The 239,225-nt window shown below is 53.0% G+C and overlaps 8 protein-coding genes and 1 long non-coding RNA gene across 28 annotated transcripts; 5 read left to right on the forward strand and 4 right to left on the reverse strand.

Annotated features, from left to right (window-relative positions):
• The first annotated feature begins 14,900 nt into the window (after nt 1–14,900).
• On the forward strand, nt 14,901–57,072 carry Pla2g6 (phospholipase A2 group VI). Of its 12 annotated transcripts, none has more exons than XM_060389053.1 (18): nt 14,943–14,962; nt 19,515–19,706; nt 22,551–22,799; nt 28,245–28,460; nt 29,359–29,542; nt 30,442–30,629; nt 33,558–33,654; nt 34,581–34,763; nt 39,074–39,182; nt 40,412–40,573; nt 42,204–42,282; nt 43,828–43,991; nt 45,620–45,770; nt 53,869–54,005; nt 54,351–54,505; nt 55,489–55,656; nt 56,072–56,145; nt 56,393–57,072. In XM_060389053.1, exons 3-18 carry the CDS (start codon nt 22,591–22,593, stop codon nt 56,535–56,537), a joined length of 2,421 nt encoding a protein of 806 aa, XP_060245036.1. In that variant the 5' UTR covers nt 14,943–14,962; nt 19,515–19,706; nt 22,551–22,590; the 3' UTR covers nt 56,538–57,072. The 12 variants fall into 12 exon arrangements, with proteins under 12 accessions (XP_021519954.1, XP_021519957.1, XP_060245036.1 ...); XM_060389051.1 differs by lacking the exon at nt 14,943–14,962 and adding an exon at nt 14,969–15,490; XM_021664279.2 differs by lacking the exon at nt 19,515–19,706 and having other exon boundaries at nt 14,901–14,962.
• A 724-nt stretch (nt 57,073–57,796) lies between these two features.
• Baiap2l2 (BAR/IMD domain containing adaptor protein 2 like 2) lies at nt 57,797–86,967 on the forward strand. 3 transcript variants are annotated; one of them, XM_021664285.2, is made up of 14 exons: nt 57,797–57,989; nt 58,670–58,745; nt 59,187–59,273; nt 59,835–59,896; nt 72,754–72,825; nt 73,024–73,140; nt 73,634–73,780; nt 83,332–83,484; nt 83,757–83,895; nt 84,020–84,233; nt 85,453–85,575; nt 85,797–86,004; nt 86,339–86,382; nt 86,534–86,967. In XM_021664285.2, the coding sequence occupies exons 1-14, from the start codon at nt 57,939–57,941 to the stop codon at nt 86,607–86,609; spliced, it is 1,569 nt and encodes a 522-aa protein (XP_021519960.1). In that variant the 5' UTR covers nt 57,797–57,938; the 3' UTR covers nt 86,610–86,967. The 3 variants fall into 3 exon arrangements, with proteins under 3 accessions (XP_021519960.1, XP_060245044.1, XP_060245043.1); XM_060389060.1 differs by having other exon boundaries at nt 57,804–57,989; nt 85,818–86,004; XM_060389061.1 differs by lacking the exon at nt 86,339–86,382 and having other exon boundaries at nt 57,800–57,989.
• A 496-nt stretch (nt 86,968–87,463) lies between these two features.
• Nucleotides 87,464–91,100, forward strand: Slc16a8 (solute carrier family 16 member 8). Its single transcript, XM_060389062.1, has 6 exons — nt 87,464–87,636; nt 88,372–88,450; nt 88,600–88,820; nt 89,041–89,184; nt 89,424–90,212; nt 90,600–91,100. The coding sequence occupies exons 3-6, from the start codon at nt 88,607–88,609 to the stop codon at nt 90,911–90,913; spliced, it is 1,461 nt and encodes a 486-aa protein (XP_060245045.1). The 5' UTR covers nt 87,464–87,636; nt 88,372–88,450; nt 88,600–88,606; the 3' UTR covers nt 90,914–91,100.
• Nucleotides 91,101–92,599: 1,499 nt separating this feature from the next.
• Pick1 (protein interacting with PRKCA 1) lies at nt 92,600–113,857 on the reverse strand. 2 transcript variants are annotated; one of them, XM_060389065.1, is made up of 13 exons: nt 113,611–113,857; nt 113,196–113,299; nt 112,212–112,323; nt 102,780–102,908; nt 101,416–101,482; nt 99,668–99,757; nt 97,179–97,232; nt 96,754–96,816; nt 95,959–96,092; nt 95,574–95,666; nt 94,674–94,724; nt 93,746–93,890; nt 92,600–93,342 (listed from the first exon to the last, which is right to left on the reverse strand). In XM_060389065.1, exons 2-13 carry the CDS (start codon nt 113,234–113,236, stop codon nt 93,071–93,073), a joined length of 1,251 nt encoding a protein of 416 aa, XP_060245048.1. In that variant the 5' UTR covers nt 113,237–113,299; nt 113,611–113,857; the 3' UTR covers nt 92,600–93,070. The 2 variants fall into 2 exon arrangements, with proteins under 2 accessions (XP_060245048.1, XP_021519959.1); XM_021664284.2 differs by having other exon boundaries at nt 113,461–113,669.
• Nucleotides 113,858–124,280: 10,423 nt separating this feature from the next.
• LOC110541858 (uncharacterized) lies at nt 124,281–174,655 on the reverse strand. Its single transcript, XR_009593652.1, has 3 exons — nt 174,376–174,655; nt 173,033–173,159; nt 124,281–130,994 (listed from the first exon to the last, which is right to left on the reverse strand). It is a non-coding gene; the product is annotated as an uncharacterized LOC110541858 (long non-coding RNA).
• A 349-nt stretch (nt 174,656–175,004) lies between these two features.
• Nucleotides 175,005–184,976, forward strand: Sox10 (SRY-box transcription factor 10). Of its 2 annotated transcripts, none has more exons than XM_021628556.2 (5): nt 175,005–175,177; nt 175,998–176,231; nt 176,708–177,234; nt 181,149–181,417; nt 183,451–184,976. In XM_021628556.2, the coding sequence occupies exons 3-5, from the start codon at nt 176,789–176,791 to the stop codon at nt 184,152–184,154; spliced, it is 1,419 nt and encodes a 472-aa protein (XP_021484231.1). In that variant the 5' UTR covers nt 175,005–175,177; nt 175,998–176,231; nt 176,708–176,788; the 3' UTR covers nt 184,155–184,976. The 2 variants fall into 2 exon arrangements, with proteins under 2 accessions (XP_021484231.1, XP_060245047.1); XM_060389064.1 differs by lacking the exon at nt 175,005–175,177 and adding an exon at nt 175,367–175,468.
• Nucleotides 184,977–188,098: 3,122 nt separating this feature from the next.
• On the reverse strand, nt 188,099–197,332 carry Polr2f (RNA polymerase II, I and III subunit F). Its single transcript, XM_021628557.2, has 5 exons — nt 197,179–197,332; nt 194,236–194,305; nt 192,603–192,733; nt 188,485–188,556; nt 188,099–188,267 (listed from the first exon to the last, which is right to left on the reverse strand). Exons 1-5 carry the CDS (start codon nt 197,196–197,198, stop codon nt 188,177–188,179), a joined length of 384 nt encoding a protein of 127 aa, XP_021484232.1. The 5' UTR covers nt 197,199–197,332; the 3' UTR covers nt 188,099–188,176.
• Nucleotides 197,333–197,356: 24 nt separating this feature from the next.
• C8H22orf23 (chromosome 8 C22orf23 homolog) lies at nt 197,357–204,177 on the forward strand. Of its 4 annotated transcripts, none has more exons than XM_060389067.1 (7): nt 197,357–197,471; nt 197,637–197,753; nt 199,217–199,279; nt 201,207–201,389; nt 201,871–202,002; nt 202,229–202,329; nt 202,469–203,018. In XM_060389067.1, exons 2-7 carry the CDS (start codon nt 197,651–197,653, stop codon nt 202,547–202,549), a joined length of 663 nt encoding a protein of 220 aa, XP_060245050.1. In that variant the 5' UTR covers nt 197,357–197,471; nt 197,637–197,650; the 3' UTR covers nt 202,550–203,018. The 4 variants fall into 4 exon arrangements, with proteins under 4 accessions (XP_060245050.1, XP_060245052.1, XP_060245049.1 ...); XM_060389069.1 differs by adding an exon at nt 203,047–204,177 and having other exon boundaries at nt 197,358–197,753; nt 202,469–202,555; XM_060389066.1 differs by having other exon boundaries at nt 197,360–197,753.
• On the reverse strand, nt 200,734–228,846 carry Micall1 (MICAL like 1). Of its 2 annotated transcripts, none has more exons than XM_060389063.1 (16): nt 228,455–228,846; nt 223,741–223,789; nt 223,269–223,410; nt 219,307–219,398; nt 218,478–218,620; nt 216,090–216,508; nt 214,959–215,016; nt 213,882–214,249; nt 212,194–212,600; nt 209,217–209,351; nt 208,604–208,730; nt 208,392–208,482; nt 208,198–208,271; nt 206,155–206,269; nt 205,924–205,970; nt 200,734–205,157 (listed from the first exon to the last, which is right to left on the reverse strand). In XM_060389063.1, the coding sequence occupies exons 1-16, from the start codon at nt 228,598–228,600 to the stop codon at nt 205,036–205,038; spliced, it is 2,535 nt and encodes an 844-aa protein (XP_060245046.1). In that variant the 5' UTR covers nt 228,601–228,846; the 3' UTR covers nt 200,734–205,035. The 2 variants fall into 2 exon arrangements, 1 of the variants encoding a protein (XP_060245046.1); XR_009593651.1 differs by having other exon boundaries at nt 205,066–205,157; nt 208,172–208,271; nt 228,455–228,744.
• Nucleotides 228,847–239,225: the final 10,379 nt, after the last annotated feature.

A 239,225-nucleotide genomic window follows, 5' to 3' on the forward strand; every position in this document is an offset into this window, starting at 1 on the left:
GTGCTGTGCCCACAGCCAATTCTTGAAGTTTCTTTTACTCTTTCTTTTATTTATTTTGTCATTTGAGTCAGGATATCATATAGTCCAGGCTAGCTGGGATATGTAACTGAGGATGACCAACCTCTGATTCTTCTGCCTCCACCTCCTGAGTGCTGGCATTACGAGACTGTACTTTCACACCCAGCTGTGGGGATCAAGCCCAGGGTTTTGCGCATGCTAGGCAAGCACTCTACCAGCTGGGCTACATCCCCTGGGTCCTCAGATTAAGAGCAGCCAATACTCTTAACCACTGAGCCAGCTTTCCAGCCCCCTAAAGCGTGTCCATGTATTTAAAGCTCTGTTTTCCATTCTCACAAAGCCTCCCTAGAGAGAAGCACAAAGACTCGAATGAGGCATCAACAAAGCCAGGAGGTGGGGACCTCTGGTTCCCCAGGTGTGGTGGTCCCCAAGCCCCTTCAGCCAACTCCCTGCCAGAGCAGTTAGGCAGCCTCCCCTTGTAAAAACTCAGCAGCTGGTCCTAGCCAGAGGGGACCTGAACTTGGGGCTAAATCAAGGGCTAAACTGTTTCATGTGGGGCTCTGTTAGGGAGATGTTCCTCAGTAGAATCTGAGAATTGTGTACATTAGTGAACCTTGAATCTGTTTCTTCTTATAAATAGCCAGCTGTGATAAAATTCAATTTATAAATTAAGTATAGTGGAAAAAAAATCAGCAACAGGGGCTAGAGAGATGCCTCAGTGGTTAAAAGTGCTTTTGCAGAGGAACTGAGTTTCATTCCTAGCACCTCCCCCCCTCAGTCAGCTTGCAGCAGCCTGTAACTCCAACTCTAGGAGATCCAGCGCCCTCTTCTGGCCTCCAAGCACACTGCACTCATATGCACATACCCACGCAGACACATAATTAAAAATAAAATGAATCTTTAAAGAAATAGATAAAGAACAATAGATAATGGTAAAAATAGAACAATTGTCACAGGCACTGCAATGACATGACTGTGGCTTCTCCATCTCATTTCTCCTAAGTCCAGATTAAAAAAAAAAACAAAACAAAAAACTGCTTTTAGGACACAGAAGTGAAGCTGTGGGAAAGGAATAATCATGGGGAAGGAACTCTACCATGCTGCATACATCCCTATTTTCATTTTCCTCACCCTCCATTTTTCCTTCTAAATGCTTCCCCCCGCCCCTCTGAAAGTGGCAATGAATGTCTGTTATCTAAAAAATGCTGGAGATGAGAAACATTTTGGATTTCAAGTCTGGAGATATTTACATATATTCAATAAAATATTTGGGGCGTAGTGCCAGAGGCTGAATGCAACATTCATTTATCTTTCACACGTCTCTTCTGCACATACCCTAAAGCCAATCGTAACAAATTTTTAATGCATCTTCTTGGTGTGTGTGTGTGTGTGTGTGTGTGTGTGTGTGTGTGTGTTTTCTTTTCTACTAACTCTCCTGTAACCCAGGCTGGTCTTGAACCCGTGTAGCCAAGGATGACCTTGAGTTTATGACCCTCCTGCCTCTACCTCCTGAGTGCTATGATCACAGGCACGTGGTACCTTTTGGTTATGCAGTATTAGGGATGGAACCTTGCATGCTGGGCAAGCCCTCCCCCAGCTGAGCTACACCCTAGCCTGCCTAAGTGTGCCTATGTCACCTAAGATCAGGTGCTATTGGTGGCATCACGATGGCAACCAAAATGTCTCAGATGTGAGAACGTTTCAGGCTCTTTCAGGCTTGAGGTTGTCAGAATAGAGCTGCCCGCCTGCTCTACGGGAGCTGCCTCCTTGTCTAGTTCTTGCCATGTTGGAGCGTGGCAAACCATGACCCAACTGGGCTGGGCTCCCCATGACTGCCACATCACTGGGGTCAAGAGAGAACCCACCCCGCCCTCACTGTCACAGCCACTCTAGCAGCAGTTGGGACTACCCAGCGTCGTCGCCTGAGGTACCAGAATTCTCTAAGATATCAGGGGGCGCTTCTTGCGGGTCCCAGGCCCCTTTACCAAACTCCAACTCTTACTCCACCTTCCCACTAGCCCCACCTTCAGCCTTCAGGCTGGCCCCACCTCCTCCCTGCCATTCATCCATCCAGGCCCTCGCAGAAGCCATTCCTTGTCATATCGCAAACCTATATCTCCACCTGTCCACTTCCTGACCCCTCACACCCACAACCCAGCCCGTTTCCTTTCTCCCCTCCCTCCCTTCAGCCCCCATCCCATTTCCCTCCCCTCTTTGTGGCCACACCTCTTCCGCCAACAGTGCTGTCTCATAATTGGCTCTTGCCGAGGCGCTAGCCACCTCTTCATTGCTGTGTCTAGCGCCCACCTCCAGCCATGGTCTGTGACATCCTCCGCAGCCTTGTTCATTGGCCCAGTCCCGTCCCTGACTCTTTCCTACCCAAGTGGCAAGGGGCCGAGGGTCTCAGCTCTGCCCTTTGCACTCTTTTCTCCCCAGGGCATCTGAACCTCACCCAGGTTTCGCGTGTCATCCTAAGCTGATGGCAGCCTCCCTTTGTCTCTCTCAGGCCACATCGCTTCTCCTGCATTCCATGCCTTGGGCAGCTCAACGTTGTCACAGCGGTGCTCAGTGCTGCGCCTTGCGGTCTGTACTCTTCTCGTGTCTCTAATAGCTTAGTGGCGCCCGCTTCTGCACCCCGGCCATTTCAGTGAGAGAGCAGGTCATGTGCCTAACTCATTCCAGCCCTGGCTCCCGCAGCTAATGGGAGACTGGCTTCAGAGCGTCTCTTCTCACCTTCTCTTCCGGCTTCTCGTTCCCTTTCCCTTCCAGCCTGTCTCCAGAACACCTGCCACCGCCGCCTGCCTGTCCACTATGCTCCCAGACTCCATGCAAAGCATTGGGGGAGCATCTGAAAACCTCAGCTGGTCCTGGGTGCCTTGATGATCAGAGCCTTCCATGTCCTCCTCCTCCTGACACAGGACAAAGTGCAGGCCGTCCTCTCAGGGCCTCCAGGATCTGCCCCTCCCCTGCTTCTGTCGCCTCAGCCCTTCTCCCATCAGGCCCTCTGCACTCTTCCATCTGACATGTCCTCAGATGTTACTTTTCTTAGCAATCTCCCAGATCCCACCGGGAAGTGGCACAGGCCAGAAGCCCCAGAGGGCCTCCAGGTAGAACCGTTCTCACAATCATGCTTCCACGGCTATCTCACGGGCCACGTCTGTTTGGGAAATGCAGCCTCCTTCACCTTTCCAAACACATTTTATTTAGGCTTTTGTGTGTGTGCAGGTAAGGTCCAGAGTTTCTGGGATCCTTGTCTGGAGATGGGTGTGCCTGCAAAGGATGTGTAGGTTAGGGAGGTAAGCTGCTACAAGCGTTACCACACAGCAGTGTGTGAAACTGAACAGGGTCCCAGGTGCTAGGTTACTATATTTTCACAAATTACTGCCCTGTTGCCCATGCTCGCCTGTCACTCCTTCCTCCTTGGATTCAGGAAGATTCTCTGGTTATTTTGTGGTAATTTCCCTATTTCCCTATAGTAATTCAAGTTGGATTTTTGTAGCTTATAATAAAAAAACTTTTTAAATTTATTTAATTTTATTTTATGTGCATTAGTGTGAAGGTGTCAGATTCCTTGGAACTGGAGGTTACAGACAGTTGTGAGCTGCCATGTGGGTGCTGGGAATTTGAAACCAGGTCCTTTGGAAGAGCAGAAGGTGATCTTAACCACTGAGCCATCTCTCCAGCCCCAATAAAAACTTTTGACTCATTCTGCTCTCTTTTTCTTTTTCTTTCTCTTTCTCCTTCCCTCTCCCTTCTGTTCTTTCCTCTGTCCCAGCCCTTTCCTTCCCTCCCTTTCTCTCCCCACCCCCTTCCTTTCCCTGTTCCCTTATCCAATGGCTAGGAACTCACTACGTAGCCCAGGTTGGCCTTGAACTGGCAACCCTCCTGCATCCACCTGAGTGCTTTGACTTCAGGCAAGTGTCACCACACCCAGCGTTTGCCTCTTTCTGTTTAATCAGATAGGACCTTGCCCATCTTTCCTCACTTTTCTCTCACGGAAATCTCTACAGATGATTGTATTGTAATATCGAATCCATTTGCATACAGTTTGAGAACCCTGTCTGAAGACTGACTGAAATGTGACTAACAGCTGATCAAGGCCGTTGTCATCAGGCATCAGACATAACCTGCTGCTGTGCTGATCACCATGGGATCTGGAGAGACACTCACAGATTGTCTAGGTTCTTCCTGCTTCGTCTCCTGGCTCCTTACAAGTTAGGCATGGCTGCCTGGCTATATGGCTCACAAAGGTCCCTGAATGGTGAGAGTCGCATCACTTCTGAGTGGTGGCTTTAAGAGCTGGGCTTGGACACGCTAGGTACCCATCACCTGCCACGGTGACCATGAGCGCCTCTAAATGGTGGCGATAAGCAAGAGGTCCCATCCCTCCTAACCTCCAACAGAGAAGTAACATTATGGTGAAGAAAAAAAAAATGGAGGGAGTGTGTGTTACAACGGTATCAGTCCCCCGTCTGTCCTGCCCAATCTAATCTAAAACAGGACCCATTATCATTTCATGGTGTGGGTGCTCTGCCCACTGAGCCCCCTCACCAGTCTGTCGGCTCATGGCTTTGACTGAATTTTCACAAGCACCATCTTAGTCCTTTAGGCTGCTATAGTAAAATGCCTTAGACTGGGTAATTTTTTTTAAAAAAGATATATTTATTATTTATACAGTGTTCTGCCTGCATGTACAGCTGCAGGCCAGAAGAGGGCACCAGATCTCATTATAGATGGTTGTGAGCTACCATTTGGGTGCTGGGAATTGAACTCAGGACCTCTGGAACAGCAGCCAGTGCTCTTAACCTCTGAGACATCTTTTCAGCCCCCTAGACTGGGTAATTTACAAACAGAAAACTCATTGCTGGTAGTGCCGGAGGCTGGGAAGTCCAGGACGCCAGCAGATGCCATCTAGAGCAAACCTGCTCTGCTTGAATCAATGTCTTGTTGCCAAGACATACAATAGAGATGCCGAAGGGAGCCCAACAGGCTCTCTCAGACCTCGCTGTGGCTGGGTGTGGTGGCACATGCCTTTAATCCCAGCACTCAGGAGGCAGAGGCAGGCGGATTGCTGTGAATTTGAGGCCAGCCTGGCCTACAAAAGAGTCCAGGACAGCCGAGTCTATACAGAAAAACCTGTCCCAAAAAACCAACTACAAACAACCAACCAAACAAACAAACAAAAACTCGCTGTAATGATAAGGTAATCATAACCTCAGTGAGTAGAAGCAGAAAGCCTGTGATTGGTGTAAATGTAATCCTTCATTTGCAAGAAGTATGCTGGGATGGATAAAAACACCTCACACACACACACCACACCTGCCTATACAACCAAACTATTGTATTTTTTGTTTTTGTTTTGGAGATACCGTCTTACTCCATAGACCAGGCTGTTTTTGAACTTACAGCAATCCTCCTGCCTCAGCCTCCCAAGTGCTAGGCTTACAGAAATATGTCATCATACCAAGGTCCACTTGCTTTTTTTTGTTTTTGTTTTTGTTTTTGTTTTTGTTTTTTTTTTGGTTTTGTTTCAAGACAGGGTTTCTCTGTGTAGCCCTGGCTGTCCTGGTTTCACTCTGTAGACCAGGCTGGCCTCAAACTCACAGAGATCCACCTGCCTCTACCTCCTGGATGCTGGGATTACAGGTGTGCTCCATTGGCCTGGCTTCCACTTGCTTTTTTTAGGCAATTGGGAGACAGCAACCTCCTGTGCTGCCTCTGGTGTGGCATCATTAGGCCCGCTGAAAGGCTTCTCAGGTGTAGGGGTGGCTCAGTGGTTAGAGATGCTTGCTCTTCACGAAGGGGGATGTGAGGTAGAATCCTCATGCATGCCTGTACCCCAGCATTGATGGGTGGAGGCAGGCGGACCCTGACAAGTCACTGGCTGGTCAGCGGAGCCCTGAGAACTGGAGTATCCTTGTAGGGGGAGGAAAGGTAGATGAATGTCTACACCCAATGTCCTGCTCTGGCCTCAGAAGGCATGCTCAAGGGTGCGTGTGCCCACACACTCACCTGCATGCACCACAGGTGTCACATATGCACAAAACAAACAACTGAGGAGGGAGGATGGCCTCTAGCTGGTTTCTCCTTGCCCACTCGGAATTATCTTCATGCACGCAGTGGGCTGAGCTGGGAACACAGAGAAGATGGCGGCGGTGGTGGCAGAAACAGCAGTGACCCCCGGGAGGCAGCTGAAGAGCTCCAGAGGATGATCATCCAAGGCAGTGAAGGGCTGAAGAGTGGCTATGCCCTCCCGTCCACAGAAAAGTTGCAGAGAACAGTCAGGTCTTAAGAACTCAGGTTCTGGCGGGCGGTGGTGGTGCCATGACTTTAATGCTAACAGAGGCAGAGGCAAAGGCAAGTGGATTCCCTGTTAGAAATCTTATATCCGTACATCTTGACACCCTATGCTACGACCAGCTATGACACCAGCTGCTACCAACTGTTGCTGCTGTTGATGGCTGGTGAAAGCCGATGGTTTCAGAACCTGCCAAGTGCCACTGTCAGAACAGAGAAACTCTAAGCTGGGTACCTGGAGCCCTGAGCTTCCCGTTTGCTACCCGGAGCCTTAAGCCTCCTAGTGTGTCAGCACAGCCTATGAGCCTATGTTCTGGAGCCCAGAACCACCAATATGATCCACATCTGAGAGGAAAGGGAAGCCGGCCAGATGGCGGGTCACATGCTGAGCATGTGGCCAAGGGTCTCCACCGTGGGAAATCCCACCTTTCCTGACCAGGGCCAGGTTTTCCCCTCAGGATGGGAGTGCATGTGGCTGCTGCTTCCTTCCTGAGGAGGGCAGAGGGACACGGCCCCAGTTGCCCCTCAGAGACCGCATCATTAGCCTAACCACACACAGCTGCCTCTGGCCTCCACACGCCCCCCTCCCCCACTGCCGTCATCGTTCATAGAGCCACAGGGTTTTCCATGCTGCTTCTCCGCATGAGCAAGCCTACTGCCCATAGGACAGGGCCCCAGCCATGGCCTGCTACTCTAGACCCTAGCTGACCTCTGGGATCCTCTCGCTAGCTCACACACCGGCTTCCAGCCATGCTCATGCCCAATCCATGTAGTTTTAAGATGCTGGCCCTTCCTCTCCTCCTCTATGGTTCCTTTCAAGTCCAATGTTCTTGCTTTCCTAATCCAAGCTGTCAAACTCCTGTTCAGTCTTTGAAACCTCATTTGATAACAGGGTCAGTTCTTTTTCTTTTTCCTATCAAGGGCTAGCCTGGAAACTCTTCATGTGGCTTTTGGCATGGCTCCTCTCTGGAAAGAGTAGACATCTGTAAACAATTGGTGTGGCTTCGATCCAGTGAAACGCTGCAGAAACAGGTGGGTGGTCGGACGGCAGTAGGCTCTCTCCTGCTCAGAAGGCCCCTCCCAGAGCTTCCCACAGGAAGGATCGGTGCCTTTAAGCTCTGGCTTCCTCCACCTAGCTTTTACCCAAGTACCGACCAGGACCACATGATTCTCTTGCTGAACTGATTAAGTGGGGTACGGACGCGCTACTCTCTCCCCAGCAGCCTGGTAGAAGCTGCCTTAACCTTTACAGCCCTTTCTCTCAAAACAGATGGGCTGTTGAAATGTAATTTCCATCAGGCCACTCGTCTCCCATGAAGCCTCCTGTGGCTCCCTATTGCCTTGGGAGTAAAAACCGAAGTCTTAAGATTCTCTGTAAGTCTTAGGGGTCTGACAACTTCATGCTCCCCCTAATCCCTTCCACTCCCTTCCCTACTACCCTCTTTGCTTCTCTCGGAAAAACCCAGGCACACACTTGGCAAAGGGCCTTTGCCTTCACGCTCCCTTCATCTGGGGTACCCGTCCCTAGGTGAGCCTGGCCCTCTCCCCATCTTTTTTGTGTCTCTGTGTATTCTCACTTCTCAGTGAGGTTGGTCCAGCCACTCTAAAAGCTTTAGGGCTTGGGGGCACAGCTTGAGGGCAGAGCACTTTCATAGCATACCCACAAAGCTCTGGGTTAGATTTCTACCATGGGGGGTGGGGTGGTATAGGTTGGAACCCTCCCCCATGTCTCTCCCCAACTTAGCACAAGTCACTTCTAATATGCTAAGTACTTTCCTAACCTCCCCTGCCCGTTTACATGGGGTATCTCCAATGAGAATGCTAAAATAGCAATAACAAGGTCTCACTCTGCCTCCGGAGGGCTGGGACTAAAAGTTAGGGACCGTCACATCCGGCTGGCCAACTTTTTACATAAACATAAAAATATTCAAATGCACAGCAAGTGGAAGACTAATGCCCACAGCATGCTGGGAAAAGAGTTGGGTCACAGGAGCTGAGAGGTTGGAGGGATTTCGAGGAACTACAGAAAAGACGTAATTTATTCACTACAGGTCAAAGTAATTAGGCAGGCAACCGCCGGCAGGCACCCAGGCTTATGCCAGCACACACAGCCCAGCCCACGGACTATAGAGATAGGCACACAAACCTAAAAGCGAATACATACAGGCAGGCTGCCGAATGCCAAAGTGAAGGACTAACAAGGGCTCTGACCTTAAGGCCATGTTTATACAAAGTGACACGAGGGGCACCAGGCCAAGAATAATTATATAACAGATTATATCACTGTTTACTTGGGTGCTCCTTGGACATTCACTGTCGGCCATTTTATGCTGACTCACAGCCCCGCCCACACACCACGACCAGCCTCGGTCACGCTTTAACTGACTCAGTCCTGCTATCCACATCGCTTCCATGATGCCTTAAGCATAAACCAGCCCTTACCTCCTGCTGTTCCCCACATACTCACAGCCCTACAGCCTACATTTGGGGTTCGTTGGAGACAGGATAGCAAGACTAAGAGGACAACTGAGGCAAAGTGTGGAAGAAGTCTCTTTTCTGAGGATCACCAATTCCGGCAGAATCCACAAAGGGTGTTGTGATATTTGCCTACAGGGACAATATTCTTTTTCCTTCCAATAATTTGCTTTAAATAAGAAAGACTGTTACAGCTGTTAAGTCTCAAAGCCTGGGACAAATGGCTGAGGTATCTATTTAGCATCTCAAGGTGAACCTGGCCACCAGGTTCTCCCAGCATCCCTGAGTCCCTACCTGTTCCTTTGAGGCCCTCCTGGACGGCAGACCCAGCCCTCTACCCTGAACTCTCCAGCCCAGGAGATGGGCTGCCCTTCCCCCAAACATTCTTCCCTATAATATAATCCAGAGTTTGGTTACCCACCCCTAGTTTTCACCTTTTGCCCTCTTGGCTGCTGCACCTGGGCCCCCTTCCTCCCCCCCCTTCATATTGTTCAGCTCAATCTGGTCGTGTTTACTCTGGACTCTCCCAGATGTCCCTTTCTCTGCCTATGCTCTCCTTCCTCTCTACAGTAAACTTTCTCTTCACCATACCTAGGAGCCTTCCTTTTTCTTTCTTTCTTTCATTCAACAATAGCAATTAATCCTGCTTAAGGCTGAAGGGTATATGACAGACTATGGACTCTCAGAACAACTCTTTCATGGTTTTGTTTTGTGGGATTGGAATCCTCCCCAAAGTTCTTCCTACAGGGTCTTCCTCTAATTCTGTTGATCAGAAAGGGAGGTCTCAGTGGGAGCCATGCAAGTGTGAGGACCCAAGTGCAGGTTGCTAGATCATTTAAAGCTGGCCTGTAATCCCAGCCCGCCTACGCTGTGGTTCAGGGAGGAGCCAGAGGAATCTTTGAAAGCTCACAGGCCAGGCAGCCTGGCACGTACAGTGGAAAAATAACAAAGAATTCTTTAAAATTGTTTTAATTTATGTATGAGTGCTCTGTCTGCATGCCAGAAGAGGACATCAGATCTTATTATAGATGGTTGTGAACTGCCATATCTTTTCTGGGACTTGAACTCAGGACCAGTGGAAGAACAGCCAGTACTCTTAACCACTGAGCTATCTTCCTAGACCCCAAAAGAGATTGTTTCTGTTTGGTTTGGTTTTTTTTTTTTTTTTTTTTTTTTTTTGAGACGGGGTTTCTCTATGTAGCCTTGGCTGTCCTGGAACTCACTCAGTAAAACAGACTGGCCTTGAACTCACAGAGATCCGCCTGCCTCTGCCTCCCAGATTGCTGGAATTACAGGCATGCACCACCGCGTTCAGCTTGCAAAGAGATCTTTTTTTTAAAAAAAAGATTTATTTGTGTTCTTTATAGTAGGTATATGTGTCTATCTTCGTGTAGGTATGAGAACATGAGCACAGATGCCTGCAGAGGATAAAGGAGTAGTATTCCCCTGGAGCTGGAGGTACAGGTGGTTGTGAGGAGTCTGGTATGGATGCTAGGAATCAAATTTGGTCCTCTGGAAGCGTAGTACGTGCCCTTAGCTGCTGAAACGAGCTATTCTCCCAGCCCTGAGACTATGTTTTAAAGGTGGAAATCGGGGATTGACAGCTAAGGTTGTCTGCGGACAACCTACAGTCTACATTTGTGTAGACACACATGCCCACACGTAACAGGAAACACGTTACATATGCTAGGACACTGGGGTGTGCTTCTCCCGTGAGAAGTTACCTTTCTCTTCTCTTTCTTCTTTCTCTGTTTCCTTGGAAACAGAGCCTCACTGTGTAATCCTGGCTACCCTGGAACTCACTCTGTAGACCAGCCTGGCCTCAGACTCAGAGATCCACCTGCCTCTGCCTCCCAAGCGCTGGGATCAAAGGTGTGCGCCAGCACCGCCCAGCTTTGCTATCCTGTTGCTAAGTGTGCCCTCTCTCCCTAACACTTACGCGTACTGTCCTGAAGTTTCTTCCTAATAAACCCCAATCCTGCTTCATAATAGCTCATCATTTTTTTTTTCTTGTGGCAAAGTCAAGAATCCTGGCTTCACTTGAGTGCAGGTCTCTAAAAAAGCATTTCTGAGGTTGCTGCAGCTGGCTTCCATGGCACTGTCTCCAGGACCTGCCCCACAGCAACCGCAGTGTTGACAGGAAGCTGCTGACCCCAGGATGGCTTGAACAAAGAAAGACTTTAAGCACACTGCCTTTCACCACAACATCTTGCTCACTGCCTGCTCTGAAGAGGAGTATTTTGTCAGCTTGACAAAAGTTAGAGACATTCGGGAGGGGAGAACCTCAGCTGGCATTTTTTTTTTTTTTTTTAATGATTGATGTGGGAAGGCCCAGCCCAATGTGAGTAGTGCCACCCCTGGGCCTGGGCCTGGGCCTGGGCCTCGGCTGTGTAAGAAAGCATACTGAGCAAGGGAACGAACTAGTGAGTAGTGTTCCTTCACGGCCTCTGCCTCAGTTCCTACCCCAGCTTGTCTCTGCGATGGAGTGTGACCTGAGAGCTGTGAGCCAAATAAACCCTTTCCTCCCCAGGTGGTTTTTGGTCAGTGTTTTATCACAGCCACAGGGAAGCAGGCTAGCATACGTGCCATGGCTGGCTAGGATGGCGACACCACCAGGGCTAGAGCGTTGGTGTCATTAGCTGCAGTTGTATCAGCACTAAGAACGTTGCATGAGGTGGATGAAAAGACAGGGCAGGTCCTGCGTTTGTCTCTCATGGGCATGCAACTCTGGGAGACATCTCCTCAGTCTCTCTGTCTGCAAAGTGGGGACGATAGCATGACTCCTCAGTGTTGTCGTAACCAAGGAACTAGTGAGCGTAAGCTTGCCCTGTTAAAGAATGGTTAATATATATATCTGCTCCTCTGAGGGAGGGGACTCTGTCTACCATGACCTCTAGACTCCCGGGAAGCTCTGTGGTGCCTATAGCTGCAGGGTGGAGTACAGCCCTCAGGGGGATTATTTTTAAAGATTTATTTTATTTTCTATGTGTGTGTCTGCGGGCGGAAGATGTGTGTACACACGTGTGAGGTTGCTTGCAGAGGCTAGAAGAGGGTGCTGGAGCCCCTGCAAAGAGCCACCTGATGTGGGTGCTGGGAGCAGAACCCTGGCACATGCAAGAGCAGCAAGCACCCTCACCCAGATCCAGGAGACGCCCTTTGACTTGTGGTGCTAACATCTCCCATTCAAAATGCTGCAGAAGTTAGATGGCTTGAGCAGCCTTGAGCCGCCCCGCCCTTCGCTTTTGTGGCGCGCTCATTTGCTGCTTCCGAAGGAGCCCAGGCTGCCTCTCACGATGCAGTCGTCCATTAGCCAGAAGTACGCACAGAAAAGATGATTTGCTTTATCAGCCGTTGAGGTTCTGCTGTTTGCCTGTGTTTCCAGGCACGCTGGAGTGTTTCCAGTCCCACTGACCCAGACCCATTGGCCGTTGCCGTGTTTCAGGTTCATTTGTGCAGGAGTGTTGTCAAACCTGCCATTCTGAACACAGGGTGGGTGTTTGCTTATGAAGGGAACTCACCCTACTAATTTTTCTGGTACTGGGGTGTGTGTGGGGGGGAGATACCCTGTCTTTTGTGAGCTTCCTCATAGCCATCACCCTAACTAACTTCATTGGGGTGGGGTAATGAAGGGCAAAGTATTTTCATTGAGAGAAAGCTTCATCTCCTTTTCTCAGCTCAAATTTAAGACTTGAGCAAATTTTAAATCTTAGCTTCACAGTCTCTCCTCTGCAAAGTGGGGAGGTTAATTACCCATTAACTCCACTTCCCACGGGCTGACGATGGTGAAGTCACTCTCGAGTTGGTAAAGCTTTAACTGCGCTTGGTTTTATTAACCTGTGCAGAGTCTCTTATTTATTCTTATACTTTCATTTTTTTGAGATAAAGTCTTGCTGTGTAGCCCAAGGCTATCCTTGAATTTGTGAAACTGTTCCTTTCCCTCTCAAGTGGCAGGATTACTGGTTTGTGCCAATGTCCCTGGCAACCTGGGTAGGTTCTTAACTAAACCTGCAAGGGTGGTTACACTGGCTGCCTGGCAACCAGGCATTTGTGTTTGTGGAGGGAATAAGAGGGAGCAACAGCAACTGCATTTTCCATCTGGACAGAGAGCAGCCTGGGAGATCCAGCCAGGCCTCTGTCTCAAGGCTCATTAGAGAAAGGTCTAACCGAAAATGGTGGGCTGGAGAAGGGGAAGAGAGACTGGCTTGGTCTGAGGCAAATGAGTCACCGGACTCAGTCTCCTGGCTGTCCTCTAGCGGTCCTCAGTATCAGCATTCTTAATCTTAACTGCCATTTATTGAAATCCCGCCAGAGATAGCCACAAGGGTTGAGCTGTCTCCGTGGCCATCACCTTCCCCCAAACGTTGTTATACCCAGATGGCAAAGACCACCAGGAGGTTGACCACACATGCAAGAACAAAAGGCTTTTATTATGGGCTTAAGCTCGGACTTCCCACCATCCAACGCAGTGGGTTGGGGAGGAGGCCATGAGAAGCTGCAAAGCTGGGTTTTTATTATGGTTTGGGCAATGAACGGGACTTCCAGTTATACGACTGGTTCACATTTAGCAGAAGCAAGCTTGTCATAAACCGATTGGTTGGTGCTGAACTAGGGGATGGGGGCGGGGAAAAGCTTCATGGAGTTCCCATGAAGTTTGTGCCCAGGTAACAAAGAGGGCTAACAAAAAGTGCCCAGGTAACAATATCATTTTGAGTAGCTAAGTAAAGGTTTCTAACTAACCTTTAATTTTATTGGTCAAGTGCTTGGGGACTTTTCAAGGCAGTTACTAGGTTATTGTTTGTGGTTTTCAGGGAGATTATTGAGTTATTGTATCTTGTTTCCATGGACTATAGTTTCATGCTCTGAGAAATAGAAATATGATCTAAGCAATTGTGGGAACATTACCAGAAAACAGAAACTCAGGCCTACAGCATCTTATGAAGCCTGCCACGACAGCACAGTCCAGCTGCTTGGGCCCTTTAATGTGACTACGGCCACTTCTCAGCTTCATAGAGACCATCTGACCAAATTCCTACTGAAAGTGCTGAGATATCTCCAGATATTCATTCATCCACCCACTCATTCATTCATTCATAGACAGTGTCAGTTGGGATCCAACTGAACTAGCTCAGGCTAAGTTTGAACTCCAGATCTTCCAGTCTCCAGCATCCAAACGTTGGGATTACAAGTGTGCAATTGCCACACCCGGAATTTCCTAATATCTATAGAGTGTTACCACTTAACATTCAGTTTGTTTAGGGGCTGGCTAGATAGCTCAGTTGGAAACCTGCCTGTTGGGCTGTCACGATGACCTGAGTTCGAGCCCCAGAACCTACGGAAAAAGCTAAAATGTGTTTGTAACCTCAAAAGCTGGGAAAGAGGAAACAAGAGGACCTGTGGGGCCCCTTGGCCAGCTAGGCTACTCTGGTGGGTGGACTCCAAGTTCAGTGAGAGACTCTATCTCAGAAAAATAAGGTAGTGTGGTGCCTTTAATGCCAGTATTTGGTAGGCAGAAGCAGATGGACCTCTGAGTTCAACGCCAGCCTGGTCTACAGAGAGAAACCCTGTCTCAAAAAAAAAAAAAAAAAAAAGTTAGGGGATTGGAGAAGACACACACGCGTACACACGTGCAAACATTATTAAAATTTTTGTTTGGTCTTAATTCAATTTAACCGCAAGTTCCGTATTTTTATTTGCAATTTGGCTTGGAAGAACCTGGCAAAATCAAAGCAAGTTCTCCCCGAGGTGGCCCCGCGGCTTTGTTGGCTTTCTTATTATTAATCTTAATGAGCTGTCAAGAACAAAAAGTTTAGAGTCCACCCGGGGTTCCGTGGGGTCAGGGCAAGCCCGGGACATCCTCCTGCCCGTTACCAATATGTCTGCCGAACTGCCGTCACGAGCATTTTCCGCCCGACGCAGACATGGCCACCACCAGCCACATACGATTGGCCCTGGCCTGAAGCCCGACCGCCCCCTGGCAACAGAGGCGGCCTCCATTGGGCAGTTATGGAAGATGGCGGCGCCTGACCGCGTGCGGGGCCCGTGCTTAGGGGCGGGACCACAGCCTGCCCGCCCCACGGGCTCGGTCGATTGGTGGAGAGCCGCCGCGACGTCACGTGGTCGGGACGCGTTTGTTTGCGGAAGTAGAGGGCGGAGAGGTGCTGAGTAAGCCGAGGTGAGTGACGGCGCGGCGGGGGCGGGGCCTCACGGCGCTCCCCAAACCTTCCGGGTCCCCCTGTCTCGGGTGTCGCCTCCTGGACCCTGGTTGGGACCGCCTCCCGTCTCCGACTCTGAGGCACGTCCTCCGTTGACTCTCGTCTGACCCCCTAAGTGCTCCCGGCTTCTGCCCTTTGATCCCCTGGCGTCCCCAACTCCCGTCCGGTGACCTCATTCTTCGTGGTTGCCTCCTGGTTTCTCTGACTAAATCAACCCTTCTCCCAACTGAGTGCCCCAGCTTTCACCCTGGACTGCTCACTGTCCCCAGCTCCTCCCTCTGCCGTTTCATTGCCCCCTTTCCCTAATGCCATCTGTTTCCTGCGTTCCCACCCCTGTTTCCCTTTGTTCCCACCCCTCTCGCCCTCCCGTTTCTAGTTTTCTTCTGCTTCCACGTGTGTTCTGCCCAGTTCTCTAGTCTCCAATCCTGGGTTCACCTCCAGCACCCACAGATGACCTGGAGGCTGGTGACAGGAAGCCTGTGACCCAGGTGACTATGTGACTAGACCAGGGATTGGGTGTGAGACAGGGAGGGCACTCAGGGCCCACGGACCTCTGCCTGTATTTTTAATGGGATACTCACATGATCTCAAACAAATACCAGCCCTTCCTCTAAGGTTCCCTCACCTGCCCTCTTGCTAGGCCAACAGGACTGGGCGGGTTTGGTTTGGCGTCGTTGAAGCTCCACCCGTGGGCAGTGACTGTAGTGTTTTGTTTTTGTCTCTGCCCTCCCGTTTCTGGAGCTTGGAGGCCGTGTTCTGTTCAGGTCTCAGTTTTCTCCTTGTGCCAGATAGGGCTGTATTCCCTGCCCACTTATGTCGGCAGTGAGGCTCAGTACTTGAATGAGATGATATAAAGACAAAGCTTGGTGACCAGTGTGGCCCTGTACAAGCGCATGGCTTTGCTGTTGTCTCATAGGCAGGATGGAAAGGGAAAGGGATGGGGAGAGAGAGGAGAGGAAGTCCATTTCCTTTTGTTTATGTTTTCAGTGTTTATTAAGCACCCCTAACAACTAGGCCCCTATACTCGTGTTACCTTTACTATTCGTTTATTTTTCACTGGGCAAATATTGACGTAGCTAGCACCGGTTCCACTTAGCACGAGGAAGGGAGGCCAGTGACCCCCCTTCTCCCTTGCCAGGGCCATAAGCACTAATAAGCTAATAAGCTTGGAGCTAGATTTTCAGTGTAGAGGGTCCCCAGTTACTGTAATTTTTTTTAAAGATTTATTTAGCGAGGCAGAGTGTCGCACACCTGTAATCCCGGCACTCAGGGAGGCAGAGGCAGGCGGGTCTCTGTGAGTTCGATGCCAGCCTGGTCTACAAAGCGAGTCCAGGACAGCAAAGGCTACACAGAGAAACCCTGTCTCAAAAAAAAAAAAGTATTTTTATTTTATGCGTATGAGTATTTTGCCTGCCTCCATGTAAGCACACTCCTGCTGTGTGTGGGGGGGGGCAGTGCTGGATCACATGGAACTAGAATTACAGGAGGTGTGAGCTGCCGTGTGGGTGCTGGAAACCTGATCCTGTTCAAGGGCAGCCCGTGCTCTTAACTTCTGGGCCATCTCTCCAGCTCTGAGGGTTCCCAGCTTCTAATGGGTTGGCTTGATTTTTAGAGTCGACAGTGTTAATGAAGAGGTCTGCATGTGGTAGAAATTGCACTTGGAATTCTGTGCTATTTCCTGAGCTAGTGTCATGTGACTCGATCCTGTCCATGCCAGGCAATGGCAGTAACCCATGCCCAGGCAGCTATGGTACCCAGGGGGAGACGGCAGACAGGGTTCCATGTTCTGTGTTGCTGAGTCACATTGCTCAGAGGAGGTCAGGGGCTCTGTACCCCAGTGTGACACCAGACATGTGACTGTCATGTTATATAAGGGCTCCTGCAGTTGGCTCAATGCTTAGTGCATTTCCCTTTTCTTCTATGGGTTACTTTTCTTGTTAAGTGTGAGTAGCACGAGTAAGAGAGAATTTCCTATTCACCCAGCAAAAGTCTTCTCACCAAGATACAGTGAAAGGAGTTGCCTGAACACTGTGTTTGCTCATGTGTGTGTTCCTCTGCACTTAAACTCCTCTGTGCGTGTACCCGACTACCTGGCCTGTGGGGGGTGTGTGTGTACTCCTGGGCAGCATGTGCAGATGCACAGGCTGCTGGAAGGCAGAAGTGACAGCAGGCCTTGTGCTTGGGCTGGACCTCCTGCTTCCGGCCACAGGGGTGGAGGTGTGGACTGGGAGAGGTATCAGTCATTCAGGAGGCTGGCACACCAGTGTTCCAGTGGTGAGACATTCTGTGGGAACCAGCGGGCGGTTCTGTATGTTTCGTGTGCTCCCAGAAGCCCCTGTAGCCCTCATCTAGACCTGCTCTGAGGTGTTTGGCCGGTTTCTCCTCCCTCGTGGTTCTCTGTGTCAGGTGGAGGCAGCCCTATCACTAGAGAGCTTTCATGGCAGGCTAAAAATTGAACTTGTGGTGCTCTGTGGGCAGTAAAGCTGATCTTTTCAGAGGAACCAGTCCAGCACCCACTGACGTGCCTAAGACCCAGCAATGCTGGAGGAAGCGTCTCCGGGTAGGTGGGCAGGTGCTTCTTGGAGGAAAGCAGGAGGCTGGATTCAGCTGCCCAGCTTTGTGGAATGAGGAGTCAGGTGTGCAGAGGGCAGGACCCCCGTGCATGTGCCTCAGGGATGCCAGGTGGGGGCTCAGATGTTCATTCATTCGTTCCCATCTACCCATTGAGCTCTGCACGTACCGTTTACCCAGCAGCTTCTGGAAATGGGTGCCATGCACTTGCAGAAGGAATAGACACAGTGTCATGGTTCTCTGTGCAGAGGAGAAAGGCTGAGGGAAGAAGAGAGGGCCTGGAGGAGGTGCCCTCCAAACTGGCTCTTGAAGAGCAAGAAAGGATTATATATGTGCATGCCCCTTATCTATCGTGAGAGAGAGGTTCAATGCATCCAGGGGTAATTATGCAGGTCAGGGAATGAAGGAGGGTCTAGGTACACTAAGGCACAAATGTGACATGTCTAGCTGGGGCTGCCTGACTAGAGTGGGGTCCGAGGGCTGGGATGTGGGCTGGGCCTCTTCAGGGGATTCTGACCTGGGCTCTACAGTTTGGGCTTCCCCTGCAGTGTTGGAGATCCACAGGACACAGAGTCAGCAGGGAGGTATGGTCATTCTGCAGGGAGGTCATGCAGTTTGTAGTCTAGGTGCAAGGTGAGCACAGAAGAGCCATGTGGGTAAGTCTGGACCAGGACCTGGGCTCATACACCTCCATTTAGAAATGTCTCCCCTGAGACCTGCCCAAGGACCTTCATGGCTGAGTTGGAGGCAGACCTCCCTCAGCCAGTCCAGGCGACAGTGCTCGTCCGTGGTGGCCATGCATGCCTCTGGCCTCTACCTGTTCCCTCTGCGTGCTGGGAGGGCTGCTCCCCATCTCCCTGCTGCCTTTCCTTAGAGCTTGAGTCCTGTCCTCCAGCGTCTTTCCCAGGGACCGCACTTGGAGCAGAGCCTGGGCCTGGCCCTCATGGACCCAAATAGCCCTAATGGGGACTCACTGCAGCCCCTTCCAGGGTCCCTTCAGGGCTTTAGTTTGCTTTTCATTTTGGTGGCCAGAATTTATTTGTCTTTGAAGCCTCCATTTGAGGCCCTCCCTGGATGTAATCTTCCTGTCTGATGGGAGTATACAAGTCTTTGGCCTTCCTGTCTTCTATTCCTCCCAGAGAGCCGCAGACCCCCAAATACTGTCTGTCTTCCGGAAACAAACCAAGCTGGTACATGGGTCCCCTGTCAGGGAGTAGGTGACAGAGACAAGGAGAGAGGCCACCGATCTTGCCCTTACGCTGGAGTGAACAGTTTGTCCCTTTTCACTTGTAGCACTTACGCCTGGAAACAGGCAGTCTTTGTCAAATGACCCTGCCAAGGAGCCAGCTCTGGGGAGGAGCAGAAGGGACAGTTGTCAGCAGTAGAAAACAGATGCTGTAGGAACACAGAAGCTGAGGGAAGCAAGCCCAAGGCAGGGAAGGGAGACCCTCAGTGGAAGATCCCTACAGGCTGCTGCCGGCTCTTCCTAGCCTGTGTTCTGCCCTGTAGCCAGGCTGGAAGGACCCAGCTGCGCTCTGAGGCGGTAGGCACAGGATGGCAAGAGGTAGGCACACATGTCTTCTCTTGGCTCTCTAGCATTCCTGGCTGGTCGTGCCAGGCTTGTTCCAGGATGTGGCCCCACAGGTCCACAGAGGTCATTTCCTTTCTTCTACCTAGAGAGAACAATGGCTGCTGTTGCTGTGTCCCAGTGGGCTGGCATCCTGGCCTTTTCCTTAGTTACATCACTGTATCACGCTGGCCCCAGGCTGGCCCCAGGCGGCTGGACAGAAGCCAGGCCTTTCAACATATGGGAGGTGTCTCTACCAGAGGGTGCTGGGCTGGGGACCTTCCTCTAAGTGAGGCTGCTGGTCCCATTGGCAAGTATGTTTAGAACGGGGGGGGGCTCGTGCATGTTCTTGAAACCCTGCTCCATCCCTGCAGCACTTCCTGGCCCGTGCCCTGGCCCCTGGCAAAAACTACAGCTCTTCTGAGCTAGGCCCAGTGCACAGCCCAGGGTCCGGCCTACACGCCTGCTTTCTCTAAAACCGTAATCATTTCGTGTGCCATTTGGAAAAATCAAGAAAAGCAACAGTATTTCCCAGATAACCAGGACCTTCAACTCCAGATACCCTGGTATGTTTCTTTTGTCTATGTCTCTTTTTAAATTTTGGATTTAATTTACTTTTTTATTTGTGTGTGTGTGCACGGAAGGGCAGAGTGAGTGCTATGGTGCACATGTGGAGGTCAGAGGACAACTCTGGAGTTGGTTTGCTCCTTCCTCCTTAACATGGTTCTAAGAATTGAACTCAGGTTTCCAGGCCTGCACAGTAACTGCCTTTACCCAGTGAGCCATCTCCCCAGTCCGAAAAGAAGGAAGGAAGGAAGGAAGGAAGGAAGGAAGGAAGGAAGGAAGGAAGAAAGGAAGAAAGGAAGGGAAAGAAAATTGTGCAAAAATATTTACTCAGTTAAATTTTATCACAAGAAACTTGAATCAAGCTGTGCTTTGTGCTGGGATGAGAGAGCTTGGCGGCTTCCTGAAGAAGTTTCGACTCTGGAGCCACCCACCATAGGCTGTAGCATTCATTCCTCTCTGTCAGCTGCGTGACCTTGGGCATGCCACTTGGCCTGTCTGTTCTTTGGCTTCTTCCTGTGTAAAGTGAGGGTAACTGTGTTGGAGGGTGGCTGTGCAGAAGTGATGAGCATGGGCAGACTCCAGGATGGGTCCAGGGAGGCGCCAGGCATGCTCAGTCTGACGGTCACTTAGAATGTGCTGGGCAGATAGTCCAGCCACCAAAGCCTGAGGACCTGGGTTCGATCCCCAGTTGTGTGAACTTGCAGTTCTGGAGCTGGAGAAGTCCTTGGAACTTGCATGGCAGCCATCCTAGTTGGTTAACCCCAGGAGCCAGCGAGAGACTTATCTCAAAAATAAGGTAGCTGGCTCCTGGGAATGGCACCTCATGCGCACATGTGTACATGAACATGCGCATGCCCCAATAACACACACAAAGCGAACTTGCTGGGGTGTAAAGGGAGAGATTCTTTTTGTCTGAGGCAAGGCGTCAGCCTGTAGCCTACTTTGTTGTAGAGCTCACTGTGAGAGGCTGGCCTCAAACCCACGGTGATCCAACTCCTTCAGCTTCCAAGGGCTGGGATCAGGAAGTGTGAGCCATCATGCCCTGTTAGACTCTTTTTTTTTTTTTAATGTTGAGGGGACTGCAAAACATCTCAGGAGCTAAAGGTATTTACTGCCAGCCAGGCCTGACAACTTAAAGTTTGAGTCTTGGGACCCACATGATGGAAGGATGTAGGTGCAATAGCACACTTGTTCCGGCCAGTGTGTGTGCGTGTGTGTGTGTGTGTGTGTGTATCTGTCTTTGGGGGCGAGGCCAAGCTCCTCTTAAATCTATGTTTTTAGCAAAAAGTCCTGCCTGAGGCTGGCCATATAGCCCAGTGTAGTGCTCGTTGATGTTCCTAAGGCTGTGGGATGGATCCCCAAGGACATCCAGAAACAGTTGTTACTACAGTGAGGCTGCTGGGTGACTGCCAGGTGATGTGTGTAGTGTGGACTCACAGGGAAAGGCATGAGCATACACCAGGTGAGACACAGCACGATGGTCTGAGGTTTCACCATACACTTGGAAGAGCATAATGTTTGCAATGAATGAGCTACTTATTTCTGGAAGTCTTCATGAGTGCTTCAGACTGCAGCTGCTGAAATTAGAAAGTAAAACCCTGAGGTGGTGTCATAACTGAGCCCCCAAAACTGAGTGGTTTTGGCTCACTCTCTAGGCCTCTTGATTTGTCTCCATTCCTCTCCAAGGTCAGTCCTCTTTTCCTACCTTGGGCCAGTGCAGAACAAGACTGAGAACTAGTATCCACACAGGTGCCCTCTGTCAAGGTATCCATACTGCCGTGCTCTGTCCGTGCTGTCTGACCTATTCTTTCAACAGGTGACACATTGACCCCGATGTAGCAGCAGGCCTCTGGGAAAGGCAGTGTGCTTCCTGGAAAACACAGATCTCTTCACTCGGAGGCTGGGGTGTAGCCTAATGAAGTGGAGCCCTGGCTTCCATCCCAGTACACACGAACACAAAATCTAAGGCCCCAGTCTAAACTGGGAGAAACTCTGACTTACTCCATAATTTTGTGTTTTTAAATCCTACCCCTTTCAGGGATGAGTGTTAAGGAGGTAGCCCAGTTATTCTAGGATGAGGACCTGAGGCCCACCCCAGCACCCATGTTAAAAAAGCTGGGTACCGTGGCACGTACTTGGGATCTTGGTGCTGGGGGACCAGACATGAGGGGTTGCCTGGGGCTTGCTGGCTAGCCAGACTAGCCTACAGGGAGTTTCAGGTCACGGAGAGTCCCTGCCTCAAAAACAAGGTGGAAAGCCTGCAGTTGACCCTGGCCCCACAGGCACATGTAGACATTCACACACATCTCTTTGCACACAGATCCCAAATGCACACTTGCTCTGTCTGAGCTCACTTTCCTTTTAAGGACCTATATCTGTGGCCACTTTCAGAGCTCTGTGTGAAACGGGTGACAGGGTGCAGAGAGACAGTTTCTCCCTGTCGCGCCCCTCTGCCCCAAGAGGTGTGGAGCAGTCTGGTGTGGCATATCCAGGGGCCCTTGGCTTTGCTTGTGGACTTGGCATGCCCGAGCTGAGCTCTGCTGCCTCCAGAATGTCCTCTCTGACTTGCACTGTGAGAAGCTGTGCACTTGGCCAGGCCTGGCAACAGACAGCACACTCATGCCCACTGCCCTTACTGCCGGCACTAGTCCTCTGTCAGTCCTGTCCAGGGATGGTTCCTGGCTTGGCCTGAAGGTTCTGGAACTTTCCATAAGATCTGCTATTCCACTCAGGGCTGTTTCTCTCCTTTTCAGGTTCCTGCTAGTCCAGAATCGGCACAAGACACCTGTGAGGTGGGTATGGGAGGCTGCATTTGACTGACCAGAGACCTTGTTGTCTTCCAGAGCAAGGGGGCAGGCTGGGCCCCTACCTGCACCTCGGAGGATGCAGTTCTTTGGACGCCTCGTCAGCACCCTCAGCAGTGTCACCAACTTGTTCTCAAACCCATTCCGGGTGAAGGAGGTGTCCATGGCTGACCATGCCTTGAGTGAACGCATTCGAGAGGAAGGGCAGCTGATCCTTTTCCAGAACGCTTCCGGTCGCACCTGGGACTGCATCCTGGTCAGCCCTAGAAACCCACAGAGTGGTTTCCGGTAGGTGAGGGAGGGGCGAGGAGGAGAAAAGCATGGGTCGTTTCCTGAGGCTCCACTCCTCTATCCAGTGGGAAGGAGGAAGGAGGAGGAAGCTGAGAAGAGCCACTTCAGTGGCCTCCAACTGGGTCTTCAGTGGCCTGACTGCCGTTGTAAGGGTCAGGGTTTGGACAGCTTCTGGGTAAGGGCTAGCACAGGCATGCTGGAACTTCTTGGGTCCAGAAGGCTAGGGCAGGATTTCAGGGCAGGACATAGTGGGGAAAGGGATCCCTCGCAGAGCCAAACCTCCCTGCTGAGGGTCTGGTGGGGCTGAACTGACTGTGCAAGGTGGGTTTGTACCGATGCTTTCTGCTCACTCTTCTGTCTGGCTGTTCATCAGCCACCTGTTCACGGGAGCCTAGGCCTGGGGACAGTTGGCCCTGTGAGATGACACACATGGTCTGTGTCCTTAAGGAACATGTAGACTGAAAGGAAGCCGAAGAATACAGACCTGCTAACAGCCCCCTTCACCTAAGAATGGCACCCAGGAACCTGACCATGTGTTCTTGCTTTTGTATTCCTCACCCAAGTGTTTTGTTTTGTTTTGTTTTTGTTTTTTTCTGAGACAGGGTCTCATTATGTATCTCATTATGTATGTCTTGGAACTTTGTAGGCAGACCAGACTGGCCTTGAACTCACAGACCCTCCTGCCCCTGCCTCTGCCTCCTGAGGGCTGGGATTGACATACCACCATGAACAGCATTCACTTTTTAACTATATATTTCTCAGAATACAGCCCTCTTGTCAGGCAGTGTGTGGCTTTATTTACTTATTTGATGGAAATGTAGGTTCTTTCTTGTTTTTGCTGTGCACATGGTATGTGTGCCTTCCTGCTTTTCATGTCCCCGGGAGCACCAGCGCACCCGGGGCTGTGACAACCCCGCTAGGTAATGACTGTGTATTTTCCTACCAGCTGTGAATGAGCTTTCCTGTTCCTGTATATCCTGATACTTTATGTTGTTAGTGCAAAAAATCCGAGCCATTCCTTTGAGTGTCTAGCAGAACCATTGTTATATCTTTGTTGTGTGTTTACTTGGTTACAGGTAGACCAGGGCCCCTTTCAGCACTGATAGACCCCTTGGGCAGCTTCTTCAGCAGTATACCTGCTCAGCTCTCAGCCACTTAAAATAGTTACTTCTAAAAGTGTTTATTACTATATGTTTTATTTGTGTTTGACTATTTTGCCTGCATGCAGGTCTGAATACCATATGCATGCCTGGTACCTGCAGAAGCTATGAATGGATATAGCACATGATCATGAGTCCGACCCTTCCCCCGTATGCTTTTGCAATTCTTGATTGTTTTCTCTTTTTACTTTTTTTTTTTTTTGAGATAGGGTCTCACTGTGTAGCTCTGCTGTCTGCTACCCACTATGTAGACCAGGCTGGTCTCAAACTCATAGAGAGCTACTTGTCTCTGCCTGCTAAGCGCTGGGATTAAAGGCGTGTGTTACCATGCCCAATAGTTATTTTTTTTAAACATTTGTGTGTGTGTATGTGTGTGTGTGTATATGTGTGTGTATGTGTGTGTGTTCATGCCTGCCTGCCTGCAGAGACCAGAAGCAGGTGTCGGATTCCCTCAGAGCTGGAGTTATAGGCATTTGTGAACCACGCTACCTGGGTGGCCACTGAGAACTGAGCTCTGGCCCTCTTTGAGAGCACCAAGGGCTCTTAAAGGATGAGCCATCTCTCTAGCCTCCTTGGATTGTTCTTTGTTCTTTGTTTTGGGGTTTACTGGGCAGAGGCCACTCCCCAAGACTTATTTCCTTTCCACTCTATGAGGCTGTCACTGTGTTATCCTTGGCTTTGGTGTTGACAAGCTGGCTGTCACGCTGGGGTTACCCTCTACCATGTTGTACACACATCATTTTCTGCCATTGTATGTTGAGCAGTGCCTAGGTGCCAGCTACAGCTTTGTAACAAAGCACCCCCGAACTTAGTGGCCTAAAACAGAACTGATTCATTTAGCACAAAACCCTAAGCTGAGCAGAGGGTGCTCTCCTCTGTAGGACACCTGCTGGCACCTGACTGCCCTTACCTCTTCAGAAGTCTCAGTCTGGCGGGTTGGTGCTAGTGCTTGCCTGTGAGTTCATCCAGGGCCCAGAGACCTCTACCATTGCTCCAGCTCCCTGGCATGCTGGCCAGGTCCTGAGAGAGACCAGGTCCTTCTCTAAGCTTCCTGTGTCTTCAGGCCTCTGTGGAGGCACTGGGACAGCTCTGCTTTTGCTTGTTGTAGTGGTGAAACAGTTAGCTAGGCAGGTCACAGAGCAGAGCAACCCATATACTGGTGGCTTGGTGGCAGGCACGCCAGAGGACTTGGGACCCTGTTTTATAGCCTGCAGGTGTGGTAGGTGTGGGTCGGGTTTTGTTTTTCCTATTTATGGGCCAGTGGGATACCTCAGTGGGTAAAGGCTCTTTCCACCAAGCCCGACAACAGGAGTTTAGTCAGTCACATTTGCATATGTACACAGACAAATAAATAAACGTAATAAAATATTTTTCCAAAAAAGATTTGTTTGTGTATGTTTAGGAAGACTATTTTCAGGAATTACTTCCTTCCTTCAACCATGTGAGTTCAGGGGATCAAACTCAGGTCATCAGGCTTGGCAGCAAGCACCTTTACCCACTGAGCCCTCTTGCCTTGCCTTATTTTTATTTTACTTGATTTTTCTTGAGATAGAGTCTCAGACTGTTGCGCTGAAACTTACTGTGAAGCCTAGGGTAGCTCCAAACTCAGCAATTCCCAGCACCGGCCTTCTGAATGCTAGGATTAGAGGCATGTGCCATTCTGTCCAGCTTTGGTTTTTAATCTTGCTTTTCAATAGACTCAAAGGATATAGTAAATATAAAGACTTTTTTTAAAGGTCCATTTTGAAAAGTTTATAGAGATTCACCTTTCAAATTAAACTGTCACCCAGTTTTTTTCTGCTCTGTGTCTGGCATTCATACCTCTTCCCTGCTTTCCTGTATTTCTTTTTTTTTTAATACTTTATTTATTTAAAGATTTATTTATTTATTATGTATACAATGTTCTGCCTGCATGTACAGCTGCGCACCAGAAGAGGGCACCAGATCTCATTATAGATGGTTGTGAGCCACCATCTGGTTGCTGGGAATTGAACTCCGGACCTTTGTAAGAGCAGCCAGTGGTCTTAACGTGTGAGCCACTTTTCCAGCCCTTTCCTGTATTCTTTGTATGTATGTGTGTGTTTGTGTGTGAACATTTGATTCTGCCTATTTTCTGAGAACTTTTCTTTTCATTCACTAGTTTTCTCTTTAACACCGTCCAGTCTGTTTTTCCTGGCTATCGAGCCCTTAACTCTAGCTTTTTTTTTTTTTTTTTAAGACGATGTCTCATGTACCCCAGGATGGCCTCAAGCGTGTCACATAGCTTAGGATGACACCAAACTTCATACCCTCCTCCACCACAGACACTGCTCTAAGTAGAACAAGGAGCAGCCAAGCGTGAACACTGGTTCACTCAGGCTGTCGTGCGCCAGAGTGCAGTGCAGTGCCAGCAGCATCTGATGGACAGGAGGAGAAAAGGCCAAAACCACCAGGGCCGAGGCCCAGCTTTCCTCCTCCTGCGCTCTGTGGTGTGGGTGGTGTGGACAGCGTGTGCTGCTGTCCTCCCCTGGGAGAACAGACACTCGGAAGAATGGGGTTTTGTTTAAAAGAGGGACAGTCCCAACCATCCCATTTTACCAATAAAGACTCAGGAGCTGGATGTAGGGGTGAAACCTGCTAGTTCAGAGAGGCAGAGAAAGTTACTGGCTAACCTTCCTTCTCAGCTCAGGTCTGGATGGAAAAACCCAAAAGGCTCACTAGCCCAGCTGATAGCCCAGGAGCAAAAGGCCAAAAATAAAAAAACAAAAAACCAAGGCCAAAGGCTTGCTAGCTTAAAGCCCAAAAATCCAGGGAGCGGAGGAGCTGAAGCCTAAGCTAAAGCCAGAGCTTGAGCTAGAAGCTTCTTCTCCACGCTGTCTTGAATAATCCTCAACTCAAAGTCCCTCCTACTCTTTAATCCCTGTCAAATGGCTTCTTGACCTAGGGTTAACTTTGTTAAATCCTGTGTACAGAAAGCTCTTGGATTAAGGGTGTGTGCCAGAGCTGGGTGAACCACACCATAACCAGTGGTTCATAATAAACGGAAAGTTCTTGGAGTAAAAGTGTGTGATAGGGCTCATCCACACCAACAAAGCAAGATGTTACAGTTCACAACTTTGGGGTTCACAATGGGATCAAATATTCTGCAACATGGGGTGTCCATGCTGGTTTGTTCCTTTAGTCACTCTGTTGAGAGCCACGCCTTCTCTGGGCACGGCCTGTGCTAGAGCCAGCTGGTTTCTGCGCTTGTGTAGGTGTGAGACAAAGGCCGGATTATTGAGATCCATGCTCAGAACTCCAGGTCACGGCGTGTAGTCGCCCCGGCTTTGCGACTGTGTCACAGCGCTTTCTTACCGTCCTCACAGTAGTGCAGTTAGTCCAAGTCTCAGGCAGGGCTCAAAGAGAGGGAGGGGCTCACCAAAGTCACACAGCAACTTCAGAGCAGAACTGGACTCAAAGCCAACGCTTTTCAAATAAACAGAAGTTTGTTTTCTAGTTAGAAAAATAATGCATATGCTCACTAGAGAAGCTTAGAAGTAAAAGAAACGGGTAGAAGTTTCGGATTTATTCTGCCTCTGTACACATCTTCACTGTCCTTTTTGCATAGTTGAGATCTCTTTATTTTACGTATTATTTGTATCCCGCTTTTTCACTTGTTACAAAAGGAACATCTTCCTAGACTTTTTTAGAAAAATTTTGCCAGGTTTTTGTTTATTGTGTATGTGCCCATGTCATAGTGTAGAGTGGGGATCAGAGAGCAGCTTTTGGGAATCAGCGTTTTTCTTCCATGTGGGTCCTTGGGATTGAACCCAGGCAGCAGCAGACACCTTTAGCCACTGGGTCATTTTGCCAGCCCCTCTCTATTACCTTAAACTATTTTAATGGCTGTATAATATTCCTCTCATAGATAATTGAACTGTAATTCACCTGTATTCTGTAGCTGGCCGTCCAGGTTAAATATCACTTATTTAATTCTGCCCATATACAAACAGCCAGAGTTTGAGACTGAGGCTCCTGGGTGTGGCAGTCAAATTAGAAAAGACTATGATATGGCCTTCACTAAATGAGATATAAAATCACCAGATGAAAGACATCAAAAGTGCAAATAAGCTCCATTTTTAAGGGTGGTGTTGGAGGAGGGAGAGCAGCCTGAGCCTGGAGCAGAGGTTGGTCTGTTTTCTTTGCGGGGGTGGGGGTGGGGGATGTGTGCACGGTCTCATTATGCTGGGCAGTGCCCATCAGCTGGCCCAGCCTCTGGCCTCCATGCCTCACCTTGGTGGCCGCTCTCTCTTCCTGGCGGCAGACTCTTCCAGCTGGAGTCGGAGGCAGACGCCCTGGTGAATTTCCAACAGTACTCCTCCCAGCTGCCCCCCTTCTACGAGAGCTCTGTGCAGATCCTGCACGTGGAGGCTCTTCAGCACCTGACCGACCTCATCCGCAACCACCCGAGCTGGACAGTGGCCCACCTGGCGGTGGAGCTTGGCATTCGGGAGTGCTTCCACCATAGCCGCATCATCAGGTGGGTGCCTGGGCCAGTGAGGTGTGTGTGTGTGTGTGTGTGTGTGTGTGTGTATATGTGTATGCGCGCGCGCAAGGCTGGGGCCACTGGAGAACGGTGCTGGGTGGCGATCGGCCCTGTGGAGCATGCATGCTGCATGCTGGAGTGGAGTCGCCCCACGCAGCCTTTGCTCTTTCAGTGGCTTGGGTGAGGTAGGAACGGCATTGTCCTGGCTTACTGACCTGAGGACAATTAAAATCCAAAGGAAATGCAGACACTGAATTCTCCCAGCTGCTCTCTCATCTCACAGAGAGAGGCTGAGACCAGGGCGCAGCTCTTCGGCAGGACCAGGCTGGTTAGGGGCTCAGATTGTAGTCTCCTTCCCACGCCCCGCTGTTTTACTGATGGCTTGTATGGCCTCACTCATATCCGGCTACTTGGTGCTGTTATCAGCAGATTCCCGAAGAGGTCACCATGGCTGCACTTGCAAGTCACTGGCTGGCTGGCCCACACTTCTCTGTTCAATGCCTTGGGCTCGAGCTAAAACTTCACCAAGCTGGGCTTAGTGGCCCATACTTTAAGTCCCAGCACTCGGGAGGCAGAGGCAGGCAGGCCTGTGAGTTCAAAGCCAGCCTCCTCTCCAGAGTAACTTATTTAAAAAAAAAACAAAACCAAAGCTCTCTCAGAGCCCTGCTGCTCCCAGACATGGCCTTGGACACTGAGTGGTGTCCCATCTCACAGCATCGAGGGTGCAGCTCCCACAGGTGAGCAGGGCGCACTGCATCCTGGCTGGACTCACCCCAGGACCTCCAAATCTTGCCTGCATCTTCTTGCCTCTGCACTTGGGCTTCTTGGCATCCCTGCCTTTGGTCCTCTGCCTTAACACTTACTTATCCCTGCTTTTCCCCCCAACCCACAGCTGTGCCAACAGCATAGAGAATGAGGAGGGCTGCACTCCACTACATCTGGCCTGCCGAAAGGGTGATGGTGAGATCCTGGTGGAGTTGGTACAGTACTGCCATGCCCAGATGGATGTCACCGACAGCAAAGGAGAGACTGCCTTCCATTACGCCGTGCAAGGGGATAACCCCCAGGTGTTGCAGGTGAGTGCTGGGTGGTAGGCTGAGCAACCAGGTATCACTTCCTTGTGCCTGAAACTTGCTTTGGGGCCTTAGGTTCATGGGTCATTCTGGGACTTCTCACTCATCCATTCTTAATCCCTGAGTCCTAAGTTCCTTCATCAACCCCCATCCCAAAGCTCCACCCTGTGACATTTAGAGGGAGACATATCCTTGCCTATGGAAGTCCTCCAACTCAGTGAGCTGAACTCCATGGAAACTCCAGTCAGGTATGGAGCTCAGGCTTGCTCATTTGCTCCTCATGTTTGGCTTAGCTAGGTGTAAGATCACCTGCCTAGGGATGGTATCACCCACAGTGGGCTGGGTCCTCTTACATCAGTTAATAATCAAGACAGCCCCTACAGTATGCCCACAGGCTAATAATGACCCACACACTTTCTCAGCTGAGGCTTCTCCTCTCACAAGACTCTAGGCTATGTCCCATAGACAAGGCTAACCAGGACAGAAGGACATCTGGTCGGACGGAAGGAAGACTCTATCTAGAAAACTTAAGGCCCTTTCTATTCTTTTTATACAAGGTCTCATGTAGCTCAGGCTGGCCTGGAACTCACTGTGTAGTTTACACTAGCTTTGAACTTGACTTTCTGCCTCAGTCTCCCCAGTACTGGGATTACAGGCATGTGCTGCCATGTCTAGTTAAGATTCTTTGGTTCACATGAGCCACAGTCAGGCCAGATCCACATCCCCACACACTGACCCCACTGGTCAAGCTTTCTTCTCATCTCCAGAGCATCACTCATTCCCTCTTGCTCCTCTTTATCCTCGAGGAGCTAAGTGTCCATTCCCTTTGGTGTCCAGAGGAAGATGGCCCCTGGGGGCTAGAGGAGGGAGTGGCAGGTGGCTCACCTATGTTGTCCTGTCAGCTCCTAGGAAAGAATGCCTCAGCCGGCCTGAACCAGGCCAACCACCAAGGGCTAACGCCACTGCACCTGGCCTGCCAGATGGGGAAGCAGGAGATGGTGCGTGTCCTGCTGCTCTGCAATGCCCGCTGCAACATCATGGGGCCCGGTGGCTTCCCCATCCACACAGCCATGAAGTACTCCCAGAAGGGGTAAGCCTCCCACCCCGTGACCCCCACTGCCTGCAGGCCCTGGGGGAGGGACCTCCCAGGTAAGCAACCGAGGTGGGCCTCCAGAAAGCGCTTGATGCTATTCTGCGGTAGCCGCCTGCCCACGTCCACACACCACTGTGCAAAGAACAGACCTTCTAGAGGTTTTCACTAGTGCACCCAGGTTTCTGACCATGAGCCTTTGCACCCCTGTGATGATGTACCCATTCTCAAGTCTGCTGCAGACCTGAGGCTTGGCGGGTCTTCAGAACTCAGCTCCTGCGCCGGCTGAAGGCCTAAGGACGCTAGCTCTGGGGGTCCAAGGCCCTGTGTGTCTACCTTTTTTTTCAGTTGGTAGCACTGCAGGAGGCAGGTACCAGGTTTTTGTCTTAGGGAGTCGGGACTACTCTCTAGTGTTCCCATAAGCCCTGGAAGCTCTCAGATCCCAGGAAGTTCTCCATTTGTGTTGGAGGAGAACCAAGGAGGGAAAATACTGCAAAATGCAGCCCAGCAGAACAACGTCTGAAGAGAGTGAATGAATGGGGTCAGTTGGTCTTCATCCTGGCTCCTGTGTGTGCAGTGACTTGAGTGGACGCCAGGTGACAGACACAGGCTGCCCGTATTAATTTTGCTCTAATTTTTCTTATTTCTTGCCATCCACTGGATTTAGGTTTAATTTGTTCCTGTTTTTTCAAATTCTTTTTAAAACTTATTATTCTGTATAAATTTATTATTTATTTAGTGTTGTGCCTGCTCGTGTGCCAGCAGGCAAGAAGAGGGCACCAGATCTCACTATAGATGGTTGTGAGCCACCATGTGGTGCTGGGACTTGAACTCGGGACTTGTGGAAGGGCAGCTGGTGCTCTTAATCCCTGAGCCATCTCTCCGGCCCATTTTTTCAAATTCTTGAGCAGTATCATTGTGTCATTTATCAGTACTCTTTCTGACTTTTTAATGTAGGTACTTAGAACTCTAAATTCTCCTCTCTAGACTGCCTTTGCTATGTCCCAGAGGTTCTATTGTGTTGTGGTTTTTTAAATTTCATTTAGTTGCAGATTTTTTTCCTTTTGATTTTTTTCATTGACCTATTCATTGTGTAGTAGTGAATGATGTAATCCCTGTGAGTTTCCATGTTGGGTGTCCTCTACTCAGCTCTCTGCTCATGGTACACTAGTGTTCTCTCTCCGTCACAGCTTCTGCAGCACTGTGTCCTAGTATGTTTTGATAATAGCTGTCCTCACGGGTAAGAGACTGTCTCAGAGTGGTTTTGATCTGCATTACTGGAGTTGAACACCTGCCAGACCACTTGGCCATTTTTATGTCTTCCTTTGAGAAATGTCTATTTGGGTCTGTGAAGTTCCCAGGGCAGGAAAAACCATACTTGTGCTGGAGGCTTCATAATACTGTCTTGATTGTATAGTTAGAACGCTGAGATTCAAAGCAAAGTTCTCTTTGAGCTATCTTTTTTTTTTCTTTTTCTCTTTTTTGGTTTTCTGAGACAGGGTTTCTCTGTGTAGCCTTGGCTGTCCTAGAACTAGTTCTGTAGACCAGGCTGGCCTTGAACTCAGATTTCTGCCTGCCTTTGCCTCCTAAGTGCTGGGATTAAAGGTGTTTGTCACCACCCGACTCTCTTAAACAAACAAACAAATAAAAAAAAAACCAGACTGGGCTTGGACTTCTGCTCCTCTTGCCTCTGCCTCCCAAGTGCTGTGATTATAGGCATGTATCACCACACTGGTGCTGTTTTGGACATTCTTTAGTTTCCTTAGCAGCAATTCATGTCACCGCTGTCTGACCAGATTATCCAAGCCATGACAGAGATTTTCCAACCTTGCTGTAACCTGCCTACAGTTTTCCATGCCCATACATGATGGATTATTTGCTTAATGTTTTTTAGATTTAATTTTAATTTTATGCCTATGAGTGCTTTGCCTTCCTGTCTGTTCACCACTGTGCATGCAGTGCCCACAGAAGCCAAAGAGGCATCAGGTGCCCTGAAACAGAAATTACAGTTGTTAACCACCATGTGGGTGCTGGGAATAGAACCCAGGTCCTCTGGAAGAAAGCAGCCAGTGTTCTTGAACTGCAAGCCAGCTTTCCAGCCCCATGACTTGCTTTTTAAAAATTACTTTTATTGGGGCTGGAGAGCTGCTCAGAGGTTAAGAGCACTGGCTGTTCTTCCAGAGGCCCTGAGTTCAATTCCCAGCAACCACATGGGGGCTCACAACCATCTATAATGAGATCTGGTGCCCTCTTCTGGCGTGCAAGTATACATGCAGGCAGAACACTGTATACATAATAAATTTTTTAAAATAATTTAAAAAATATTGTTACTGTTGTTTTGCATTTATTTACTTGTTCATGTGTATCCCAGGGATTGAACTCGTGTCCTCAGGCTTAGCAGCAAGCACTGTTCACCTGCTGAGCCATCTCATACCCCTGACCCCTCCTCCACCTCCTCTTCCCCTGGTGCCCCCATCTCCTTCCTTACCCTGTCCTCACCCTTTTTGAGAGAAGCTTAGGCTATGTAGTCCAGGCTGGACTGGACCTGGATCCTCTTGCCTCAGCATCCTGAATGCTGGGATTACAAATATATTTCCAGCCACTTCTGACCTTGGTTTTGGTTTTTACTTCTTATTTTATCTTATGTGCATTAGTGTGAAGGTGTCAGATCCCTTGTGATTGGCAGTATAGACAGTTGTGAGGTGCCATGTGGGTACTGGAATTGAACCTGGGTGCTCTGGAAGAACAGACAGTGCTCTTAACCACTGAGCCATCTCTCCAGCCCCCTTTGTTTTCTATTTTGCCTTGGTGTGCTATCTAAGAAACCATTGTCAGGCCAGCTGATTGGCTGTATTGCAAGCTCTGTGAGCAGCAGGAAGAGCCCCTAGCACAGTGTGCCTTCAGTGTCCTGCTGCTTGCTCTCCCCAGGTGTGCTGAAATGATCATCAGCATGGACAGCAACCAGATCCACAGCAAGGACCCTCGATATGGAGCCAGCCCGCTCCACTGGGCCAAGAACGCCGAGGTGGGCAGGGGAAGGGTCGAGGGGCAGGGCGGGTCCAAAGGAGGCTCCGGGGAGGGTGACAGTGGCACCTAGAGACAAGTCTCACGGCGGTGCGTGGGTGGAGCAGCCTGGAACAGGGGAAGTCCCACCACCGTCCTGCTCCTCACTGGCTGGTGGTCTTGCTCCCTTTGTCCATGACGGGGGTGGCGGCAGGGGGTGGGGTGGGGAGTTCCTGTTGCCTGACTTTGGAAGTATTGGGAAGTTAGCAAGGCAGTACATGGGAATATGTGCCTCACACATAGAGGGTGACAGTGGTGATATGATGACCACTGGGCACAACAGCCCCACAGCCCCTAGCCTGGTGGCCGCCTAGGCTGAGGTCCCTCATGAAGTTCTTCAGTGGCTCTGTCCTCCTGAGATGCCAAGGTAGCCCAGCTTGGCGACACAGGTGCCACCAACACCCCAGCCTGCAAGAGGGCAAGGCCTCTACCTTTGTGGATCAACGTCCTGTTCAGATGTGTTCCATCTGTATGACAGTGTATCCCATGATGAGACTGAGGTGCTGGGGTGCCGTGACTGATCCCGGCTTAGGTCCAGGAAGGCTGGTGGGGCTTTGGGCTCAGCACTGTCCTCTGCACTGTCTCCAGTTCAGAGTGAGCCAGGATACCATGCAGAGGACCCTGGAACACATCGCGTGGACAACCTCAGGGAGTCAGCGCTTGTAGGATAGAGCCCAGAGAAGCCTTTGTAGCTCTAGGAAAGGACCAGAAGCCTCTAGAGTCAGTCCTCACCTAATTCTTGCCTAGTTCCTGGGGAGCTCATATGTAGGGATTGAGGTCTAAGGGTCATGCCCAGAACTGGGGCCTGCCTCTGGGCTTCTCTTTGCTGACACTGGAAGACTGCTCAGGGAGGGAGCCCCTGCGTGCCCATCTGGTCTGTGTCCCCAGATGGCCCGAATGCTGCTGAAGCGGGGCTGTGATGTGGACAGCACAAGTGCCGCAGGAAACACTCCCCTGCACGTGGCAGTGATGCGCAACCGCTTTGACTGTGTCATGGTGCTGCTGACCTACGGGGCCAACGCAGGTGCCCGCGGAGAACATGGGAACACACCACTGCACCTGGCCATGTCGGTGAGCCTGTGGCCACATGGCCTCCTCCCCAGCTGTCCTGTGGTAGGGTGGGGGAGGAACAATAGAGGCACCATGCCTCAGCACACCCTTCTTTCCTCTATGGCTACCTCATCAGACAGGCCTCCTCCCTTAGCCCAGAGTATGTGGGGGCAGCCGATGGTTTGTTAGGAGACGGACATCAGCCTTTAAAGTGTCTGTAGTGTGATGAGACAGTAATCTGAGCTTGTTTAGCCCATGGACAGGACAGCGCCATATGCTGTCCAACTAGTTTCAGATGAGAGTGCAGGATGGGCCCCTGAGACTCTGAGGGAGGCCGTCAGCCACTTTCAAGGACGGCCTCTTTTGTACTGTGACTGTAGGGGCCACAGTGCCTAAGAGGCTGAAACTCTGATAAGACTAGGGAGGTTGCTCACGCAGACTGCACCTTCAGAAAAGTCTAGTTTAGCAATTCTCTGGTTTTCTTTGTTCTGTTTTGTTTTAATCTATTTGGTCCATTTCTACTTTTGAAAAATAGCCAAGCTAAACATCTAGGCATAGTAGCATACTCCAGGAGTCAAAGGCTAAGGAGTTCAAGACCACCTTCAGCTATAGTGTTCAGACCAGCCTGGGCCTCATGAGACCCTGTCAAAACAAAGGCCTGGTAGTGCACACTTGCAATTCAAGACTCAGGCACCATCTGGAGGATCTCCACTCAAGGCCAGCCTGGGCTACATAGCAAGACTATCTCAAAAGAAAAAACCAACAACCAAGCACATGAATCAGTAACATTTTTTTTCTGTTTCTGAATGTATGTAGGTGTGTGTATGTGTGTGTTTCTCTCTCTGTTTCTGTCTCTGTCTCTCTCTATGTGTTGTTGTTTTTTATTTTTCAAGACAGGGTTTCTCTGTGTAGCCCTGGTTGTCCTGGAACTTACTCTATAGTCCAGGCTGGTCTTGAACTCACAAAGGTCCTGTGATCTGCCTCCCTGGTGTTGTACCCCACTGTCTAGCTATTGTTATGATATAAATAAAAATGCCATATGCAACAGATCTCTGGAAAGAAGAGATTTATTGTGCAGAGCTAGGGGGAGAGAGAGAGACAGAGAGATATAGAGGGACAGTGGAAGAGTATAGGAGAAGAGAAAGAGGCACATGGTGGTGGGCCCCAGGAAAGAAACCAAAGCAGAGAGAGAGGAGGTGTCTGTCAGGTTGGTCCTTTTATATCTGGTGCAAACTTTTCTGCCACACACCTGGTGGCAGCATGTGATGACATCATAGGTTGCTGCCACCATAGAATCAGGCTGCCTCTATGCTAACAGCTGTCAGCAACACTTCTATGAAAAGCTTTATTTTCCAAACCAAAGTAAAATGAATGAAAAGAGGTGGCATTACTTTACATTTTGTGAAACTTTTGTGGGTCTTTTTATGCAGAAAACGCATGAATCCTCATGTCTCCTGGGGCATGTTAAAACACTTAGAGAGCTCTAGAGAGAGCCTGGCCCCTGTGTATGGCTGGGAAGTGCACACCTCTTCAGATTCTTGCCAAGGTGCTTGAGTATTATGCCAGAACCCGTCATATGGCAGCTTCTGACATGCTGAGTGCACGGACCACTCTGAAGCCATGTCCCTGAACTTTGTCACACCACTGCCTATGACTCATCTTGTACTTTGCAAGGATTCCCTTATGCACGAATTACTTCCTTTGAGTTGATGTTGGAATATACTGGTACAATGAATGTATACCCGAAGTAAGCCCATCATAGCGTACACAAATAAGGGGAAATTGTGATTTTTTTTTCCTTGAAAGTTTGAATTTTATCATGGACAAAAATATACTGTTTTTTGCTTTCTTAAAACAACAGGCTTATTATATTCGTTTTGTTTTGGTTTGTTTGTTTTGTTTTGTTTTGAGACAAGAGCTTTCTATGTATCCCTGACTGACCTGAAACTTAAACTATACTGTAGACCAGGCTGGTCTCAAATTCACAGAGGTCCTCCTGCCTTTGCCTCCTGAGTGCTGGAGGCCTGCACCACCATGCCCAGAATTGCATTCATTTTGAGAATTTGTCTCCTTGTTGACTAAGGCTAATTACTCTTAGTTTATTTGGCAGTCCTGCCTACCTTCCAGTAGAGGCTAGTTGAGCTGGTAACTCACACAGATGTCTAATTATTATTGATGTATCCAGGGCATTCTTCAGTGAAGCTGGCTGTTTTCTTTTCTTTGCTTTAATTTTGGGAAGGTGATTCTATGAAGAAGAAAAGTCTTTAGGCTGTGAGCTTGATTCTAGTGTTGTGGTGAGATCTGAGGCACTGGCAGTTTCATCCACCATTGTTTATGAACCATCTTGTGTCAGTCAATATGGTTCATAAGGACATGACTTCTTGGCATTCTTGTGAAAACAGCTGTGATCTCACAGACTGTCTGGAATGTTCTCCTAAACTCACAGGGTCCCCAGGTCTCTGAGAACTCTTGAGGTGTTCTTGTTTCCTATGCTGTCACATATGTGCCATTTCCCCAGTTTTTGTTAAGTTACCAGCTATTCTGACAGTGTTTTTAATCACTTCTTCAAGAGAGTTTACTCTTTTTTTTTTTTCTTCCCCCAAAACAAGGTGATGCTTTGTAACCCAGACTGGACTTGAAATAGTGGCAATCCCCTACATAATCCTCACAAGTGCCAGGATTAGGTATGCACTGCCTCATTCAGCTGGTTTGTTTGTTTGTTTGTTTGTTTTTCCCAGACAGGGTGTCTCTGTAGCTTTGGATGTCCTGGAATCGCTTTGTAGACCACGCTGACCTCTAACTCACAGAGATCCACCTGTCTCTGCCTCCCTGAGTGCTAGGATTACAGGCATATGCCACCACACCCGGCTCAGTTGTTTTATTTTTAAATATACATATGTATTTGGAAGGCACTGTTATATCAATCCCTTAAGTGCATTTGTAAAAGGAAACCCAAAAAAGAAAGACAGGGATGATGAGAACACACGTATTTGCTTGTGCATGTAAGTTCAAATGGAACTACTACTCAGAAAAGAATATTCTAAATGCAGCACTTCATTCTCTTGGCAGGAAAACCAGGCTCTTAGAACAGAGCTTAGGTTTCCAGGCAGCCAGTACTTTGGTTTGTGCTTGGGTACCAAAGGTTAGCTGCATGGCATTCTGGGGTGGGAAGCTACTCCCTTGATGGGTGCCACTGGGGAAGATCTATGCAAGGCTGCCTGGAGTAGACAGGCAAGATGGCATTCTCAGCTCTCACACATCTTGTACTACTCCTGATGCTAGGAGGCCAAGTGTTGTATTTGGCCCTTCCGTGTCCCTAGGTGCCTTAGTCACTGTTCTATTGCTGTAAAGAGACACCATGACCAAGGCAACTCTTATTAAAGAAAGCATTTAATTAGGAACTTGCTTATGGTTTCAGAGACTTAGACCATTATCACCATATCAGAGCATGGCAATAGGCCAGTGTGGTGCTGGAGAAACAGCTGAATGTTACGTCCTGACCTGCAAGCAGAGAGAGAGACCTGGGCCTGGCATGAGCTTTTGAAACCTCAAAGCCCACCCCAAGTGACACACTTCTTCCAACAAGACCACACCTACTCCTACTCCCAATCCTACCAAAGAGTTCTGCTTCTTGGTGACTAAGCATTCAAATAAATGAGCCTGTGGGGGCCATTCTTGTTTAGACCACCACAGCAGGCCTCCTGGGTTGGCAGTCCAGGTACATTGCTTCCTGTAAACTGGGTGAATCTTTCTGTGCCAAATCCTGCACAGCTGTCCCTTGAAACCTGACAGGGACGGGAGTGAAGAAACAGCAGCTACACATACAGAGAAGCTGGGATGGGGTGGGCTGTGCTGGCCCTGGTGAAGCCGGATACTATAAAACTCAGAAATTGTGCTCACATATTATATGCAGCACAAGAAGAGGGTAGCTAGTTTAAGTGGGGTCCCTCCGGGGCATGGTCTCAGGTTGCAGTCGTATGGGAGGAAGAAGCTGCGGTTGCTAGTTTTTCCACACATTGACAATGTCTGCAAACTAGAGGAAGGCTTTGCCAGCTCCGGGCCTGACTTGGGGAGGCTTTCACAGTCCCATGGGTCTAAGTCATCCACCTCAGTGTTCTCCAGACACTTCTAGTCTCTTCCTGAGTTTTTATGCCCTTGCTGAGGGATGCTCTGAAGGTCGTTGGTGAAGGCACCAGTCTTCACATAGCGTTCTTGGCACGGCATGTCAGGCAACCCCATTGTCTCCTCATGCTTCTGAGAGGCCCTGTGAGCTAGTTGGTGGGTGGGGTCTTGGGCTATTGCTTATTTTTCTCACCTTCCATTCCCAACAGAAAGACAACTTGGAGATGATCAAAGCCCTCATTGTATTTGGGGCAGAAGTGGATACCCCAAATGAGTTTGGGGAGACTCCTGCATTCATAGCCTCCAAGATCAACAAACGTATGTACTCTGCAATGTGGAGCCAGAATTGTAGGGAGAAAGGAAGTTCCAACTGTAGGTATTAGACTGGCCCAGCTGCTCCCTGCTGAGTGGCCGGGAGCACATGTAGCTAGGAGGGAGGGCGCCTTCTTCCCCAAAGACGGGCTCTGCACAGTGCCTGCAGGCCCACCAAGGCCTGCTGATCATGGTCCTCCCCTCAGGTGGAGGGTGTTCAGTGTCCCAGTGAGGTGGGGTCAAACTTGTGCTGAGGCAGAGCAAGCATAGGGTCATTGATTGTGCCGTGGATGCCCTTATGTGCTGTGCATGCCTGCATGTGTCCATCCTTCATACGTGCTGGGTGCATGCTTAGACCTACATATGCATTGCTGCCCCTGTCCACTGTGCTTGGCTTCAGAGTCACAGGAGGTGGCTTCTCCTTACAGATCCCCTCTGGAGGAGGGGCTAGCATGGGTGTGGCCTGATTGTTTGACCCCTTCTCCCAGCAGAGAGCTCAGTATCACCATCCACTAAAACAATCTAGATGGGTCCCTTTCCTCCCCTCTCCTTCCCCTTCTAACCATTCCTCCCCTGTCCTCTCCCCTTCTCCCTCTCCTCTCTTTCCTCTTCTCCCCTCTCTTCTTCTCTCCCCTTCTCTCACCTCTTTCCCTATCTTCCCCTCTCCCCCTCCTCCTCTCCTTCTTTCTCCTTCCTCTCCCCACTTCCATCTCCTCCCATCTCCTCCCCTCTCCTCCCCTCTCCAGCTGTGCCCAGCCCTGGGTTCAGAGCCAACCCTACAGAGAAGACATGGAGCCCAAGGTGGAAGCAGACGAAGGTGCTGCTACTAGTCATGGTGTCCTTTCCCTGATCTCCTTTGCTCAGTGGTATTGGTGCCATAGGCTGCCTCATCCCCCTGGGACTCTGAAAGGGACAGCCTTTGTTGTTTTGAGAACTGCTGACCATGGAGTTAAGAGATTTGCATCACAGCTGGTGTAGAAGGAAATCAGGCTCCCTACAGTAACTGGGCCTATGACTCCGGCTTCCTCTTGCCCTATCTCACTGTCCTTCCCAGCCCCTTCCCTGATGCCAGGAGGCTGCCTTGATATAGCTGACCAGTCTACATGCCAGTCAGGGTAGTTACCCCACATGGCCAGGCCACCTGCTAGATGAGGACTGTGTGCAAGGAGGGGTCTCACTTGCTTGTCGATTCCATGTCCACCCTCTGCCATCTCTCCTTCCCCAACCCTGACAAGTGATTACCAGGAAGGCGCTCTTGACTCTGCTGAGAACTGTGGGGGCCGACTACCGCCTTTCACTCATCCAGGGGGTCCCCACGGACCAGAGCTCTGCAGCACCTCACCCCGTCGTCCCCCTGGACAGAGCCCAGCCCCCAGCAATCAGCTTAACCAACCTAGGTAGGATACTGCTTTCCCTCTCTCCCCAACTGTGGCTGGGCCCTCGGATCCCAGCACTCCCACAGTAGAAGGAGCAGGGCTTCAGGGCTGAAGTAGCTGAAGGGAGGAAAGCCAAGCTTTGTTAGGCATTGTAGGCTACCAAGCAACGCACAGGTCCCAGTACCTGCCAGGTCACTGGGTGAGGTCCCGTGGTCCATCTTCCTTGAGAGAATACCCTGGACATGAGCTCACGGTGGTCGTTTCCCATGATAACTCTCAAGTGGGCACTATTACAGCCTCTGGCTCCCTTGGAGGGAAGGGTAAATAGTGAGGGGCGCTGCTTGGTCAACTGGCTTCAGCTCTTAGACAGATTGATTGAATCTGTCTAGCATGAGACTTGATCTGCCCCCTGCTGGCTCCTTCGGTTACATGCAGACTTTTGAGATGGCCATTCAGCCAACATTTGCCCCTGTGTGTCACTGATGTCCTTAGAGACAGTCCTGGAGTAGACGGGGACCCTGTTCAGGGCCTTCTGTGCCCTGGCCAACCCAGGGACCTAAGGATGGTTGGGAGTGAGAGTCCCCAAACAGGAGTGAGTCTTAACCTGCCAAGCTTCTCTAACTGTGGAGGTACAGCCCCCAAGCTGGCCCCTCCTGCCAAGTCACCGTAGCCAGGCCTAGAGCTCTGGAGGGCAGAGAAGCTGAAATCCTCCAGCCTCCCATCTTTCTCTCTCCATTTTACAGGCAGGCAGTTACTCAAACCAGGCTGGATGGTGGGCCTGGGGTGCGGCGGTGAATGGGTAATGCCTGGGCCTAAAGCAGCCGCTGAGCCTGCCTCGCCGCACTGTAGCTCCTCTAGTCCCCCGCCTCCACCTCTTCTCAAGCTGCATACCCGGGCATAGGCACCTTCCCTACGCCCTGTCCCTGGCGCCATTTGCTGGCTTGCTGGTCAGTTTCCTGCATGTGTCCCTTGCCTGCTCTGTGCATGTGCTAAGAGAGGCACAGCTGGCACTGCCTGCCTTGCTGTGCCTAGTCTCCCTGAACAGTGGCTGTCAAGCCAGTCATGCAGGGGTGGGATGGGCATGCACAGGGGAAGACTGGACTAGACGGAGCAGATGGGCGAATCTGAGCCCACAGACATGGAGGAAGTTTCCAGACCTGGGACAAGGAGAAGGGTGGTCTGAGGGTAGGCTGGGATGTTTCTCTTCATGAATGTGTGGAGTTTGGCCCTGAGTAGTGTCCTCAGTAATAAAGCCCCCTTGGCTGAAGGACTGTGGTCAAGGCATGTGTGGTGGCTGTCAGCAGCTTCAGCTCTGAGAGCACAGGACACACCTGGGAGGTCAAGAGGGTTGTAGGAGGGGACCTGTGACTGTCGGGGTGCTAGCTGGACAGGTAGGGAGCCCTTCCCAAAGCAGTGGGCTCCCTCCTCATCCCAGCTCACCTTCTCCTAGCAGGCCTATGACATGTAGCTCAGCCTTGTTTTGGAACAGAGAGCCCCTCCTGGGACGTGCGGCAGATAGCAGGGCAGTGATTGTGGGTTCAGCCATGAGGAGGTGCACAACAGGATGGGGCGCAGTTCTGTTTACTCCAGAGACCCATGAGGTCTTGGGGGAGAGAGCTGCTGACCCCAGAGTGTCCTGCCCTGTCCACAGAGCTTCAGGACCTGATGCCCATCTCCCGGGCCCGGAAGCCACCGTTCATCCTGAGCTCCATGAGGGATGAGAAGCGAAAGTAAGTGGAGAGGGCCAGGCTGGCATGGGAGAGCTCTTCTGGTGCCCTCAGCGGTCTTGTTCCTCATCCCCATGGCTTCCTGGTAGGCTCTGTCCTAGCCGTGCAGTCATGGGAGAGACCAAGTCTTTGGAGCCTGCAGCAGCTCCTTAATGACAGATGACAACCTGTCCAGAGCCCCGCACAGGGCCCTGCAGCTGTTGAGCTTGGGCTCATGGTAGCATAGGCCCATTGTCTTTTAACTTTATGGTTAATGGGGAGAAGGTACCCTGAACTGCTTCTGGAGAGAGATCCCTGCACCTGCTTCCCGCTGCTACTGGCTTCCCTACCTGCCTTTCTCCCTACACGCATTCACTGCCTCCCAGATGATGTGTCCCAGGTAGGAAGTAGGCCTGGGGGATGGGGCAGAGTGATAAGAGATTGGAATCCTGCCCCAGTCACCAAATTCTATCAGGAGAAACCCCCGGTCATAGATTTCATGCTCTGGGACCAACCCATGCCTTCAATGAGAGGAAATGCTGAGATATATATATATATATATATATATATATACACATATATATATATATGTATGTATGTATGTATGTATGTATGTATGTATTGATAGCTTTGGAAAAGATAGGCAAAGCCAGGCAAGGTGGCACACGCCTGTAATCCCAGCACTCGGGGAGGCAGAGGCAGGTGGGTCTCTGTGAGTTTGAGGCCAGCCTGGTCTACAAAGTAAGTCCAGGACAGTCAAGGCTACACAGAGAAACCATCTTGAAAAAGGGAAAAAGATGGACAAACCTCTTGATCTGTCTCTGCTTTGGACATAGTGTGACAGCTTGCAAAAAAAAAAAAAAACGGCAGTCAGGAGATACACACATGTGGGTTGAGCTGTGAACCGGAGTTACTGGAACTGGGAGAGAATTCTCTTCTGGTGCTAGGGGCCAGGACGCACTCCCAGCCTGGTATTAATATTCCTGTCAGGATTCTAACTCCTAGGCCCCACTACCATTGAACACTTCAAGGCTTACCCTTGAGGCACAGGCCCTGGTGAGCGCTGGCCAGTGCACCCAGTGGCCATGACAAGGGACTTGCCACCTCCACAGCCTCCCTTTGTTGTCATCTGCTGTTGCCCACTCTTTGTTCCGCTCTTGCTGGAGGCCTTCCCGGGAGGAGTAGTCATCTCTCTCAGCAGATGACAGTCTGAGCCCCCAGGAGGGGAGGTGACACAGGGTCAGTTAGAGTGAAGGTTCCCAGGACTTTCAAGGTTCCCGTCCTCTCAGAGGCATGCACTCACTGCAGGCCCTCACAGAGAAATGATCCTTCCTGTCAGCAGCCACAGCTTCTGCTCCTGAGGCCTGGAAGCCTGCTCTCCACCCTTCCTTTCCCTTTGCACATCTGAAACATTCCCTTCCTGCCCTCACCTGGCTCCATACCCAGTAGCAAGTAGGCTCTGCACATGTGTGTTGCTTTGCTCATGTGTCCCCTGCTATGCACAAGCGGGAGCGGGGGCTGAGAGATCCATCTCGAGACCCTCTTGGCCCAGTGCTATCCTCACTGCAGCCATGATCACCTGCTCTGCCTGGACGGAGGGGGCGTGAAAGGCCTGGTCATCATCCAGCTGCTCATTGCCATCGAGAAGGCCTCAGGTGTGGCCACCAAGGACCTCTTCGACTGGGTGGCCGGAACCAGCACAGGGGGCATCCTGGCCCTGGCCATTCTGCACAGTGAGCACAGCCTCGGGGCATGGTGGGGTGGGCCTGACAGGCAGAGAGCAGAGCTAGTTTAGGAGGGCAGGAGGCTGTTAAGTATTGGGATCTTCATCCACCTCCACACACCCCTGCAAGGAAGTACCATAGGCCCTGCCAGTTGCTGCCAGTGGAAACGCCTTTGGTGGGTGGAATGGGCAGTTCTGGGGTAATGAGTGAGTCTCAGGATGCCAGAGATCTGGCTGCAGGGACAGTCAAGGCCGTGGCTAGGGAGGTGTGCCAGAGCCACGCAGCACACGTGTATGGCATACCTGGTCAAAGTATTTCCCGAGACTCCCAGCCGGTCACCTTCCAGGCCGCTGAGCACCTCCTTTCAGGTGGCTTTGCGGAAGTGCAGACACCTGGCTGACGGGAGGCTGCACACAGGACCAGCATTGCCTGGTGACCTGGCACCTCCAGAGTGACTGAGCTGCGTGCTGCCGGATGACTGGGCTCAGCTGCATCGCAGTAGGCCTTATCTCTGGTCTCTACCTCCCCACATGGCATCTCTTGCCTGGCTGTTGGCCACATTCCATGTTTTCTAAAGTACCTGTCAAAATCAGGACCCTGGTAACCCAAAGCCCTGGAAACACCACAGGACGACACCTCCCCCACCTCCAAGGGTAGGCACCATGAGAGCTCATGGGCCCTGGGTCTGAGGATGTGGAGCTCAGTCCTAACTTCAGAAAGCTCCTAGTGAGATAGTGGTCTAGGCTACTGGGCTCTGGGATGAGGCCACTGGGTCAGTCTTGGGGCTTTCGAGAATATGGACACAGCTAGCCCAGGAAGCTGTTGGGGCTATTTCCTGTGGGTCTCTGGAAGAGTCTTCTACCCCATTGAGAGCTGCAAAGGGTTGATCATCATCAGTGGTCCACTGGCAAGTGCTTCACTTGTGTGGATTCCCCCTAGTTCTGGGGTAAGCACACAGGGAGTCTGAGGACCAGAGAGGACCACACTGAACATCAGACCAGAGCGGGCTGGCTTCGAGGAGTCAGCCCAGATCTCCCCTATCTCAGGCCCTGAGTCCCTCCTGGCCTCTGTGAGAGAGCTACCTCAGGAGCTGCTCTGCCCGCAGGATATGGGGTCTGCTTCCTGCAGAGCAGGCGGAGGTCCTAGCCTATCTTCAGACTGAAAGAGCTACGGCAAGGGGTGAGAAGCTGCCCCACACAGGGGCAAATCCTGCTTCAGCAGGTCCCTTTGCTCATATGCCCTGGGCTCTCAGGAGCTTGTAAGATGGCTGGGCAAATCCTCCCCCCGAGCCTGTCTGGCCTGCAAGCTCAGAGAACAGAGCTGCTTTTCTTTTACTCTGACAGGGACATGGAACCAGCTTTTGCACATTTTTTTGTTGTTGTCTTCAAGGCCCGTTTTAGTAATACAAAATGAGGTAGAGAACCCTGAGAAGAGGGCTTTGTATATGGGTGGGTTTCTTGGAGGGTCTAGAAGTTCGTGTTCATCAGCTCTTTGGCAGATGCACCTTTTCCTCACACCCCCTGCCCCTGCCTGCCCTCGCTTCCTGAAGCTTACAGGTGCTTAGCATGCAGTCTGTCACCCCCGGGGGCCCACACAACACCCTGGGCTCCCTCCAGCTCCGCATCTCTTCTTCCTAGGTAAGTCCATGGCCTATATGCGTGGTGTGTACTTCCGTATGAAGGACGAGGTATTTCGGGGCTCACGGCCCTATGAATCTGGGCCTCTGGAGGAGTTCCTGAAGCGGGAGTTTGGGGAGCACACCAAGATGACAGATGTCAAAAAACCCAAGTAAGCCATGTTCTCTGCTCCTGCCCTGCCCAAATCTAGGGAGCTGGACAGCCACTCATCCAGTGTGATGAGGGCCCTCTCCCGAGAACATGGGGAGAAGAGTGAGTGGGAGCACCAGAGCTGGTGACCTGGGGCTTCCTGGAGGGAGTGGGGCCTCCGTTCTCCAAGCCAGCTGGCGGCTTTGGCCTGTCATGGGACAGTGTCACACCTGCCACACTTCAGATGGTGCTTTTCCTGTTCAGACAGAGGCTCTGTCACCTGGCTTCAGCTCTGCCTTCAGCTGAGGTTAATAGACTTGTACTCACAGACACCAGGCTGAGGATCAAGGAAAGTCACATGAGCAAGAACCCCGGGTTTGGGAGGCCAGTCCCTAAGAGAGTCTTGGATGAAGCAGAGTGCCCCAGCCTCCAGATGGGGCTGGATAGAGGGGTGGGGCTCAGAGGAGGGGACATTGTGCTCAGAACCACTAGAGCTGGAGGAGAGAGAATTCTGTAAACTGAGGGCAAGTGTTGATTCTCAGGCTTAGTCCTTTGCACTTGTGACTCCTGGCTCACTCAGTTCATCCAGCCTTGAGCCCGTAGCCTTGTTTGCACCGTGAGAGAGGGATGCATCTGCCGGCCAGGCTGTCAGCTGGACACCTCCGGCCGATGGCTAGCATTGCCTGCTTCTGCTTTGCAGCCTGGTCTGCTCTCAGCCGCAGCCAGAATCGGGCATCTCTGCTGCACCAGGTCTACAGTGCCCTGAAGACACATAGTATATTTTAATTTCTTTTACCTTGGGAAGACCTAAGTATGAGAGTGGAGCATTGAAGTCCCCACAATTATTATTTCAGGACCTATGTGGTCTTTTATGTCTCTTAGCATTTGCTTTCTGCGATTGGGGCCTCTAATATTTGGCACATGAGGACTTAGAATTGTATCCTCACGGTGAACTATTTCTTTTAATACGTGGTATTCTTTTCTTACCACTTGTATTTAGTTCTGGTGTGAAGTTTCCTTTGTCTGATAGAAGGGCAGCCACTCCTGCTAGCCCACATTTCCGTTATGTTTCCAGTTTCTTTTCTATCCTTTAATACTCAGTTTTGTGTGTCTTTACTGGCTAAGTATGTTTCTTGGTGACGGCATATAGTTGGTTGTTGGTTTTTGTTGGTTTGTTTGGGTTGTTTTTTTGTGTTTTGGTTTTGGTTTTGGTTTTTGAGTCAGGGTTTCTCTGTGTAGCCTTGGCTGTCCTGGAACTCACCCTGTAGACCAGGCTGGCCTCGAACTCAAAGAGATCTTCCTGCCTCTGAGTGCTGGGATTACAGGTGTGCACCACAGCACCCGGACACAATTCTTTATTTAAAAGACCCTATTGAATCTACTGGAAAGAGAACTCTTGGACCTAATAAACATAATAAAGTTGTAGGATACAAAATCAATTTTAAAAAAGTAGCCTTTGCATATACCAACAGTATACTCTCAGAGAAGGAAATTAGGAAAAATATTCCATTTGGAATAACTCCAAAAAAAATAAGTATTTAGGAGTGTATCTAATCAAATGAAAGATCTCTACAGTGAAAACAAGATACTGAAAAAGTAAATCACAGAAAATTCTAGATAGTAGAAAGATAGTCCATGCTCTTGGATTTGGAGAATTAATTGTGAAATGTCCATACTACTATACTTAACTTACAAACTTAATGTAATACATGTCAAAATTCAAAATCATATTTCATAGGTTTAGGAAAAAACATTGTGAGAATTTGTGTGGAATCACAAAAGACCACAAATAGCCAAAGCAGGTGTATGGAATAAGAACACTGCTAGAGGTTGTACAATACCTCAACTTACACTTTAGAGCCATAGTAATAAAGACAGCCTAGTGTTGGTATAAAAATAGACAGGAAGACAGTGAAACAGAATAGAGGACCCAGAAACAGAACAGCAGGATGTTTCCTTTTTCACAGCGGTGGCAAAACAGACATTGGAAAAAGACAGCCTGTCAACAGACGGCGCTGAAGAAAATGGAAATCCACCCGCAGAAACATGAAAGTAGATTCTTAACTTTCACCTGTACAAGACTCCGTTCAAAGTGGGCCAAATACCTTAACTTAACACTTGAAATGCTGAGTCTTCTAGCAGAAAACACAGAGGCTACCTGCCAGGATACTGGGGTGGTCAAGAACTCCCTGAATAGAACGCCAACAGCACAGGAACCAACCCCAAGTCAACAGATGGGATGACACAGCGAAGGACACCGTGAGGAGAGCAGCCAGTCCACAGGATGGAAGAAAACCCTCACCACCGTCTCCGCTTCTCTTCTGATGTTGCGAGGAGACACCATGACCAAGGCAACTTGAAAAAGAAAGCATTTATCAATCAGTCAATCCATCGGTTAATTAATTGGGCTGGTTTACAGTTTGAGAGGGTGCAGTCCATGGCCATCATGGCAGAAGCGTGGCAGCAGGCAAGCATGGTGCTAGAGCCAGTAGCTGAGAGCTCACATCTTGATCAACAGGCAGAAAGAGTGAGAAACTGGGCCTGGCATGGCCTTTTGAAGCCTCAAAGCCCACCCCCACTGGCAGAGCTCCTCCAACAAGACCGTCCCTCCTAATCCTTCCTAAATAGTTCACCAGCTACACCAGCCAGAAACCAAACATTTAAATATAGGAGCCTGTGGTGGCCACTCTCCTTCAAAGCAGCACAGCTTATGGGCAGGCCCTTCTTACCTGGAGCAGTCGTTTGTTATTAATATATGTGTGTGTATATATTAATACACACACCCTGGGTGTGGATCCCAGGGACTGAGCTCAGGATGCCAGGCTTATAGGGCAAGTGCCTCTGCCTGCTGCCCTCTGACCAGCCCCTCAGTTAGGTTTCTGATGCATAGTATTAAATTCATTTTAACCAACTAACCTGCTAAGTCTGGTTTAGTTGGTTGATTTGACGTACAGATCTCCTGCGGTTAACCTGTACTATCTAGGCATCTCTGACAGCCTCATTCACGCTTCAGCCGCTGGTAGATTTGGGGTAACACTGTTTTGTCTGTTTCATTATCTCTCTCCCCCTCTCTCCGTCCCTCTCTCCCTTCCTTCCTTCCTTGCTGTTTTTGGCTTCATATTCCACTCTTCCCACCTAGTGTGAAAACTTGACTTTAGAGTTTAAGTCTCCTCCAGTTCTGTAAATCTATGGGCTCCTTTCTGTGTGTTTCTGAGTTAACTGAGTGTTTAACTTAAGAGGCCTAGCTTGGCTGTGAGGCTTGCACTGTGGAGAGCTAGCAGTGTCCAGCACCTCAGGTCCTTGTGCTCCCTTATCCTGTTGATAACTGGTTTTCTCAGTTGCTTTGTTTATCTCGGGGCATCATCTCACATAGCCCAGACTGGCCTTGTGCTTGATAGATAGCTGAGGATGACTTTGGACTCTTGGCCCCTGTCTCCACTGCTAAGATTACAGGCCTGTGGAAGTGTAAAATTTTAAGGTGGTGAGGGGAGTTGAACCTAGATCTTCGTACACACTAGATAAGCATTCTACCAACTGAATACATGCCCACCACTTTTCTGTGTTTTAAAGCCGTCTTTTCAAAAAAAACCCCACAGGACTAAAATCTCTTTATTTATTTGTTTGTTTGTTTATTTGATGGTTGGTTGGTTGGTTGGTTTTCTGTGTAGCTCTGGCTGTCCTGGACTTACTCTGTAGACCAAGCTGCCCTCAGACTCAGAGATGCACCTGCCTCCACACACCGAGTGTTGAGATTACAGGCGTGTACCACCACTGCCAGGCCGGACTAGTATTTCTAAAAGTTTGGTGTTCGTTTGGAAATACCTGGAGTGACAAAGCATGTTTAAAAACTGCAGCTTGGGAAGGCCTGAGTTTAGTGTTTGCCCATCTCATGCCTTGAAGATTCCCACTGTGGCCCATCTGAGGTACCAACAGTTTAACCACCTTGCAAGATTTGGCAGTTTGGTTTTCATCCTGAAGACATGTTTTGTTATTTTAGTATTGTGTGCTTCTGCACTGATGAGTGGGCATGTGCACATGAGTGCTGGTGTCCGATGAGGCCAGAGCAGTGACATCTCCTGGGGCTGGAGGAAGGCAGTTGTGAGCCACCGGAATGGTGCAGGGAACCCAAGCCAGGCCCTCTACAAGAACAGCAAATGCACCTGCCCTCTAGCTGTGTCTCTAGCCCTAATTGGAAGTAGTTCGTATAGTTCATTGTGAGCAGACTAACCATCCCACCTCTCTGCGTGAACACGTGTGTGCATGTGTCTGTGAATGCATGTGCACGAACACATGTATGTGTACATGTGTCTCTGTGTCCATGTGTCTGTGCATACGTATTGCCTGTGTATACGTGCATGTATGTGTGTGTGCCTGTGTGTACATGTGTGAACCAGTTCCTTGCGTCACATTCTTTTTTTCCTCTCAGACTCCCATCCCTGATCATTTCTTCTGCCTGAAGGGATGGTAAATCTCCCACCAGCAAAGTTTAGAAGTAAGTTTGCTTCACATTGATACCACTGGCTGCCTGGCAGCTTGTTGTCAGACTCAGGATTCCAGGCTGTACTCCTAGGTGGTCGGTCTCTTCTGCCTAGCCTCTGCCAGCTGCTGTCGGTTTGCTGCTGCTGCTCAGCGTCCAACATGTGCACACGGCGATGTGCCTGTGTGGGCTCTGCGGCACGCATGCTGCCGTCTTCCTTTGGTTCTGGAATTCTGAGTCCTCTCTTTGACTTTTGTTTCTGCTAGTCCATTCCCCACCCCATATATGTGTTTCTTCTGTAAATTAAATTAAGCAATATTAAACCCATACCTGCTTCCTCCAGATCATGCTTGTTTTTTTGTTTTGTTTTTTTCTTTTTTTTTTTTTCTTTTTAACATTTAGCTGAGCATAGTGGCACGTTCCTTTAATTCCAGCACTTGGGAGGCAGAGGCTGGTGGATCTCTGGGAATTTGAGTCTAGCCTGGTCTACAAAGTGAGTTTCAGAATGGCTAGGGCTGTTACACAGAGAAACTCTGTCTTGAAAAACAAAAACACAAAAATAAAAACAAAAACAAAACAAAATTTACCGTTTATTTTATTGAGAGGGAGAGAGTGTGTAGGGGCCAGGGAACAGCTTTTGGGGTTTATTTCTCGTCTTCCGTGACGTCGGTTCTGAGGACTGACCACAGCTCATCAGGGCTCGCAGCAGACACCTTTACCTGTTGAGCCAGCTAGGCAGCCCGCCGCTCTCAAATTCTCTGCCTTTTTTTTCTGTTTTCTTTTTTTTGTTTTGTTTTGTTGTTTGTTTTCAAGATAGGCTCACACTGTGTAGCCCTAGCTGTCCTGGAACTCACTCTGTAGACCAGGCTGGCCCTGAACTCACCTGCCTCTGCCTCCCAAGTGCCAGGATTAGGGTGTGTACCACTATGCCCGGCTTTCTGCCATCTGATATCTTTGTGTGTTGCAATCAGAATAATTCCTTACCTGTTTTGCAGCCCACTAATTTTTTCTGTTGCTTTGTTATTTAATCTATTAAGTTTTTAAATGTTCGTGTATGTGTACATGTCGCTGTGTATACCCGGCCCAAAGCACTCTTTGGTCTTGGAAGTTATTACTAGAGCCTCCTGTCCTCTACGGTCACCGTCCTGTGGTGGAGTGCGTGCTTAGTGTGCTCCGAGCATTGCAGAACAACAAAGAGGCTAAGAAGCCTGTTGTCTGACTGTTCTGTGCACAGCAGCGCTGTGATCTGTGCAGTCTGTCTGTGCAGTTTTGCTGTCTCTCTACCCTGTCCTGACTCGGAGGGTGTCCTCTGCTGCCGTGTTGTTCGAAGTCCTTAGGGATCGCTAAACCCTCACACGTGCTCTACCACTGAGCTCCTTCCCAGCCTTCATGCTGGCCTTCCTGTGTGCCCCTCCCTATTTATACGTTTTTTGTATGTGCCGCTTGTCGTCGTGGAAATCAGAGTCTTCGACACTCAGAATGGCGCCCTTCCTGCGGAGACTTTGTGCTGCCTCTTGGGGGTGCAGGCTGTCACCATCTCCACCACTCTCACTAGATCCTTGCCACGAAAACTTCAGGACTTTCTCCAGATGACGAGAACATAAATTAGCAGTTCACAGGCAGGCCAGCTAGCAGGGCCACAGATTTTCAGGACTGTTTTTCCCTCCTTGCTCCATTCCAGGGCTCTTTTCCCTGTAACCTCCAGGGGCGGGTAAGGTGCGTGTCAGGGCTGGAAAGACGGCTCTGGAGTGAAGAGCATCTGCTGGCGTTGTGGAGGACTCAGATTTGAGTCCCTGAATACACACAGCAGCCCACGGCCACTGATAACTGCAGGCCCAGGGATCGGATCCCCTCTTCTGTTCTCTGCAGACCCTGCCACATGTGGTGCACAGGCAGACCCAGGAGAACACCTGTACACACTAAAAAATTTAAATCGTAGTAAGTTTTTAAAGAAAGGGGGATGTTGGTGTCTGGCCTCTTTTTATCCTGGGGGTGTAACTCTTTGGAGTCCCAACCCGATATGGAGTTTCCCTTTAGACCCTCATCTTTGGTGGTCTTTGACCCTTCCTGTTTATTCTGTCTTGTCAGGTGTCCTATCCTCTTAAACAATATTTATTTCTTCATTGTGTATGTGAATGTGTGTCATGTATGGGGGAGAGGGGGCTCTCAGAGGCCAGAGGAAGTCATGGATTCTCGGGCCCTGGAGTTACAGTCGACTATGAGGTAGGTACCTGACATGATGCTGGGAACCAAACTTGTAAAAGCAGAAAGCACTCTTAGCCACTGAGCCATCTTTTCAGCTCCTCTTAGGCTTTTAAGATTAAAACCAGGGGCTAGTGGGTTTACTCAGTGGTGGGGAACGCTGACTGTTCTTCCAGAGGACCCAGGATCGATTCTCAGCATTCATTGACATGTGCTGCTGTTCCAGTTAGAGCCACCCTTTAACTAACCACACATACACAGCTGTGAATGTGTGCTGTGTGTTAGCTGTGCGCTGAGCCCCTGCGGGATAACCTTCCTCTCCAGAGTGGATGCTGGAGCTCACAGAGCCAGGCTTGTGCAAGATCTTAGCACACTCTGGTGTTCCATACCCAGGCTCCTGTGTCGAAGGATTAGGAGGAACCTTCTTTTTGTCGTTATTTTATGTGTATGAGAGCTTTTTCCGCATGTATGTCTGTGCACTGCATACACAGCTGGTGCCTGCAGAGGCCAGAAGAGGGCATCCGGTCCCCTGGGACTAGAGTTACAGATGGCTGTGAGCCATTATGTAGGATCTGGGAATTAAACTCAGGTTCTCAGAGAAAGCAAAATACTCTTGACTGCTGAGCTGTCACTCCAGCCCTGAGGAGGGGGGCATGATTATTTATTTATGTATGGTTTTTTGAGACAGGGTTTCTCTGTGTAGCCTTGGCTGTCCTGGACTCATTTTGTAGACCAGGCTGGCCTCGAACTCACAGAGTGCTGGGATTACAGGTATGCACCACTGTGTTTGGCAGGGGACACGTATTTTTATTTTTAACGGGCTCTTGAAAGGGTAGAAAGAAGACATAAAAGGAAGGTGTCAAAGGTCACAGTGGGAAGCACCCATCACCCTGCCCCAGTATCCTGGAGCTGCCATCTGCTCGCTGCTCCCAGGGGCCTTTCAAGTTAACCTCCACCCGGTTGAGTAGTCACACCTGTTTTGTTTTTAAATAACACAGCACTGCCCCAACCTTACTTTTCCTTCCAAACCCTGCCTCATGGCACTCATGCCCCCCAGTAAGTGCCAGCTTAGTTTTTCTTCTGTGACAGGGGACCCTCAGGGTCAGGCACCACGGCTTTGTGGCAGCTGCCTTGCTGACAGACAGTGATGTTTCCAGTCATCTATTTTTTCTAATATTGGATGCTGCCATCAGTGGCTTGTGCAGCCTGTCTCCTGCCCTGGCAACCCCCTGGGCTGAATTCTAGAATGCGGTTATAGGATAAAAGAAAAAGTCAGTAGATAGGGCAAGGTGGGCCAAGTTCCCCTTGCGAAGCTGCCCAGGTCTACAGATGTCTCTGTGAGGCCAGCCAGGGAGAAGGGCACTCAGAACAGGCCCAGGGCCTGAGCCTGGTGAGGAGATGAGGGGTGGCTGGGCCAGCTCTGCTCCCTTGTTCCCTACAGGGTGATGCTGACAGGGACACTGTCTGACCGGCAGCCAGCGGAGCTCCACTTGTTCCGGAACTATGATGCTCCAGAGGCCGTTCGGGAACCTCGCTTCAACCAAAACATCAACCTGAAGCCGCCAACTCAGCCTGCAGGTCAGAGTGTGTGTGATGTGCTGGTGGAAAGGCAAGCTGACGCTGGTAGGGGTGGAGACTCAGAAGGGCACTGAGCACCCCTCCCCACGACATCCCTGCTCTGCCTGGTCTTGAACTAATGATACGTGTTGCTGGAGCCTGGGAGGCCTCAGAGAATTCAAGAGGCCCCTGGAAGGCCACGGTGACACACAACCTTTCACCAGATGGCAAGACCCAGCAGCAAGGCCTTGTGGGTCCTGATTCTAGAGACTGCCTAGTTCCCCTTCTTCCTGTACTCCCTGTGCACCCTGAGATCTGGAGGGACAGGTCTTATGTCACTGAACCACCCTCCTTCCCCACTCCTAGACCAGCTGGTATGGCGGGCAGCCCGGAGCAGTGGGGCAGCCCCAACCTACTTCCGGCCCAATGGACGCTTCTTGGATGGCGGGCTGCTGGCCAACAACCCCACACTGGATGCCATGACTGAAATCCATGAGTACAACCAGGACTTGATCCGCAAGGTGAGAGCCCTCTCGGGTCACGGTTTGGACATGACCACACACTGCCGATGAGAGCAGACGGCTCTGATACACGCTCTCACCTGTTCCGCACTCAGCAGCAGTCAGAGCTCCCTCGGGGTCTATCTGATGGGCAGGGTCTACTAGGAGACTTCTGGGACAGAGAAGGCTGTGCTCAGTGGCCAGCACCCACTGCACAGGCTGTGGACCTGTCGATACCCAGCCGGGACACGCCCTTGAGAGTGTACATCCTGCTTGGAGACTCCATAAACGGAACACTCTCCTGTGCCTATCGGTTCTGGGAGAGCACGCTGCGGAGGCAGGACTGAGGTCTGGAGAATGGCTCCTGAGCTCGGAACTATCCTGAGGCCTTGGGGCAGGGGCCCTCACTCAAGTTGCTACAGCAGGGTGACAAGGCTCGTGTGCCGGGGAAGGTGAAACACTAGTGGCAGTGCCTGCCTGGGTACCCTGGGGACTCTGTGTGCTGTTGGCTTTGCAGTGCTTGGGAGATTGCACTGCAGGCTCCCACAGGCGTGGAAGTCCCATGTGCGCAGCCCTGGGGCACCGAGATGCACCCCTGGCAGCTAGGCTGGGCAGCCTAAAGGGGTTCAACTATGCTTAGACATGTCCAGTCTAAGTCAGTCAGTCAAAGATGAGGAATTGGGGTCCCCAAGTGAGAGGGAACGCCATCAAGGTCCCCCAGCAAATTGGTAGCAGAGTGAGCAAGTGAAAGTGCTCGTCAGCTCAGTACCTGCTCTCTGCCACGTGGCCCAGCAGGCCCTCTTCTGTCCTGAGAGGTGGCTGTGATACCTACACCAGCCCTCCCAGGAAGCATCTGTGGGTTCTGGTCAGGATTCGGTTCCGGGTGTGCTCCTGCGCCAAGCCCTTGTCTCTGCCCCTCAGCCCTGCACCCAGCCTTGGCCTCTCTCTGACCCCATCCCTACCCTTGGAAAGGCCTCTCTGACTACCCTTTCTGCTCACCACAGGGCCAAGGCAACAAGGTGAAGAAACTCTCCATAGTCGTCTCTCTGGGGACAGGAAGGTCTCCTCAAGTGCCTGTAACCTGTGTAGATGTCTTCCGTCCCAGCAACCCTTGGGAACTGGCCAAGACTGTTTTTGGAGCCAAGGAACTGGGCAAGATGGTGGTGGACTGTGTGAGTTGCTACCCTTCCTCAGGACCTCCTCCCTCAGGGCCTCCACACACTGCCCTGTCCAGCCTCGGCAGCCAGCTCTGAGAGGCAGTCCAGACTCAGTTTCCAGGCTGACCAGGCCCTGCAGTGGAACCACAGTGGGGGTTTCATGTGTTCTTCAGACCCTTTCTACAAACAAAACCATATGGAAGGTTAGAATACAAATGGACGAGATAGGGAGGGAGTGGGAGGCCCTTTGTCACAGCCCTCACTGCTCCTCCGTGGTCCTGAATGGACCCTGCACAGCTGGGCCAGTCACCGAGGCCCAGAGAGGTGGACTTAACACAGAGTCTCTCGCTAAGGAATAGCTAGACCCCGGGATCTCGGAGGGTGGGGGAGGGCACTGTTGCCTGGGCTTACAGAGACCGCTTCCTGCCAGTGCACAGACCCAGATGGGCGGGCTGTGGACCGTGCCCGGGCCTGGTGTGAGATGGTCGGCATCCAGTACTTCAGGTAAGGTTCAGGCCTGGCCTGACTACACCCAGCAAGACCCACCAACTTGCATCTCACCAACGGAGGTCCTTGCCTGCCCCACCGTGACCTGGTGAACACTCATGGACACACGCACCTGCCAGCCCTTGCTGGCGTGTTTCCCAGCTTCAGGGTGGTGCTCTGTTCCCCAGGCCCTCCCCCTGCTCAAGCGCTGCTCCCTACCCAGGCTGTGCATCCTGAGTGACGCTCTTCCCCTTTCTCCCGGCAGACTGAACCCCCAGCTGGGCACAGACATCATGCTGGACGAGGTCAGCGATGCGGTGCTGGTCAACGCCCTCTGGGAGACGGAGGTCTACATCTACGAGCATCGGGAGGAGTTCCAGAAGCTTGTCCAGCTGCTGCTGTCGCCCTGAGCCCCCAGGCCCTGCTGGCAGGGGCGGGCCAGGCTACCTGGCACAGTGAGGGCCAAGCTGGCAGCTCAATGCCCATCTTGGGACTGGGGCTCGGAGCCCAGACAGGGTCCCCACAGGCACCTCTCATGACCCAGTTGCACTTGGCCACTTGGGCTGAAGGCCAGAGTCCCCCTCAGCCCCTTTCCCCGACTGAAGGACGGCTTACTCTATCAACTGCCCCACATATCAGTGAGATCAACACTAAGGTGGCCAGGGTGTCTGGAGGAGTCTCCCGGGCTCCCTGGCCACTGTAGCCCACCCCTTCTCCCCACTTCCTGAAGTCGGGGACTGAAGAAATGGGGTTCCACCCCTTCCGGTGAAATTCAGCCCCACTCGACTTTGCCCCTCCGCACCTGCCGGCCTCCCCACCCCTGCAGCCACTCCACAAGGAGCCCTCCCAGCTCCCAAAGGCCACGCCTGGGCACGAACTCTTCTCTGCAGGGGGAGTGGAGGGGTCAGGGCCACCTCAACTGTGAAATAAAAGGTTTAGACTCAAGTTGCCCTGTGCAGTGTGTGCCGTGGCAGGAATGTGCTCTGTCCCCAACCCCGCTCCCTCAGATGTGACCCGGACAACCCCTCCTCCGTCCATGATGTAACAGGCCAATAGGCGAGCTAGTGCCAGGCCCACCTGCCCAGGGAGACCTGTGGAGGCCCCAGAGCTGGGGAGTGAGAGGAGAGGGCCACACTTCTGTCTCAAGTCTGAGACACTGGTGTTCGTGTCATCCTTGCTCTAGCATTCGGAGGAGTTAGGGCTGGGGAGAGAACTTAGCGGTGAATGACTTGCCCAGCATGAGTTTCATCCCCAGCACTGGGGGCAGGGGGAGAGGTGGGCAGAGTGTCCCCTTCAAGGCGTCGGGTCCCAAGCAGAGACGAGACCTGTCAGAGCAGACGTGTCCTCCACGTGCCCCAGGGTGCGTCAGCTCGCTCTGGCAGGAGGGCGAATGCTCCAGACCTGTAGGGTAGGCAGGGCCATAGAAGGGCAGAGGACAGGACTGGGGGCTCCCAGCATGGGGCCTCGAGCAGGAGGTGACCTGGGAAAGTGGCTCATCCACGCGTGCCCACCAGCCCACGCCCAGAGGGTAAATAATTAAAGAGCAGGTCACACGAGCCCGCCTGCGTCACAGGACGCCTTCCCCGAAGGGTCTGGTTACGCCCCAGATCGCATTGACAAGCCCCTTGGCTGGTGAATAATTAAGCAGCCGCCTCCTCCCAGACAGGACTCCATCTGCAGGCCCTAATCTACAGACTCCTTGCTGCCCGCGGCCTGTCAAGCAAGGGTGCTGGCCACTGAGCACAGCGCTGACCCCGGCACTCCCGGCCCTGCTGGAGCCACCCGCCTCCTTAGTGCCAGCGTCACCTTCCATGGCCCCCGAAATGGACCAGTTCTACAGGTCCACCATGGCCATCTACAAGGTGAGCTCATGGGCCATGGCCAGCATGTAGAAGCCAGGCTGGCTCCAGGACAGAGGGAGAGCTCAGGCTGGGCTAAACCGTAGGTGTGGGAGTGGGGATCCTCGGAGGACCCTCCCCCGTGCACACCTCACACCCCCTCACCTGTGAGGTAGCAAGTAGCCAGCCTCTTGGATAGACGAGAAAGCGAGCCAACAGAGGTTAAACAGTTTGATCAAGGTCACCAAGGAAAGAAAAGGTGCATCTGGGATTGGAGTCCAAACCCAGTTCCCAGAGTTGGGGTTTCCTCCACTACCCAGGGTGTTCCTCCAGCCGGCCACGGCCCAGGATGGTGACCCAGCCACATGGTGGACCCCAGGGGTCTTTTTGAGAGAGGCAGGATGTGGGGTGATGTCAGCAGCCTCAGGATTCTATTCTGGTGAGGCCTGGGCACAGGGCAGCTGAACTGTGACCAGTGGGGTGACGGCAGGTAGGTGGGCGTCACTCAACCAGTGAGGCCAAGAGAACTGAGGTGTACCAACCATGTCAGGAGGGACCAAGAGCATGCCTCTGAGGCCTCTGTAGGAGGTAGTCAGGATTCTGGTGACCCCAAAGGTCAAGGTGAGCCTCCCAGGGCTAGGTGCCTGTGTCCATCTGTCCTTCTTTCCACCACCATGGCTGGCATCCCTTGCCCTCGGGTCCAGAGCATCATGGAGCAGTTTAACCCCGCCCTGGAGAATCTGGTATACCTGGGCAACAACTACCTCCGGGCCTTCCATGGTGAGTGTCTACACTGCTACTCAGCCCCTGCCTTCACCGGGGCTGCAGCCCACCGCCGAACCCTCTTTACCAGCCTGCTGGGCTCACCCTCAGCCCTGCCTCTCACGGCCCACCCTGGCCCCTACACAGTCCTAGGGCAAGAGACGCCTCTCCACACGGCCTGCCCCTCACCGTGTCCTGCCCTTAGCTTTATGACAGCACACCTGCACGCGCCTTCATGGACACACAGGTGCCTGCAGCCCTCCCATGAGGCCCTTCTATGCGTGGAAGTCCTCCCCAGCAGCACACAGGGCAGGTGCCTCTTTGCTCTCCAGCAGTATCAAGTTTCACACGTCACCCCGGGGGGCAACTTTCCCCATCTCACCACATCTCAGTGTCCCCTCCACACAATCAGGGTGGCACAGATTGAGCCCTGGGCCTGAACTTTCACCTCTCCTGCAGCTCTGTCCGAGGCGGCTGAGGTGTATTTCAACGCCATCCAGAAGATTGGGGAGCAGGCCCTGCAAAGCTCCACATCACAGATTCTGGGTGAGGTGCCCTTCCATCCTCATCCCCCCACCAAGCCTCTGCTTACTATCCAGCTCTAGGCCTTTGACCTGTGTTCTTTTTGTTTGTTTTTGTTGTTTTGGTTTGTCTTTGTAGCATTGGCTGTCCTGGAACTCACCCTGTAGACCAGGCTGGCCTCGAACTCAGATCCTCCTGCCTCTGCCTCCTGAGTACTGGGATGACAGGCATGTGCCACCCCATCTGACTTCCCTATGTTCTTAGCGTCTCCTCAGGCCTAGAGCCTATGTGGCCCACGCTCAGGGGCTCTCTAGGACTTCCCTCTGTACATACGCCTTCTTAAAGCCTTCACCTCAAGACTGGTCTAGGGCCAGTGCTGGGAGCCCCATCTCTAGTGCTTGTACCCCAGTTCCTCCATACCCCTCCCTGTAGACCGGAGTCGTCAAGTCCTGAATCAGAGCCATTTGTGAAATCCTTGGACTTTGGACCCCAATCCATCCAGGAATGCCCCTTGGCTGGCTCTTGGCAGGAGGAAGGCAGGTGGGACAGGCTCCCCTCACTAAAGGCAACCCTTCTTGCCTCCAGGGGAGATCTTGGTTCAGATGTCGGACACTCAGCGGCACTTGAACTCAGACCTGGAGGTGGTGGTGAGTATCGGGTCCTGGGACCAGAATTACTCAAACAATTTGAGACCAAGGGACCCGTCCCAGGGTGACAGGAGCAGGAGGAAAGCTGCTTGCTAGGCAAGCACAGGGCCTGAGGTCAGATCCCCAGCTCCGCTGTAAAAGTCCCAACATGGCGGCCCAGAGTGTCATGAAGGAAGGAGGATCCTGGGGCTGGCTGGCCAGACGGCCTTGTAAATCAGTAAGCTATAAGTTAGTGAGAGACCCTGTCTTGGAAAAAGTAAGATGACAAGGCATGGAGAAAGACACCAGCTGTCGCCCTCTCTCAGGCCACGTCTAACCTCTTGGGCTTCAAGTCAAGCGCCATCAAGCTGCCTCTGCCTTTTCTGTCCCATCTTATCAGGGAGCCGAGCCTCAGGGTCAAGGCGTCATTACCCACAATGCTAGAATGAGTGGAGGCTGAAAGGTCCACCGCACCAGGCCCAGGACACAGCCCATCCCAGCCCCAGCTCCTCCCTCCATCTCCCTAGTTGCAGCCACAGGGAATCTAAATACCACTCCAAGTATCAGAGCAACCCTCATTGCCTTCTGGAGCAGACCGAATGCAGGCACCTCAGCAAAGGCCTCAGGCTGGCCCACCCAGCAGTCCTGACCACTCCCCGGGTCCCAGCCCTGCTACCCTGAGCAGCTGGCCCCTTGCAGGTGTGGTCCTGGGCGGCTGAACTGCTGTTCTCAAGTGCCTGGACCGGCCAGCCCTTCTTCCCTCGGTCTGACGCAGGTGTCCCCTCCCCCAGCGTCTCCTCCTGACACAGACAGATGCCTCTGTTTGCTCCTAGCACATGAGAGTGAAGATAGGAACCTACTTCAGGCTCAGAGCCGGGCTCTACCACTCACTGGGTTTGGTGCCCTTGGACTCTGGACCTCAGTTTACCTGTGTAAAAAAAATGGAGATAAACGTATTTCCTGGTAGGGCCCTCCTGGGAGTGCGTGTAGAGTGAATTAATAACTTGAAGCTGCTGCCTAGGGCTGGGCATGTAGCTCAGTTGGGAGAGGGTTTGCCTAACACGCATGAAACCTCGGGTTCAAGACCTGGGGAAGTGGAGGCAGAAAGATAAGAAATTCAAGGCCATCCTCAACTGCACAGCGAGTTTGAGCCCACCCTGGGCTACATGAGGCCTTGTCTTAAGAAACCATTATCTGGCAGGGTGAGCCCTGGGCTCAGGGCCAGCAAGGTCTGGGGTGTGTCTTCTTTGCTCTGTGACTCCAGGTCCTGTTAGGGATGCTAGGCCGGGGGTTCCCTGGGTGTGGAAGGAGAATGAGGGGTGGGAAGGGGGTGGGGCTTGCTGGATGGAGGAGAGTTAGCTTCCCAGGGTACAGAACAGCAAGAAGAAGCAGGCAGAGCCTGCAGGCTGGCAGGGTGGTGAGGTGGGCAATCCCCGATGGGCCCTGGAAGACTCAGAAGGGAATTACGACTGACAGTTCCTGCTTTCAGACTCACGAGGGGCTGAGAGTCAGTGCTCTTTGAGACTGTTTGACACAGAGACTGTCTTTTTTTCGGGTGGAAAACACATACGGTACTATACACGACAGGCTAGCACTACTGGCCCAGGATTGCGTGAACACTTGGTGGCACAATACCACGCCCCCAGCACCTGCTTGGACTTGGTTGCCAGTTCCAGAACTTGGCTCTCTGTGTCCCTGAGGTTCATCTGGGCTAGACAGGGACAAGTGTCACCCAGGCCCACTCTGTAAGGAGAGCTGCTTCTCCAGGCACCAACATCTTGGCTGTGACAACTGGACAGGGCCCCCAGCCAGAGCCACAGGAGAGCAGCGACACACGGGCTGTCCCTTTGGGTCTCCATTCTACACACTCCTTGCTGGGCACTGTTGGAGGTAGCCGGGATATGGACAGAAATCTTGCCCTCCCACAGAGGGGCCAGACCAAACAGATGGCCAATGGCCATACTGTCCCACCTTAAAATCAGACTTTGCTGTGGAGAAAAAGAAGGCAGGGCAGGGGCTGTTTGAGGGTTACAGAGGGAAGCCATGCCCAGGAAAGGAATGTTGAGGAAGGCGTGGAGGAGCTGGGGACCCCCCCCACACACACCCCTCCTGGGATAGGGGCACAGGCTGCAGCAGGCATCAAGAGCCAGCAGAAGATGAACTGGGCCATGGGTGGACATTGCTCTCTGAAAGCCGCTCTTTGAGGGAAGAAGAAGTAGGCTCTGGCTTAAATTAAAAACAAACCAAAAAAAAACCCCCACAACTTTTTAAACTAGCAAAATTAAAAATAAATACAACAAATCTCACCCAACATGCTTGCTTGCACCCAGTGTCTTAGAGTAAGATGGGCCAGTTTGGCATCCGCCTCCCCCACCTCCAGCTCTAGGAAGTCCCTCATCTGTGCCATCAAATTCACATCCTCCCCCTTCCCGCCCTCCTAGTGGTGACTGACCGTCTGAGCTGGCACTTCACCATAGTTCACCCCTCCCCCCCCCAAATTCAATCCCAAAACCTAGAATGTGAGACAGGTGAGATTTTTCTTTTTAAAGACAGGGACTCCCTGTTACAGCCCTGGCTGTCCTCGAACTCACACAGATCCGCCCGCCTCTGCCCCCTGAGTGTTGGCATCAAAGGCATGGCACCCACCCAGCCTTCTGTGAGATTTCTTCTGGCCTCTTTTAACCTACTGACTCTCCTGCGTTTGTACCAATTTTTTTTTTTCCTTTGGCTGTTGAACATCTGGGCCCATTGATCTGGCCTCCAACTCCAGGGAATTTCTGCCATACTCCTGGCCCAGTCCAGTGGGTACGTCTGGCTTTTGTTCTTTCTTTCCCAGGCTTGATCTGGATCCTTCTGTTGAGGAGAGCTCTGCTCCCCAGCACTGCCGGCTGTCTGGGACGGTGCCTGCGGGGGTGGGGAAGGCATGGCTACCTAAATATGTCTACAGAGATATGCTTCCCGTCTCTGCCACCACTCACCATGGACTTCACATGCAAAACGCAGAAGGACGCTGCCAGGCTGCCCTCCCCTCCCCTCCCCTCAGCTCTTGGGACAATGAGAGTTGCCCCTCCCCCATCTTCCTCCAGAGATGACCCAATTATCGTTAATGTGAGTGTGTGTCTGAGTGGGGCTGTGTACACGTGAGTCCGGCGGCCCGTGGAGGCCAGAGGAGGGCATCAGATTCCCTGATATCGGAGCTGCAGGTGCTGGGAACAGAGCTCTGGCCCTCCGCAAGAGCAGAATGTGCTCTCAAAGGCTGAGCCATCCATCTCTCCAGCCCGAATTTTACTTTATTTTTACTTTTATTCATGTGTGTATGCCACATGTGCGCAGGTGCCCAAAGAGGTCAGAAAACAACGTCAGGTCCCTTGGAGCTGGTCAATTAGAGATGGTTGTGAGCTACCCCATGTGGATGCTGGGAACCAAACTCTTGCCAGGTTCTACAACTCTATTTTGTAAAGTTTTGTTTTCTGTTTTTTGTTTTTGTTTTTGTTTTTTTAAATTTAAGCAGCAAGCACTAAACACTCCAGCCCTGGCTTGATGCTTTCAGCCCCATCATCTTCAGTGTTAGGGGTTTCAGCCTTCTCTGTACAGTTCGGTCCCAAGCAATGGTTATCTGTGTTAAATTAGATCTTTAGCCAGGGAAGCCTGGATCTCCTGCTTCCGTGTCCCTTGTTGGCTCCTGGGCCGTGCAGTGGCTGCAGGTGCTCTGGCCTCATCCCTTCCTTCACTGCTGTAGAGGTGGAGAGGTGGAGTTAGGCGTTTCTTCACATAGGCTGGATGTTGGGTTTTGGCTCTGATATTGTTTTTAGATTTCATGGCAAGCGGTGCTTTGAGACCAAAATCTGGGCACTGGGCACACTGACCTCATCATTAATTCTGGTCTTTCTCAGTGGCCTATGCTATGCATATGCACATAGAGAGTCACACATTCACGTCTGCAGGCATGTACATACACACACACAAACACATATACATATGTGTACACACATAGGCCCCAGGGTAAAATGCCTAGAGCATGTGGTTCAGCCACAGCGCTCCACCAGCCTCTCCATCTCACCTCCGTCTCCTTCATCCCCATCAGGAGTCCCTCTTCTTGGGCCTGTGGAGAATGAAGCGTTAGAGTATCCTCCAGCTCCCTCTGCTACACCCCGCCTCTCACGTGGCGGCCTCAGAACAGGGCTGGCGCTGTCTATACGGGGGACCATTCTAGAGAGCAGCTGAAATGGGCTGTGTCCCCGATGTGTTCCCACTGGGTCCCGTCTCCAGCATCCTGAGAGCAGCTATGGCAGGTCCCAGTTGTCTGCAGAGTGAGCCACAGCAGGCTACGGCAGCTTCCGCTAAGTTCATCTGCTAGCTGCCGCCTGACAGGACCGGGCAGTCGGTCTGGCTCAAGTCATGCTGTCCATCCATCAACAGCCCCCACAGGAAGGGGGTCCTGGGACAATGTTCCCAGAGTTCTTGCTGCCGGATGGCATTTATTCTTGTTATCTTTGCAAAAAGGCCGTTTGCCTCCCGCCCACCCCCTCTCTTTCCTTCCCTCTCACCCTGTCTTTTCTTCTGGCCCAGAACACTGAGCATTGCTGTAGAAGGATCTGATTATCCAGTTATTCACTTATTCTTCTTTGTCTAGCTGTGTGATCCCACCCATCCCTTTTTGTCTTAAATTTGATATTTTTTTTTTCTAGAAACCATCTTGGGACTGATCAGTCTGGGTTGATATTTTCAGCTGCGGGATGTACTTCTTTCTGTGTGTCTGCGTGTCTAGGTGTGTGTGTGCTCGCCTGTGCCTGTGTGTACATGAAAATGCACACGTGTGCTCTCACATGTGGGTGGGCCAAAGTTCAACATCAGCGACTTCTATCTCTCTTCACCTTACTTTTTAAAGCACGGTCTCTCACCGAACCCGGAGCTCATCAATTCGGCTAGATTGGGTGGCATCCTCCTGTATCCGTGCCCCAGCACTAAGGTCACAGGGACACGGCCGTGCCCAACTTTTTATGTGAGTGCTGGGACTCCAAGCCCAGGCCCTCCTAGTTAAGCAGCTGGTATGTTACCACGGAGCCATCTTCCCCGGCCTGAGATGTACCAAGCACTTTGCCTGCATGTATGTCTGTGCGCCATGCGTGTGCAGTGCTCGTGGAGGTCAGAGAGGGCATTCTCTGGACAGCTATAGGCAGTTTTCAGCCTCTGCGTGGATGCTGGGAACCAAACTCGGGCCCTCCGTAGGAACAGTGAGTACTCTCATCGGCTGGGCCATCTCTCCGGCCTCTCTCCTCCCCCACCCCTCGTCTCCTCTGATGTCTCTTGTTTTGCGCTGTGCGTATGATGCAAGCCCAAGAGCATAGGTCAGAGCATGATGTCCTGTTCCTTCCTCCATCTACTGCCATCTTACTACCGAGAGACCGGGTCTCTCACTGATCCAGAAGCTTGCAGTTTTGGCCAGGCTGGCTGGACCCTATGCTCATGGAACTCACCTCTCCACCTGCCCCCCCCGCCCCAGTGCTGGAGTTATAGACACACAAGGGGACTTGAACTCACGTCCTTGCATTTAGAGAGCAAGTGCTGAGCCACCTCTCCAACCCTATGCTTACTCAGTATACAATTTCAAGTTTATTTTTATTTTTAAATAATTTTTATGTGCATTGGTGTTTTGCCTGCATATGTCTATATGAGGGCGTCGGATCCCTTGGAACTGGAGTTGCAGGCGGCTGTGAGCTCCCACGTGGGTGCTGGGAATTGAACCTGGGTCCATCTGGGAGAGCAGCCAATGTTCTTAACTGCTGAGCCACCTCTCCAGCCACTCAAGTTTATTTTTTAAATTTCAAGCAGTGGCCTTGAATTACGTATTTGGAATTCTTCTTTTCTTCTTCTTTCTTCTTTTTTTCATTGTTTCTTCAGGCGCTCCTATTATCTATGTTGGACCTTTCTCTTGGGCATTCTCTTTTGTTTTCTTTTTCTTTTCTTTCTTTCTTTTTTACTGTTTAAATTTTTTCTTTTACACTGACGTGTTGGTTTAATAGCTGGAGCTGGACCAGTGTTACAGCGGAGTCCCCAGGCCACCCGGGTTTATGCTGTTTTTATTGTTCTATCGTGATGTGGCTACTTTCTATGTCTCTCATCATTTCTTGTGTCCTCTGTCTGGATGCTTCCTCCTGTCTTAGTGCCTAGAGACTCGGCTGTGTGAGTGCCTACAATCTGTCTGTCCATCCCTCGTTAGTTCCGGGCTGTCCCAAAGGAAGCCAGGGTGGACTTGCAGGCGCCCTTCATGGGTGTGTGCTTTCACTCCTGTTGGGCATCTGGGAGTGAAATCTTCGGGTCGGAGCGCTGACATGTGCTTAGTCTTGTAAGGAACTCCGAAGAAGTTTCTGGAGCCTTCGACCGCTGCTCTCCCACCGGGACGGGCATCGCAGCTGCTCTGCCAATGTCAGGGCAGTCAGCTGTGTTCTGTCTTGTCCTCTTTTGGGCATGGAATGTTCCTCATGCCCGGGTATCTGTGACTTGGATGGACTTGCTGGACATCTGTGTGTCATATTCTGTGAGCATTTGTTTAGTGTTTTGCCAGTGTTGTTGGGCTTGTTGCTGACTTTTTTTTTTTTCCTTTTTGAGACAGGGGCTCACTATATAGCCCCGAGTAGACCTGAACTCACAGACTTCTGCCTGCCTCTTCTCCCACATGCTAAGATTACAGGATTACAGGGAAATGCCAACATGCTGAGCACATAGGAGTTCTTTGTATAATAAAAAATGTGAGCCCTTTGTCAGATGAATACATATGGTGAATACTTTTTTCCCAGTCTTAGCTTGTCTGTTTGTTCTTTTTCTTTTCCTGGTCCTTTTAGACAATGTCTTGCTGTGTAGCCCAGGCTGGCCTCAAATCCACATCAGTCTCCCCATCTTAGCCTTTTTTATTTTTTCTTTGAGACAGGGTTTCCCTGTGAAATCCTTGGCTGTCCTGGACTCACTTTGTAGATGAGCCTGGCCTCAAACTCACAGCAATCCTCCTGCCTCTGCCTCCCCAAGTGCTGGGATTATAGGTGTACCCCCACCCCGCCTGGCTCATCATAGCCTTCTTTGTGCAAGGACTCCAGACAGTCACCCATGCCCAGATGCCTAACCAGTGAGCATTTATTTGTTTTCTTTCTTTCTTTTTTAGTTATTTCTTTTTATTTTTGACATTACATCATCTCTCTCCTTCCTTCTCTTCCTCCAGACACTTCCAAATACTGCTTTTTGCTCTCCTTCAAATTCACGACTTTGTTGTTTTCATAATTAATCTCATTAATCATTGTTGCATGCATATATGTATGTATATATTCATAAATATCTTTACTTATAACCTGCTCCATCTGTATAATGTTACCTGTCTGTATGTTTTCAGGGCTGACCATTTGGTAATGGATAACCAATCGGTGTGCTCTTCCCCGGGGAAGACTATTTCTCTTCTCCCACTGTCAGCCTTCCTTAGAGGCCTGTGTTCTTTGTGTAGGGTTGAGGCCTGGTAGGTTTTCCTGGCTCACGTTGACATGGCTATTGTTATCCTCCTTGTTTAGCCAGAGCTTAGACAGATGCTGGCGAGATCTCTATGGGCATAGCTTCTGCCGTTTCCGGGAGACACAGTCTGAGGGCAAACTCCCCGACGCTCTGGCCCCCACAGTATTTCTGTCCCCTCTTCCGCAGTGTTCCGAGAGCCTTAGGTGCAGGAGTTGTTCTCTGTAGATGTAGTCACTGGGGCTGGGCTCCACAGCTCTGCCTCAGTTGTGGCTTTCTGTGAAGTTTCCTTGAAGAGGGGGGAGAACCCCACTTCTCTGTGGGTATGGGGACAAATGCTTAGAATGTAATTAGGGATTATTCTGTAAAGCGGGGGTCGTAGGTTCCCTTCTGAGTTTCTTGACTTCATTAGCACTGTGTACTTGGCTAGATCTCCAGTACCAGAAATGATTTTCCTCTGGTTGAGAGGTCTTAAGTCCAATTAAAGAGCTCTTGGTTACCACCAGTGTATGCATGCCACTACTGCCCCCACTGGACAGTTAGGGTTCTCTGCCATGCCATGCTGGTCAATTTTGTGGTTTATTGGTACCACAGCTGGGTATCTACTCATTTTCTTTTATTTCTATTTTATGTGTGTGGGTGTTTTGTCTGCGTGGAGGCCAGAGGAAGGGATCGAATATCCTGGGATCAGAATTGGAGATGGCTGCGAACCACCATGTGGGTGCTGGGAATTGAACCCACGTCCTGTGGGAAAGCAACCAGTACTCTTTAATCACTGAGCCAACTCTCCAGCCCCTCTGAGATTCATAGGATCAGATGGTAGGACACACCGTTAATTCCAGCACTCAGGAGGCAGGAGTTCAAGACCAGACTATCCTGTCTCAGAAGAATTTATATACACATAGTGTAGTCTTTAAAAAAATATTTCATGTGTATGAATGCTTATCTGTACACTTGTAGGAAATGCCTGTGGAGGCCAAAAGAGGGTTTCTCATCCCCTAGAGTTAGAGTTCTAGATGACGTGAACCACCATGTGGGTGCTAGGAACGAACCCAAGTCTTCAGCAAGATCAGCCCAAGCTCTTAATCTCCCCCCACCCTAGCCCCGCCCCCACCCCACTGCTGCCCTGCCATCTCTCCAGCCCGATTAATCCTTGATGAGCAAGAATTTCCAATTTTTGTTAAGTGACTCGTGCTTACATCTCGGCTGAGAAACATTTGCTGCCCTGTGGCAAAGGTGTTCCACTGTGTTATTCTCTGTCTCCAGGGCATAACATCTGTCTCCGATCCTTCTCAAATTCAACCTTGTCTGTAGAGTCATCATTCACACACACTCACACACACACACACACACACACACACACACACCTTGGATAGTCAGATATCCCAACATTACTGGAAAACTTTCCTTCAGCCATCTTGGCTGGAAACTGACCAGTGGCACACGGGGACCATGTCGGGGTTCGCACTGTTCCGTGCTGACTGAAAATGGCCAGATGAGCTGAGAACTTCGCTTTTCTTTGACGAGCTCATTTGTCTGCTAAAACCCTTTCCACCTACTTATAAACCACGGAGTCGGTTTGTCAGTTTCTTCAAGAAAGCCTGCTGGAATTTGACAGGGATTGCTTTGGGGGTCACCTTAACCATGTCTTCAGACTCCCCCATAAGCTAGGGCCCCCGCTTACTTTTCCAAGTCGCACTGTGTCATTTTTCAGCCCAGCAGTCTTACACATCCTAGCATAGGTAGTTCCTGGTTATCTATGTGTGCAGCATGTGCTGTGTGTGTGTGTGTGTGTGTGTGTGTGTGTGTGTGTGTGTTCACTTGAGGGTGAATCCTGGGCATGCCCATGCCACAGCAAAGTTGTGGAGGTCAACCTCAGGTCTCAGTCCTCACCTTCTACCTTGTTTGAGATATACTTTGTTTGCTGACGCCTACACCAGGCTAGCTGGCCTGCGAGCTTCCAGAGATCCTCCTGGCTCTGCCTTCTGTCTTGCCAGAGGCTCACTGGGATGCCCTGTGCTGTTTCATACTGCTTTACATGGGTTCTAGGGATTTGAACTCAGATCCTCAGGCTTGTACAGCAAGCGCTCTGCCCACTGAGCTACCCCCACAGCTCTATTTGATGTTTTTAAAATCATTGCAAATGGCATTATTGACTTCATCTTCCAAATGTCTGCTGGGTGGAGCAGCACACACCTGTCAGCACAATATCCCAGAGGTTAAAACAAGAGAATTTTGAGGCCAAGGATAGCCTGGGCTGCATAGCAAGACCCTGTCTCAAAAACAAGACTTCAGATGTTCATTGCTTGACTTATATCCTAATAGGATAAGTGTAGCTCCCATACTTACTAAGAATCTTTAGTACAGGAAAGAAGGGAGGAAGCAGGAAGGTCAGCAGGGGAGAGTTGCAATTTCTTGGGGAGGGGTGATGTGGTTGGGGAAGGGTGGGCATGTGGTGGCAGAGATCAGACTAAAGAGAGAGCCATCAGGATGCTCTGAAAGATGGAGAGCAGACGTGAAAGGGAGGGATTGAGGCTAGCGTCCAGGCTGACCAACTGGACCAGTGGTTCTCAGCCTTCCTAATGCTGCGACCCTTTAATACAGTTCCTCATGTTGTGTGACCACCCCGACCAGAAAATTATTCCGTTGTGACTGTAATTTCACTACTGTTACGAATCATAATGTAAACATCCGATATGCAGACTATCTGATATGTGACCCCCAAAGGGATCGCAGCCCACAGGTTGAGAACTTGCTGTCAGCGGAGGTGCTTTCTAGCACAGAATCAGAGGGCTGGGAAGTCAGCCATGTTGGATTGGGTCTGAGCCGTGCGTCTGTGAATTGTCGACAAGAGCACTGAGGATCTTCCCAAGGTGCTACGCAAGCCCCACAGCCTTGCACTTCTGGGGTGAGGAGGCTGCCCTAGGGGACGAGGGAGAGGAAGAAGAGTTGGACTAAGCCTCAAAGCTGAGGGAAGGCGTCTGAGGAAGAGCGGGCTTCAGTTGGGCGGAATGCTGACAGTAGCGTGGGGGGGGGCTGTTGTCACTGATGCATCGGGAAAAGCATTTCTGCTGGCATGACAGCTGAGCTGGGGGCTCAGGAAGAGCTAGGGTTGTTCCATCGAGGCAGCTTTCAAAAGGCTCCTTATCCAACTGAGGACGTGGCTCTGTGGTAGAGCTAGCTTAGCACTTGCCAGGCTCTGGGTGGATCCTGACCTCCATGACAAAAGGACTTGCCAAACTGTCAGCTCCTCACGGAACTTCGTGGCCTGCTCTGTGTGGCTGGCCTCACTTTCCTCTGGGTCTAGAACCTTACAGGATCCCCTTATGCTGCAAGTGTGCCCTGTAAGAACAGGTAGAGGAGTCCTTCAGCCTTCCCTGGGGTTGGTGACTTTGTGTGTGTCTCAAGCCCCCTGCTGGTGACCCTGGCTCCTCTGCCGTGAGGATCTTTGCTTCGGCTCAGTCTCCTTGTAAGACCGCTTCAGCTTAAGGGAGACTTTCATGTACCCCATGGCACTTGGCCCCCATCTGATGAGTTAGCCTGTGTCTTCTGTGCCTTTGCCATCACAGCCATGGCCCAGCTGTGGGGGTGTATGTGTGTGTGAGATATGGCTCTCTGGTTCTACTGTCCTCATCCACGGCATTTGTGTCTCAGTTCACATGGGGCAGAAAACAGAGAGGGAGGGGCCACATTGCCCTCTATGAAAACCAAGACATGAGAACACAGGGAAAGCCAAACATGGGAGCAGGCAAAGAAAAGAGACTCAGCTTTGCAGTGGCAAGGAGGAGCCCCAAAGACTGTAGCTGAGGGACATGTTGAGGGGCGTGCGGCAGGGCAGTCAGGGCAAGCTGCTCTACCTCCCCCGTGTCTGCCCATGAAGTTCTGCGTCTTTCTGTGTCACGGTCCCCAGAGGCAGGCTCTCCCAGTTAACATAATCTGAGCATGTCTTGCCTAACAGCCAGGTTCATTTAAAGAATGTTCTGTTGCTTTCCGGGGGGTTGAAGTCTATCTCTACTGTTTCTCCCATTCGCTGCCCCTGCTCTCGTCACAGAGTGGCCGTGGTTTGAGGCTCTGCCCAGCCCTGCCCCTCCCCTAAGCTCCGTGATTTGCCATTGGCTGATTGCGCTGAAGATGAGGTGTGCAGGAAAACACGATGAGTCTGCACAGAAGCCCTGCCCTGTCTCTCTGGTGTGTGTCAGGGTCAGGAGGAGGGCAGGGGTGGACAAGGATGTAAGGAGCTCCGCACCTACAGTGTTCCCGTCCAGCAGGAACTCTCCCTTCATGCTCCAGAATGAGCCACACCTCTATGTGCTGTTTGTATAAGCATCCCCCAAGCACAGGCTGGCTGTGGCTGTGGTTCAAGGGCTGGACTCGTGCAAAAAGAACCCTCAGGGTCCCTGGCAGACCAGCCACTAACAAGTTCTTCGGAACGACTGAGGGAGAACCTTAAGCTTTTTCTAGTATGCTAGCTCTTTGCACACGGGAAAGTTCCCAGCATTCCTTTTCTGTGTGGTACCTTATCCCCAGGCGAAGGGCCCAGGGCAGCAGGAAGCCTGCCACAGGGAAAGACATGGCAGAGCGGGCAGAAGTGGACCTGTCAGAGGGATGGGAGTGGCCAGGGAGGTGGGAGTGGTGATCTTGTCCTGAGGCCTCGGGGAAGCTGATAGCAGGTATAGGGACGCGTCAGGGCCCTACCTAGACCTCAGCGTCAGAACTCAGCAGGTTCTCAGAGAGCATCAGACCAAGTCCTGGGGAAACTGAGGCCCACAGTGGGACAGCAACTAGTCCAAAGTCGCAACGCAAATTGGAAGCAGAGTGAGGGCTGGGGCAGCTCTTTCCAGCCTCAGCTTATCAGTCTTCCCCTGGATCCCAGGGGTTGCTCCTGAGGGGGCTCCCCACTTGCCCCCCTTCCCACGCCTCTGCAGCTCTGGGGGCTTATGCAGAAGCAGGCTCTGCCACAATTCGGGGACCAGGGCTGCCTTTCCTCACACTCATGGCAGTTCCGGTGACAGGGAGGGGCCCAGCAGTCAATCTTTTCCTGTGGCTTGTGTGCATTTTAGAAATAAATGAGGGCCGTGGGTACCGCCTGGGTTGGCAGGAAGGCTTCTCAGCAGAGGGGCAGGAAAGCAGCACTGAAGATGGATGAGCAAGAATCTCCCGGAAGACAGAGCAGAACACACACGACCCAGCATGGCTAAAAACAAGTCCCAGGAGACTTTGACATTTTCACTGAAGGACTTCAAGCCAGAAACCTTCTGGTCTACTGTGCCATCCTCCCTCGAGCTAGGGCCTGGTGTGTTTAGGAATAGGGTGGTAACAAAAAGTAAAACCTCTTGGGGTCTGGGTCAAAGGGCACCCTGGTCACCCCCAGCCCGCGCTCCACGCAGGTGCAGACTTTCCACGGGGACCTCCTTCAACACATGGAGAAGAACACCAAGCTGGATATGCAGTTCATCAAAGTAAGCCTGTCCCTACACACACACACACACACACACCCTTTGCAATGGAGGGCTCCACAGGCCAGCGCCAAGCATCCGCCTGGCCCAGGTTATACGCAGCCCCATCTGGATCCCTTGGTTCCCTGTCCACTACTCTGAGCCTTTACCCCTTCGAGGTGAGGATCCCCCCCCCCCCCGGGTCTCACTGTCCTACCCCAGGATAGCTGCCAGCACTACGAGATTGAATATCGCCACCGAGCGGCCAACCTGGAGAAGTGCATGTCTGAACTATGGCGCATGGAACGCAAGAGAGACAAGAATGCGCGGGAGATGAAGGTATGAAGGTTTGAGGGGCTGGGGACAGGTCTCTGGGAAGACCCTGCCACCCTTCCGAGCAACTCCACCGAGAATGAGCACAGCTGGAGACTCACTAGGGGCCACCCTCAGCACCCCTCCCCCCTCCTCCCCCTCACGGGGAAAATGGGACCCTCTGTCCCCGCTGCTCTTGAATGGGTGGCAAAAATGGCTCTACCCACAGCCTGCCTGGAAGGAGGCATCCAGTCCCAGCCAAGGTCACTCCCAGCTTCCATCCCTGCTTCTGTCACTGGGACCCAAACCCACAGTCATCCTCTCATTCCTGCTTCCATAAACCTCCCTACGACCACCTCGGCACTCCACTGTGCGGGGTACCAGAGACAGAGCGATGGTTCCCAGGCCAGAGGGGCATAGGTGAAGGTGCAGACCGCGCATTCCGGGGAGGCCTGGAGAAGGGACGTCTGAGTCCCAAGTGCTCTGGCTCCCAGCCAGAATCTTCTCCCCCTGCCCCCAGGAGAGCGTGAACCGGCTGCACGCACAGATGCATGCCTTCGTGTCTGAGAGCAAGCGTGCCGCCGAGCTGGAAGAGAAGAGGCGCTATCGCTTCCTGGCTGAGAAGCATCTGCTGCTCTCTAGCACCTTCCTGCAGTTCTTGGGCCGGGTGAGTGGGGCTGGGGAGAGCAAGCCACGCCCTCCCGACTCCTCCGCGTTGGAAGCAGAAATGCTCCTTCCTCCTCTCTTTCCTCTCTTCGTCTGAGTAGAAATCATTCTCACAACACCCTGTTTCGGTGTATACTTGCATATCTTATTAATTCATGATTTGTTTTGCATACACACATTTTATTCGTTCCCACACAAGCTCTTTAGTTAATTGGGTCAGAGAACAACTCTGAAGTTGGTTCTCTCTTTCAACCTTTACTTGACTTCCAGGAATCAAGCTCAGATCCTCAGGCCTTTGCCTCAGTGTCCTCTACAAAGAACTGTCTTGCTGGCCCCCATTTTTAAAAAAGTGTCTGAAGGTACATGCCCAGCTTCTGTACATTCACTGATAGGTTTGTTCGTCGATTAGACGTTAATCCTGTCATCTAAGGGACTCCTTGAAGTTTTGCGCTGTCTGCGAGAGCAGCTCCGTTTCCTCAGTTCTCTTGGACTTCTGTATTCTGCTTTTGCTTTCTGTATTTAGTTGTGTTGCTTTGTGCTTTGAGGCTTAGGACTGATTGAGTCGGCTGTGTTGCACCCCCATTGCTGAGGCGCCTCTAGGGCCATGCCCAGGAGTACAGGAGTAGCCCGGGGCTTCTCTTTCTCCTGCTGTTATAGATAAGACATTGATAAAGGTCCCATCCCAGGGGAGCATCTAAGCCTAGCTTGAAGAAGACCATGCCACATTGCCTTCCCAGGTAGCGACTGCTAAATGCCATCCTGCCATGCAAAGCAAGGCCGGTACCCTTGGCCCTGGCAGCCAACCTGGGATAATTTGTTTCCTGTTCTATACAGTCGGCCTCACCGACTATCTGAACCGGGGGCCTAGCTAAGCAGGAGTCATCTGTTAAGTAGTTGGTTTGCATTAGGCTGGGTCTGACAACCTGCTATGTGGCATATGTTTGCATTTGGCTGGCTCTCAGGACAAATCCGGGAATCCTTCCCCAGCTCTGGGTCAGCCATGGACAGCAAGGCATTGCTGGAATTTGCCAGTGGGATCATTTTATTTTTTTTTATGAGAGGGGTGTTGGGATTAAAAAAGGGGTGACTGCAATTGTGGGGTCCCCATCCCGGGAGTGAGTTGGTAGGCTAGGGTGCTCATGGTCTAGGCTGTTTGTTCTCATAAGAACAGAAAAGGTTTTGACTCCTAGAGCAACTGTAAAGTTTGGAGTAAAGTTTATTTGCCTCATGATGCATAATCCCAATCTGGAATTATAGAGAGATATTTTTTATGGTTAACTCCCAAATTATGTCAGCCTCATGCCCTGTCTTAGTCAGGGTTTCTGACTAAAATATCACGACTAAAAAGCAAGTTGGGAAGGAAAAGGTTTATTCAGCAGCTTACACTTTCAGATCATAGTTCGCCATTGGAGGAAGTCGGGACAGGAACTCAAGCAGGGCTGGAAGCTGGAGGCAGGAGCTGATGCAGAGGGCATAAACTGGGTGCTGCTTACTGGCTTACTTCCCCTGGTTTGCTCAGTCTGCTTTCGTGTAGAACCCAGCCCAGGCATGGCACTACCCACGATGGGCTGGGTCCTCCCCACATTGATCACTAATTGAGAAAATGCCCTACAGCTGGATCCCGTGGAGGCCTTTCCACAACTGAGGCGCCTTCCTCTCTGATGACTCTAGCTTGAGCACAAATTGAACACAAAGCCAGCTAGCGTATCGACCTTCCTTGGTTGCAGAGGAAGATTCCATAACCCTTTCTTTTATTCTTGACTGTAAAGCCAGAGCCGTGTGGCCAAAGCTGCCAAGTTCTGCTGCTTGCTGGGGCTGGAACATGTCCCCCATCGTTCAATTACATCTTCACCAGCTTTCTGTCCTTCATGATTTTCTTCACTGCCTGGGCTCAGCTGTCCTGGAACTTGCTCTGTAGACTGACCTTGAACTCAGAGATCTGTTAATTTTTTTTTTTATATAAAATTGTGTTTATTTCTCTCTTATCCCTGCTATCACCCAAATAATTGAGACACTATTATATTATTTTAACAAGCTTTATAGCACAATCCTGAGCAGTTGTTACTCTATTCTTAACCCTCTAGGCTAGTCTGGCTTCCTCCAGCTGTAAATCCCAGAGATACCTGTACTTTGTGGCTTTTCTTATTCCAGCTCTCTCTCCCGATGTCGCCTGGACCTCTGCTTGTGGCTGAATCCTTTACTTCCTCCTTTAACTCTTCTTCCCCTGGCTGGCAGGAAGTCCAGCCCTATTGTCTCTCCTGCTCAACTACTGGCTAGAAACTGCTTTGTTGGCATATCAGGGGACAATTGCTTACACAACATTGAGACAGTAGAGTCTCAGAACAAGGACTGCAAACAGATATGGGGGGGTACAGAAATCAGCATTTGAATTATACAATAATCTTATGCTGACAGAAACCTGCATGCCTCTCTCTCCTGAGTGCTGAGATTAAAGGCATGCCTGGACCTAAACTTTTCTTTAATTTCTTTTCACAAGATGGAAGCGTAGCTAGGTGGGGTCTTAGGCTGAGGTCACCACTCTCTTAATTCCATTTAATATATTTAATCTGTTTGTCTCCTTGAACATAGGATTTAGCTCCAGTCCACTCCCTGGTGCATTTTTCCTTTCTCAACTTGCTACATTTAATCAAACCACGTAAGAGAGAACCACAGGACAGAGTCTATGATAGGCTGTTTTGAGATTTCTTTGTCAATGCAGTTAATCTAAATCTCTTCATGTTAGGCTCAGGCAGACTCTTCAGACAAGGGCAAAAGGCCACATTCTTCACCAAAATATCACAAGAACAATCTCTAGGCAGCGTATTAGAATTCTCCTCTGAAACCTCTTGAGCCAGGCCCCCTCCCCCACAGTTCAAATCACCCTCTACACCACCATCTTCCGTTTACTAGAATGGCTCAGTAAGCCCCACTTAAAGCATTCCACCGCTTTCCAAAATACCAAAATCCACATTCCTCCAAACAAAAGCATGCTCAGGCCTATCACAGCAGTACCCCAGTCCCTGGTACCAACTTCTGTCCTAGGTAGGGTTAGACACCATGACCAAGGCAACTCTTATAAAGGAAACCTTTTTGTTGTTGTTGTTGTTTTGGGGTTTTGTTTGTTTGGTTGGTGGTTTTGTGTTTTGTTTTGTTTTGTTTTTCGAGACAGGGTTTTTGTGTGTAGCCTTGGCTGTCCTGGACTCTCTTTGTAGACCAGGCTGGCCTCAAACTCACAGAGATCCACCTGCCTCTGCCTCCTTGAGTGCTGGGATCACAGGTATGCACCCGGCTTAAGGAAAACGTTTAATTGAGGCTGGCTCACAGTTTCGGAGGTTTAGTCCATTACATAACATCATGGAAGGAAGCATAGCAGTGTGCAGGCAGACATGGTGCTGGAGGAGCCAAGAAGTCTACATCTTGATCTGAAGGCGGCCAGGAAGAGACTGGATTCATTTCACTCTGGGTGTGGCTTGAGCATTTAAGACCTCATAGCCCCGCCTCCACAGTGACACACTTCCCCTGGACCCTGGATGAGGGGAGCCTTGGGAAAGCATAGTGACTGATGGGGCTTCAGAAAAGGAGGTCATCTACACACTGGAGAAGGAAACCAGGGGACATATCTGTGTCGGTGAGGTGCTTCTGTAGGTCCAAAGTGATGAGGGCTGTCTCAGAATCCCTGGGGCAAAAACCACCCAGGTAAGTTGCTGGGCATGCCTGGTCCTGCCTGGTGAAGACAAAAGGGATTTGGGATGAGAGTTGTGTGTGGTTTTTTTTGGGGGGGATAGAAAAGCAGGCAGCAGAGGAGGAGGGTGGAAGAGAGGAGCACCGAGACAGTGAGAAAATCAGCATGGCTGATTTTTCGGAGATGCTGGACCCCATGATAAGTGTCATTGGGCTTTAGTGGAGGTTAAAAGGCCTTGCAGCAGTCTCTCAGCGATAGGCTTATGACCATGGTGACTGATGGGTGTGAAAGGATGTCAGTCTTGGACAACAAAGACAGAGCTCTTCTCTGGCTTATGAAAACAGGACTGTGGCAGTTAGCTATTGAAGGATTTGTGGTATCCCAGGCTACATGGTTGACCGAGGGCAGAATGCTTTGGGTGGAGGTCTGGTTTTGGGTAGGGATGCCACGTGAGTCCAGGCTAAGGAGGAAAATGGTGACCATTCTCAGGGAGGGATGACTATGGAAACCTTAATCTGAGACCAGAGATCCTGGCCTAACGGTGGGAGTGGGCATTGGGACATCAGGGTAAAGGAGTGGGTGAGGGTTGTCTGCCAAGCTGGCAGACTAAGTCAGGGGTACTTGGTGGATTATGCAGAATGCCTGAGACACCTTTTTTTGTTAGGTTAGTGGTTTGGGCTAGCCCACGCCACTCAGTGTTTTGTGGCTTCTGTGTTTAGTATAAAAAGGATCTTTCTACCAGCTGCTATACTGTTCTCCCTGAGTTCTGAGGTCAGACTTGGTTGGAACCCAAGAAGTTGGGTCCCTTCGTTTGACCAAGGCATTGGAAAAGAGATATGGACGGAAGTTGGGGGCGGGAGCATTGCTTGTAACTTGACCTACAATCCATCTTCTAATGGCCCCATTGCCCACAGCTGGGACGCTGGGACGAGCCTTCAAAGCTTCACCCCCCCAACCCCCCCATCTCCCAGGGGGATGAGCCAGCTTCTTTGGGACAGTGGGTGAGGGCTTAGGCTGGGTTTTGTTGAGAGTCGCTACCAGGAAATGGAAGCTGGCATGACATTATCCCTGATCCTTGCCATGGCCTCTCTCTTTTGCCTTCTTGATCTCATCTTTGTTGTTGAAAAAAATAAGCCATAAAAGCCATGTCAAGGAGTTATTTTGAGGAGTTAGTGTATTTTTTCTAGTCTTTGGAGCATGTTTCCTTTTCTTTTTTCTTTTTTCCTTTTTCTTCTTTAATTTTTTTTTTTTTTTATGTACATTGGTGTTTTGTCTGCATGTGTAAGGGGGCTGAGTCCCCTGGAACAGTGAGCTGCCATGTGGGTGCTGGGAATTGAACCTGGGTCCATTTGGAAGAGCAGACAGTGCTCTGAACTGCTGAGCCATCTCTCCAGCCCCTGGAGCTTGTGCCTAATGTCTGGAGTGGATTGACCCAGGAAATGAACATGGAGTAACAGAGTTCCCTCTGAGGAGTTAACGTCCACGTTAGTCCCTTGTTATTGGCCCAGTGAGATGGGATAAGGGAAGAGGGGTGTCTTTGTTGTTTTTGGCTTACTGAGACCCTGAGTGATCCCTTACTCTGTCAAAGTTAACTCTGGAGTGAGCATTTTGTTGTGTGTTCTCAGCTAAGTTACCATTAATTACAGACATTCCATCCCAGTGCCAGAGCGCTGGTAATTCTAATTTGGATTCCCCAAAGGGACTGGCTACTCCTCTGAGAGGAAGGTGTCGTTTTGTTGATGGAGTTCATCAGTGTGGTCCCCTGGTTGCCTTCCAGGGAGTTCTTCTCACCTTATGTGAGGGTGGAGGTCAGGATAGAATATGTGTCATCGCCAGGTGAGGTCACAGAGTTGAACTATCTGCGTGAGCTGTTTTCAGAAATGGAATGGATTTTCGGTGAATAACCTAAGCTTTAGTGCTATGATGTCCATTTCTGCCAGGATGAAGGGAATGAAGACTCAGGTGGTGCCTTCCCTTCCTGACAGCTTGGGGGAACATTGGTGCCCTAGAACAGGCGAGGGAAGGGAAGGGTGAGAGGGAGGGTGGTTGGGGAGGGGAGCATCCATGGGGGAGGGTTTAGTTTGCAGATCTAAGGAGTAGATGTGCAGAGGGTGAGGATGAGGGTTGGACAGCAGGGGGATTGTTACTGGTAGGGTGGGGGTGGAGTTTGTTGTAGGGAGAGGTTCACTAGCTAGATCAAAAGCCAGGGAACTGGAGGGGATCAGGTGGGGGTCCATGCTTTTTGGGTGTCAGAGGAGGACCTGGTGGTCGGAACAGGAACTGCAGAGCAAGGGGCGAGAGCAAAGGGTGAAAAGCTTCTGGCACAGAGCATCTTGGACTACTTCACATTTCATTTGTAAAGGTTGTCTGAGTCTGTAAGAAGGTCAAAGTCCAAAATTCTGACAGGGAGCCGGTGATGGCCCCTGTTGAGGGAGTATTACGGCCAGATTTGAGTGGAAAACTGAATGAGCTTGGTGGCTAGAGCTTGAGAGTATGGAGTGTTTTCAAATGACCTTGGAGAGGAGCTAAGGGAGAGCCTTTTGGGATAGGCAATTTAGAGCCCATTTTATAATTTGGTTTACACTTGAAATGACAAGCAGGACTGGTGGGCAGTCTCATTCCACTGCCTGGGGCATCCCCCAGGGTGTAGGGAGAAGATGAAAATGGACCCAAGTATTAGGAGGGGGAAGACACGGGGGGAATCACAAAGTTAAATGTGGGGTCCCCAGAACCTCCAAGCCCTGTGATTCGAGAAGGATTGAGAAGCCCCTGGAGTCTGGTTAGAGCACCTCCCAGTTACCTTCCTGCAGAATCTGGGTGCGTGGGTGGTAGCCATCAGCCTGGAGATCAGAGGGTCTGAGGCAAGAGGCACAGGAAGATGGATGGGGAGGGTTCAGAGCAAAGCAGAGACTGAGGTCAGAACTGAGGTTCCGCCAACAAGACTTGTACTATTCATGAGGCAAGAGGTGTCCGGGCGGACTGCTGGCTGTTCAGCCTATATAGTGAGAGTAGAGAGTGTCTGTGCGCCTAAAGGAATGACCCTGAGGGCGGTGGGGATGGAGGTCCTTCTGCCTGAGAGAGCCTAAAAGGGTTTCTTCCTCACCAGATGTAAGAAGAGTGAGGCAGAGAAGCAGTTTGGACTCAATCTCAACGGGCTGATGCAGCCTTATTGGAACCGTGAGGGGCCCAACCTTCCCATAGGGTGAAGACTGAGTGCCATTTAGAGGGGCTGGGGACATGTGTATATACATTCATGTAGCTACCAGGAGGTGACAGCTGGTTATCGTGGTTAGATTCGGAGCCGGGATTTGTTTTCCATACCTGGGCACATTGTTTTTGCAGGTGGAGCAGAGTGGTCAGGCCGGGGCCAAGAAATTCTCTATGGCTTGGGGCTATTACCTAGTCAGTACCCGACTCAATTCCTCATGACCTGGGGTTATTACCCAGCATGTTGAGTAACGCTAAGCAAGCAGAAGGCCTAGAATGATAGGTGAAGAAATGCAAGGCCTCAGCACAAGGAGGCACCTTCCCCGTTTCTCTCTTCTGGTCTGGCTTTTCTTCTCACCTCACCCTGGCTCCCCTGTGAGTGACATCACGGAGGCATCTCCAGATGCAGGTGGAACGGCTGAGCCCCGGGACGTGGGATGCCCTGCACTGATTTGTACTTCCACCCACAGTGCGTGAGACGCTCATGTCTGGGCCCCTCACCAACAGCCTGGGGGATGCTTTTTTTTAAGTCTTGGTTAGTTGGAAAGTAGACTGGCCCCACTGCAGACTGTCCCCTTGTGAGTATGAGGCTTTTCTGGGTGAGGTTAGCATTGCTTCCCTTTTCAGAGTTGTTTTTCCTCACGGGGACACATCATAATATTTTCTTTCTCTTTGTGTATTAATTTATAGACAGTTTCTTTTTTCCATGTGTTGGTCGTGCCCATCCACGCATGTGTGTAGGGCCCGAGGTTGCTGTGTGCTGTCTTCCTCTGTCGGTCTCCAGTTTGCTTACTGGGCCAGGATCTCTTGCTGAACCCAAAACTCACTGGCACTGGATCAGCCAGGCAGCCAGCTCAAGAGGGGATCTATGAGCTCCCAGTTTTTAGGGGTTCAAACTCCTATCCTCAGCACTTATCCACTGAGCCAGCTCCCCAGTCTTCATTTTTGGCTTTTGGCAATGCTAGGGTGAACCACAGGGCCTGGGGCATGCTAGGTGAATGCCCACCCTGGATCTTCACCCCAGCCCAAAAGCGGGAGTTTTCTCATGTCCTGGAAAAAACTTGGTGACCCATGACCATATAGTAGCTCAGGCCACCTTGGAACTTGCTCTGCAGCCCAGAATAGCCTCAAACTTACAGCCATCCTCCTGCCTCTGCCTCCTGAGTGCTGGGATTACAGGAGAGTGTCGCCATGGTAGACAACCCCACTCCCCCAACCCTAAACTCCTGATCCTCCTACCTCTACTTCCTGAGTGCTGGGATTAAAGCATTCACCATCATGTCTGGCTTATGCAGTGCCTGGGATGGAACTAAAGGCTTCGTGGATGTTAGGCTAATACTCTACCAAGTGAGCAGTGCACCAGCCCTCATTTGACTTTTTCTTTTATACACACACACACACACACACACACACACACACACATCTGTGTGTATGCACACCTGTGCCAGGGTGCATGTGTGGTCAGTGGGTTCTTGCCTGCCGCCTTGTCGAGACAGGAACTCTGGTTACTTGTGCTGCCGTGCTGCATACCCCAGGCCAGCTGGCCTTCCAGCCTCCTGTCTGCACCGCCCCCCCCCCCCATTGTAGGAGTGTTGATATCACTGATGCGTGCCCTGTGCCAGGCCTTGGACACAGGCTAACCCTCTCGGCCATCTCCTCTTTTCACACTTAGGGCCCCTTAGCATCAGAGAATCACCTTTTCACTCTCCCGGTAGAGTTAGATTCTTGCATGGTGTTCTCTGGGGCTTTGGAGCTCCAGCCCCATTCTGCCTCTCTCTGGGTGCTGGCCAATGGGACTGGCAGGATTGAAGGATCAGTTGTGCCAGCCCAGCCTTGTTTGGTGTTTTAGTCCTGGCTGGGGCTCTCAAATTGGGTAAAAGCCCCTCTAACCGGGGCAGGTAAGGCCTGGTGTGCCAGCAGTCCACAACCCCCGAAGCACTTCTCTGAACTCCTCTGCTAATTCCTGGCTGCAGGGACACGCGGTGTCCACCCAGCCATGCTGGACCAGCTGCTCCCACCGTGTAAGGGCTGTGGTCACCGCAGCAGGAGACTGCTCTGAGGTTGCCAGATGCAGCTCCAGCTTCCAGGGAGAAATCCTTCAAAGGTGGCTGTGGGAGGTGCACGTGCTGCTCAGGGTCGGTGAGGCCCTCGCCCATCTCTCTGAGACTCGGCATCTTCTTCTGTAAGACCAACAGTAGTGGGGCCAGAAGCGAGATAAAGCCAGGCAGGCGTCTCCGTTGATTGATGTCCGCCTCATTAACTGGGGCAGTCTTCCCGATGAACCCAGAGCTAGCCAGCTCCCTGGGGAGCCCTCCCGCGGCCTAGACACTTTGCTTTGCTCAAACTTCCCAGTTCGCCCTATTTTATGCAAGAGAACATCCAGCTTGCTCAGATTAGGACCCAGCGAGATGCGTATATGGTGAAGCACCCCGACCACCTAGGGAGCCCAGAGCCTGGACAGGCTTCCGATTTCCTTGGTCGGGAGTGGGCCAGGGACCCGTGGGCAGGCCCCAATGGGTGTGGCTAACCCCAACAGATCTGGGCAGCCCCAGCGGCTTCTTCAAGGACTGGGGTTCGGGCCATAGCACATGAAAGGCAGGCTCCCAGATAAGGGGTGGGGCGTCTTAAGGAATCCTCAGATGTGACCCAGGGTCTCTGGCCAGGCCCGGGGGATGCTGCAGAACCGCGTGCTGCTATGGAAAGAGCAGTCGGAGGCCAGCCGCAGCCCGTCGCGTGCCCACTCCCCGGGGCTGCTGGGCACGGCGCTGGGGCCACCCTACCCCTCGGGCCGCCTGACGCCCACCCGGCTGGACATGGTGAGGCCCTGGCCGCCCCCGCCGCCCTTCGCGCCCCCGCCGCCCTTTTCTGGGCCCTGGGCGCCACCGCCCTGCGCCTGGAGCCCGCCACCCCCTGCACTCCCGCTCTACGTCGCGCCCTTAGCGCCCTGGCGCCGGGGGGTCGCCTCTGCGCCCCCGTGGTGGCCCTACCGTGTCCCCAACCCTTACGCCGACCCGTGGGAGTGGGGTTGGGGGCGGGGCTAGCGAGGCTCCGCCCCTCCCGCCCCACCCCCTGCCCTCTGCCCTCGCAGCCCCCGAGGCCCCTGGGAGAGTATGGCTCCCCCCGCAGCCGGCACGGCTCCGGTTCCTATGGCCCCGAGCCCGCCGAGGCAAGGTCCGCGTCCCAGTTGGAGCCAGACCGCCGTTCACTGCCGCGGACGCCGTCGGCTTGTGGGTACCCCTGGGCCCAGGGGTGCACGGGGGGTGGGGCGGGAAGGGGATGGGAGGGAGCCGGGCTGCGGCGGGAGGGATGGAGGATGAACTGCTGGGAGATCTTCACTCTCACCCCCCGCAGCCTCGCTCTACGCTAGCAGCACCCAGCGTTCGGGGTCCAATTCTTTTGGCGAGCGCCTGGGAGGCGGCGGCGCCAGGAGAGTCCGCGCCCTGGTCTCCCACTCGGAGGGTGCCAACCACACGCTGCTGCGATTCTCGGCTGGAGACGTCGTTGAGGTGCTGGTGCCTGAAGCTCAGAACGGCTGGCTCTACGGCAAGCTGGAGGGCTCGTCCGCGTGAGTGGAGCCCCCGCCCTCCCCCCCCCCCCCGCCCCTCGCGCGGTCTGCGATCCACCGAGGTTTCCAGGCCCCCCTTGTCCCCTTCTCCCATCCCTGCCCGCCTCAGTTTACTCAGCTGCTCCTAGGGCCAAAAAGGAGAAGGGGGCAGTTGGGATGGGCAGCGGGCTCGCGGAAGCGAGGGGCTCAGCTAACTGCCCCTCCCCTGCCTTCATGCCTTCTAAGCGTCCCTCGGTGCCCTCCTGGGCTGGAGCTGAGCCAGAGGTGGAGGGAAAGCCCCTCCCCGCAGGCTTTGTACAGCACGGCTCCGGCCCTGGAAGAGCCTAATGTGGGCTTCTCTGCATCCTACTTTGGAGCGGGGAGAGCCAGACACCCCAGAGTCTCCACATAGTCTGGAGCTCAGTGGGACTGGTGGTCTCCAAAGCAGGGTGCAGGGCTCTGGTCTCTGCAGGAGGGGACAGGGTGTCTGCTCAACCTGCAACTCTCCAGGGCATCCAGGGGGAAGTAGAGGCCAGTAAAAACCCTGAAGGGCCAAGAGGTGACAGCTGGGAGCACTTCTACAGAAGACTGGGGTGGGGGGAGGGGGGTGATGGACAGGAGGGGGACTGAGGTAAGGGTTGCGTGGGGTCCAAGTGGAAGCGGGAGTAGAAGACAGAGAAGGGAAGGGGGGGTTCGAGCATCTGCGTGTACTAAGGGGGGACTGACTACATGGGCGCTGGACCGATGGGTGACAGTGCCCCAATGGACACACTGGAGTAGGCCTGTGGGTGGCTGCCCACGTGAGTTACGGGTGGGTGAGCAGAGGTGGGGCCTGGGGGAGGCGCTGTGGCTTCTAATTAAGGGTGGAGGTCAAGGAGGATCAGTGCCCAACAGCAGAGGGTGCATAGTTGTGTTGCCTATGGCTGTGGGCAAAGGACTCAGTGTCTGTGCCACCCGCTAACCTAGACTGACTCCAAACTGGTGCTGAACACCGAGAGAAATGACGAGAGGCCCATGGCTGAGGGGCGTCCGACTTAGCTTTCGACTCCTCCTCTCCCTGGTGCCTCAGCCCCTGGTGGGGCCATGAGGTTGAGTGTCACAGGTTCTGCTAGGCCTGTTAGACTACCAGGGAAGCCATGTTGGTGGGGTGAGCCTCTGTCCTGTGGTGCCTTGGAGACCCAGGACTTCTGCTGTCCTGCCTACCGGCTGGCTCAAGGGGTCCTTGGTGTCTGCCCTACAGGAGTGGCTGGTTCCCTGAGGCCTATGTGAAACCTTTGGAGGAGATGCCCGTGAACCCCATGAACCCTGTGACCCCCATGAATTCCATGTCCCCCATGAGCCCAATGAATGAACTGCCTTCCAGGTACCATAGTTGGTTGGTTGGGGCCCCAAGGGTCCCTGCTTCTTCCCTCCAGGAGGCATCTATGAGCTAAATCTAAAGGCCCTGCCCTCTTTGGCCTCTGGAGAGCTGTGGCCCTGTGTAGCTCACTCTGCCTCCTGCCAGAGATCCTTCACAGTTCCTTCTGCCCCAGGCCCAGCAGGTGGGAGGGGGGCCACCAGGCCTGCCTGCTTTCTCTGACTCAGGTCCTACCCCCTCCGGGGCAGCCACAGCCTTGATGACCTCTTGGACCGGCCAGGCAATCCCTCAGCCTCATCAGAATACTGGGATAGCCAGTCCCGCTCCCGGACTCCGAGCCGTGTCCCAAGCCGTGCCCCCAGCCCTGCACCCGCACCTTTGCCCAGCAGCAGGCGCAGCAGTGTGGGCAGCATGGGGGCAGCCACCGAAGTCAAGGTCAGCCCCGCCTGGCCTCCGCCTGGCCAGACCTCTGTGGTAGCCTAGCAAGGGAGACCTTGGCCACTCTTCTGCGGGGGATGGGAGGGAGGTGGTGGTGAAGGAGTAGGCTGGGGCCGCGGGGTCGCTAGCCTTACCTGACAGGGGCAGTCAGCCCCAGGCCGAGCTGTGCAAAGCCTAGAGCTTTCTCAACTCTGAAACTGAGACTTTGGGCTGCCCAGTGTCCTCAAATCTGGCCCCTCAGGACCTCTGTCCCCCAGTGCTGTGCTCTCCTGGGGCAAGTGGTGGGACCCTATCTTCCTTTCGCCCCTGAACCTGCCCTCCCTTCGTGCAGAAACTTATGTCCTGGGAACAGAACCCCCCAGAGCTCTTTCCACGGTGAGTCCCGCGGGCAGGAGGCCAGATGGGAGCAGGTGACTCAAAGCAGGCGGGCGGCGAGAAGCAGACTCCTGGCCAGCTGCCTGGCCCGCTCTCCCTAGACCCGGAGCCAGTGGGGATCTACCCCTCTCACCCCACCCATCCCCCACAGGGGTACAAATCCCTTTGCCACCGTGAAGCTGCGCCCCACTGTCACCAACGACCGCTCTGCACCCCTCATCCGCTGAAGTGATGTTCTCCACCGGGGTCTGAGGTGGCCCACCACACCTGCCCAGAGCTATTCCAGCCGACAGCAGCAGCAGCAGCAGCAGCAGATCCGACAGGCGCCAACCCCAGGGACCATCCCAAGCCCTCTGCCCATCTCCCAGAAGCTCCCTGAGGGCTGGGCTCTCAACATGGAGCAGCTTCCAGGACCGAACTGGACCGAACGCTCTCCCGGGGATCCAGCCTCACGCTTCCCACCTTCTTCTTCCCTGTGACCCAAAGGGAAGTGGCCCCTCTTCCGCCCCCGTCCCACAGGCATCCGGCTTAACTTTTGCAAATGATTAAAAAATAATAATAATAAAGGAAATGGGTACAGTGGGAGTGAAGGTGTCTGATTTGGGGACAGGGTAATGTCTTGGAGGTGGAGATTCCCCTGGGGAGAATGTAATCCCAGGCCAGCCCCTCAGGAACATCTCCCCCTTTCTTTAAGGAGGGCCTTTACCCTCATCCCTCAATCTCCAAATGGCATCCCGAGACGGCGCCCCTTTGCCTGGGACACAGCGCCCTTTGTTCCAACCTCTCCACCTCCTCACAGCCAAGCTCAGGCCTGGATTAGCCTTATCCTCGGGAGGCCAGGAGCCCCTCCTGGAATGTGACCTGGGAGCAATGGTGCACTGAAGTGACTTGACAGGCTGGGTCTCTCCAAGGAGCTACTGGGCCCCCAGGCCCAGATTATGACCCCTCTCCCGAGGCAGGGCTTTGTGGCCGCTGTCAGAGGACGTGGGGAGGAAGGGGTCTCCTGGCCCCTGGTCCCCCTGTGTCCCGCCCCGCTGGCTGGCGCACAGTCCCTTGGGCGCAGTTCCCTTCCTAGTAAAAGCTTCTTAGCAGGGGTGGGATGAGAGGACTCTTAAGCCCCAGGCCTGGGGAAGGGGTTGTTAGCAGAAGCGCAGCCACTGTAGTCAAGGCTGGGCACTGGCGGAGCTGGAGGCAGCCCCTTCGGCAGGCTCCAGGAGATGTGAGGCCGAACCCTAAACCCAGAGTCAGGTCCAGGTGAGTGTGCGGTGAGGGCTGCCAGGGGCCAGCTTCTTGTCCTTGTGTTCACAGTCATGTGGCTGAGGGGGGGAGGAGGGGGTTAAGGAAAGTTGGAACCTGGAATGGGGGGAGGAGGAGGGGTCCTGGAGGGGAAGCCCAGGGTCTTTGGGGCTCCCCTGAGCCATCACCCTCGCCTGTGGTGGCGAGTACAGTAGGACCTGGGAGCCCTGCCTAGGGGATGGAGGACCTAGGTTGGGAACCACTGGAGCTCAGGTCTCTCAGAGCCCCTTCCAAGGTCCCCACCTCCCCGTGGGGTCCAGACTCCCCCCAACCCTCCCCCAAGATCTCTGGCTGGTGTTCAGATGCTCAGTCAGCCACCCCACAAGTGGAGAAACTGAGGCTCAGCCAGGAGAGGAGACTCGTCCAAGTTACAGGGCAAACTCCTTCCAGAACTAGCACAAGTTGGACCAAAGTGGGCTGAGGCGGAGGCCAGTTTTTCCTGTTGTTTTAATTGCGAGTTATTCCTGGTCCTGAGAGAAGTTCGGAACAAGCTGTAAGGCCACGCCGGCTGGCTGGCTGGCGTCTGACCCACTTGGTGTGTGGTGCCTTTGTCCACAAACCTTCGCATATTCAGGGCAGACACTGAGGGTCCCCTGCGCACACGCGCGCACACACACACACACACACCCCTCTGGGTCCACAGTGGCTGCTGGAGTCCAGCACTCACGGGGCCTCTTCCCCTGCCATCACTAGGTCTCAGGAGGAGAGGCGTCCTGGTGGGGACACCTTGAAGTCAAATCTCCGTTCGCCCTTCACTGGCCTGTGCAGGAAGGTCGGAACACTTGGGGTGACTTTCCCACCTTGCTGGCTCTACAAACCTGAAAGGGCTCAGGGGGCGGCCGGGACTGTTTCTCCTTGCAGGTCTCAGCCCACTCCCGCACAGCGCCCACCACCGCCTTTTGTCCCCCTCTTCTCCAGCAGAGAGGCGATGGGCGCTGGCGGCCCGCGGCGGGGTGCGGGCCCCCCGGATGGTGGCTGGGGCTGGGTGGTGCTGGGCGCCTGCTTCGTGATCACCGGCTTCGCCTACGGCTTCCCCAAGGCCGTGAGCGTCTTCTTCCGGGAGCTCAAGCATGACTTCGGGGCAGGTTACAGTGACACGGCCTGGGTGTCCTCCATCATGCTGGCCATGTTGTACGGCACGGGTCAGCACTCCCTCCTGATCCCGGGCATGCCTCCCCGGGGTCCAGCGTCGGGGCTGGGAAGCTAGAGCCTAGAGACGAATCCCCGCCCTCAACCCTTGGCTTGCTCGGTGGGGACTAACCACCCCTTCAAGGTCCTTCAGGCCTCAGAAGTACAAGGCCTGGCGCATTTTCTGGAGGGGAGAGTGGTCCGTCCCAGACGGTGACCCTGTGCTGCCCACAGGCCCCTTGTCCAGCGTCCTCGTGACGCGCTTTGGCTGTCGCCCGGTGATGCTGGCCGGCGGGCTGCTGGCCTCGGCGGGCATGATTCTGGCTTCCTTTGCCTCGCGCCTTCTGGAGCTGTACCTGACAGCCGGGGTGCTCACAGGTGAGGGTACCCACGTCTCTCCCCCGCAAGGGTGTGGGTGCGGGTCGGGACTCCCTCCTGGACATCTCTCAGTCCTCAGTTTCCCCCAAATGGGGCATCCCCGCCCCCCCCACGCCCCACCTCCGAGTCGTCTGGCTCAGCATCCTGGGTTCAGGCCCATCCTCCCCGTCGGGGGTCCAGCCCGGCCCCCAGCCCCTGGGGCCAGGAGGGGCACCCCAGCCGCGTCGCCTCGCCCGCAGGCCTGGGCCTGGCTCTCAACTTCCAGCCTTCGCTCATCATGCTGGGGCTCTACTTTGAGAGGCGACGGCCCCTGGCCAACGGGCTGGCCGCGGCGGGCAGCCCGGTGTTTCTGTCCGCGCTGTCGCCTCTTGGCCAGCTGCTGGGGGAGCGGTTCGGCTGGCGCGGCGGCTTCCTGCTGTTTGGCGGCCTCCTGCTGCACTGCTGCGCCTGCGGGGCCGTCATGCGGCCGCCCCCGGGGCCCTCGCCGCGCCCGGACCCCACGGAAGACAACGCGCCTCCGGGTGGTGGTGGCCGCCGGGCTCGCCGCCGCCGCCTGCTGGACGTGGCTGTGTGCACCGACCGCGCTTTCGTGGTTTACGTGGTCACCAAGTTCCTGATGGCGCTGGGGCTCTTCGTGCCGGCCATCCTGCTGGTGAACTACGCCAAGGACGCGGGCGTGCCTGACGCCGAGGCCGCCTTCCTGTTGTCCATCGTGGGCTTCGTGGACATCGTGGCGCGGCCGGCGTGTGGCGCCCTGGCAGGACTGCCGCGCCTGCGACCCCACGTCCCCTACCTCTTCAGCCTGGCCCTGCTGGCCAATGGGCTCACGGACCTGATCAGCGCGCGTGCGCGCTCCTACGGCACCCTCGTGGCTTTCTGCATCGCCTTCGGCCTCTCCTACGGCATGGTGGGCGCCCTGCAGTTCGAGGTGCTCATGGCGACCGTGGGCGCGCCCCGCTTCCCCAGTGCGCTGGGCCTGGTGCTGCTCGTGGAGGCCGTGGCTGTGCTCATTGGACCACCCTCTGCCGGTGCGCCCCGTAGGAGGAGGGGCGGCAAAGCCTGGGACCTATTAGTGGGAGGCCTTTGGCTAGAACTTCCGGGAGTGGGGAGTTAGGGAGGCCCCCCCTTGCTCGAAAGCCTGGTGGACTCGCTCCACGGCCAAGAAGCTCCTTCCCCAACCAGGGACCACCCACGACGGGCGACAGGTGGAAAAGCCGGAGGCGGCTCATGGCCGTGTCGTCCTTATCAAGCAGTTAGCGTGAAGGCCTTGTGCCTGGGGAGGGGGTCAGGTCCGGAAGCTTAGCCTGCGTGGTGGTCCCAGAGCTGGAGTGGCAGGGCGTTTGTGTGTTACTAGTAAGCCCCATCCAAACAGCTGTAGAGGGCCCCTGCCAGATGTTGACACACACCCCCTGTAGGCCGCCTGGTGGATGCTCTGAAGAACTACGAGATCATCTTCTACCTTGCTGGCTCTGAGGTGGCCTTGGCGGGAATCTTCATGGCGGTCACCACCTACTGCTGCCTGCGCTGCTCTCAGGACACCCCGTCGGGGCCGGCTGCGGAGGGAGGAACCAGTGACACGGAGGATGCGGAGGCTGAGAGGGACTCTGAGCCAATGCCTGCCGGCACTGAGGAGCCTGGCGGCCTGGAGGTTCTGGGCCAACGGGCTGAGTCCCCCGGACCAACGCCAGAGGGGGAGGCACAGCCTGAGCTGGTTCACGAGTCTGTGTAGCGCATCAGGCGGGTGGCCGGGAGGCTCAAAAGCATGACTTCCCCTCCGAGGGGCAGGTACATGGGGGAGGCGGCCTGGGGTGCTCCCTTGGGTACCTCACCCGCCAGGCCCCGTTCCCAGTGAGGCTGCCACGGGCTGGCAGGAGCGCATGCTCATAAAGGCCCACCAAAAGATGTGTTCTGTCCCTCTGCTTCTGCCAGGGCGTGGGCCACCTCAGCTGGCAGAGAGGGGGGTAAGCCTTAAGGGTCTTCCCAATGTCCCCTGAGCTTTAGGAGGAGTTGGGGGTCCCCAGGCAAACACCAGGGGCTGGAGGGGTGCTGAGGCACACCAGGCTGCCATCTGCATGGGAAGCACAGGGTCCACGGTTCTGGTCGGACCTGCCCTGGGTCCAGAGGACATGGGAGCCAGGTGGTTGGCAGAGAAGCCTTGGGGGCCCTTGCTAGAGGATACATGCTAGTGAGGTGGTACCCAGGACCCGTCCCTTTTGGTCAGGTTCCTGAGGGCACTGCTGCGGCTCTGAGGGTGGCCTGCTCATCAGTGGCCCTGGCACCTGTTCTCCAGCACAGGGACTGCGCCTCAGCCAACCAAGTGCCAGGATTATGGGCATCCGCCAACACTTGCACTTTGACCCACGTGAGGACCTTCCTCTTACCCCAACTCCTTCTAGCTAAGGAACCTGAGCAGAGTCCCTCCCCGACACGGCCCCTTCCCAGCCACACCCGTCCCAGGTGGGCTTCATTTTCCATCCAAGCAGAAGGAAGGTTTGGAGGACCCAGCCACCACTCGGTTGACTTGCGCGCAGCTATGTCTTCCCAACTCCGGAAGGGCTGGCATTTCATCTAGATGGCACTAGGCATGCTTCCTTGGCCAGGCACTACTGTAGGCTGTTGCCTTACTGATTCCCCTGACAACCCATGGAGGTACAATATATCCTGACAAGCAAACTGTGGAGGGTAGACGTCAGCCCAGTGTTACAACGAGGCCATTACTGGGTCCCAAGCTGTAGGTTTGGCCTGTGCCTTGACCACCAACTGGATGCCCCTCCAGAGGTGTGGGCAGACGGCTCCACTGTGCCAGGTGGGTGGTGACGGCCTCTCTCCCTCTAGTTCCTGCCTGGTAATGCCACCTGGGTTTCTGCAAAGCTACCAAGCAAAGGCGCTCTTTCGTGTTGGACCCTGCCTCCTCACGCATCCCTGGCCTGTTCTGCCCTCGAGATGGCCAGATCCCCTGTTCCAATGGGCACTTCAGAGTGAAGGCTGCGGTGTGTGCTGCACCCAGCCAGGCAAAGCATAGGGTGGCAGCGTCTCCCTCACGTCCCCTGAGCCCCAAACAGGTGCTCCTGGAGTAGTCTCCTCACTTGCATGACCCTGACCAGCCTTTGTTCAGGGTGAAGGGAGAACGCACAGCGACGCTGGAAGCAGTGGAGCAAGTGAGAGCCTAGGCTTTGGGGCCAGATTCTAGCTCAGCTCCCACTGTTCTTAAAATGCGTGGCGCTGAGCAAGCGGCTACCCTGAGCCTCTCGACCCTAGACACTATGGGAACAAGAGCGCTGCTTACGTAGGTGCTGCGAGAGATGATGGACACAGATGGAACTGCCTAAGCCTTGTGTCCCGCCCTCCTCCGTGACCCCCGAGGCAGCTGAGGTCTGGCTGCAGAGGGTCTGAGCCATTGCAAGGAGGCCATTCATTTCTGTCTGGGTTTCTGTTTATTCAATCCAGGCCCAGCATCCAGCCCTTAAGGCTAAGCCAGGAACAAATAAATATAGGCTGCCGAGGTGTGCATGTGGACTGGGGGGCCGGCCTAGTGCACTAGCCCCGGCCTCAGATGTCCACCCGGCTCCCGTTCCCTGCAGGCTCGGCACCACGGTGCCCACAGGGACAGGTCCTGTGCTCTGGCTGCTCCAGCCCCTTCTCTTTTCTGTCCAAGGCCCAGCTCTCCCTCCAGCTGGGAGGTGGGAAGAGGGACGAGGGCCAGAGTCCAGGTCCCAGGCTGTGGCCTGGGTCACTGTGCGAGGACAGAGGAGCAGGGAGGCAGGCGCCCCGAGCCAGCAGGCCTTTATGCGCCACGACACGCCTTCGCTGTCCAACAGTGGCCCCGCCCCGCTCCCCGCTGCGGTCCTCCCGCTACCCTGCCCCCCAGGTCCACTTGAGGGGGCACTCAGGAGTCACACCAGCTTCCGCCCTTATCCACGGGCCCAGTAGCCCCACGTGCGTCCTTGGACACTTCCCTAGCTGCCCCGTCCTCCTCCTCCTCATCCTCGTCCTCTCCGTCGGTGAAGCCGCCCTGGTTAGGGCCGTAGGCTAGAGTGGTGTGTGCCAGGTCCACCTCGATGGGGAACACGTCGGCGTCCCGCAGCACCGCGTAGCAGTCCGTGTAGTATTTGGACATGGTGGACACGAAGCGCTGTAACTGGAACACGATGTCCTGGACTGGGGCAGAAGGTGAGCAGACAGACCTAGTGGCTATGGCTGCCTCCTATTAGGAAAGACCTGGAGCTGGCCTGGCCTCTCTGCTCGGATACCACCTAGGTGTTAGGCTTTCGGAAGGGTAGAAAGGGGCATGGCCATAGGCTTCCTGGCCCTGCCCAGCTGGTCACTCAGCCCTCCAAACTCCTCTCTCAGAAAACAGAGGACTCCTGAGTGAGTGGCTCGTGGACCCAAGCCCTGGCCCCAACCCAGCCAGGTTCTAGGTGGATTCCTGCAGGGCCTGGCCCTGGGATCTCTGGGCCTCATTTCTGATATGGGGCGGGAACAGCATCCACCCGGGGGCTAAGTGCCAGGAAAGGGCCCACTGGGTGGCGCGGGCCTCCAGAGCTCCAGATGCAGTCCTCACCGTGCTTTTGGTCCAGCAGCTCCATCTTCTCCAGCACATCTTTGCGCATCTGGGAGAAGCGGGCTCGAGCCTCCTGACGGCAGCGCAGGATCAGGCGGTACTCATAGTTGCCTGTGCTCACGCGGTATAGCGGCTCTCCTAGGGCCTGGGGCAGGCAAGCCTGTCAGTGCCCTTGGGCGGGCCTGGGCCTCCCAGGGACAGATGGGGCTGGAAGGCTGCAGGGCTGGCCCAGCTCACAGCTGTACCATGTGGGCTTTCAGATGCCCGCGATGAACAGAAGCTCAAAGCAGTGACTTTGGAGGGAGAAAAATCAACCAAAGAAACACGAACACAGAACACAGCTCACATGAAATAAATGAATATTGGTCAAAAGACGGACCCTGACTGCAAACAAATCACAAATTAGAAACAAAAACAACAACACAAAACAGCTAGAGGCTGGAGAGTGGCCCGGTGGCAGAGTACTCCTGCAGGGGCCTGGGTTCAGTTACGAGGACCCACTAGGTTGCTCACAACTGTCTGTAGCTTTAGTTACAACATGCTCTTCTGACCTCCACAGGCAGCAGCCAATCAAATGCACACATGCATAAACACACACACACCAGGCACCAGGAGGCAAAATGCATAAAAACAAAAACATCAACTTGTTTTTTTTAAATCAAAGCTTAGCTCAGAAGTGAAAATAGTCAGCTTCTTCCTAGAGGAACCTTAGAAACTTGGGGCACCTGGCCTAGAGCAGGCCTGGGGAGTCACCCCCTGGCAAACCAGCTGGTACTCCAAACCAGAGGAACTGGTAAGACAGCCTGACAGCCCCCTAGAGCCCAGCTAAGACCCCAGGACGCCCGACATTCCCAGTGCCTCGGGCAGCAGCAGAAGCGTGGGCACCCCAAGCCTCCCCGATACCACCCTAGGCCCCTTCGGTACTCACAATGCAGCTGTACTCCTCGTCGTCCATCTCCTTCACCTTTAGACAGTAGGACTGTATGGGACGAGATGGGTGAGGCCAGGAAGTCAGTGGCCAAGTTGCCCGGACTCCCATCCTCGTGTTTCCAGCTCCCCCTGCCATGCCTCCCTATGCCCTCGGGTCACCTGGGAACCTGGGCACACCAAGAGAGCAGCAGCCATATAAGCCACCTGGCTCTGGACCACCTGGGGAAGGCTGGAAGCAGGCACGGACGGAGGCCCCGCAAAGGGGCAGCAGGGGCATGAGGCACTCCTCTGGGAGGGTACAAAGGCCTGAAGGCTTGAGAAATCCAAAATCAGCCCAATTCAAGTCTCAGGAGATGCTCTGGGGATTGGAGGACGTGGCTCAGAGGCACAGCACTTGTCTGGCACCCATACAGCCTGGGTTCTATCTCCAGAATAGAAAACACCCCAAACCAAAAGATCCTGTGGGTGGGGGTGCTGGTGGGACAGAGAGCTTGGAAACTCCTTGAAGACATGCCGGCACAGGTCCAGTCAAAGCTCTAAGAAGAGCTGCAGCAAAATGCCTGACTAACACGTCCTTTTCTTAGCTTCTGTGACCATCAGATTACCATCTAGATTCTGAAGTATCATAGACCTAGCCTGAACTGCTGCTAGAGGGGACAAGCCCCAAGTAACGATAGGATGGGAGCTCTCCTCTCCCCAGGCTCTAGGCAGCTCGGAGCTCCTTGGTGCGAGAATGCAGAGTCGAGGCTACCCCTGATTCTCTAGCCAGGCCTTAATCCCACACTTCTGACTCAGCAGAGGTCCGGCCCCATCCTGCCTGCTGTGGCGTGGCTGGCTGCCTCAGGGCTGGCCTCCGGGTGGACTCACCCCAGCTGGCCAGACCCTGTAGGCCACTCACCAAGTACTCGAACTTCACATCCAGGTACTTCTTGATGGTGAGGCGCGTGTCAGGGATGGCTTTATTGAGGTATGTGTTCAGGTCTGTCAGCATCTGGGAGGGTGGGGACAAACGGCACTGGTGTGTCACCCCTTTCCGGGGTATTAGCTGAAGGGGCATGTGTCAAGGTTAGAAGACTACGTCAGGCAAGGGCACATTGTGGTCCAGCGGCAGAGCAGTGGATCTTGAGGTCAACAGGGACCCAGGCAGGCACAGTGACTGAGGGAGGGATGCCCACTGGGGTGACCAAGCTAGTGTCTGCACCTGACTCCAGCCCAGAGCCCTCCTGTGCTAAGCTCTTCTCCTGCCCTGGCCAGAGCAGCATGCGGCGCTCTGAGGGACCCACCGGTTTGATGGTTTTCAGTAGCCGAATTCCAAACTTCTCAATGCTGCGGTGTGCATCGGCAAACTTCACGAATGCCTCACTCGCTGCTGGCTGCGGCTCCCGTACTCCAATCACAGAGAACACGTCCCCAAAGGCTGCATGACAAGTTTGCCTTGAAGTCCCCACTTGACCCAAAAAGAAGTCAGGGGTCTGACTAGGACAGGACAGAGGCCTGACTAGCAGAAAGCCAAGGTCTTCTGGGGTCTGCATCCAAAGGGGGTACATCCTCCGGAGGCCCAGGCTATACTCCCAAGCAGCTGCACCCTCACTCTAGGCTTATGCTCCCACGAATCTAGCTTTTGTTCCCCCGAATGACCAGACAAAAGGCCGAGGGGAAATCTATGGCTTTCACACTAATCAAGAGCAGAGCACCAGGCTGAGAATCTGGACAGCTGAATTTAAACGCCAGCTCTTCGGCCCTGAGCTCTAGGCCCACTTCCTGTCTGGGTTCCTTTCCTGACCCGTACAATAGGGTGGTGTCACTCCTGCACACTGTGGGACTGAAAAGAGAACAAGATGAAGAGAGGCTGTGTACACTGTAAGTAGCAGTGAGACAGGCTGCATCCTCCAAGGCCAGCTGGACCAGATGCTCCCTGGCCACTGCCACAGCCTGGAGGGCAGGGCTGGGCACTGGCCTTAGCGTGGAGATGAGAAGGGCCCAGAGAAGAAGCTAGCCACACCTCAGTGTTAGGTGCTACTGAGCCCTGAGGGACAAGGGTTTGCAGGGCCACATGGCCTGTCTGGGAAAGCCATTACCCCGGTGCGTCTGTGACAGCTCATAAAAGGCTCGTAGGAGATTCTTGGTATGTTCCGTCATCCCTGTGGGAAGAGACACAAGTGACAGAAGACAGAGACCCAAGCCAGGGCTCCTATTGGTCCCTCGGCCTTGCAGCCTACCTGAGGTCCCCACTGGGCATTAGGTCCATAGGCTTTTCCCCAAGGTCTGGGAATGAAGGCTGAGTTGCCCTCTCTGTGGATCCCATGTGACAGGCAGCTGGGAATATGTATGACACAGCCTCTTAGGGGCTCTCTCCGGGAGTGTAGAAATTTGCAGGGGTGCCTGATATGGTGACCATTCCCAAAATTTTCGAGGGAGCCTCCCTACCCTGCTGCCACTCTAAAGAACAGGGTCCCCAGGGCACACCAGCATCAGGCGTTTCTTGGCCAGAACTCCTACCTACCTTTGTACAACTCGGCAGTCCGTTCCAGCTCCTCCAACCGCTTTACCAAGCCATCTGTGGAGATGAAGAACAGGGGCATCTGTGGGTTCAGCAAGCATGGGACGACAAGAGCCCAGCAAAGGCCAGGTGGCAGAGGGGACGGTATGAAGGCAAGCATGGCTCTGGGAAGCCTTGCCTGTCCCCGTCCTGCCAAAAACTATTAGATTACAATCCTAAAGCTAGCCATCAAGGTCTATTCTCTCATTGGGCCATTTCTTCCCCCTGAGGAAGAGGGCTTTTGGATTATGGCCAGGTCTGGCTGTGATAGTTGCACGGGACTGGTGTGGGGTATAGAAGAAATTCAGGAGGGCTTGGAGGAAGGGCTCACGCTACAAGAATTTGGTGATCACAGCCAATGGTCAAACAGGTTTTGACTAACACCTACTTCTCCAGGTCTGAAACATTCATTCTGCAGAGAAGTTCCTTACGTAGGAAGATACACAACTCAAAATGGCTTCAGGAAGTCCCTGAAACTGACCAGATTCACTTGACTCCTTGGCTGCCAGAGTATACACTGAAAGCTCAAGAGTGCCTCTCAGACTGAGCTAAGCTTCAGAAGACAGGGAAGACCAGCTTGCCTGGGAGAAGCAGAGACCAGCTGAGCTGCCTGGAAGAGGTTTAAGTTGCTTGGAAAGGACACTCTCCAACGTGCTGAGATGCCTGCAGTCTGTCAAGTGTGTTCCAGGTTCTGTGGGCTGTCACTCATGCTGGGTGGATTTTGGTAATGCAGCTGTCTTTGAGTCATTTCTGCTCCTGTAAGTAACCCTCACTCATGTTCCTGTAACCCCAATAAAACTCATTGGTTCACCATGTGGAACTTGGGTGGTATCCATACTTTGGTCTGTCGTGGGCCTCCTGAAGGGACTCTACCCAGCTCACGCATGGTAAAACATGGTTCTGGCAGGCCTTGCCCTTCTCCCTGAGTCCCTCTGCCTTGCCAAAAACTGTTAGATTACCTTCCTAAAGCTAGCCACCAAGGTCTATTACTTCCTCCTGAAGCTGACTACCAAGGTCCAGCTCTCAAAGTATTAAAGCCCAACAATCAAAGGCCCCCTTAGGCTCACCTAATTAACCAGTCCAATCCAAACTAAATACCTCATCCTAGGTCTGGGGAGCAACTGTGGTAAAACCAAGACCCAGGTCCTGCCTTTAGGGCTCCAAGTCCAGCAGAGGAGCCCCCCAACTGTGGATATATCCCCCAGCAGAGGAGCTCCCCACGTCTCAATACACCCCGCCTGTGGGGGCGAAGTCCACCTGGCATGGAGAACACCTGCAGCCACAGAGTCATCCTTCAGTGGGGCCAGGGACACTGACGGCTCCTGATGACCCCTGGCCCTTCTCCAGGCTGCACGTTGAGGGCAGGGACCACGTTGCCTAGTCACATAACTATGCTTGTCTAAGAGAGCCTGGCTCTCCTGGCTTTGGTGTGGAGTTTCAGGCAGGGTCTTCCGGGCAGGAGAAGAGGGGCCTGGCGCAGGCAGAAGCTTTTCTTGGGCGGGAGAAGCTGCTGTGTGAAGGGCTGGCAAGCGTAGGGGTGGAATGTACACCTCAGAGGTCTTCAGGAGGCCGTGGTGGCCCACAGCCGCTAGGTACTGGCTCCCTGGAGCATGAGCACGAGGCTAGCAGGCACAGTTGTTTTTAGCTGGGTCATGGGACATCATGACAGCTTCAGTTTTAGAAATCCTATTTGCAGCTAGGGAAATTGCAAGGTTCAGGGGAAACAACAACCAGTTCTAATTTCATCTCAATGCACGGTGACTACAGTAGCAAGGATTTATAGGCACCACAGGGCTGAAAATAGCAGCCGCCACTTTGTACCCTATTTGGAACGTGCTCAGGCCCCACCCCCACTCTCCCAGCCAATGAAGACCATGTGCCCGGCTGAGCCCACGGTTTATATGGGTATTTTTATCTTCCCGAGTACATGCATAGCACCGCTATTTATAAGCACAGGCTGGCGATGGCAGGAGCAGGACCTCGGGTTCCATTGGCCTCCTGGGGAGACAGCCAGTTCGTGTGTCTGAGTGTGTGTGTGTGTGTGTGTGTGTGTGTGTGTGTGTAAAGTGCCTGCACATGGCTTCTCTGAGCACAGGCACAGGAAGTGGAGACAGGGCAGCAGCGCCACCTCCTGGTCAAGAGCGGGGCTGAGATGGACGGCACAGGAACAGGACAAGTGTGTGAGTGTGTGGGGAGCATGGGGGCAATGGAGTGGGACTCACCCTGGCCAGGCACCCAAGCTGGACAGGAGCACCTATCTTCCCAAGTCTATTTCGACCCCAGCCCCTGGCAGTGCCCTAAAAACCCACTGCCGACAGTTGTGATAGCTCTTGGGGAGCCGAAGAGGACCCCACGGACACAGAGCTGTGACTCAGCTGTGCACACTGAGGCAGGTGGACGCTATCAGGGCAGCTGCAGGCACAGCTGGGCCAGGGGGTGGAAGGACGACTTACCATTGCACAGGATGGCACGGCTTAGGCCCAGGGCATCAGCTGTGCCTGAACTCATGTTCTCCACCAGCCGGTGCTTGACTTTCTTCAACACTGGGGCAAGAGAGAAAGGGCCAGTGAGTTTGCTGCTGGCCGGGCCATCTAGGCACTGGGCCTCATCAAACTGCCTCAGTGAGTGTGGCAGCATGAGAATAAGACTAATCTAGGGTTGGTGCTTGCAGCAGTTAAAAGCAGAAGCTCTCTTAGCTCCTTGTCCTATTCACCCCCACCCCAGAGCAGCTGGACAGGTAAGCATGGAGTGCTCAGCACAAGGACTGAGACCTGCTCCCTGCTCCTGGTGTCAGTGAGAGCCCAGAGCTTTTCCACTCTAAGCACTGGGGGACAGGCCAGACAGAGGAGCCCTGTCCCTTCTCTTTCCCCCAGCATGTGAGATGAGCTGGGTGAAGGCCAGTGCTCTGGAGGTGGGTTCTCACAGCGGTTAGGCACCATTAAGTGCTACTGGCTGGTCACTGCATGTAACCAGCTAAGGTCTGAGAACTGGTCCTGGGCTGGAATCAAAGTGCCCAATAGCAAGAATGTAAGACCGGGCATGGTGGCACACACCTTTAATCCCAGTACTCAGGAGGCAAAGGCAGGCAGACCTCTGAGTTCAAAGCCAGCCTGGTGAGTTCCAGGATAGGCGGGGCTACTTAGAGGAACCACTGGCGAACTCATTTATCCCTAGCCTCTACTCTACAGGGCTGAGGGCCTGTAGTTGGTGTGGGTTTATCTGGGTGTCCTGCCAGGAGACTGCCAAGCCTTTGTGCCTCTCGCTTTGCCATGTGGCTGATCCAGAGGGGCGGGCAGCTAACTATTGCTGTCTCAAGGCTTCTACAGAAGTGGGATCCCACCCTTCTAGCCACAGGCAATTTGCCAAAAAGCACACTGTGGTGGTTGGAATAGGTATGGCCCCTAAAGACTCATGCGTTTGAACGCTTGGACCGTAGACAGTAGTACTATGAGGAGGTGCGGCCTTGGTGGAAGAAGTGAGCTGCTTTGGGAATGTACTTGGAGGTCTCCTATGCTCAGGTTAGGCCCAGTGTAGTACATGGTCTCCTGCTGCCTGTGGATCAAGATGTAAGCTCTCAGCTCCTCCAGCGCCATCTCTGCCTGCAGGCTGCCATGCTTCCCTCCAGGATAATGGACTAAACCTCTGGAACTGTAAGCCAGCCCCAATTAAATGTTTTCCTCTACAAGAGTTGCCTTGGTTGGGGGCTGGAGAGATGGCTCAGCGGTAAAGAACACTGGCTGCTCTTCCAGGGGACCTGTGTTCAATTCCCAGTACCCACATAACAGCTCACAGCTGTCTGTAATTCCAGTTCTAGATCTGACACCCTCAGACAGACATACATGCAGACAAAACACCAACACACATAAAATAAAAATAAATTACTAAAACAAACAAAAAAGAGTTGCCTTGCTATTTCTTCATGCTATTGCTTCACAGCAATATACCCTAAGGTCCAGTTTGCACCCTAGTTCTTCCTGGGAGTACACCACAGGAAAGGCCACAGAGGAGAGGCATTATAGGTGGGAATGACACACAGGTCAAGGTCTGGTAGTGGAGGGTGTAAACCACAGGGCAGTGGGATGCCGGGCCTGGGGCCTGCGACTAGCTACAGGGGGAAGCACCTGGTTCCTCCCAGCCTTTCGGATCAGCTTGGACAGAAAAAGCCAGAGCCCATGGCACATGCTGCTCCGGCCTGGCTTACCGATGTCCAGGGACATGCCCTGCTTAGGGTCCGCCTGCAGCTTGTTGTAATGGATGGTCACCTCCCCCTGCAAGAGCAGCACAGACAATCAGGACAGTGGCTCCCAGCCTCCAGACCTTCCCAGAGACTGCTTTCTACGCATCTGGTGCTAGAACACAAACCAGGAGGAGAGAAGCAGGCCTTCTCGTGGAGCCCAGTCCAGCACGAGAGCTGAGGCAACTTGGTGATTCACTTAGTCCCACGCTCTGGTGACTGCTCGGGGAGGGCACCTGACCATGGGAGGCCACCACAGTCACTCCAGTCCTTACAAGCCGAAGGCCTCTGAGACTGCAGCTGGGTCTACTCATAGCAAATTTGAACTAAAAATTTGCACCCGCAGCACAGATGAAGCGAGCTGACACGGCCAGCCGGCGGCAGGGTGTAAAGGACTCCCTTGGGACTGACATGGCCCTGAGCTCTGAGTCCTCCTTGGTCTGCCTGGTGCCTAATGGGGCACTAGGAGGGGCTACAGAAGTAACCCTGTCCTCAGTGAGGACTAAGTGCCAGGGTGACTTGGGAACAGGACAAGGGTATGACAGAGGAAGCCAAGGTGGTGTCTGAGTGGATAGTGGGTACTAGTCCTGGGGTCTTGAAGGATGGCAATGGGAAGGAGACAGCACTGGGCTGGCTGCGGTTTACAGTCTCGGGCTCTGAGCCCAAGTCTACACAAGCTGGCTCCCACCCTTGCCTCTGGGACTGCCGTCTGTGGCTTCACTCTCCCTCACACAGCTCGCTCACCAGCTTTCCCAAGGGTCCCCAGTGGCTGAACTGCTGGGGAACAGCAAAAAGCCCATGCTTGCTTTGTGAATGACAAGGACATGGCATAGAGCCAGGGTCTCGGTAGAACCTGGTCTGGGGAGCGAGCAGGTTGGAAGGCATGTGGGCTGCATCCGGCCTGGAAATGCCTGAGCTCAGAGTTCTCCATAGCCTGAAGTCCCTAGGGAACTTGGAAAGCAGTCCCTCCCACAAAACTCTAGGATAAACATGGCCCAGCTGTGGTCACGAGAGTCCACTGACCCAGTGAGGTCACTGTTGATATCTAGCTGCCTCTGCAGTGGCAACCAGGGACATCACAGCTTGCCTGAATGTTCAGCAGCTCTGGGAGCTTAGAGGATCCCAGAACAAGCCCCCAAATACTCAGCATTTTAATGAGGGTCCAAGGGGTCCAGGAGACTGGAGTGTGCCCCTCGTACTGCTATAGAAGAAGCAGACAGTGAGCCCTAAGCCTGCTAGGCCCCTGGCAGCCTGGGAGGCTCAGCACGGACCTGAGAGCGTCTGCCTCACATTCCAGAGCAAGCGTCCAGCTACTCCCATAGAGGTCTTACCTTCACCTCCTGAATCATCTTCGCCACCTCTACCTTGGTTTTTCCTTTGATTGACCTGCCATTAACCCCAGTGATCTCATCACCAGCTGCCACCGTGCCGTCCAAGGCTGCAGGCGTGTTGTCGAATACCTGCAGATGTGTAGGAAGGTGGGGACAATGGAGTGGAACTTGGGACCTGAGCAGGCCCTCCCTCTGCCTCAGCCAGTCCCAGCAGCAGCAAGAGGAAAAGTCCCCATTCTTGGGAAGGGGACAAAAGACAGGCTGTAAACCCCAACAGGTGACACTTCTGTAATGGCAAATAAGGTGGCCCTCACAGCTCTCACACCTGTCTCTCCACTACCACTACCTCTCTGGTTTTCCAACCGTGTTTCTCCAACACCTCCTTTGGTCTCTGAAGAACAGCCCAGGGCTGCTCTGAGCAAGGGCTTATGCCTGGGAGCCCTTTCCCCAGGCTCCTTTAACTTGTGCTCACTGGCTGGGAGGTGGTGTTTCTGTCAAAGGTGAGTGGTTTACTGATGACAGCAGGAGAAGGCTGGCTATGAAGTACACACAGACCTGGGGACACAGACACAGACGGGGGCACTCTCAGACATGGGGACACACACACAGATGCGGGGGCACACAGACACAGATTTGGGGGCCTCATACAGATGGAGCAGTGCAAACTGGGCCTGAGAGTAACCACCAAAACAGCAAACTGACCCACAGAGGTTGGGCACCTTCAGATGTTCTGGTTTTGTTTTGTTTTTTTGAGACGGGGTTTCTCTGTGTAGCCCTGGCTGTCCTGGACTTGCTTTGTAGCCCAGAGTGGCCTCAAACTCACAGAGATCTGCTCACCTCTGCCTCCCCAAGGGCTGAGACTCCAGGCGAGCACCTCTGCACCCGGCTCCTTCAGTTGACTTTAAAAACAGGGTCTTACTTTGTAGCGCAGATTTTGGCCTTTAATTAGCAAACTTGCCTCCTCAGCCTCCCAATAAAAGGAAGATGAGCCACCATGTCTGACTCCTGTGTTACTTTTAGTTTCTAAATTTTCTAAAAATGCCATGTCTGTAGTACACGTCAGTTACAAGGGAAAGTGAAGTAACTGAAGTAAACCTCTATCAACATTCAGATCACATTCCAACCGCTACAAGCGGTGATGCGAAGACAATGGAACTATGGACGATGCCGACAAGAGCAGACACAGCAAGAGAGAGGAGAAAGCGGCTGCTGCAGGCGCGCTCTGCTCTCAGGATGTCAAAGGTGTGCGCTCCTGCGCTAGTCCTGCCATGAAATATGATGCAAGCAAAGTGAGAGCTTCCTCCCTTTAAGTTTCCTGAAGTTTCTGTCACTGCAGTGATTAAGCTCAACACAGAAAATGGGGACTAGAGAGGTGAGGTCGCTGTCATGACTAAGCATGACCATATGGTCCTTAAGCTAAGCCTGGTTTGCAGAAATTTAGGTATACTGGGAGGTGCAGGCTAGAGAAGCCCCAGATGTGGGCAGCCGTGGCGGGAGCTCAGGAACACAGACTGGCAGCAGCCAGGTGGACATGAAGACTGCTCAGACTTCAGATGTGATCAAGGCCTCTACCGAGAACTACTTCATCCTGGGAAAGAATTTATCCACATTTGTTCTGTCCTGACACTTCGTGGGCTGAGCTTCAGGTGGTGGACTGACTGTCTAGTGCAGGGTATTTCAAGTCAGCTCACGATTCCAGCTGTGTTGTGGATGTCGCTGGCTATATGAGTCAGGTTTACAATAAAGTGTTACCTGCAGAGCAGGTCTGGAAAACCTGCCCAGAAAATAAGCTGGAGTTAAGCCAAGGACCTATAGAAGGGTGGCACTTAAAAGATTCTGGTGTTGGGTCTGGAGATGACCCAAACATTAAAAGCACTGGCTGCTCTTCCAGAGGTCCTGAGTTCAACTCCCAGCAACCACATGGTGGCTCACAACCATCTATAATGCAATCTGATGCCCTCTTCTGACATGCAGGTGCATATGCAGACACAACATTGTTTACATTAAAAAAAAAAAAAGATTCTATTGTCAGTCTGGATGTGCTGGTATACACCTTTAATCCAAGCACTGAGGCACCAGCCAGAACGACAGGGAGAAGCTGCCATTAAGAAGTTGGGAAAGAAAGGGTGATATCTCAGGTACTGGCTGGACCCCATATGTGCTGGCTGGTTTTATGCCAACTTGACACAAGCTAGTTATCTGAAAAGAGGACACCTCATTGATAAAAAACGCTTCCAGAAGACTGGGCTGTAGGTGAGCCTGTAGCGCAGTGGCTCTGCCCGTGGGCAGCCACCCTTTTGGCGGGTCACCAGATAGTCTACATTTCAGATACTCACACTATAATTCCCAACAGTGGCAGCAACTTAGAGCTATGAAGTAGCAACAAGATGATTTTATGGTTGGGGTCACCACAACCTGAGGAGCTGCATTAAAAGGCCACAGCATTAGGAAGGTTGAGAGCCACTGCTGTAGGACATTTTCTTAGTGAGGGATGTGGGAGGGCCCAGGCCATTCTAGGTGTTGCTGCCCCCTGGGCTGGTGGCCCTGGGTCCTCTAAGAAAGGCTGAGCAAGCCATGGGGAGCAAGGCAGTAAGCAGGATCCTTCCGTGGCTTCTGCATCAGCTCCTGCTCTGTTTGAGTCCCTGTCCTGACTGTATTCAGTGGTGGACACTGAAGGGGAATATTTGCCTAATAAACCCTTTCCTCCCTAAGCTGCTTTGGCCACTGTGCTTTATCTCAGCAACAGTAAACCTAAGATGCCATCCTCGGCAGGTCAAGAGTATAAAAGTTTCAGTCATTTGAAAGGTTTTGCTTAAGAAGGAAACCCAGCGCCCTCCTGGCAAGCACTTCCCAGGGAAGCGTGGTCGTTGGACTTGGTGTCTGGTGTCATCCTCACAATGCTGGCTTTGTAGGTTTATATCATGCAACAGGGACCCATGGAAGCTTTCAAAGGGAAGCCTGGCCACTGGGACAGGATGGGGATGCCTGCAGGCAAAGCCCGAGAGGGTGGTTGTAAAAGTGTAGGGGTCAAGCTTTAGATACAGTGGAGACCCGGATGTTAAAGACACAGTCTGCCGAGGACAGTTCCAGGCAGTAAGCATAGAACCTCAGAAAGAAGCCCTGTGGGCTACAAGCGGCAAGGCTGTAGGGGCAAGACTGCCCAGGGCCTGCAGAGTGCGCCTCATGCCACCACGTGCCAGATGCCAGCTGTAAAGCTGCAGGCCCTAACGCTCGCCCTGCTAATTTACTGCCTCTCCTGCTGCGTGTCTCCCTTCTGAAACAGGGGTTTACGCTGGGATACTGTCTCTCAGGAGCATGGGAACTGGATTTTTATTCACTTTTATGGAAGCTCACAGATAAGGGTTTACCTTTCATCTCAGAGGAGACTTTGAACTTGGGTTTTTTTGTTTGGTTTTTAGAACAATATTAAGCCAGAAGGTGCTGAGGCATGCTTTTAATCCCAGCAATGGGGGACTGATGAAGTCAGGGATCTCTGTGAGTTCCAGGCCAGCCAGGGTTATACTCAGAAGCCCTATCTTAAGACAAGAATAAAAAAAAAAAAAAAGGGGCTTTGCACGTGCCCAGAATCCCAGCACTGGGGAGATACAGGCAGAGGATCAGGGTTTCAACGTCATCCTCAGCTAATGGTAAGTTCAAAAGGTCAGACTGGGCTCAGAAACCTGGTCCAAAACAAAGCAAGGGTCATCAAGACAGCTTAGAAGGTAATGGCACTTGCTGCCATGCTTGAGGACCTAACATGGCAGGAGAGCACTACCTCCTATAAGCTGTCCTCATGTGCCATGGCGTGTATGCACACGTGCCCAGACATACACACACAATAGACATGTTACAAACACAAACGAGACTATGGGGATCTTTAGAGACAGCTAATACATTTAGATACATTTGGCATTGTAAGGAGAATAGGAACCTTTCAGGGGCCAGAGAGGGTGCCGTGGTTTAAGAGGTCAAGATCTCGACAGTCCACTTGATGGGGCTGAGAAGAGCACCCTGCTGTCCCACGGTGTCCCAGGAATCCCAAGGGCCTATTTTGTGTCTGTGAGTATGTTCCCAGAAAGGACTGAGAGAGGCACGAGAATGCCGGGCGGCGCCATTCCCCTAGGCTGGAGCTGGATGGAGCACCATGGAAAGGAGAAAGGCAGCCGGCACAGCGCACACACGCTCCTGTTCTCTGTGTGCCTCTGAGGTGACTGCTCAGCCAAGACAAATGCCTCCCTTAACTGTTCCTTCCGGGCATCTGGCCATAGCAGTGAGCACAGTGGTCCATGTTCACAGATGCGAAGATGTGACAGTAAGACGTCAGTACTTTCTGCCGCAATCTGTAGACTCAGTGCTCCCTGACAGAAGCCCGGGGACATTTTTAGAGACTGCGTTTCTCTGGGTCGCTCTGTCTGTCCTAGATCTCTCTCTGTAGAGCAGCTAACCTTGAACTCAGAGATCCGCCTGTCTCTGCTTCCTGAGCTTTAGGATTAAAGTTGTGCACCACCACACTGTCATAGTCAGAAAAACTCTGAAGCTCTAAATCCTAAGAGTCTTATCTTAGGGTCAGAAAATCAAGGAACTTCAAAAGGCCAAAATAATCTTGAGGAAGAATAATAAAGCTGGGAGACTCATACTTCCTGATTTCAAATTTTCCTGCAAAGCTAGAATCATCAGAAAAGTGTGGCACTGGCAGAGGGGACTAGAGAGCTTGAAAGACACCCCTTGAACATTCGGACAAGTGATTGGCAAGAGTGCTAGGGACAGCCAAAGGACGAAGGTCAGCCTAGAAAAAGCCGTACCCACGGGCAGGGATACAGAAACTTACCTCCAAACAGGGCAAAAGGAAACCACAACAAGATAAATTCTAACCTCACGCTAAGCAACATACATCCCCACTTCCACTTACAAGTGTACTTAGAATAATCAAAGCCACAGAGACAGAGAGGAGCATGGGAGCCACAGGTGCTGAGGATGGAGAGTCAGTGAGTTCACCCCCAGTTTCAGTTTTCAAAGATGATGAGTTCTGAACTGGACAGTGGGGATGGACGCACCATATGGTAAGAAAAATTTAATGCCACCTAAGAATGGTTAAAAATAATAAGTTCTGTGAAATGTGTAATTATGACAATTTGAAAACAAATAAAAAGAGGCAATAAGGGCTGGAGAGATGGCTCAGTGGTTAAGAGCACTGTCTGTTCTTCCAAAGGTCATGAGTTCAATTCCCGGCAACCACATGGTGGCTCACAACCATCTACAATGTGAACTGATTCCCTCTTCTGGCAGGTGAAAATGCAGATAGAACACTCATGTACATAAAATAAATTAACTAAAAAAAAAAAAAAAAAAGAGGCAATAAGAACCACACAGGGCAGGATGCCATCCAAGAGTTACTAGAGAGGCCCAGGTGTCCTGATGCCACGTCCTGAAGACCCAGCACATCCACAAACACAGCTGTGCCAGCAGCTGTCACCCTGACTCCTGGGAGGTGGGGATGACCAACCCCTCAAAGGCTTGAGGGATGAGAGTAAGACAAACATAAGCAAAGGTCCTAATAAGACAGACACAATGCTCAGGACAGTGGAGAATGGAATGACACCAAACTTCTAACCACGGTCACCCCGAGTGAGACCCATGCTCAGTAGGTAAGGGGCTTGCCACCAAGCCTGAGTTCAATGTCCCCAGACTCACGTGGTGGAAGGAGAGAACCAAGCCCACAGGCTGGCCTCTAGCCTACACATGCACCATGACACACTGACTGATTAGGGGTTTTGACTAATTGATTTTTTGAGACAGGGTCTCTCTCTACATAGTCCAGGCTGTCCTATAATTCACTATGAAGACCAAGATGGCCTCAAACTCACAATCTGCTTGCCTCTGCCTCATGAGTGCTGGGATTAAAGGTGGGGGCCACCAAGCCCAGCCTTAAAATCTTTGTTTACGTAAAGAACAAAAATTAGGAGTAGAAAGATGGCTCAGAGGTTAAGAGCACTTGCAAAGACCTGAGTTCTGCTTCACAACCATCTGCAACTCCAGTTGACTCTGACGCCCTCTGCTGACCTCCACAGGCACCAAGCATGCATTGGTGCACAGACGTTGCATGCAGGCAAAGCCCTCACACAATAAAATAATCTAAAAAAGCACATAGACATTTTTCAAAATTTCTAATTGAAATTTATTTCCAAGCTAGTACTATTTTCTAAGGACTGGGGGTGGACCCATGGCCCGAGTGGGCATGTGCCCTACCACGGAGCCACCCCAGCCCTTCGACCTTTACTCCTGAACTTGAGATCATGTTAACTTTGAGGGATAAGGGGAGGACACTGACAAGGAAGAAAAAAAGAGGCCTCCAGAATATACACTGTCCATCTACCCTCCCTCAGGAAGCCAGAGGACACGATCCATCCAGATGGGGATGAAGCCAAGAAGGGACCCTGGAGATGAGAAATGAAGAGCAGAGGTCCTCCGGGGGTTATGTTGAGAATAGATGACAGCCTGGACAAGGAAAGTCTGACTGTGAAAGGTCTACTAGAAAGCAAGACGCTCACCGAGGGGCAAACAGCAGGGAATACCAAAGGAAAACATGGGCTGAACATGGCAGCACATGCCGGTAAGCCATGCACTTAGAGGTAGAAGCTGGAGGATCAGTAGTTCAAGGCCAGCTTCAGCTACATGGAGAATCTGAGGACAACAAAGGCTACATGAGACTCCATCTCAAAAGGTACTGGCCACTCTTCCAGAGGACCTGGGTTTGAATCCCAGCACCCACATGGTGGTTCCCAACTATCTTTAACTATAGTCACAGGGGATCTGATGCCCTCTTCTGGTCCCCCCAGGCACCAGGCATGCATGTCCTGCACAGAATATATGCACGTAAAACACCCATACACACAAAGATAAATAAACTAAAAAAAAAAGAAAGACAGATACCAGTTCATCAGAAAGTTTAACACAAGTGCTACAGAACGGTGGGGCTTGTTTCTGTCCCTTCTTTATCCCCTGAGCCTCCAAAGAGCTGTGCAGGGATTTGGAAAGTGTCCTGAACATTACCTGTGGTGCTAAGACCTAGTTAAGACAGTAACTGTTACTTGGAGATTTGTGGTTTTAGAAGAGAGCTGAACTCTCTATCCCCTGAACTATGAAAAAGTGATAAATCAAGAAGACACACAGAACAGGAGGGCTGAGAGATGGCTCAGCAATTGAGTCCGCTGTGTTCCTGCAGAAGACCCAAGTCACTAAAGTCTGTGAGTTCAGCTTCAGAGGGATCTGACCCCCTGTTCTGCATGGACATCTATGCTCAAGCACACAGACGCAAACATGCACACATCACTAAAGGTAATAATAATAAACACAGCCAGGGAAAGTGGGAGCCGAATCTGAGCAGGGTGAGAGGGAGGGCAGGGACTGCTTTCAGACACAGGCCGTGGTGCACCTGACTGTGCAAATGAAACAAATCCCATTGTGTTATGATGCCGTTCATTCAAACAAACACGCCCCTTGGGAGTGAACAGACGGGGTGGAGGGAGTGGCACAGGGGCCAAGCAGGTACGTAGCCAGAAGGGACCTGGGAAAGGTCTCCCGCATACCGTCCAGGGAAGAGGCCAAATCACCCTCAAAGTAAGAGAGATGACCCCCCAGAGCCCCAATGCCCTGTCTGCCTCTGGGGCCTGCTCTGCTGGGTGTTCTAACAGCGTTGAGTCTGGATCCTTCCACGGCTACAGAAATGTCACCGAGGCCTCATGACAGGCCTGGCCCACTGGTGCACTGCAGTGGACAAACGGCCAGGGTGGCTTCCTTCTAGTAACTACTGCTACCCCACCACTAGCTTAACAGCTGAGGAAGGAGCAGCGGCCACTCAATGAGGCGTCCTAAGTTCCTGGCCCTGTGCTTTGCCATTCTGATGCATTTTCACAAGAACCCAAAGCCGTCCGTGCTTACATACTTTACTTGATTAATTTGCTTGGTTTTGTTTCTTTTGAAACAGGGTCTCATGTTTCCGAATTTTATTTTAAAACTTTCATGTGGAATGCATGTGTATCATATTTGCAGGGGCAGGAGGAAACCAGAAGACGACACCAGAGCCCATGGAACTTGAGTTGTAAGTGGTTCTGTACTGCCTGGTTGGAGCTGATACGGGTGAGGGAACCCAACCTGGGTTACATACTTTAAATCCTCACTTTCCAGATAAGAAAACTGAGGTGCAGAGTGGTTAGGAAACGCACTGGTGTGCAGGGATGTTGACATATGAACTTTGGCCACTACTTTCTTTTGTTTGCTTGCTGTGACAGGATCTCAAGTAGCCCACAATGGCCAAAAATTCATTCACTGCGAAGTCGAGCATGAATTCTACCTCCCAAGTGCAGAGATCACGGGTGCGTGCTGCCATGTCCAGCAAGGACATTATCTTCTCTAATTATTTATTTACTTATTTTATTTTTTTACGTGCACTGGAGTTTTGCCTGCAGGTATGTTCATATGAGAGTGTCATATCCCTTGGAACAGGAGTTACAGACGGTTGTGAACTGCCATATAGATGCTGGGAATTGAACCCGGGTCCTCTAGAGGAGCAGCCTGTGCTCTTAACCTCTGAGCCATCTCTCCAGCCCTGGACGTTATCATTTCAAAGCCTTCCCACTTCAGATGGCAAGCAGATTCATTCAAGACATTTTTACTGACTATCTGTTACATGCCCAGCAATAACCAGCACTAACTTTAGGTGGATGCGCGTGGTGCAAGGCCAAGAAGAGAACAAGCTGCAAGCGAGGAACAGGCAGAGAAGGAAGAGGAACAGAGACAGCCCCGCTTAGAGCACTGGGCAGTGTTGCTAAGACCAGACGTCAGAAAGAAGCAGGCTGGTGAGGTGGCTCGGCAGCGTGAGGCGTCTACCATGCAAGCCTAATGGCCTGATTTCAAACTTGGGGGCTCACAATAGAAAACAGACCACTGAGGGTTGTCCTTTAAACTCTGAATGTGGAATACAACATGAGGGAACCCATACACACATCCAACACACATACACAAGCAAATACCAATTGTAAAATTTTAAGAAACAGAAAAACGACCTTTGTCTGCTTACATATGCAGTTGTGTGTTTCTGTGCAATGTATATGTGTGTGCCAGTCAGTTACTTTTTGCTTTCATTCCTCAGGCACCAACCACTTTTTTGGAGGGGGTTGGGGGAGAAGTCTCTCTCTACAGCCTGGAACTCACCTCTTAGGTTAGACTGGCTGGCCAGCGAGGCTCAGGAATCCTCCTGCCTTCACCTCCCCAGCACCATGGGTATAGGAGCCACACGCCACATCAATTTTACCCAGGTGCCTGGGATTAAACTCTGCGGAGCTAGAGTTTTCAGAGTGGAGACACGAACCTCTTTCCGTCACACCCAAGAAGGAAATGTTTTACCTGCCCCCGCCTCCCAAGGGTGCCTCATACCTGGACAATATAGAGACAGGGACAGTACTGGGCCCCTCCTCCAATGCTGATTCCGATCAGGTTCTGAGCATCCTTCTGCAGGGTGACCTTCCCAGGCACAGTGGGGATTCCTCTGGGAAGAGAAGCAAGTGGCAGTGAAGTCTGGAGAAAGGATGACTGGAGAAAGGCTTCCATGCCCAGAAAGGCTCCAACATCACACACAAGTAGCCTCTTCCTCTCTTGGCCAGAAAGAGCAGTTTGTACCAGAATATGCTCAGGACTCATCAGCTGTAGGGTCAAAGCCCAGGGCTGCCAAAAACCTGCTGTGCGACTTAGGGCAGGCACTTTCTCGGCTTGTTTCCTTCACCCATAAACTGAAATGGGGCTCCCTGATCAGACCTTACAAGAATGCATGGGAGGTTCTACCTCCATCCTAGTCCAGAGGAGAAAACTCCTAGGAAACAAACTCCAAGATTCACAGGCGCCACCCTCATCTCCTTCTCAGGCACATGAAGGACATGACAACACCCTTCCTTTTAGAAGAAAGCTACTCAACTATCCTCCAGCCGTATTCCAGTTATGCTGCTCAGTTACCTTGACATTCACTAGCAATGATCTGAGGCGTGTCTGGTGGTGAAAAGGCTCAGGCTTGGTTACTGAAGACCCTTCTGCCAACAGGCAATGGCTGCTCACCCCTTACTAAGGACGGATGACACACAAGGCCATGAGATCAGCTCAGTCTGGGAGTACTTTCTAAGGGTCAGCCGAATTTGATTTTTGAAAGCACCTTTGGAATACCTTCCCAGACTCACGTGGGCTCACATGACCCAAATCCTGACTATCTGTTAACCTCTCACAACCTCCTACAAGTAATGAACTACTGATATGTCTGGCCCATCTCTACCTTCATACACTGAGAAGCAAAAGTGTTTAGAGCTAGGATACCCAAGGCCACGAGGGACCTGGGTCCCTTAGCTCCCAGGTCTTGGGGAAGGAAATACTCACAATTTGTCCTCCTCGATGTCATAGTCTAAGTCTGCAAACATGGTTCCAAGAGTTGGGGCCGAGAGGCTAACTGCCCAGCTCGGGAGGGGAATGGGAAACTGGGTCTGGGAGAGAAAAGAACACAAAGCTTCAGGGGAACTCAAGCGCCCAGATGCCAGCCCCAAGCTCCCACCCCTCCCCCATCCGGGGCAGCGGGCCTCTGGTTCTCCGCTCTGGACTGGGGTGGGGAGCCTTAGGCTGGAAGGTGGGGGCAGGTGTTTCTTACTTGGTACGCGGGAGGAACCCAGGCCAGGGCGATGGGCTCAGATTCCGGAGCCCGCCACACGGTCTCCAGACCCTTGGGAGCCGCTTCAGTCGCTCACCGACAGAGTCGGTCCCACAGCCGGGCTCGGGCCAGGCTGGCACCTGAACCCACCTGCCGTTCCACCTGGCGGCGACCGCGACTGTCACGTCACTTCCGGTAGGACGCGGAAGTCCCGCCTCTCCCTCTGGGTATTTGCCCCAATCCCCGCAGGCGATCTTTCTCTCTTCGCTCCTCGACTTTCTGAACCAGGAAAAAGAATAAGTGGGCAGAAGTTTACGGTTACTGTGAAAAAAGGGAAAAGGAAGGAAAGGTGCAAACATGCCCTCGGCCCCGGACCCCGCCCTTAGCCGTGCCGCCATCTTGGGGAGGGCAGGGCTCTTCCCGGCTTCCTCAGCGACACTCTGGGGACCACTCAGGCCCGGCGGTTGCCGGGGCAACGGAAGCATCCCGGGGCCGGCAAAGTTCAGGGAACTACAAACCTCAAGAGCTTGGCTTTCACATTTTCAGTACCGCTTCTGAGGAAAGCCCATGCCTCCTCTACTACAAAGCGCCAGGGCTGGAAGGTTCCCGCAAGATCCCAGTCTCACAAAGAAGGAAATGAAGTACCCGAGCGAGGGAGGAACTTTGTTCAGAGATACTTACAGTTGGCCGAAGATCCAGATCTTGGTCCTGAGACCCCTACCGCCAGTCTGGGGTCCCTTTTAACATCTGCGCTAAACTCGGAGCCACGGGAGGTATATTCAGTGGGATTTTTTTAATTTTTAAAATTATTTTTATTAATTACAGTTTATTCACTTTGTATCCCCCCTGTACTTCCCTCCCTCCTCCCCTCCCAATCCCACCCTCTCTCTTCCCCACCCGTGTCCCTCTCTCAGTCCACTGATAAGGGAAGTCATCCTTCCCTTCCCTCTGATCCTAGTCTATCAGGTCTCATCAGGAGTGGCTGCATTGTCTCCTTCTGTGGCCTGGTAAGGCTGCTCCCCTCTCAGGGGGAGGTGATCAAAGAGCAGGACAATCAGTTCATGTCAGAGACAGTCCCTGTCCCCATTATTATGGAGGCCACTTGGACAATGAACTGCCATAGGCTATCTCTGTGCAGGGGTTCCAGGCCATCTCCATGAGTGGTCCTTGGCTGGAGTATCAGTTTCAGAAAAGACCCCTGTGCCCAGACTTTTTGGATCTGCTGCTCTCCTTGTGGAGCTCCTGTCCTCTCCAAGTCTTACTGTCTCTCACTTCTTTCGTAAGATTCCCTGCACTCTGCCATTCAGTGGGCTTTTAAAGGACAGATTTGACTTGACTTTTCTGCATGTACCTCAGTTTCCCCACATACATTCTTTTAGCATTCAGTAAATGTTTCTGCGGAATTTTGGCCAAAGATCCCTCACACTGAACTTTCTTCCGTAGTCCTGAGGACCCTGACATCCTATTGGAAACACAGCCCCCATGTCCCCAAGGCTCAACAAACACCCATCTGTGCTTCCCTGCTGGGGGAGGTTCAGTCTTCATCTGCCCACCGACCTCTGCTGCCAGTGATTATGTCAGAGGGGTTCGCTGGGAACACAGTGCTAGCAACCATCTCATCCAGGCAGCGTGGGGCCAGTGTCCTTCCTCAGCTGGGGCCCAGGGTGTGTAGGAGGCACGGAGGTCCAACCGGGAATTTTAAACACACAGGGTTGTCATCTGAAGGGAGAAGTGTAGAGCCCGTTTTCTGCCCAGAAGCCTGGGAGCAAGCAGGTGTGGTTAATAGCTTGGTGACCTTTGCACTTATCGGTATGGTCACGACCACACCGGATTCTCCCCGACCATTGTCTTGAGCCTGCTTTCTCAGTTAATCTACAGCACCAGTCTTTATGGAAGCTGTCACTTGTACTTTACAAAGAGTTTCGATGTGGTCACGTCTTGAGCGTTGATGGACACGTTATCAAGTTACTCATAACCAGGAAACTTTTACCAAATTGTGCTGTGCTTAAATACGCCCAAAAGAAACTACTCAGAGTCAGACTCTCAAAAGTTTGAACCAAGGCCAGGTGGTGGTGGCACACCTTTTTAATCCCGGCACTTGCCAGGCAGAGGCAGACAGATCTCTGTGAGTTCAGGGCCAGCCTGGTCTACAGAGTGAGTTCCAGGACAGACAGGGCTGCAGAGAGAAACCCTGGCTTGCAAAATCCGAAAAAGAAAGAAAAAAAAAAGTCTGGACCAGTGCTGGCTATGGAGTTGAACCAAACTGCTGTCTTTCAGTCTCAGGGACTGATATATGCTGGCCTTGGTATTCCCAGAGCCCTCCACAGGGGTGCAGGAAGATTATCCACACATCCTATGGAAGCCCTCCCAAGCCCTGCAAGAGAGCTGAGCTGTCTCAGCAGGTGTGTTGAATGCCACCATGGCAACCACCTTCCCCTGTGCCCACTGCTGTGCAGCTCAGATCAGTTGTCAGAAATCCTAGTTCAGCCTCACCTTGCGAGAGCAGAATAAGCGCTGCCAGCTGTGTGTGCCAGCAGCTCTGTGAAGCACTGTCCCTTCATTGCTGTGGTCATGGCAGGGATTGGTTTCACTGTATAGAAGCTGATCTCCTGCCTTCCACCTTTCTCCATGCTGTTTGCCCATGTGATGTGGAGCTTCCTCCGTTTTTCTTCCCCCACACAACCCTAGTTCGTACTCAGGCTCTGCCATTTTGTAGCAGGGAATTTGGGGAGAGTCACCTGCTTACTCTGAGGCTCAGGTTCCTGTAGAAGGAGGAACATGACCCCATCCAGTGTTTGCTAAGGTGTTTGTTAAGCTCAAGAGTGAGAGCACCGGGTGAGAGAGTTTTGTAAACCACTAACCCCATCCCCCACCCCCAAGCTGAACCAGACCATTTTCCTTAGTTAAACGCAAATGCCCTGGCTGCTCTCCTGCTTTATTCCCCACGGGGCTCAGGAAGCCTTTCCAGACTGTCCCAGCTCACCAATCTTGCTCTTTTTTTCCGAGTTCTGGAAACAGTTGTAATCTGAGTGGATCATTGATCATCTGATGTGTCATGTGTTGTCCTATGGCATTGTGACCCCTGAGCCAATTCTGCAGGATTGACTTATGTTCTTGTTCTTTTTCTAGATAGTTTTCCCCCACTCCTGTTTTTTGAGACAGGGTTTTTCTGTGAAGTCCTGCCCATCATGGAAATCTCTCTGTAGACCAGGCTGGCCTGAAACTCAGAGATCCGCCTGCCTCTGCCTTCCCAGTACTGGGATTAAAGGTGTGGGCCAGCACCGCTTTCTTTCCCTTTATAATGGGGCTTGGAAATCTGTCCATGTGATTTAGTGGTAAAGGACTTAATCTGGGTGAGGCGCCAGGTGTAACTGCCAGCACTGAAAAATGATAATGGCGATGATAATAATCATCAGAGCTCATGTCTTAACTAATTAAAAAATGCTTCCCCCCTCCCCTTCCTGGGTTCCTACACTGACTTGATAACCCTCGGGGTTCCCTTCTTTCACAGGTGCTAGGAACCCCTCAGCAGGTGTCATCGTGACAAACAGGAGTGAAAACTGGAGAGTTTGTAGCCAAGACCTGGATGAAATGTGACTCGCACTGTGCTCTAAGTGTGAGGGCTCTTCTGTCAGCCCCCTCAGCACAGGACCCAGTTCCGGCTGAGCCAGGAGGGCAGGCGGGGGCCTTTGTTTTTCTAACGGCAAAGCAAGCACTTGTCCTTGCAGTGGCAGAAAGGCCTGCCCCGCCCTTAGATCTGCCCCAGAGCCAAGCACACATCTGGCCAGGAGTAAAATGCTTGTGGAAATTGACATGGTCCTCTATGGGACCTGGAGGAGAGGATTGGAGTGGCCACAAGGGATTCAGAAGGCTGGACATCTTCCAGGAGAGGCGACAGGGACAGCAGCAGTGGCCCAAGTTGCCTCCATAATGCTGGACTCAGAGGCTGATGTTGGTGCTGCACTGGGCTCAGTGAAGCAGATTCTCCGCCCCCCCAGCCCAGAATTAGCATAAAATTCACCTTTCCAGGCCCCTAGATGAACAGCGCACGTCTAAGCCCCACCATGTCACCTTAGACCACCATGTCACCTTAGACAATCGCCATTTTTCTGCCGCTGCCTGCAGAGCGGAGGTCCTCCCAAGAAAGCCAGTAAAGGGACATGAGATGTGGGTGTGTTGTGTGATTGCTTTCTGTCACACAGAAGGCAGGGGGTTCATTGTTGCTTCACAGAAAAACCACCGTCTCTGAAGGGCAGGGCTGGCAGTGCCCTCAAAGGGCCTTACAGTTCTCCTGCCTCCTGCCTCCTGCCTCAGCCGGGAAGTGTTCTGAATGCGGATCCCTGGGCTCCTACTCAGACCTGCAGAGAGAAGCCCCGGAAAGAGAGATCCTGCAGGCCGCCCTGGCACCATTCTGTGGGTGGTGTCTGAAGACATCTGGGGCCCAGAACGCAGTGTCTAAACACCGGGCAGTTCTGTTCAGGGCACCCCATCCCTGGAGAGCAAGGCGCTGTATGGGTCCGGGTAACCAGGGCAAGCTTCCTGGAGGAAGGGGCTCTCTGGCCTGCAAGAAGTGCTCTGTGCCAGCAGAAGAAGGGAGGAGGGTAAAGGTTTCCGGAGGCAAGCTGTGGGGACACGCTGTCTGACCTCAGAGCATCCATATGGCGGGAGAGCTGGACAGCTGGGAATGGCCCCTGGAAGGCCAGGCTGCGCTCTTGTTTCCTGGGAGCACAGAGTGAACCCCAGCTCCACCAGTGTCCCCAGAGGCAGAGCTTTCAGTGGGGACCTCGGAGAGGTTTCTAGGCTCCTCAAGGGCAGCTGCGATCCTGGTATTTGAAATAGAATGAGGATAATCACTCTTTTCAGGTTGTTCCCTGAGCCCAGACCCTGCCTTCCAGCTCATTCCCCTCTGTACAAGTCCACTGCTCCCCATTATCTCCAGATACTCTATCCTAGCCCTGTCACTGAAAGCTTGGGACCTTGTGCAAGCTGCATCCCCTTTCTGGGCCTGGGTCCGCCACAATTGGGGCTCCGTGGTTCCTAGCGTCAGAATCAATCCCCCCTTATCCCCTTGCCTTCACACATCCTTTTCCTAAGGAAGTGCTGCCACCTGGTGGCTGACTTCAGCACTACCTCCTAAGGGTGCCAAAATTGCCACCACCGGGGTCACAGCCTGCTGACTCAGGGCTGACTGCAGAGCCTGAGTCTGCAGTGAGTGGACAATGGGTGAGGCTGGTCATCTGAATGCCAGGCTATGCCTGGCCCTCCCCACCCTCCTCAGCTGCCACTGAGACCTAGCATGAGGCCTACACTCCTCACCCTTTGACCTGTCCCTGGCATTCAAGGCCACAGGAAGTCAGGAGTGGGTGTGACCCACTCGCTCATTCCTAAGTTCACTTTATAAATATTTATTGAGCGCTCACCAAGCCCAACCAAGAGGACATACAGTGACGGGGACAGTCGGAGCCTGCGGCACGTGCACCCCAGCACCTTCTGGGGTGATAAAGTCAGGAGGCCAGCAGGACCACGATTTTGCTCGTGGCAGTTTGTGGTTGTGTGTGTGTCTGCTGATCAGTCTACCTTCTACCATATTGCAAACTCCCGGAGCCTGGAGCCTGGCCGGTTCAAATCACCCTCCAACTCCTAGCACGGCGGCAGCCAACACTCCACACAGATCTGACGGATGAACAAGTAACTCCGAATCCCACCACTTTGGGATTTAGGGCAACCATCGCCTTCAGTCATCTGACTAGGCTGGCAGTAGAGAGGTCTACCTCAGAGGGGCCTGGAGTTCCCCCCAACCACTCCCTAAGTGGCTCTATTCCTGGCCCCAGCTCAGCATGCAAAGGCTGACCTCTGACCTTCCCCTGCCCCCTGGCCCCGCAGAGTGCTACCCTCTGGGTTAGGTCAGTGATGAAAGCCAGGGGCAGCCCAGGGGGGCTGGGGAGGAATGAGACAGTGTTTGATTGTTCCCCAACCCTACAGGCCACTGAGGATCTCAGACAGTCCCTCCGTCCCTCCTCCTCCTCCTTCACCCTCTTTTTTTCCCTCCTCCCTCCCTCCCTCTTCCAAATTCCAATGGAAAGTTATTGCCCATGCGGATGCTGGACACCCGGCCATGCACCCAGAGCTTCTGAATCAGCTGTCTGGCTTGGGGTCCGCTTTTAGAAAGAGCCTAGGACTGAAGCCGGAAGACCTTGGGCCTGTGACCTCAAGGGTGACGTACAGGCTTGGGATGCTCTGGGTGAGGGCAGCAACTCAAGAAGGCTCCAAGAACGACCCCAGGAGACTGGACACTCGCGTGAAGAACTCCTGGTCCGTGTCCTGCAGTGTCCCCTGGGGACACCTTGTGCTATAGGGGTCCAGCTGTGCTCCAGGGAGCCCACTGGCTTGAACTGGCACCCTTGGCTAACAGTGCCTGGCTGGCAAGGCCCCACTCCTCTGTGGGATGTCTGGGGCTCTTTCTGGTTCTTAAGGTTGATTGTGCTGAGCTGAATGGAGGTGACTCTCCTAGTAAGTCAGCTGCCTCTGGGCATTGATTTGGGTGTCTTTCACTTTTTTTTTCCCCCAAAGGCAGGGTTTCTCTGTATAGGTCTGGGTGTTCTGGAACTCACTCTGTAGACCAGGCTGGCCTGGAACTCACAGAGATCCACCTGCCTCTGCCTCGCAAGTGATGGGACTAAAGGCATGTACCACCATCACCCACCGTCTGTTGATTCTTAATGAACATCTCAAACATGCAAAACTTAAAGAAAAAAAAAAAGCCAGGCATGGTGGTGCCTACCTGTCTAGGCTACACAGAAAAACCCTGTCTCAAAAAACAAACAAAACAAAACAAAACAAAAACTAGGTTTCACCAATGACCCCTCTTTACCCTCTCTGTTTTCAGTCAGTCCTGTCAGCTTCGTGTCTCTCCCCTATACGGCCACCAATGCCATTTTGCTTTTATATTTAACTACAAACATGGGGTCAGTGTGTGCACACGAGTGTAGCTGCATCGGAGCTCCTGGAACTGGGGTCTCAGACCCTTCTGCTCAGCCCAGGGGCGAGAGCCAAACTCAAGTCCCGGGCAAGGACAGTGCGAGCTCTCACACCGAGCCGTCTCCCGCTTTCTGACGACGAGGTCAGTCTGACATAGGTCAGACTGTTCCAGAACCCTCCATGTAGCCCAGGATAACCTCCTACCACCACCTGCCAGTCCTTTGATGACAGATTCACGTGGCTCGAGGGATGGCATGCCGGGCAACTGGGAATGTTCTCCCGACAGAGCCACAGCCCCGAGTTTCCCCTATTTTGAAGGAAATCCTCAAGGTTGTCTAGCAATATTTTCCCTAAATTTCAATCTTTAGGTAATCATAGACCCATAAGATGTCACAGGAATCGTGGAGGAGTCCCTGTGTCCTATCCACTCTTCCCTCAAATTTGCATATCCAGAGAGCCTGGTCACACAGCCAGGGCTGGGGTCCCGCCCACGCCTGACTCAGAGCTTGGTGTTCTCCGTGCACGAGGCGTGGGACTCTGCAACCCGTCCCTGGCAGGTAGGTAGGCAGGCAACCATCCACGCAGCCAGAACCCAGGCAAGCCCCATTCCCACAAAGACCCCTCAGTGTGATTCACTGGCAGCGCTCCACAGCTCCCATCCGCCATGATGTGCCCGTTACCACTGTCAGTGGGAAGTGTGGCACCGAAGAAGCCACTCGTGTCCTGTTTCCGGCCAACCCTCCCTTCCACCTTACTCTCTTGAGCTTCACCAGGCTGTGAATGGAGTGACTGGTGTATCGGCTCTGCTTTTCATTGTTGCTGACTAGCACTCCGTGGCATCCTGGCATGAGGAAACTAATTTGCTTGTGTGTGTGTGTGTGTGTGTGTGTGTGTGTGTGTGTGTGTAGGAGTATGTATGTGTGCAGGTGTGTATTAGTTCAAGGGTGTGTGTGCATGTGTGTGCGCTGGGGGTATGTATGTAGGTGGTGTGTGTGTGTGTGTGTGTGTGGTGTGGGGGGGCACACAGCCTTGGGTGCCATTCTGCAGGCACCATATTCTTTGGCCTTTAAGACAGAGTCTGTCCTCATTTAGAAAGACAGATGGGATGTGCATTGAACGTATGACAGGAGTCTACTGAGCGCATCTGAAAGACTCTAACTAGCAGTGTTTTCAAAGCAAAGACTCATGACCAAACCTTTGGCAGAGTACAGGGAATCATAAGAAAGAAGGGGAGTTAGTCTGATGGGGAAAGGATAGGAGCTCCACAAGGACCAAATATATCTGGGCACAGGGTCTTTTCTGAGACTGACATTCAACCAAGGACCATGTATGGACATAACCTAGAACCTCCACTCAGATGTAGCCTGTGGTAGCTCAGTAACCAATTGGTTTCCCAAAGTGAGGGGAACAGGGACTATTTCTAACAGGAACTCGATGACTGGCTCTTTGGTCTCCCCACCCCCGAAGGGAGGAGCAGTCCTGTTAGGCCACAGAGGAGGGCTTTGCAGCCAGTCCTGAAGATACCTGATAAAACAGGATCAGATGAATGGGGAGGAGGTCCCCCCCATCAGTGGACTTGGAAAGGGGCACGGTGGAGATGAGGGAGAGAGGGAGGGAGGGACTGGGAGGGAATGAGGGATCGGGACACGGCTGGGATACAGAGTTAATAAAATGTAACTGATAAAAAAAAAATAAAATAAAATAAAAAAAGCTAAAAAAAAAAAAAAAAAAAAAAAAAAAAAGACAGAGTCTGTCACTGCCTGGGAACTTGGCGGTGTGACGAAGCAGTGAGCTCCTGCCTCTCTGTCCCAGCATCAAGTCCGGCTGGCTGGTTTGCTGTCACTGTTTTTCACTTGGGTTCTGGGAATCACACCTGGGCACAGCAAGCTCTTTGCTGATCAGCTATCTCCTCGGGGTAGTCCAGTTAGCCTGGAACACACAGAGATCTGTCTGCTTCTGCTTCCTCAAGCTCTGGCATCGAAGGCGCCACGCCAGACTTCACTTCCTAACTGCTCCAGCTAACCTTCCTGACAATTGTTACAACCTGCTCTGTGGTTCTGGGAAGTTGTTGCTGGGCCCTGCTGTAAATACAGTTTTTATTTACTGTGTGTCTGTGTGCACGTACGTGTGGGTGTGTGTGTGCACCTGTGCGCATGTGTGTGCAGGCTCATTCATGGAGGCTGGGAACGGCCTTAAGGAAGAGCGCTCTCTCCCACTGTGGGATCCAGGGATTACTTTCAGCTTCTCAGGTTTGTGTGATAAGCACTGTTATCTACTGAACCATCTCACCAGCCCCATGTATTTATTTATTTGTTTGTTTTTTGAGCCAGGGTTTCTCTGTGTAGCCTTGGCTGTCCTGGAACTCACTGTCAACCAGGCTGGCCTCAAACTCACAGAGATCTACCTGCCTCTGCCTCCCAAGTGCTGGGATTAAAGGCGTGCACCAGCACCACCTGGCTATGTTTTAAATTTTTTTTTTTAAGAAACCACCAAGCAATTTCACTAACACTATGATTTTTTAAATTATATTAAATTGTGTTACCTTCTTTTAAAAGATTTATTTATTATTTATAGTGTTCTGCCTGCATGAAGACCTGTACACCAGCAGAGGGCGCCAGATCTTATTATAGATGGTTGTGAGCCGCCATGTGGTTGCTGGGAATTGAACTCAGGACCTTTGGAAGAGCAGCCAGTGCTCTTAACCTCTAAGCCATCTCACCAGCCCTAAATTGTGTTGTTATAAGTGGAAGGTTTTTTTTCTTTTTTTAATCATATTCTTTAGAGCTAGCTAGGCTGACAAACCTGTAATCCTCATCTTCAGGAGGCTGAGGCAGGAGGATCATGAGTTTGAAGTCAGTCTAGACACCTAATAAAAGCCGATTTTAAAAAAGCCAACTATGGTGACTCACATCTTTAATCCCAACACTCGGGAGGTAGAGACAGGAGGATCTTTGTGAGTTCCAGGACAGCCAGGGTTACCTATTAAGATCCTGTTTCAAAAACAAGGAAGGAGGGAGGAAGGGAGGGAAGGAAGAAAAGAGGAAAGGAAGAACAGAAGGAAGGGAATTTTATTCTGTAGCCTCTGATGTTACATGCCATTATTTTTAAATTCAGATGCGATCCACACACACACACACACACACCATCCCTTTCAATGTCCAGTGCATCCATCCAGTGCTATGAGGGCCTTTGCAAGCTTGTACAGCCATCACCACGGTTCAATTCCAAAATATTTTTGCCATACCCTCCCCCGAAAAAACCATTTACCCACCTACATGCACCCCCCAGTCCTGCTTTCCACAGTTGCCGCTGCCTATCTCTGCCAGTGGCCTCGTGCTTTACCTATTGTGGAATTTCACGGGCTTGGAATAATGAGTGACCCTTTGGAGCTGGCTTCCTTCATTGAGTATATTTCCAAATATCATCTATGCGATAGCTGAAGTTCGTGCTTTCATTGTTTTGATTTGTGCTATTATATAGCTCAGACTGGCCAGGGATTAACTATGTCTACCAGGAGATCTAGAACTTTAGTAACAGTCCTCATGCTTCTGCCTCTTGGTTGTTTTTTTTATCCCCCTCTTCATTTAAAATCATATGTATTCGGGTGTTTTGCTTGCTTATATGTTATGTGTCTGCGCAGTGTCCACAGAGGCCAAAGGGGGCATTGGATCCCCTGGGACTGAAGTTACAGACAGTCGTAAGGTCCCACGTCGGTGCTAGGAATCAAACCTGGGAGCGGCCAGTGTTCTTAGCCCCAGAGCCACACGTGACTCCAGCCCTCTGCTTCTTCCTCTTGAGTTTACAGCTGTGCACCACAAAACCTGTCTTTGAAAAAAAAAAAAAAATTAGCAGGATGGAGAGGTGAGCCAGTGGTTACTAGAGTTCAGGTTCCCGACCCCTCACAGCCACACACAACCATCTGTAAGTCCAGTCCCATGGGACCCAACCCCCCTCTTCCGGCCTCTGAGGGGCACCAGGCACATGCTTGATACATATTCATACATGCGAGCAGAACACTCAGACACGTAATTTTTAAAAACCGCCGTGTGTGTGTGTGTGTGTGTGTGTGTGTGTGTGTGTGTGTGTGTGTCGGGGGAGGGGCAGGCGTAGAGGTCAAAGGGTAAGTTCTACCATTCAGATTCTGGTGGTTAAACTCGGGTCAGCCTCGGAAACAGGAGCTTTTCCGTGCCGAGCCCGCCACAGCCATCCAGCAGTTAGCCTTTCCTATTGCTTTAATGGATGCGTATCTTGGGTAAATTTCAGCTCCAGCCATTTGCCTATGGGCTCTTTTGGGTTTCTGTGTAGGCAGCTTTGGTTCGGTAATGTCAGCTTGCATCCTCCTTTCCGATCCCCGCATTTTGTTTTGTTCTGGCAGTTTACTGTATGGGCCAACTGCCTCCTTGGCTGGAAGCTTGGACACAGCATGAGCAGACACTTGGCTGAGTTCAACCGGAGGAGACTGATTGAAAGGCATGGGTCTGTCGCCCTGTTGGAAACCATGTCTAACGGGTCTCAGCCATGATCTTTCTCAGCTCGCAGGCTCCTTCCCCACTCCCAGGCCCCTGGTCTGAGACAGTTCATCCCAGGGAGTTTCTGAAATGTGTGGCCAGGGCTGAGATGGCCGTCAGACTGTCTCCTGAATTCATTCATTCAGTGAAGAATTGTGTTGACAGATTCCAAGCATTAAGCCAGCCTCACGTTCCCAGGGTGTGTAATGCGCCCTTCTGCCTGGCCAGGTGTGTGTTGCCGAGACCTTATTTTAGAGTGTTCATGCCTGATCGGGACTGATCATCTCATTTCATGACAGCCTTGCTTCCTGCATGCCTTTGTACATGCTGTGGAGGGCACAAGAGTGGCCTCTCTCTACAGCCTCCCTGTCTGTCTGTCTCTGTCTTTGGCTTTCTCCATTCTCTCCTTTCATGCTGCTCTGGCTTGAAGCGCTTGGCCCATGACTGCCCCTGAAGGGGCCAAAGTGTGACATACTCTCTCCCGCTCAAGCCCGGAGCAGCTACGGAGCTACAGAGCTCTAGAGGAGCCTACAGAGCTGTGACCCCCAAACCTCACTGAAATGAGCATCATGGTGGAATCCGGCCCTCCCTCCTCCTGCAGAGGAAGTGGCTAAGTAGGGGCCAGGGTCAGGGGTTAATGACAGCATTGTGCTCAGGGCTGTGGACAGCTCAGCTTGTCAGTGGCAACATCTAAGCATTTGTAGCCCCAGGGAACCCCCTCCCCTTTCCCATCCATCCTCCTCGGAGGGAGGAGTCCTTGCTGGCCTTTAATTGCCATCAGCTCACTATACACTGTGGGGACACCAGGCCATCTCTCTTGGTGGGGTCTGCTTTGCTGAGACCCTCCACCTTTCAGGTACCAGTTCCCACCACCACGGGGTTCAGAGATGTGCCAGGAACCAGGGTCTGATGAGGGAGCTAGCCAAGGACTCATCCAGCCTCGGCCCGTCCCCATCCTCAGCCAACACACACACACACACACACACACACACACACACACACACTTAGCTGTCCCACACCAGACATGTCTATCTTCTGGACAACTGGGCCTTCAAAATTGATCTGAAAATGCCCAGCCCTTAGGGAAACTGAGGTATGACTTCCACGGTCAGGAACATGACCAGGTCCTGTGACTTCCTATCACATATGCCAGTGCCAGGGAAACAAAGAAGTGGAAACGCTCAAGGCACAGGCTGGGAGTGAGGCTCACATATGCACGCTCATTCATACCCACCCACATACGCACAGACTAAGATGTGATTAAAAAATAAACTCAGCTGAGTGTAGTGGCATAGCACTGTAATCCTAGCACGCAGGGTGCAGAGGCAGGAGGGTTGCTAAGAGGTCAAGGCCGGTCTGGTCTACGTAGAGTTCCAGGCTGACTAGGAGAGCTACATAGTGAAATCCTGCCTCAAAAGAAAAAAAGTCAGTAAATGAAAAGTTTACTAAGTTCTACCCTCTCAAGAATAACTGAGGTTCAACTTTTTTTCTGTTGTCTTTCCAGATTTTTAATTTTAAAAAAGATTTTTATTTATGTGTGTGTGTGTTTACACATGTGCAAGCGGGTGTCCACGGAGGCCAGAAGAGGGGGTTCAGATCCCCCAGAGCTGGAGTAACAGGTGGTTGTGAGACGCCCAACCTAGGTGCTGGGAACCAAACCCTGCTTCTCTCTGCAAGAGCAGCAAATAATCACTGAGCCATCTCCCCAGCCCTCTGCTGCATTTTTAAAATGTCCTAAAATGTTTTAAAATTTTTAAAATTTTTAAAGTGCGTGTGAGCACGTTTGTGCAGTCCCCTACCTTCCCTTGGCAATGCACGCATACGCGCGTGTGGAGGCCGGGGGACACCTCCAGTGGCAGTCCTTGGGTGTGTCCACTTTCCCAGAAGCCGACAAGATCTCTAGGCTGGCTTCCCACGAGCTGAGGTCCAGCTGTGCTCACGTCTCTAGCGCCGGGGGTTGCAAGCACGTGATATCACGCCCGGCGTTTTCATGTGTGTTCTGGGACTCCAACTCAAATCCTCATGCTTGCACACCAAGCACTTTACCGACTGAGCCATCTCCCCTCCGCCCCTCCAGTTTTCTTTCTTTTTCTATAATTTATTATTTTATTTTATGTGCACTAGGGTGAAGGTGTCAGATCCCTGGAATGGGCGTTGCAGGCAGTTGTGAGCTGCCGTGTGGGCGCTGGGAATTGGCCCCGGGTGGTTGGAAGAGCAGACAGTGCCCTTAACCACTGAGCCATCTCCCCAGCACCCCCTCCACACTTTGTTAAACCCAGTTTTCTTTCTACGCGTGGTTGCGTGCAGTGAGTTCACGCAGAGCACACCGCTGGGTCCCACCTCACTGCTCCTGGCAGAAGTTCTCTGAGCGCACATATATAGCTGCTTCTCCTGGATTGGCACACGAGCTTTTCACCATAGACGCTCCCCCATCTTTCAAGCCCAGCATGAACGTCAGTTTTACCACCACATTGCGTTCTGCTATGTGAAGGTGATCTGCCTCCAGTTCCCGTCCTCTGCTCCCGAACTCGAAAGTCACAGGCAGCTTCTGTTACTAACACACTCTGCAGTGGCATCTTTGAACTCGGGTGTGTAGGGACACCTCCTCTTTAATGGAGCACTGGCAAGTGCGGCCAAGTCACCCACACGCTGGACGGGCACAGGGTCCTTCGGGAAGCAGCCCCACCTCACAGTTGTGGGCAGGGTCAGAGGGCGACCCTACAGCCCCTCGTGAAAGGGACCTGCGAAAGTTCAGACAAGGCAGGCTAACTCAACAACTATCCCCACCCCCACCCCAGTCCTAGACCCTCCTGCCCCTGTGCACCTTGGCCTGCTTCCCATCCCGATGCTCCAGTCCAGGGAACTGAGCAGCAAGGATGATTGACGTCGGTGAGTGGTCTGGGGGCCACATGGGCGTTCCCTGAGGACGAAGTGTCTGGTTTCCGTAGGGAGAACAAGGACCCCCTCCCAGGTTCTGTCTCCCTCACAGGAGCAGTCATGCTGGGTAAGGTGGCCTCGTGGGTCATCAAGGGACAGGGCTTTGAACTCTGCCAAGAGCAGACAAGTACAGGGCAAACATGCTTGAGGTCCTGCTCTGTGCTTGGCACCGCGTTCTGGCAGAGGGCAGCTCTGCAGCCCTGCCGGGGAAAAGCGGGAGGGTTCACACGGAGGGAAGTGGCCGGGGACCACCCAATCCCTCTGGAGCTGCCTAGCCCTTGCTCCCCTTCATACCCACACTGTGGGGTGAGGACGGCCACCCAGCACCAGGTGAGGCACCTGAGGTGAGGTGTAGGACAGGCTCACCGATGTCCTGACACAGGCCAGGCATGTGGCCAGCACCAAGAAGAAAAAGACAGCTTAGCCACTCCTGCCCTCTCTAGACCCGAAGACACCAGTTCTCAGGGCACCCCAAGCTCTATGCACCCCACCTCCAACTGTAGTTGGCTCCCCTCTCCCACCAACAAATGGCTCCTGCCTGCTGGGGAATCTCCTCCCATTCAAACCACTCCATCGTCAGGCCCTCCCCCCCAACACCATGAGTATCTCTCCTTCCCCATCCCTCCTTTCACCCTGCAGAGAACAATGCCCTTAGACTGTGCTCTCATATCCCCCTCCTGTGCCCAATGGAGCTAGCTGGTGCTGCCCCCCAGACACTATCGACAAGTCCCAAATATACCCATCTCTGATCTGGGGAAGGTCCACCGACCAGGCCCTTCTCTCTGCAGCCCTGTCTCCTGTCTTTCCAGGCCACCCTGCCGGCCACCTGACCTCTATGACCCCTGGGTAGCAGTGGGGCAAGCCAGCGGCGTCCCCCTTCCCTCCTCTTCCCATGCCCCAGGGAACCTGCAACCTTCCCACACAGCTCCCTGGCCTTGCTCTAGGACGGGAGGGCCTTCATCTTTTCCCACTCTTTCCCCAGCCCCATGCTTGCTCTGTGAGACCTCAGACCTCATAGCATCTCCTCACATACTCATTGTACTCAAACCGTTCTGCCTTGCTAGGCCCTGCTATCTTCTCTCTACCAGAAGCAGAAAAGGTGGGGCGTTGGTACATTCCCTGTCCTGTGCCTGCCCCCCCCCCCCACTGGTCCACTGGTCTGCACTGTATCTTCATGTCACATCCATGCCCATGGTGGTATGAAATGGCATCGGTGAGTTCCCATCCACCACTGAGGGGTGGAGGTACTTTGGGCAAGTCAGAGGTCCTCCTTGAGCCTCCTTTCCTGGATGACGGGACAGGGAGAGCAACCCCTTCTTTCTTGTGGCTTGTTCTGGGGAATACAGAAAGTGCTTAAAGCCTTGGCGATCACCACTGTTGTCATGACCTCTGTCACCTGAATAGCTGAGTGACCCTGAATAGCATCCCTGCCTCCACATTCCGCAAAGAACACCCCACACCAGTCTTGGGGTGCTGGCCATGCACAGGACATGGAGGTATGCCTCCACGTTTCTCCAACCACTGCAGCACACCCACAAGGCAGGCACTGTCGCCCCATTTTATCCACGAAGAAACTGAGGCCCTGGTGCCACAGCTGGAGAGAGCCACCGCCTCAATGGATGCTGCCTGCCCCCACGCACTGATTTAGAACCTTTGCTATATGCTGGGCACGGGTCCAGGTGCCAGAGTGCCAACAGTAAGCCAGGCTGGCACAGACCTGGCCTACAGGGCAGAGATCTTTCTAGAACACAAAACGAATCTGGCTCAGTGAGTAGTTAGATCCAGTGGTCAGCACACCTTTAATCCCAACACAGGAGGCAGCGGCAAGAGGGTCTCTGTGAATTGGGGGCCAGCCTGGTCTATATAGAGTTCCAGGGCAGCCATGGCTATATAGAGAGACTCTGTCTCAAAAATAATAAATAACTCTGGAAGTGCTCCTCTGCCCTCGGGATCCACACGGCACCCTCACTGCCCACTGCCTCATTTTTCCTGCCACATTCCACTACAGCAGGCAGGTGCTGTGGGGACCCCTCACTCCCACACACCATTCACCATCTCCTCCTTGCCTCTCCCCAGTGCTGGCCGGCTCTTCCTTGTTTCTGACCTCTAAACCTTCACTTGGATCTAATCTTGGGTCACCTCCTCCAGGAAGCCTTTCCCGTTCAGCTTCCAGAAACAGGAGGCCTCAGTGTGTCCAGGCACCCTGACTTGGAGCATCCGAAAACTCATCTCTCCTCTTTGAGGGACAGTCGGGGCGAGTTGTTCGACTCAAGGTCTCTTCTTACTCTCCCACCGGGCCTCACCATCCACCACCGAGTCCTCAAGCTCGCTCAGCGTCTGTCTCCCAGGGATGCGAACCCAGCAGAGTGGAGACAGACAAGACGGACAGAGATGAGTTGCACACACTCCCAGCCTGCAGTGTGGATACTCTGTCCACACGGGTGGGTGGGTAAGATGGGGTCACCAAGCGTTCTGGTGGCTGAGCCAGTATCCTCAGAGTGGTGACTTCCGTGATTCTAGACAGATACAGATAGGTGGCTGGGATCTGCCTAAATATTTCTGTCCATCCATCCATCCTTCCAGGCTCTGGGCCCTTTTGCGGTGGGGGAGGCAGTAGCCCCGGAAATCAGAGTAAGTGAGCTGTCCTCAGTGGGTTGAGCTCCAAGACCCGATTTGTGCTGCTCTTCTGTGACTCAGTTTCCTCATTTAAAAACATGATATCATCAGCCCTTCCCTGTCTGCTTCGCAGGGTGGCTGTGGGAGGGGACGGTGGCAAAAACTCCCCAGGGAGCAGACACTTCATTGTCTGGCTGGCTTCCTGACATCCCATTCCGGGGACACAGTCTGTGTCATTCTGCAAAGTTCCGGTGAAAATGGTGTCGGCCCTCACTGGAGGCCAGATTCAGTGTTCTCGTGGGTTCGGGACGTGTTCACGGGGGTCTCTCCGGAGGGGTCTGCTGGGAGACGCCCGTTCACAGAGGCCTTGACCCCGACATTTACCCTCTGAGTCTCCACCTCCAGGGACAGCAACTTCCTCGCCTCAGGTGGCGGCTGTGTAGATTAGGTGAAATGGCTGGCCGGGAGTTTGGGACAGGAAGGTCCTGTGTCGGCCTGGAGACAGAAAGTAGGCCACAGGACATTAACGGGGGCCCGGGGCTCTCCTGCAGTAGCATCCCCAGTCCTGGCAGCCTCCGAGAAGCCGCGGACGGAAGGCAAGGGCAGTTTTCAAGATGGCCGCCGCGGCCGCCAAGGCCCTTTCTCCTCCCGAGGCGCCTCGGAAGAGGGAGGGCACCACGGCCAGGCCACGGTCACTCGTCGCAGCCCAGGGGTGCATGCGGAGTAGGGCAGGAGGCGTGGGGAGGAGGGAGTTGGGGTGGGTGGGGGGCAGAGAAGAGCCAGAGAGAGGGGCCGGGAGAGGAACAAAAGGTCCCTTTGTGGCGCGGGGCAGGGAGAAGAGGGAGCGCATTACCCAATGCCCAGAAGCCATGTTGGTAACAAGAGAACCATTCTCTGCCTCGCTTGGAAAACAACTTGGAGCAGAGAGAGACAGGGAGAGATTTAACCCCATGGGCGCGGGCACAGAGGCCTGAGGCCACTGGGGGAGGTGGGGAGAGGCAAGAGCTGGAGGGGCCTACGGGGGCTAGAGAGCAGTGGGACTTCCTGTCTCCCGGCCCTGCTTTGTAGAGTCAGGACGAGACTCTCAACATGGCCGCTTGGCCAAATCCCAGCAGCCTCTGGCCTGGGGACGAGCCACAGACGGGCTTCTACCTGCCTAGGCCTGGCCGGATGAGCCATGAGGGCCTTCAAGTTCCAGGCCCTCACTTGCCCCCAACCTCTGGGGAACCCCCTGATTCCTCACATCTTCTGGGTTCAGGCCTCGTGGCTGGTCCCGCCCAGTTCCAAGGCTGTTGGGCTTCCGGACTTCCTCTTGCTGACAGGAAACATCTTTTTGACAAAGTGCCTCTCATCCTTGTGCCGTTTTGCCTTACAGAAAGTTCTTCGAATCTAATTGATTTTCTTGATTCCCAGCCCAGCTTTCTCCTCCTACCCCACCTTCTGCATACAAATGCCCAGACTTCTAGAAGGCAGGTCTGGTAACAAAGCAAGGGGCACCAGAAGGTTCTTTTCCTTCCTCTCCCTTCCTCCCTTTTCTCTTAGCCTTCTTCCTCCATTTCCACTCCTCCCTTCAGTCGTCTTTCTCCCTCCCTTCCTTCCTCAAACACTGGTCGAGCACTGGCTGTGCCCTCTGCACTGTTCCAGCCTTGGAGCTGTAGTCGTGGACAAATGGACTGCCTTCGCCCTTGCAAATCTAATGTTCGTTGGGAAGAGATGGACAATTAACAACCCTGTGAGCTAACATCAGGGTGTCTTAAGCTGTGATGGAAAGTAAAGGAAGGGAGAGACAGGAGGGGGTCACATGAGAAAGAGAATCTCTGCAGGCGAGCTAGCATGCGCCTGTGATCCCAGTACTCCAAGGCCAAGGTAGGAGGGTCTCAAGTTCAAAGTTAGCCTGGGCTACGGAGTTAGTGCCAGATGCCAGTGTCAAGAAGAAGGTAGAAGAGAAGGAAGAGAGTGCAGAGGAGGAAGGAGAGGAGAGGAGGGAAGAGACGGGCACCCCTGCTGGAATGTGACATTGGACTAAGATTCTGAAGGAAGAATATTTCAAAGAAGAATGTTCTAGACAGATCAACAGAATCTGTTGCTGAGCTTAGGAACAGGCAGGAGGCCAGTGGGGCTGGAGCAGAGCGAGCCAGGGAGATGGAGCGGAGGGGAAACACTTAGAGTCAGGAGCCCAGCTGTGAAGGCTAAAGGAAGGGAAGGTGACAGGGACCCACCCCAGCTTGGAGCGGGGGCTGATGTGGGCTGCACTGAAACTAGGTCTCTGGCTGTCTCAGGGTAAAGCTTCACAGGAAGTCTTAAACAGAGTCTGAGAGACCTCAAAGGACTTTGCTATACCTTTGGAGACGCCCTGCACAGGCCCCTCGTCCTCGTTGGCTGTCCCTCCATCATCCAATGGCTTGCAGTTAATGTTTATGTAATACCTACCAAGTGCCAAGAGTGGGATCTTTTTCCCCACTAGAGAGGTGTGCTGGGAGAACTCACTGGTGGTGGGTGACTGGCCCCTGCACACTACACACACATGCACACACACACACACACACACACACGTTCACACACATGCACACACACACACACACACGTACACACACATGCACACACACACACACACGTTCACACACATGCATGCACATCTCGCTGCGGCACGCCTTACCACAAATGGCCCTCGAAAGCAGAGCCTGCAGGCTGGGCCTCCACTCAATCTCAGGCTGGCTGCTGGTCTCCTGAAGCTTCACTTTCCTATGTCTGCAGCCACACCCACTCAGAGGGTTTGTGGGTACATTGAAAAAGAGAATTCAAATGTGTGGTGGTAGCACACACATTTAGGCCCAGCACTTGGGGAAGCAGAGGCAGGCGGATCCGAGTTCAAGGCCAGCCTGGTCTACACAGTAAGTTCCAGGACAGCCACAACTACATAATGAGACCCTGTCTCAGACACACACAGAGAGAGAGAGAATATGAATTCTCTCCTCGGAGGGCAGAGGGAGATTACTCAGCTGGAAATATCAGCTCTACCTACCCAACTTACTGAGACACGGCTGTGAGGGCTGGGCATCAGAAGCAGAAAGCAGGGCCCCTACCATAAGTCAGAGGGCCTGAGGCCATAAGTTGTGACATGCTGTGGGCCCTTGGGCAGCCCCAGGACTTGGCATCCTTGTCTGCCGGAGCCACTCCAAGCCCCTAGGATGGTGTCAAGACAAAAGCCCAGTGCCAGGAAGGCTATGGATGGAAAGAGTAGATGGGGTCTAGGCATGTGCGCAATTCACAAAGCAAGGCAGCAGGCGGACTCCTGCCACAGGCCGAGCAGGAAGCATTGAGAGGTGGACAAAGAAGAGCAGCGGATAAGGCTATTTTAGGGGGTGGGGGGTGGACAGCAGAGACTAGGGAAGGAGGGGAAGACTCACAGTGGCAGAGGGAGGACCAGGTAGCAAGAAGCCTCTTAATGTAATTCTCATGTAAACTCTTTCACTAAAACATTCCTTGAAGCGAGCCCTGACCTCTCCAGGTCTTTATTTTCTCATCCGTGGAATGGAGATCGCATTGACACCTTTCTTATGGACTGTCCAGCAAAACAATAAGCTTCAGGGATGAGGCTGGCTCCTCAGTTAAGCCCTGGTCTGGCATGTAGGAAGCACCAAAAAAAAAAAAAAAAAGTTTAATTAGTTATTAACTTCAATTTAGTTACAGAGCCCGATGCTAAAAATTCATACTAAAGTTCATACTAAAAATAAATGAGCCAGCCAGGTGTGATTAAAGGAGCACACCTTTAATCCCACACTCTGGAGGTGGAGGCAGGTGGATCTCTATGAGTTTGAGACCAGAGAATTCCAAGCCAGTTCTGGCCCCATAGTGAGGCACTATCTCAATAAGCAAGTAAGTAAATAATTCAGTGTGCTTTTTAGTTTGTTAAAACCCTGACTTGCCCTGTGGCCTCTGCTTCTCCGGGAGGACGAGATCCGAGTTTCTGTGATTTATCCTGATTCACTGTTGTGAGCTCCACAGGCCTGACCTCTCCAGGAAACCAGGCTCTTCCATCACAAAGGACTATTACGCTCATTTATTTTTTTTTCCCCAGAGGGAAAAACTGAGTCTCAGACAAATGTCCCAGGATGCTGTAAAAGTGAGGGCTGTGACTAGGATTAAGAGAGAGGCCAGCCTCCTTGAGCCCTTCCCAGTCTCCACTACCCAACCTGTCCCAGGCACTTCTCTCTCACCAACTGCATCCGAGTGTGCTTGCGTGTGTGTGTGTGTGTGTGTGTGTGTGTGTGCATGTGTATGTGTCTCACTGGTTCTTCTATAACAATCCCATCACTCAGAGAAGAGGCTGAGAGCCTCACAAAGGCTGGGATTGGTAGGCCACTCCTCAACCAGGCAGTGTGGGTAGATCTTGAGGAGAGAGAGGTCAGGTGAAGCAGAGGTGAGTGGAAAGGGCAAGGCCACCGTTGAGGCAGTGACAGAGCACGGAGCCCAAGAAGACAAGGAAGACACCAGCTGGAATGGGAAGCCCAGGTGGGGCGGGTAGCAAGATCCAGAATGGTGGACCCACAAAGAGGAGGTAAGGGAGCAGGAGGGGCAGGAAGAGGAAGCCAGGGAGACAGAGGCAGCTGTGTGTGCCCCAGGCCTGTTTAGGTATCTGGACCCCAGGAAGACACTGAGACCGGGAGTCAGCCACTGCAGGGTCACTCCTTAACTCACAGGATCAAAGGATCAACCCAAATGGGGCAGCCTGCTTGGAGACAACGGATCACGCGGGGTGCGGCCTGTGTGGGCCCAGTGCCTTAGTCAACGTCACCCACTTGTCCAGCAGCCCAGGACGGAAGCCTCTAGGCCCTTCCACGCAGTACTGTCGTCAGCCAAGTCACATGGAGGGCAGGCAGCAGCGGGGCTATGGCGCCTTCCGGTGGCTTCTCCGCCTCCACCCCGCCCCTCAGGATACCGCTACCACGTTTGGAAAACAACCGAGGAAATCAAGTGGAAACACAAATCCGCCACCCGGTTCCTCCCGTTCCCCGGGGCCAGACACCCACCCAGCCACCCTCTACCCCCCCCCTCTGCCCCACCTCGCTTCACCCTCCCGGCACAGGGAGGCAGAGCCAGAACAGCCTGGTTTGCTTTGGCGAGGCCCCGTGGGCACTGTGGCTCTTTCCCAGGATTCCGAGGAGCTAGGCCTATCACCCAACCCGTCCTCCCCAAAAGAAGTTGGGGCACAGGGCTTGAGTCCCTTCTTTCCTTACCCCCAAGCCTCTAGACTCAGAAAAATGCCTCACCTGGCTTCTCCCAGAGACAGACAAGTCATGTCCTTTCTTTTGCGGAGTTGTGCAAAATGGCAAGTGCTGAGCCTGCATCCTGCTGCTCCCCCAAATCCCAGATTTGGAGAAGCTGACCCCAGTTAGGAGACAGGAATTATGGATGACAAGAAGGGTCCCTGAGGACACAGAACTCTAATCAGAAGCCCCTTCATCCATACACCCTTCTCAGTCCTGCTCCACCGTCCCCCAGCTTGGCGACCTCTCCCGGCTCCACCATCCCTAAACACTTCCAAGCCCCTGCTAACTCTGCCCACCACCTTCCCCAATCAAGTCTGGCTCCAGACAGAATCTTGCTCATTCTTCAAGGCTCAGCCCCACTGTCCTCTGCCAAACACCAGACCCCAGGGTGACACCTGCTGTCGTGTGTGTGTGTGTGTGTGTGTGTGTGTGTGTGTGTGTGTGGTGGGGAATGGTGTCAGTGTGTGACATCATCTGACTGGGTCCCTGCCCCGTGTCTGACGGAGGGCAGGACCCAGTGGAGGTGAGCAGAACACATGAGTGGTGGCAATGGGTGATGGTGGGCAGGTGTCTTTGGGAGGTCAGGATAATTCTTGAAAGGTCAAAACCCAATGTGTTGAGCTGGGCAGTGATGGCATATGCTTGTAATCCCAGCACTCAGGAAGCAGAGGCAGGAGGATCTCTGTGAGTCTGAGGACAGTCTGGTCTACAGAAGTGAGTCCAGGACAGCCAAGACTTCACAGAGAAACCCTGTCTCAAAACAAACAAACAAACAAACCACATAAACCCAATCACAGTAGCCAGTGTCCCCAACCTCTCCTAAGCCCCAGTCGGGGTGCAGCAGGGCTTCTTGCTAAGAGGTTGGGGGACTCTAGGATATTAAGTCACTTCCTGTGTGTTTTCTGGAGGGTTCTCTGGCACGGCCCCCCTGGAGCTCTGCTGGGGCTGGACATTTAGAGTGGACAGAAGCATTCAGACTTCAGACCAAACAGAGCCCAAGAAAGAGGGGACCGGGCCCTTAGAAGGGGTTGGTGGATATGAACAATGGCCTGAAGGAAAAAACCGTAGTGGCTGATGAGCAGCCATGGGGGTGAGGAGTTGGCTGAGTCAAGAATGACTCACAAGCTTCATGCCCGGATCACTCCAGAACAGTGGGGCCATTGGTGTGCGAGGAAGGGGCAGGGGCTTGTTTGGGGGTAAGATGGTGACAGTGGAAGTGGAAGCCAGATGAGGAGCCAGGATACCTGTGAAGGGCTGGGGCCACAGGCGTGAGGCCTGGAGTTGTGCTGAGCTGGGGACCCAGAGAGGAATGAAACTCACTCCCCACCCTCAGGAGTGTGACGTCCTGTAGGGGACACGGATGTGACCACAGTCCTCTCTGGGTCTTAGGAGTGCCCACAGGCCCGGTGGGGACCTTGGGGAAGGATGAGGGTGACAGGGAGGGTAGCAGTAATGTCAACAGTGTCCCAAACAGGCTCCTCCCTGTCAAGAGCATCTCATTTAACCCTAGGGACCATCCTACAAGGTCCGAGCAGCTGAGCGTTCTAAAGGATGTCAATGAGATAATTGATTCATAAAACTGAGATCTGTGGCTTATAAAGCACCAATGGCGAGTTCCTGATATTTGATAATTACATTGTAACTAGGTAAAAGAACACCTTGTTTCAACGAAGCATGCTAAATCATTGGCGATGAAGCCTTATTTCAACAGCTGCCCTTCAACAAGCAGTTAAGAAAGTGCCTATGATGTGTAATGTGTGCTCGCGCAGGTCATGAACATGCACATAGAAAAAGTGGGAAAGAAAACGATAAGATGATAAATCGAATTAGGTCAAATGTCAACCATTGTGGAATTTGTGTTATGGCACCTAGGAATTCTGTTACTATTTTATTTTATTTTTCTTCCTTTTTTTTTCTTCCTTTTTCTTTCTTTCTTTTGGTTTTTGAGGCAGGGTTTCTCCATGTAGCCTTGGCTGTCTTGGACTCGCTTTGTAAACCAGGCTGTATAGATTCTTCTATCAGATATATTGCTTGAAAAAGAAAACAAGGGCAGAGGAGATGGCTCAACTAGAAAGAGTACTCCCCGCCTTTCCAGAGGCCCTGAGTTCAAGTTTCAGCACCCACACAGGGCTGCTCACCACTTCCTGTAACTCCAGCTCCAGAGGGCCACGCACCCCCTTCTGGTTTCTATGGATGCCCCCTCCAAGCATATAAATACATAAGGCATAATAAAATAAGCATTTTAATTTTTTAAACAAAAAACATTTACATGACAATAAAGTATTCTACTAAAGACAAAAGAAAAGAAAAGAAAAAGTGTTCTCTCTGATTGATAAATGAACCTGAGAAAGATCAAGCAGACTGAAGGCCATGTTGGAGCCAAGCCATTTAGACCAGGGCTTTTCTCAGGGAGTGAGGGAGGGACAACGCCAGATGAGCTAAGGCCCAGAGACACAGCATCACAGGTAGGTTGAGGTGTGGGTGGTCTGGAGCCCTTGGCCACTGAGCGAGCCTTCAAGCACCTCACTTCACATTCCCTGCACGCCCCACCCCTTGACTGGGGACAGCTGGCTGGTTTGTCCCACAGATGAACTAAGGGTATAGTGGGAGAGGCCTTCCCCTTATCCCTGGGCAGCCCAGCCCATCCTGCCCCTAGCCTCCACCCCATAGGTGGTCTCACCCGGCCCTGAGCATGGGATGAAGTATGTCCAAGTCACAGCACGCTGTCACCATGTGGAAGCTAGAATGTAGGTCAGAATCTCAGGCAGACCAGAGAAGGATTGCCCACCCTGGCCATCTGCTTGTCCCCCTGGAGCAGAAACCAGGACCGAAGGAGGGCTGGGTACCCACTGACTTAGCAACCACACCCTTACAACCCTGGAGGTGTATGGAGCTGGAGTCAGCACTAACCAGCTCTGGAGAGTGGACCGTTCCCTCAGCCTGCGCTTCGGAGCCACAGCTGGAGCTTGACACGGCTGAAGGACGTCTTTCACGCCGCAAAGAGATTTCAACCTACTTCTCTGCTCTCCGCCACACTCAGAGCCAGTTACTAGGCTCCGGCCAGCAAACCGCTGCCCAGGGCCTTCGCCTGGCTCCCCCGGAGAGTTCTTATACCTGTCAAGCTCACAGCCTTGGACCCACGAGTTGCTTGCTGTGTTCAGAATCCCCAGTGTCCACCACTTGTCACCAATAAAAGCCCAAACTTCCCCCGGGGTTTCTAATTCCGTGCAAGGCAGGTAACCATTGTTGTGAGTCGGTGTTGGACAACCCCTTCATGCCTGGGTCTAAGCCGCACAGGAAGAGAAGATATTTGCTGAGGGGCTGAGGGGCCCTGATCGCTTGCTGATGGAATAAAAGGGGGAGGGGTTGGATGGAGGCCCTGGAGCCAGGAGAGAGCTGGGAAACTGAGTCCTCTCTCCCACCTCAGCTCAGAAGTCCGCCATGCTGCCCGGTCTCTGGAGCACAGACTGGGTGCCGATTTCAATCTTGGCAAAAGTGGGAGCCAATACAACCTCCCCATGTCACATGGACACCAGTTCCCCACTCTCTGGTCAGTTTCCTCAACTCCTCTACGTCCTTCAAAACCCAGACCAGATGCTACTTTCCCAGAAAGTTCTTACTCGTGGTCTGCCCCTGATCCGTACCCTCGTGGTGCTGGGTGGAGCTTCCCTGACTCTCACCCCCTGGGCCACAGGCCCCCTAAGACAGAGCCTGTGTGAGGCAGAGTCCTCAGCCTGGTGCCCAGAAGGCTTAAGAGCTGCTTTTTGAGTTGACCTGGATTACCTCTCATCATCTCAGCCATCACCCTCCCTTCCCTGAGCCTCAGCGCTTCCCTCTGTTTTGATTTTTCTCCGAGCTTAAAGGGCTAACTGGGGTTTCCTTTGATTTTAGGTTGTTCGTTTTTGTTTCAAAACAAGGTCTCAACTGTGCAGATCAGGCTGGTTTAAAGCTGAACAATCCCCCTGCCTCAGCCTCCTGAGCTCTGAGATTATAAGCATGGGTTACCGCGCCTAGCTCCCCCCTGTATGAACTAGACTTGAACAGTAACCTACTACTCTCATCCAAGGGCCTGTCAGGATGCCTCTCCTCCTCTTATTTTTAAAATCTCAATTAACTAATGTGCGTGAGTAAGTGTGTTACCTACCTATATGTCTGTGCGCCTGGTTGCGTGCCTGGTGCCTGTAGAAGCCAGAAGAGGGCATTGGATTCCTTAGTGCTGGAGCTCACTGTTTGTGAGCTGCCGTGTGTGTGCCAGGAACTGAACCCAGGTCCTCTGAAAGAGCGACAGGTGATCTAACCACTGAGCCAGCTCCCCAGCCCCAGCCTCTCTTCCTCTTAATCAGCCACTAGGCTTCCTGCCTCCTTCCCACAGCTCCAGCCAACCCTCCCGCTGCCTTTACTCCCACTCTACAGACCTCCCCCAGCACTTTCTCAGGGCGCTCTGCTCTTTTTCCTTAGATTGTGCGTCCTGAAGGGACAAAGACCGTGCCCCCCAGCCCAGCCTCCCTGGCTCCCCAGTAGGGACACGGGACTCCTAATTGCTTGTCTGTGGGCTGGGCTAGCATGGCCTGTGCTTGCAAGCCAGTGGCTGATGGGCCTGTTGGTCACAGTGGGTGCCCCGCTGAACCCCGCCCCCTCTGGAGAAGAGATGCATGCTGCTCCATCTGGAGAAGAGAGGAGTATGTCCGGCGTGCACAGGTGTGTGAGCAGGTGTGTGTTTGGGAACAAGTGCCTTTCCCTCCTCAGCCACAGATAAGACAGTGGGGGCCATGCAGATGCCATCCTCTCTGGTCTGCAAGTGTCGTCATCCTGCGTCTGGATTCTGGGCGGGGCGTCAGCCTGCTGTCCATTTGTCCTGTCCACTGGGAACCACGGGGATCTTTTTTCCCCCTCCCTTTTAAAGATTTACTGATTCTATGAATGGGAAGGGAGACAGAGACAGACAGACGCAGAGAAAAAGCGAAAACAAGCAAGAGCATATGGGCGCCTTGGCGCAAGCGTGGAGGTCAGAGGACAACTTGGAATCGGTTCTCTCATCCCATCACGGGGTGTCCTGGGGACTGAACTCAGGTTTTCGGGCTTAGCAGCAAGTGGCATTACCTCTGAGCCATGTCACTGGCCCCTTGTAGTAATGTTTTATTTTTTATTTTTTTAAGATAGGGTCTCATGTAGCCCAAGCTGGTCTCAAACTCCATATGCAGTTCAAGGATGACCTTGAACTTCTGATCCCCCTGTCTCCACCTCCCGAGGGTAGGGGTGACAAGTATGTGTCATCACACGTGGCTTGCACAGTCCTGGAGATAATCCCAGGGTTGTGTGGGCACGAAGCACAATTCTACCAACTGAGCTACAGCCCTAGCCCCTGTCTTCTCGCTCATGGGGAATCAGAGAGTCCAGGCCTGGGGGGGGGGGGGGGGAGGACAGTGCCCACAGAGGATGCCAAACAGACAGGCTCCAGGGCCAGGGCTGCTCCCGGAGGCTCCTGGGGTATCCAGATACAATGGGTCGGGGTCTGGTCTCTGACACCTCCTTCCTAAAAAGCTGATGATCCCAGGCAGCTCCAAACCTCCCTCTAGCCCAGCTGTCCTTTGGGTAACACAGTGGCAGGGCACAGTGGCCCCATAGAGCAGCCACTGTAACGCAGTGGGCTGACAGGTGTCTGCCTACAGTAAGTGTTCCATAAACATTAGCAGCTGGTCTTAGGAGGCCGGAGGGGGTGGCATCCAGAGTCCTTGTCTTGGGCCCTAGCCGGGAGGTTCGTGAAGATGAACTGGGACAGACAGGGAGAGGGAAGGAGATGGGGAGCTCCTGGTTACCATGTGGACGTGCTTCCGGGTGTACCTGGGAAACAAGCGAAAACAGGTGAGGGGCCAAGCCCTGATGGAACTGGGTAGAGGCCTGTGTCAGGTCCCTAGATGAGAGCAGAGGAGTCCGCACATGGAGACTGGAGAGGAAGGAGCTCTGGGGACCATTGGAACAACTGCTCACTGAGTGTTGTGCAACGTGGTTGGGAGTGGGGGGGGGCAGTGTGAAACCCACAGCCTCAAGAGAACGTCTCAGAAGCACCGGAACCCAGTCAGGCTCTTCTATTATCACCAGCAGAAAGACCTACACCGAAGGGAAACTCAGACGATGGATGGATAGATGGATGGATGGATGGATGGATGGAGCAATACCGCTTCTCAATGCCAGCGAGTCACCTGATGACTGAAGCCATCGGCATGTGACCTCACTGCGCGACTCAGAGAGCACCAACACACACCAGCAGGCCACCGTCACCGCGACCACGTGGAGGGTGGCTTTCTCTCCTTGTGCCCCTCCCCACCCAGCCACCACCCACGCACACTTTCCCTCTTGCCTGGGGCAGCTGGTGGGAGGGGGCTGGGCCCGCCTGGTGACTGGGGGAGGCTGGGAAAGTCCAGGCTGTCCCTCTTGGGGGGGGACGGGGGCTGTGTGCTGGGATGCTTATAGGGATGGAGGGGGCGGGGGTTCGACAGCCCGTACAGCTGCGGTCCCCTTCCCAGCAGCCTGCCCGGGCACAGAAAGGTCTCTTTGTTCTCTGCCTTTAAAGGGTAAGAGAAACACTTACGCATGGCAAATTAGCCCAAAAATGTATTTCTCTAAAGCACCCGATTGTCTCCCCAGTCTGCAGCTGCAGGGAAGTCCCAGGGAGCCAGGGAGGGGCGGCTTTGGGGTGACCCTAGGGGACAGAGAGAGGAGGTGGGGAAAGAGGGGCCCATCTTGCCTTCCTGCCTCTGCTCTCAGACTCCCAGTCACAGGAGGGCACAGCTGGGAAGGGTCTTGGGATTAGAGAGACAATCCACCCCTGTATTACAAAGAGGGAAACTGAGGGTGAGACGGTACAATTACCTTCAGGTCATACTGCAATGAGGAACACTGGCCTATGGCAGGAAAGGTCTCCTGGACTATTTTATCTTCTTTGTTCTCACTGGGGGGGGGAAGATGCTCAGAGCCCCCATGGTCAGCTAAGCCAGCTGTCCCAGGCACAGAAGGAAAGGGAACCTGGTCACTCGACTTAGCCTTTGGCCACCCAGGGCCAGAAGGTGGACAAGGCTACACCTACCGAGCCTCCTTCCCAGCCTCAGACACCTGATGGCTGGCCGGCCCAGGGGAGGTAGAAACTGGGGCTGAGGCCTGTGGTAGGAATCCTCCCTATGTCCTGCACTAGGGGCATCAGGAAAGCCATCTTGATCAGGAAATAAACAAGACCAGGTGAGGAGAAAGTTCCAGAATTCCACACAGTGTGCTCCAGGAGCCAGCTCTCTGTGGACCCTGACAGACAGCATCGCTAGGCTCCGAGAAGTCAATGGAACACAGTTGTGTCCCCAGGGAGCTCTCAGTCCTATGAGGGGGACAGACCAGCAAATGGTAAGAAGAGTCCCACTGGCAGACGCTCCAGAGACAGACCCAAACCAAGCACATCAAGTTCAGGGGAGCCAATAGGGAGAAGGCCTTTCCCAAAGAGGGGTCCGGGCTTTAGAGTGGGAGAAGGGGCATGGCACCACGGCTCCTGACAGCCACTTTTGTGACAATCACCTCAGACTCTGATTCCTATAGGATCCGCAGGGCACTTCCGAATCCAGCCCATGAATGACAGACAAGACAGGCTGAGGGAGGTCTCATCCACAGGCTGGGTGAGATGAGTTTTCTATGGGGGGAAATTACTCAGCTAGCACAGACTGCCCCCAAAGGGGGCTTAGCTCTGAGCTGAGCAAATGAGCAGAAGTGAAACAATCCTGTTGCTGAGGCCTGTGGCAGTCACTAGATGCAGGTGCTGTATGTAAGCATAAGCAAAACACTCAAATACAAACAATTTTTTTTTTAAGTAGCTGGTGAGATGAGCCAGCAGATAGGGGCTCCTGACTCCAAGACTAATGACTTGAGTTTGGTCTCTGGGACCCACGTGGTGGAAGGAAAGAATGGACCCCCTAAATTGTCCCCTGATCTACGCTAAATAAATGCATACATACACATGTACATAAGTGTAATTTGTTTATTTATTTTTGACCTCGGGGCTTGGCTGTCCTGGGACTCACCATGTAGATCAGGCTGGCCTCAAACTCACACAGATCTGCTTCTGCCTCCCCTGTGCAAAGACGAAAGATGTGCACCACGACACCAGGCTTGTATCTATAATTTTTAATAGCTAAGGAATGGCCAGGCATGGTGGCACACACCTTTGATCCCAGCCCTTGGGAGGCAGAGGCAGGTGGATCTCTGAGTTCAAGGCCAACCTGGTCTACAGAGCAAGTTCCAGGACAGCCACAGGTTCAAAGAGAAACCCTGTCTAGAAAAACAAAAACAAAACAAAACAAAAAAGTGGTCTCAGTTTTGCAATTAGATGCCCGAACAGTGGTGAGTACCTGGGTGGGAGTGGCTGGAAAATGTATGTGGAATGAACAGACGTGATATGAACACACAGGGGAGTGTGGTGTGAGTGTGAACACATGTGTGACCATGGAGGGACCCTCTTGGGAATGCTCTTCAGGAGGGAAACCTAGCTCAGCCTCCGAGTGTCAAGGGTATGAAGAAGCCAAGCCGCCTGGGCAAGGTCCTCTTGGGTGGCTACAGAGACCCTGAAGGCTCCAGGAGAGTGACCTGCGATGGGTGAGGCCCACACCCATTGTCCCTAGCTCAAGCGGACACCGGCGGTTGGGCCATATCCTGAGCAAAGCATGCCTCCTTTCTCCTGCAGTCTAGAATCTTCCTCCAGCAGAAGCCGGAGCCACTGCACAGGACTGATGGACCCCCCTCACAGTCACGCCCTGCCAAGTGCCTCTGCTCCTCAGCCAGACTCAAGGGAGCTCTAAAAACACCACCTCTCCTCCCCGCTAGCCTTGCCTGCTCAGCAATCCTCCTCAGGTAGCCACCAAGTGCCTAACTGTACAGGTCCTCCCGCCCCCCGTGCCCCTCCCCACACCCTTTCTCCACCCTCTCCCCCATACCCCTTCCTCATATCCCTCCCCTACACCCCTCCCCCTAGTGTCGCTCTCACAGGCAGAGAGTGCGGCCCTCGGGTGTGTAGCTGAGACCACAGGAAAACTTGTCAACGTTCCCTCTATAAAACGGTGCAGACTCTGAAAGCAACGGAGAGCGGACTGCCCCTGTTCCTAGCAGCATGACTCACACAGCCCAATGATGATCCACCCGGGACCCATAGACAGCAACTGGGAAACAGATTGTGCTCTGTGCCACGATGAACTTCATGCTATTCACCATAAAAGGAGGGAGGCAGGGAGATGGGTCAGCAGGTGAAACCGATTGTCATTCAATACTGGGTCCCATCCCTGGGACCCGGAGAAGCAAGAAGGGGCAAGAGAGAAACAGCTCAACGTGAGTACCGTGACATCCATGTCTGCACATAAACACACGTGCGAACACACACACACACACACATACACACACACACACACACACACACACAGGAAGACACCTGCTATGACACCGATGACCCTTGAAGACACGTGCTAAGTGAAAGAAGCCAGAAACAAAGACACCGCTTAAATAACGAACCTGGAGTGGGCAAAGTTAGACGCAGAGGACAATGGTGGTTACTAGGGAGTTGAGGGGAGCTTGGAGAGGTAGGACCCTAAGAGGCACACAAGTCTCAACTTAGAAAGATGAGAGAGTTCTGGAAATGGAGGGTGGTAACGGTCACAGTGTGAATGCAATTAATGTAACTGGGCTGTATACCCAAAAAGTGGTAGAAATGGTTAAATGTGTATTATATATACTTTCTATACACATACAGTCTTGTGTGCGTGTGTGTGTGGGTGTGTGCGCGTGTGCTAAGAGATTGATTTGAGGTTCGCCTTCATCCTAAACCACATCTCTAGCCTCTAAAACATTTCTGGAGAGAAAAAACGATCCTAGACAGTTGTATGAGAAAGTCATTTTCACAGTTTTGCTTTGTTGGAGGCAGGGTTCCATGTAGTCCTTGGCTGGCTTTAAAGCCAGGTGTAGTGGAAGATAAGCTTAAATCTCAGCTCTTCTAGTCTCCCCGTCCTGGGTGCTGGGACCACAGGTTTCTGTCACCTGCTTTGTGCAGAGTGTGGGGGCCAAACCCAGGGATTCCCACGCTCTGCGCAAGCTCCCTCTCTGCTGGGCTATACAGATTTTAGGGAAGCAGCCCTATAGATTTCGGGAGAGCATCCTTGCTTTGTATTCTGTTGTGACCGAAGATGAGCAGCCCTGACAGACAGCCCGCACTGCTGTCCCACACCCAGCACGGGTGCGGGTAGAGTTGGGGCACGTTGAAGGGTGCCCGAGGCTAGTGTGGTCAGGTCCCCTGCCAGGCAGTTTCTTTCCCTCTCACCACCCCCCCGTGACAGCCCAGACTCCTCAGAAAACGAGCAGGGTCCCCAAAGAGGACACAAAATGGCCCAGTGCAGAGAGTCTCTGCTCTTCTCTCCGTTTTCCCTCTTACTGTCAGTACCTTAAAGTTTTTACCCTGCAAATGTTGAATATCGACCTCGTCTTAAAGCTGTAGATAGAGAGTGCCAGGCGGTGGTGGGGTGTCTTTAATCCCAGCACCCAGCGGTAGAGATTGCTCCTGTGTGAGGCCCTGGGTTCAAGCCTCAGCGCCATGACAAACCAAAAAGCTGGCGTCTGATTATTTCAATCTATGGATTCTGATGGGTGGGTCGCCCCACCTGCACATGTATCCACGTGCCTCATACACTCCTGATGCCTGCTGAGGCCGTAAGAGGGCGCTGGGTCCCCTGGAACTGGAGTTAGGGGTGGTTGTGTGATGTCACGTGGGTGCTGGGGCTCGAACCCGGGTCTCCTGGAAGAGCAGAACTGCTGAGCCGTCTCTCCAGCCCCGTGGCGTCTGACTCTTGCTCTCCAGGCTCAAGTTAAATAGCTTCTGCCAGTGAGTGCTCTGCATTCTGGGGTCTCTGTGCCCCACATTCACACCAAGAAGGAGGCCCAGAGGGGCAACTCTGAGACAGCAGCTCAGGCCATGGCAGGACAGACGTCCTGCAATGGTATTAAATGTCTCCATGTAACGGGCAGGAGCCATGAACCCTTCATCCTCACAGGCGCCCTACAGATGAACCTGACGCAGAGGCCCATTAGCTCCTCCCTGGTGACAGGCCTAGAAGGCACCAGAACCAGGGCTCCGTCCTACTGGATCTACCCCAAAACTGTGCTATTCACCACTGGCTGCTTCCTGAAGAGCCTCACAGTCTTCCTCGAGGAAGGGCTCCTCAGAACGGCCACACCAAACACCAGCAAATCCGGGCACCAGCCCCAGCTAGTACCTACCTGGCCCGTTCCTCTCCTAGAGCTACACCTCAGGTTGGTAACTCCATGAAGGCTTCCTGGGCCCTTCCTGCCAGCTCGGCAACCTGTGAGGCCAGGCCTTTCCTGGCTAATGGCCTGACATTATAAGTATAATGACCTTCATCATACTTATATGATGCCAGAGGTCTGGGGGATGGGCAGGGAGAGGAGAAGAGAAGGGGCCACCGTCACCTACTCAGCCCCTGAAGAGAGGCACCAGGAAAGACCTGGAAGGACCTGACAGTGGTTTGTCAGGGGAGCTGGAGCTGAGTGAGTGAGAGAGAGAGAGAGAGAGAGAGAGAGAGAGAGAGAGAGAGAGAGAAGAAACCAACTCCGTCATCCCACAGACTGCTCTTGGTTGAGTTTTTCTGAGACAGGCTCTCATGTGGTCCAGACTGGCCTCAGACTCCCTACGCAGTCAAAATGACCTTGATTCTGATCCTCCTGCCTCTGCTTCCCAAGTGCTAAGGTTAGGGGTGTATACCGCCATGCCTGTCCATGCTGGGGATCCAATTCAAGGCCTCATGCCTGCTCGGCAAACGCAGTGCTGTGTTACAGCCACAGTCCCCACGGGCTTCTGAGAAAGCATCTGAAGACACGGGTTGTGGGGGCCCCACCATCCTTGCCCCCCATTGGAACTCTCTCTCTGCTTGCCTCGGTCACGTGTCTGTAAGCAGGGCTTGCTTGGGTAGCACAGGAGAAAAGGAACGTGGCACCTAGGGGTGTGACTGACCTCTAGCCTGACAGTCACCCTGCCCAGCCACCTCTGAGCTGGTCCTTGCTAGGCCTTGGGGCTGTTTCCGATCTTGGAGCATCTCCAGCTACCAGCCAGTCATCACGGGCTCTCAGCTGACAGGTTGGGCAAGGCTCAGACTCCAGTCATGTGGGATGGCTGGGACCCTTGAGGGACGCAGACCCTAGGAGCTGAAGAAGCAGTACCCAGAGCTCGGGGTGATGGATGGAGAAGGCATTAATGTGCCTCTATACTGACCTGCCCACCTCACACACATGCCCCCCCCCAACAGTAGCTCGGCCACTATCACTCCAGACCCAGAAGTAGCACCACAGGGTCACCTTCCTAGCCACACACACACACATGCATGCACGCGCACACACACACACACACACACACACACACACACACACACACACACGCGCGCGCGCGCGCGCGCACGCGCATGCACACAGCCTCCTGCCAGCATATCTGCACATGGTCAAATGCTCCTTCAACCCCTCTCCATTTCCTGGTGCAGCCTCTTCCATTTCACCCTCCCCAACCTCTCCGCATTAGCCATGTTTCCCAACCCCCACGAATCTCTTCACAGACAGCCCCAGACAGGGTCCTGACCCACATCCCAGCTGAGCCCTGGCCCCAGGCCAGCCCCAGACAGAGCCTTGACACTGGCTATAGATTGTCTATCAAAGCTGGGTGATTGCCAGAGGTCTTTACCCCAGCCTGACCCTGGCCCTGACCCCAGCCTGCAGCCTGACCTTAAACCCAAAGTGAACACTTACCAGCCTTGATCTTGCGACAGACATGAACCCTGATTCTGAATCAAAAACGAACACTTTCCTTGGTCATAGACTGAGCCTCGAGCCTAGCCTGAACCATTATCCTAATTCTAGAATGAATACTCACCCTGTATCTGACACAGTCTATCAACTGAGCATTTTTCCAGGTCCTATGCTACTCAGATCCTGGGCCTGGACAGGTTTCTTAACCAGATCCAAGCCTTAGACTGGATCTTGAGTGGACCCTTACTCTTTCTTGCAGTGAACTATCCCCCAGCCACAGACTGAGGTTTACCCTAGCTATACCTTAAGCCATAATCCAAACTTGACTAAGCCCTGATTCTGATACCAGAATAAGCCCTGATCCTGGCTGCAATCTGAGCCATGATCCTAACCGATGACTAAGCTCGGATCCTGATGCTAGACTGAGCCCTGATCTTAGGCTGAGCCCTGATTAGCCACAGCCTGAGCCCTGAGCCCTGAGCCCTCATCCTGGCTCCATGTGGCCTTTGCCCTAACCCTCAGCAGGTCCTAAAAACTGGACTTCACCTCTAGCATCACATGAATGAGGTGTGTGAAGTATCCCTCCACCCTGTGAAAGATCTCCTCAGCTCTTCCCAGGACAGCAAGCTGCTAGCCGAGGCTCTTGAAGGATCTTGAACAGATTTGCGTGTGGCCTGTAGGGTCCTGTGTCAGTAGGGACAGCTATCCACACTCTACAGGTGAAGATTTGGAGGCACAGAGAGCCTTGACTCCTTCTCTGTGGTTCCCGACACAGAGGCAGAAGAGAACTTCCCCCAAAGTCTTCCGGCCACAGAGCAAGCCCCGTGAGCGGTGATCGCTCTGGGTCATGGAGATGGGCCAGCACAGGCAGGTGACTTCCTGGCTGGTGTTAACAGAGAAGGCCACGAGCAGTGGACCATAGCCTCAGAGGCCCCTCTGGCTCTGAGAGGTCCAGGGGCTTCCTGTCTCCTTCAGGGACTGTGAACTCACACATCTGGCTAAGCCCACGCTGGAGCCTGACACCTGAGGGGCAGCAAGGACAGCTCAGGAGACACCTAGTAGCCTACAGCTGAGCTGGATAGAGCCCGTGGCTCCACCTCTCATGTCCAAGCTCCTCTCTTTCCCCTCCCCTCACATCTGTCCGAGGCCAGGATGGGAGACGGGGGGGGGGGGGGGGGGCCAGAGCCAAGCTGGCATTTGGTATTGTCATTCTGGGAGCAGTTTGGGGTTCTGTCCCAGCATGTGTTTGCCCTTCTGCCAGGGCCCAGAGGGACAGCCCCAGGGCTAGGTAGGACACCCTTCTATCTCCAGAAAGCCAAGTGGCCTTTTGCCCCAGCACTGCCCATTTTGCAGGTCTTAGACACAGAGAGACAAGAGGAGAAGCCAGCTGCCCAGGCAACACAGGCTGCCAGGGCCCCATCGGAATGCAGACCCCGACCCTGGCACTAGCCCCACTCCAGCTGCCTCAGGAGGACCGGAGGATGGTGGGGGGACCTGGTGCCAGGCAGCAGAGGATAGGGTGGGGGAGGACTGGCTGACCCCTCGTGCCACTGTCCTTCCCCCCCCTCCACAAGCACCCTTGCCTGGCTCCATGAAGCCATGCTGCCCAGCTGCCAGCACATCCGCTCAGGCCCAGATATCAATCCACACCAGGGCCCTTGCTCGGCTTTCTTTGCTGTTCGTTCGTTCATTTCTCTTCCCCAGTGCGCTCTCTCTCTCTCTCTCTCTCTCTCTCTCTCTCTCTCAACATGTCATTACAGTAGAAACAAAAAGCTCGGGGGGACAATGCGAGCATTGACAGCGCCCCCTCCTGCCCCTCCCCCCTCAGTGCGTGCCAGCACTCTTTCCACCCGCCCAGGGCTGGAACCACTGCCAAAGGAGCCCTGCTCATAAACAAGAGGAACCAGATAAACCAGGAACACAATAGAGGGATTTGTTGCACTCAGAATGGTGGGAACAATGTCAACGTCGCGCGCAGCTGCTTCTAAGTCCCCACCCCACCAAGTCCTGCCAAGCAGCCCCTCGCCCCCAGCCCCTCTGATTTATGAAAGGTCAGAGGGCATCATGGCTAAAGGGCCCCTTCCTTGCATCCCTCGTTAACCCTTCGGAGACAATGGTCCCTTCTCTAAGAGGTGGCGCCTGGGGGCGGGTGTCGTGCACAGCACTTCCTGGAGCATCCTGGGGCCGGCTGGTGACAGAGTATAATATGAGGAGGCGTGAGCGCCAAGATGCCTTTGGGCCAGGCTTTATTTTTTTTTTCCCAAGTGACATTCTCATTGAAGGAGGTCTTCCTAGTGATCCCACATTGGCCTGACAAGATGGCTCCTGACAGTGACATCCCACTGTGCATTTGGTTGCTGACGCCCAGTGTGTACTGAGTCCCTTGCTAGATGCAAGAGGCATGAGGAGGAGTGAGACAGAGTCCCTAATCTGGTTGGGAGTGAGCAGAAGCCCAGGGAAGTGGGCCTGGCACTGCCGGCACTGGTCAGGGATTAGGGAGGGTGACGGGGCAGAGTTCCAGGACAGGTGATGCCTGAACAGAGGTAGCAAGATTGAGGGCACAGCAGCCAGTTCCCAGTGCCTCCCTCTCCCACACCCTAGGGACTGGAGACTGTCTCCACGGTTAGTGAGACGGGGGCCCAGTAGCCACCCCGCAGGATGTTTGGGAAGACTGAATAGGTGGTGGCAAAGGAGGCATGCGATGATGTCCAGTGGGTCATGGCTCCTGCTGTAGTCTCACAGGCACACTGCCTTTCTCACGATCCCCACAGACACCTGGGCTGAGATTCCCTTAACAACACACAACTGACCTGATCGCAACCCAGACCTTGGTCTCAGCCGTCAGTCGGGATCCTTCTCCCACTCAACTGCTTTGGGAGTTGAATCTGGAAGAGAGGAATGCTGAGAACTGCTTTCAGCGGAGGCCCAAGCACACTTGAGACTTTCTGAAAATATCCACGAAGTCCTCTTAGCCCCTTCGTATTTAAGTGTGAAGTGTGGAATGAAAACTCGGGAAGGCCGGTCTCGTTCTACCTCTGCTGAGGAGGGGTCCTTTGACAGTCCCGTGAGCACCCCTCCCAGACAGCACTCCCTCCCGGCACTGCCCCCACTAAACCCCAATCCTTTAGGGATTCTGTGATCTCTCCCTACACAACACATGTGTGACATCTGCTCTCATTTCCATTCAGCATTAAACGAGAAGTCAGCACAGTAGGGCAGAAAAACGAAATAAAAGACAGCAAAGTAGAAAGCCAAAAAAAAAAAAGAGTGTTCACAGACAGACAGTTCTATGGAAAACCCTAAACACACGACTTACAAAAAAATGTACAATTACTAAGTTGGCTTAGCAAGGTCAACATACAGAGTCACCTACAGGGTAACAATGGTCAGAAATTAAGTCTTTTAAGCATTTAAAATGGTACTACTGGAACCGGAGAGACGGCTCAACAGTTAAGAGCATGTACTGTTCTTGCACGGGACCTGAGTTTGGTTCGCAGCACCCCTGTTGGGCAGCTCACAGGCCCCCGTAACGTCATTTCCGGGGCATCTGACACACTCTTCTGTCCTCTGTGGGCACGGCACTCATGCGACAGAACCACTCCCATCCATATAACTAAAAGCTAAGATGAATCCTAAACAGTAGCACCAAATATGAAATAAATGGGAATAAATGTATATTCTAAACGTATATCACAGAGACACAAACGGTGCTGAGCCAAACCAGGGCTGCTAAAGGCAAAGGGAACTGAGCACAAACGCTGTACCATAGATGATCAGTTTATTTCAGACCACAGTGGGAGTCAGCAATTTTAACACCATCTTACATTATATTAAGGTTGAACAAGTGGGGTGGGGGGCAACAAGATGGCTCATGGGATAACGGTGCTTGCCACTAAGCCTGATGGTCTGAGTTTGATACCCAGAACCCACATGGTGGAAGAGAGAAGCAACACCCTCAATTGTCCTCTGCCCTCTGCGCATGCGCACGCAAGTACACAGTAATAACTACATGGGAAAATTAAACAAATGGCTAACCTCTCACTATAAGTAACCAGGAGCGGGAGTTAGAAATGGGCAGTGGAGAAAGGCGGCAACACATCCTGCAGGGCTGGGAAAGGAGCCCTTCCCCTCTTGAGCGTGAACTGCTCTTAGCAAGTCACCTCCCTCACCTACGAAAGCCGAAAGCCGGGTCTTTGCAGGAGACAAACCTGGCGGGCACCAACCATCTTGGCTACAGCTGGTTCACATCACTACTGAAACTGGACAATGATGACATACACCCCAAGACCATGTAATGACCCCCCAAGACCTCAGGGCCACAGCCACACAAGCAGCCTTGGTGGTGCCAAATCCACACCTTCCACACAATGAGGAAAAAAAAACAGCAGGAGAAAAAAATAAGCATCAGGCTACAGAGTGTTCAGCTCTTCAAACATGTCAAGGTTGTGACACACTAGAGAAGGCTCTGGAGGAACTGTCAGCAAATTGGATAGGTACAGACTGAAAGCAATGTGGGGTCTTGGAGGCGAGGGAGGGCGGAAGGAAAGACACTAAAGGAAAAACTAAGGAAATATCAACTCAGTAATTCATTTACTTAATAGTTCTACAACAGGCTAATTACCTCCTTCCCTTCCCTCGCTCCCTCCTTCCTCCCCTCTCTCTTTGTCTCCCTCCCTTCCTCCTTCTCTTTCCTCTTTACTCCTTTTTAAAGGCAGAGTCTCATGTTGCCCAGGCTGGCCCTAAACTTACTATGCAGTTAAGAAGACCTGGAACTCCTGGTCCTTCTGCCTCTACCTCCTGAGTTTTGGGCCAGCCCGGTCTATAAAGTTAAGCTTGAGGTCAGGGCTACATGGTGAGACCCTGTCGTGGGTGTCTGTGTGGGGACTGTTAACATCACAGAAATCTGGGTAAAGTATATTTAGGATTTTGGGGGGGAGGGCGGGCGGGGAGTGTCCTCACAAACTCTTTCTGTAACTTAAAATTTTGGCAGAACTAAAACCTAAAAGCAAGACAACTTAGCACTTAAAACAGGAGGGTGAGAACTATGGGCGGGCAAGAAAGATGGCTCAACGAGCAAGAATTCTTGAGTTTGATCCCTGGGCCCCTCCTGGTAGAGAAAGAAAACTGACTCCTGTAAGTTGTCCTCTGACCTCCACATACACACCACGTCATGCACACCCATGAACGAATAATTTCTAAAAAGCAAAGGCTTACAGAAAAATTTAACAGGAGATGTGAATCGATACAATACTGGTGAGAGAAATTAAAACAACAAAGCACTGCCAAGGTCTACTACGTTCATGGATCAAAAAGCCTCCATATGTGTGACACATCAATTCCCTAAAATCTTTAGACAGATTTAAGCCATTTCCAGTCCCAAAGAAAAGCCCAGCAAAGAGGCTGAAGCAGGCAAATATTTGTGAGTTCAAGGTCAGCCTGGTCTACAAAGCAAGTCCAGGACAGCCAAGGCTACACAGAGAAACCCTGTCTCAAAGAAAGAAAGAAAAAAAAAAACCAGCAAGGGGTCAAGATATAGCCCAGTGGGTAGAGCACTTACAGTGCAAGCTTGGCAGGCCTGAGTGTGGACCCCAGAACCCACACAGTACAGTAGACCCACGAAGCCTGGGGCCAGTGCTTCTGCCGAGAGATGATGGCAGAGACAGGAGAGTCCCGGCAGCCCAGGCACAGGCAATGGCAAACAAGACTCCACCTCAAACAAGGTAGAAGGCAAACATTAGACCCTGAGGTCGCCCTCTGACCTCCACACACAGGGACTTACACCATCTGATCGCAAGGCCGGCAAGGTGACAATGATCATTGCCGTGCAGTACTCCATTAAAAAAAAAAAAAGTGCTCACACCTTTAATTCCAGCACTCGGGAGGCAGAGGCAGGCGGATCTCTGTCTGCAGCTCAATGGACAAATGGTGCCTAAGAATAGACTCATATAGTCAATTAATTTTCAACAAATGGGCAAAACAAAACAAAAAACAGGCAGGGCCAGCAGGTGACCTGACAACCTGACAACCTGAGTTCAGTCCTCAGAACCCACATGACGTAAGGAGAGAACTGACTCACACATGTTGTCCTCTGACCTCTAGACTTGCACTTTGGCACGTGTGTGCCCAAACACAATATGCACACACACACACACACAAACAAACAAACAAATAAACAAATAAATAAAGTATTATGCCGGTTAGATTTCTGTCACAGTTCTGGGTCATCAGGAAGAGACACCTCAACTGAAAAAAAAAAAAAAATGCCTTTATCGGATTGGCCCATACACAAGCCTGTGGGGCTATTTCTTGAGTAATGATTGATGTGGGAGGGGCCAGCCCACTGTGGGAGGAGCCAGCCCACCGTGGGGGGGTGCTCTACCTGCCCACGGGTCCTTGGGTGTATAGAACAGGATGAGCAAGCCATTCGGAGCAAGCCAGTGAGCAGCATTCCTCCACGGCCTCTGCTTCGGTTCCTGCCTCCCGGTTCCTGCCCTGACTTCTGGATGGCCTGTAAGATGAAACAATCCCTTTCCTCTCCAGGTCAGTTTTGGTTGTGGAGCAACAGAAACCAAATCAGAAAAAAAGGTGCCTCCGTTGTCTTTAAATAAATAAATAAATAAACAAACAACAAGTCACCTGGGCAAGGATACTGTACCCAATAGTGTTCCAGCAACTGACTAACCACTGGCAAAACCACACCAGACAAAGTAACCTTACCTCAAGAAAAGACCCCAGGTGGGCCAAGACTCTAAATAGCGAATCTGAAACTGTTGAGCTTCCAGGAGAAAATCTGAGACCTTAGGCAAAGATTTCCTAGATACATCAAGTGCACAGCACATAAAAGAGGGGGGAAAAAAAGATGACCAAAAACTCTTGCTCTTCGAAGGACACAATTAGACAAAAAGACATAAATATGCGCTTAATTACAATGTTTTATTTTTTAAGACAGGGCTTCACTGTGTAGCCCTTGGTAGCCTGGAACTCACTCTGAAGACCAGGCTGGCCTCTAATTCATAGGTATCCACCTGCCTCTGCCTCTGAGTGTTGGAATTAAAGTGTGTGCCACCACGCCTGGCCTAATAAAAGCTTTTTAAAATTGAAGACAATCCAAAGACAGACATATGACACCTATGTGTCATAGGTGATAAAGATCTGTATTCATAAAACATAAGGAATTGTCAAAACTCAAGAACTCAAATATCCAGTTTTAGTTTTTATTTTTTTAGATTTATTTATTTTACTTCAGGTGAGTAAATTCTTTCCTGCATGCATGTATGTGTACCGTGTGTGTGTCAGTTGGATCCCCTGGAACCGGGTTTAATGATGGTCATGAACCATCGTGTGGGTCCTAGGAATCAAACCCAGGTCCTCTGCAAAAACAGCAAGTGCTCTTAATCCCTGAGCCACCATCTTTCCGTCCTTTATTGTTATTATTTTAAATTTCTGTGTATGCGCACAAACACAGGTACCCATACACGCACACACACGCACCTTGACCTTCTTGATCCTCCGACTTCCACCCCCCAAGGGCTGGGATTACAACCCTGCTGGGACACACCTTATTGACGTTCCCCTGCAGGGGCTTTGCGCACAGTAGGCAAGCATGCTGCCAACCGAGACACACCCCCTGCGCCCCTCTCCAATCCTAATTCTTTTGATGGATAAAAACAAAAAATCTGTAGAGAAATTCAAGGAAGAGGGAACGCTGCAGGTGAGCATGAGGCACCAGAACAGGATTCATTAGGGGAAAAGCCAACCAGAACCACCCTGAGGCCCACTGCCCGATTACTGGGATAAGGGACCTCGAGGAAAGTGGCCACAGCAGGTGTCATCCAGGTGTGGGGAGAAGCTGGACGGCCTCGCGCTCTGCTGGTAAGGGACAGCAAGCGGTGCAGCCGCTTTGTAAAACACAGCAACCCAAAATTAAAGAAACAGATAAGTACTCGAAAAGTTAGACTGACAAACCCTCTGACCCAGACGTCACACCTCTGGGTGTTTACCTACAAGAAGAGAAACACAAGTCTACGCACCAAGAACACGAATGCTCACAGCGGTTTTGTTTGTAATAAGCCCAGATCTGGAAGCAGCCCAAACATCCATCAGCAGACAGATGAATAAACAAATTATGGTCTCTCCATACAGCCTGGTGCTCTTGCGCAAGGAAAAGACAGACAACAGCAGTGATGGAGCTCGGAATGAGGATGCTGGGTGAAAGAAGCCAGGCGCTCTGCTCCCGGAAAGCACATACTGCGGATCCCGTGAGAAGATTCTAAAAGATGCGGAGTTAGCCTGCGGTGGACCAGGCCCATTGGTGGAGCCTGAGGGAGAGATTGCTAAGAAGGAAGCTGGCGGCGGGGGGAGGGAGGGGAGGTTGTTGTAATGATTTTAGGGTTTGGGTCTGACATGTGTCAAAGCCCGTCTAGGTGTACATGAAGCTTGAGAGCCTCGTGTGGATGTGTGATTGAAGAGTAATTTTTAAGGCGCAGAGTGTGGCTCAGTGATAGAGCACAGCATGGCCAAGAAGAAAGGAGGGGTCGTGGAAGAGCTGGGGAAGGGTTTAGAAGAAAAAAAAAATTTTTTTTGTCTGAAAAAAAATTTTTTTTTTCAATAAAAGAAAGAAAACATTGAAACCACCTTCTTAGCTAAGCACCCATTCTTGTGATTTTTTTTTTTCCCAGAAGCCTCTTCCTGGCCTCCCAGGCTTGATGCTCTCCAGTGCAGGCCAGCCACGTGCCTGACAGGGTAGGTCCTGTAGCGCTCTCTTTTTAAATTCTCCTTTATCTGGGCTGCTTAGGCCTCTCCCTCCATTCCATCAATCCCCCAACCATAAGGAGGAGAGAGAAAAGGCTGGTGGGAGGAGGAGGTTCTTTTAGAGCTGTACCAATCTCCATCAACTGCAGACGCAGCCAGCAGGCTCCTCCACGCCACTGCGCCCAAAGCGTTTTTTCTCCATCTGTCTGCTCCAAACCGCCACACCGTCCCTGGCCTCTAGTCTCCCCAAACTGCCAACACCGAACGCCACACCTTCTCCTTCTCAGATCTCCTATCTATACTCTCGGAGTCCGAGACCACCACGCCCCTCTCCGTGCCACAGGTGGAAGGCCATTACCCACTGGCAAAAGCCACTCTGCACACTAGACAATTAACAGGTGTGGACAAACTACAGCCCAGCCGGAATCCCACACTTGGGATTAAAACAAAAGCACATTTACATAACGTACAAAGAAAGCAAAGCTTCCATTGCAAGGTCCCGTCCTATGTGCTTCAGCTGTCTCCCACCCGCTGTCCTCAGAGCAAAACCGATCTGTGCAGAGACCGTCTGGTGGCCTCGGACCTCTACCGTCACTGCTGCTCTCCTTCCACTCCAGCCACATTGGCCTCCACAGTCCCTAGGATACCCCACCCACCTCGCCCCCCTCCAGGACCTCTGCACCCATTGCTCCTCTGTCTGAAGTGTTCTCTCCGAGACATCCCCGTGCCTGCCTGAGAAGCTTCCGGTCTTCAGCCCAGGGTCTTGATCTCAGAGCCGTCTGCCTCACCCCTTCTGCTCAGAGCTGTGGCTGCCCTTCCTCCTGCTCCATACACCTCCTCCTTGCTCAGTCTCCTCAAGGCACAGTATGAAAACAATCAATCTGTAGCCCTGTGCAGCGATGTTTTAGGCCTGTGCTTCCATCTTCTGGGGAGGCTGAGGTGGGAGGGCTGTGAGTTCAAGGCCAGCCTGGACGACTTACTAAAACACTGTCTCAAAAGAGGGGCAGAGGCCGCTCGGTGTAAGGAGTGTGGCCAGCCTGTGCCAGGCCTTCGGCTCCAGCTCCAGTGCTACCCTCTTCCCAGACAATGTATTCGGATTTTTGTCTGTTTCCTTGGGGTACCATTTGAATTGTTCTACTCTACCTGAGGGCTTGAGAGCACAGCACATAGTAGGTTCCAATAAATATCGGTGGAAGGGCTGTTTCCTGTATCCCAGTGTGCAGGTTCCGAATGTTTTAGCACATCACAGCCACCTCAGAAATCATGCTTCGGCTCCTCCCTGCAGATGTGGCAACGGAAGGACAGCCTTGGCCACAGGCCCTCACCCAGACTCTGCCACCTCCTCCAGGGCCACACTTGGGTCACCCCCTCACAGCTCCCATACCTGGCATCCGCAGCCAGGTCCCTGCCTGGAGCTAGCAGCCAGAGTGGAATGGAAGTTTTGCCCTGCCGGCTTCAGCCTCACGGTGTAAGGACAGCAGGGAGAATGGCCCCTGCTGGTTTCCATTCAAAGGGAAAAAGAGAAGCCAGGCTTGAAAGCACCAAGTCAGAAAAATCCAAAACACTGGGGCTGGGAGTCATCTGTCAGTCAGCGCTCTCCATGTACACATGAGGACCTGAGCTCAGGTTCCCAGCACCCATGGGAAAATCTGGCACAGTGGCTCATATCTGCAATCCCAGCACTGGGGAGGTAGAGGCAGGAGGCTGCCAAAGCTTTCTGGTCAGCCAGTCCTAGGTGAATCCGTGAGGTCCAAGTTCAGTGAGAGGTGCTGTCTTAAGATAGAAGGCTTCCACGTACATCCACTCCCCACATATGCGCATATCACACACACACACACACACACACACACACACACACACACACCATCACCACCACCACCACCAACAACAACAACAACAAAAGGGAGACTAGAAAGGCACGTTAAAAAGGAGGTAGGTAGACTGGAAAGGTGGCTCAGTGGTTAAGAACCTGAACTGCTCTTGCAGAGGACCTTGGTTCAGTTCCCAGCACCCACTGCCTATAATCCCTCAAAGCCAGCCTGGTCTACATAGCAAATTCTATGGAGTCTAAATAGTGAGAATCTATTTTTTAAAAAAAAAGCTTTCTAGCTGGTCGGTGGTGGCTATGCCTTTAATCCCAGCACCTAGCACTTGGGAGGCAGAAGCAGGTGGATCTCTGTGAGTTCAAGAACAGCCTAATCTACGAATCAAGTTCCAGGACAGCCAGGGCTACACAGAGAAACCCTGTCTCAAACATACGAACAAACAAGCAAAAAAGAAAAGCCTGCGCCCTCAGAGACTAGGTATGCTTTATTCTCCTGAAGCTGGAGCCCCAGGCAGCTGTGAGCTGTCTGACAGGGGTACTGGGAATCAAACTAGGGTTTTCTGCAGGCAGTATGTGCTCCTAGCCCCTTGATCATCAGTCCAGCCCGGCTTATAGATAGTTTTAAAAGACTTCGGTGGAGCAGACACAATAGCACATTCCTATAACCCCAGGGAACCTGGGCATCTTGCCCTCAGCCCCTCATCCATACCCCATCTGTCCCTCCCTACACAGGGTTTGTAGAGGAGCTTGAAACTGGCCTGGCCTACCTGCTGCCCACCCTGAGGCTGCCTTTGGGGATTTCTCTCCAGATGACTATGCCAGATCCTTCATGAGGACCCTCAAAGTAGCCCCTCTGAACTCCTCCATCTTTGTGAACCATGTCACACAAAAGATTGCCTCAGGTTTGAGTGACTTCCAGGTCAGCCTGACTAATGTGAGACTCTGATGAAAAAGTAAATAAATGAATAAAAAGGTGGAGCATGCAATCACAGTATGGGGGGCAGCTAGAAGAATCAAGCATTCAAGGTCAGCCTGGGTTACACAAGGACCTATCTCAAACAATGACAAAAATATTTTTGTGGGTTTCCAATAGGGAAAAAAAAATATGTTTTGGGGTGTTTTTTTTGTTTGTTTTTTTGTTTTTTTTTGTTTTTTGTTTTTGGTTTGGTTTTTTGTTCTTTCTTTTCTTTCTTTTTTTATTTTTATTTATTTTTTTTTTGAGACAATTTTCTTTGTATAGCCTTGGCTGTCCTGGAACTGGCTCTGTAGACTGGATTTGAACTCACAGAGATCCTCCTGCCTCTGTTTCCCAAATGCTGGGACTAAAGTCGTATGCCACCACTGCCTGGCTTCAACAGAAATTTTCATTGATTTCCATTTTTCCATCTTTGTATATTTTGCATGTGCATATATGTTCGTGTGTGTGTGTGTGTGTGTGTGTGTGTGTGTGTGTGTATGCATGTGTGTGTATGAGTACATGTGAAGGCCAGAGTACTTATTGGGTATCTTCATCGCTCTCCACCTCAGATTTTGAGACAGGATCTCCCGTTGAAACTGGCAAGCCAGCAAGCCCCAGAGGCCCGCCTCCAGCGCTGGGATCCCAGGTGCCTGCTGCCACGCCAAGTCCAGGGGGTCTAAACTCTGCTGCTTCTGATTCCACACCAAGCCCCTTATTCTCGGAGCGTCCCCCAGCCCCTGCTTTGTACATCCTGTGGCTGGCATTATTCCTTCCAGTCTCAAAAAATTCTATACGCCAGTAAGACTCCTACAAGCCCTGGGCTGTGAGGCTCCGGGGTCAAGAATTAGAAGTTGCCAGACGCAAGCTGGCTGTGGCGGCGCACGACTTTGAGCCCAGCACTGGGGAGGCAGAGGCAGGCGGATCTGTGTGAGTTCAAAGCCAGCCTGGTCTATCTCATGTACAGCCAGGGCTACACAGAGAAACCCTGTCTCAAAAAAATTAAAAAAAATAATAATAATAAAAGATGCCCAACACTGCCTCCACGCCACGCTGACCTCTGGTATGTAGTGTTTAACCATCTCTTCCCTAGATCTGAGTACCTCAGAGCAAGGCAGAGCTGGGCTCCTGTGTCCTCACAGACGAGCTACCAACATCTGTCTTTTCTCTCTCTTGGACCTAGCAGGCCCCTGCGTGTTTCTCTCTGAAGCTCTCTTCGCACGACAGGGGGCACAGTGGCAGGAGCATCACGTGCCCACCAGCCACCCCTCATGAGCCTTGTGGCAACTGCAGGAATAAACTCCACCCACCCCTGCTTTCTAGATAAGGCCAGGGCAGAGAGGAGCGGACTGGTGTGCAAGAAAGAGCCTGCAGCGTGAGTTTGAAGACGACACAGGACTGCAAGGTCCCAACGTCTCTGATCTTCCCCAGCACCCCTTCGGCTACCCTGCCCAAGGCAGCCATCAAGCACCCCTCCTTGCTCCTCCCCTGTTCTCAGCTCCCACCGAGACCCAGACTTCCCCTACTCTTCTCTCCACTTTGGCAGCAGTTAGGTTCGCTCAACAGCATCCTTCAATCCCAAGTTCACCGAGTCTCCACCAAACGCCAGGCCGGGAAGACAAAGCATGCCGAGGCCATCACCTTCAGAGTCACCCAAGAAGGGCGTGAGCTGAGGGATGGCAGGGCCTCGTAGGCCTCCCTTAGATTGTCCTGTGGCCTGCATTCACCAAGGACCAGACCCCCCCACCCCACCCCACAGCTCCAAGATTGGCAGGAAACCCTGGGTGCCCATTCCTCAGCCTTGTGCAAATCTGCATCTCTAGGTAGCATCTCCATCCCTTGGACAGGGTTAGTGGAAGAGCTTGGAACAGGCCTGGCCCACATGCTGTCCACCTTTGGGGCTGCCACCGGGAATTCCTCTACAGGCCATTGGGCCAGTCCATGAAGAACTGGCAGGATCTGGAATTACTGAAGAGACAAGTCTCTGGGCATGGCTCTGAGGAACCATCTAGGTTTGACTGAGGTAGGGAGGTCCGCCCTAAGTATGGGTGGTGCCATGCCATGGGCTGGACGGAATGTAGAGAAGAAAGTTTTTAAGGCCTACAGGGATGGCTCCACTTGTCGCTCTTGCCAACAACCCAAAATCACTTCCTAGCACTCGAATCAGGGAACTCACACTGCCTGTGACGTCTCACAACTGCTCCAGCAGGCACGCTGATCTGGCCTCCACGGGCATCTTATATGCCCATGTGTGTATGTGTGCCTCAGCCTTCATGACTTCTCCATGACAAACTGCACCCTCCAGGTAGGAGCCCAAATAAACCCTTTCTCCTTAAGCTGCTTTTATCGGGTGTTTTGTCATAGTGTCGAGACAAGCAACTAATACACAGCCCGATGCGGAAAGGTCGGTATACCCTGCTCACCTCTTGGTGCCCCCGGGAGTCCCCTCTTCTCCAGACTCCAGCTCCTGACTGAGGGTACAGCCAGGCTGCCCCATGCCCCGGTTCCTATGGGGACGACTAAGGCCGATCACTTCACGGGGGAGGAAGCTGAGGCCTGAAGCACTCCAGAGCTGCCCTGTGTCACACACACAATGTCCCCGGACTCTGCACCATACTCCTGGCCATGAGGGAGGTGGGAACAGGGAGGGTCACCAGAGACAGAATGACACTGGTCCACGGGAGGTCTGGGCACCAGGAACTCACCCCACCAAAACTGCAGCCGGGGAACCCGCCGGGACTCCAGGTTCTGGGGCTGCCAGGTGCGGTTGCAAGCAGTCAGATGGTCTACGCAGCAACCATCATGCCCAAGGACACTGGGTACTGCCCAGTCTTCCAAGAATTACAATAGTCCTGAGCCAGGGTCTGAGCTGGCGCTCAGCGGTAAGAGTACTTGCCTCAAAAGCACAAGGCCCTGGGTTTGACCCTAGTACCAAATAAACTAAATAAATAATTTCAATCCAAATAACGCAGGCATACTGGTGTACAAACAGCAACAGGCAGCTGGGCATGGCCGTGCAGGCCTTCAGTCCCAGCAATGGGGAGGCAGAGCCAGGTGGAGCTGGAGTTCTGTGAGTTCAAGGCCAGCCTGCTCTACATAGAGACTCTGTCCTCTAAAAAAGGAAGAAGAAGAAGAGGAGGAGGAGAAAAAGAAGAAGAAGAAAAGGAAAGAAAGAGAAAAACTAAAAGAAAAACCGAACAAAAAACCCAGCACACGGTGGCTCTCTCCAGGGCTGAGGGTTACATTCCGTTGCGTCTCATTTTACTCAAGAACAAAGCTGCCAGCTAAGCGTAGCACAGGGAGTCAGAGAACCAGAGGTGGTGTCTGGCTAACACAGCCAGGTGTTCTGCCCCCTCTGCAGCTCTAGTTCTTTCTGCCCCAGTCTGAGTACATTGTGTTTGGTAAAACTCTACCCAGGGGTTCAGGACACCAATCTGGAGACAGATGGCCTGGGCCAGCGCCAGCCCAGCTCCGACCTGGGGCAAGCTAGTGCCTTTCCAAGCCTCTGTATGGGTGCCCACAAAACTAGAAGTGTGGCCTGGAGGGCCTCCAAGGCCTGCATTGGGCTGTGACGTTTTGGATGACTCTGGGGGTTGCTGGGCCTCAGCCTCAAGCCAGGCTGTGGGTGACACCGGAAGGCTTGGCTCAGCAGCTGATGAGCTTTGTCCTCTGGGTTGCCCCCCTCCCATGCAGGAAACTAAAGGAGCCTGAAGTCACCTGATGGTATGTGTCTGAGCTGACCCTGGAGCTGGGTCAGGGGAGCTCCTGGATCCAGGACAGAGGGTACGGCGCAGGAACACAGGCTGGCTTTCCACAGCAGAACCCCTAAGCAAAGATAGGGGCAGGTGGAGGCCCGGGAAGCAGGAGCAGCAGCCAGTCCTGACAGGCTCCAGGCTTTGGGAGAGAAGGACACACGGGATGGAGGGTGCAGACACAGACATTTGGGAATGATAAAAGACAAGAGAGGCAGACCAGACCAGGTCTCCCTGCTTCGTGGAGACATGGAAACATCTTTGGGGGTAGGATCTGTTCTAGGGCATTGTAGCCACATGCCAGGGGTTGGCCAGCAGGCCCTCATGCCCTTCTCTTGATATCTGTGCGTTAAGCCTCCTCCATTTGCGCTCTCTCTCTCTCTCTCTCTCTCTCTCTCTCTCTCTCTCTCTCTCTCTCTCGCATTCCTCTGAGAGTTGATCAGGGCTTGAATGACACCCCAGTCGACTCCTTGCTATTAATTCCCACACAGAGAATAGGGCCCTTGTTCCCTCCTGGAGGAATGGTCCGAGCCATCCCAAGAGTTCCTGGCTTAACCCTTCTGATTGCTCCTCTGCTTGTCCGCCACCAAACACCGGCAGGGATCAGAGTAGGGCCTGGGAGGACAGGAGCTACCTCCAGTCCAGGGCCCCTTGTAATCAAGTCGCAAGGTGAGAAAGTAGACCCAGCCCGGCCTGCCTGAGAGCTAGACCCCTGCTCTGTACCCAAAATTCCCAGACAGGCCCTGCGGACAGAAGGTCTCTGCAGCTGTAGTTGGGCTCAAGGGTCTTCAAAGTCCCCAGGGCCAGGGGGAAACATCCTCCGCCCCCCAGGCCCCTGGAGGCCCTTTGAAGGGTAGCTGGAGGGCCAGCTAGCCCTGAAGGGATTAAGAAACAGGAGTCAGGGCTTTAGCCAATGCTCAGGAGAGGTACTGCCCTGCCATTTGGACCCTCCAAGATTGGAGGAAGGCTGGGGGTGGTGGTGGAGGGGTTGGAGCAGGAATCACTCTGTGAATAAAGGGTTCACCCCCCACCAGAGGCTGTAAGAGAGCGGGGCTTCAAATGCCACCGCAGCCAGCCTTTGCTGCCTGTAGGGAGAAACGGAGGCCCAGAGAGGAAAGAACACTGCCCCCTCCATTCTAAGTGAGCGCACAGCACAGTGCTCAGGGCCGTGGCTTCCGGTACAGGTGCCCTCTCCTTCCTCCCGCCTCTGTCTGTGGTAGTGGCCTTCCGTCTCTCTGTGATGCTCCCAGATCTGTAGGCCTGCCTGTGGGACCCCTCCCCCGCCAGCAACTCAGCCTGGGCTCACACGGAGTTGGGGCACCTGTTCGCATCTACGCATCTACGTCCTTTGCTTGTCGCCAGGACGGGTCTGACCCCTCCACCCCAGACTCATCCAGGCTGGCCCTTCCTCCCTGCCTGTATCCTGCCACCAACAGACAGTAGTGCTGTGGGAGCCTGGATGTCCTACCTCAGGACAGGCAGCCAAGGGGCAAAGTGTGTGTGGGGGGTGGGGGAGAGCTGGAAGTGGGCAAAGCCAGCTTGGTGCTGGGCTCAGGCCAAGGGAAGGGCAGGTAACCCAGGGCATACAGGTGGCCTGGAGAGAAGCAAGGAAACATGGGCCTGAGCCAGGTAGGGAGGCTTGGGAGGTCAGACCAGGAGGACAGCCCTACCTCTGAGGAATGCCCTCTCTGGTGTCCCTCACAAAAAACTTGATTCTTCCAGCCTGTCATCTCCCTCCATGACTGTTTTTGTTTTTGCTCTCTAACCTCCAGGCAACCCCATTGCCACCCCCAGAGAAAAACAGATAGAGATAAGGAGAGATAAGGAGAAAAGAGTGGAGCCTGAAGGAAGGAATGGGAGTGCAGCCTAGAGAGAGACAGACCCCTTGAAGGCAATGATGCATTGGATAAATAGAAGCGAGGACAGAGAGATGACCTTAGGCCCGAGACAGACTGACCACTAAGTGGTGGCCCACGCCTTTAATCCCAGCACTTGGGAGGCAGAGGCAGGCGGATCTCTGTGAGTTCAAGGACAGCCTGGTTTACGTGGGAGTTCCAGGACAGCCAAGGCTACATAATAGAAAGACCCTGTTTCAAAAAAGAGAGAAAGAAAGAAAAAGAGGGAAAGAAAGAAAGAGAGAGAGAGAGAAAGGCACGAAGAAAGAAGGAAGGAAGGAAGGAGGGGGAGGGAGGAAGGGAAGGAAGGAAGGAAGGAAGGAAGGAAGGAAGGAAGGAAGGAAGGAAGGAAGGAAGGAGGGAAGGAGGGAAGGAAGGAAGGAAGGAAGGAAGGAAGGAAGGGGAACAACAAATTATGGATTCAAAGTAAGAGAGGCAGAAGGAGGAAACAGCATAGAGAAAAATCAAAGAAAGCAGAAACAGAGTCAAGAGTAACAGTGTCAAAGAAGGAAAGATAAACAGAGACAGCCATAGGCAGACCTGAATTCCCAGGCTCGTCTGTGTCTCGGCAGGTGACAACACCGTGATCCACACAGCCTATGTACCTTACAGCCCAAGTGGCCCCTTTCTGTAGCCACCCTTGTCCCAGACAGCCCAGGGGAGGGAGCTGTCCACATGGTGGAAGTTTTGAGGCTGGGGAGGGGCACTTGGAAAGCAGCAATGCTCCAAAAATGTCCCCGCCGGGTGCACCTTCATAGCTGAGCCTTTAAAATTGCAAAGTTCTATCCAAATCTGTAACTTCAGATGGGGCCTGGCAATCTGTATCTACACATTCCCCAGAGAGGTTGTTGGGACACCAGGTTTTGGGGTACCGAGGCAGCTAAAGAAAGCAGCAGTGGAGGGAGAAGGCCTGTACCCTCCTGAGACCACTGCAGCTCCCAGAAGGGTCTGGCCTCCAGGGGAAAGCTTGTAGGTCCCAGCCTGATCTTCCTCCTGCAGGGTGGGCTCGGGGGGGGGGGCAGCGCCCACTGTGTTCCTCTCTCTGTCCCTCTATATCAAGGTCCAGGAACAACTCCAGGGGCTGATGGGGCAGTACCCACCCAAGAACCCAGAGAGGAAAAGATTGGGTAGGAACAGGATTTCTGCCATGCCCCCCCTCCCCATCCCCACCCACATCCTCAGAGTGCCAAGGCCTGGGGCTGCAAGCTCTCACCAGAATGGGGGTGGAGGGCGGGACAGGAGGGAGGAGGGGAAGACACAGGGGTTTCCTGTCCACCCCCCTTCTTGCCCTGACTCCTTGGGTTCAGGGCTGGGTCCCCTGGAGGGCGGGTGGCCTCTGAGGCTGACAGATCTGCCCTGTCCTTGCTGGCTACAAGGAGGGGGTGTTGGTGAGGGTGGAGCAGGCTCGGATCTCTATCCCCTCCTCCCCTTGTTTAGATATCAGGGGCCTGGTTCCCCAGGAAACTCTGCCCCATTCCATGGCCCCAGCTCCAGGAAAAGAAGAGCTCAAGGGCCAAATCAGCTCCCTCTACTGTACAAGGGACCCCAGAGAAACCTCACATCTAAGCCTTGGTCTCCTCCCAGCTCCCCATGCCTCTACCACTGAGGCTTTCTCCTCACAAATGACATCCCCTGGGCACTGCCATACACCACCACCACCCCTCCCCCAGGAATCACGGAGCAACCATAAAACAGCTCTCCGCTGGGAAAGATGGACCGAGTAGAGCTGGCAATAAACACACAATCATAAGCTACAATATGCTGATATAAGGGAAAAGTCCCGTGTGCCATCAGAGGAAAGGGCTGATCCTGTGGACCTGACCATTATACTGAGCCCTAAGCAATGACCCATTGGGGGGGCATGTGTGGGTGGGTGGGTCCTGCCCAACATGGTTGGCAAGGATGGCATGACCCAGGCCAGGGAACAGGCCTGCAGGGGATAGAGGGAGGGAGAGGAGGGTTTTCAGAGCTCAGCCAACGCTTAGGTATGCCTGCCGTAGGCTCACACATTTAGCCCAGAAGCAGCAGCCTAAGGGTGGGACAAAACCAGATGCACGCCTCTCTCTGTAGAAGCCAAAGACTCCTGATGCTGAATGGGGCAGAGCCCCTGGAGGGGTCAGAGGCCATCCCTCTGACCTTGCAGAAATGAGGGGGTGCGCCTACAGAGGGCAGCTCACTCACACAGCAAGAGTTGGGGCTGGAGCAGAGTGGGGGACAGTTCCTCCCGGCACACCTGCCAAAGCCTCTGGATCTAAGCCTCACATAGGCACTCACTTTGATTCTCAACTCATGGCGAGAGAGACGGAAGAGCAGAGCCCAGGTGGCTGGCGTGGCCAGGGTGAAGCCCGGCTCCTCAATGTGGGCACACACGCCTCCTAGGCCTGTCCCGCAGACCCTGCGCTTGACCCAAGGCCTCTTCACTTGGGAAGGGACACAACAGCCCAGGTCTCTTAGTCAGCCAGCAGATGCTAGAGACTAATCTACAGTCCACATGACCCGGAGAAGGCAGCCCCCCATCCAGGTTTGTCCCAGCACTTACGGAGTACCCGCCCTTCCTTCTTCCTGTCCACCTTTGCAACAGTCTCTCCTGAGGCTGGTGTCGCCATCCTCATTTTACGGATGAGGAGAACAGGGTGCGGGGAGATTAGCCTCCTTGACCTGTAAGTGGGACAAAGGCCGCGCTTGAACTCTGGTCTCTCTGGCTCTGGTGCCCCAGCTTTTGCACCACTCACTTTCCTCTTCTATTACAAGATGACATCAACCAAGTCACACAAATGCCAAAAACTCTCTGATCACTGCGCTTGTACTTCTAGGGGATAATGATAAATAATGTGAGGAGAAAAAAACAAAAAAAGAGCAAACATCGTCCTGGGCTTATGCACAACCAGCCTAGTCTTGGATAGGACCCTGGATGACTGAGAACAGTGACAAGGAACCCCAAGTGGCACGCTGTCAGCTGTCCACCTCAACAGCCCAGGACGCTGTCAGCTAGCAGTAAAAAGACTGAAACCTCCAGTGGCCACGGGCAGCCTTTGTCCACAGCCATGTCCCTCTGCTCCAGGTCTCCCTCCCTGGTCCTTCCCTCTTTTGTCACCATTTCCTTGCCTTGCACATCTGTACCATGTTGCATAGAGAGTATATGGGGATGAATGAATGAATGAATGAATGAATGAATGAATGAATGAATGAAAACAATTCCCCAATAAATCTGTAAGTTCTTCTCTTACCCTACAGACAGCGGGACCCCTTGAGTATGTCCTCGGAAGACCTGGAGGCAGAAGTCACACAGTGATGTCCGGTCCCAAACCAGACAATCCCACAACCTCTGTCACCTGCTGCCCTTTCTGTGAGGTTCACTGGGCTGGGAGCCTGGCCTTGCCCTGTTCCGGTTAATGGGAGCAGATACAAGAGACACTCAGAAAAAGTGCTGTGGCAGGACAAGCAGCAGTGACCACTGTGAAGCTCAAGATAACCAACCTGTGACAGAAGCTAGCCACAGTGACTGCCATTGACTGGCCCTCCGCCATGATCCAAGGGCCGTCCCAAATGTCCACCAACACCATCTGCCTCAATCCTGACCTCAGCCTAGAGAAGCTTAGACAGACAGAGACCTTAAGTCACTTGCTGAAACACAGATAAGTGGGGGTGCAGGATTCACACCCACAGCTCTGCACTTTGGGTGCTAGCTCAGGCCTTCCCAGGCCACCGAAAGACCCCTACGCCTACATGCAGGCAATTCACTCTTTCCCTGGGGACCTTCATCATGCAGGCCCACAAAGGAGGGCCTCGGAACCCAGCTCCGAGGTCACAACGGAAAAAGATAAGGCAGGAGGCGGAAGTCAGGTTGGCCTGTGGGGTGGGAGGGTGGACCTGGCTGTAGAGAAGGCCAAAGGGAGGGGTAAATTGAGGTCCAGGGGTTGGGAGCTCGGTGTGGGGATGGGAGAGCTGAGGTCCCAGCCGTCCCAGCCGTTCTCGGTCTACTCTTGAGAGGCAGAATGGGCAGTGGGGGAATAGGAAGCAGGAGGGGGTTTAGGTCGGAGGAAAGGAGCTGGAGGGAGAACAGATGCCATAATCACAGAAAGTGAAGGCTCTAAAGGCAGGAGGGCCACCAAGCCCCGTGACAAGGCTTGACACCCAGAAAATGTCAACCGAGGCGGAACTGGGGAAGGCCACGTCTTGCTCAGGCATTGAGCAAGGCCACCCTCAGCAACTCTGGAACGGTGAGACTATCAGCCACCAAAACAGTGGTTAATTAGGAGAAAGACACCACCGTGCTGTCGTGGGACTCGCCTGTAATCTCAGCACTGAAGAAGCTGAAGCAGGAGACAGTGAGTTCAAGACCAGCCTAGGTTATATAGCAAGCAAATCCTGGGCTATGTAGTGAAACCCTGTTCCAAAACAAGGACATTAATTTAAAAAAAAAAAATTGAGGGTTCCTCTGTGAATTCAAGGCCAGCCTGGTCTACATAGTGAATTCCAGGATAGCCAGAACTAGACAGTGAGACCCTGTCTCTGAAAACAAAAACAAACAAACAACAATTAAGCTTTCATTTTTTAAGCAAAAGGCAGTTTCTTAACTCTGGAACCTTGAACTTTCAACACATCATTAAAAAAGCAATACTGCACCAGGCAGTGGTGGAGCACGCCTGTGATCCCAGCACTCAGGAGGCAGAGGCAGGCAGATCCTTGAGTTGGAGGCCAGCCTGGTCTACAGAGTGAGTTCTAGGACAGTCAGGGCTACAAAGAGAAACCGTGTCTCGAAAAAACACAAAAGAAAAAAAACAAGGAAGAAAGGAAGGCAGGAAGGAAAGAAGAGAAAGAAAGAAAGAAAGAAAGAAAGAAAGAAAGAAAGAAAGAAAGAAAGAAAGAAAGAAAGAAAGAAAAAAAGAAAGAAAAAAAGAAAGAAAGAAAGAAAGATACTGCAACTGTAAAAGAATGCAATGTCTGCCCACGACCCTGACTCTCAGGAAGAGACCCGGGGGTATGCTGAGAAGCGCAAAGGATAGGCCCTGGGCAGGGCACTGGCGTCCTCTTATGAAGCATGACACAAGCTATCAAGGCTCTAAGATAATCTTGCCTACCCCTTATTCTACAAATGGGGAAACCAAGGCCCAGAGAGAAAGGAAGGTAACCGGGGCAACCCAGGCGTCTGCAGCAGCTGGGCTCCAGAGGCATGTTTCCAGTCTACACCGTCCGTGGAGGACTTGGCTATGCCATGTTCTGGGGTTCCAGGCTGGTCTGGTTGAACAGACCCTGATTCCAAAGCCAGGGCTAGCTCCATCACCTCCTGGCCCAGCTCCTGGCCCCATTCCCTGCCCTGCACAGAAGGCAGTCACAAAGGCATGGCGACTGAGCTTCTCGGGGCAGAAAGCAGGAAGGGCTTTCAGGCAGCTGAGTCTGATGACAGGAACGGGCAGTCTCTGTCTCTGAGGGCTTCTAAGAAGGGGGCAGAGGCCAGGCTGCCCTAGGCGGCACTGGGCACCAGCCCCAACTTCCTTGTTCCCGGAGAGGGTGGGGTTGAAAGAAGGAAGAACTGGGCCTCTGGAATGGCCTCCAGCTCAAGGCAGAAACAAGGTGGTGCCAGAGCCCCTGTTTGGCCAGGTCTTGGAACATAGTCCTCCTGCCTCAGAACACAGGCCCTCCGCCTCCAGGAAGCCTTGCCTGCCTACTCCAGCCTCTCTCTCCCTTTCTCTCTCTCTCTCTCTCTCTCTCTCTCTCTCTCTCTCTCTCTCCCTGGGTGGCAGCTCAACTCAAGGATCATCACAGAAGGGCATGGTGGGCTGTGGAGCAACCGAGAACTGAGTCCTGCAACAGGAAGTGATGGCAGGCATGAGCACCAAGCTGGGCCCAGAAGAGAGGGCACAGGAAGCACACATCCACGCTTCTCCATTGGTAGAAGGGAAAGAATTCCAGCCAAAGTGCCCAGAAGAGGACCTCTTAGCTGAGCTGCAAACAAGGATTAGAAGGCAGAGGGCAGGAGAGGCCCAGTGAGAGGGCTGGGTGGGCAAGGTCCGTAGCCCATCCCCAGCAGGAGAGAAGAGCGGATAGGCCCTTGTGGCCTGGAGTCTGGGGACAGCCGACAGCCATTGGGGACTGAATTGGAGACATAAACCCCAGGTCTCAATTCGTAGCCTTTCATAAACAGCTGGCTGAGCACATGCCCCGCCCCCAGCCTCTCTGTGCCTCAGTTTCCCTGGAGATACCAGATTCAGGCAGAGAGGTAGTTGAGAGAGTGGAGTCAGACATCAGGAACCCCAAGAGCCGGGCAGGTACTCCCTCTCCTCTGTGGTCGGGGAGACTCTGGAAGGACGTGTTATAGCGGCGCAGAGTGGAGGCCCCCCTCACAGGTCTCAAGCTGGGATTGGAGAGGCATATGAGCAGTTCCTGAGGGTGAGGGCTGGATGTGGGTGCTTGCCGAAAAGCAAGCAGAGCTCCGAATTTCTGAAGGTGAGCCTACAGCTGAAATGACCAAATCCATGTGAGCACGAGTTATTCTTTCCCTTATACGCATACACTTCAAAGACACAGACAGCAAATGTATGAAATCGACAGCACTGTTGTGAGCAAAACCAAATGCCAGCATTCCTAGAATAACCTGCCCAGGGCCCCATGGATACAAATGGCGGAACCTCCCTACGCAACTGGAGGAAGACACAGCCTTGCCAAGATGGGGTGGCCTAGAAAGTATTCAAGGGTACACATCAGCCCCAGGCACTCCCAAGAGCAAGCTGAGGTGCCAAGGGGCAGTGGGATGCCAGGACTACACTTAATTTCTAACCCTGACTCTCAGCCTCTACGTCCCACGGCCTTTCTCTTGCGATGCCCTCAAACGCCTTGGACATCTAAGTCTTGTAAACCTACAAGTTTGGCCACCGGCTCTCTGGCTCGGTGTCCAAGTCCTATCTACTCTTCTTAGAGATTTTGGATCAGGCAGGGGGCCTTTCCCAGCCTTGGAGCTCCAGGGACCCCCCCCCTTAAGGAAACCAAAGCCTGCCAAGGGAATTGCAAAGCTAAAACTAAGGAGTGCCTGCCCTCTCCTTCCCAGAAACCCATTCTGAAGGGACCAGTCTGGTGTCTAAACTGATTTCCAACATCTTTTACTCCACACTGCTGGTTACAGGTGGCGCACACCTGTAATCCTGGCTACTTGGGAGGCTAAGGCAGGGGGTTGGAGAGTTCAAGGCCAGCTGAGTCTGCACAGTGAGACCTCCGTGAGTGGTTCCGAGCATGGGCCCAGCCCTGAGCAGGCGCCAGGAAACAAACCTGGCAGGAACGCAGAGAATGTCAGGCCCCTCGCGACAGAGGCGTGGTCCACACGTCTGCGATCAGAGGTGGTGGATGCCCTCGTTGTGTCCCCTCATCTCCTCCTGTCCTTGTCCTATGAGGGGAGCTGGAAGACAGATGATTGTAAAAGAAAACTGAGCCTCAGGCAAAAACTTTACTGGAGCCATCCTCACTCAGGAGCCCTGGCTCTGCCAAACAGCGGGTTTGCCCCTCTCTGTATATCCTCTGCCTTCCTCTGCCATGTGATAAACAAGGAGCCTAGGCTTAGGGTTGAGGAGCATGGGTGGAGCCTGCTGCCAGGCAAGACAGCACCCCAAAGAAGAAAGGTTAAGGCCACTGTTGACCTGAGGTGAGTCTGCCTGGATGTATCATGAGTGGGCTTCAAGTCTGACTGGAAGACTCCAGGTCCCCTCTTCCTCCCAAGGGTCGTCTTCTGAAGAAATTTGGGACCATCTTAAAGGGACCTGAGCTGGACCCTGGAACTCCTGCCTGTGGCAGGAAGCCTGGATTCCAGCACACTCGGGCCTTGGCCCTCTGCTGGGGAGCTTACACCCGTCACCCCTCACCCACGGTGGGGAGGAGCCCTCCTCTCCGAGCAGCTTTGATAGGGTGTGGGACCTGGGGTCACAAGCATCTTTGGGAGAGAGTCAGGAACGGAGAGTTAAGCAGCCCCTCCCCTCTGGCTGTCAGCTGGAGAAAGAAGCAGATGGTGGCTCTGGCCCTCCTGGTCACCCTGGTGTCTCCAAGGCCTGATGACTTCCTCTCTCCTTACTCTATAGAGAAAATGGGGGGGGGGAGCAGCTCCGCTCTCCCCTGCTGGAGAAAGCTGAGTCCCTAAGACCTAACACAAGGTAGAAGGCATCCTGATTGCCAGCCTGTTGGTCACGGATGTCTGGTCCACAGGGGGAATCCCTCAGCCAACACACAGTCCTTCCTCTGCCCCCTCCCCCAGAGGCCTGCCTGCCTCTGCACCACCTCTCAGCAGGGAGGGAGGGTCCATCCAAGCAGGGACCACAGGGGAACCTGCGTGCAGGGGAGAGACAGGGAGGGAGCTCAAACCAGGTGTGACCCTCTGTAGACCCCACACACCCCTTCCTGGTGGCTGGACCCAAGAGGGTAGTGGCAGGGGACCAAGGAGGGGAGCGGCTGTGAGACCACCACCACCGCCGCCATCACCCCCTCCCAGCTTCCTGGGCTCCCCCCCCCCAGCACTCCTCCACGCCCCAGGGGTCTCAGGCTCAGCCACAGACACACAGAGAGCAGGGAGGACCTTCCCCCCAAGAGGAGGGACCAAAGGGTGGAGGGATGAACAAGGGACCCACCGGGAGAGAGATGCCAGGCGGGCAGGCAGCCGGCAGACAGCAGCAGGCGTCGGAGACCGCTGCAGGGGAGCCCCGGACACAACTGGCTGGATGTTCTCTTGCTCGGTCCCTCTGTCCATCCAAGGCGGCTTCTCTCCCGGGCAGTTCTGAGGCCGGGCGGGCGCTGTTAAAAAGCTTTTTATGTGTGTGTGTGTTAATCACATGATTGCCGTTCACCTGTATTTCGAACAAAGACAGCTCACTGTTTCAAGGCCCCGAACAAGAGTCTGGGCACAGGGAAGAGAAGGGAGGCGGGGGGAGGAGGGTTGGCAGCGCTGGGGGGTGGTGTCGAGGAAAACTGGGGGGAGATTGTCCAAGGCCAGTGAGCGAGAGAAAGAGAAAACCCTTATCAAACTCCTAATTCACTGGGCTCCGCGGCCCCAGACACACTGGCCCAATTGTCTGGCCGGTTGTGTGTGCGCAAGCATGTGTGAGTGTGTGTTACCAATGTCTGCCACCCCCTCGACATGCCTTTGCCCTGTGTGACTATCTCATTGTGTCTCACTATCCGCCCTGGGGCCTTCCCAATCACGAGGCCTTGATTCTCCGGACCCCGGTTCCAGCCCGACTCTAGAAAGTACCTGTGCCGTGTGGGCCTAGGGCCTTGCCCAAGCTAAGAGGGACAGAGAAGCCGCACACACTGTCACTGGTGTGGCCCAGGCTGCTCTGTCACTCTGTGGACACCCCAGTTCTGCCTGGCCACTCAACCAGGAAAGGCTGTGCCGCCTTCAGGGAGAAGAGAAAGAGAAACCAACCTGTGGAGGTGAGACAAGGGAAAGGAGAGGGGAAAGGGGCCCTAGGGCCAGGGCAATGGGCAGGAAGAACAAAGGATAGGAGTGAGGGGCAGAGAAAAGGGGGGTCGGAGGGAGAGCGAGCGACTCCATGACGTCCAGGGCTGGGACTTTTCCACCCCTTCCCTTTCCCAGGAGAGGAAGAGGCCAGCACGGAAGTGAGACCCCAACGTCCTCCATGCCCTTCTCACCGTACCCACTCCCACCCTATCTCGGCCCCCTGTGTCTCTCTCCCCTGGACCAGTCCAGCCTTCTGGATGCTGGTATCTAGAGAGACCGAACTTGGGGCGTGTGTTCTGGGCAAAAGTTATCCAGCTGCTGCGCTCCTGCTGTGCAGGCTGTGTAGGAGAGGACAGGGGAGGGTGACAGGGTGAAGGGCACCTGGCAGCCGCGCCCAGCACACAGTGGGACTCAGCAGAATTTCTTAAATCGAGCTACGCAGGCTGTGACCCTTTCAGGTTGCCCACTTTCCAGTCCTTTGTCCACCCCCCGTGCCACTGTCAGAGGCACGGGGTCTAGAGTCCCAGGCGACAGGTTCTGACTGCGCCACCTGCATCTGTCCCTCCCCAGACCTAAAGCACCCCGGCCCTCACACCATCTACCCAAACCTAAGCTTAGTCCACGGAGACGGGCCTAGGCAGCAGTGCTGGCCGCAGGGCTTGGGGGGTGGGGGGGAGGCTGGGCAGAGTGGAGGCGTCCTGGGTGTTGGGGATGAAGGCAGTGCTGGAGGCTCCACCTTCTGCCCTTCCCTCCCTCCTTTTCCCCCTCCCCTCCCCCTCCTTCCTTCCCCAGCCGTCTGCAGCGGCTCAGTCGCTCAGTCAGTCTCGGGCTGTCCAGCCAGGGTGTTTGGTGGTGAGGATTCAGGCTCCGTCCAGACAAGGCAGTGGCCTGAGGCTCAGGGCCCCCCAGCCCCTCCCTCCCAGTCCATCAGCGTCACTCCCCAGCCCCGAGCTGGACCGCACACCTTGGGACACGGTTTTCCACTTCCTCAGGACGAGCCCCAGACTGGAGGAGAGGTCGGAGGAGGTGAGTGCGCATTGCTCCCCTGGGCCCAGCAGGAGTCTGGGTCACCCCAGCTTTGGGGTGGTGGGAAAGGCTGATACCCCACAGGCAGGCATGTGTCACCCCCCCCCCAGCTTTCCTAGACTGTCAGGGCAGACGAGGGGAAGGAGAGGTGAGAGAAAAGGTGGGAAATTCCAGGGGACCGGATTAGAGCCGAATAAAGGGTCCGTTTTTCTTCCTTTCCATCAACAAACCTCCACCCAAGAGGAGGTTTAAGGGGAGAAAAAAAAAAAAAACCACCACCCACATCTAGAGACGGTTGGGATGGGGGGGGGGAAGACGTGGAGGCGGGACGCACCCACCTAGGGTCTGGCATGTGCACAGGCCCAGGCCCGAGTGGGTTCAGCGCGGGCAGGGAGGGCCGCCACCTCGGGACTGCATCCGAGTCCCGCCCAGGGTGGCGCAGGGCGCCTCTCCATCGCGCCCTCCTTCCCGTCCAGGTGGGCGTTGGGCTCTTCGCGAGGACCCCGGCGGCGGGCCCGGGGGAGGCTGCCGAGGCGGCGGCGGCGGCCGGGAGCGACATGGCCGAGGAGCAAGACCTCTCGGAGGTGGAGCTGAGCCCCGTGGGCTCCGAGGAACCCCGCTGCCTGTCTCCGGGCAGCGCGCCGTCGCTGGGACCCGACGGCGGCGGCGGTGGCGGCGGCGGCGGCGGTGGCTCGGGCCTGCGAGCCAGCCCGGGGCCCGGAGAGCTGGGCAAGGTCAAGAAGGAACAGCAGGACGGCGAGGCCGACGATGACAAGTTCCCCGTGTGCATCCGCGAGGCCGTCAGCCAGGTGCTCAGCGGCTACGACTGGACCCTGGTGCCCATGCCCGTGCGGGTCAACGGCGCCAGCAAGAGCAAGCCTCACGTCAAGCGGCCCATGAACGCCTTCATGGTGTGGGCGCAGGCCGCGCGCAGGAAGCTGGCCGACCAGTACCCGCACCTCCACAACGCCGAGCTCAGCAAGACGCTGGGCAAGCTCTGGAGGTGAGCGCCGCCCCGCCCCAGCCCCGCCGGCCCTGGCTTCGAGGGCTTTTAGGGCTAGCCTGGGACCCCGGGGCAGGATCGCCCAGGCCCCTCTCCTTAGGCGAGATCAATCTTTGGAAGTTTCGGGGGCTCTTTGGAAGGCCAGATTTGGGGATCTCGCCCACCCCGTCTACCCAGGGCTGCCCACCCCTGGAACTCAGAACCCCAGCGGCCCTAGGCTGTGCCTCCCCGTCTTGGGACGGCGGGACGGGAAGGCGCCCCCTCGTGGTTGGAATTTTGTGGGTGGTGGGCCGGAAAGTCAACGCGGAGGGACGCTTCTCACCAGGCCTCTGCCCATGACCTCCACTCACACCCGTGTCCACGCAATGTGCCGCCCCACGCGTTTCAGTGGTCGAAGGAGGGGGTGATGCGGGAAACTCTGGGAAAGAGCTGGTCTAACTGTAGACGGTGGGGACCTGAAGCAGCTAGATGGAGGGCTAGGATCGGGGTGGGAGGGAAACAAGGAACCCAGAGAGGGCGGACGGTGAAGAACTTCGCTCCCCGCTCCCACAGGGTCTCCAATTGCAGCTGCCCTGGGGGATCTTCCCGACCCCAGCCTCTAGACTTGAGGGCGTCTTTATTCCCAGGAGAGGGCACACAAAGAGAGGCCTTCCCCTCCAGCTGTGTCCCCAAGCCACCAACTTTTCTCCAGCGCCATCTTCCTTCCCTGGGCGCCACCCAATGGTTGAGCAACCTCTTCCCCGTGTTCAAGAACTGGAGCTGAACACCCTAGCCAGGAGGAAGCCTACTTCCTGCCAGGGTCTCTCCAGAGCCCCAGGCTGCCTCCGCTGGCCTCAAGCCTCTGGGGCAACATTTTCCCAGGGAGCAATTTTGACCCCTATGCTCTTCTAGCCCAAATCTCCGCAGATGCGTGGAGCGCCCCTAACCCGCTGCTGGGCACCCAGGGCCAGGCCCAAAGGGAACAAGGGCTCCAGCCGATGCTAGACTGCTGTGGTCACCTGATCCCCCGCTAGACTGTCCAGGAGAAAGACACTACCTAGGTCAGCCGGCGACAGAGCCAGGGCCGGAGTCCAGTCCCCAATGTTAGCCCCGCATTATCCCTAGTGGCAGTGGTGGGTCACCCTCCACTCTCTGGAGTGGTGGGGCTGGGCAGAGAACAGGAGCGTGGACGGCTCCATGCTTAAGGAGACCTGGGGTCTGTTGGAGGAAACCGCCCCCCTTCCACTTTGTTAGTCCGGAGTGAAGACCGAAGGCTTGAAGTCACAGAAGGAGCAATCTGTTCCCTAAGAACAGAGCTGTCTGCAGGCAGCCTCCTGGCCTACCCTTACCATGCGCTTGCTGAAGGCCCGGGAACCCCTCCCCCAGCCTTCTCAGTCCTCGGCTCTGACCAGGCCGTAGCTGGATGGCCAGCTGCTATGAACTCAGAGTCCAGCTCCGCTTAAGAACAGCAGTGGCAGCCAACTCCTTCCCCCGGGAGCCATCTAGGAGTGTGACTGGGCCATGAGAGGTGGACCCTGCTCTCCCAGCACCCTCTGTGGCCAATAAAGTAAGGAGTTCCATTGGCTCTGTCCTGGTTCCCCTTCTGGAACCCTTAACCTATTCCCTTCAGGCAGCCCTGTTTCTGGCTACCACTCAGAAGTCCATAGGGACAGGGAAAGCAAGACGGCCCCAGGGATGGGGAGTGGCAAAACAATGACACGAGGCTGTGCCAACAGGTGGTGGCTACCTGGGCCCTGGATGGGGGTCCTTGGAGACACCTGAATGTGGGCTGGACTGGCCAAAGTTGTTCCAGGGGTCAAAACACACTTCCCCAAAGATCACGACTCCAAGAGCATCGGGAGCATAGACAGAACTGGAAAAACAGCCCCAAAAACACAGCCGAGGGGAAGCTACATATTCGTTTGGGATCAATGTGCTTGAGCACAGGTCCTAGGGGCTGTGTGAGGGCTCCATCCAAGGTGAATGCCTTGATTGCCATCTGGGGAGGAACCATTAGACGCTGAGCCATGCAGTGTTCCGTGCTGTTCAGCTGTTGTGGGAAGCACAGTTTGACACAGGAAACTGGGAGCAGGTTGAGATTGGAGTTCCTCCTACTGGGGTGGGGGGCTCCTCCAGCCTCCCCAGAACCAAGCCTCACAGGCTCTTGGCCAGTCATTTCATGCTGTTGGCACGACTGGAGGACACATCTAACACTGACCCACCAGGAGCTGCCCACGGGGATGGAAAGCAGCCTCTCTTCTCTCTCCACCCACTCCAAACCGAGAGGCAGGAGCAAATGAAGACTGAGCTTTGGGGGGTTGCGGAGACAGACGTGGTGACGGTGGAGGAGGGCAGCAGTGAGTGTGAGCACCTGTACAGGAGTTAAGGGTTGGCCGTGGGGGTAGGGTGGGGTGGACGAGGAGAACTGCGCAGAAGGTTTGCGCTAGGGCTACTTGGGTACAACGCAGCTTGGGAGGTGACGGTGAGATCTTTTGTGGTTGTAGTCTCCCCGCTCTTCCGGTCTGTGTAGCCCTCTCCCACATTCCTTGCCATATTCTTGGTGATTTCCGGTTGTCCACTGGGTAGGGGACGCTGGGAGTGTCCAGGGTCACCGGCCACCTCTGCAGCAGCCCATACTGGCTGAAGCCACCACCTTGCTATGTGGTCCTTTCTAAGGCCTAGTTGTGGAGTCCCCATCTGTCCTGAAAGGACACTGACCTTAGCTAGTGGAGTCCGGCTCAGCTAGAGGGTCCTCTGGGGAATGCTGGGTGGGTGCAGGGCAGACCAGGAGGTTAAGCTGCAAAGGAATGCTGCCGCTAGCTAGAGAGTGCCTGGCATAACCAGCCCGGAGAGGGGGCTTGGTCTTCTGTTGCCTAGGAGAAGAGGGCACTGATTGGGTGTGCTAGAGGGACTGCTGGAGAGAGAGAGAGAGAGAGAGAGAGAGAGAGAGACCCCTAAAGTGGACTAGTGTTCTCTGTGTCTAGAGTCTGTGGATCTGTTCTTTCCCCCTCTTTATGGCACCTCACCCTGTCTTCCTTTCCCTGGGGCAAGTAGGTCCTGCCACCCTCTATCCTCTAACCATGACCTGAAGCTGAAGGTGGGTGGGGGCACTGCCAGGAGGGCTCCTTCATGCCACAGGTTGTCCAGTAGTCTGGGAAGAGACGCAAGCTTCCTCTGCCCTCTATCATGCCCAGGTCCCAGTTATAGGATCTCTCTCTCTCTCTCTCTCTTTCTCTCTCTCTCTCTTTCAACAGTGCCTCCTCCCCTGCCCCATATTGAAGGGGCTCACACCTAAAACCCTCATCTCACCGTACTAAAAGTTCACCCAAATCATTCTTCCAGAGTTGGGCTCTCTTACGCAGCTCCTCCCCAAATGCCGTTAGAGTCGCACCTATTTTTCTCTAGGCTCTTCTTATATGCATGTCTGGTGACCCCACACCCGGTGAAGTAGGTGTTAGCGTCCTCATTTCATAGGTGAAGAGACTCGGAATCAGAGAAGTAACTTGTGCAAAGCCTGGCACACAGCTAGTAAGTAAGCAGGGACTAGGTTCCTCCCCGGCCATCTTCTCTCCACACACTTCCAGGGGCCAGGGAGCTCACCCTCCAGAGAGGCAGCCAGTTCTCCCTGAAGACAGCATCAGTGGCAAACTATCCTGTCCTTGAGCTGAAACCTGTCCCTCGTAACTCCTTTTTGCCTGCCTGCTCAGGGGCTGGCCCTTGGCGCTCTCTGCAGCCACTGAGAGGTAGGGGACAAAGACCACATCCTTCTCAGGCTGGGGCTCCTTGGTCCAGCATTTTCCAAGAGCAAACCATAGGGCACAGCCCTACCTTGGTCTACCCTCTGGGTGCCCCATCCTGGGAGCATAACTCAGAAGGAAGCTAGCCTGCTTGCTTGCTCCAGCACCCGTACCAGCTCTGGCGCCCTCCACCCTCAGGTTGCTGAATGAGAGTGACAAGCGCCCCTTCATTGAGGAGGCCGAGAGGCTCCGGATGCAACACAAGAAGGACCATCCCGACTACAAGTACCAACCTCGGCGGCGGAAGAACGGAAAGGCAGCCCAGGGAGAGGCAGAATGCCCAGGCGGGGAGGCTGAACAAGGAGGGGCCGCTGCCATCCAGGCCCACTACAAGAGTGCCCACCTGGACCACCGGCACCCGGAAGAAGGCTCCCCCATGTCAGACGGGAACCCAGAGCACCCCTCAGGTGAGTGCTGGGATGGGAGCTGCTGATGGCAGCGGGGTTGGGGGAGTGCAGAGTTGCCTAGCCTGAGCTGTGACCCAGTAAAGGATGAGCAGTTGGAGTACAGAATCCAGAGGCGGCTCAGTGGGGATTCTGGTAGCTTATGGTGGTTGGTGGGACAGTGGTGCTGGGCAGAGAAAGCCAGTTCAGAAAGCCTCGGAGGCCATGCGGTGAGAAGAGGCCAAAGTAGTTACAGGGAAAAGGCAGAAGGATGCTTTTGAGAAATGAGTAACAACAACAGCAAACCAAAACCGGAGAAACAAAACAAAAGCCAGGAGGTGAGGGCGCACAGCTTTAATCCCAGTACCAGCTCGAAGGAGGCAGAGGCAGGTGAATCTTGAGTTTGAGGCCAGCCTGATCAACAGAGGGAGTTCCAGGACAGCCAGACATATGCAGAGAAACCCTATCTAAAATGAAACAAAACAGAGGGGAAGAGAGACAGAGACAAAGAGACAGAGAGAGCGATCAGGCGTGGGAGAGGAATCTGCCTCTTCCCAGCTCCCGTCCTGGAATGATGCTGAGCTCACGCCACGGAGGGGCCAAACAGCCCATTCATGTTTACGTCTCATTAAGGATGGGAGCCGACACTGGGCATTCATGGCGTACCAGGCACAGGCTGGCTGCCTTGTGTATCCTGATTCCTTCCACCTACCAACCAATCCCCAAAGGGATGTTCAGCAAGGCAGGTCTGGGGGTGGTAGATCACCATCGTCCGTCCTAGAGATGAGCGGCAGAGGTCTTGACCCCAGTGGTTGGGCTCCTCGTGAGCAGAGTGCCGATCTGGCGTGCAGAAAGTGTTCAATGGGCAGAGAGCTCTGCCATCTGAAGACCAGCTAAGTCTTACTTCGTGTCGGGCACTGACCGGAGAGGACACCAGGAGTCCACCAAGAGAAGCCCATGGTCCCTGGCTCGGGAGCCTACTGTCTAAGAGGGACAAGTAGGGTGGAATCAAGTGAATGACGTACAGGAAGGATGAGGAGCCTATCTGCACTCAGAGCCTATCTTCACTGCCTATCAGCAGTGTCTGTCTGTCCAGCAGTGTCTCCAGGAAACTACCAAATCCAGACTGTAATCAAGGAGGGCTCCCCAAGATGCAGTTTCTAGGCTCCCCGAGAGGCAATGTCTAGGCCCCCTGGGCAATGTGTGGACTCCCTGGTTCTCATCACTGCTTTTTCACTGTCAAACCACTTAGGAAACAGTTGAAGGTTTGCCCCAGGGCCGCACAGTAAATGGCAGAGCCAAAATTCAAGCCTGGGAAGGTCTCCTGAGGTTCAAAGCACTTGGCTAGGCCTCCAGTGATGGCAGAGGCCTGGAGCAGCTGCTAGCTGCACGATGCCATGGATTTGTTTGTCTGTGATGGAATGCTCAGTCTAGCCACCTTCCTCACACATAATCTCATCTTCGCAGCCTCGGGAATATCCAGATGCATCTCTTGAGACTTCCCCAAATCCCTCAGGCAGCAGGTGGCTTCCTTCCCGAGTTTCCACAGTCCTTTGTAGGTCCCTTCACAACAGCACTTCCTGCTCTAGGGGCTCTTTTCTCTCCATGGCTACAAGCTCTCAGAGATCGGGTTCAGGTTTATTTCCATTTATCCCCAGCATCCAGAACTTAGCAGTGCCCTGAGCGTCCTGCTGTGATGTATGGATGAGAAAATTAACAGGCAAAAGAAATCTAAGTGCCCCTGTGAGCACAGGCTGGCAGGCAGGGAGTAGGCAGGCTTGAGGAGGACACAGTACTGTTTGGAGGTGTTAAGAGTTCAAAGTAGACAGGGCGGGCAGGGCCAGGCAGGGAGAGTGACCAACAGACATCAAGGGTGCTCTGAAGAACAGGCAGGGCCCAGCATGGCCTAGTAGGGTCAGCAGTCAGGCGGCATGTCAGGGAAGCTAGTCTCAGAAGTCAGCATCCATCCTGCTGCCTGGAGATAGGCCATGAGGCCTTCTAGGGCCCATCTGCCTCCAGCCTGCTCACTCTTGCTCCTTTCTCTCTCTTCTACCCAGGCCAGAGCCATGGCCCTCCTACCCCTCCAACTACCCCAAAGACAGAGCTGCAGTCTGGCAAGGCAGACCCCAAAAGGGATGGGCGCTCCCTGGGGGAGGGCGGGAAGCCCCACATCGACTTTGGCAACGTGGACATCGGGGAGATCAGCCACGAGGTAATGTCCAACATGGAGACCTTTGATGTGACTGAGCTGGACCAGTACCTGCCACCCAATGGGCACCCAGGCCATGTGGGTAGCTATTCAGCAGCTGGCTACGGGCTGGGCAGTGCCCTGGCTGTGGCCAGTGGACACTCTGCCTGGATCTCCAAGCCGCCAGGCGTGGCTCTGCCCACAGTCTCGCCCCCTGGTGTGGATGCCAAAGCTCAGGTGAAGACAGAGACCGCAGGCCCCCAGGGACCCCCACACTACACCGACCAGCCGTCCACTTCCCAGATCGCCTACACCTCCCTCAGTCTGCCCCACTACGGCTCCGCCTTCCCCTCCATCTCACGACCCCAGTTTGACTACTCTGACCATCAGCCCTCAGGACCCTATTATGGCCACGCAGGCCAGGCCTCTGGCCTCTACTCAGCCTTTTCCTACATGGGGCCCTCTCAGCGGCCCCTCTACACGGCCATCTCTGACCCCAGCCCCTCGGGGCCCCAATCCCACAGTCCCACACACTGGGAGCAGCCAGTATATACGACTCTGTCCCGACCTTAGAGGGGACCCTGTCACCACCAGTCCCCACCTGGCCCCAGGGCCCCCTCCCCCAGCCTGTGTGTCCTGCTCCTCATCAGCCTCAGGCCTGGCAGTGGTAGTGGAGGCCGCAGAGGCTGACAGCAGCAGGAAGGCTTCTGACAGCTCCTGCCCTGATGACTTCCACCCACCCTGGCTCTGGAGGCCCAGCCCTGACTGAGCTGGCAGATGAGTTTGGTGGCTGTCCCAGACTGAGGGTGAGGGGCCACCCATCCCCAGAAATGACCCTCTACCCCAGGACCTGAGACGTCCTGCTCACTCCTTCAGGGAGGCGGGAAGCGTTAGGGTAGGAGGCCTCACCTCTCCTGTTTTCTCTGTGGAGAGCAAAGGGCTCAAAAGCCCATGTGCCACTGTGCCTAACAGCTGTGCCATTGTGCCTAACAGCTAGGCGGCCCAGGGACCTGCCTCAAAGCCTGGAGCTGGCTCTGTCCTGTTGCTAAGGACTCACTGAGGACAGCTTTGAACAGCTTTGTGAAGAGTAGGGTGGGATCCTTGATGGAAGCTCTGATCCTTTCATTGCCCCCTCCTCACCTCGAAGCAGGAAGGAACTGGCAGAGGTCCCCAGATCCAATTCTGTGTCAATAACCTCATCCCTTGTCTAACTGAGGAGAGCCCCCACGTTCTTTCCCCATCACCTCCCACACCTCAAGGCCCACCCCAGGGGAGGAGGCAGGGGCTCCAGGAAAGACTCAAGAGGCCAGTTCACCCAGCCTTCTCGCCTCCTGACTGTCGGCCTCAAGTTCCCGGGCTCAGAGTTAGCAGGGCACGGGCCCTAGCCTCAGAGCCCAGCACCCAGGCTGCCGGCAGCAGGCTGGCTGCTAAACTCCTGCCATGTACATTTCACCTTCGCCTTGCGCCCTTTGCCCCAGCGAGACCTTAATAAAGCCCATAGCTCTGTCTCCCCACCTCCTGTTCTGCAGCCCAGCCCACATGTAACACACCGCTGTCCCCTTATTTATCTCCGTAGTCGCCATGTTCCTACCCCTCCTCTAGCTACTCCAGCTCGGATTAACTTGCATTAAGCACTCCAAATAATAAAATCAAAGCTTCCGGTCGCCTGCTTGGTGGCCTGACTTGGCCCGTCTCTTGGTCTCTTACCCCCATCTTTGTGCTTCTTCAGAGATTTTTCTGCAAGCAGCTGGGAGAGTGCAGAGGTGAGAGGTTATTAGAATCTTTCTCCCCTAAGGACAGGGTGGTGGTGGGTGAAGCCAGCCTCCTGACGGGTAGACCTGTGCCCCAGGATCTGAAAGCCTCGGGAGCCACACACAGGGGCCACCCATTCTTCCCAGGCCCGGCTCTAACTACCTTCTGCTCCACTCACTGAGGCTACTCTGCTCATGTGACGGGGGACTCTGCCAGGAACTCAAAAAGCAGCAGTGGGCTGCTCTCTCTTTATCCCTAGGTGAGCAGACCTGGTTCCAAAGACTGGATGGGTGGACCTTTTGTGGCCACACTCCTCCATCACACACACACACACACACACACACACACACACACACACACACACACACACACACAGCATGGACATGCAGAGAGTCCATCTTCTGTGGCTGCACCCTTTCACACACACACACCACTCCCAGAACCCATGCCAGCATCTAGCTGAGCCATCACAGCAGCAACCTGTTTCAGTCTAAGCCAAGAAGCTCCGTCCATTGTGTTCCCCAAGAGTTTGTCCTCAGTGCTGGCCTTGACCTATAACACTGGCAAGCTCACCCCACCTGGGTCAGGGGAAATCTCTTCCAAGTTGCTCTGACAGGAAGTGCCACTGGCTGGACATTCCCACAGTAGGAACGATCCCACTGTGGTCCTGGTGGCTGGCTTTGCCAGCGGTCTATATCCTTTAGGCCTCTGAGGAGAGGCTCCTATTGCCTGAGGCTTTGGGAAGCCATTTTCCAGGCTCCACTGGAGTATTGTCATCGACGTCACTAGTGAAGGCTGAAAGGTGTAGGCACTGCATGTGCCACTGAGTGCCGCTCTGCCATCACCTCTCTTCTCACACCCGGACTATGTCCTTGACCCATCACAGGTGTCAGGAGACTGCCAATCCCTTCGGTGAAACCAAGGGCAGTGTGGTGTGGGGCATTCCCTAGCCCTACTAGACCAGAAATTATAATTTTTTTTGACTTGACAATACTCTTTTAAGACCCTCTCCTGGTTCTAGGTTTCCATCTACGACCCCAGCACTGTTAGATATGGAGTGACCTCAGACCAACCTTCCATGCTGACGCTTGCCCTTCTGAAAAGCAGGGCATTTGCCCACTTGCATGCTCACAGCTGGCAAGATGCAGGGGTTTCGAGAGAGGGACCTGCAACCGCATGAGATTGGCCACGTAATCACTACTGGTGCTGGCAGCAGGGAAATGGCCGTGGGGAAGACAAAAGCGGAAGCCAGCATTAGCAGGTTGTACACACGGAACATAGGTTTCCATGTGCTCTGGCACAGAAGCGGCTGTGGAGTCAGGTGTTCTTAAATGACTGATGAGATGACCATCGGCCTAAGGAGGTGGGAGATTCTGGCGTTGGCAAGTGACTGCGTATTACACGGGGGACAAACCCAGACCTGGCCAGCTCAAGAGGGGCTGCCCAAGAGCACCAGAATGCGGAGGGTGAGGGGAAAGGAAAAGCACCCTCTTCTCCCATCGCTGCATCCCCTAAGGGTTAACTTCCCCTCCTGCCCAAGCTTCATCTCCCTTTAATCACATCTGATACTGAGCGGCCCAGCAGGGAACAAAGGCACCATTTAGAGAAATGGGGCCGAGAAAGTGACCCCCGCACTCTGGGGCGGCTGCCTGGATGCCAGCACAAAGGCAGCATTTCAGAGCTGAAATTTCAGCACCCAACTTGATTAAAGGATTCCAAAGGCTTGGAGGAGGGTGGCAGGGGTGCGAAGGCTCTGACTCCCAGAATTAACCCTTCTCCAGAGCAGCAAGCACCCCACTCATCCTTCCCACCCTGACCAGGGTGACCCAATCCCATGGGGAGTGCCATGGCTCCTTCAGAGTCTCTGGACCAGAGGGCAGGCTGGACCACTCAGAAGCCATTCTTCCTTCCAACCATGCTGGTGCCCACAGCTACCCTCTTTTCTACAAAATTCTTAAGACAAGGTCTCAGGTAGCCCAGGCTGACCCTGAATTCACTGTACAGGCCTCCTGCCCACCCCTCCAGTGCTGGGATCATAGGTATGCCCCATCAACCTGGGATCCACACATGCCTGTTGACCTCAGGATGTGACAGGCACTTCCTGGAGTGGGTGCCGGGATGCACAAGAGGGTCCAGGGACACATGAGGCAGGAGAGGAACTCCAGCTCAGATGGAACCCAAGAGCACATCAGTCCAGCTCAAATCAGAGATGAGGATGCATGATGGCAGAGCAGAGATGGGCCATAGAGGGCACCATGTGGCACTGGCCTGAGACAGAGTGGGACGGGGCTGAGGAGCTGCTTGGTTCTTGCTCCAGTTGCTGACTTGTCCAGCAGGGCTCTGCCTGGGGACAGTGGGGGATCACTGCACCCCCACACTTCCGGCTAAAGCACTGCTCCTGAAAGGGGATCTGAGTCTTCGATAAGAGCTCCAGGCAGGTCCCTAGGAACAATGGCTGGCTTGATGAGACCTGCTCTGTGATACTCCTGAGAAGGGAGAAGCCCCTGCAGCCAGTCCCCACTGGAAAGGAAATTGGGGGTTTCCGTGGCAACCAGCTCCCTGGGCACAAAGACTCATCTGTCTGCTGAGAAGGCAGCTGAGGTGTCTCCCCTGCAGCAGCTTTTGCTCTGGTGTGTGGGGAGATAGAAGGAGGGATGGGCAGGACCCACAGGGTCCTGGAGCTTTAGAGAGAGCTAACAGTCACAGGGCCCCTCGATGTGTGCCCACTTCCTACAGCAGGAACAAGGAAGCAGCAGAGTGCGGGGTACGGGGAGTGGGAAGGATGATGTTTATTATTTACACGTATAAAGCAGGCACAGAAATGGCGCCCAGGCACAGTCTGTTCAGTCGGTGATGATAAGCTCATCCACGCCCCAGTCTTCATAGCTTCCATCTGGCAGGTAACGGCGAATGATGATGGGGATCTTCCGGGCCCTGTGTGGGAAGAAGGCACAGGAGGAGAGGCTAGTGCCCTGGCTCTGCAGCAGAGGACAGGTGGTAGAAGCACCTGTCACAAACGCCCTCCCTCAGCCCCATGCAGCTGACAAACCAGCCAAAGATTTGAGGATCAAACAGTAACTTCCCCAGACAGAGAGGCCTGAGGGAGGCCCCCCAGGCTCTAGAGGAGGAACCACTGTGCTGAGGGGCTTACTTGAGCTCCTTCATGGCGATGAGCAAAGGGTCCGTCTCCCCCTCCAGCTCTACCATCACTGGGGCACACATCCTGCAGGGACACACAGGTGTTGGACAGAGAGAGACAAGGTAAGGGAAGGTGGACCTGGTATCCTGATCCACATCCAGAGGGTCACCTGGGCAGGCAGGTGTGAGGGCCGGGGGGGGGGGGGGCGGGGGCTGCCACTGAGCAGATGAAGGCCAGCAGGTTGCATTTGAATTGGGCTTCCAAGGGCATGTCACTGAATTTCTCTCCCATCCCAAGAGCTTCATTTAAAAAGGAAGAAGACATTCTCTGCCTCACTGGGAAAATGATGACAAAAAAAAACCCTAAAGACTAGAAGGGATCACTACATGCTGTTCACTGCTATCTGCCTAGACACACACTCCTTCTCACGAGGGGAGTCCGAGTTTGGTTTTCATTTTCCTAGAGAGGAAGCTGAGTAACCTGCCAAGGTCACGCAGGGGCAATGGCAGAGCCCAGCTCTGCTCCTAAGCACTGTGCTGTGCCGTGTCCCAGGTAGCACACTGAAGTCACCTAAATGCAATGCGCCTTCTGAAGAGGCCCTTCATTCTCACCACGCCAATCCAACCCCACAAGCCCTTCCCAGCGACACTCCTGGAAGGGCCACGCTCTGCCAGCCTGGCCCCTTCATTCAAGTCCTAACAAACTTCTATGCCTCCCCCTGTGGTATGGTTCTTAAGTGTCCCACAAACTACGATGATGGTACTGGAAGAGGAGGAGGCCCTGGAAAGTCGTAAGGGTGTGACCACCGTGACGGCCTAAGTGGCTTTTCTTTTTTTGAAGTATTTATTTTATGACATTGGTGTTTTGACTCCATGTATGTCTGTGTGAGTCACTGGAGTTACAGACAGTTGTGAGCTGCCATGTGGGTGCTGGGAATTGAACCCGAGTCCTTTAGTGCTCTTGACCACTGAGCCATCTCTCCAGCCCCTAAGTAGCTTTCTAAGAGGTGGAGAAATTCACACAGCAGAGTTGCTTGGTCCCATCATGTTTTAATGCAGCTTGAGGCCTCATAGGTACAGGTGCCATGTTCTTGAGCCTTTAACCTCCAGAACTGTGAGGAGCGCCCTGAGCCAGGAACCTGCTCTCGGGCATTCCACCACAACCATGGAAAGCAAGCTCCGACACTTGAACGGTCAGTTCTCCTTTGCGTCCTCCTCCCTCAGAGCTCCCTCTCTCCTGAGAGAGGCTCAGATGTCCCACTCTGGACATCACTGTCTTCGGTGGCCCCCACTGAGTTTACATATGCATTTGTTGGCATCAAAACCACTTCACTACTGTCCACAGCAGGCCATGAGTGTCTAGTGGACCAGGACCACACATGGTCCACTACAAAGGTCCAGACCCCAACCAATGCTTGGCCCAAGCAGAGGCTCTAACACCAAACAAGGGCACATCAACCCAGGCTGTCTCTGATCACCCTGGATGGGCTTATACCAATACATTCAGACTCACTAAGAAGCATGCCAAAATCCGGGGCCCACATTCTCCAGATCATCAGGACAGATTTCTTATTTTAAGGTTTTAATTATTTTTTAATGTGTATGGGTGACTTGCCCGCATGTAGGTCCATGCCTCTGAAGGACCCTGGATCCCCTAGAACTGGAGGGACACACAGGTGGGTGTGAGCCGCCATGCGCATGGCGGGAATCAAACCTGGCACGAACAGCGAGTGCTCTGAACCGCTGGCCTGTCTCTCCAACCATGACAGAACCTCTCATGAAGGGGTCTGAGCACCCTCAGAGCTGCCTGGGTAACTTTGGGGACCAACTAGCCGGAGAGCAACACTTACTAGTTTATGACTGAATGTTCTCGTCTCTGCTATTCCTAAAAGCCTGAAATTTCCCCAAGGTCAAAAACTAAATGTCTGAATAACAAAACATCCCCAAAACTTGGGATGTAGCTCAGCAGTAGAGGATGTATGCCCTGGGGTTAGACAAAAGAAATGCTGGCTGTATGCCAGGCTCTATGGATCGTGAATAACGACTTCCCTGAACTGCCTGTGCCCGCTCTCCCCAGACATGACAGGAGTAACTGGAGGGCGCCCGTTCACCAGTGCCCCGCGGACACCCAAGTGCAGGCGTCGGAGTGACTGCCTCCTGCTGAATAAACATGCCATCCACCCAGTTAGGAGGATGGGAGCGACATCAGCCACCAGGTGGCGCTAGCGAGCCGGACTGAACCCAACCAAAAGCTCTCCAAGGCACCTGCAAAGGCGTGGCCCAGGGCTGGGTGTACAGGACCCTGCGGCTGTGCGGGAACAGAGGCCATGTGATCCCTCAGGGGACGCAGCACTGAAGCCCGGACTAAGCTGGAGCCCTCTACTCCCCACTTAGGCTGGGGTGGTCTGGACACCTCACGCCCTCAGCGCTCCACGCTGGCTCATCAGACACATGTCAATCTGAACCTGTCCCTATAGGGTCTACTGACAATCTTTGACTAATTTTACTTCTATTTCTTAAATTTAAAAAGTTTTGCATTTGTAGGTCTGTGTTGTGGTATGTGCAGGAGTGGAGGGATCTGTGGAGACCAAAAGCGTCGGGTGGCCCTGGAGCTGAAGCTGCAGGTGGCTATGACTCAGCTGTCCTACACGGACAGTATGTCCTCTTAACCTCTCCAGCCCTTGAAGACAAAAATTCATTTTATTGTGCGTGAGGTTAAGATTCATTTTTAGTTTCACTTACATGCTTTTGGGTAGCTATGCCACGTGTGTGTAGATGTCTTTGGAGGCCAGAGAGGGTGTTGGATCCCCGAGAAGAGAAGAGCACCAAGCGCCCTTAAACTATGAACCACTTCCTCACACTCTATCTTGTGTATTTGGGTCTGGGCTTGTGTGATCACATGCTTGCCATGGCATGACACAATCAGTCCTCTCCTTCCACCAGGCTGGTTCCTGTGTGTCAAGCTGTCAGGCTTGGTGGCAAGCATTTAGACCAGAGAAGCCATCATGCTGGTCCCCTTTCGTAGCACCTTTGCCATCTTTGTGCTGCAAGCTTGCCACTAAGCTGCACCCACCCAGTTTTCAGCACCAGGGATATGTGCAAAACCACTGCCCTTCGTCTGTCTCCCTGGTTCTAGTGCCTCCTTGCCGCTCCCTGCCTTCCTGAACCTTTGTGAAGCACTACCCACACCTGCCTTGACTTCAGGCTATCTGCTCTTTGGGCCAGCTCTCATCAGAAGATCCCTGGGGAGCTGGGGTGACATCTTCAGTCTCCTGCATTCTCAGCAGGTCAGCACCTCACCACAGTGGTGAGCACTGCTGGATTTGCACAGACTAGGAAGACGCCCTGCCACAGGGCCATGCTCCCAGAACACTGGCAAACTGGAAATGTTCTGTGTCTGTGCCATATCTGTGCTGAGAGCCGCAGGCTGGCCTCTGAGATGTGCCCAGGATTTGGGGATGGGGAGTTTTGTTCTTCGTTTGTTTGGGTAGTTGTACTGTTCGGACAGGACAAAAATTTTTTTTCCAAAAACATTTTTTTCCAGGGGGAAAAAATGCTGCTCATTTCCTAGGCCCCAGAAGCCACCACAGCTCTCAGGCTTTCCCAAGTGAAGGGCCCTGCTTTCTTCCCGAGCTAGCCAGTCTCCCTCACATCAAGAAGTAGAACGTGCCCGGGGGAGCTGCCATAGCCTTCTCTGAATTGACCCTCATTTCACTTCACCACTGACACGAATTATCAAAACTCAGGTAATCACCATGCTAAGCAGAACTTTACCACTGAGCTATACCCCAGGACCTCTTTTCACTTTTTACCTTGGGGTAGGCTCTTGCTAGTTGCCCAGACTAGCCTTGAATTCACTCCATAATCCAGGTGGGCCTCCCTCTGAACCCATGATCCTCCTGTTTCTGTCTCCTGAGTGTCTGTGTTACCAGGCCTGACCAGGATTTTTACTGTCACTTTTCTGTGTGTTTATCTGGTTCCTCAGTTACTTTTCACATCTAATTTTTACATTACGCCACAGGCTCCCTAAAACCCAACACAGCGCCTGGCACACGGGGCTGAGCGGGATCAGCAGCCTGGGGCTCACCGTGGCCGAGCTGATGGAGAAGGCAGCAGACGGGCAGCACTTACGCGATCTGGAGTGCCCGGGTGCCCAGCACTCGGGCTCGTTCGTACTTGGTCATGTAGGGAGTGGTGATGCGCTTCTGGTTGGCTTGTGGTCGCTCACCAGATGGGAGAATCTCGACATTCTCTTGACCCTCCTGGATACCAAAGAGACAAAGAGGGTAAACCAGGTAGGTTTAAGATGATGACAATGACACTCATGGTTTATTTATTTATTACATATAATGTGTTCTGCCTGGATGCCAGAAGAGGGCACCAGATCTCACTATAGATGGTTGTGAGCCACCATGTGGTTGCTGGGAATTGAACTCAGGACCTCCGGAAGAACAGTCCAGTGCTCTTAACCTCTGAGCCATCTCTCCAGCCTCCCTTACAAACTTGTAAGACAGGGATTGTGGTCCCTGTTCCAGGGGCCTTCAAGAGTCAGCCAACCTGACCAAAATCTCCAAGCCAGCAGTAAAGAGGACTGTGCTCAGAACTCTAGGGTCAGCTGCCATGCCCAAAAGGCTGGCCCTGTAAGCGATGAGCAACCCTGAAGCGGAAGCTCGGCACAAATACCCGATCTTTCATGTGGCAATTGAGTCAATGGGTCAAGTGACTAGAACAGCCAGGGTAGATGACTAAGAATCATACCCATACTGAGCAACGACCTGCTACACATCTCCTCGGGCTAGAGGGGGAAGGCACGTGAGGCCCTGGGCTCCATTCCCCGCAACACACACACAGACACGCACACCAGTAATAACCATCTGGCCACACACAGCTACAAATGCCAAGACACACAGCAAAGAGTTTCTGATAGGAGAGCCATGACCTAGAGAACAACACAGAGACATGAGGCAACAGCCGTCGACAGGATGGTGCAGAGCCTATGGCGAGAGTTTACGTGGTTCTGAAACCAAGAATTAAGGGTTAGGGTTCATCTCAGTGGTAAAGTGCTGGCTGTCCAAACTGAAGGACCTAAAATTGGACCCTTGGTCTCCATGTAAAAATCTGGGTATATAACAGTGTGTGCCTGTCACCACAGAACCACGAGGTAGCAACAGAGGGCTTTCTGGGACTGGCTGACAGCCCCGCTAAAGCAGCAAGCCCCAAGTGCAGAGACTCTGTCTCAGAAAGCAAGGTGGATGACAGAGGACAACACCTGGCAGCAACCTTTGGCCTCCGTACGCACTACACAGACACACAACATACATGCACACACAAAATACATTTTTTTAAAAATAAAAAGTAACTGTTAGCTTAGTGTTCGTTACCTGCCAAACAGGGTTATGAGTGTTTGGGATACCGTAGTGAATAAAACAGACCAAAGTCACTTCTACAGGGGCACACGCCTCTAGTCCTAGCACTCAGGTGGCAGGAGGCTGGTTTCTGTGAGCCACGGGCCAGCCTGGCTTAAACAGCAAATCCCAGGCTATCTGGTCTCAAAAGCAAACACCAACAAAACCCGTACATAATAACATACAACAATCCCAAGACCTAGCTGAGGTGACACTTTTTAGACAAAGGTCAAGGGTGAATCTGTGGGAGACACGATCCTGGAAACGGAACAGTGAACAGTGAAACCTTCTGGTGGCCATCACCCCTCCCGCCGCCTGGCATCTGGGCTGCAGTGCAAAGGGCTGAGGCTGCTACTGACCTCTTCCGCATTTTCCAAGTCATCCAGTCCTTCGTCCTCCTCCACGTCATCGAAGTCATCGCCATCAAAACTAAGCCAGAAGAAACTGGTGGTTAGCACGTCACCGGCTCGCTGCTGTCTCACCTGTGACGTACAGTACGAGGGACCAGCAAATCTCAGCCGGGGAATCGACCTTTATAGCATCACTTACCTCCAATGTTGACCATCTGTCCTCAAGATTTTGCTAGGGTTTGTTTATCACTGTTTCTCTATGATCTACTTATGTCAGCACATAAACATGTACTTTTCTGGTCTGGGATTTTTTTTTTTAAGGTTTATTCTACCTATGTGTTTGTGTGTGTAGATGTGAGTGCCTGTGGAAGCCAGAAGAGGGTGTGAAATCCCCGAAGCCAGAGTTGTTCTACGTGGTGCTGGAAACTAAACTCTCACCCCCTGGAAAATCGGCAAGTGCTAATAGTCACTAGGCCACCCCTCCAGTCATGGACAGTTTTAATCCTATGGCAAGGAGAAAATATTAGTCTGTCAAGTGTGAGGGTACATTCCTGTACTCCTAGCATTTAGAAAGTGAAGTAAGAAAATCAGGAGTTTGAGCCCAGCCTGGGCTACATAGTGAGATTCTGTCTCAAGAACAAACAAACAAACAAACAAAAACAAATGGAGTTTACTTCAGGGATGAAGGTATAACTCAAAAGTAGAGTGTATACACAACACGCATGAATTCCCTGGACAGTTCAACTCTCAGCACCAGTGTGTAACCACCATCACCCATTTCCCTCAAAAAAAAAAAAAAAAGAAAAAAAAAAGAAAAAACCCTCCTGCTACAGCCTAATTCCATGTTCCCTTATGGTGGCGGGGAAAAAGGAGTAAGGCCAAGGTGACATTGTCCAATGATGGCCTCTAGTTACCAGACTTCTAAAAATACTTTTATGTGTTAACGTGTGCATGACGTGTTTGCGTGCAGACCCACACATACCACCCGGACAACCTTTCCGGCTCTCTCCTTCTAACACGGGCCCTAGGGATCGACCTGGGCCGTCAAGCTTGTGCAGTCGCCATCTCTGGACACTGATACATCTCATCAGACTCCTACGGTGCAAGATTTATGAAGGAGCTGCCCAAACTCACTACCTCCAGCTCTTCTCTTCCCACTGTCATCATCTCACCTCAGTAAGACTTTCAGCACACCCCAAAGCGCCAAGGCCACCCCTTTTGTGTTCACTGATTTATTTTTTTCTCTCTCTCTTCCCAGACAGGGTTTTTCTGTGTAGACCTGGCTGTCCTGGAACTCACTCTGTAGACCAGGCTGGCCTTGAACTCACTCACAGAGACCTTCCTAACTCTGCCTCCAGAGTGTTGGGATTAAAGGCGAGCACCGCTGCTAGCTTCACTGATAATCTTTACATTGCCAAATCCTTCCTGATCTCATTCATCTTCTTCTAACAGTTTGAACCCTTGGCTCTTCCTTCCTGCTTCACACTCTGGGGGAAGGAGGACTCTTTTTCAACCTTTTCTGGGTTCTGCTCTTCCTCAGTGACTCAGTAGCCATCTCTTCTCTACTGGCACTCACTACCCTGGTCGACACATCTCTGCTTTTATTGTATTTCTGCCCGTGTTTTGTCTGCTTGGCTAGACAGGGTTTCTCTGGGTAGCCTTGGCTGTCCTGGACTTGCTTTATGGAACAGGCTGGCCTCGAACTCACAGCGATCCGCCTGCCTCTGCCTCCCCGAGGGCTGGAATCAAAGGCATGCGCCACCTCGCCCGGGGACAGAGTCTCACTCTGTCCACTACGTAACTCAGGCGGGCCTGAAACTCCCTATATGGTACAGACATCTAGTCCACCGCAATCCTCCTGCCTTGGCATCCCAAATGCAAGGATTATAGATGTGAGCCACCACAGCCAGCCTCTGAGTTCTGAGTGAAAGAGCTCTATTAGGACTTCCACAGTTTATCTTCTCTTTTGACCTAACACATGCAGCCCACCAGGAAATCCTTATGGCTCTATCTTTAAAATATATCAGGAGCCAGGCCCAAAGCGCCAAAGATGCCCTTTTTATGTTCCCTTGAACTCACTCTGCAAATCAGGCTGGTATGTACATCATATATATACACAATATATATGAGCCAGACATGGCGGCATACAACTGCAAACCCCAGTGTTTAGGAGGAAGAGGCAGGTGGATTTCTATGCATTTGAGGCTAGCCTGACCTACATAATGAATAGCTGAGACCTGTCTCTGTCTGTCTTGTGTGTGTGTGAGAGAGAGAGAGAGACAGAAACAGAGGCAGAGGCAGAGAGAGATAGAGACACCAGGGACCAGGTCTGGTGATTCACACTTTAACCCCATCATTTGTAACGCAAAAGTAGATGGGTCTCTTAAATTCAAACCACCTGGTATACAGTGAGATTCAGCCTCTAAATAAATAAAATAAAAATATGCCCATAATCCAGACGGGTCTGGTGGCTCATGCCAGGTATACCAACACTTGGGAGGCTGAAGCAGAGGACTGTGGCGAATTCAAGGCCAGCCTTAGCTACACAGCGATTTCCCGGCCAGCCTGGTTTCAAAATGAGACCTTCCCTCAAACAACACTAAACTTTGTGCTTTCCAGTGTTCAGCCACACTTCTGCCCACCTACCTCTGCTACCATCACCTGGTCCACGCCCGCGCCTGCTCCCGGCCTTACCGGGCCATTCTCTGGGTTGCTTTTCTCTCCCTACTCCTATGACTACACAAGCCACACCACCAACAGTCCCTTCCGGAAAGGGAGCGCCTGGAGGTCAGGGGCTACCCGGGCTTCTGTCTCTGAGCACTGCCTAACTGATCAGCGGGGTAGGTAGGAAGTTCTGAAGACTTCGCCCCACAGACCCAGCAGCTGGGCTAGCCTGTGCTCCAAGAGCCCGGCTCGCACCACGACCTCCTCCCCTCCGTGGCCCGCGCTCACTTGTCCTCGTTGTCTGACATGATGCCTTCGCCGCGCTGACGGGTCGGGAGAGCAGAGCAGCAAACCGCGCGCCTCAATCCCCGCTACAGCACCACGCGTGGTCTGCGCCTGCGCCGTGACCCGGGAGCAACCACTTCCGGGAAGCAGCGGCCAGCGAGAGCTAATGCGCGTGCGCGGGGGGCAGGTAGGCTAGTTACCGTGGTAACCGGATAGCTTGGCTTGGACGCAGAAGCTCCGGCTTCCCGGAGGATCTCCGTGAGGAGGGAGCCGCCAAGCCCGGGTCGCCGCTTAGGGTGAGCGCTCCTCCCCGGACCGTCGCGATGGGGACTGTGGTCACTGCACTGACCGGAGCCGGGCACTGGCCGGGCACCAGCTTCTCAGACTCCCGAGGGGCTCGCGAGGAGAGGTCGAGACTGCCACGCGAGACGAGGGCTGGTCGTTGCTTCTCTCCTTCCTAGGGCCCGGCCCTCTCATGGCTTCAAAGGAGAGGGTGGACGCAATGAGCAAAGGAGCCGGGTTCCGGCGCTGCCCTAAGCAAGCCTCTTACACGCCGGGAACCTGTGAGCTGCTCAGAGGTCAGTGCCTTAGAGGACCAGCGACAGAAGTGGCGCTGTTCAGAAAGGTTGGGCCGGTTGGGGGGGGGGGGAAGAATCAAAGACCAAAGGACAGAGAATGAGGGTGGTTAGCTCTTCTCTTACATTGCACTTTCAATGAAGCTCTTTTCCTCCCCATCACAGTAGAAGCCTTCGCTGGGCTTAGCACAATATATAGTCTTAACGGGTGTTTACTTTCCCCTCTGAATGTTTACTTATCACCTTCTAAACGGTGAATGCCACCAGGCAAGGAAAATGCCTGTTCTGCTCACAGTTGTAGCTCCGGCCTCTGCTACGTGAATGAACATATATGCATTCATTATTTCAACAACTGAAGAACAAACATGATTCGGATATTGTTCTAGGTGCTGGGAATAGAGGTGGTGGGGGGATGGCAAAAGACAACTCTTTCTCTCATAGAGCTAATAGTACGGGAGGTTCACAAGAAAAGTTAACAAGAAAAAAATTACAGAGCTGGGGTGTAGCTCAGCGATAGAATATATGCTACATATACATGAAGCCTGTGTGTGTTTTATTCTTGGAGAGAGATTGCTCAGTGCTTAGGAGCATGTACTGCTCTTCAAGAACACCTGTGTTCAGCCCCCAACATCCATGTTACCCACTCACCAAAAAAATGTGCGGGTCTTAGGCAGATATCATGGTAAGCAAGCTTGCTACTTGGGAGGATTGCCTGAGCCCAAGAAAGGCTAGCCTGGATAATATAGTTAAGACCCTGTTTTTAAAGGGCTGGATAGACAGCTCAGAAGTTAAAGAGTACTTGCTGCTGTTCTGGAGGACCCAAGTTCAACTCCCTACAACCCTACTTTCCTGGGCTTCATTTCCTTTTTCTGGCCTCTACAGGCACCCATACAGAGATAGGTACACTCATGTACACGATTTACACACACAAAAAAAAATCTTTTAAAAAAATCCATATACAGTGGCTGATACCTTCGATTCTTGGCACTCTGGAGGAAGAGGTAGGTGAATCTTGTGAAATTGAAGCTTGCCCGACATACATGCCATGTTTCAGGACAGCCAAGCTGCCCAGTGAGACCATTTCTATAAACAAACAAACTGAAAGAAAAATAAGCCTGGTTGGGTGGTGCACACCTGCTATCCCCCAGCTCTCAGGGAGGCAGAGGCAGGCCAGCCTGGTCTACGAAGCTAATACAGGACAGCCAAGGCTACATGGAGAAACCCTGTCTCAAAAATACCAAAACAAGACAAAAAAGATAGATAAATAAATGAATAAAAGAAAGAAAAGAAAAAAACCTTCAGTGACATGTGCTCTGGAGAAAATGAAGCAGACAGAAGAGCAGGAGCGCTTAGTGAGGGATGGGGGAGGCAGTACTGCAGTGGGAAGTGAGGCACAGGGGAGGTGGGGGAGGTGGGGGAGGGGTGCCGCAGCTCGGGAGGCCTCACAGAGTGCGTTATTTTTGCAGTGATGATGAAGGAGTCCAAACTGACTAACTTCCAGCAACGCCACATCATGGACACCATGAAAAGTAAGGGCAGTCTTTCTAGAAACTTCCTGGGCAGAGGAACCAGGGATTGTTTGTTTGTGTGTGTAGGCTTTTCAAGTCAGGAATTCTCTGTATAGCCTGGGCTGCCCTGGAACTCATTCTGTAGAGCAGGCTGGCCTGGAACTTACAGAGGTCCATCTGCCTCTGCCTCCCAAGTGCTAGGATCAAAGGCATGCACCACCACCACCCAGCAAAATTTTAATGCTCCTCTGGAGGACAAAGATGAAGCCAGACATGATGATGTATATACCTCTAATCCTAGGAGGTATCAGGAGACAGGCAGGAGGTTCACCAAAACTTCAGTGGCAGCCTGATTTATGTAACAAGCTCCAAGCCAGCCAGGGCTACACAGTGAGATCTTGTCTCATAAAAAGAGTTGGGCACCTGGACAGTGGTGACACACATCTTTAATCCCAGCACTCAGGAAACAAGGGCAGGAGGATCTCTGAGTTTGAGGCCAGGTTGGTCTACAGAGTGAGTTCCAGGCCAGCCAAGGCTATACAGAGAAGCCCTGTCTTGGAAAAAAACAAACAAAGGTTTGTGGATAGTGAGGCAGGCTGGTGACACAGCTTAGTGGTTTCAGAGCAGGCGCTGCTCTTGTAGAGAGCCTGAGTTTGGTTCTCAGCTTTCACAGTCACCTGCAACGCCAGCTCCACAGCCATCCCCCCTGGCCTCAGCAGACACTGCACTCATGTCCACAGACGCACAGGCGCGTGCGTGTGTGTATGTGTGTGTGATGTATACACATATAACTAAAAATAAAATGTTTTTTATCTTCAAGACAAGATTTATCTATCTTGTCCTAGAACTTACTCTGTAGATTAAGCTAGCCTTGAACTCTGAGAGCAGGCACACACATTGCATATCCATATATGCAAGCAAACACATAAAATAAAAACAAATAAATCATTTATTTACTTATTTATTTTTGGTTTTCCAAAATAAGGTTTCTCTGTGCCTTGGCTGTCCTGGACTTGCTCTGTAGACCAGGCTGGCCTTGAACTCACAGAAGTCAAGCAGTGGGCTTTTTGTTTTTTGTTTGTTTTTTTTTTTCACACTGGGCCAGTGATTGTTAAGCAGGGAAGGGTGCTTGCTACCAAGTTTGCTTGTTTTTTTGTTTTGTTTTGTGTTTTTGGTTTTTCAAGGCAGGGTTTCTCTGTGTAGCCTTGGCTCGCTTTGTAGACCAGGCTGGCCTTGAACTCACAGCGACCCAGCTGCCTCTGCCTCTCTGAGTGCTGGGATTAAAAACATGGACCACCATCGGCTGGCATTTTCTACCTCAGTTCGATCCCCTGGGACACACATGGTTGGAGAGAACTGATTTTCCTAAGTTGTCCTATAATCTCCACATTCATACTGTATTGCATGTGTGCAAATCTACACACACACACACACACACACACACAATTTAAAAAAAAAAAACAGAAAGCTGAGGCCTCAGTGTATAAGTGTTTATTGCAGCATTGTCGAAAGTAGTAAAAATCCAACCAACAACAAAAAACCAAAAAACAAGAAGCCCAGAGACAACCTGAATGTCCAGAACTAGACTAGCTGAATAAATAATGTAACCATTCTAACAACTAGTGCACAGCTATAAAAAATAAGTTACATACAAATGTGTCTCCATGAAAGTTGGCCATGATAAATCGGTGAGTGGGAAGGGTCTGTTACTGACCATATGATATGATCCAGTGTTTAAGAACCGTATGTGTACATACCAAAGAAACATCCTTGGATGTGTTTTCAAAGCATCAAGAACAAGGAGGGCCACCTCCTTGTTACCGTAGCTTGCAAAGGAGCAGGCTGAGGGGGTGGGCACGCAGACTGTCCTCACTGCTTGACTTCTAACTGGCAGCCACCCTTTCTTGAAAAGACAGCCAGCGGTCCCCTTGACCCTTCCTGTTCCCAGGAGGAAGCCCTCTGCCCCTGCAGTGCAACCCGACATCCAGCCAGAGTGGCTCTCCTTCCAGGAAGCCGGCCGCAACTATCTACCTGCCTCCCATCCTGGCTACCCACTCTCACCTCCGGCCTGCCAGCATGTGTCAAGCCAATGGGGCATACACCCGTGAGCAGTTCAAGCCTCAGGCTACCAGTAAGTAGCGGGCTTGGGGCTCTGCTGTCATAGCCACCTGGGACAGACAGCAGCATTCAAGTAAGCCGGTAACAAGCCAGGCAGGTTGCAGAGGAAAGCCATCAGGAAGCCCTCTACAAACCTTTTTCATATTAATTCAGTTTTCCCAACCCCAGAGGGACATGTGGCTGTCAGCTGCTCATCCTCCTGCTCCCTCGAGTCCATCTCCTCTGCACTTGAGCCCACATCTGGGAGGCCCTCCTCCTGGCCTCTAACCCTTGCACCCCCACAGTTCCCTACACACAGGCCACCACAGAGGTTCGCTATTAGCTCTGCACTGGTGCTCTTCCCTGGTTCTTTCAACTGCTAGCCTGACGAGTTCTGCTCAGGTCCAGCTGGAGCAAGTGCTGGGTCTGCACAGGCCCCCTCCTCACAGCTCAGACCCCTGCAGTGTGCACAGCCTGCTCTGCACCTTAGCAAGGCCGTTTCTGGGGCCCCACAGGAGATCTGGAGAAGGAGAAACGAAGACTCCAAAATATCTTTGCCACTGGGAAGGACAAAGAGGAACGGAAAAAGGCTCCCAAAGTGGTACAGCCAGAGGCCCCAGCTTCTGAGATGGACCGGTTTGAAGAATGTGAGCCAGTGGTGTGTGTGTGAGTGTGCGTGTGTGTTTGTGTGTGTAGAACTGATAGCAGCTGGACCAGTTTGAAGAATGTGAGCCTGGGGGGGGGCCTAACAAGAGAGCAGGATGACTTGATACAAACCCCTCCCCCACTGTTCTCTCTCAGACACCATGCACTGCCTGGGCTCCTGTATGCTCCCACTGCCCTGTGCACTGACGATCCTTCCCCTCTGTGCAGTGGTGAAGGAAATCCAGGACAGAAAAGAATTCTTGACTGCCATGGAGTCTCTGGGAAGGGGCAAGCAATACCGAGGAATTGTCCTGGCTGAAATCTCCCAGGTAGGAGCCGGCCCAAGTGGAAAAGAGTAGTGAAGTGGGAGGGGCCCCCACCAGCACTAGGACAGTTTTGATCTCAGGCGTCAAGCTCCCAGCACGGTATCCTGCCATGACAGTGGCTCTTCCTGGTGGCTCTTTGCAGAAACGACGGGAAATGGAAGACATTGACCGCAAGAGGAGTGAGGAGCTTAGGAAGGCCCTCTCGACCACCACCACCACTTAACCCAAGGCAAGGGCTGGCCTGCCCAGCATGACTGACCACCCAGCCTAACCACCAGAGCCCTTCACTCTGCCAAGCAGTGTCATCCCCAGTCCTGCCCACCCACAGGGGCCATGCCAGACCATGACATGGCACTGCCCTGGGACACAACACAGTGTCCCTAGACACTGCCCAGGGATGCGGAGGCCTCAGTGGTGCCTCCCAGCTACCTCCCAGCCACAGTGTTGAAGCCTTCTCTAGAAGAAAGCCCCAGGCCCACCACCTTGAATATGCACCTGAGGGTTTCTCTCGCTGTCTCTCCTCCCACCATAGCCGGCCTCCAGGTGCTCTCATCTTTGCCTTTCTGAACCTAAGAGTGAACATGATTCTTTTCTTCCTATATCTTAGGATCTATGTCTTTGCCTTCTTTTGTAGCCTTGGGCAAATGTTTAAACACAGTGATTAACTAGCCAATAAACACATTTAACTCAGTCATGACTTGTGCCACCTTGTTTCCCCAGGGCTAATGCTTGCTTGTTCAGAACAAAAACCTGTTCGGCACAGATGGGTTCTGCCTACTGTTTGCATATTTCCAGAGGAAAGGGGAAACAAGGTCCCTGAGCAGCCTGTGGCACGTGCTAACCTTCAGGACAGTGACGTGAAAACTCAAGCTTATCCTCCTACTGTGGCTTAGCCCACTCAGGGCAAAAGGTCACCTTCCTGGCTCTCTCCAAACAGAGACTACGGGAAGAAATATAAATGGAGAGATCCACACTGAAAGGGGCCTGGCAAGTGCCACAGTTCCATTCCAGTGCCTCTGAGGCTCCAGCCTGGAGGTGAAGGAAAGCAACCCTGCTCCCCAGCTGACTGACGGCACCTCAGTGTCCTTCCTCCATGCTGCTGACAATGACCAGCCTGACCTTCACCAGTACTGTGTCCTTTCCCTGTCCCCACAAATGAAGATATTTCCTGCCCCTCCTGTAAGTTCCATAATGCCAATAGAACATATGACCTGTGTTCTTGTCACAAAATAAACGTGTCTACTATGAAGCAGCCAGTAGATAAGGGTCCAGTCAGTAGGAACATGCCCTCCACCTCACAGGCCTAGCACAATGGAAAACCTAGGACAAGGGTAGCCCACTGCAACAAACTCAAATTTGATGTCAGCATTTACAAATTATGCCTGTATGAGAACTGGATTCTGGGTTTCTTCTGAAAAAATGGGCAAGATCTGGCAACCCTTGGCCCGCGTTCACAGGACACAGGTGACTCTGACACATCTGTTCCATTGAGCCATGGACCTTCCCTTGACCCTGAGACAGCCTGATGGAGCCCTCTCTTGGGTTACAGCTGGGTCACAAGGCCCCTCTGAAAGACCTCTGAGGTGGTGGCCCTGGCTCCAGTGCATTTGGAGAGACTCGTAGGGCCTACATGGGATTTAGCAAGCACCATCCCCCAAACAGGAAGGGAATCCTGCCCAATGGTGGGCAGTGGTCAAGATCCCAAGTGACTGGGCAGCCCAGACAGCAAGAGGGCAGAGAGGTGGCTGTGCCCAAGGCTGCAGAAGTGTGTTCCTTCCCAGGATGCACAGAGGGAAGGGCGCTGACGTCCCCAAGAGCAAGAACAGTGCTTAGACCATAAGCTGCCTGGCACATCCCCCAGGGAAAAAGGGTATCCCATCACTCTTCTAGCACAGCCACTCAGTGGTGAGTGCTAGCAGTCCCTGGAGGAAACAGACAACAGAAAACACAGACTGCACAGACCACAAAAAGGAATGGATCCATCCCCCAGGCATGGGGTGGGCAGAAAGCCTGAATCAGAGGTCAGAGCACAACGCCTACCCAAAGCACACCCTCTGAAGATGATCTGACCCCAGCACAGCCACCAGGTCCCAGCGTGAGCTTCCCACAGAGCAAGGGAGATGAGATAAGAGATTCCTACAACCTGGGAGGCTGAGGAAGCAGGACTTGCTGTCAGACCATCCCCTTCTGCCACACATAGCACTCAGTGAGGGGCCAGACTTGAGACGTCAAAAACAGAACTCCTGAGTGAGGGGACATGAGTTTCAAGGGCACCTGTGCTAGGAAGGCAGGGACTAGGGGTCAGGGCTGGCAAGGAAGAAACTAGGCAGCAGTCTTGCTGCTGAGCTGTGGCAAGATGCACAAGCCTTAGGCCAGGGCCTGCTGTGGGCAGGCCTGACAGCGAAGGCCCCATCTGGCCTGGTTCAGAGGAACAAGGAGAGCCACTGCCTCTGCATCCCTGCTTGCCCCTGGGCACATCACAGCATCTGGATCGGAATCCAAGTGGGCAGGGCTAAGTCACAGCTGTCTGGGACACAGGGAAGAGGGAAAAAAACTTTAACCCAGACCAGCTGGAGACCACCAAGGGGCAAAGCTCACCCAGAGACTCCCTCCCACGGTCATCGTCCCCCTTGTCAGGTCCGAGGGCAGCAGAGTGCTGCTCTGGCCTCAAGGTTCCAGGAGAGGAAAGGAAGTCGGCTTCCTCTGCTGTCAGCTCTTGTCCCCAGAAGCCTTGCTCTTGGTTTCACGCTTGTTTCCCAGCAGCTTCAGCACCTTCATGGTCTTGAACTTGCCCTTCTTCTTACCCTCAGACTCAGCCTCTCTTTGGAAGTCTGCGGCAAAGAACAAAGACACTCAACGACCAGAGATGAGGGGAGCACCAAGGGCAGGATGGGGCAGTGGCCAGCGTCACTGAGTGGGTATGTAACAACTAAGGGCACCAGTCCGTCCAGGCACGGAGTCATGTCACTATACCTAGTCTCCTTTCTCCCCCGGGACCTCAGGCTGGCGTTTTATACAGTCAGCTCTGTAACCCTTAGCCCTGTAAGAGGCACCATCAAAAAAGGAGTGAGGTGAGGGCTGAAGGAACTGGCCCAGTCCCCCAGTTCATATGGCCAAGCTGGGACCAGAAGCCAGCGTGGCTCTAGCCTCAGCCACAAGGTCACACAGTGAGCCACAGACAGAACTAAGGTCAAACCCCAAGCTCTAGCTTTCAGGGTAGCATCCCTTAGCCACTCCAGGCGCTCTGGTCCTGAGCAGGCTCTAGGTCCCCAGACCCCCAGGCCAACCTGCAGAGCTCTGGGTAGATATTCCACTCCGGGCAAAAGCATCCTGGGCCAAGGCCCCTAGCCCCTGGGGGACCACAATGCTCTGTGGACACAAGGGAATCCCCTGGCTGTGCCCCAACCTCACAGCCTGAGCCACAGCGATATGGTTGTGACTGGCCTCCCTCACTTCATTTGGCTCTCCAGTAAAACACAACCTGGGCGTTTGCATTGCAACCAACCATCCCTGTGGAGCCTGATCAGTCTTCCTTTTCCAGGCTACAAACACAGGAGCTCACAGGAGGTGCTGGCCCCTCCTCAGGATGAGCCTCACCTTTCTTCCTGATCATAGCTTCCAACATCTTGTCTTCCTCTTCTTCCCTGGGGCAGAAAAGAAAAGCTGAGCATCCGCAGCAGGAAGGAACCAGGTCACCTCTGAGTCCCTTCCAGCCTCCAGGCCCCACACGACTGGGCAAGTGAGAGTGCAAGCTGGCAGTGAGGGCGAGGCTAACTTTCTCCCAGACTGTCAGGAAGTGCCCCCCCCAAGAGGTCCCAGGCGTGGCACCTCTGCCGGTCCTCGTCCAGGCAGTTGACAATGGCATCGCGCTGCTCGATGAGGGTCATAAGTTCTTGCATCAGCACCTTCTCTCTGGCCCGATCCTCCTCTGTCCAGTCCTTTTCTGCCAAAGGAGAAAGCCAGGGTGAGCGGTGGGAACCTCTGCTCCACAACAACAGGACAGGGGGTGACCTGAGTTCCTGGGAAGACGGCAGGCCATGCGTGCTCTGAAAGGAGAGGAGGGCCCACAGTGCGACTCACAAGCTCATAGGGAAATGGAGGTAGTTCTAGAAAACACCAAACACATGGCTGCCCAACAAACACCCTTCAAGAGATGCCCTGCAGAGCCAGAAATGCTCAAAGGCTTCCTGTCACCAAACACAAAGTTCAAAGTCACCCTGCAGGCCAGCATTCCTCAAAGGCTTCCTGCAACAGACATTTATTGGTGGCTTCTTGTGGGAAGCAATACTGGACTGGCTTGCATGAACAAGGACGGGCATGACAAGGAATTGCCAGGAGTCCACCTGCTGAAGCAGTAGGGTCCAAGTGGAACATGTTTCCAAGGCCACAGAGGAGGATAACTGGGGATGGAGCCCAGACAGGAGGCTCCCTGATGTTGCTAACACCTGCCACTCCTCCAGCTTCTGTTAGGCCCAGCGCTGCCTCAGGACCACCCTCAGAGGCCCAGCTATGTCTAGGTTTCTCTCACCATCTGCAGACCCCAGGGCTGGGTGCACACACCTGGTGTTACTCATCTAGAAAGAAACATCTTGAAGCCACCGGAACCTGCCCCATACCCCTAGGACTTCACCTTGCCAAAAGTTAGGGGAGGAAGCCTAGCCCAGTCCCGGGGACAGCTTAAGGCTTCACAAGCCACCACCCAAGTTCAAATCCTCCTCTGCTCTTCTCACACCTGGAGCCTGGGTAAGTTGTGCTCCTGGTCTACATGTAGGGAAATTGAAGCTTTTGGAGAACCAAGCCTTTGGCCAGCACTGCCCAGAGAAAGTAAGGCGAGTAAGCGAACCCAGGTGACCTGATGTCCCGCATGGTGGCCTCTTGCAGTATCTATGGACCCATTTCCCTCAGGGTCACATAACCAGCATGGTCATCTTCAAGAGCAGCATCGGCAGCAAGCTGATAGGACAGGGTGTAAAGCCAGTCGGTTTTATACCCACTCTAGTTATACTGGGCTCCTGAGTAGCGGCCACACCCCCAGCCTCTTGCTGAGTTGGATGTGAGTCACAGTTGGCAAAGAAGCATAGGACATTCTGTGACTTGGGGCCATTCCAGCCTTCAAAGTTGCCCAGTCAATGGAGAGGCAAGACTCCAGCCACAGAGAAGGTAAGAAGCAGTGTTGAGGACACGCACAGAGACAGAGCTAGCAGTTCCTACACAAATGAAGAAACCCCAGCCTCTGAGCCTGTTTCTCTATAACCTCAGCTGGCAACGATGGCCCACCATCCAACGGCACCTAGATGATGCCACAACACAGGAAAGAGGTCAGAGCCCTGGTCCTTCCATGGATCCGTGAGCTCTACCAGCAGCTACGGACCAGTGCATGCCACAGCCATGGGCAAGACAGGTTAGGCACTTCTCCACTCCCCAACTCAACCCTCAACCCTTGGCCCACCTGAGGTTCCCATCACACCCAGACTCAACAAATACAGGGGCTCTGAGAATTGAACTTGGGGAGCTAGAGAGAGAGCTCAGAGGTTAAGAACATTGGCTGCTCATCCAGAGATCCTGAATTCAATTCCCAGCAACCACATGATAGCTCATAACCATCCATAATGGGATCTGGTGCCCTCTTCTAGGGTTCAGGCACACAGGCAGAACACTGTACATAATAAATAAATAAATATTAAAAAATAAAAAAGGAATCAATTTTGGAAGCTAGGCAGTGGTGGCGCATGCCTTTAATCCCAGCAGTTGGGAGGCAGGGGCAGTTGAATCTCCGTGACTTTGAGGCCAGCCCGGTCTACCTGCCGACTAGGCCACCTCCCTAGGCCTACCTCTCGGTTCTTACCACAGGCTCCCGCGGCCAGGGCTTACCCGGCTTGTTGAGAAGACACCGGAGCTCGTACTCCACGTCAGCCTGGCGCTTCTCCAGGTTCTGCTGCTTGAAGCTGATGGCGGGAGGAATAGGCATGGAACACTTCTGCTAAGCACCTACCGGCCCACACTGCTGACTTGGCAGAGGGCACAAGTTCCCAGCTCCCCACCCGGCAGGGGCAGGCAGGACTCACACATAGATGAGCTCCGACTCTCGCCGCACTAGCAGATGCTTCTCATGGATGAGCTTGAACCAGTCCACCAGCATGTCGTCCTCGCTGCCCTCTGGAAGCCAGATCCCCATTGAGGCCGGAGCCGCAGGCACCCCTCCCAGCTCAGCACGCCTGGGCTGAGGGGCTCCCATCCACCCACAGCCCTCAGCCAGTTCCTCTCGCAGCTCCCGCACCATTTGATCCACCTCGCAGCTTCTCCTCCAACAGAACCCCACGGTGTTCCAGGGCATCCAGCTGGCGCTCAATAGTGTCCATCTCGCCGTAGATGTCTTCCTCAGGAATGTACTGGTCAGCCTGGACCTGCCCAGCAATACTCTGGTCACCTGAAGAGCAGTGGTCCTCCCCTCTTCCTGCTCTCCTCCAACTCACAGGGTCCCTTGGCCACTGCAGGCTCTAGGAACCCAGGTCCTGTCCCACAAGGAGCATGACAAGAAAGCAACATGCATGTGGGGAGGGGCCAGAGAGGGGACGGCCATGAACCATCTATATCAGGGTCTAACAGATGCCCTCATGAGAGGCCCAACCTCCTGCTCCTGAGGGAGGCCTCTTCCCTCCCTGTCAATCAGGAGGGGTTCTTTGTGGGACAGTGAGCTAGTGTCACAGGTTACAGAGAACCCTGGGAGGGCCCCCCAGTTTCTTCCACACTCACTCTCTGCCCACCCACTGCTCCTGGCTACACGGAATCTCTGAGCTAAGTTCAGCCTTCCAGTAAGGCCAGCGACGTGTCCCAGATGCCTAAGGCTTCTGAGGGGAGGGTGCTGGGCCTCAGGGTCTCTCTGCTGGCACCTTGCGTTTGATGAGTGGAAAGCCGTGTCCAGGGGCAGGTGGCCTCACAGGCTTGGCTCCTTTGGTGGCCTTCCTGACGGTTGGTGATGCCGAGGGAGATGGCTTCCGGTTGAAAGGATTCTCCTTACAGGAAGACTGAAGGCCGACAGGACAGACAATCATACAGAAATATGGAAAGCAAGCCAGGACCCAAATGGCAGCATAGGGGTTAGGGGTGGGGGCGGGAGGTGGTGGGTGGGGAGCAAGAACAGAATCCCCGAAGTCTTGTCTTTCTACTCTCATTCGGCAAATGGCTCCACTTCCCGAGCGCCTTCCCAGAGTGTCCCACCTTACACACCTTTCTGTTCAAGGGCTAAGTAAAACAGTCTTGGTCTGAGCCAGGTCTGGTGGGGCACACTTTTAGTCCCAGAACTTGGGAGCAGAGGCATAGGCAGGTGAAATGCTGTGAGTTCCAGGCCAGCCTGGTCTACACAGTGATTTCTAGGACAGCCAGGGTCGGGAAAAAAAAAGGGGGTGGGCTGTGTATGACACTAACAGGGACTAAAGGGTTAAGCAGGGGATTAGAGGGTAGAGGAGTTAACAATAATCAGAATGTATTTTATATGTGTGTGATACTATCCAAAAAACAAAACTAAAGTTTAAAAAACAAAAACAAATGCTTGCCAGACAAGTGGAAAGCCTTGGGTTCTAGTCCCAGTACCATGTGCACACCAAAGCCTCACTTGGCCAGGTTGGTGGCACATGCCTTTAATTCCAGCACTCTTGGAGCAGAGGCAGGGGGATCTCTGTGAGTTCGAGGCCAGCCTGGTCTACAAAGCAAGTCCAGGATAGTCAGGAGTACACAGAGAAACCCTGTCTTAAAAACACAAAACAAAAAAGCCTGACTTAGCCCACGCTATGCACGATCAGAGTGGTTAGGCCACCTGCTAACATCTGCCAACAAAGGTCCCGCACTTGACTACACAGTTACAGTCTTCATTCATGGCCACACTTTCTCCAGCGGAGACTCAAAGGCACAGCTCCCCAGTAGCTCGCCAGGAAGTGCAAAAACAGGAATCCCACTCTCTATCTAGCTAACAGACAGGGCTGGAGAGATGGCTCAGTGGTTGAGAGCACTGATTGCTCTCCCAGAGATCCTGAGTTCAATTCCCAGCAACTACATGTAATGAGATCTGATGTCCTCTTCTGGCAGATAAAGCATCATATACATTAAATAAATAAATAAATAAATGTAGCTAACAGACAATTTTCCCCTCCCACCCTCTGCTGTCCAGCTCCCCACAGACACACTCAGACCCTGACTCTGCATCTTTCTGCCGCTCTAGAGAGCCCCCTGACCCCTCTGAAAACAGGGCCCTGCCTTCCCAACAGCACCCCTCAGCTTATGGGAGGCAAGCACCATGGTCAAGGCTTGGGCTTCCCTGCACCTGGAAGGGCAGGCCCTGCCCTCAGCCAGTCAAGCTCCAAGCTACACAGGGATTCTTTGAAGCAGATAGAGTGCCTAAGCCAGAGCTGGACATGGCAGGGAACCAGCCTGTGGTTTCATGAGGTAGCTGACACAGTGGGCCTAGGACAGTGTGGCCACCTACAAACCCCGTTTCCAGCTCCAACTGCCTCTGACATTCTCCCCTAATTCCAGAGGTGAGGGTGGAGCTGGGTCTCTGAGGAAGACCCCGGGTTTCTGCCATGTCTCTCTGTACCAACTCCCAAAGGGAGTCAAGCAAAGCCCAAGGCCTCTGAGCCCTTCCAGGCTTTTTAAGCCACAGAATGTCCTCAGATCAGCCTCCCGTACAACCCATGCTTCCGTTACAATGGAGCTGGGCAGGCTGGCTTAGTGGTTAGGAGCACATACTGCTCTTCCTGCAGTCTACAGTCAGGGGGCCAGAAAACGCCTGTAACTCCAGCTCTGGAAGCTCTGCACACCCTCTGCTGGCTACGACAGGCACTGCGCTCAGATGCACATACACACAGACAATAATAAACAGTGCACCTGGAAGGGTGCTGTTAGCTCCCCCAGCACACCACCTCCACCACCAAGACACCAGAGGATCTTCAGAACTCTTGACACTACCCGGTAGCTTATTAGCAAAAGCAGGCCTTCTCAAGGCCCCACAGCAGGCAGCTGAGCTTGAGAACCACATCTACATGAGTAGCTGTGGCCCAGGGAGGGTTGGGCACACAGGCAGGCTGATCCAGCAATGCCAGGCTACCTATACATGTTGCCCTGCACACCTAAGACTAGACAAGCCCAGGGTTCGAGAAACAAGTAAGCCTAGAATTCTAGAACCTCCCAGACAGGGACCAGCTAGACCTTCCTCATGGCCACTTTACTATGAGAGGAAACAGAGCTCAGCAAGAGTCTAGGGTTGGGCCTGGTGTCCTCCTCCATTAGCATCCCCTCATAGCCCATAAAAGAGGAACCCAGGAGGGGTGTGCACCCTGAGCCCTTGGGCCGGACGGGTACTAACTTTGGCTCCTACAAACTAGTGTTGCTACGTATGGGTACCATTTCAGAACATGCCAAGCAGGCAAATGGGCCCATCAAGAATGGAGACCACTAGGCCTATGTGACCTCGGGAGCCAAGGTGTCCCATGCATGGAGCAGGTGGTCAGCAAGAGTTTCGGTCAATAGTGAAGGAGTGAGCCATCTTTCTTATCTGTGCCTAGAACAATCATATGCCTGGCTCCCATAGAGGGCAAGGACAGGATCTTAACTCAACATGCCCAAGGCCTGGCATCAATGAAGGCAGTAAGTAGAGGTGTGGATGAAGGGTAGAGGGGTGGACAGATCTCACTGTGTCAGTAAACAGGCTGGTGAGCAGCCAGACAGAGGGATGGAGAGAGAGACGGCTCTGTGCCTCACACAGGTAATGATGGGTATGTTCACCCAAGCAGTCAGAAGACAGGCACTCCTGCCCCAAGACGAGACACACATCCACTAGCTAGAAGGTGCTTTGGGCACCCACGGAGCACTCACCTTGGTCTGCAGCTGCGGGGATGAGCTCCCCACGGAAGGCGCAGGACTCCGGTCTGCAGCCATCAAGAACGGGGTAGGAGCAGCACCGCTGAAGGGCTTGGTGGCCTGGGACCCTGGGCTGCCCCTGGTCCTGGCCTGTGGCACTTGTTCACTATTAGGCTGTCCCAGATCCCCAGACGACGCTGGGGAAGAGTTGGCTGAGGGGGTGACGGAGTTCCCAGACGTGCCAGGGGTACCAGGCGCATGTACAGCAGGGTCTGAGGAGCTCTTGGGAACAGCGGGTGGCTCCAGGGGCTGCACGCTGGCCGTGCGGCTGGAGCTCTCGGATGCCAGACTCTCCACACTTAGGGCTGGTGATGGCGTGGCGGAAGAAGGCTCTGAGTGGGACAGGCGGGAGGCGTGGAGAGCTGTTCGACGGGCAAACCAGTAATAAATATCAAGTGGCTGACAGGACTTCCATCGTGACCCAACACACCCTGCCAGGGCAGCCCTGGAAGCCAAGCTTTTCCCCATCTGGATGGGCAAGAGGCCAGAGAGCACCGAACCCATGCCAGGACCCATGCCACAAAGGCACTGGGCCATCAGACCCCACCTTGTGGCACATCTATGTGTAGACCAGGCTGGCCTCAAACTCAGAGATCTGCCTGTCTCTGCCTCCCAAGCGCAGGGGCTAAAGGCATGCGCCAGCACTGCCCAGCTTGGACCTAACCTCTTCTCTGGAAAGACAGCTGCCTCCAGTCCTCCGCCTGCCCCATGGTCCTCCCTTGCCCAAGTCTGCTCAAAGGCAAGCTGCAGGGGCAGGTGGAGCCTCTAGGGCGGGGAAGGCAGGGGCGGTGAGGATGGCCTCTGTCTCCGGAGCAGAGACTGGGAGGAGGGCGACAGCAGAGGGTGGGGACAGCACTTGCTGCAGCCAGTGCTGGGCCACCCACAGCCAGGCACGCAGGCTTTCCTCTCCTGCAGACGCCATAGACCTCACCTCCACACCCATCACTGCACTGCCTGGATGAAGCCACAGACTCAGGAAAGGATTCGCCCTAGCTAAGGCCATCCTTGAACCCCGCTTTGTCCAACTTCAGAGCTCATGACCCTGGTCACCCCAAACCCACCCAGCAAGGGGACCCAGGGCTTAGACCACCAGAGCATTTGCCTGCATCTGCTCCTAGCAGGCACTTGGTCCCACTGAGCTTGCAAAGGCAGCCGCAGCCTAGGGGTGGGAAGGGGACCAGCAGCTTAAGACAAATCCAAGGTAAAGCTAAAAACATACAGTGTGCAGGGGCAAAGGGGCTGCTGGGAAAGAAGAGACACAACACCCCCATCTCACACATGAGGAGACTAAAGCCAAATCAGGGGAGGACCAAGTCCTACACAGCCAGGTAGGAGCCACGCTGCTCTGTGACTGGAGAGACAGACCCAGAGAGCGGGGATTCAAGCTACCCTGCCTTGCACGTTGAGAAACCCAATGCAGGCCTATGCCAAGCACCTCCCTGACTCCCATGCTCAATTAGCCTATCAGGAAGTGTCAAAAGCTGGGGTTCAGATTCTGCCTCCAGTGCCCTGCCTCCTCTATGACATGGCGGTAATGCCACCGCACTCCCAGCCTGCTCTAGGATGAAATGGGAGATCATTACACCCCCCAGTTACAAATACATAAAAAAGCTCCCTGTGCCCCCAGGTGACCCAGCACTCACCAAGCGGAGAAGCATTGGGTGCCCTTGGGGCGGGGCGCTTCTTTGTCTTGGGGCTGCTGGTGGGGGTAATGCCGTACCAGGGGTGCAGGGACTTGGGTGTGGACTCTGGTGGGGCCAGGGCAGGGCCTGGTACTGCCGGGACTGACTCCTCTTCCTCCTCTTCCTCCTCGAAAGGATTGTAGGGCTTGGCCTCTGGCCCAGCTACTGGGCTCTTCTGGGTCCTCTCCTCTAGGCCTCCGTTCTCTACCTGCCTGGCGGCCTGACTCAGTGGCCCAGGACTGCTGCTGGGGGGCAGTGGGGCTGGCTTCTTCTTTGGCTCTGTCTGCACCAGCGTGATCCATGGGGGGTCCTTCCTTGATGCTGGCATCCTAGAGGGAGGCCGAGGCAACGGGTCAAGTCTTTCTCTCTCTAGGAAGTTTTCAGTCTGTTCCAATGCAGAGGAGAAGCTGACCCCTCCGTTCTCCCAAGCCCAGTCCCAGGGTCAGGCCTGGCCCAAAGCTGAAACAGGTGGCACTCACATCTCAAGGGCAGCCTGAGGTCCAGAGGAGACAACCTTCAATCTCAGAGCTGCTGTTAATCCAGGCCCCCCCAAAGGGGGAGGGGCTGTGAGTGATGTCACCCACCTCTCTATGCCTTGGGCTCATCTGTTCCAAGCAGACTTAACTGTCATTCCCTGTTTCACAGGGCCGAGGTTAGGGTCCCGCCCCTGAGTATGATCACACAGCAGGAGCTGCACAAATGTTCACTAGGAGGACACTGTGGCCCTGACCCCTCCCAGGGTGGCCATCCTGACAGGATGGCCAGCTCTCCAAGTACAGCCAGAAGCATGTCCTCTCAGAGTGGAGAGCCAGGCTCAGCAGCCATGCTTTTCCAGGCCTTTCTGTTCTCTAGGAAAAAGGCCTAGACTCTTTTGTCATGCAGGAAGCACGGGCTTGGGGATGGGAAATGACTCTGGAGGTGGCTGTCTCCACCAGCAGCCATGGGGACACGGCTTTCCTTCATCACCCAGAGAGGAGCCTCCCTGTGGACCCAGGAAACCCTCCCTCCCCAACTGAGGCCTTTAGGGGGCCAGCATACCTCTCAGACAGCTTGGGTGTCCCTCTTGGCTTGGGAACAGGGGCTTCCTGTAGTCTTCCTAGATGTGAAAGGACAGTGAACGAGGCCTTCATGGGCTGTACAGGGACACCAAGAGCCAGCTAGAGTGCTGGCTTTGCAAGGAGTGTCATTGCTCCCTATCGGGCAGGTCATAGACCAGGGTGGCCACAGCCCCTCCCTGGCCAGCCCTCGGGGAGATTAGATAAGATGAAGGTGAATGGGAGAATTGCCAGTGAGAGGCTGCAGCCAGGACCAACAGCATGTCAGCTGAAAAGGGCCAACCCAAACATAGTCACTTCCTCTACACCAGGGTGTCTACCCAGGTGCCACCTCCACCTGGAAGCCTCCCTTGACTCCAACTTCCTTCCATCCACCACAGCAGTGTGCCTACACTCTACCAAACCACTCAGGTCTACCTGTGCCTGTCACTCTTGGACACTGGTTCCTTCAAGAAAACATAAGAAAGTCCAAACATTATCTGTGTCCCCAAACCTAAGCCAGCCTCCAGAAGTTTCTCTGTGTAGCCTTGCTGTCCTGGAATCACTCTGTAGACCAGGCTGGCCTTGAACTCTGAGATCCACCTGCTTTTTCCTCCCTGAGTGCTGAGATTAAAGGCATGTGCCACCACGACAGGCCAGAAGATTTTCGTTGCTACTTCCTAACTATAAGAAATCATATTTATCTGTGTTTCTCAACAGTCTTAGGCAACCCCTGTAAAAGGTCATTCAACCCTGGAGGGGTCCCCACCCACATATTGAGAACCACTGCCCTGGACAGACCTGCATGATGGGCGTGGGAGGTTACCTGGAGCATGCCTGGGGATGAGCCGGGAAACAAACAACTGACGTTAACATGCATGGTCCCAGAGACACACAGGACACATATATGTACATTTACTACACTCCAAACCACAAGACAGAAACAAAATGAACACACAGAGGCGCCCACATCCCCCCACATACACATAACTTAAAATAAAATCTTTACAAAATGGCGGGGGGGGGCATGAAAGAGAGGAAGCTGACAGTGGTCCCAGACCGCATGGCTTTCTGCATGCCCACAGGAGAAGACACGCCCAGCTGGCCTGCCCCGTCCAGATGTGCGCTCACTCACCGTTCACAAGGCCGCCGCTGACACTCTGCTCCACCAAGCCGTCCTGCTGCAGGCTGGACCGAGGCCGCGGTGTCGGGGGTGTCAAGGCTGAGCTCTCAGGAACCTTCCGGGGGGCAGGTGTGGGTCGGCCAACAGGGGGACTGGCCTGGGGCTTGCTGGGAAGAGGCGGCTTGGCCAGGGTGTGGGGCTGTACCTCGGAGCTGGCCTGGAGCCCATCCGCCTCTGCCACCACCTCGGCCACACTCAGGTCATGCTCTTCTCCGTCCTCGGCTTTTTCTGTCACCTGCTGCTGCTTTCGCTGTGAGAGGGGCCGAGTGCCTGCGCCCCGCCTGGTGCAGCGTTCCGCACACACAAAGGTGCCTTCCTCGGGCCCGTTACTGTAAGAGCCCGGGAGCAGCGTGCTGGAACACTGCCGGCATCTGCGGGGGACAGGGCAGGTGTCCCCTTAGCAGGGCGGGATGGCTGGGCCCTTGGTCAGTCCTCCTTCAGAGGCCCAAGTCACGCCCTCCCTCCCTCCCTCAACCGCCAGGCCCATCCTCACTGACACCCTGGACCTTCCAGAAGAAAAAGAACATGGCAAAAGTCAGAATCAGGGCAGAACAATAAACCACGCCAAATTAGCAGCAGGAACTGTGAAACATTCTTGTGCTGCGAGGGGAAGAGGCAAGGGTGGCCAGGGGAAGACTGCCACCAGCCAGCGACTCCGAAAATCAATCTGGCTTATTATCTTCTAGGTTTGTTTTGGTTAAGTTTTTGTTTCACTTTGGCAGGGCTGAGAAGCGAAGCCGAAGCCGGAGTCAGAGTCCAGGTTTATCGATTTGGGGGTGGAGCCTAGCACGTTGGGAAGAACAGATAAGCACGCTACCACCCACCCAGTCACACCCCAGCCTCCTCGGGTTGGATTGTTTTCAGTGCGATAGAATAAAATACAATGTATCAGAGTGAGTCCTGATCGGATGAATCACAGCAGCAGGAAGCTCTCACAGACTGCGCATCTTCTGACACAAGTTTCACACCAGGTGCTTACATCTAGTTAATATCAAATGCAAGTTCCTTTTTAAGATCTGTTTTGCCAACATGTATGAATATGCACCACATGGATGCCTACATGTATGAATATGCACCACATGGATGCCTGGTGCCACAGGAGGCCAGGATCCCTTGGAACTAGATAAAAGACGGTTGTAAGCTGCCATGTGGGTGCTGGGAATGGAACTTGGGTTCACTGGGGGAAAAGCCACTACTCTTAACTACTCAGTCCCTCAACTGCATTTTTTCAAAGTCAGGTCTGGTGGTACACACTTTTTTATTGTTGTTGTTGTTTGAGGCAGGGCCCCACTACACAGCCCTGGCTGTCCTGGAACTCACTCTGTAGACGGGCCTTGAACTCACAGAGATCCGCCTGCCCCCGCCTTCTGAGTGCTGGGATTACAGGTGTGTGCCACCGCATCTGGTAAAGGGGTGCACACTTAGGAGACTGAGGCCAGAGAGATACTAGTTCCAAGCCTGCCTGGCCTACAAAGTGAAGGCTCTGCCTAAAAAAAAGTAAAGCCTGGCTTCCTTGGGCCGTGAGTGTAGCTTTAGTGGTGGAGGGCTTGACCAGCAGGCACAAACCTGGGTTCAAGCCCCAGGCCACAAAACCCATCGGACAAAGTGTCATCCCCAGGAATTTACACTTATATTTAAGAAGATTTTTTTTCAGGGCTGGAGAGAGGGTTCAGAAGAGCACCGGCTGTTCTTCCAAAGGTCCTGAGTTCAATTCCCAGCAACCTCATGGTGGCTCACAACCAACTATAGTGAGATCTGGTGCCCTCTTCTGGCCTGCAGGCACACATGCAACCAGAATATTGTATTTTAAAAAAAAAGAAAAGAAAAGAAAATGCTTTCTTGTTTCAACAGCATAGGGTGTGCACCCCTTAGTCAGCGTCAGGCAGTCCTGTCCAGGAGCTTGCAGAGGCAGCAGAAGCCCTGGGCTCCAATGATGAGTCGGGGCTGGCACAAAGCTCAGTGGTGAGATGCTAGCCTAGCACATGCCTGGTTCAAGACTCAGCACCTCCTCAGAAAAGAAAAGGCTGTGGCTGGAGGGTTGGCTCAGCCTTTCAGAATGATGGTTCCTCTTCCAGGGGACCCACATCGGGGACTCACATCTGCCTGTAACTCCAGCTGGCCTCTCAGGGCATCACCCACACATATGGCCCCCACTTCCACAGGCGTGAGAATGGAGGGAAATCCTGTGACTGAGTGGCTCTTTCTCCCCTAAGTCATAGTTTGCTCTTCTGCAGAGTGAGGACAAGCCGAGTGCACCTCGAGCCTGGCACAGTGGGTGCTGACCCCAAGGGAGCGCCCTCCCAGGTGCTGGGGAGACACACCCTGCCCTCCAGCACTCACCGGAAGCAGTGCCGGTGGTAGAGCCTGCCCTCTGCCAAGAACCGCTGCACGAGGTGCACCCGCTGCCCACAGGCTGCGCATGCGCTGCTGGGGGGCTGCTGTTTGCCCTGCTCGGACAGGCTGCCTGCGGAGAGCTCATCGCCCTGCAGGGAATGGGGTACAGTCACCAGCCGTGCTGCTCCTGGGTAGCCCCCGTCCCCTTCCAACTCGCCTTTCCTCTGGGTGACCTCTGGGCCTTGGCCACCCATCAGCTAACCCACCAGTCTCGGACCACTCACCCCGTCTGGGTACGCCCACCACCTGGACATTCTCTCTAAAGCTTGTGAAAAGCTAATGTCCTTTGGAAAGGAGATGAGGAAGGTTAGCCCTCACTTTTCTACTGAGTGACCTTGGACAAACCTTACTGAGCTGTTGCTGCTTCCTGCCTGGACGACAGGGCCTGAGAGATGCCGCTGTGGAGCGGCCCCAGTGAATCACACTGAGTGGATCAAAACTCAGTGGAGTCACGGGGAATAGTCACATCACTAGTGACTATGCATCACTATGGGGGCAGCTCCTGACAGTCCCATGATGGCAGGAGCAGCATGAGGTTTGTCCACTCAGTCACAGCAGTGAACCTGACTCACTCAAACTCTGGAGAAAACATCCCGGCTCCCTGATAGGAAATGGGACTGGCGGGCTGGCTGGAGCGCTGGTACCCTGGCCCTGGGAACCCAACAGGACAGGAACAGAGAACACCCTCCGAATATTGCCAGGGCCAACTTCCTCCCACAACACCATAACTTCGCTCAGACCCTCACCTACTCTTCCACCCAAGAAGTCTGCGTACCTGGGCCTCCTCTCCTGGCTGCACAGCAGGTGATGTGGATGTAGGGGAGGGGGACGCTGGGTCCTTTCCTGGAGTGGATGGTGAGACAGCAGCTACAAGACAGGAAAAACCCTGAGGCAGGCACAGAACCAGAACCCAGGGAGGGGCCAGCCCACCCGGGGCCGTACAGCTACCACCTCTGGGCAGAGCACTGGGCCGCTACCGGACTCCACTGCAACACGGAGCAGGGAACACTTTTACTCTCAGCCCTGCTGAGGCTCCCTAAAAGGCAGCCAGAGAGTCACACTGTACAGGGGTACCACACCATGCAGGGGTGCAGCAGGCCCGTCCCAGTTTCCTTCCTGAGGCAGAGGGATGAAGCCTGACCTGAAGACTCAGGGAGGGAGCCTATTCCCAGTGGTCACCGGCCTGTCCCCGAGGGAGCAGAAGTGACCTTCAGTCAGAGGAAACTGCATGTAACGCGCCAGGGCTTCCCTCAAACCAGCTCCCTCCCTCATCGGCTGGTGTCAAGAACGTCCTCTGCACCCAAGGAGGACAACAAAACCCAACCTCTAACTTCTTGAGGACTGTGGGTCACAAAATGGTCCCTGTATTGCCTGGCAGTGGTGGTGCACGCCTTTAATCCCAGCACTCAGGAGGCAGAGGCAGAGGGATCTCTGTGAGTTTGAGGCCAGCCTGGTCTACAAAGTCCAGGACATCCAAAGCTACACAAAGAAACTCTGTCTCAAAAAAAACCAAAATAAATCTATTATATATATATATATATATATATATATATATATATATATATATATATCACTACAAAGGGCTTCCTAGACCATGGAACTGGAAGCCACTCCCTGTTCTCTTTGGTATACTCTGCCCTTAGCTCAGCTCCTGAGAAACGGACTGTTTAACAAACACTATCTGTCCCTTCCTCCAGCATGCTACAAGACAGTCGCAGACCTTCCTCTTTCCCAGCAGCCAGTGCAGTGCCTGACATACCACGAGGGCTCTCAAAGTACCTGCTAAAGGCATGAGAAAGTGCCAGGTGCTGGAGCAACACAGCTGTGCAGAGAGAGACGGTCTACAGGGGAAGGAGGGAGAACACGAAGCTACAGCGGCTGGGACAAGGCCTCAGCACTAAGGTGCCTGCTTAGCATGTGTAAAGCCTGGAGTTGGACATGCTGAGTATGTTCAGTGTGTTCCCCAGGAGAAAGGGGCTACTGGAGCACATGGCAGCAGCTACCGTGCACATGACAGGTCAGACAGGAAAGAACACACACACACACACACATTTTCCACTTGCCCAGGAAGTACAATACAGGACCATCTGGGGGAGGGAACAGCCTCCCGGGTTGGAACAAGCATGGCAGTGGCAGACAGGATAAAAATGGCTTATGTCTAGGGACGGAATGACAAAAAAAGATACAAGCTTTCCCTTTGTCAGTGAAACCCCACAGCATACCCCTGCCTTGCAGGCAGGTACAGGAAGGGCCTTCCAGGAAGGGCTTAAGGGAGATACATGATTGGCCACAAAGATGACTGGGAAATAAAGTGAGCTAGCAGGACACACAGCTGGAATCCCGGCTCAGAGGGCTGAGGAAGAAGCATCCTGAGTTTCAGGGCAGCCTGAGGTACATGAAGAGACTATCTGAAAAGAGTTAGGGGAGGGAGACGGGCCGAGCAGAGCAGTGCAGCCTGGGAAACACACAGACTGGTGATCAGGGTCACAGGCCATTCATGGATCCTGACTATTACGCAAGCAGCACTGGATCAACACACACGCTCTTCCATTACGGCGGGCTTCCACCCAAAAAAACCACCAAAACTAGAAAATACCCTCAGGTTGAAGCTCATCTTCTACAAACAAACACGCAGTTCCCTGTACGTATCTGTCCTTTCCCTGACTGCGAAAGCCAGTCACGGAACTGTGCCACCCAAGCTGGGGACGTGTGAATAGCAACAAGTACCCTGAGTCCTAAACCAGAGAAGGCAAACACGCTCCGCATATTCCTTTTACTCCTCGTGAGGCGATCTGTGCATGGCCCCACAGCAGAGAGTACATGGAGGCAGGCGGGGGAGGGTGAAGTAACGGGCCCACAGTACTCAAGGACTGAGAAGGCAACGGGCAAGCTCTGAGCCCATGCCCTCAGAAGCTGGACTCCTTCCTGCCAGAAACTGCGGGGTCTCCCAGTGCAGCTGTCCTTGGCATGTGCACAGACCAGAGTTCCAGAATGCTCAAGTCAGCCACGGGGACCCTCCATACACTGTCTGCTTAATCTATTTTAAAACTGTAAGGTTTTCTTTTCCGTTTTGGTTATGTGTCTGTGCGTGCATCTACCCGTTGGTTTGCGCACACAAATGGAACGCCCGTGGACACATTCCCGGGTGCTGGACTTCCAGGTCTGAGTGCTGGGAACTGAACCCATCTTTATTAACAGCTGAGACATCACTTCAGCCCCTAATTTATTATTATTATTTTAAACTAACATTTTCTTATATTTCTTTACTTTGGGGAGGGGGCCTTGAACAAGCAAGCCATGGCGCACAAATGGGGTTCAGAAGGCAAAATCAGGAGTCAGTTCTTTCTTTCCACCATTTGGAGTCTAGGGGTTGAGCTAGCCCTCAGCCTTGGCAGCAGGTGCCATCTCAGAAACCCGATTTTATTCTTTTTAGGACAAGATCTTGTGTCTCCCAGGCTGTGCAACTCACTAGGACTTAGGACTTCTGCCTAAATCCTGCCTCCACCTCCAAATGCTGGGATTACAGTTGCGTGCCAATGCTGCCGCCGCCAGCACTGGTTTATGTGGTCCCAGGGACTCAACCTCCCGGGGACTGAACCACGACACAACAGTTCGCCTGCGAGCAAACACTCCACTTTCTAACACCCCCAGCTTTAGAACTTTTTCTTTTTTGCCTTTCACTTTATAAGACAAGCTCTCACAATGTAACCCTGGCTGGCCTTGAACTCAACAGAGATCAGCCTGCCTCTGCCTCTGCCTCTGCCTCCTATGAGCTGGGATGCAAGGTATGCGCCACTATGCCCAGCCTCTTTTAAAAAAAAAAAAATGTTTATATTATTATTTTATTACATATGCGTGTGTGTCCGTTTATGCCTGATGCTTGCAGAGGTCAAAAGAGGGAGCCCAATCCCCCGGAACTAGAATTACAGACATTTGTGAGCCTCCATCTGCAGGTGGGTGTTAAGAGCACACAGTGCTGAGCCATCTCTCCAGTCCCCACCCACCCATTTAAAGAGACAGACTGGATTTTCCCCATCGAGAGCAGAAGCAGGAAACATGACCCATGTGGGGCTGTTCAGGGCCCAGTGGCCACAGGTGCCCTGTGGAGGACTCAGGACTTCTGGATTCTCAGCCTCACTGTCCAGCTTTTGTGCTGTGTTCCTGAGCTCCTCGCTTCCCCTCTTTGGGCTCACTTCCCCTATGCAGGGGGGAGTCCCAAGCTGTCCTGGGACACTCAGCAACCTGACTGGATGGGCAGAGAGGAAGCCTGCCTCTTCAGCACGCACTCTTCACTAGTGTCTCTATTCTCAAGCGGAGGAGGCAGGTGCTGCGAAGAGGCTGTGTAACAGCCAGGAAGAAGAGACCAGCACTGCAGGAAGAAAATGCCCTGGGAAGCGTCAGGACAGGAAGTGTCAGACAGGAAGTGCAGTGGGTGAGGGGAGGTGAACTCATGAAGGAGCTCACCTGGGCTTATTGCCTGTCTCCCTCCCAAGGCAAAGCAGACAGGGTCTGATTCTGTGGCTCTGGCTGGCCTCAAACTTGAGGGAGTCATTCTGCCTCAGCCTCCCAAGTGTGAAGATTACAGGTATAAGAATTTCTCCTAAGCCAGTGCTGCTTTAATGCAGTAAATATAAGAACTAGCCAGTGACTCAATGGCAGGTTGTTTCCTGGCTATTTCCTTACTGCTCAGAGAAGAAGCCCAGGGCAGCCTCCCTGAAGGGCTGGGTCCCCTCTCACCTTGGCCAGAACTGGTGAAGTGGTTGTAGTACTGGGACACATAAGTCATGATGCTGAGACAGTCAGGGACAGTCATGGACACCATGTCATTGGGGTCCAGGAGAGCAGGGATCCCCAGTTCCTTTTCAGCCACTTCAAAGGCCTAGGGGGGGAGGCAGGCGTAAAGGGGAGGGGCAGGAACAGCCATGGGGAAGAGAGGACAGAGAGAAGGCAGTGTTAGTGAATGCTTCTCAGACTGGGCCCAGCTCTTCACAACAGAACAGGGTAACAGTGGTACCATGCCCACACGGTGGCCTGTAGGAGCGGCTCTGCCACTCTGGGGAAGGGCATCCATGGGAAGAGGTGAGAAGGGAGGAGAACCAAGGCCTCCTCTAGGACCTGTACCAGGCCCCAACCCAAATGCAGTGGCCCCATGTGACCCCTGCCCTCTCCCACCATATCCCTTTGTGCTCCCGTCTGTCTGAGGACTCACCAAACGGTTATTCTCGAAGACATTTTCCTTGGAGAGGGATTGGAAGTCACTGCAAGAGACAGGAAGACTGGTCAAGAGACACCATGGACCTGAGGGCAGTCAGCTCTGAGAGGCTGGCGAGGAAGCCTATAGGTTCCTAAGGAGGACACTGAGGCTGCAAGCCCTGATGGACCTGTTGCTGTCAACTGGAGGAGGGTGAGCCTATGGCCCCTGGAGGCACCCAAGCAAGGCCTGAGAAGTCACTGAGAAGCTCATGCCCCGCTTCTAAGTAGTGATGGCTTCCCTGCCTGGACTTCCAGCTCTTCCCCCGGGAGGCCCTCTTCTCAGTAAGTGGCAAAAAGGACCAGGCAAGCAAGCAGACTTGCGATGTGGGCATTCCCATGCAGGGGAGCCTGCACTCCACGGCAGCTCATCTGACACCCCATTTTACAGAAGAGAGTGCTGACAGAGCCAGCCAGCCCCGGAGATCTATACTTTTGGAACTTCCATCCAATGTCACACATACACACACACACACACAAGCCATACCACGCAGGGACTCCAAAACCCCACCCAACTCCAAGAGGAAATGTTCCTTTTGTATGTGTGTTTGTTTCATTAAATTTGTATTATTTACTTTCTGTGTTTGTGTCCACACTATCTTCTTGTCTATTTATCTAATGTGTTTTCCCAAAATGTTTGTGCCCCTGTGTATGCCTGGTGCTCAAGGAGGCCAGAAGAGGGCACAGATTCCTTGGAACTAGAGTTACAGCTGCAAGCCACCCTGTGGGTGCTGAAAATTGAACCCAAGTCTTCTGGAAGCGCAGCCAGTACTCTTAACCACTGAGCCCCTACATAGGGTGTTTCCTTCTTTTTTCTAACTTATTATTTTTATTTCATGGACATGGGTGTTTTGCCTGAATGTATGTCTGTAAGGGTGTCAGATCTCCCAGAACTGGAGTTACAGACAGCTATGAGCTGCCATGTGGGTGTTGGGAATTGAACCCGGGTCCTCTGGAAGAGCAGCTGGTGTTCCTAACCGCTGAGTCATCCTACATGTATTTCTTAATGGGGCCCAACACAGAACAAGTTAGAACCAGAACAGAAATGAACATAACCCAGAGCTGCTAGTACTAATCAAATGGGCTGTGGCCTCAGCCACTCCGGAGGGCAGCTACCCTGGAGGGGACTTCTTGCTTCCCTGGTAAAGGGCTTCTCAAGTGGGGCAGGTGAGCGAGGGCAGGCCCCATCCACAGACTGGTGTGGGAGCCCATGGGTGCCTGCTGGCTTCCTCCGTCTGCGGAAACTAGTGGGCTGCAGCATGAGCAGTGAGGGCACCCGTGAGGCCAGCACGGTCCGAGCATGGCAAAGGCCTCCTAGGTACGGCAGAGCGTACGAACTTTGCCGCTGCCTAACAATGACTGTGCTCCAGCTACCTAGCCTCCCTGTACCTCAGTTTCCTGGTCTGCAGCACGAAACACAATTAATGCCCAACACGGGTCGCGGAGGAAGGAAAGGATTCCAAAACCAATGACATCGAGGCGACCTGTCTGGGCAGTTGGATTTGGTTTCCTCAGCAATATCCCTAGAAATGGGGTCATGGCCCCATTGCTTCGTGGTTGTTTAGAAAGTATTACTGCACAGGTCTGTTGAGAGAGTACACGGTGAAAACTGTAAACCTCTGAGAACAGGGGCTGGGGAGGTGGCTCTCGCCACACAAGTATGAGGACCTAGGTTCAAGTCCCAGCACCATATAAGGAGCAGCCGTGGTGGTGCATGGTAGTAATCCCAGCACGGGGGAGGAGGAAACAGGGGGATTCCTGAGGCTCTGTGGACAGTCAAACAGCCTCATCAGTCAGCTCCTGATCTCAATTAAAAAAAAAAAAAAAAAAGGTAGATTATCATCTAAGGTTGACCTCCAGCCTAGACACACACACACAAATACACACACTTTCATAAACACACACAATACTACAATTTTGTTTTGTTCTCAACTTCTTCCACTCTATCTCTATTCCTAAACATCTGGGGTTGGATTAACACAGACCTTTCTTTTTTAAGAATTTTCAAAGGCCGAGAAAGCCCCACTTGGCTCTAGAGGAAATGAAAGCACAAAAAAAAAAAAATGAATGCCACATGGGCCCTGGTCCCAAGGGAATTTGGAAAAGCCTGGAGGAGAGAGAAGGGTATGGTGCAGCCCCTCGCCAGCACAGCAGAATCCCCGCACGCTTACACACACACACACAGACCTGGGCCACCACCTGCAGCCTCAGAGGCTTGGCCCTCTTTCTGAACAGGTGTCTGCCCTCACCTGAATTCTGCTCTTATACAGATCTGCCCCTAAGTGCTGAGTGTGTAACTCAGTGGCTGAGACCTTGAGCAAGTAAGTAAACACAGGACGGGTAAACCACGAGGGACCTGGCCTCAGTTTCTCTCTCCTGCAATTAGCATGGTCCAGGCCGCAGGCTCCCTAAGCAAATGGACAACTGGATTTAGTCTAGACATCTGCCTGAGAGGGAACATCCTTCCCGCCTGCCTCTTGGGCATCTGAGTGACGCCTTGGGCTCTGAAAGTCCTCAGGTGGAGGCTTGGGGCCTTCTGTCTTTTGCCTTTTCCTAGGAAGTCTCCCCTGGAAACCTCCAATTCGACACCACTGTTCAGTCACCTCAAGACCCACACGCATGACTGTGTGTATGGGGGGGGTGTTGTTTTTGTTATTTTTGTTTTTCAAGACAAGGTTTCTCTGTGTAGCCCTGGCTGTGCTAGAACTCGCTCTGTAGACCAGGCTGGCCTGAAACTCAGAGGTCTACCTGCCTCTGCCTCCCGGGAGATGAGATTTAGAGGCGTGCCCCGCCACCACCGGGCCTAGTATGTACGCTTTGCCTTGGTGGCTGCCAAGGCAACTCCAGCGTGTAGGAGCGGTGTCTCGAAACATGTGAAGGGGTTAAACAGTCATTCCCATCCCCCACTGCCTAACAGCACCCCTTCTAGTGGTTAGAGTTAACTGCATGCTTATTATCTCATTTAAAATCCTCACCACAGGGCTTCGAAGTAGGTCTGATCAACCCCACCTTCCAGATGCCCCGTGATTTTCCCCAGAGCTTAAACATTAGCACCAGACAGCCAGCACTTAGAGCCCGGGGTTGAGCACCCAGCAGCCTAACGCAGAGTCTCCTCTCTTGAGACTCATCCCCCTACCTCCAGCCTTGGGGTTAGTTCCCCCCCCCCAAAAAAAAAAACAGGAGGGCACCCAGAGCCTCAGCTCCAAAGCAGGGTGGAGCCAGCATCCTCCTCCACCCCTGCAAGCCCAGGTCCCACTCCCCACGTCCCTTCATCTAGCCCTGGGTCTCATGGCTGTTAAAACCTGGCTCCCTTCCACATCCACACCCCCCAAACCCTATCCTCCAGGGCCCCTCGGACACTGGACCACAGCAAATTAAGAGTAGGGCAATCCTTTCACACACACACACCCTGTCTGACAGAGAGGCTGCAGGTTCTGAGAGCTGAAGGAGCGCTCCCAAGGGGTCTGTAAACAAGACAGGCCCAGGGCTCTTCTTTGAGATTTGCTACTGAAACCAGGAGCAAAAGGAAAGCAGACATCAGATGAACTGTCACTCGGTTGTTTTATGAAAAAAACAAATAAATGAATGAACGAATGAAAGAGGCTCCAGGGTTGGGGGAGGGGCGGGGAAAGCTGCCACAGAAGTCAGTTGTTCTGCGGGTCTTTTCCCGGGAGACCCTTCACATTAGCTCAGGTAGGAGGGACTCACTTTCCATCGGGAAGCTACAGATTGGCGGCTGTCAACTGTGCTAGTCTTTTCCCTGCCTGGCTTCCATTCTCTGCCCCATCTCCGGGCCCCACCGTGAACAGCAAAGCCATTGGACATACACACCTAGTCAGATTCCTAGTAGAGGTGGTTTTTGGGTCGTAGCGTATCCCCACCCCCCACGTCACCTGACAGACATTAATGTAGGAGCCCTGTGCCAGAAATGCGGTTAGCGCCCTACAGAGAAACCAACCAGCCCTGAACGCCTTACCAGAGGCTTCCCTCCACCCCTCAGCGTTCTTTGGACCTTAAATGTAAACGACAAAACAGCTGAAGAGAGAATTAAAACTAATGACCTACATTCCCACGGGAGTCCCACAAAAGATGGGACTTGAAGAGTCGGATGTACATACAGGAGGGAACCGTGTTAGGCTTCTGGTGGAGGGAAGGATGGGGAAGTGAATAAAGTAGGCGTCCGGCGGCGGCCAATCAGGTAGGAAGTGATCTGGGGCAGCATTCTACCGGGACCCTTTCCTGTAGGTTGCCCTTACACACGTAAATCCTACTGGGAAAAAGAGAGCCTTCCAGACAGCCCGGGAGCTGCTCGCACCGGCTCAAACTTGGAGCAAGGCTATCTGGGGGAGTGGCATATTCTGATCCCCCTACAGTCGGGTTTTGGGGTACCACGTTCAGGCGCCACTGGCGAAAAGAAGGCTCGGTACGTCCGCTGGAGCCTAGAGTAGGAACGTCCCTAAGGAGGGGTCAGAGTTCCCTCCTCGAGGTCAGAGCCTGACACCGGTGGCCCCGGGTGGGGGAGGGGCGCACGGCCCGGGGTCTCGGCGGCCCGGTCCCGCGTCCGGAGCCGGCGAGTGTGAGGTCCGGGACCTCTGAGGGCGGCGCCTGCCACCGCGTCACTGAGGGGGGCGGCGGTCCCCAGCCCCGCGCGCCCGCGCGCCCCGGGCACTCACAGCAGGTCGGGCCGGTGCCGGTGTAGGATGGCGCAGAAAGCCAGGCCGTCCCGGAAGGAGCTGCTCAGGTCGCGGATGTCCACGCCGCGGTAGCCCTCGCACTGGCGGCGGCACCAGGCCAGGAGCGCGCCCCGCGGCCCCGCCATGGCGGGCCGGGCTCCGGCGGGGCTCGGGCTCGGGCTCCGGCTCGCGCGGCTCCGGTTCGGGGTCAGGTGGCACCGGGCGGGCGCTCGGGCTGCGGCGGGGCCGGTTTCCGGCTGTGTCTGCGGCGCGGCGGCTCGGAGCTCGGGGCGCCACCACCGGCGGCCGGGGCGGGGCCTCGGCGAACTCGCTGGGCTCCGGCGCGGCGAGGGCTGCGGACTCGCCTCCCGACCCCGCCCGGCCGGCCTGCCCCGACCTGCCCGCGCAGCCTCCGCCCCGCGTGGCCCGGCCCGGCCGGCCGCCGCTTACTCACCGCGGCCCGCGGTCCTCCTTGTGGGCCGGCCGCGGACGCCCCCCGCCCCCGCCCGCCCGCGCCGCGGGGGAGCGCGAGGAGGAGGGGGCCCCACCCTGCGGCCCCGCCCCCGCCGTCGGACGCCCCGCATAGCCCCTCTCCCCCAGACCGAGGCGCACCCTTCCCACCGGGAGCCCCTCCCGGAAGCGGGGACGACCCACAGCCGGCTAGCCCCTCCCCAGCTCCACCCGGTCGGCTCCCCAGGCCCTCCTCTACCCTGGAGGGCGGGGACGCTCGCCTGCCCGCTGGCCCGCCTCAAGCTCGCCCCGAGGGACCGGCAGATGCTCCTCGCTGACTTCTCCGACCACACCCACCCCTGGGCACTTTCCCTGCAGATCCCAAACCTCCAGCTGGCCACCAGCTTCCTTCCATGCCCCGATCGCCCGCCCTCTCCCCCCAACGGCCCGCCTGGGGGGACCCAGACGCCTCTGCTACCATCCCAGGAGCTATGCAGTGACAGGCTGGACACCCCACAACCCAGCTGGTTCTTCCTTGGTTTCTCCTAACTGTTTGAACTAGGAGATCTCACGCGTGCACACCCTTCTAGGCCCGCGTCCACTTCAACTTTTAGAATGGCAGTGGGCGGGGCTCTCGCTGGAAGGACCTAGAAACAGACCACTCTGTCTAATGCTGTGTTCTGACTACAATCTGGCTTTGGAACTTCCCCTGACTCGTCTGGTCTGCGGCTTTCTTCAAGACCCCACCGGTAGCCCCCTCCCCCGGAGGCCATTCCTAACTCCAGGCTGATGAATCCGCGGCCGAGGCGGTGACATCACTCTGACCTAAGCGTAGCTTCTTGGAATGGGTCTGCGGCTCCCTCCTGAGGGAATGAACGGGGTCTTAGTCATCAGGATGAGGGTTTTGGAGTTCTGTCAGCCCAGGCTCAGATCCTGGCTCCCTCTCTCCCCAGCCGTGTGATCTTGTATCACCTTGATCTGTGGTTTAACTATCTCGAAAATAGAGCTAGAACCTTCTAGTTTATCTAGCCTGAGAGGTGTTTGCCAGCCTGGGCAACAGGAGACCTGTTTCAAGAATAAAAGTTGGGCAGAATGGGTCACGTGTTTATACGCGGCTTGGGAGAATGCCGAGGCAGGAAGAACCTGAGGATAGCCTTGGTTACATAGTACCAGGCCAGCCTGAGCTACAATGTAAAATAAATAGGAGCCCGGCATGGTGGCACAGCTTTAATCTCAGCACTCAACAGGCAAAGACAGTTGGCTCTCTGGGAGTTGGAGGCCAGCCTGGACTACATAGTGAGTTCCAGGACAGCCAGGGCTACGTTCTCCAGTCCCCCAATAAGCAGGACCAGTAAAATGGCTCATCAGAGCACTTACTGCCAAGCCTGCCGACCCGAATTTTATTGTCTAGACCCACATGGTGGAAATAGAACGCCAACTTCCCGTTGCCCTCTGACCTCTACACAAGTGTCATGGCACACATGCCCCGACAACCATGACCACATACGCACACAAAAATAAATGTAATAAAAAAAAAAAAGTGTGTGGATCGGTTAAAAGCACTTGCTGCTCTTGTGTCCACTGGGTTGGATTTCCAGCGCCCATTCTTGCCACCACAGTAACTCCAGTTCTGGGGAGCCGACACCCTCCTGACTCCACCAGCACTGCATATGGTGCACAGACATACATGCAGGCAAGACACCCACCCATGTAACATGAACAAACCTTTTAAAAATAATAAATGTATGGATGCCTGACCCTCAGGAGGTAAAAACTGATGCTTCTTCATAGCATGAGATGGATTGAAACCTTTGTATCTAACTTGCCACCTGGGCCTCTAGGGTCAGCTATCAAGGAAAGAGGTTCCTCAAAGCCCACAGAATCACACTTCAGGATACAGTGGTGATCCAGGGCCGGGAGGACACATGAGCCAGCTTCACACATCTGAGTATGTCTGCAGTTAAAAGTCCCAACCTTTTGCCTTTCACTGACTCCTCCCGCTCTATCCCCTTTGGAAAGAGGGACCCAAGCACTTCCATTAAATCAAGGACTTGGAATTGGGATCTTGAAACCAGCTTCTTTGTCATTCAAACATAATGAGGATTCTCACGGAAAACCCAGACCTTGACTCTGGGGTTAGCCTGAGCTAAGTCCTATCCAAATATTTAAAATGCCGTAAATGGCTGTTCTGCTGTCCCAGGCCACCTACTGCTGTTATCTGACCTTGATCACTCCCATTACTGTAATAATAGCTTACACGGCTTAGCCGTTGGTCTCCAACCGCCATCTGTGGGCTTCGTAACCCCATTGCCTGAGTCAGCCTGCTGTGTCACGCAGGAAGGACCAGCATGACCAGAGCTGTGTGATTGCAGGCCAGACACCTCAGGGAGCCCCAGTCTCCCCTCCCTGGAAGGTGGGGATGATAATCTTTGCTCTGCCTGCACCCCAGGTTTGTGGGTAACCAGGTGAAAGAATGATGGTAAAAGTGCTGTGTAGACAGTCGATCAGGGTGGGGGTAGACGATGAGTCCCTGCTTACAGGTGAGGCTCAGGAGCCACAGACAGATAGGCAGGCCCGGCCTCCTGGCCAAACAAAGTGATTTCATGATTAGGATTCAGGGTCTTTAGCACAAAGACAGGTCTCTCTGTGTAGTCCTGGCTGTCCTGGAACTTGCTCTATAGACCAGGCTGGCCCCAGAGAACTGCCTGCCTCTGCCCTCACAGGGCTGGGATTAAAGTCATGGGCCACCATGTCCAGCTAGCCCTTTAGATGTTTATGTGTGCATGTTTTTTATTCTATTCCTGAAGTATTGGAGATTGCATCTGGGGGCCTGTGTGTCTGCTATGCAAGCACTCTATGAGATGAGTTATGTCATCTCTTTTTATGTCAGTTACAGAGCCTGGGAATGAAGCTCAGTGATACCATGCTTGCCCAGCATGTTCAGGACATTATCCCCAGACATGGGGTGAAAAAGTGCTTTAAGAGAGTGAGTAATGGGGTTAGAGTGACCAGAGCCAGAGAAGGTTTCTGGCTGACCTGGGCAGAACCTGGGGGCTGTGCCAACTTGCCAGGCAGAAGGGCCGTGAAGGAGATAAGAACAAGGTTTGGCCAGGCTCAGTGGTGCACACCTTTAATCCCTGCACTCAGGAGGCAGAGGCAGGAGGATCTCTGTGAGTTGAGGCCAAGCCTGGTCTATAAGGTGAGTCTAGGTCAGCCAGGGCTACACAGAAAAACCCTGTCTCAAAAAAACACAAAACAACAACAACAACAAAAACACAAAACAAAAACAACAATGTTTTAAAAACTGACAATGTGGAGGCTGGAGAGATGGCTCAGAGGTTAAGAACACTCACTGTTCTTCCTAAAGGTCCCGAGTTCAATTCCCAGCAACCACATGGTGGCTCATAACCATCTATAGTGAGATCTGTGTGCAAGCTGAATGCTGTATAGATAATAAATAATTGTATTAGTTATTTTCTCCATCAGCATTTTAAGGAAGGGGGTATCTTGACTCGTGTGAAGGCACAGCTCATCCTGGCAGGGAAGGTGTGGCTGCAGGAGGATGGGGAGTTGCTACCATCGTGTCCTGGGTCAGGAGGATAAGGGTGATAATGCTCATGTTTTCTGTGTATGTTGTTGTTGTAATGTACGACTGGACTGTGTGTACACACACATGCGCACAGAGGCCAGAGGCGGCTGCCAGGTACCCTACCCGACAGGGTTTGTCCCTGATTTGGGAGCTAAGCTGACAGCCAGCAAACTCCAGTCATCTTCCTGTGTCCACCTGTGGCCCCAAAGCGCTGAGGCTGCAGGCACCTGGGTCAACACTTGGCGTTTTTGATGCTGCTGGTGATTCAAGCTCGAGTCCTCATGCTTGCAGAGTAAATGTTCTTACCCACTGAGCCACCTCTTCAGCCTCATATTTTTTTCCATACAGCCCATGGGAAGGCATGGTGGTTCTGTTGAGAACGGGCCCCATAGGTTTATCTTGGGATGTTTGGGTCCCAATGAGTGGAACTGTTTAGGAAGGATTTGGAGGTGTGGCCTTGATGGAGGAAGTGTGTCACTGGGCTTGGAGGTTTCAATCTCTTGTATTCTCTCTTGTGTCTCCTGCTGGTGAATCAGATGAAAGCGCTCAGCTTCTATTCCAGCGCCGTGGTAACCATGGACTAATCCTCTGAAATTTCAAGCCCCCACTTAAATGTTTTCTTCTGTAAGTTAGTTGTCTTGGTTATGGCATGTGTTCAGCAGTAGAACAATGACTAAGACATGGTATCACCTACATCCCAGGCATGTCTTCCTCCCTGCCACAGGTGATGTCTACTAGGTGATTCTATGTTGACAATGAATAAGTAATCACCACAAACAACTGCCCAAACCCACTACGTACGGGAGAGGGTAGCATTTACTAACCACTGGTGAGGAGGAAGGAGCGAAGAAGTTAGTACCCAGGGCTCACATTTATCTTCACACACAGGTCTCAAGGTAAAATCTCAGCGAGATAAAAAAAGGAAAGGAATGGACCACAGATAACAAGTCAAGGGTGGAATATTTGCCTATCGATCCAAAGGCCTTCAGCTCAATCCTGATGCCTCATTCCACCCCAACCCCCAAATAAAAAAGGAACCACATGGAAGACCTTGAGAGGGCCTAGAGGCTTATTATTGTGGCCTTTAATCCCAGCACTTGGGAGGAGAGGCAGGTGAGCTCTGTGGGTTCCTAGCCAGACACTATGTAGTCACACAGTGAGACCTTGTCTCAAAATGACAACAACAAAAACTAACAAACAAAAAACATTATTGCCACCCAGGAACCTCTGTGTTGGGGTGATATAAAGATTATCCTTGTATTATTCAAATGCTGATTTCTGTGCCTGGTACAGATCTGATTACAGGCTGGACTTTGGTATTGTCCTTATTATGAAGCCTCTCCTGCCTTAGTGTTTTGTTAAGATTGCTCTCCGTCACCTCACCTTCTGATTGGTCAAATAAAGAGCTGGAACTGCTTATAACTGGTCAAGAGAGGAAAAGGTGGGACTAGTGAGAAGGTCTCAGGTGGAGAGAGAGACACAACATGGCCTCATGGCAGGATGTAAGCCAGGCCAGTATTGTGAGGTTAGAATAGCTGAGTATCTGCCCAGCTGTAGTGCCCTAAGCGCATAATAAATATAACAGGTGTCCATGTCATAATTCAGAGTATGGGTGAGCAAAAAAAGCCATGCGGTTACACCTCTCGTCTCTGACCCTGGCCACATGATAATCCAGCTGTTCAGAGGACCATGGCTCTTCCATCTTAGAGCCAAAGGTGGATTTGTGTTCCTGTGCCAGCTAGGGATCGGAACAGATCCCTAGCTGGCACAGTCACATACACCTCTCTTGGCTGTGACTTCCTGGAAGACCTTGGTAAAATGTCACCTGCCTAAGGTTCGACATCAGCGGGTGTAAAAGGGGAGGGCATCCCACGTGTGAGACAGCAGGCCTGTCTCTAGGATGGACTTCCGGAAGCTCCAGGATGAGCATGCAGTGATGTTCATTGCTCACTAAGCAAAGCCCGGGAAACAGCCCGAGTGTTGTTCTGATTAACTTTCAGCACAGCTGGATGGTCCAAAAACATACTGGCTTAAAAAGATGTCACGGGAAGCCAGGCACAGTTATAGCTATTGGGAGGCTAAGGTTGGAGGATTGTGAATTCACAGCTGGACTGAGCTTCATATTGAGACCATGTTTCAAAAAACAAAAAACAGAACAAAAAAAAAATCAGGAGGCTAAGGAGATGGCTCAGAGGTAAATAAAACACTAGATGGTGAAGCATGAGGGCCTGTGTTCAAATTTCCCAAATTAACCACCACCACATCAAAGCCGGAAGCCTATAACGTCAACATTGAGGTGAGCAGAGACAGGACGATCCCTAGAGCTTGTAAGTCAGCCAGTTTACCCAACTGAGGGGCTCAAGATTAGGGGCTCGAGATTGTGTCGGGGGTGGGAGGGTATGGTGGCACATGCCTTTAATCCCAGCACTCAGGGGGCAGAGGCAGGAGGATCTCTATGAGTTCCAGGGCAGGCAGAGCTAGGTAGGGACCCCATCTCAAATTAATAAAAGGTGAAGCCAGCGAGATGACTCGGTGGAGAAAGGCACTTGCTACCAAGTCTGATGACCTGAGTTCAATTCCTAAGACCCACGTGGTCGAAGGAGAGAGCTGCCTCTCTTGAGTTGTCCCGACTTGCACACCTGTGCTGTAGCAAGCCCTTCCACACCGCACAAAATAAATGGATAAATGTAACAAAAAATAAATTACAAAAAAATAAGGTACAGAGTGGCCAAGGAAGATACTCAATATCAACCTCTGGCCCCGCAACCCAACCCCGGTCAAGAAGCACTCTTCAGGGGCTGGAGAGATGGCTCAGCGGTTAAGAGCACTGGCTCTTAAGAGCTCTTCCAGAGGTTCTGAGTTCAGTTCCCAGCAACCACATGGTGGCTCACAACCATCTATAATGAGGTCTAGTGCCCTCTTCCAGCATGCAGGTGTACATGCAAGCAGGACATTGTATACATAATAAATAAATAAATCTTTAAAAAAAAAAAAAAAGAAGCACTCTTCAATACACGTGCAAACAAGCCCACACGAACACACACAAAAATGTCCTTTTAACTTTTTCATTATCAACATTATAACACCGCTCTCAGTTAAACATCACTGGGAGGAAATCAGACATTTACGTAATTGTTATTATTATTATTATTATTATTATTATTATTATTATTATTATTATTATTGCAGTGCTGAGTCTTTAACCCAGGACCTCACTCTGTCCATCACTACACTACTAAAACACACTCTTAATGCCTAGGTCCTAATTTGAAAATACAAGGAAGTACAAATTTGCCCACACAGCCACAGGCAAATCACTAGGAAGATGGAAAATCTGGTTAACTCAGGGCAGAGCGAGCGAGCGAGAGAGAGAGAAACAAAGAGAAATTCAGAGACAGAGACAGACAGATTGCAGGGGTGGGATGGTGAGCAGGCTGTGTGCGCACAACCATCCCTCTGGGCTGGACAGAATGGAGCCAGAGCACCTGTGGCCTAATCCATGCTGCACTTTCTAAGGGACCCTGACCCTCAGATTCCAGGATTCTTAGCTTAGGATTCCCCAAGTTCCATAGCGTCTTCTGGTATGATTCTCAGTTTTTCCACCCAAGCTGTCCCTGAGAATGAGGCCCTGCCCAGGGCCTGGGCTCAGGGCTGCTCCGTGGGGGTCAGCTTGGCAAAGCAGTTAACAATGGGAGCCTTGTCCAGCCCCAGGGGGAGGGCTGGCCCCAGCAGCAGGCATGTGGGATGCTCGGTGCCAGGATGGCAGCTTTCTCCCTCTACACCATCATCCTAGGCCAGAGCAGTCCTGGACTTGCTGGGACACTTGTTAGTCTTCCCTGCAGGGAGCCTGAGCCCGGGCATCCCAGATAGGCCTAGGCTTCCAGACCATCCTGCTTCTACCTGCTACAGTCTAAAAAAACCTTCCTGGGACTAAGCGCAGGGAGCCACCCTTGAAGTAAGCTCTGCAGAGAAGGACCCTGTGCTGCCTGTCACTGAGCATGCTGACTTTGTCATCTGGGACGGCTCCGGGTCAAAGAATCTACTGAAAGACCCAACAGGGCAATGTCCTAATTTAGCAAGCTCTCCCTACATGTTGACCTGAGCAAAGAGGGAAAGGTTTGTTCAGGGGCACACAGGTGCTCATAATGGGAGCCCAAGCCTCTTTCCTGTGTGGTAGACCGCTGCTGATGTCTCCGGCTGTCAGGCTGTCTCTCTGTGTTTGACTGTCCGGAGATGCCTATTGTTGCTCTCCCAATCTGTAGCTGTCCTCTGAGACCTGGCCCCGATGCCACCTCCTCCCTGAAGCCATCCCTAACAGGCCCAGACTGAAGCCAGGCCTTCAGGTCTTCTTACAGTACCTCACCTCAGAATGAGAAGGGCCCCACAGGGGATGTTCATGCTGAGTTCAGACAGGAATTTCCACATGCCTACCCTGGGGGAACTGACAGCTGGTGTGGAAGACAGATCTGTGAGCAGTCACAGACAACTGTCACACAAAGGTGACGAGGGACAGATGAGAAAATGGGCAGAGTACTTAAGGAAGGGTCCTTTCAATTCTGGAGGAGACTAAGGGTCAACCTTAAAGGTTGCATTTGGGTGGTCATCCACACTGGGTGGTTCGTTTGTTTGTACACAGGTGTTTGCCCATTGTACTGAGATACTAAATAATACAAGCAGCTAAGCTTTACAGGGCTTCAATTCTAGCCCAGACATTGCATCTGTTTGTGTCACAAACATGCATTACCACCCTTGAAAGAACTCTGGGGTCAGAGACCTGTCATCTGATGCAGTCAGGACTCAGCTTTGGTCTTGTGGACCTTACAAGAATTTTCTTCCCCACCAAGATGGATTCCGGTGCTAGGCATGGTGTGTCCACTGAGGCATTAATGGCATGACTGCTGTAGGGGCCAACACTGATTTCTGATTGGATTTGAGGCCTGCGCCATAGGAGGGAATTCATCCCTGCTGCTGTAATCCTGTTCAGAAGCCCATGGCTAGGAAGATCATTAGCCCTAGCAGAGAAGCCACTACTGCCATGCTTCTAAATGGACACGGTGTACCTGTCAAACTGCCTTCTGGGTAGTTATATTTATGTCCGTAGATCTTCCTAAAGGTCCTGAGTTCATTTCCCAGCAACCACATGGTGGCTCACAATCATCTATAAAGTGAACTGATTCCCTCTTCTGGGGTGCAGGTGTGCATTGCAGTAGGGCACTCATATACATAAAATAAACAGATTTTAAAAAAATGACCTGTCAATGGTCAACCCTAAATAAGGCATCTATATCATTCTTTCCAATGCTCGAGTACCATCACAGGAGAGGGCAGAAAGACTCGAAGAGCTGGAGGACCCAATGGCACACTGTAGAATGCTGTCTTCTCTGTGTGACGTGGCCGTTACACTCATTGAACTCACAATAGCTGAGATTACCTACGAGAGGCTTCACAGGTCTGGGCCCGTCGCTGTGTCATCATGGATGGGGCCCTGGGAGTTATTGATAGTTTTCAGAGGTGCAGCCACTGGTGAGAGGCCTGTGATCTGTAACCCCTCACACAAGTTTGGTGGGCTACAGACACATACACAAAACAAAAGGGGACAAATTGAGAGTTAGGAGGGTGAGCAGGAATTGGATGCGGAACAAGAGAGGGTGATGGAGGGTGAACACAATCAAAATACTTTAAATGCAACTGTGAAAATGTCATAATGACTGTGCCAGGCAGTGGTGGCGTGTGCCTTTAATCCCAGAATTTAGGAGGCAGAGGCAGGCAGATTTCTGAGTTCAAAGCCAGCCTGGTCTACAGATAGAGTTTCAGGATAGCCAGGGCTACACAGAGAAACCCTGCCTTTAAAAAAAAAAAAAAAAGTATTCCTGTTAAGTCATTGAGTGCAAGTCCTTACTGCACAGATGGTTGTCACCATTCAGTAGGCTTCCAGAATGCTGGGGAACAAGAGCCACCTGAGATACTCCAGTTATACAGAGGCCAAGCCTGGACAGACAGCCCGCAAACCTCCAAGGCCTTCTGCAGTTTCTTATAAGTAATATCTGCTAATGGCACTATTTGCCCTTTGGGCCAGCAGGACCCTAAGAGATGGGCTTTTTTTTTTTTTTTTAATTTTTAAATGATTTTTTTTTTTTTTAATGTGCATTGGTGTTTTGCCACGTGTATGTCTGTGTGAGGGTGTTGGATACCCTGGAACTGGAGTCACAGATAGTTGTGAGCTGGCATGTAGGTGCTGAGATTTGAACCTGTGTCCTTTGGAAGATAAGTCAGTGCTCTTAACTGTTAGGCCATCTCTCCGGCCTGTAGGGGTGGACTCTTGTGCTCAGTAGAGTAGTATCCTCCTGGAGTATAAGTCAAAGTATAAGTCAAAGAACTTGTCTTGGAGCTGCCTGCATGGCACATTCTCCGAATATGCTCCAGCTGCTCAGGGGAGCCCCCTCCCTCTCAACATAACCTGCCCCTCTGCAAGTCAAAGCAGGCAGAGAGGAAACGGTTCCTGAGCCTTCCTGACACAGGAAGATGGCCTCTCTGAGAACTCAGTGACAAGGAAAGGGCTGTCACCCACAGGAAAAGGTTTGTTTGCGTCCCAATTGCCTGTCTCTGTGCAGTACAGAGTACTTCTTCCTGTCACAAACAAAAAGTGACACTTTTTTGACCCAGATCCAGGAGTTAGGATGGGTTCCAGCCCCAGGAGACCCAGGACAACAATCAACTGGATATGAAGGACAC

Source organism: Meriones unguiculatus, chromosome 8 (assembly GCF_030254825.1).
Source record: "Meriones unguiculatus strain TT.TT164.6M chromosome 8, Bangor_MerUng_6.1, whole genome shotgun sequence".
Lineage (NCBI taxonomy): Eukaryota > Metazoa > Chordata > Mammalia > Rodentia > Muridae > Meriones > Meriones unguiculatus.

Excerpts from the sequence above, each read along its gene's own strand:
- Pla2g6 (XM_021664279.2), top strand. The coding sequence starts at position 22,591 with ATGCAGTTCTTTGGACGCCTCGTCAGCACCCTCAGCAGTGTCACCAAC. Across the intron at positions 29,543-30,441 it reads ATAACCCCCAGGTGTTGCAG|CTCCTAGGAAAGAATGCCTC; the intron begins GTGAGTGCTGGG and ends TTGTCCTGTCAG. Across the intron at positions 33,655-34,580 it reads ACTGGGCCAAGAACGCCGAG|ATGGCCCGAATGCTGCTGAA; the intron begins GTGGGCAGGGGA and ends CTGTGTCCCCAG.
- Baiap2l2 (XM_021664285.2), top strand. The coding sequence starts at position 57,939 with ATGGCCCCCGAAATGGACCAGTTCTACAGGTCCACCATGGCCATCTAC. Across the intron at positions 72,826-73,023 it reads TGGATATGCAGTTCATCAAA|GATAGCTGCCAGCACTACGA; the intron begins GTAAGCCTGTCC and ends GTCCTACCCCAG. Across the intron at positions 84,234-85,452 it reads AAGCTGGAGGGCTCGTCCGC|GAGTGGCTGGTTCCCTGAGG; the intron begins GTGAGTGGAGCC and ends TCTGCCCTACAG.
- Slc16a8 (XM_060389062.1), top strand. The coding sequence starts at position 88,607 with ATGGGCGCTGGCGGCCCGCGGCGGGGTGCGGGCCCCCCGGATGGTGGC. Across the intron at positions 88,821-89,040 it reads GGCCATGTTGTACGGCACGG|GCCCCTTGTCCAGCGTCCTC; the intron begins GTCAGCACTCCC and ends TGCTGCCCACAG. Across the intron at positions 89,185-89,423 it reads GACAGCCGGGGTGCTCACAG|GCCTGGGCCTGGCTCTCAAC; the intron begins GTGAGGGTACCC and ends CCTCGCCCGCAG.
- Pick1 (XM_060389065.1), bottom strand. The coding sequence starts at position 113,236 with ATGTTTGCAGACTTAGACTATGACATCGAGGAGGACAAATT. Across the intron at positions 112,324-113,195 it reads GACATCGAGGAGGACAAATT|AGGAATCCCCACTGTGCCTG; the intron begins GTGAGTATTTCC and ends TTCTCTTCCCAG. Across the intron at positions 97,233-99,667 it reads CCGTGCCATCCTGTGCAATG|ATGGCTTGGTAAAGCGGTTG; the intron begins GTAAGTCGTCCT and ends TCATCTCCACAG.
- Sox10 (XM_060389064.1), top strand. Across the intron at positions 177,235-181,148 it reads ACGCTGGGCAAGCTCTGGAG|GTTGCTGAATGAGAGTGACA; the intron begins GTGAGCGCCGCC and ends CTCCACCCTCAG. Across the intron at positions 181,418-183,450 it reads GAACCCAGAGCACCCCTCAG|GCCAGAGCCATGGCCCTCCT; the intron begins GTGAGTGCTGGG and ends TCTTCTACCCAG.
- Polr2f (XM_021628557.2), bottom strand. The coding sequence starts at position 197,198 with ATGTCAGACAACGAGGACAA. Across the intron at positions 194,306-197,178 it reads ATGTCAGACAACGAGGACAA|TTTTGATGGCGATGACTTCG; the intron begins GTGAGCGCGGGC and ends CTTCTGGCTTAG. Across the intron at positions 188,557-192,602 it reads ACCCGGGCACTCCAGATCGC|GATGTGTGCCCCAGTGATGG; the intron begins GTAAGTGCTGCC and ends GTGTCCCTGCAG.
- C8H22orf23 (XM_060389067.1), top strand. The coding sequence starts at position 197,651 with ATGGCTTCAAAGGAGAGGGTGGACGCAATGAGCAAAGGAGCCGGGTTC. Across the intron at positions 199,280-201,206 it reads CATCATGGACACCATGAAAA|GAGGAAGCCCTCTGCCCCTG; the intron begins GTAAGGGCAGTC and ends TCCTGTTCCCAG. Across the intron at positions 202,330-202,468 it reads TCCTGGCTGAAATCTCCCAG|AAACGACGGGAAATGGAAGA; the intron begins GTAGGAGCCGGC and ends GGCTCTTTGCAG.
- Micall1 (XM_060389063.1), bottom strand. The coding sequence starts at position 228,600 with ATGGCGGGGCCGCGGGGCGCGCTCCTGGCCTGGTGCCGCCGCCAGTGC. Across the intron at positions 212,601-213,881 it reads ACCCAATGCTTCTCCGCTTG|CTCTCCACGCCTCCCGCCTG; the intron begins GTGAGTGCTGGG and ends CCCGTCGAACAG. Across the intron at positions 205,158-205,923 it reads AGCTATGATCAGGAAGAAAG|ACTTCCAAAGAGAGGCTGAG; the intron begins GTGAGGCTCATC and ends TCTTTGCCGCAG.